At 46.3% G+C, this 233,615-nt stretch overlaps 15 protein-coding genes across 33 annotated transcripts; 7 read left to right on the forward strand and 8 right to left on the reverse strand.

Annotated features, from left to right (window-relative positions):
• Positions 1-659: 659 nt before the first annotated feature.
• LOC307208884 (uncharacterized protein) lies at positions 660-18,917 on the reverse strand. 3 transcript variants are annotated; one of them, XM_079963912.1, is made up of 3 exons: positions 18,874-18,917; positions 10,278-10,459; positions 660-3,363 (listed from the first exon to the last, which is right to left on the reverse strand). In XM_079963912.1, exon 3 carries the CDS (start codon positions 3,351-3,353, stop codon positions 2,307-2,309), a length of 1,047 nt encoding a protein of 348 aa, XP_079820038.1. In that variant the 5' UTR covers positions 3,354-3,363; positions 10,278-10,459; positions 18,874-18,917; the 3' UTR covers positions 660-2,306. The 3 variants fall into 3 exon arrangements, with proteins under 3 accessions (XP_079820038.1, XP_079820037.1, XP_079820036.1); XM_079963911.1 differs by lacking the exons at positions 10,278-10,459; positions 18,874-18,917 and adding an exon at positions 6,345-6,892 and having other exon boundaries at positions 661-3,360; XM_079963910.1 differs by lacking the exons at positions 10,278-10,459; positions 18,874-18,917 and adding an exon at positions 6,345-6,892 and having other exon boundaries at positions 661-3,363.
• Positions 12,307-15,689, forward strand: LOC307208905 (uncharacterized protein). Its single transcript, XM_079963940.1, has 2 exons — positions 12,307-13,411; positions 14,753-15,689. The coding sequence occupies exon 1, from the start codon at positions 12,403-12,405 to the stop codon at positions 13,384-13,386; it is 984 nt and encodes a 327-aa protein (XP_079820066.1). The 5' UTR covers positions 12,307-12,402; the 3' UTR covers positions 13,387-13,411; positions 14,753-15,689.
• Positions 18,918-22,852: 3,935 nt separating the features above from the next.
• On the reverse strand, positions 22,853-211,802 carry LOC307208693 (uncharacterized protein). Of its 3 annotated transcripts, none has more exons than XM_079963568.1 (2): positions 211,794-211,802; positions 22,853-29,298 (listed from the first exon to the last, which is right to left on the reverse strand). In XM_079963568.1, exon 2 carries the CDS (start codon positions 29,285-29,287, stop codon positions 27,809-27,811), a length of 1,479 nt encoding a protein of 492 aa, XP_079819694.1. In that variant the 5' UTR covers positions 29,288-29,298; positions 211,794-211,802; the 3' UTR covers positions 22,853-27,808. The 3 variants fall into 3 exon arrangements, with proteins under 3 accessions (XP_079819694.1, XP_079819693.1, XP_079819692.1); XM_079963567.1 differs by lacking the exon at positions 211,794-211,802 and adding an exon at positions 33,262-33,340; XM_079963566.1 differs by lacking the exon at positions 211,794-211,802 and adding an exon at positions 32,010-32,642.
• Positions 41,230-49,108, reverse strand: LOC307208782 (uncharacterized protein). 3 transcript variants are annotated; one of them, XM_079963739.1, is made up of 5 exons: positions 48,978-49,108; positions 46,230-46,343; positions 44,636-44,668; positions 43,343-44,017; positions 41,230-42,199 (listed from the first exon to the last, which is right to left on the reverse strand). In XM_079963739.1, exons 2-5 carry the CDS (start codon positions 46,261-46,263, stop codon positions 41,658-41,660), a joined length of 1,284 nt encoding a protein of 427 aa, XP_079819865.1. In that variant the 5' UTR covers positions 46,264-46,343; positions 48,978-49,108; the 3' UTR covers positions 41,230-41,657. The 3 variants fall into 3 exon arrangements, with proteins under 3 accessions (XP_079819865.1, XP_079819866.1, XP_079819867.1); XM_079963740.1 differs by lacking the exon at positions 48,978-49,108 and adding an exon at positions 48,665-48,737; XM_079963741.1 differs by lacking the exon at positions 48,978-49,108 and having other exon boundaries at positions 43,343-44,322; positions 46,230-46,946.
• On the forward strand, positions 51,273-62,681 carry LOC307208490 (uncharacterized protein). 6 transcript variants are annotated; one of them, XR_013835185.1, is made up of 8 exons: positions 51,274-52,388; positions 52,555-52,730; positions 52,848-52,968; positions 55,529-55,619; positions 57,518-57,639; positions 58,554-59,165; positions 60,231-61,629; positions 61,728-62,665. XR_013835185.1 is itself a non-coding variant. In XM_079963117.1 (7 exons), exons 2-7 carry the CDS (start codon positions 52,716-52,718, stop codon positions 61,175-61,177), a joined length of 1,884 nt encoding a protein of 627 aa, XP_079819243.1. In that variant the 5' UTR covers positions 51,273-52,388; positions 52,555-52,715; the 3' UTR covers positions 61,178-62,681. The 6 variants fall into 6 exon arrangements, 5 of the variants coding, with proteins under 5 accessions (XP_079819243.1, XP_079819239.1, XP_079819241.1 ...); XM_079963117.1 differs by having other exon boundaries at positions 51,273-52,388; positions 55,550-55,617; positions 57,519-57,639; positions 60,231-62,681; XM_079963113.1 differs by having other exon boundaries at positions 51,274-52,392; positions 52,570-52,730; positions 60,231-62,679.
• Positions 71,328-76,525, reverse strand: LOC307208968 (uncharacterized protein). The gene is made up of 2 exons (XM_079964026.1): positions 76,269-76,525; positions 71,328-72,962 (listed from the first exon to the last, which is right to left on the reverse strand). The coding sequence occupies exon 2, from the start codon at positions 72,949-72,951 to the stop codon at positions 71,785-71,787; it is 1,167 nt and encodes a 388-aa protein (XP_079820152.1). The 5' UTR covers positions 72,952-72,962; positions 76,269-76,525; the 3' UTR covers positions 71,328-71,784.
• On the forward strand, positions 80,634-85,392 carry LOC307208960 (uncharacterized protein). The gene is made up of 3 exons (XM_079964018.1): positions 80,634-80,785; positions 82,395-84,792; positions 85,239-85,392. The coding sequence occupies exon 2, from the start codon at positions 82,734-82,736 to the stop codon at positions 83,589-83,591; it is 858 nt and encodes a 285-aa protein (XP_079820144.1). The 5' UTR covers positions 80,634-80,785; positions 82,395-82,733; the 3' UTR covers positions 83,592-84,792; positions 85,239-85,392.
• Positions 85,305-115,357, reverse strand: LOC307208768 (antigen-presenting glycoprotein CD1d-like). Of its 2 annotated transcripts, XM_079963717.1 has the most exons (6): positions 114,817-115,355; positions 105,336-105,614; positions 103,513-103,794; positions 100,336-100,617; positions 94,954-95,059; positions 85,305-86,175 (listed from the first exon to the last, which is right to left on the reverse strand). In XM_079963717.1, exons 1-6 carry the CDS (start codon positions 115,136-115,138, stop codon positions 86,124-86,126), a joined length of 1,323 nt encoding a protein of 440 aa, XP_079819843.1. In that variant the 5' UTR covers positions 115,139-115,355; the 3' UTR covers positions 85,305-86,123. The 2 variants fall into 2 exon arrangements, with proteins under 2 accessions (XP_079819843.1, XP_079819844.1); XM_079963718.1 differs by lacking the exon at positions 94,954-95,059 and having other exon boundaries at positions 114,817-115,357.
• LOC307208763 (uncharacterized protein) lies at positions 117,598-136,824 on the forward strand. Of its 2 annotated transcripts, none has more exons than XM_079963703.1 (4): positions 117,598-118,923; positions 121,167-121,280; positions 123,709-124,322; positions 135,556-136,824. In XM_079963703.1, the coding sequence occupies exons 1-4, from the start codon at positions 118,377-118,379 to the stop codon at positions 135,607-135,609; spliced, it is 1,329 nt and encodes a 442-aa protein (XP_079819829.1). In that variant the 5' UTR covers positions 117,598-118,376; the 3' UTR covers positions 135,610-136,824. The 2 variants fall into 2 exon arrangements, with proteins under 2 accessions (XP_079819829.1, XP_079819830.1); XM_079963704.1 differs by lacking the exon at positions 135,556-136,824 and adding an exon at positions 127,273-130,826.
• Positions 140,668-146,862, forward strand: LOC307208895 (uncharacterized protein). Its single transcript, XM_079963921.1, has 2 exons — positions 140,668-140,926; positions 143,845-146,862. The coding sequence occupies exon 2, from the start codon at positions 143,853-143,855 to the stop codon at positions 144,864-144,866; it is 1,014 nt and encodes a 337-aa protein (XP_079820047.1). The 5' UTR covers positions 140,668-140,926; positions 143,845-143,852; the 3' UTR covers positions 144,867-146,862.
• On the forward strand, positions 147,953-153,992 carry LOC307208796 (zinc finger protein 783-like). 2 transcript variants are annotated; one of them, XM_079963764.1, is made up of 4 exons: positions 147,957-148,258; positions 149,526-149,646; positions 151,241-151,345; positions 152,356-153,992. In XM_079963764.1, exons 1-4 carry the CDS (start codon positions 148,202-148,204, stop codon positions 153,303-153,305), a joined length of 1,233 nt encoding a protein of 410 aa, XP_079819890.1. In that variant the 5' UTR covers positions 147,957-148,201; the 3' UTR covers positions 153,306-153,992. The 2 variants fall into 2 exon arrangements, with proteins under 2 accessions (XP_079819891.1, XP_079819890.1); XM_079963765.1 differs by lacking the exon at positions 151,241-151,345 and having other exon boundaries at positions 147,953-148,258.
• On the reverse strand, positions 159,521-163,987 carry LOC307208828 (uncharacterized protein). The gene is made up of 2 exons (XM_079963814.1): positions 162,977-163,987; positions 159,521-161,278 (listed from the first exon to the last, which is right to left on the reverse strand). Exons 1-2 carry the CDS (start codon positions 163,620-163,622, stop codon positions 160,767-160,769), a joined length of 1,158 nt encoding a protein of 385 aa, XP_079819940.1. The 5' UTR covers positions 163,623-163,987; the 3' UTR covers positions 159,521-160,766.
• HDAC11 (histone deacetylase 11) lies at positions 165,288-190,378 on the forward strand. Of its 3 annotated transcripts, none has more exons than XM_079963872.1 (11): positions 165,288-165,396; positions 168,723-168,871; positions 169,262-169,362; positions 173,099-173,125; positions 173,790-173,906; positions 176,747-176,789; positions 177,603-177,679; positions 178,950-179,012; positions 182,597-182,693; positions 185,271-185,449; positions 185,647-190,378. In XM_079963872.1, exons 2-11 carry the CDS (start codon positions 168,805-168,807, stop codon positions 185,854-185,856), a joined length of 981 nt encoding a protein of 326 aa, XP_079819998.1. In that variant the 5' UTR covers positions 165,288-165,396; positions 168,723-168,804; the 3' UTR covers positions 185,857-190,378. The 3 variants fall into 3 exon arrangements, with proteins under 3 accessions (XP_079819998.1, XP_079819996.1, XP_079819997.1); XM_079963870.1 differs by lacking the exon at positions 165,288-165,396 and adding an exon at positions 165,403-165,558; XM_079963871.1 differs by lacking the exons at positions 165,288-165,396; positions 173,099-173,125 and adding an exon at positions 165,403-165,558.
• LOC307208845 (pantothenate kinase 3) lies at positions 190,070-211,152 on the reverse strand. The gene is made up of 7 exons (XM_079963844.1): positions 210,512-211,152; positions 204,791-205,143; positions 203,084-203,337; positions 202,158-202,334; positions 200,855-200,978; positions 198,756-198,881; positions 190,070-197,501 (listed from the first exon to the last, which is right to left on the reverse strand). The coding sequence occupies exons 1-7, from the start codon at positions 210,537-210,539 to the stop codon at positions 197,451-197,453; spliced, it is 1,113 nt and encodes a 370-aa protein (XP_079819970.1). The 5' UTR covers positions 210,540-211,152; the 3' UTR covers positions 190,070-197,450.
• A 6,274-nt stretch (positions 211,803-218,076) lies between the features above and the next one.
• LOC307208699 (uncharacterized protein) lies at positions 218,077-230,233 on the reverse strand. Of its 3 annotated transcripts, XM_079963575.1 has the most exons (4): positions 227,522-227,639; positions 226,335-226,400; positions 224,931-225,057; positions 218,077-223,718 (listed from the first exon to the last, which is right to left on the reverse strand). In XM_079963575.1, the coding sequence occupies exon 4, from the start codon at positions 223,709-223,711 to the stop codon at positions 222,242-222,244; it is 1,470 nt and encodes a 489-aa protein (XP_079819701.1). In that variant the 5' UTR covers positions 223,712-223,718; positions 224,931-225,057; positions 226,335-226,400; positions 227,522-227,639; the 3' UTR covers positions 218,077-222,241. The 3 variants fall into 3 exon arrangements, with proteins under 3 accessions (XP_079819701.1, XP_079819702.1, XP_079819700.1); XM_079963576.1 differs by lacking the exons at positions 226,335-226,400; positions 227,522-227,639 and adding an exon at positions 230,131-230,233; XM_079963574.1 differs by lacking the exon at positions 226,335-226,400 and having other exon boundaries at positions 227,522-227,632.
• Positions 230,234-233,615: the final 3,382 nt, after the last annotated feature.

Below are 233,615 nucleotides of genomic sequence, written 5' to 3' on the forward strand. Positions count from 1 at the left end.
ACATCCGGTGGCATACAGGTCCTTATCAATGCCAATGGATCAACAACAAGATGCAAAATGCCTGCCATTTCTGTCATTCACCAAAGCTTTCTGCAAGCCACTTTGTTTCCAAACCGGTGTGGTGTTGTAGTTAAGAGCGGTAGTCTCGTAATCTGGTGAACTGGGTTCGCGTCTCCGCTCCTCCACATGCAGCTGCTGGGTGACCTTGGGCCAGTCACACTTCTCTGAAGTCTCTCAGCCCCACTCACCTCACAGAGTGTTTGTTGTGGGGGGGGAAAGGAAAGGAGAATGTTAGCCGCTTTGAGACTCCTTCGGGTAGTGATAAAGCAGGATATCAAATCCAAACTCTTCTTCTCTTCTTCTTCCAGGCAAAACTCAAGATGCTGATGATAGTGTTTGCAGCCCTAAGTGGCTCAAGCCCCAAATGCCTTCTCCCCTACAGAGTCTCCTGGGTGTTAAGAACAGCAGACAGAATCACAGAATTGTAGAGCTTCAAGGGATACCAAGGGTCATCTAGTCCGGTGTTTCCCAACCTTGGGGCTCCAGCTGTTTTTGAACTACAACTCCCATAATCCCTAGCTAGCAGGACCAGTGGTCAGGGATGATGGGAAGTGTAGTCCGAAAACAGCTGGAGACTGCCAAGGAGTGTGGTGGAGTCTCCTTCTTTGGAGGTCTTTAAGCAGAGGCTTGACAACCATATGTCAGGAGTGCTCTGATGGTGTTTCCTGCTTGGCAGGGGGTTGGACTCAATGGCCCTTGTGGTCTCTTCCAACTCTATGATTCTATGATTCTATGACTCAAGGTTGGGAAACACTGATCTAGTCCAACCCCTTGCAATGCAGGAATCTCAACTAAAGCATCCCTGACAGACGGCCATGCGACCTCTGCTTAAAAACCTCCAAGGAAAGGAGAGTCCATCACCTCCTGAGGGAGACCGTTCCACTGTCAAACAGTTCTTAACTGTCAAAAAGTTGTTCCTGATGTTTAGTCCGAATCTCCTTTCTTGTAACTTACTCCCTAGAGAGGGAATTTAGAATTGCAACCCAAAGAAGGTGAGGTTAGAGAGGACGGACAGCTATACTGCTCCTGGATATAGCAAGCTGGTTTTTGATCTGGAAGAGGCGATCCCAAACTGTGGTCTGTGGACCACGAGTGATCAACACGCTTCATTCAGGTGGTCTGCAGCATGTTAAACATTTGCTGTAATTTTCAGCTGTATTTTTTTTTTATTGCGTCTCTTATTTCTAACATTGTATATTATTGCATTCAAATTGCAATTCGACAGAAGCAATGAAAATGCAACGAAAAACCATTCAGTGTTTAGCACAGCACAATTGCTACAACAGGCAGAAGAAAATCAGTAGATGGTCAACCAAGACCCTAAGCGATTTCCAGGTGGTCGGTGAGGCAGTGCAGGGACAGGTTTAGGAACCACCGATGTACAAAGACCCAGGTCCTTCAACTTCTGCCTTTGCTTGTTGTGTAGAGTTTGGCAAATCCTCCCTTCTTAGCCTTGACCGGAGAAGGGGCTTGCTAGTAACAGTCAGAGCATTTTGCACCAGGGATTGTGCAGAGCCAGTGTGGTGTAGTGGTTAAGAGCAGTGAACCCATAATCTGGTGAACCGGGTTCGCTTCCCTGCTCCTCCACATGCAGCTGCTGGGTGACCTTGGGCCAGTCACACTTCTCTGAATTCTCTCAGCCCCACTCACCTCACAGAGTGTTTGTTGTGGGGGAGGAAGGGAAAGGAGAATGTTAGCCGCTTTGAGACTCCTTCGGGTAGTGATAAAGCAGGGTATCAAATCCAAACTCCTCTTCTTCTTCTTCAAACCCAGCTTATCATGTGAAACAGTGTGATCTAGGTGCATTTGAATATCCCAGAGGAAGGAAGACTAGAATTCTCATCATGAGAGTGTCCATTTCAAGTTCACCTCCTAGGAATAAGCAAGACATTCCATGAATTCCCGAGAAGACCATTAAGAGCATCTCACGCCTTACAGTCTAAGAGGAAAACTTATAAGCCGGCAGGTCCGCAAGCACAGCTTTTCTGTAATGGATGCAGGGATACAGTTGCCCCAAAAACTCTTGTTCTGAAAGCAACAACAACCATATTCATCAAACAAGGTTAACAGCAGCAGCAGATCAAGTTCTGGGGAAATCTTGGATTCTTTTAGAGACATCCATGGTGCAGGATGGTACAACAAAGGCTACAGCAATAGATAGGGAAATGTCCACCAGCTAGACTTTCTCTTCGCCAAATGCCAGTGATGACAATGAGCCTAACTTTCCATTTCGGAACGGAAGACTTTTATTTGATAAGCACCTGCCTGGCGTTCCTCTGTCCCGTATGGATTTTCTGGTGCCTTGTAAGATGCGAATTCCGATTGAAGCTCTTCCCACATTCGTGACACTCGTAAGGTTTTTCTCCCGTGTGGATTCTCTGGTGTTTCGTTAGACAGGAGCTCTGACGGAAGCTCTTCCCGCACTCCAGGCAGGTGTACGGCTTCTCACCTGTGTGGATTCTCTGGTGCAGAATGAAGTCCGAGATCCCCCGATAGTTCTTCCCGCACACGGCGCACAGATAAGGTTTCTCCCCCGTGTGGATTCTCTTGTGGACGACCAAGTGAGAGCTCTGTGTGAAGCACTCGCCGCACTCCCGACAAATGTACGGCTTTTCCGCTGTGTGGATCCTCTGGTGCCTGATCAGGTGCGAGCTGACAAGAAAGCTCTTCTCACAGAAGGAGCACTCGTAAGGTTTCTCCCCCGTGTGAATCCGCTGGTGAGCCACAAGGTTGGAGCTGACGCTGAAGCCTTTCCCACACACGGGGCATTTGTAGGGCTTCTCGCCCGTGTGGATTCTCTGATGTGCGATAAGGGTCGAGCTCTGGGAGAAGCTTTTCCCGCACTCGGGGCAGGTGTACGGCTTCTCCCCCGCGTGGATCCTCCGGTGTTTCACGAGGGCAGAGCCGTCGCTGAAGCATTTCAGACACACACGGCAGACGTAGGGTTTTTCTCCGGTGTGGGTCCTCCGGTGCCTTATGAGAGGGGAGCAACGCTTGAAACATTTCCCGCAATCGGGGCAGTTGTAGGATTTTGCCGGCTGGGGAACCTTTTTCTTCTTCACTGCTCTCTTGCTGAGATCAAGGGCAGTTTCTTCGCGACAGGAGGACTTGCGCTTCCTCTTCTTTGGCGGGCACGCCGGCGGCAATTCAGGATTGCACTGAATCGCGCAGCCTTCCTCTCGATCAAGGCCTTGGGAAACATCGGCACCTGGTTTTTCCAGCAAAGCGTCTTGCAGAATCTCCTGCTCGGTTCTTTCCTGGAGAGATGTCTGTGCCTCGCTCTCGCTCAGCATTTTTCACCTGCTGGGAAAGAACAGATCCCCACGTCTGAGATTTTACTCCAAATCACTTGTCCTTCATCCATTTCATGCCCATGACATACCTTTGAACAGGGATGTCATTTTAGAGGGTGACCCAGGGAGCCTGAAAGTCCCGGAGGGTCTTTTGCCCCAGACCCCAAAACTACTGCCCCCCTTCCCATCTTCATTTAAACTTTTGTTTACAAGGTGTTCAGAACCACCAGAAAACACAGTGCTGTTAAGCGCCATTATCAGTTGTCCAGAGGTATCTATGCTTCTCCTGGTAGGCCCCGCAGAGGACCTTAAGGTCCACAAATGACAACATTTTGGAGGTCCCAGGTCGCAAGTGGTTAGATTGGTCTCAACTAGGGCCAGGGCCTTTTCGGTACTGGCCCCGACTTGGGCAGAACACTCTGTCACAAGAGACTAGGTCCCTGCAGGACTTGAAATCTTTCTACAGGGTCTGCAAGACAGAGCTGTTCCGCCTGGCCTTTGGTTTGGACTCAGTCTGACCATTATGTTTCCCTCCCCTTATGGTCTTGATTTATCGGCTACTTTTAAAACGAGGCTGCATTTTAAATTGTATTTTAAATTGGTTTGTTTCTTTTTCTTTTTCCCCTATTATGTTTTTACTGTGATATTATTGGTGTTAGCTGCCCTGAGCCTAGCTCTGGCTGGGGAGGGCAGGGTATAAATTATTATAAGCATACAATATACATTTTCTGCCCATTTCTGCCATGTGCTGTACCCCGAGTCCTTTTAGTGCCTAGCAATTCAACATGCTAAACAGAACCCCAGCTCTGGCTATGCCCTGCCTCCACAGTCAGAGACAGTAATGGTTCCGAAATAGCAGGAAGGGAGAGGGCTCTTCTGCTGAGGTCCTCCTTTGCAGGGTCCACAAAGGTGAATGTTAGGCCAGAGTGAACACAGGAAGCTGGGACTAGAAGGGCCACTGGCTCTCTTCTTTTGTTAACCCAGCTGTTTGTTTGTTTTTAACCCAGTAAGTGTACAAGTTCCCTCTTTTTCTTACTCTCCCTGTTAATTCTAAGGACATAGTTACAGTGCAGACATATTAGTTCCAAAGCCAATCCAGGTTCTCCCATAAGCAGATGCTACAAAACTGAGGCTGGGCGAGAGTGGAGATGGAAATCTCTTGTAGAATGTTTATAATCTTCTAAATCGTACTGTGTCGTCAATATGCACGGTGCTTCACAAAGCACAAGCAAGTAAGATCCCTGCCTGGAGGAGCCCACAATTTGAAATTCAACCTAGAGGAGACAGCAGAGAGAAAGGGAGGGAGGAGTTATAAACTGGGGAAATAGTGGCACAATGGGTCAGTGAGTCTGGCTGTTAACCAGAAGGCTGGTGGCCGCTGGGGCAGCTGTGGGCAAAACATCCCTGCTTTTCAGGGTGTTGGTCTAGATGACCCTTGGGCTCCCTTCCAACTCTACAATGCTAGATTCTAGGCATTCGTTTGCGTCATGCATATTTAGGCTCATATTTAGGCTCAGGCGTGGGTAAAGCCAAGTTCAAACCCCCAGCTCCATCACAAAGCCCAGTGGGTGACCTTGAGACAATCACGCTGTCTCAGCCTAAGTCACCTCACAGGGTTGTTGCTGAAGATAAAACGAGGAGAGAACGTAAAGTCACCTTATGCTGGGACAACTGTGACTTTAAGGAAGAATGGGAGATTTTTTTACAATTTATCTAAAAAGACAACAAAAGGAATTGGACTCCTTGGCAGGCTCTGAATAAACATACACAAACATATTGGTTGGTAACATGGTAGACAGATAATGTAAGGATATGTATAGTTTTTATAACATGCAGAGAATAATATGTGTGGAGAAATCAGACAGAGGAGCTGAGGGAAGTCTCGGGGGGGGGAGGATTTGAAGAGGAGTGGAAAAAAGGGGGGAAATAATGAATATGATATGTTTTGATAATTTGTTATGTGGAAATTATTAATAGAAATAAATAAATAAAGTCATGCTGAATGAGACCGTCTAGCTCCATAAAGCTCATTAGTGTTTACTCTGACTGGCAGTGATTCTCCAGAGTTCCAGACCTTCCTGCAGATGTCAGTGGCTGAACCTGGCTGGGGACCTTCTACCTGAAAAGCAGGTGTTTTGCCCACTGAGTGACAGCCCTTTCTCACATAGAGCTCCTTGGAAGAAAGGGAGGCTAGAACTATGTGACAAACAAGGGAAGTGTCCCAATATCTCATCTGGGATGGCTCAGCCTGGATAGCTCAGTTGGCCAGAGCCTGGTGCTGTTAGCGCCAAGGTTGCAGGTTCTATCCCCATATGGGACAGCTGCTTATTGCAGGGGGGTTGGACTAGATGATCCTCGGGTCCCTTCCAACTCTATGGCTTTTCTCACACTGCCAGGAAGGCAAGCCGCACCTGGCCAAACTCCCTTTCCTTCTCTCCATCTGTTCACCCTACAAAGGGTGGGGATCTCTAGGCGGAAAGAGAGAAGGGGGCTCGTGCGCCTTTAACAGCAGCGCGGAAAAGGCAATTGCAGCAGCTGTAGCAATGTCATCTGCTGACATTACCTCCGCTACACAACTATTAAAGGTACAGGAGCCCCTTTCCTGCGTCTCCTCGCCCCCGAGATCCCTGCCCTGAAGCGACCTACTCGCACCCACGGACTGGCACCCACCGTTCGATTCCTCCTTTTGTCCATTCATTCCCCTGCACAAGTGGTGCAGCGAGCGGTCTGGGGACGTCTGATGCTGCAAGAAGTACGGGAGCGAGCGGCGGAGATGCTCGATCCCTTGACTGGAAGACCATCGCGACGAGACCCCCACCTCCCACCCCCACCAGGCTGCAGCGCGTACCCCAAAGAATCACAAGCCCAGCCTGCCCGGGATCCCACGCCTCCCTCCCTCCCCCTCTCCTCGAGTGCCGGGAGATGCCCGCCCCGTCGCACCCCCCACCCCCGCAGGAGTGCAAAAGAAGAAGAAAAGCGCTTTCCCCTTGCCTTGGGTGGGGGTGGGACCCTCGCCAAGTCTCCCTCTTCTCCTGCCGCATTTACCGCGGACGTCGCTCCAGCTGCTCAGGGGTTAAAGAGCCGCAGATCCCCCCCGCGGGGATGTGGGAGGAAGGAGCAGAGAGAGAGAGCCAGTTTCCCGATCTCCCTCGGGCTCTGGTAAAGCCAGGGATGCAAGGTGGGGGGAGCAGATGAGGAGCCAAGGGGTCTTTTTTAGGTCTTGTTTTGGGCCCTCTCCAAAAGCGGCCCCAGCGCTGGCTGAGCGCACCCGACCGTGCGCCTTGCGCGCAAAGCTCCCCAGCAGCGCCTCGGGAGCCCAGCGGCCTCGATCCGCTCCTCGCCCCCTCTCTCGCCCCCGCGTCGTCCGCTCCCGCAGCGGCTCCTCCCACTCGGGCGCTGGGCTCCAGCCCCTTCCTGCCGGCTGTCCATTCCCGATTGCAACCCGACCAAGCTCCGAGCCGGGAGAAAGAGGAGGAGGAGGAGGAGGAGAGCTTGGCGCGCGCCCCGAAGACGGGGCACCAACTTTGGGCGCACGTGCGCCTTTAAGAAAACCAACCCCGCTGCCCCCCCCCCCCGCTTGCATTAATGCACAAAGCCAGGATCTCTGCCCCCCCCCCGGCAAATGACGCAGCAAGCCGTGTAGGAACAGCTTTACACGTTGGGATAATTTTCTCGGTGTGTGGGAGAGAGTACGGCTCGGCAAGAAAGTTGCAGCCGCATGAGTGCCTTTTGGTCATTCAGTCTAAAGAGACCAGATCTCTGGACATGAACACAGGCTGATAGACAATAATAAAAATAATATAATAATAATAAAAAATTTATATCCTGCCCTCCCCAGCGGAAGCCGGGCTCAGAGCTGCTAACAACAATAAAAGTAACACAATTTATATAAAATCACAATTAATTGAAATGCATTCTAAAATCATTTCATTCTAAAATCAATTCAGAATGAAATTAATGGCAGCCATTGGGCTAGAGTTCTGTGAGGATGGCCAAAGGAGCCAGGCTGTGCCCTGGCCAAAGGCCTGGTGGAACAGCTCTGTCTTGCAGGCCCTGTGGAGAGATGTCAAGTCCCGCAGGGCCCTAGTCTCTTGTGACAGAGCGTTCCACCAGATCGGAGCCACAGCCGAAAAAGCCCTGGTTCTGGTTGAGGCCAGCCTAACCTCTCTGTGGCCCGGTTTTTGTTTGAAGACCGTAAGGTCCTCCGTGGGACATACCAGGAGAGGCGGTCCCGTATGTACCAGGGTCCTAGGCCGTATAGGGCTTTAAAGGTTAAAACCAGCACCTTAAACCTGATCCTGTACTCCACCGGGAGGCAGTGCAGCTGGTATAACACTGGGTGAATGTGATCCCACGGCGGGGACCCCATAAAAAGTCTCACTACAGCATTCTGCACCCGCTGGAGTTTGTGGGTCAGTCTCAAGGGCAGCCCCACATCAGACAAGCATTGTTTGTGGGGATGTGTGCTCTGTTCTTCTTGGTAATATTAATGTCCTATCTTTCCCCCAGACTGGGTTAACATGGATAAAATACAAACAACCAAAAAGCAATTAAAAAAAGGTAAAGGTACCCCTGCCCGTACGGGCCAGTCTTGACAGACTCTGGGGTTGTGCGCCCATCTCACTTAAGAGGCCAGGGGCCAGCGCTGTCCGGAGACACTTCCGGGTCACGTGGCCAGCGTGACATCGCTGCTCTGGCGAGCCAGAGCCGCACACGGAAACGCCGTTTACCTTCCCGCTGGTAAGCGGTCCCTATTTATCTACTTGAACCCGGAGGTGCTTTCGAACTGCTAGGTTGGCAGGCGCTGGGACCGAGCAGCGGGAGTGCACCCCGCCGCAGGGATTCGAACCGCCGACCTTTCGATCAGCAAGCCCTAGGCGCTGAGGCTTTAACCCACAGTGCCACCTGCGTCCCTAAATTAGAATTGTATAATTGGGAGGGACCCTGAGGGTCATCTAGTCCAACCTCCTGGAATGTAGGAATCTCAACTGGAGCATCCATGACAGATGGCCATCCAACCTCTGCTTAAAACCCCCCAAGGAAGGAGAGTCCACCACCTCCAGAGAGAGACCAGAAAGTTATTCCATAATGTTTAACCAGAATCTCCCTTCTTGTAAGCAACTCTGTGGAAAGGCAGATAATGAAAACAGTGTGGTTTTTCCTTTAAAAGCTATCAGTTCCCAAAGGCCTGTTGGAACAAAGCAGTCTGCGCCTGCCAGTGGAAGAACAAAGAGGGAGCCAGTCTAGTTTCTTGAGGGAAGGAGTTCCAAAGCCTGGGAGCAGCCACCGAGAAGGCTCTGTCCAGCGTCCCCCCACCCCCCACACCCAGCGTGTCTGTGAGGGTGATGGGCCTCCCCTCCCTGCAGACTTCAGAGATTGAGCAGCTTTGTATGGGAGAATATGGTATTTCATGCAGCCTGGGCCTGCCCTATGCCTTCTAGCCTTGGATTTCCTGTTCTGGAGCAAGGAGTTGGCATAGAGGTTGTACAAGACCTAGTGTATCTGAAGAAGTGTGCATGCACACGGAAACTCATACCAATAACTAACTTAGTTGGTCTCTAAGGTGCTACTGGAAGGATTTTTTAATTTTTTAATTTAATTTAATTTAATTTGTTTCATTAAGAGCCACTTCCAGTTTGATAATGTGTGGTGTCTGTTCTTTGGGGGCAAGAGTTTCCATATCTCAGAATATAGGGTTTCTTTCTTTCTTTCTTTCTTTCTTTCTTTCTTTCTTTCTTTCTTTCTTTCTCTCTCTCTCTCTTTCTTTCTTTCTTTCTTTCTCTTTCTTACTGCCCTGCAACCAAATGTATCCAAGGGGCATGTACGAAAAACAAGAACAATAAAAGAAATTGGTAGAGAAAGCTGTGACAGCTCAGTCAGTAGAGCATGAGACACTTAATCTCAGGGTCGTGGGTTCGAGATGCACATTGGACAAAAGATTCATTGCAAAATGTTGAGACTAAATGACCCTCTTGGTCCCTTCCAAGTCTACAATTCTGTGATTCAGTGATGGGGGGGGGGAGGGAATATGTGCAAGGGTTTCTCCTCCCCTATGTCCCAGTCAGGATGTTAAGATTTGCATAAGGGATTTCCCCCTGGGTATATGGGTGTACATTCTTATATATGGCTAGTGAAGTTTTTCCTGGCATGAGAGAAAGTGATGGGAGAAGGGACTTTACTTGTTTGGTGTTGCAGCCCTGCGCCCACTTACCTGGGAGTAAGCCCCACTGAACTTGGTGGGACTTACTTCTGAGTAAGTAATACATGGGATTGCACTGTACATCCTGCATATCTTAAATATTTCAAAGGGGGGGGCTAATTTTAACAGGTGACAACTCCTAACCTATTGCAGGTACCATTAAGCAGGCATCTCTAACTCCATAAAAACCCTCTGTCGAGTCTCCCCACAGTTTTTCATCTGTCCCCCCCCCAAAAAAAAATTGGCTTTATTCTTACTCTCGCCCTTCTTTTAAAAATTTTCTTTCATGCTCCTGTGTAAAAGTAAAAAAATGGAAATCTCCCACCCTGCTTAAAATATTGATTTATTTTATTTTCTTAGAACCTTGCATTTGTATCCTCTGCATACACACACTGAGAGGGGGCTTTTCTCCAGGGATTTGAACCCCCACCCCCATCAACAATCAATCCATTATACTTTGCGCTCTTTCATTTCTCTTTCATTTCTGTCACTTTACTTTAAGAAATTTCTGCAGAACTGACCCAGCTAATGGAAAAGCCTTCCTGCGAGGTAAATCCTTCACCACCACCTGCTAGCACACAACCCCACCTTAGAAGGTCTATAAAACTCACCCAGTCCCACTTTTAGGTCTCTTCTAGAAGACCCTGACCTAGAAGAGAAGGCAACAAAAAACAGTAGTGCCTACAGAGGGAAAAATCTGACTTAGGTGAGTGAGATATTATTACCTGCTCCTTATTTGAGAGCCTCTGAAAGGAGGTGCTGTTTTCTAACTTTGCCTATTGTTGCTGATACTCTGTTTCTGATTAATTGTTCCTTCTGCACGTTTCCCTAAGGAACCAAAAGACAAACTGGGAGCTTCTCTGCTTGCTTTAAACCGTTTTGAATATTGCGTTTTAACTGTTGTGACCTGTGAAGGACAGGTGATAAAAAATAGTAGCTTATATTAAGGCTTTCTCCTCTGTGTTCTGTGTCCCACGACTGCTTCATTCTGAAGGCACTGCGATATGGGGTTCCCATCCCCCTCTGTTCCTACACTCTACGTTTTTTATCATAAAGACCTTGACTTTTCTGCCTTAGGAATGCAGGAAGTTATTTTCCACTGAGTCAGATCCCTGGTCTATCTGCAGCTCGTTGTGGCCCATGGTAGCAGCTCCTATCCAGGATTTCAGACAGGGCTCTCTCCCTTAGTCCTACCTGGAGGTGCTGGGAGTTGAAACTGGAATATTCTGCATGTGAAAAAAAGCACAGATGCCGTCCACTGAATTATGGCCCATCCCTTGAAAGCAGGGGAGGGTAACTTTTTTTGAAGGTTGGGGCAATATTAGCAGAAGGGGAAGCGATAGTGAGGAACATATGCCAGTAGTGCAGAGGGACACTCCTTTTCTCTTTTTCTCCTTATCCATTCATTATTTGTAACACACGCCCAAAGCTTATTCCCCTGCCCATCTATTCTTGCATGCTAAATAACCCCCCCCCCCATATACTCTTCATTCATAATTTCATTCATTCTCGTTCACCGTTTTCCAAACCGCCTCTTTATTCAGCTTGCAAACTGATTTGTTTACACAACGTTTGTGGGGAGGTTTGATAGCTTGCTTTCCAGAGCATTTTCCTATTGCTTTCCCTATTGCAAAAAAAAGTTCAGTTTTGAAAGGAAGCGGCTTGGTTGCGCAAGAGCGCCAAATCAGCTCCAGTTGCCAGTCATCCAAGGTTGGTCTTAAAGGGCTAGCGGCCTCCCGCACGAGAAAGTGACTGCTCTCTGCTCCTCACTTGGCCCCTGCTCAGGTGGGGAGAGCAACACGGTCTGCTCATCAGCAGAGAAGCGCTGGTAGTAGATGGGGCTTGGGGGTGCTCAGGGCAAAGGGAATATTTCCCATTCTGGTTCAAAGGGGGCTCCTGTGCTTTTAGCAGATTGGCCTCCATAGCAGAAATGCTTCTTGCAATCCACAGAGAGGGAGGGTGTTGTTATGCTTCGATCCTGCTTGCAGATTTTCCTTAGGCATCTGGTTGGCCGTTTTGAGAAAAGGATGCTGGAATAGATGAGCCAAAGGCCTGATTGAGCAGGGATCTTAAGTTATTGGGAAACATGCAAAGTGCTTGTTTCCAACAGACAATGCCTTGCCCCCAACTCTAGTTAAATGGGGAGCCTAGATAAAAGGGGAAGAGGTGTATAGGTTGGCATGTGCACTTTTAGGAACTGGAGTCCAGGGAACTTATGGAAAGAGATCTATTGGCTTCTTAAAGAGTTTCTCTTGCCCATCGCTTCTAATAAACTCCACAACATTGTCGGAGAGAGAGGTTTGAGAGATTCTTACTCTCTCGTAGTGGAATTAGCACAGTGGTGATTGCTCCAAACACATTAAAACTCGTTTAGATTTTTATCACCCTCACCCACCTTTAAACAAACGTTCCCCACAAAAATACTGAGGCTAGAATAAATCACAGACACTCAACTTTGGAAACAAGTGAAGATTTTACTCAGTCCCACAAGTTACAGCAAACAAGTATCCACACATGGGATGAACATTAAAAGCTTCCCTGAACAGGGCTGCCTTCAGATGTCTTCTAAAAGTCTGGTGGTAGTTCTTCTCTTTAACATCTGGTGGGAGGGCGTTCCACAGGGCGGGTGCCACTACCGAGAAGGCCTTCTGCCTGGTTCCCTGTAACTTGGATTATCGCAGTGAGGGAACCGCCAGAAAGCCCTTGGCGTTGGACCCCAGCGTCCGGGCAGAACGATGGGGGTAGAGACACTCCTTCAGGTATACTGGACCAAGGCTGTATAGGGCAGTATATAAATTCAAATAATAATAATAACAAACTTCCCATCCTTCCCTATAATTTCAGTGAACAATGGAGCCCCCTAGCAATGAAGCCAGAGGGCAGCCCAGCATCAAGGTAGAGACGGAGGCCACCATTCTTTCCACAGCCCAGCCAGCCCAGAAGAGCTACCAGTGCCTGGAATGTGGCAAGAGCTTCCGCCGAGGCCCGAGCCTCTTGACTCACCAGAGAATCCACACGGGCGAGAGGCCCTTCCAGTGCCTGAACTGCGGGAAGCGCTTCACTCAGCAGTCGAGCCTCACCATTCACCTGAGAATCCACACAGGGGAGACCCCTTACCACTGCCCTCAGTGCGGGAGGTGCTTCCGCCAGAGTTCGAACCTCCTCAAACACCAGCAGCTCCACGCCGGGTTGAGGCCCCACCTGTGCTCGGAGTGCGGGAAATGCTTTGCCCAGCGCTCCAACCTCCTCATTCACCAGAGAATCCACACCGGCGAGATGCCTTTCCTGTGCTCCGAGTGCGGGCAAACCTTCAGGCAGCACCGCAGCCTGCTCATCCACCAGAGGAACCACCAGGCCGGCGGCGCGGCCTGGGGCTACGAGTGCCCCGAGTGCGGGAAGAGCTTTGCGCAGAGCTCCGACCTAGTGAAGCACCTGCGAGTCCACACCGGGGAGATGCCCTACACCTGCCTCCACTGTGGGAAGAACTTCCGGTACGTCTCGAACCTCAACAGGCACCGGAGGACGCACACCGGGGAAAAGCCTCACGCCTGCCGTCAGTGTGGCGAGTGCTTCAGCCACCTGTCCAGCCGCAACACGCACGAGAGGACCCACACCGGCGAGAGGCCGTACGGCTGCGCCGAGTGCAGCAAGAAGTTCATTTCCAGCTCCAAGCTGGCCCGGCACCGGAGGATCCATTCCAAGAAGCCGCCTTTCCTCTGCAATGAGTGCAACAAAGGGTTCTTCCACCGTCCCGCCCTCAAGAGACATCTGCACCTCCACAAACCAGGTGTTCCGAAAGGAAAGGGGAGTAACGGAACAAGGAGACTTTGCTAGGCCGAGCTGAATGCCCCCAACCCAGGTAACTTGGTGTGTGTGTGTGTGTGTGTGTGTGTGTGTGTGTGTGTGTGTTTATACTACAAGCAGGGGGGGTTTTTTGGTGGGAACTCACCAGAACTCAGTTCCGGCCCCTCTCAGGTGGGCGCCATAATAATTATAGTAGTAATAATAATAATAATAATAATAATAAATTATATCCCGCCCATCTGGCTGGGTTTCCCCAGCCACTCTGGGCAGCTCCCAATAGAATATTAAAAACATCAAACATTAAAAACTTCCCTAAACAGGGCTGCCTTCAGGTGTCTTCTAAAAGTCAGATACCGTGGTACCTCGGCTTAAGTACTTAATTCGTTCCAGAGGTCCGTTCTTAACCTGAAACTGTTCTTAACCTGAAGTACCACTTTAGCTAATGGGGCCTCCTGCTGCCGCCGCGCTGCTAGAGCACAATTTCTGTTCTCATCCTGAAGCAAAGTTCTTAACCCGAGGTACTATTTCTGGGTTAGTGGAGTCTGTAGCCTGAAGCGTCTGTAACCCGAGGTACCACTGTAGTTGTTTATTTCCTTGACATCTGAGGGGTGGGCGTTCCACAGGGCGGGTGCCACCATCGAGAAGGCCCTGTAATCTCACTTCTTGCAGGGAGGGAACCGCCAGAAAGCCCTTGGTGCTGAACGATGGGGGTGGAGACGCTCCTTCAGGTATACAGGCTGAGGCCATTTAGGGCTTTAAAGGCCAACATCAGCACCCTGAATTGTGCTTGGAAACGTACTGGGAGCCAGTGTAGCTTAATGCTTCCTTGATAGAAAAGATGTGATCCAGAGGGTGGGGTTGCATCAGATTTGCCCAAACTTCTTTTTCTCATTTGTCACGTGTACCAGCCGACTCTGCATTAGCAAGAGCAAAAGCTACAGGAGCATTGCCATTGTTGGCAATGTTGAGAATAGTTGCTTGGAACCCCAACTTTTTGTTCTACTTGGCAACTTTCCCACCTGATTATTATCAATCGGGCCCCAAACCCATAATCTGAATCTGCTCTTCCTCTAGTTTAAAGAGGTACCCAGTGTGGTACCCTGTTGAAATGTTGTTGGGCTACATCACCCCTGATCATTGGCCACAGCCAATTGGCCACAATCATTGGCCACAGCTGGGGTTGATGGGAGTCGTAGTCCACATTTCAACACCATGTTGGCTGCTCCTGCTCTGGTCTGTCCTTGGCATCGGTACTGGGTTGGTTTTGTAAACAGAAGTTCCACCATCTTCATGGGTTGTTTGTGAGGTTCTGGAGGCATCTAAGCCGCTGTTCCAAAATGGAATGCTCAGCTAGAAAGATCCCACTATGCAACTGTTGCTCTTCATCTCTCAACAGAGTCACTGAAGAATTGTCAGAGAGAGTCTTTGTGGAGACCCCGAAGTCGTTCTGGATTCTGCAGGTCTTCAGAGTCCCACTTGCAGTTTCTTTCAGCGCTTTCTCGCTTGCAAAATAAACACACACCTGCCTCCTCCAGGTAGGAACTTGATGAGTTATTGAGGTCTATCCAGAATCCCTTTTTCAAGTTAATTCTTGGCATGTACTATTGCTGAGGGTGATTGGATACAAAGCAGCTTCAAAGAGTTGGTGAATCAGGAATGGAAGCTTATCACGCAGGGCTGAGAACCACCAGCCTACTAAAATTCATTTCTCCTGTCCAACAGGCAAAAATACAGACTTTCACTCCTCCTTTAATGCTGCTTACCCTGTGGTTGTTTGACCTGACTTGACCTGACAGGTTGTAGTTGAATAAAGGGGACTATGGCATGGCTATAATCACTTGGTCTCAATGCCTCCCATGTAAGTGGGATGCATTTTGGTGGCATTAAGTTTCTGGTAATGTGTTTAGGATGTGGAACACATGTTTTCTACAACCTGTATAAGGAAGACCAGCAAGAACAAATTCTGGAGAGAGGTAATAGGATCTCTGTCTCACAGGCACAAACACCCGCTGCTGACTCCCTTGTCTCTGTATGAGTTTCCTCACTACAATAAATGTTGAGTCACACAAAACACTGTTTGCTTCCTTCTTGGTTAGCGGGTGTAGCCAGTGTGGTGTAGTGGTTAAGAGCGATAGACTCGTAATCTGGTGAATCCGGTTCGCTTCCCCGCTCGTCCACATGCAGCTGCTGGGTGACCTTGGGCTAGTCACACTTCTCTGAAGTCTCTCAGCCTCACTCACCTCGCAGAGTGTTTGTTGTGGGGGAGGAAGGGAAAGGAGAATGTTAGCCGCTTGGAGACTCCTTAGGGTAGTGATAAAGCGGGATATCAAATCCAAACTGTCAGAGCTACCTCCAGGTCCCAGCTCACAGAGGACCAACGCTAGGCTGTAGTTATGTACAAAAGTCTTTATTGAGGTTCAGTTTCCATTTTAAAGCTGCAGCGTGCAGCTCTACGTCTCGACCTTAGACCGGCGAAGTCCCGTCTGAGTCTCCTCCCCTTCCACACCAGTTTAAGACTCTCGCCTTGCTCCACCTCTTCCTAAGTTCCTTTCTCCTCTGGGCCCTCCTGCCCGCTAGGGTTTCATCCTTCCTGGACTCCTCTGACGCTGACCCTGATGATTCTTGCCCCTCCTTCCGGCGGGCTTTAGGACCTGGTCCCCTATCCGGGCTACCTTCTGTGCCGCTCGCCTGTACATTTGAACTTGGCGCGCGCGCCCAGCCTGCAACTTTCCTCTTGACCGTTAACTCGCTCTCCGATGGAGGCGTGGCCAACCCTGACTCATCTTCTCTCGCTGGTGGTGCATATGTGGGCTCTGATACCTGGGACTCCTCCCCCCCACTACGCTCTGGTGGGGAAGCTGGTCCTGATTTCCAACTGCTGCTCTGGGAGTCCCCGCTGGCCCCTTGCTTCTGGGGTGTCCCCCTTGGGTCCCCCCTTGCCCTGCCCATCGGCGCCCCCTTCTGTGAATCTTCCGAGAGGAGAGAGGCTCATGGAATCTCTCGGGCTGCTGTCATCTTCTCCTACGCTGCCCTCGGATTGCTCCCCCTCGCTCTCCATCTCCTCTCCTCCCTGCGCTCCCGCTGAGTCCCTGACACAAACTCTTCTTTTTCTTCTAAGAAATGCAAGAGCTGTTCGACGGTGGACTCCTTCAGGACGTTGTGGACTCTCCTTCCCGGGAGGATTTCAAACCAGAGGTTGAATGGCCATCTGTCTTGCATGATCAAGTTGAGCTGCCTGCATTGCAGGGGGTTGGGCTAGATGACATTTGGAGTCCCTTCCAGCTGTACAATTCTACGATTGGACAAGGTAATGTAGGAAAGGAACCCAAAGGGTCATCGAATCCAACCACCGGCAAAGCAGGAATCTCAACCAAAGCAAAGACAAATCTTTATTAATTTATTAATTTCTACAAATTAGGGTGGTAACTCTCTCCTGCCTTCTCCTCCCCCCCCATTTTTTTTAAACAATACAATCCAGAGTGAAACGTGGACGATAACGAAGCCCCTGCAAAAGTGAGAAGGGACAATGGTGACAGATTTTTTTAAAACAATTAAAAAAAAAATTTCCTTCCAGTAGCACCTTGAAGACCAACTAAGTTAGTTCTTGGTATGAGCTTTCGTGTGCATGCACACTTCTTCAGATACCTGACTGACCGAACCCAAAGGGTGCTCATCAATGGTTCCTCTTCATCCTGGAGAAGAGTGATTAGTGGGGTGCCACAGGGTTCTGTCTTGGGCCCGGTCTTATTCAACATCTTTATCAACGACTTGGATGATGGACTCAAGGGCATCCTGATCAAATTTGCAGATGACACCAAACTGGGAGGGGTGGCTAACACCCCACAGGACAAGATCACACTTCAAAACGACCTTGACAGATTAGAGAAGTGGGCCAAAACAAACAAGATGAATTTTAACAGGGAGAAATGTAAAGTATTGCACTTGGGCAAAAAAAATGAGAGGCACAAATACAAGATGGGTGACACCTGGCTTGAGAGCAGTACATGTGAAAAGGATCTAGGAGTCTTGGTTGACCACAAACTTGACATGAGCCAACAGTGTGACGCGGCAGCTAAAAAAGCCAATGCAATTCTGGGCTGCATCAATAGGAGTATTGCATCTAGATCAAGGGAAGTAATAGTGCCACTGTATTCTGCTCTGGTCAGACCTCACCTGGACTACTGTGTCCAGTTCTGGGCACCACAGTTCAAGAAGGACACTGACAAACTGGAATGTGTCCAGAGGAGGGCAACCAAAATGGTCAAAGGCCTGGAAACGATGCCTTATGAGGAACGGCTAAGGGAGCTGGGCATGTTTAGCCTGGAGAAGAGGAGGTTAAGGGGTGATATGATAGCCATGTTCAAATATATAAAAGGATGTAATGCAACAACAGCAGCAAGGATACTCGTTGCCAAGCATTGGAAAACTCAAGATCTACCCACCCTGGAAGAATGGCAGATGCAACTGATAGACTATATGGAACTGGCCGAGATGACGGGCAGAATCCGAGACCTGGGAGAAGAGACGGTGGAAGAAGACTGGAAAAAATTTAAGATTTATTTGCAAAAATATTGTAAACTGTATGAATGTTAAGCAGGATGCTTGATCATAAACAATTTGGCACCATTGAAACAGACGAAGTGAATTATGAAGATAAGTTAAATTCATGAAAAAAATCAATTTTTAGATAATTATTAGGCTAAGTTTAAATGTTTTAAAGAGTGAAATGAATATATCTAAAATTTAAGATATAACATTGGAAAATTAGATTGTAAGGTGGGGACAAGGTGATAAATTGCTGGTTTAATTTTTACAAATTTGAAACGCAGGAGCGGGAGATGCGAGGAAGTCCAAAGGGGACAAGAAAATATGTTATAAAATGTGATATTTCTGTATGTTTTGTTTTGTGTGTTGTAACTAAAAAACCCTTAATAAATATTATTAAAAAACAACAACAAATATATAAAAGGATGTCACATAGAGGAGGGAGAAAGGTTGTTTTCTGCTGCTCCAGAGAAGCGGACACGGAGCAATGGCTCCAAACTACAAGAAAGAAGATTCCACCTAAACATTAGGAAGAACTTCCTGACAGTAAGAGCTGTTCGACAGTGGAATTTGCTGCCAAGGAGTGTGGTGGAGTCTCCTTCTTTGGAGGTCTTTAAGCAGAGGCTTGACAACCATATGTCAGGAGTGCTCTGATGGTGTTTCCTGCTTGGCAGGGGGTTGGACTCGGTGGCCCTTGTGGTCTCTTCCAACTCTATGATTCTATGATTCTAACTTAGTTGGTCTTTAAGGTGCTACTGGAAGGAATTTTTTTATTTTGTTTTGACTATGGCAGACCAACACGGCTACCTATCTGTAACTTGATTTTTTTAAACAATACATAAGTCCAGGTGGGGCGAAAGATCCGCACGTGCTAATTTTTGTGCCTATAGTGCAATCTGTTAAGGGTGCCGGAGCTCGAATGCCCACAGATCTCCAAGATCCCCAATAGCACTTTTACCTTCCTTTACTCACCCGCCAGCTGTAACGTGGGGAAACCGGAAAGACCCGCAAGCTGTGCACAGAACACAGCAGGTCCTGGCGTGTCTGTCACCCGAGCATGTTCAGTAGATTCGTGGAAGCCGTGCTGAAGCTTCCGCCCTCACTTCGGCAACCAGGACGCTGCTTCCTGGTGTTCGCGCAATTAACCCTCCGGCCGCTGGGCCGAAATAGGAATAGATGAGCTTCGAGCTATGTGATCACATATTTATTGCACTCGTATTTAACTAGCCCGATCCACTCTAGAGTATTAGCGGTACACGCGAATCAAAGACATTATGTGCATTGGGAAAATCATGAGATTTAAAATCTTGGGGTTCATCCTCAGTTTCCCAAACCCCCAAATAGGTCAAAATCATACAGATTTTGGTTTCAGCATACCTAACCTGTACTAAAGAAAAAAATGGTTCCGAATGTAAGCCACTTTGAGAGCATTTCTGGCTGAAGAGAGGGGTACAAATGCTCTTTATAAAATTTTTTTCTGCTATTAAATGTCCATATTACCCAGTTTTCCAGAAATACATTTGTACTTATGTACTCCTGCCTGAAAATCTGGGGAGCTGCTGCCAGTCCGTGTTGACAGTATTGGGGTCGACGGACCAACGGTCTGCCTCTTTACAGGGCAGCTTCCGATGTGGAAGGGGCACGACTCTTTCCAGGGTGTGTGAGGCGCTTGCTCCGGTTCAGCAGAAGCCCTTCCTCTTGGGAAAAGAGGAAACCGAAGCTCCCCTTTGCAGTGGATCCATATCCATCTCAGAGGGAATGGCTTCTACTGCATAGATCAGGTCTCTCAGCCGATTGCTACAATGCACTCTGCATGGGTCCGTCTTTGAGGACCCATTTGGAGACTTAAATCAGTTCAGAATATGGTCTGCTACCCTGAGAGCTCAGTTAACCGGGGGGGGGGGGGCGGCCCTCACAGTTTCAGGAATGTAACCCCTATATTGTACCATCTCATTCCCGGGTCCAGTGCAAGGTATGCTTTTGACTTTCACAATGCAGTTCTCCCGAGTTTTTGCTTTGTGTAGTTAGACTGACTCTTAGGTTTGTTACCGGAAAAAATCCGAGGGCTCCCTTGGACAAAAAGTAAAGACACCAACCAGAGTAAATTGGAGCAAATCAGCAGCCTGTAGGCTTGGCCTTTATTGAACTGTTGCAACAGGGTGTTCCCCTCACTTGCAGGTGAGAGAAAAGACACAGAAAAATGGTGTGCAAGACCTTATAAAAACTTTTGAAATTCCCCTCCTCTAGGTCAAGCCCACCCCCAGAAACATCATGCATACATTACAGAAAGGAGGGGTTGAGGGAGGAGTTGCAGTGGTAACCTGAGTGTCCTGTCACATGGCTGGTTCCCTTCTCTCCCCCTCCCCATGAGTTACTTCCAGGAGACAAAGGGGAGTTTGCAGTTTCCTGCCCCCTGAGGGAAGATCTGATCAGTGTCCTTTGTTTCAGTCCATGCTGAATCCACTCCCATATGCAAGTTCTTTGTGATCTTGATTGTCTTCTGTCTAGGACCATCAGGGTTGGCATAGCAACTGGGCAGGGCTCCTGTGGATGTGCTGGGATGGTGAAGGGATTATGGCTGCCCTGTATCAAACCTTCCCCATTTTGTAGTCCTTCCTTCATGGAGAAAAATAAAAGTGGAACAGTGCAAAACCGATGTATGGTTGATTTTCTATGAATTTATAACAGAAGCATAGCGTATGTAGTGTATGAGTGTGAGTGTGTGTGAAGTTTGTACAAACTGAATGATTGGGGTGGGGGGTTCCTGCTACAGGTTAAACGTGTGTAATCAATGAAAATCTGCCCTTATTCCCTTATGGGGGACACAAGAGCCCTTATAGAGTCCTTTGCAGGTTCTCCACCAGTCGGAGAAATTAACAAAGGCCAACCAGAGAATGAATGTAGGGACGCAGGTGGTGCTGTGGGTTAAAGCCTCAGCGCCTAGGACTTGCCGATCGAAAGGTCGGCGGTTCGAATCCCTGCGGCGGGGTGCGCTCCCGCTGCTCGGTCCCAGCGCCTGCCAACCTAGCAGTTTGAAAGCACCTCCGGGTGCAAGTAGATAAATAGGGACCGCTTACCAGCGGGAAGGTAAACGGCGTTTCCGTGTGCGGCTCTGGCTCGCCAGAGCAGCGATGTCACGCTGGCCACGTGACCCGGAAGTGTCTCCGGACAGCGCTGGCCCCTGGCCTCTTAAGTGAGATGGGCGCACAACCCCAGAGTCTGTCAAGACTGGCCCGTACGGGCAGGGGTACCTTTACCTTTACCTTTAACCAGAGAATATTGAGAAGCAAAGCAGCTAGTAAGCCTGATCTTTATTGAACTGTTGCAACAGGGTGCCCCCTTCACACACAGGAGAAGGAGGAGGACCCCGAACAAAGGTGTGCCCGCCCTTATATAGACATTTTAAATTGCCCGCCTTGGAGTCCAAGACTACCCTTCAGACACATCATGCCTACATCACAGAAGGGACAGTCTACAACAGAAATCTGAGTGCATTGTTTATCTCCTGTCTGGCAGGTTACCTGTTAATGCTTACTTGATTGGATACCCTGGGGAGCCTGGTTAGTCTTTTGTAGTGGCAAATAGTTCCTGAGCCAGGTCACAGGCTCACCCTATTCATAAACAGATATACCCTTAAGACAGGTTTTGTGAATGAAAAGACAATGGAGAGGCTTTTCCTTTTTCCTTTGACCTTGCGGAGAAAACATTTGGTCAGTTTGGGAGCCAAAATGGCTCCAAGGCTGCCCTCCTGTGCTGCCCCAGACACATGGCCCATACATAGAATCATAGAGTTGGAAGAGACCACAAGGGCCATTGAGTCCAACCCCCTGCCAAGCAGGAAACAGCATTTATGTACGTCTGAGGGGTAGTGGACTGGCCCCCTGATGAAAAAGTTTGCTGATCCCTGGTTAAGAGCGTAACCAGCACTTTTTTGTTAGCTTAAACATGGTTTCCGGAGTCTACTTGGATCTCGGAAGGTAATTCAGGTTATAATCCTGTGCCTCCTTACCCAGGAGTAAGACCACCGAATGTGACTGTTTTTGTAGGACTGTTCTGCCTGTCACGCTGATGCACTTATATAAGCACACAACTGATCACTCAAGAACAGGCTTCCTTTTATGAGCAGGGTGTGTGTGTGTGTGTGGCCTTTTTAAGCGTAAGAAAGAACAAGTCCATGTGATTTAAATCCACAGAACCCTTCGGGTCATATATGAATTTTGTGCACTTGAGCTGTGGAACTAGGGAAGGGTACGGAAATCAGTTCTGTTCTCCAATAAATATGTGCCTAACTATCAGTCTGGACACGGGTGGCGCTGTGGTCTAAACCACTGAGCCTTGGGCTTCCCGATCAGGTTGGCGGTTCGAATCGCTGCGACGGGGTGAGCACCCGTTGCTCAGTCTCAGCTCCTCCCAACCTAGCCATTCGAAAGCACGTCAAAGTGCAAGTAGATAAATAGGTACCACTCCAGCAGGAAGGAAAACGGCGTTTCCGTGCGCTGCTCTGGTTTCACCAGAAGCAGCTTAGTCATGCTGGCCACATGACCCGGAAGCTGTCTGCGGACAAACGCCAGCTCCCTCGGCCTATAGAGCTAGATGAGCGCTGCAACCCCAGAGTCGTTCACAACTGGACCTAACAGTCAGGGGTACCTTTACCTTTACTTATCAGTCTGGAGCAACTCAAATCAGGGGGGTGCTAATTTAAGGATGGAGAATCTGCAGCCTTCCCGTTATGTTGGACTACAACTCCCATCATCCTTGATCACTGGCCACACTAACTGGGCTGATGAAAGTTGGGAGCCCAGTGTCTGAAGGACCATGGATTCTCCATCCCTCCAGCTTATCCATGGAACCAAATTATCAGCGTAGTAGCAGTATTGTATGAGAAAGAGCCAACTCTCTTCCCTTTTAGGCTCGGATTGATGTTGCCACGTGACAGACAAGACACCTGGAATACACTTTAACAAACTTTATTGACTATCGTAAGAAACTGGGATACAATAAATTCAAATTGAAAAGCCCAAGTCTACAGGAATAATAGATGAAGAAATAATACAAGGAGAAGAACAGCAGACATAGAGATGTAACAAAAACAGATCAATAAACAAATTAAAAAGAGAAAGCTCAAAGGGAGAGTTAATCCAGACAGAAGAATATTTTTCCAAAATTAACTCCTTTCAATTCAGCTGGCCAAGATGAAGAGAGAGTACATGTCTGTTTGAGTTAACACTATCTGGATCCTTCTATATATAGAGAGAGAAAAACCTTACCTTGTTCACAGGTATCTCAGTCCTTGCTAGCAATGCCTTTGAGGGTCTGTCCTTCAGTATGAAATGGGTGGTGGTCTTCAGGTAACCACAACTAGCTTATCCAGATTTCCAAGCTAACAGCGTTTTCTCCTTTCCTTAACCTATGCACAATGTCTGGTCTTGCATTTTGCACTCAGCTTTGGCCAACTGATCTTAACCTCTGTTATGTTTCTTAAAAGATACAGGATTATAACAGGAAGGTTTACAATACTGAAGACAGTTGGCTACTGCCAACAACTACACTTTTGGTGGAAGCGTGGCATAGGGTTAAAAACAACAACTGGCAGATTACTTGAAAGTGAAAATATATTTTTTTTTCTGATTTAGTTCCACATCAGTTTCAACTATGACTGATTGAGGCCAACTCTTTTTTGCACACCTAGTTCAACATGGGATTTTTTTTTTAAGTATCCACATTATAAATGCTGATTTGTATATGCAATGGAGTTATTAGTATCACAATATTTATTTGTTGTACTGTAATCTTAATACTAGATGGTTAACCATACAGACTACCTCGAAAAACCCACATCAACAGGAAACTGGAACATAATGAGAGGCAAATGCAAAATCAAGTCACATCAACGCTGCATTCTTACTTGGGGTTGAAGAAATACAGTATATAACATGATGGGGAAACTTAAAAAAATTATTGTGTTGATTTTTGTAAATGCATCCAGTCTTACATACTGTACTATTGGCGTTACCTACCTCAGAGCTTCGGGGTCAGCAAATATATAGTAATAAAATGCCCTGTTTCTGTCTGGGAGGGTATAAAGCAGGCATCCTTAGCAGTAGGCGAAAACCTTGAAACGACCAATTCCCAGTCTCTTAAAATAAGGCAGAGTGCAAGCATAGCTGTCATCGTTTTCCTTTTTAAAAGGGAAATTCCCCTATTCCGAATAGGATTCCTCGCAAGAAAAGGCAAAAGTTGACAGCTATGAGTGCAAGAGCCTGGCACAAATCAAAAATTCATTCCAGATTTAAGTGTTCTGGGATTTTATTACATAGGGGAAGGAAGAGAAATGTGTTCCACTGAGACAGAGCTGCTTTGTCAAATTCAATGCTTTTGCAAATATGGTGAAAATACAACTGAGAATATCAGCCATGACACTACCCATATGGTGCTCCTGGTGATCTATTAAGCTACAGGTTAGCAAAACCTGCAACAATTTGCTGTTTCCCAGCTGTGGATAACCTTATCACCTATACAGTGGTACCTTGGTACCTTGGTTTACGAACTTAATCCGTTCCAGAAGTCCGTTCTTAAACCAACGTGTTCTTAAACCAAGGTGTGCTTTCCCATAGCAGCGGGGGACTCAGTTTACGAATGGAACACACTCAACAGGAAGCGGAACATATTCTACTTCCAAGGCAAAGTTCACAAACCAAAACACCTACTTCCGGGTTTGCAGTGTTATTAATCCAAGTTGTTCATAAACTAAACCAAGGCACCACTGTAATGTAGAACCATTTGCCACTGGAAAAGTTAGGAATAAGCTTGCAATACACTGTAGCGGAGATGATCTGTAGTAGGTCTATAAAATGGCCATCAAGACGCGGTATAAAATTTTCACAACTTGTTAAGGTCATGCCTATGGTGAAGCATTTCTTCTGAGCATTTCCCTCTGCCTGGGCTATGCATTCACATTTTGAATGCCACTTCTGCAATTATCTACAGCAGCCTTCACCAACCCGATGGCTTGGACTCCAATTCCCATCAGCCTTTGCAGGCTAGGGATGATGGGAGTTGTAGTCCAAAATATCTTCAAGGTCATCAGGTCGGCAAAGGCATAAACCAGGGATGGGGAACCTGGTTGGGTCTCGCTATACTCCCAACTCCTACCTGCCCTGAGCACTGGCCGGGTTACTCAAGGCTGATGGAAGCTGGAGTCTACCATTGTCCCTCCTCTAAAAGCCTTCTTGGTCTCTTGGATGGGCACAGAGGTGTGGTATTTTTAATCTTTGTTGGAAGCCGCCCAGAGTGGCTGGGGAAGCCCAGCCAGATGCGCGGGGTACAAATAATAAATTATTATTATTATTATCCACATCTCCACTGGTCAACTCCCTTGCTGGCATGCAATTATTCCTTGTCTATGGTAGGCTAGGAACGCAGGTGGCCCTGTGGGTTAAACCACAGAGCCTAGGACTTGCCGATCAGAAGGTCGGCGGTTCGAATCCCCACGATGGGGTGAGCTCCCGTTGCTCGGTCCCTGCTCCTGCCAACCTAGCAGTTCAAAAGCACGTCAAAGTGCAAGTAGATAAATAGGTACAACTCTGGCGGGAAGGTAAGCGGCATTTCTGTGCGCTGCTCTTGTTCACCAGAAGCGGCTTAGTCATGCTGGCCACATGACCCGGAAGCTGTACGCCGGCTCCCTCGGCCAATAAAGCGAGATGAGCGCCACAACCCCAGAGTCACAACTGGACCTAATGGTCAGGGGTCCCTTTACCTTTTATGGTAGGCTACCATTCCAAGCGCATAAATGCAAGACTGACCAATGGCTGAAACCAAAGATATTTGACTGACCAGATATTTCATGATTTGTTCACTGGCTGCTATCAAACGATGTTGACTAAAGTAGTGGAATTCGCTCGCGGGCACCGGACTCCCCCACCAACTACAAGATGAAAGGTTAGCAAAAAAATAAAGACATCTGGGCAAGGGAGGGGGAAAAAAAAGATTACAGCAACAGTACAGAGAAGCAAAGGGGTCAGATTACTAGGGAAGATAGTAAATATTTTTTTTATCATATTTGAACAACAATGTTAAAATGTCATAATAGGTTTTTTTTTCTACTTGGATTGTAAATTCCTTGGAAATGAATGTTTTTAAAAATGCACCTCAAAAGAAAAACAAGTGGCCGTGATCCTTCTCTGCATGGCGGCCTAGAGGAATCGCTGCAGGGCCTCGCAAAGGCATTTTTTCGCTTTGCTCCCTGCTCAGTGTGTACACCTGCACAGCAACACTGCCAACCCATGAGAAAGAGAAGGAGGGTGATGTAAAACTTCTCATATTCTCACCCTCAAATCTGCTCAGCTAATGAACATGCGCTCTCACAGTGCTCGTTTTCTGCGACTGAGGCTGCAGCCGTTTGCACCCTTCCCTGGAAGTAAGCTCCACTGAACAAAGTGGGGCTTGTTTTTTAGGAATCGCGCGTGGGTTTGCACAACATGTTAAAGGTTGGAGGGGCGAAGGCAAGGAGGCCTTTTGGTTGCCGTGACAACCTGGGCAGCCACTTGCACATGTGCCAGTGATGCTCACACTGAGAAGGTATGGGGAGAACAAAAATGGCAATCATCTGCCTTGTCCTATAGGGATCCCTTTACAAGCAGGCAGTCGGCCCTGCCAGGGAGGACCACACCCTATAAATTAAGTTAAATAACGTTTATTAAAGCTCCACACTATCCAGCTAAAAAATACTTTTTATTACACTGATAGCAATTTTAATTTTTTTTAAAAAACCACACAAGTTCGGGGTAACCTGCTAGAAGATAGCAAACAGTGGGGTCTTCTATCTGTGCTTAGAAGGAAAGAATCTGTGGCCAGGCCTACATGGCAGGTTGCAGCCAACTAAGTTCTACTCAAGAGTAGACCTGCTGGAATTAATAGACCTAAATTAGTCATGTCCAGTCCTTTCAGTCAGCCTGGTCTGAGCGCAACCTACATTAAATATGCCCCCTTTAGAGCTGTCTTTCTCCACTTTAGGCCCCAGATGTTGTTGGACTACAACTCCCATCATCCCTAGCTAGCACAACCAGCGGGCAGGGATGATGGGAGTTGTAGTACAACAACATCTGGGGACCCAAGGCTGAGAAAGGCTCCCCTATAGCGCAGTGCTGTATATGTCTACTCAGAAGCAAGCCCTCTTGAATTCAGCAAGTTTTACTCCCAGAAGCAAGAAAGTACAGGATTGCAGACGGAAACTGTTTTCAGAAGCACGGTTTCCCCACTGAGGAACAGAAGAAGCTGGGTGGCTGTTTCCTATGGATCTCTTGGGAACAAGGGGGGGGGGGGAAATCCTAACACACAAAATAAATTATCTTTGAAGAGAGGACGTCACAACAAACAACAATGGAGAGTTACATTTTTGCTCGTTTCCGAAATTCCTGTGAAATGCATGTATTCACATTGTTCCTTCCTGCTCCACAGTTGCATTTTTGATTTTGCAGGTGAAGCACCCCCCTTTTTTAAATTAACCCCCCCCACTCGCCCAAATAAAAGCAACAAGGGATTCCTAATCAAGAATTCCCAGCACCTACATCTCCTTGGATTCCTTTGGGGGGGGGCAGCAACGATAAACCAAGCAGCTTCCCAAAAAAATGGCTTTTAATTTGAGACATGGCTGGCGGAACCAAACCGTGGGGAACTTCTTGCCCTGGCTTCTGACACCGCACAGTTGCTCTGATACACACAACGGGAGAGACAGATCCTCGACTCTGTCCCTCAGTCAACGCAAGGCTCATTCAAGCCTCCTCTTTAAAACTGCATGATTAAAAGCGGAAGGAAGATTCCTCTGGCGCTCGTTACTATTCCGTCGCAGGAAAGGAAGGGTCCATCGGAAACAGCCCCTTTGCCACTCAGCTCCCCCATGTCCCGCGAATCAAGACGGGTCCTCCATCTTGATCTCAACTATCTGGGTTTCTGGAAGCACATCACCTGGCTGACTAGAATTTGCAAGGCCGACAAGAGCCGCAGGGTCACCGCTCTGCTTAAGGGACGCGTCCGCCCCCTTCTCTCCTGGGCCCCAGAGACCATCAGGAGCCGGCGACCAGGTCGCGGCCACGGGAGATGTGTCGGCTTCGGCCAGGGAAGCCCCAAGGCTCCCGTCCTTGACGTGGACTCTCTGGTGGGACACGAGCCGCGAGCTCCGAGCGAAGCACTTCCCGCAGTCGGGGCAGGCGTAGGGCTTCTCGCCCGTGTGGATCCTCTGGTGTGTTACGAGATCGGCATTGATACGGAAGCTCTTGCCGCAGATATGGCACTCGTAAGGCTTCTCGCCGGTGTGGATCCTCTGGTGTTTGATGAGGTCGGAGCTGTAGCTGAAGCTCTTCCCACAGATGCCGCAGGGGTAGGGCCTCTCCCCGGTGTGGACCCTCTGGTGGCAGATGAGGTGGGAGCTGCGCTTGAAGCCCTTCCCGCAGTCGGGGCAGGCGTAGGGCTTCTCGCCCGTGTGGTTCCTCTGGTGGGTCACGAGGTCGTAGTTGACCCGGAAGCTCTTGCCGCAGATGGAGCACTCGTAGGGCTTCTCGCCCGTGTGCACCCTCTGGTGGCGGATGAGGTGCGAGCAGTCGCGGAAGCGCTTCCCGCAGATCCCGCAAGGGTAGGGCCTCTCCCCGGTGTGGACCCGCTGGTGGGAGATCAGGTGGGAGCTGCGGGTGAAGCTCTTGCCGCAGTCGGAGCAGATGTAGGGCTTCTCTCCGGTGTGGCTCCTCTGGTGGTTGACCAGGTCGTAATTCGAGCGGAAGCTCTTCTCGCAGATGATGCACTCGTACGGCTTCTCGCCCGTGTGGACCCTGCGGTGGGACATGAGCTGCGAGCTCTGGGAGAAGCCCTTCCCACACTCCAAGCAGATGTAAGGCTTCTCTCCAGTGTGGACCTTCTGGTGGGACACCAGGTCGGAGCTGAAGAGGAAGTTCCGCCCACACTCCAGGCAGGTGAAGGGCTTCTCGTCCGTGTGCGTCTGCATGTGGTCGGCCAGTTCCGCCTGCTGGCTGCAGCCCTTGCCACACACGGGGCACACATGCGGCTTCTCCTCTTTGTGGACCTGCTGGTGTTCGGAAAGGCAGGCGCTCCCGTTGAAACACTCCCCGCAAACAGGGCAGATATACTGCGTCTGCGACGGGCAGGCGCCGCCGGCGTCATTCCCCAGGGCGTCTCCGTTGATGGGAAGGGAGTCGTTCTCCAGTTCTGGGGCAGAGCTCCTGGGGTCCGTCTCCGAACTGCTCTCGCTGAGTTCCTCTCCCTCCAGCTCCAGGTCGGGGGAGGCCAGCCTGGGGCAGCTGTCCGAGAGCGCCCCATGCAGTTCTGCCGGCTTAGGGCCTCCCTGCTGAGAAGTCCCTTCCTCCTCCTCGTTCACCATCCTTTCACCTGCTGGAAAGGAAAGAGGGGGAAAGAACCCACAAGGTATTCAGTATTATTCATTGGCATTTGTGTTCAGGTGGGCTCTGGTCTACCAAAGCTTGCGCTGCGAAACCATTTGTAGGTTGCAATTCTAGGCGTGCCCCACGGAAAACAGGGAGGCCTGCTTGTGAGGAAACATGTGTAGGATTGCACTGCTTGTCTTGAACAGGGTGAGGAACCGACAGCCTTCCAGATATTGCTGTTCCCATCATCCCTGGGTCACTGGACATGTCTGCAGAGGTTGATGGGAGCTGGAGTCCAGCAACATCTAGAGGGCTACAGCCTCACCCTGCCTGACCTTGGGAGATCTTTGTGGTTTGTTCATCCTCAAGTTAGAAGCCCACACTGTAAGGAACCAGTGTGGCTTAATGGTTAGAGTGTTGGACTAGGACCTGGGAGAGCAGGGTTCAAATCCCCACTCAGCCACGAAGCTAACTGGGTGACCATCTCTTCGCCTAACCTACCTCACAGGGTTGTTATGAGAATGAGATGGGGGAGAACCATGTACACTTGAAGGTAAAGGTGGTATATTAAAGTAATAAATTAATTAAACAAACAAACCCAATTCCAGAAACACAGATCAGCTACGTAAATTGCACAAGTGGATTTTTAAAATTTGCACAGTTGCATTGTTTGGAACATTTGATCTGTGATTCTGAAAATTTTGCATTTATCAACATCAACATTCTTAGCCCAGAAAATTTACGTTGTTGGCCAGTTTTTGTCCTGCCCTATTGCAGAATTCAGAAGATTTTGGCAAGGAAGAAGAGCAGACATATGCTGGTCAGAGGAAAAGCAGAAATCACAGAGGGGCCATCTTAACTGTGGTTAGAAAGACCAAGAGCTGATGACAGGATTAAGGATTCCCTTCTCCTGGCCGCAAATTCCTCCCCACCCCTTAACTCCAGTTAAGTATTATACAAACAGTGGTGCTACCCTCGACTAAGGATAACCAGAGCTCATCCTTAACAAAGGTTGCAAACTCTGGTTTAATGCATGGTCTTCAATCCTTGTTAAGTAGAAATTGCTGAAATTTATCCTTTATTGCTGTTGAAGTAGGAGAGGAGACACAGAGAAGAAAGAGGACATGATCCTATAACCCATCCACCCCAACTCTTAACAATGGTTGAAAGGACCCCCTTCAGAACATCTCCAGTGATACAGAACTAAAGCAGGCAATTCTTGAACTCCCTACCTCCCTCCCCCAAATACTTGAAAATTATTAAACCACTTTTTTGCTGCCGTTGTACAAGCAGGAGGACATACAGAGCTGGTATTAGCAACTGCACCCCAAAACAAAGGTGATGTTCTCTCCATATGCTGAAATATGTGAGGGTTTTGTTTTTAAACAGGCAAACCTGTTTTGGCCAATTATTATTTAAATGCCTTCTTCAGTGGTCAAAGTGAAACACATCGACTACAGGAAATCTCTGCTTCTTGTCTCACTTCTTTGCATTAACAGGCAATACCATTAGCAGAGATCTCTGCAGGCTGTTTTTCACTTTGACTTTGGCCCCTGAAGCAGGCCTTTGAATAACAATTGGCCACAACACCTTGGGTCCTTCCTTTGGGATGCTCACTGGTTTGTGCTATCAGTGGTTCCAGATTGGTGGTCCAAGGACGGGCCAATTCACATATATTAAAAACGTACCCCCCACCAAAGTAGGGACTCCATGGCTTGGGTTTTGAAAAACAGGGGGACCACAGTTGCTAATGGGAACCTTTGCTGAATATTGCAATCATGTAGGGCTCTTCCAGCCTATTCAATAATCCAGCCTTGTCCAAACCTGCCTTGTTCTTTGTCACCAATTAGCGCCTTCTCAACTGTTTAGCAGACTGTCTGTAGATCACCTGAATCCTTCTTATGGATCAGTTTTCAGGACCTCTGAGCCACAGGAATACATAAAAGGCCACTTTGAAAATATTTTAAGCATCCTTTTTTTGTACTGACAAGGGGAGGTACACATCCTGGATGTTGTGCACTCACTGGGAGTGCTACGCCGATTGTTTCTTTCAAGCTGCATAATCGCTGCATGCTCAAACTCCTCTGTCCATTCATGAGAACTATAAACTTCATTAAAAAGGCGATGAAGCAATTGGCCTCAAGGTCCTTTCCCGTATCACAAAACCATGCCCATCAAACACAGAAAGCTCTAGTTTGGGTGTAGTCGTCCTGAAGGGCCTAATTTTGTCATTCTCGGCCTCCTATCTGCAACCTGGGGATTATAAAACACACCCATTTTACGGGATTGTTGTTGAGGATTAATGCGGAAAACCTCGCGCAGTTGTCACGAGGGTTACGGGTTATGGAGCTTCGGGGGTTGGTGGATCCTCCGACTTGGAACAGAAACAGCTAGAAGCTGTTCCTGGGATCCTTTGTTGGCAACACCTTTTAAAAACCCCACAAACCATTCTGGCAATCATTTGCAAGCGGAAAAACAATAGGAGACCAGGTGGAGGCAGAACAACGAGGCGACTAAGCCCAGGCCAACCCAGACTCGAGCAAAGCCGGCGCGGCAGGGGATTGCGAAACGCAAAGCACCCCCGCTCCCTTCCCGGGGGATCAGCCGCGGGAAGGATTTAGCCCCGGAGATCTGGCGATAAGCAGCGCTTTAAGTGCTCGATGGCGGCGCCACAGGCCCTCCCCGCAGCGCAGCGCCCGAGATCCCTCGGTTACTCACCAGCAACGGGCGAGAGCAGCTGGGATTTGCAGGGCAGATCCGACCCGACGCGCGAAAGCGCCCCGCGCGCAAAGACGCGCGCAGCAGCAGCAGCAGCAGCCGCGCAAAAACTGAAGCTGGCTGAGTGTGTCTGCCAGAAGCAAAAAGGAGCCGCACCATCGGCCGCCTCTCTCCGCCCGCGCTGGCTGCTCAGGGGTTACTGCGGCGAGATCCCTTCGATCCGGCCCCAGGCAGCCAATCCCGGCGTCGGACGCGAGCTGAGTCAGGCGCAGGAAGCGCAACCTCGGCGAGGCTCCTCGGAGCAGCAGGGCGGCCCTTTGCAAAGGCCGCCAGGAATAATCCGGAGACCTCTGCTGGCCTCGCCGAGCAAAAGCGTCCGCTGCAACCCCAGAGCCACTTCTTTTGCCTGCAAAGGAGGAAGGAAGCGCCGCTGAACTCTGCACTTTTTCGGGCACTTTTTCCTCCAAGGATCTGAAGGTAGTGCGCATGGTTCTTCTCCCTGTCCTCGTTTAATCCCCCACAACAACCCTGCGAGGTAGGTTAGGTTGAGAGGCAGCGATTGGCCCAAAGTCACCCAGTGAGCTTCGTGGCTGAGTGCGGATTTGAACCAAGGCAAAATACGGTTTTTCTTTTCTTTCCATCTGGTCCTGAAGTCCTTCAAAGCAATCCATCACATGTATTGCAGCTTAACAGGACGGTCCCTCTGGGAGGGAGTTGTAAGGGACCCAGAGGATCATCTAGTCCAGCCCCCCCCCAAACTCGGCCCTCCAGATGTTTTGGGACTACAATTCCCATCATCCCTGACCACTGGTCCTGTTAGCTAGGGGGAGTTGTAGTCCCAAAACATCTGGAGGGGTGAGTTTGGGGGTGCCTTATCTAGTCCAACTCCCAAATTATTTTTATTTTATTAATTTTCCAAAATATTACAAATCAAACCAAATTAATTTAATTTAATATAATTTCTTAAAATCGGGTTTCCCGCTCTTGACATCTAGTCCAACTATGCAGCTGTCCCACAGCAGAATCAAACCTGCAACCCTGGAGTTATCAGACCATGTTCTAACCAACTGGGCTATACAAGAGCACTCTCAACAAGTTAATTCCTCTTAAATGAAGTGATGTCCCACACAGGCTGCCTTGGTGGATATAAGGAATGAAAGCGATGTGAGGCACACAGACCATCAGCGTGCATGAAGCAGCCTTTAACTGTACCCCCCCATGCCAGAATATCATGCCTTACCCTCCAAATTACCTGCTTAGTTCGTTCCAAGTTTCTCAAACACAGGCACTTGCTTCTTACCTGTTCATCGCTGTCCCCCCTTGCAGAAGCTATCAAGCAATAATGGGCTCAAGCCCATCTCTTATTACCTCACTTCCTGAGAGGGCAGGTTGGGTCATCCTCACTTGTTACATAAACAAAAGGCTCAGCAACCACTCCGGCGATCTAGAAGCAGATTTGTAGAGTCCCTGGAAAAGCCTAGGCCTAGATCAGGATCTGTGGCCCTCCAGATGTGGTTGGACTCCAGCTCACATCATCGCAGATCAGTGGATGTGCTGGCTGGGGCTGCTGGGAGCCCAACAACATCTGCAGTTGTCCAGGCATTGATAACCTCAAGATTAGAGTACTGCAACACCCTCTCTGTAGGGCTACCCTTGAGGTTGGCCCAGCTGGTACAGAAGATGGCAAGGTCGCTTCTGGGGGGAAATTACAGCCAGCCACGTGGCTTGCGGGGTTTGACCTGGCTGCTAATTTATTAAATTTATATACTGCCCATTCATCCGAATCTCAGCATAAAAATATAAAACAAAAACACAAAATGCATAATAGAAGAACAAAACAAAACGAGCCCATAACCCCACTCTCCCAGAAACACATTTAAAAGCTAATCTGCTGCCAGTTCAAGGTGTATCAAAGATATAAGGCCCTATGCAGCTCAGGACCAGATTACTTGAAAGACCACCACCTCCCTTATATACCCAGTATGTAAGCCAGAGAGTTTTTTCTGCAAGTTCACTTGCTCCACAGTAACGCAGAGCAAAGGTTTATGTCTGGCTGCCCCTGTCCTGTGGAACTGCATTCTTGCAAGCATGACAGGAGCTCACTCTCTGCACTTTCCAGAAACAATTGAAGGCATTTTTCTTCTGACAAAGACTTCCTAGCTAGATGAATATGTCTCTGTCATGTGTGTCTACTTTGTGCCGTTTTTAAATGTATCTGCTGTTAGTTTTCTTAATGTACCTGTTATTAACTGTTTCAAATGCTGTTACTGTTTTCAAATGTTTGTCGCCTTCAAGATGTGTGTTGAAAGCGATGAACACATTCTTACTGAGGGAGAAAGGTTTCCCATCCCTGCTCAATACGATCAACAACGCCACGGCAATGCTGTTACTTTATGAAGGCAAATTGGAAAAAAAACAAACTACAATGCTAAAAGTGTATTTATAACATTTTACATTTAATTATTGAAAGCTCCCATAGATTAGCCATCAAGGAGAAAATTTTAGCATCCTCGGGGATGTGCTTTTAAAAAAATTAACTTTGGGGGAAGGTTTTTGAAAACAAGACCCAACACCAGAGGGGGGGGGCATTGAAAAAGGCTCTCTACCCCCCACCTGCAGTCGTACAGTCCAGAATCACATCATCTTAAGTTTTTCACTCTGCTGTATGTGTAGTTAAGAGCAGGTCAGCTGTTTCAGCAGCAAACTACAGTCCTATATATGCTTAAATTGGGAATTAAGTACCAGTGAATTCAAAGGAACTTCCTTCTGAGTAAACATACACAGCTTTGTGTTGTAAGGCCTTACAAATGTGGGGCATGTGTTTTCTGAGTCTTTTCTTTGCCCCCTATAGAAAAATTTCTGTTCACAACTGTGCATGTATATCAAATACAATTATTGGGCCAGCCTGGCAGTATCAAAAGTTGGGGTTGATGGGGATTGTGGCACAGCAACAACTCCAGGGCCAAAGCTTTCCCACCCCCGTGCTCTAAATTACCCTATTTTGCATACAAACATTTTCCAGTTCAAATTTTCCAGAAAACTCATAGCATTAGCTACACATGCAGAAGAGGTGGTAGAATACTGAAGCCCACCACTTCAGATTGCAGCCGGGATTATACAGGGTTAAAATAAAAATGAATGCTCCCCCCTATCTGTGTAACACACTCCCCGAAATTAAAACACATAGCACACCAGGGATGGAAGTTCTAGCCAAGCCTCTCACCTGCTGTGCTAGTTTTCTACTTGAAGGGAACTTTTTATGTAGAACATTTAAAACACCACCCAAACAAACACATGTGCTCCCGATCTGCAGCCTGAAGTGGTTTAGCTCACTTGACCAATTCATCGTGCTGCAGGAGGAGGGAAGACCTCCTAGCGACAGGAGCACTGATGCAAATACTGGAAGACTTAACAGTACAATCCAAGGCCTGATTACTTGCTCTATTCAGCAGGGCTTAATCCCAGGTAAGTGTGCATAGGATTGGAGCGTAAGAGTGAGTGAAATAGGAAACAGTATTGGGAGGCAGTAGACAAAATAGGCATTAAATAGGAAACAAAACCACAGCCTGGTGGAACAATGCGCAAAATTGTAGGAGAGAAAAATAGTACTATTTAAAAGCAATTTTAACCAAAAATGGGTAAAAATTGTAGGGGAGAGAAACAAGTGACAACTGTGGTTGTCTGCTATAGAGTGCCAAGACAGACTGAAGACTCAAATGATGCCTTACTAGAGCAGGTTACCAAACATTCAAAAAGGAGAGAAATAGTAATCATAGGGGACTTCAACTTCCCCGATATCTGTTGGGATTCAAACTCTGCCAAGAGTGTAAGGTCTGACAAATTCCTCCATTGCATCGCTGACAATTTCATTTCCCAGAAGGTGGAAGAACCAACAAGGGGACTTGGACTTGGTCCTCACCAATAGGGAGGAACTGATGGATGAAGCGGAAGAGCTCGGAAACTTGGGAGGAAGTGATCATGTTCTCTTGGGTTTCAGGATACAGAGGCAAGGGAAAACTGAGTGTAGTCAGACTCGAACTCTGGACTTTAAGAAGGCCAATTTCGAAAAGCTGAAGGAGATATTGGGTGTGATCCTGTGGTCAGAAATACTCAATGAGAAGGGAGTCCAAGAAGGATGGGAGTTTCTAAAAGAAGAAATATTGACGGTCCAAATGCAGACAATACCAACAAGAAAGAAAAGTGGGAGGCATCTAAGGAAACCGGTGTAGCTGCATAAGGAGCTTACAGATTAGCTGAGATTTAAGAAGGGCATGTATAAAAAATGGAAGAAAGGGGAAATCACACAGGAGAAGTATACATGAGTAGCCAACAGTTGCAGGGGGAAAGTCAGGCTGGCTAGAGCTCAGAGTGAGCTCAGGCTTTCAAGAGAGCTTAAAAATAATAATAAAAGGTTTCTTTGGCTATGTCCGAAGAAAGAGGAAAAACAAACAAGTAGTTGGTCCTCTGTGTGGGGAACAGAGAGAAATGCTATTGGGTGACAGAGAAAAGGCGGAACTACTCTACACCTACTTTGCCTCTGTCTTCAGCCAAAAGGAAAGTGATGCCCAACCTGGTGATAACGGAATAAATGATGTAAGGAGGGAGCTGCAGCCCAAGATAGGAAAAGAGGTAGTAAGGGAACACCTAGCTACTTCAAATGAATTCAAATCTCCAGGGCCTGATGAGCTGCATCCAAGGGTACTAAAGGAGTTTGTGGATGTAATTTCAGAGCCTTTGTCTATTATCTTTGAGAATTCTTGGAGAACAGGTGAGGTCCCTACAGACTTGAGGCAGGCAAATAATAATAATAATATAATAATAATTTATTATTTATACCCCGCCCATCTGGCTGGGTTTCCCCAGCCACTCTGGGCGGCTTCCAAAAGAATATTAAAATACTGTGATACATCAAACATTAAAAACTTCCCTAAACAGGGCTGCCTTCAGATGTCTTCTAAAAGTCAGATAGTTGTTTATTTCCTTGACATCTGGTGGGAGGGTGTTCCACAGGGAGGGCGCCACTACCGAGAAGGCCCTCTGCCTGGTTCCCTGTAACTTGGCTTCTTGCCAGCGAGGGAACCGCCAGAAGGACCTCGGCACTGGACCTCAGCGTCCGGGCAGAACGATGGGGGTGGAGACGCTCCTTCGGGTATACTGGACCGAGGCTGTTTAGGGCTTTAAAGGTCAGCACCAACACTTTGAATTGTGCTCGGAAATGTACTGGGAGCCAATGTAGGTCTTTCAAGACCGGTGTTATATGGTCTCGGCGGCTGCTCCCAGTCACCAGTCTGGCTGCTGCGTTCTGGATTAGTTGTAGTTTCCGGGTCGCCTTCAAAGGTAGCCCCACGTAGAGCGCATTGCAGTAGTCCAAGCGGGACATAACCAGAGCATGCACCACTCTGGCGAGGCAGTCCGCAGGCAGATAGGGTCTCAGCCTGCATACCAGATGGAGCTGGTACACAGCTGCCCTGGACACGGATTTAACCTGTGCCTCCATGGACAGCTGTGAGTCCAAAATGACTCCCAGGCTGCGCACCTGGTCCTTCAGGGGCACAGTTACCCCATTCAGGAACAGGGAATCCTCCACACCTGCCCGCCTCCTGTCCCCCCAAAACAGTACTTCTGTCTTGTCAGGATTCAACCTCAATCCATTAGCTGCCATCCATCCTGCAACCGCCTCCAGACACACAGGATGTTCACCGTCTTCACTGGTTCTGATTTGAAAGAGAGGTAGAGCTGGGTATCATCCACATATTGATGGACAAACCCACAGCCCAAACCCCCTGATGATCTCTCCCAGCGGCTGCGTGTAGATGTTGAAAAGCATGGGGGAGAGGACAGAACCCTGAGGCACCCCACAAGTGAGAGCCCAGGGGTCTGAACACTCATCCCCCCCCACCACTTTCTGAACACGGCCCAGGAGGAAGGAGTGGAACTACTGTATGACAGTGCCTCCGGCTCCCAGCCTATCTAGACAGTCCAGAAGGATATTATGGTTGATGTATCAAACGCCACTGAGAGATCCAGCAGAACTAGGAAACAGCTCTCACCTTTGTCCCTAGCCCGCCGGAGATCATCAACCAGTGCGACCAATGCAGTTTCAGTCCCGTGATGAGGCCTGAATCCCGACTGGAAGGGATCCAAATGGTCCGCTTCTTCTAGACGTGCCTGGAGTTGTTCAGCAACCACTCACTCAATCACCTTGCCCAAGAATGGAAGATTTGAGACTGGGTGATAGTTGGCCATCGTGGCCGCATCTAAAGATGGTTTTTTAAGAAGCGGTTTAATAACCGCCTCTTTCAGCGGGTCTGGGAAGGCTCCCTCACGGAGGGAAGCATTCACCACCCCACGAAGCCCATCGCCCAGTCCTTCCTGGCTAGCTTTTATAAGCCAGGATGGGCAAGGATCAAGGAGACAGGTGGTTGGTTTCACTCATCCAAGCAACCTGTCCACATCCTCGGGAGGTAACAGATTGGAATTGATCCCACGCAATTTGACTAGACAGGACTCTAGCACTCTCCCGCCCCGGCCCTGCTCCCATGGTGGCATCTACCTCTTCCCGAATCTGAGTGACTTTATCTGCAAAAAAACTTTGCAAAATCATTGCAGGAGATCATGTGGCCCGTACTGGGCCCCGATGTAGCAGGTGGTTCCGCTAAATTGCGGACCACCTGAAAAAGTCTCCTGCTGCTGTTTTCTGCAGATGCAATAGAGGCGGTGAAGATGATGTTGTCTCCATCTTCAAAAAGGGGGGAAAAGGAAGACCTATGTAACTACCGACCGGTGAACCTGACATCAATATAGGGGAAGGTACTATAACAGATAATTCAACAGTTGGTCTGTGAGTGTTTAGAAAAGGATGCTGTGATTACTAAGACCCAGCATGGGTTTCACAAAAATAAGTCATGCCAGACCAATATGATATCTCTGATGGAATTACAAACTTGGTAGGTCAGGGAAATGCTGTGGACATAGTGTATCTTGATTTCAGTAAAGCTTTTGACAAAACCCCCCATTATATTCTCGCGAGGAAGCTGGTAAAATGTGGGTTGAACAAGGTAACTGTTAGGTGGATTTGTAGCTGGTTGACTGACTGAACCCAGAGTACGCATTAATGGTTCCTCGTCATCCTGGGAAATAGTGGCAAGTGGGGTGCCACAGGGTTCTATCCTGGGCCCCTTGTTGTTTAACATCTTTATAAATGACTTGGATGAAGGAATCGAGGGGATGCTCATCAAATTTGAAGATGACACCAAGATGGGAGAGGTAGCTAATGCCGCAGAATCAGAATTCAAAATGAACTTAACAGATTGGAGAACTGGGAACTGCAAGCTAACAAAATGAGTTTCAGTAGGGACAAATGTAAGGTTCTGCACCTGGGCAGCAAGAACCAGATACACAAATATAGGATGGGGGACACCTGGCTTACTAGCAGTACATGTGAAAAGGATCTAGGGCACGGGTGTCAAACACAAGGCCCGCGGGCCGAATCCGGCCCACCAGACCTCGTCATGTGACCCGTGTAGCCGCCGGCGGCTGCCAGCCTTCACCTTTTATTCTCGTTTGTTTTTTTTTTTTTGACACAAGAAAGCCGCCTCTTCAGCGCATGCGCGGCAGCCTACAAGCCAGAGAACGTCTGCCCTCTAGCGGCGCCGGCCGTTCTACACAGGAAACCTCCACTTTACACATAGTCCTACAGATACAACCGGCCTTTTGAGGGTGACCAAACTGCTGATGCGGCCCCCGATGAATTTGAGTTTGACACCCCTGATCTAGGGGTTTTGGTGGGCCACAAACTTAACATGAGACAACAGTGTGATGCAGCAGCAAAAAAAGCTAATGCTGTTCTAGAATGCATCAAGAGAAGTATAGTTTCCAGATCAAGGGAAGTCATAGTACCGCTCTGTTCCGCCTTAGTCAGAGCCCACTTGGAATACTGTGACCAATTCTGGGCACTACAATTTAAGAAGGATGTTGAAAAGCTGGAACGTGAACCAAGATGATCAAAGGTCTGGAAACTATGAGGAGCTCCTAAAGGAGCTGGGAATGTTTAGCCTGGAAAAGAGGAGACTGAGAGGAGATATGACAGACATCTTCAAATATCGTAAGGGCTGTCACATGGAGGAAGGAGCATGCTTGTTTTCTCCTGCTCTGGAGGGTAGGACTCAAACCAATGGCTTCAAGTTGCAAGACAGGAGATTGTGACTAAACATCAGGAAGAACTTTCTGACGGTAAGCACGGTTCAACAGTGGAACAGACTCCCACGAGAGGTAGTGGACTCTCCTTCCTCGGAGGTTTTTAAGCAGAGATTGGATGGCCATCTGTCATGGATGCTTTAGCCGAGTTTCCTGCATTGCAGGGGGTTGGAATAGATGACACTTGGGGTCCCTTCCAACTCTATGATTCGATGGAACATAGGCATCTTTGAGCCAAAATCCAGGAAACTACAGCCTTGTGAGCCTAATGTCCTTTGGATACAAAGCGGTGTGAAAAATTACCGATGATAGACCGACAGTGGTGTGTGGTTGAGGATTGCTAAATCCTCTCCCTGCCCATTGGGCTTGACTGGAAGAAAAGTATTTGGAGTGGCAAATATGGGAGAGGTTCAGCTTCTTAGACCTTCAAGTCTCTTGCTTAGCAAACCACACCCTGCTCAATTCCTTGCTTTTGAACATCACCAGGCTACACATGTTGATGTTCTGCTGCTATCCATGTCTGGTTTGGTGCCTTAAACAAGTGATTTTTCTGCTTAGAAAAGGCGTTTGATGATGAACACAAAAGGTCTGGAGCCTCGAGTGCTGCGGAGAAAAATTCAGGGCTGCTCAACGTACACAAAACATAAAGAGCTATCCATGGCAATTGGGAGGTAACGGGTTGAAGGAAAACGAGAGGTGCTTCTGAAGACAATGCATTTTTATAAGCTCTGAAATATATCACCAGAGGATGCACGAAAACAGTATCTAAAAAGGATTATGTAAATGCATGCATGCTGCTTCTTTTGGTGGATATGAAGCACAGGCTCCATTTTCAGAGATGGTTTAACCCTGACCAGATATGCAGGGTGGTAAGAACAGGAGAGAAAGATGCCACCAGAACCCCACCACGGACTCTTCTTTTCTCGAAAGGCAGAATGCTGAATTTGACAGAACTCCCATTTCTGACCCATCGTAAGAATTCTCGGGATCTTTAAGATGCTACCGGAAAACACATGTTGAACAATTTGGAACAACAGTGCATCTTTATTTCTTTTTAAAAGATTACCTTCTTACAGGTAGCCGGTAATGTGTTAAGTGTAATTATTATTATTATTGGTTTTGTTTAAAAAACTTGTACACATGTACATCAAACACTGCATTCCTCTGGAAACAAGATGGAAGGGAAACAGATGTAGGTACACTAAAAAAAAAAAAAAGGAACCCCCTCCCCTAATAAGAATAAATTTAAATGTACATTGCTGGCAGCCGTTTCCACACAACCGTTAGCGCTGTGGGGAGACACACGTGTAAATGTGGTGAAAACACATTCTAACTATGCAATAAGAAAAGCAATATATATGTTGTAACGAGAAGAACGAACAGCTGGAGGGATGGATTCCCCGCTCCCACAATGAGACTAAAAGGAGACGAGCCTCTCGGTTGCGGCAGTTTTCATTTCATTCGCTTCCGGGGAGAGACGTCTCCGTTGCTGGTGGCTGATTGCTGGGAAGCGAATGCGAGGCTGGAAGGGGAGGGGCAGGGCATCTCTTGGCCGTTTGAGGAGGTGGCCGCCGCATGCATCATGCTAGGGCCCGGGAAGTCGTAATACTGCGAAGGGTAGGGCGGACTGTATGACGTTCTGCCCCGTATGTCTTTCATAACTTCCAGGATGCCCTGCAACACGCTGGTCTGGCTGCTCAGCTGCTCCTTCAGCGTCTGATCGCTTGATTCCAGGGCGCTGACGAGCCTCCCAATGTCCTCCGCGCTCTGCTCCATCTCGTCTTTGCGGGCCGAGAGGTCTTCCTTGTAGGCACGCTCGAAGGAAGCCACCTCCTTGTGTGTGAGGTCAGACAGTGTCCGGACAAGTTCGCTGGTGGCCTGCGAGGTGACTTCCATGAGCTCCTTCAAGGTGTCCCCCCTCCTCTTCCTCTGCCGGCAACGGAGGTTGCGCATCCTCTCGGCGGCCGTCAGCGGTCGAGGGCGCAGGTTTGGCGCTGGAGGGGCAAACAGCAGAAAGCAGGCTGAACAAAATAACGAATAACACGACTTTGCGAGAAAGCTGGGCCGTGGCAACAGCCTACTGCACGCTAATCTAAAACATTCATACGTGCACATGCCAACTTCCAGATTCTACGCAAAGCCACCTTAAAAATGTTTTTTTTAAAAAAGGCAGATTCTGCAACTTCGCAGCACTGTTGGATTTCTGCAGATGTCTATATATATTTGCTTACTTATGATTCAACAAATTCTGTTAAGCAGAGAACTCCAGCTCCACCCTGAACTTTGAAGCCCAGCCCTGTTACAACTTCAGAAATCTCACCAGGTTTTCCCCCAAGCATAATATTACCCATCTCAAATCAACTGAGGATTTGATTCCCCGGCTGCTGAAATTAAAGCTGTGTTTCTCAAGATCAGAAGTTGGCAAAAAAAATTAGCTGCGGGCTGGTCCACTGTCCCTCAGACCTTGTTGCAGGCTGAAGAAGTGGCACCGGCAGGGGGAAGCTGGAAGAAGAGGCGAGGGGGGCAAGTAGTCCTCCTCCCCATCCCCAGCTGCTGCACTTACCTTCCCTGGGGCTGCTGCCACCACAACCACCAACGCTACTTCTCGTGGGTAGGCAGAGAGAGCTCGTCAGCTCTACTCTCTGGTCCACAGGAGCACCAGGGCAGCAGCGGTGGCAGAGTGCAGATGAGCGGTGCGAAAGGGCTGGCTCCAGAGAGGGGCTGCTTAAAATGGCGCTCAGCCCAGCCCCCTTCCTCCTCTAGGCAGGGTGGGGAGAGGCCAGGAGGAGGGAGGGAGGAGGTGCCACTGCAGTGTGTGTGGTGGGGGTGGAATGGCGCAGGGGGGGAAATGGCACAGCCCAAATGAACAGAATCCCCACGCTGATCCACGGGCTGGATCCTGAAGGCCATTGGGCCTGATCCGGCCCACGGGCCTTGGTTTGCCGACCCCTGCTCAAGATCCTCAGACTTCACTCCATTGCTCCGCACTTGGAAACAAGTGCGCGTGATAAAGCAACCCCTCCCTGTCCCAAAATTACCCAACCTGTCCAGAATTCCACGGACAACTGAAACAAACCATGTACCATACCAAAGCCTACCCCCACTGCAGGCAAGCCACAATTCCAAACAAAACTCACCAGAAATCGAGTCATTGGATGGCAATGGATCTGTCGGAGTGCCAGGGCCGGCACTGCCGTCCATGGATATATCGGAGTTGGCTGCCGGAGACCCCACTTGGTTTTCCATGTTGGCTTCACTGTGCTGCGACCCAGCTGATTCTGGCAAGAGCAAGCAGTCCCCGTCCGGCTCTTCAAAAGTCCCTTTGTCGCCTTTCCCAACCGAGGAAGGCGGTTCGTAGGCAGGGTCCTGAGTCTCCCTGTGTTCCCGGCGCCGGCGGTCCACCGGTGGCCGCGCGTTGCTCCCTGAAAGCCGCGGAACGACCAGGTTTTGCTTGATGCAGAGGAACCGGTTGAGCTCTTCGTAGTACGGCCACACTCGGCGCCCGTGGCCGGCGTTGCTGTTGCCGTCCACTATCTCTTTGAAGCCGCGCCGCAGCACTTTGGCCCGCTCGCGGCACTGCTCCCAGTCCCGGTTGTAACCCCGGGCTCGCATTTCGTCCGCGATCCACTGGAACTGCGCGACCGTGCGGTAGTTGGACGCCAGGGCGCTCTGCACAGCGTCGTCGCCCCAAACCTGGATGAAGGCCCGGGTTTCCTCGTCGGTCCAAACGGGCTGGCGCCTCGATTTCGTGGCAGACGAAGAGCCCTGCGAAGAAGCTGCCATTGTGCCGTGGTTCGGCATCGGCACCGTCTCTGGAAGGGTATCAGACAACATGGTGTGCTCCGAGGGTGACCCGGCCAATACCGGCGGCAGGAATTTGTTTTTAAAATGGCAGCAGGAAACTTTCTCAACTGGGGCGCAGTAAAAAGAGCACTAGTGGGAAGGAGGGGGAGTGTAACAAGGAAGCTCCTAACGATAGAGTGCGGATAGAGAGAGGCGGGACGCTCTGTACAATGCACTCTATGGTCACGCTGGCAACTCCCCCGCTGAGACATGTGCACCTCCCACAAACGTTACGAGAGACACACGTCTCGCATCTTTGTTCCCGCAAGTTGGCCTGCAAAGAAAACACGTGTGACCTCGAGGAAATGGCACGGGAGTCTGCATTCCGACATGCGAAAAAAAAGATACGTGACAACGGTGCGATACACGTGTCTAGCGTAACGTGTGAAGCGATCTTAAAAGCTCCATCCCTCTTTAACCTCCACTATTCTAAGCCCCTGACCAGAAAAAACAACAACATATATTAAAAACAAAGTTAAGGAAAATTTTTGTAGCGTATTCCAATCGCGTAACAGTTTAAGAGCAGCTTTCTAGAGACACCTGCCTTTACCCTAGCCTGATCGACATGCAAAAGAACAATTACTCACCTGTGTAACTGCCATCTGTTGAAATGTAGGCCGCTCGGGGAGAAAAGAGAAACAGGCAAAATTAGAGGTGAAGACTTCTGGATCTCTTATGAGCAATACTGGTGGGGAAAAGTGACTGAAAGTCACGAGGAAAGGGCAATCAATGGAACAACTATCCCACGCGACCAGAAGCGCTGGAAATGTGGTTTTTTGAAACAAAAACGAGATGAAACAAATTTTTAGGAATCTAGATTTTACACCAAATACCCATTAAAGCCAAAATAAATCCCAAGCTGGTGCTAGGTATTTTTCTGAATAATTGGAATTCTGATTACACTGTTAGGAAGCAGTCACCGTATAGTTTATTTGGCTGAGCAAACTCTGAAGTGTTGCTCAATCCAAAAAAACACCATCCTTTTGATCGTGGGCAAATGCTATAAATCTCAGCTGACTGAAAACCAACTCAGATGCTACAAGGTATTAAAGCTCCTCCTTCCAAGGTGTTTTGGAACTCCTCCTACTATTCAGGCTGCTTTTCATAGTAGGCAACAGGTAGCAGTGGCTGCTCGTCTATGAAGAGCAAGGATCTCATCCAGGTAACCAGACAAGGAAACTTCTGTACCCTTTAAGATTCTGTGTGCTTTTGCCCTCGTAAGCCATCTATGTGCCACAGATCTCCAACACAGATATGAATGGGGCAAAAAAAAAACCAACAGCAACTGTTGTGGGCTTGTAACTTTTATGACCTTATTTGCAAAGCTGCCTTCAAGCACTCTCAACTCACCTTGCTCTGTGCTCCTGGGAACAGCAGCTTCAGAGTCACTCTCTAGTACAGGCATAGGCAAACTCGGCTCTCCAGATGTTTTGGGATTACAGCTCCCATCATCCCTAGCTAACAGGGATGATGGGAGTTGTAGTCCCAAAACATCTGGTGGGCCGAGTTTGCCTATGCCTGCTCTAGTAGCTCTAACCCCCTTTTTTTGTGGATCACTAGGGGCTGACTCTCTGCTAACAAATGGGAGAAATCTCCTCTTCCTATTGGCTTGTGAAAAGCTGTCAGCACAGGGAGGCAAGTTCACCAACAGGACAGCAGCTGCCAATGCCGGTTGACATGGAGTGTCTCCTCCTTCCAAATGCTCCATGAATTTGTGGAAGGATCAACTAATCGAAATTTAGAATTATTAGGGTCCACTTTTCAGGTACACATCCACTACAGGAACAATTTCTAAACATATCTAAGCACTCCTGAGTCTTCACAGTGCCTGCATTCATGCTCCATGTGCAGCTCCCTGATCTTTTTAGGTCAGTGCAGCATGACAGCCAAGCCAAGGTTTGCCTTAGGATGTTGGCTCAACCAGAGATCACGGCTAAGGTCTGTCATTTAACCATGATCTGTACCAAATGGCTACATATCACGGTTAAAAAGGAGGAACCATAACCATGATACTAGGTTCAGTAGATACACTAGGCTTAGATACCTAAAAAGCCCAGGGAGGAGGAAGGGGGGTTCATGCTCCTTGCTGGGATCCAACGGGTTTGTGTGATCAGTTAGCCATACTGTGGCTTACCACCGGGACATGCAGAACCATTCCAACGAGACGTAAGAGATCCTTACCCAAGGAAGTCACATCCTCGCCATTCTCTTCCATGATCTCCCTAGATCTCCCCTTCTCACTTTCCCTCCCCCCTCCTGTGCTTTGAGCAGAGTCTTCAAGAAGGCGTTCAGCCCCTGCAACAGACAACAGAAAAAGCCCATTAAACCCCACTGCACAAGCCACCAAGCAGAGCTCACTGATTCGGGGCACTGATATTGCTGTAGAGCCTAGCAGAAGAGCTTTTCAACTTCTGGCAGGGATAGGCAATCCACTTCCTTCTGGAATAAATGCAAAGGCAGAAGGCATTGAAATTAGGGCTGAAATCCTTTACTCTCACTTGAGAGGACACTGCGCTAAACACAGTAGATTTAGCACGCAGTACTGGGCTGGAACTGACTTATTGCCTTTCCTATACCAGCAGGGCGTTGCCGGTAAAGCTTTTGCTACAAACAAATTAGCCTCAGATGACTCTTAAATTGGGTTTGCCAGTTGGCACTTATCAATGTGTAGCTCTATTTACGACCAGCAATACAATAACAGTAGTGTCAAAACTTTCTGTACTAATTTCTTACAAGCACCCAAGGCCATCTAAAGTCAAATGAACTGAAATGAACTGTAAACACGGAAAAGAGCTACAAAACAAATCACATAAACATTGTCAGTTACATTTTACTGGTTTTTTAAAAAACTTCTATTGTACACTACTCTGGTCTTGTTAATAATTATTTTAAATGAACAATAAAAGAATAAGAATAAGAATATATATATAGTTATTTACTATTTTCTTGTTACCTAATTAGGTCCAAATGTCTTACATTTAGAAACATAAATACATTATACTATATAGAGATATCATATAATTTAAGTAATAAAAAAAGAATATGAGTATGATGACAAATGGCTGCTATTCTCTTGGCTTAGGTTGCTCTCTCCCAGCTTCCTCTTTTGCTAAGTCCAGTTTATATATTTTAACTCCGATGATGCTCTAAACATTGTTTTTGCTTATTACAATATAAACCTACTCACAAAAACGATTCTCTATTTTATTAACATTGCAGCCTCAGCACACAAATATTACTCTTTTTTTGCCAGCATAAACTACTCATGTTTGGGGCTGTGCAGTATCTATATGTCTGTCTTCTCCCATATAAAGTCCTACTCATTTAATAGCTACACTCAACAGGCATCAACTTGTGACTGCCCTAATTCCTTTACTTGTATTCCGTTGAATTTATATGAAAACACAAAACAAACAGAATCTGATATTCACCAGAATTGTTACCTTAATTCAGGGGTCAACAACCTTTCTGAGCTTAAGGACACATTAGCAAAGTGGAGAAACAGTTGTGGGCACCACAATCAAGTTCACACAACAATCTATTCTATTAGCTACAACAGAATGCTCTTTTCAAGCCTAATTTTAGCTGGCAGAGCAGACCCTAAGGGTGCCAGGAAAGGTCTCTGTGGGACACATACATCCACGTTGGCACGCTTCGCTTTAATTGTACCAACTTCTGGGTTCTTCCTTTCCCAGTTAATACAGTTCTGCTTTGCTTACTTATATACTGGAGTGCTTCGATTCCACCTTTCAGCAAGATCCGATTTTAACATTAACTTCCTCTACAGAACAAAGTTTTCAGACAATCCAAACTCAGGGACAAAGATATACTTTTGCTCCCAATTATTTAATCTCACTTATAACAAGCTGCATGGCTCATTAGAGAGACATTAGAATGATAGATTCTCTCCCACTCAGGTACCCAGAACCTTTACTCTTTTTGCTGTCAACACCTACTGTCAATGACCTACTTTACAGGGTTGTTGTAAAGATTCATAAGCAATGTATGAGTGCTGTGGCTCTTTTCAGCAGCAAGTAAAGACCGGTTTAGAAAACATTTCCCATGTCCCTTAGATCTTTTACACTCCTGTCATCTCCCTCCGGATTTGCACTAGCCTCCTTTTCCCTTCCCTTTTATGGCTTCACAACAACCCACTGTGGGGAACTTCTGCTATTAAGGACACTGCACAGAGAAGTGTGAGGAAACTGTTAAAAAAACAAATAACCGGAGCGATCGATTCCACCCTGACCGGGGAGGAAGAGAGAAAAACAACAAAAAACAGGCAAATAAAGCTGGTGCCAGGGCATGCAATAATTGCAGCGGTTATTATGACTCACCTCCCACTCCCACCCGCCTTCCTCAGCGCGATGGGGGGGGGGGGGGAGAGAGATCTGTTCCTCCAAAAAGCCGGAAGTGGCGGCGGTGCGAAAGCCTGACACAACCCACCCCTAGACACATTCACACGTACACCCGTCCTCGCAAGGTCCGAATAATAAATAATAATAATAATAATAATAATAAATAGTGATGATAATAATAGTAGTAATAGTTATAATAATAGTGATGGTAATAATAACAGTATTAGTAATAATAATAGTAATAATAATTTCTTTTACTTGAGTCGCTCTCCTGGGCATCCCCTCTCCCTCACTTCTCCACGTCGGGGGCTCTTTCCAAAGAGACAAAAGGCGGGTCCCACAAGCAGGGTCTCCCTTTTCTTTTAACCCCCCCACCCCACCCTTTGCCCCCTCCTTCCCCCTCCCCAAGACCCTCCCCCCAACATTCCTCCCCCCGCCCTCCAACCCCGCCCATTCCTGGCACTTTCCCTCAGGTCTCTCCTCCCCCCGCCCCCCCCTTCGCCCCGCTTTTAAAAACACAACTGCAAGTATAGAGAAGAAAGCCCGAAACTCCGCCGGGGCCTCCACCTACGCAGCCAGGGGCTCTCGGAGGACGCCAAGAGCCTGGAGCTGGGCCGCTTCCCCCGCGCCGCCTACGCCGCCGTCCCCCGGAAGAGTCCCCGCTGCTCGGGCGGCCTCAGGGAGAGCTGGCGCCGAGGCCTCCTCGGGCTGCAACAAACCCCAATATGGTGGCCGCGCAGCTGCCGAGGCCGGAAGTCCGCCGCTGACCGAGGCTTCGGAGCGGGGAGCGAGAAGAGAGAGAGAGGCAGGAAACGGGGGCAGGCGGAGGGATCTCGCCTCCGCAGGGAACAGCGGCCTCTGCTGGCGGGAGGCCGGGGAAGCGCCGATCGAGGACCAGCCACTGGCTGGGGGTGAAGATGTCCCTGTTTTCATCGGAGAAATGTTGGAGGGTGTGGGACCCCGGAAGCATCTGAAGGCAGCCCTGTCTAGGGAAGGGGGTTAATTATTATTATTTTTTTAATATTTTGTTTTATTGTGTTTTTATATATGTTGGAAGCTTCCCAGAGTGGATGTGGCAACCCTGTTGGGTGGGTGGGGTATAAATAGTAGTAGTAGTAGTACTACTACTACAACAACAACAACAACAACAACAGAATAGAATAACAACAACAACAATAGAATAGAATGTCCTTATGAGTATAAATATGGGACATGGGTGGCACTGTGGGTTAAACTGTTATGTACTGAAATTCTCACCCTGGGCCAGCAGGGGGATACTGTGGATAGTTTTCACTCAGGTCCACATAGGCAAATAAGGGATAGAAAGTGACGTTCAGTGATTGGATAGTTACAGAAAGTGGTTACTATTGCGTTCTAGTGGAGCTCTATATAAGCAGGCTGACTGAACCCTTCATTTCAGTTCTGGTCTGGCCTGTGAATAAACAAGAGCTGTTTGAAGAATCGCTGTGTCGTCTGATATGTTCACCCACAACTTAACATACACCACAGAGCCTAGGGCTTGCCAATCAGAAGGTCGGCGGTTTGAAGACACAAGATTTGCCCACTCTGGAAGAATGGCAGATGTAATTGATGGACTATATGGACCTAGCAGAAATGATTGGCAGAATCCGAGATACGGGAGAAGAACAAATAGAAGAAGAATGGAAGAAATTCAAAGATTATCTGCAAAAACATTGTAAACTATATGAATGTTAATATGATGCAGGATATTGAGACAATGTGGCATTAGTGACAAAGCTGAAGGAATGTGCAAAGATGTTTCATTAGTAAGAAATAAGAGAATCACAGTTTAGTTAACCTAAGGATGGAAGATAAAAAGATGAGTGGATAGTAGCAGGAATGGTTAACTTTAAAAGAAATTAAGACATATTAATTTGGTTAAAATAGGGGAAAAATCTGCTGAAACTAAATTGGAAATTTGAAAACAGAAAAGGGAGATGTGAGGAAGTCCGGAAAGAAAGCTGTATGAAACCAAGAATTAAACCTTTTAATTTTGTTTGATTTCTGTTTTGTATTGTTTGTTTGTATTGTTGTTGTGATGTTTTGCTTTTTGTGTTACTATAAAATTTGTTGAAACTTTAATAAAAATTTATTAAAAAAAAAAAAAAGCTTGCTCAGTCCCTGCTCCTGTCAACCTAGCAGTTCAAAAGCACGTCAAAGTGCAAGTAGATAAATAGGTACCACTCCGGTGGGAAGGTAAATGGCGTTTCCATGCGCTGCTCTGGTTCGCCAGAAGCGGCTTAGTCATGCTGGCCACATGACCCGGAAGCTGTACGCCGGCCCCCTCAGCCAATAAAGCGAGTTGAGCGCCGCAACCCCAGAGTCAGCCACGACTGGACCTAATGGTTAGGGGTCCCTTTACCTTTACCTTTATGAGTATAAATAGTAAAATCATCATCATCATAGAATCTTAGAGTTGGAAGGGACCCAAGGGTCATCTAGTCCAACCCCCTGAATTGCACGAATCTTAGCTAAAGCATCCATGACAGATGAAGAATCCATGACACCTGTGAAATAATAATAATAATAATAATAATAATAATAATAATAATAATAATATAGTGTCCCTCTTTTCATCAGAGAAATGTTGGAGGGTATGGAGTTATGTGACCTTGAGCCATCTGAAGGCAGCCCTGTACAGTATAGGGAAGTTTTTTTTTATGTTTAATGTTTTATTATGTTTTTATATATGTTGGAAGCCACCCAGGGTGGCTGGGGCAACCCCGTCAGATGGGCGGGGTATAAATAGCATAATAATAATAATAATGGAATAGGACATCCCATCAAAATGCAGTATTTCACAAGAAATGACAGGATAGGTATGGATTGTTGATAATGTGTGTCCATTGATTCCCAAATCAGCGGTGCAAATACTGGTGTGAATACTTTGGAAGTTGTCTGGAAAAGACCATAAATTGCACTTGACTATTTTAAGATCTTTCCAGAAAGAAGGTGTTTTTGAAAGTTCTTCCCTTAATCAGGACTGTCAGCATTTAATGCATGATTAAAAGAAATCAGTCACATGATCAAATGCAAACCTGGATCATTTTAACTGGTCATTGTAAGTTTTTTCATTTCATTATTAATCTATATATACTCTGGAAATCAAACTACAGGACAACTTTTGTTTCTCACCTGAAAGTGTGGGTTTCCTATGTTTTCAGCATTTCCCCAACCGGTTAGTAACCTAATTTTAAAAAGAGAGCAAGGGAGACAGAATTCTTGACAAATCCATGCTAGCTTCTACTAATCACAGCATTGTTTTCAAGATGTTTACAGACTGGCTGCTTTATAATTTGCTGTAGCATCATTCCTGGTATTGTAGTTGCATTGATCTCTTGTTTTTCCACCCCTTTCCCCCCAGTCAGAGCTGCCTAGCCAGATAGTAAATACTGCCAAATCTGTTTCATTTGCAGCTGTTCTGGTGCAGTAATGACTGAATGAAGACAATCAGTGGGACATTTACATATGTGATGAAGCTATCTTACACCCTTGGAGGGTGGAAAGAGTGTGTACATTTTAAATTTAAACAAATAGGCAACCACCCTTCACCCATTTTAGAAGCCAGTGCAAAAATAAGGAGGGCTGTCAAAAGCAAATTCCTTCACAACCAGTGCCATGATTGTACATTGACAGCAGAGGGCTCTGATGTTTGCAAAGCAGGAAAGAGAGGCAACCCTCTCTTCTCACACAACCCTGCTCTGCAGGCAGAGGTGGAACTGGGTTTAGCTGAGGCAGCGGCTGCACCTTCCAAAAAGGGATTTGCAAGAACCATCTTAGTGCCAGCCTTCTTTGCAGCCAGGAAGGAGGAAGGGTGCCCTGTTGCTTCAGACCGAAAACTCCCCTGGGTTCTGTAGCTGTGATTTTGAATGAAAAGAGGCATAGGCAAAACAGAAGGGCTGAGCTTCTGATGCAAAAAGGAGCTGTGAAAAGTAACAGGACTGCATATTTCCCACCTCTGGTTAGTAGCATCTTCTTCACATCAGTACAGACAAAACTGTATTTGGGGGGGGAATAGTGTAATAATGTGTGTGCCTTGTTTTTATTCTCTAGTTGCATTTCTTGAAGGATTTCTGCCTTTTGTTTATCCATTTCCTCAATTTAACATCTTTTTATCCTGCCTCTAGGAACTCAGGGTAGAGTACAAGCCCCACCAAGGCGAGCCCCACACTTAGGCAGACTGAAGCAGCTGCCTCGGGTGGTAAATCTCCAGGAAGCCTTCTGACCCTGAGAGGCGGCAGAATTTCGTTTTGGCTTCCTTTTGGCACTGCCCCATTCATCAAGCATCATGGCGCTTCCCCAGGTAGGCAGTATTCTGTGGGAGGGCTGGACTCTGGCTCGGGGAATAAAAACACAAGAGTGGAAAGAAAACGGGATTGTGATGGTTACAAATGATAGCTATTGACTCTGTACTATGCAGGTGACTTTTGAGGAGGTGGCTGTGTATTTCACTGAGCAGGAATGGGCCTTGCTGGATGCGAATGAGAGAGCCTTATACTGGGATGTCATGCAGGCGAACTACGAGCACCTGACTTCACTCGGTAAGTGCTCTGCCTAGTGTTAAAAGCTTGGGTTTCTCAGATGTATGCAGGATTGATGTTTTTTCAAGGATCCAGCAAACAAGTTAAAAGAAATCCGGTTCTTTATCTCTCTGGATGTTCTAAAACACACCAGAGCGGTACATTAATATTGTTAATACAATATTACACTCATTCCTATTGTGGTTGTTGTTTAGTCGTGTCCGAGTCTTCGTGACCCCATGGACCAGAGCATGCCAGGCACTCCTGTCTTCCACTGCCTCCCGCAGTTTGGTCAAACTCATGCTGGTAGCTTCGAGAACACTGTCCAACCATCTCGTCCTCTGTCGTCCCTTTCTCCTTGTGCCCTCCATCTTTCCCAACATCAGGGTCTTTTCCAGGGAGTCTTCTCTTCTCATGAGGTGGCCAAAGTATTGGAGCCTCAGCTTCAGGATCTGTGCTTCCAGTGAGCACTCAGGGCAGATTTCCTTCAGAATGGATAGGTTTGATCTTCTTGCAGTCCATGGGACTCTCAAGAGTCTCCTCCAACACCATAATTCAAAAGCATCAATTCTTCAGCGATCAGCCTTCTTTATGGTCCAGCTCTCACTTCCATAAAGAAGGCTGATCGCCGAAGAATTGATTGTAAGGAATGTTTTACTATGTTTTGTATATGCTGTAAGCCGTCTAGAGTGGCTGGGGAAACCCAGCCAGATGGGCAGGGTATAAATAATACAATTGTTATTATTATTAAGGCTCAGGATAGGTTATAAACAATAGGCATAAGCCAATCATAGTTGCGCATTTGATGGCAGAAAGGATCATCTTTATGATGATGATTCGTGGAGACAGAGTTTTCCTTTTTTATTATGCACTTTAAATCAGAAGGCCTAGGTAAAGGTAAAGGACCCCTGGACGGTTAAGTCCAGTCAAAGGCGACTATGGGGTTGCGGCGCTCATCTCGCTTTCAGTCCAAGGGAGCTGGCGTTTGTCCGCAGACAGCTTTCCGGGTCACATGGCCAGCATGACTAAACCACTTCTAGCACAACAGAACACCATGATGGAAACCAGAGCGCACAGAAATGTATCTTCCCACCGCAGTGGTACCTATTTATCTACTTGCACTGGCGTGCTTTCGAACTGCTAGGTTAGCAGGAGCTGGAACAGAGCAACGGGAGCTCACCCTGTTGTGTGGATTCGAACCGCCAACCCGGTAAGCCTATGTTTTTCTTGCTCATGGGCACCTGCAGAATCCATCATGGTTTGTGTGAGTGAGGAAGCTGAGCTTTTGCCCTCTTTGCAGCAGCGCTCCCAAGTGCTAAACAGTTCCCCAAAGGAGGTAATCTGCAATCCTTCTTAGGTGTCAGAGAAACTACGGGGTTTGCATTGGGAGACACCCACAGTGTGGATGCAAAATCTGTCTGGCAACCACAGCTTTTGAGAACGACACTTGCTCTGCTCTCTGTGTAGCCCCCATGCTGTTTTAGGTTTCGTGTTGGTTTGTGATGGACAATTTGGGAATAGCTTTTTTCCATGTGTAGATGCAAATGTTCCAGAAAGTCTGTGAATGCCATCTTGGTAGTCAAGATAACCCCGAGACTAACTGGTAGTTGCTGCAAGAATGAGCTCACGTATGTTTATTCACTTGCCTTGATATATGCCAATTGGCTTGCTTTGATGCCATGTTTATCTGTGGGCCTGAGACGCGCGGTTATTATCTATTATATCTAGGGTGGGGAGTTATCCGTAAGACTTGGAGTCTTGCCACCTATGCCTTCCTTGCCAGGTGAATCAATGGGAGGTCCTGGCCCTATTGGCTTATGCTGTCTTGGTATAAGTAATGCATAAAAGCTTTCCCAGGTGCAGACGAGTCATGGCACTTTCTCCCTGGTGTGGTGTCCATCCCGGGTCTGTAAAGGCAGCAATGCTCTCCATGCTGTGACTGGATCTAGACACATCAAAAAAGCGATTCGCTTAAACGCGTTGTAAATTCTGCAAAGGGAAATCACTTTGGCGAAAGACAGGACTCCACAGCGCCATCTGGTGTGTTACAGTGTTATAACACACATAAAGCGCTTTTTCTTTACGAAGGTAGCTGAGTCCTGTGTTGTGAGTCTACACTTCCTTCTAATAAAGCACTGGAACGGATCTCCCTGACGTTTTTGACACCCTTCTTTGGTATCCCTGCACCAAACCACCCTCACAAACCCTCCTTTGCGCCTATAAATCAGGACACCCCATAGGTCAGGCATAGGCAAACTTCGGCCCTCCAGATATTTTGAGACTACAGTTCCCAATATCCCTGACCACTGGTCCTGTTAGCTAGGGATGATGGGAGTTGTAGTCCCAAAACATCTGGAGGGCCGGAGTTTGCCTATGCCTGCCATAGGTTGTATGTGCCAAGCCCCTTCAAACTGCTTTGGAATGGGTTAGGGTCTAGGTCTGATATCTAGGCCTGAGAGGTAGAAGCAGGATGCTACTGCAGGGTTTTGGTCTCATGGAGGTGTTTCCTTAAAAGAAAGAGAGTGGGGAGCAAAGTCATGAGGCATGATGTGTAGACAGACGGCTCTTCTCTAATCTCCAGGTGTCCTCCTCACCCCAACAGATGGCAGGATTTCATCTTGGCTTCTTCTGGCACCCTCCCATTCTCCTGTCACCATGGAAATTCCCCAGGTAGGCTGGAATCTGCAGGTGGGCCTGTTTCACGAAGTGGACAGGAAATATTCAAGTATAACATCTACATCTGGAGATGTGATGAGGTTGAGGTTATGTTCTTTCATATGTGGTGGACCTGTAAAAGGGTAAAATAGTATTGGGAAATAATTTATAATGAATTGGGGGGGGGGGGATGTTTAAAAGCACCTTTCCAAAAAAACCCCAGAGTCCTTTTCATTGGGGATAATTCAGATGGAAATTTCCAGGTGTCAAAAATGGTTATTTATGTATGCCACTACGGCAGCCCATGTTTTGTTTGCCCCAAAATGGAAAATGACCGAGGCCCCATCTAAAGAAGAATGGCAACTTAAACTGTTGCGGATCTTAACTTATAGAATAAGAGAACGAGAAGAACCTTCGCTTAAAGAAGATTGGAAAATGTTTATTGAATATATGGGGGATAATTGTGTATACTTGAAAACGTTGGCAGCATTAAGATAAATTCAACAGTGTAAATAAGTTTTGATGGAAGAAACAATGGAATTCTGAATGGTTTGGTTTATATAAAATATGCAGGAATTTATGCTATGCAAAATGAACTATGGAAAGAGAAGGGAAGTCGCTGATATTTTAAGGTCTAAATTAATATTCTAAATTGTAAGACAGTGTGTGTGTGAGAGAGAGAAATACGCAAGTGTTGAAAGAAAATGGGTGCCTCATTATTTCCTTTTCACCTATGTGAAAGAAGGCAAGGGACCAGGGGCAGCCTGGTTGAGAACTTAGGGTATTGTATATGCTGCAGTCCTGACCCAGATTTCTACTATTTTATGTCATTGCTTCCCTAAAGCGCTCTGGGATTTGTAGTTGTGAGGAGATGGAGGAGGCTAGGAGACTGTCTTATATCGAGTAAGGCCATTGGTTCATCTAGCTAAATATCATCTATGCTGATTGGCAAAGGCCCTCCAGGGCTTAAGGGAGGAACATTCCAGAGCTGTACCTGAAGACACCAGGAATTGAACCCAGGACCTTCCCCACAGGGGAGATAATTATCCTGTGGCTGCAATACTTTCACAAGATGATAAATCACAGGGTGCGAGCAGCAGTTAAAGCAGATGCAACTGAAAGCACACAAGGATATAAATACAGTGGTACCTTGGTTTTCAAATGTCTCCGTTGATGAACGTTTCAGAACTCAAACGCCATAAACCCAGAAATAAATGCTTCCGTTTTTGAACACGCCTCAGAAGCCGAACGGCTTCCGCTGAGTGCATATGTTTCTCAATTTTCTCTATTAAATTTGCAGACCGCCCTTTGCACCTCGGTTTTCGAATGTTTCGGAACGCAAACGGTCTTCCGGAACAGATTACATTCGGAAACTGAGGTACCACTGTATTTTTAAAAAACCCAATAATATTGAAAACAGCACTGAAAACATTTTCAACTTCTTCTTTTTTTAAGAATAGCATTCATCCTGCCTCAAATGCCAGTTAGTGACCAAAGGCCTACTGGAACAAAAAAAGTCTTTGCCTGCTGGTGAAAGGAACACAGGAAAGGAGGTTTCCACATGCCGGGTCAGTTAAGCCAGTGTAGGTCTATACAGGGATGTCTGCACTAGAAGCGTAGACCAGTTTCAGATCTGCAGAAACAAGCTGTTTGATGGGCTTCTTAGGCAGCAGAGGTGACTTTCAATGCCAAGCACTGAAGGAGTTTCTTATATGGCTGTTGGAAGTAGCCCTGTGCTGAGATTCTTGATGCAGGAGGAGAGGGTGGAAACAAAGAAAAAGAACCTTAATTGTGGGTGGTGGCAGAGGAGGAATTCTTAAATGTGTGTGTGTGTGTGTGTGTATATATTTATATATATATATATATATATATATATATATACACACATATACATACACCAACCCTTTAAAATGCAGGTGGCTTTTGAGGAGGTGGCTGTGTATTTCACCGAGCAGGAATGGGCCTTGCTGGATGCGAGCAAGCGAGCGCTTTACTGGGACGTCATGCGGGAGAATTACGAGCGCTGGGCTTCACTGAGTATGTATCCTGTCTGTTGTCTCTTCCCTTATTAAACACTTGAGCCCTGGCATCTTAAACTGGATTTGTTTTTCTCTGCTACTTTTTAGCTTTATTGATAATGGTGGGGATCGTGAAGGCTGCCTTGGGTGTTTGTCACCTTTGAAGGTGACCTGGAAACTAAAATTAATCCAGAATGCGGCAGCCGGACAGGTGACTGGGAGCGGCTGCCGAGACCACATAACACCGGTCTTGAAAGACCTGCATTGGCTCCCAGTACATTTCCAAGCACAATTCAAAGTGTTGGTGCTTTAAAGCCCTAAATGGCCTCGGTCCAGTATTCCTGAAGGAGCGTCTCCACCCCCCATCGTTCAGCCCCCACACTGAGATCCAGCGCTGAGGGCCTTGTGGCGGTTCCCTCACTGTGAGAAGTGAAGCTACAGGGAACCAGGCAGAGGGCCTTCTCGGTAGTGGCGCCCACCCTATGGAACGCCCTCCCATCAGATGTCAAGGAAATAAACAACTATCTTGACTTTTAGGAGACATCTGAAGGCATGTTTAGGGAAGTTTTTAATGTTTGATGTTTTATTCTGTTTCTAGTGTTCTGTTGGGAGCCGCCCAGAGTGGCTGGGGAAACCCAGCCAGTTGGGTGGGGTATAAATAAAATTATTATTATTATTATTATTATTATTATTATTGGCAATATGGAGGAGGGTAGCCAACAAAGGCTTTCTGCTGGCACAAATCCTCTTGGCTGTGCAATGGGAATTCCCCCACCTCCTCTGCCTGCACCCCTAAATCTATTCCTAGGGGTCCTCCAAACATCCAAAGCAGATTTGAGGCAGGTGGAGAGGGCAGAGAAAACCTGACTTTGCTGTTCCTTTTCTGCTGTTAGTTCCACCATATTGCCTAATGTCCAGACTCTCTCTTTGCAGGTGGTTGCTATCAACAACGAGACCTTAAATCTACAGAGCCTTGTGGGAGATTGCTGAAATATTCCCGAGAGAGGGAATCTCCGAGTCCCAATCCCTGTCACAAGGAGGAGAAAAACCTAGTGGAGAAGTCGGGCGAAACAGCCCCATTCAAAGGGAGCATCAGCGCTGCAAAATGTCATCCGGTCAACATGGGAGAAAGGAAGGATTCCTGTCCCAAGTGTGGGAAAAGCTTCTGTCACAAATCGGCACTCACTGCACACCTGAGAATCCATACGGGAGAGAAGCCGTACCAGTGCCACGATTGTGGGAAAAGCTTCAATCAGAGCTCAGCCCTGACTCAGCATCAGAGGATCCACACTGGGGAGAAACCCTACGCGTGCCTCAGCTGTGAGAAAAGATTCAGTCAGAGCTCAGCCCTCACTCAACATCAGAGAATCCACACTGGGGAGAGGGCTTACGCGTGCCTTGATTGTGGGAAAAGCTTCATTTACCAGTCGGCCCTCATACGGCATCGGAGAATCCACACTGGAGAAAAATGCTACAAGTGCCCTGACTGTGGGAAAGGCTTCAACCAAAGCTCTAACCTTATTACACATCAGAAAATTCATAATGGTAGGGAAGCGTGGTTAACTGTCCCATTCACATGTTGTCCTCTGAGGCCTGTTAATCATTCTCCATTGGGTTATAACAAAATTGATTCACTGACGTGTTATATCTCACTAGAGAATGTCCAGAGCATGGCAAGAAAATATTTTGATCCTGTAACCCACAAGCATGGGGTAAATAACAAAATAATCCAGCTGGGTGCTTGGATTCAAAATGTGGGGCTAAACTCACTCTTCAGCAGGAGAAAGCCCTCAGCTGCCGAGTTTAAACTCATAAAAGTCAAGCAGCGGTATAGTGTGGCTAAATGTAGGCTGTTAAACCTTTTTATCCCATTTTGTCTGCTTGCAAACTCCTGTGGCAATGAACAGAGGAGTTTTGTCCCTTTTCTACTCTCGCAGTGTTAAGTTTAAAATGTTTTCCTTACAAAACGTTTCAAAGGTCACATTCATGCCTTTATCCAAGCGGCACCAAGGAGAACACATGCAGAATACTAATAGGTAGAAAATACAAAAAGATAGCTTCAAACTCATGCTCTAAGCTTGGAGCAAAGCTTAGACACGTCTTCCTTTGTCAGTTATGTGGTGAGGAGAGAGATGGAACAGGAAGAGAAGGCTTCACTTCCTCCCTTGTCAGAGAAGAGGAGGCATGACCTAGCTGTGTCTAGGAATCCAGCTCTGCTGTCTTAACCCTTTCATGCACCAACTAGCACTTTCTGACTGCAGTTCCCACACAGAGGACTTCACATGCATAATGGTCACGTACACACCATATATTTAAGCACTAAAATACCACTCTAAACAATTACGGCTTCCCCCAAATAGTTATGGGAGCTGTAGTTTCTTAAGGGTCCTGACCCCCCTGTGCCCCTCAAGGAGCCACAATTCCCATAGTAATTTAACAATCAATTCTTCCCAGGGAACTCTGGCAATTGTAACCCTCTCAGGGAATAAGGGACTCCTAACAATTCTCAGCTCTCCTTGGCGCACAGATTGCCCCTGTTTTAGGGATTTGCAGTTTCTACCCTACATTTTACATTCTCTCCCTTAACCTTTTCTTCTTCGTATCCTATAGGGATACCTTGCAGGAGCAAGAAGAAGACGCCTCAGCAGCAAGTTTGTGAGCCATTAGAACCACCTGGAATACTTTGTAGGGCATTACAACGAGTTTCCCCTCACAATCCTCAAGTGGAAAAAGAGATTCGGAACCAGGGAAGTTTGCAGAGAAAGCCCTCAGAGCAGGCCCAGGATCAAGTCGTTTCTAGAACAGGTAGTTTCATATCTCAGAAAGATGTCACGATAAAGACAAGGCCCGCGAGGGTTAAGAGGCCACTCGTATGTCACGACTGTGGAAAGAACTTCAAGTACAGTTCCCATCTGGTTAACCACCTGAGAATACACACAGGAGAGAAACCTTACGTCTGCCCAGATTGCGGCAACAGGTTCATTCAGAACTCAGCCCTCAAGAGGCACCAGAGGAGCCACAGAGGCGACAGACCCTATGGATGTTCCGACTGTGGGAAAACCTTTAGCCGGAACTCTCACCTGGCGAAACATCGAGTGATTCACACGGGAGAAAAACCTTACGAGTGTCTTGACTGCGGGAAGAAATTCAGCGTCAAAATGAACCTAGCGATTCACCAACGGATTCACACGGGAGAGAAGCCATATATGTGCTTGGAGTGCGGGAAACGCTTCAGCCAGCGACCCCACTTTATGATCCACCAGAGAATCCACACGGGAGAGAAACCTTACCAGTGCCCTGAATGCGGGAAAAGCTTTCGCGTGAGTTCGCACCTTGTCGCACATCAGAGAATTCACGCGGGGAAGACGTCGTTCATATGTCCGGACTGCGGGAAAAACTTCACCGGTAGCAAGCAGTTTATTCAACATAAGATGTCCCATCTCATTGGAGAAAGCTATCAGCTGCCCATTGCAGCTGTAACCATTAAGAGTGACCCATTTGCCCCCGATTCTGTAGGTCTGGAAGGCAGCGGCTACAGTCCTGGAGCGAATCAGTGAAGTCCTGGCTCTGTTGGGCTAAAACAAAGAAAGGGAAACATGGATAAACCTTGTTGCATAACTGCAAATGGTGAGATCCTTTCTACAATTAGAGCTTGAAGGGAAGGTGGCTGGAAAAAGGCATTTTCACTCAAACTTCAAACCCTTTTGCTGTAGTTGAGAGCCAGATGTACCGGATAGAGTGCTGGGTTTGGCCTGGTTTGGACATGACTACTCGGCCATGATGCTTGCCGGTGACCTTGGACCAATTGTCGTGTCAGCCTAACCTACCTCACAGGATTGTTAGGAGGATGAAATGGAGCAAAACCTTGTTGTATAGACCATCTCAAGTTGTTTGGAAGAGAAGGCTGAGGATACAAATACAGCCGTACCTTGGTTCTCAAACAGAATCTGCTCTGGAAGTCTGTTTGACTTCTGAAAACCAAGGCGCGGCTTCCGATTGGCTCATAGCTGTCAACTTTTCCCTTTTTTTAAGAGAAATCCTATTCGGAATAAGGGAATTTCCCTTAAAAAAGGGGAAACGTTGACAGCTATGGATTGGCCGCAGGAGCTTCCTGCACTCAGTCGGAAGCCACGTCGGACGTTCGGCTTCCAAAAAACGTCTGCAAACCGGAACCCCCACTTCCGGGTTTGTGGCGTTTGGGAGCCAAAATGTTCGAGTTGCAAGGCGTTTGAGAACCAAGGTACAACTGTACAATAAATAAACAAGCAAACCATGTACCATTCCCAGATATCAGGTAGAATTGTCAGGTGACCCCTTCCCAATCCACGAATACCATCAATGGATGGTGGTTTCCTGACTAGGGTCACCTTTAAAGCATCAATGGTCATGGCTTCTCCCAAAGAATCCTGGGAGTTGTCATTTGTTAAGGGTACTGAGAGTTGTAGGGGACTCCCTATTCCCCTCACAGAACTACATTTCCCAGAGTTCCCTGTGAAGAGGGACTTATGGTTAAGCCACTCTGAGAACTGTAGCTCTGTGAGGAGAACGGGGGTCTCCTAAGAATTCAGCCTTAAGAAACTACAGCTCCCATAATTCTTTGGGGGAAGCCATTTTAAAGCGCCATGGCCCTGCTTAAATGCATGGTGCGAATGTGGCCTAGATTGTCCTGACCACTGCGCTCTTTCCAAGCGGCAGGGAGCATAATCCTGAAGTCCTTGGCCTAATAATCTCATATGGGTGGGAGGAGCCTGGATGGAGAGGAGGAGTCTGGGGGGAAATGAGAGGAGAAAGCCAAAACAGATGGAGTGATGGAAGGGGGAGAAGGGGAGTCCGCTACAAGTGGGAATGTTCAGGGAGGCAGAAGAGGACATGTTGTTTATTAATATCCTTCCTAACTTGCGCTAGCAAGTTCTTTTACTTAGAAGAGTTTCATAGAATCATAGAATCATAGAGTTGGAAGAGACCACAAGGGCCATTGAGTCCAACCCCCTGCCAAGCAGGAAACACCATCAGAGCACTCCTGACATATGGTTGTCAAGCCTCTGCTTAAAGACCTCCAAAGAAGGAGACTCCCCCACACTCCTTGGCAGCAAATTCCACTGTCGAACAGCTCTTACTGTCAGGAAGTTCTTCCTAATGTTTAGGTGGAATCTTCTTTCTTGTAGTTTGGAGCCATTGCTCTGTGTCCGCTTCTCTGGAGCAGCAGAAAACAACCTTTCTCCCTCCTCTATGTGACATCCTTTTATATATTTGAACATGGCTATCATATCACCCCTTAACCTCCTCTTCTCCAAGCTAAACATGCCCAGCTCCCTTAGCCGTTCCTCATAAGGCATCGTTTCCAGGCCTTTGACCATTTTGGTTGCCCTCCTCTGGACACGTTCCAGTTTCTCAGTGTCCTTCTTGAACTGTGGTGCCCAGAACTGGACACAGTACTCCAGGTGAGGTCTGACCAGAGCAGAATACAGTGGCACTATTACTTCCCTTGATCTAGATGCTATACTCCTATTGATGCAGCCCAGAATTGCATTGGCTTTTTTAGCTGCTGCGTCACACTGTTGGCTCATGTCAAGTTTGTGGTCAACCAAGACTCCTAGAACCTTTTCACATGTACTGCTCTCAAGCCAGGTGTCACCCATCTTGTATTTGTGCCTCTCATTTTTTTTGCCCAAGTGCAATACTTTACATTTCTCCCTATTAAAATTCATCTTGTTTGTTTTGGCCCAGTTCTCTAATCTGTCAAGGTCATTTTGAAGTGTGATCCTGTCCTCTGGGGTGTTAGCCACCCCTCCCAGTTTGGTGTCATCTGCAAATTTGATCAGGATGCCCTTGAGTCCATCATCCAAGTCGTTGATAAAGATGTTGAATAAGACCGGGCCCAAGACAGAACCCTGTGGCACCCCACTAGTCACTCTTCTCCAGGATGAAGAGGAACCATTGATGAGCACCCTTTGGGTTCGGTCAGTCAGCCAGTTACAAATCCACTGAGTGGTAGCATAGTCAAGACCGCATTTTACCAGCTTCTTTACAAGAATATCATGGGGCACCTTGTCAAATGCCTTGCTGAAATCAAGGTAGGCTACATCCACTGCGTTCCCTTCATCTACCAGGCTTGTAATTCTGTCAAAAAACGAGATCAGGTTAGTCGGACATGACTTATTTTTCAGAAATCCATGCTGACTATTGGTGATCACAGTATTCCTTTCTAGGTGCTCACAGACTGTTTGCTTAATGATCTGCTCCAGAATCTTCCCTGGTATTGATGTCAGACTGACTGGGCGGTAATTATTTGGGTCCTCTCTTTTCCCCTTTTTGAAAATAGGGACAACATTTGCCCTCCTCCAGTCTGCCGGGACTTCGCCTCTTCTCCAGGAATTCTCAAAGATGACTGCCAGTGGTTCTGAGATCACATCTTTTAATACTCTTGGATGCAGTTCATCTGGCCCTGGAGACTTGAATACATCTAAACTAGCCAAGTATTCTTGTACTATCTCCTCAGTTATTATGAGATGTGTTTCCTCTGCTGAATCATTTGCTCCAAATTCTTCAGGTCGGGTATTGTTTTCTTTATCAGAGAAGACTGAGGCAAAGAAGGCATTGAGGAGTTCAGCCCTTTCTGTGTCCCCTGTTTGCATTTCACCATCTTCTCCTCTGAGTGACCCCACTGTTTCTTTGTTCTTCCTTTTGCTACGAACATACCCATAAAAGCCTTTTTTGTTGCTTTTAACCTCTCTAGCAAGCCTGAGTTCATTCTGTGCTTTAGCTTTTCTGACTTTGTGTCTACACGTGCTGGCTATTTGTTTGAATTCCTCTTTGGTGGTTTCCCCCCTTTTCCATTTTCTGTACACATCCTTTTTTAATCTTAACTCAGTTAAAAGTTCTTTAGATAGCCACCCTGGTTTACATTCCCCTTTTAACATGCACAGCAGATAGCTGGTTGCAGGCTTGTGTAAACCTCTCACTATCATACAATTCAGTACAGTAGTACCTCGGGTTACAGACGCTTCAGGTTATAGGCGCTTCAGGTTACAGACTCCACTAACCCAGAAATAGTACCTTGGGTTAAGAACTTTGCTCCAGGATAAGAACAGAAATCGTGCAGCAGCAGTCCAGCGGCAGCAGGAGGCCCCATTAGCTAAAGTGGTCTTCAGGTTAAGAACAGTTTCAGGTTAAGAACGGACCTCCGGAACGAATTAAGTTCTTAACCCAAGGTACCACAGTGTTGAATTGTATGTTCCTGGTAAGTTCCCTTTTATCCCCCTTAAAAGAATAAACACACAACAATCTTATTTAAAGTCAATAAAAGTTGTTTACTCATGTCAGTTCAACATTGGATCCCTGAAGGCAGACTTAGTTACAAATATATACAGTGGTGCCCCGCAAGACGAATGCCTCGCAAGACGGAAAACTTGCTAGACGAAAGAGTTTTCCGTTTTGGAGGTGCTTCGCAAAACGAATTTCCTATGGGCTTGCTTCGCAAGATGGAAATGTCTTGCGAGTTCCTGCAGTTTTTCCCCCTCCCCCCCCTTTTTCTAAGCCGCTAAGCCGCTTATCTGCTTATCCGATAAGCCGCTAAAAGCCGCTAATAGCGCTAATCCGATAAGCCGTCAATGGGCTTGCTTCGCAAGACGAAAAAACCGCTAGACGAAGAGACTCGCGGAACGGATTCTTTTCGTCTTGCGAGGCACCACTGTACATATGGATCTACCCCATATGGAGGAATGATTGCAGCCTCTGCTAGCTGAGAAGCTAGCAGGGCAGTCGAAGCTAGAAGCCGGTCAAACGAAGAAGGAAGTGAAAAAGAGAGAGTGTGGCAGCACGCCTTGTCCTTTTGTTACCTGGACATGTAAGCTCACGCCCACCTCTAGTCACATGCAAAGGAAGGATATTCCAACCAGGAGGAAACAGGAAGTTTTCGACTGGCTGGACCAAACATTCCACCGCATGTCCACTCTAGGAAAACAAGGAATGTTGTGCTTGACTGCTCTCAGCGGATCACATCCCACAACAAGTTACCCGTTCAGACCTATATTCTCTCTACAAAGTATCTTCCCCGCTGGTGTGTAAGGAGGGAAGACATCAGGGGAGATGCAGGAGCAGCGGCAAAACCTCAGGATTTAGAATGGCACTTTCTTTTCTCATCAGATGCTTCAGATGGCAGGGCGAACTGCAAAAGCACAGGCACCAGGGACCCCCCCCCCCCCCGATGAACCAACCCAGTGGCAAGACAGAGAACCAAAGCAACGTGCTGGGAAGAGTAGGTGTGGGTGGGGAAAGTGGGGGGTGGTGAGATTTTAAGAGAAAGGAGGGCCCATAGGTGAGCAGAATTCTGGCCTTCCTACCACAAGAGGGAGGGACGTACCAAGTCTCTCCTCCAGGAAAGAGGGAGGTTTGGTTGGGGTTCTGGAGGGTATGCTTAGGACTTGACTGCCCCTCACTCATTGACTCAGCTGGGGCCCATCTTAACCCCAGGCCATTTGTAAAACACCGAAGGAGGCTGGAGGTAAGACGCTGGTGTTTCCCCTGAAACCGGTACTTATTTACCTTTTTCATTTTCCGTTAGGTTTGCCTTTACATTTTGTGTTTGCTTCCTGCTCCTGAAACAATAAACGTCTTCCTCATTAGTTTGATTCAGAAACTGGTTTTTTTCTTTCGTTTATGACCACGAAAAAGGAGCCAGGGATTAAAAAATAGCGATTCTGTGAGTTAGTTAAATTTAGTCTGATTAGTTAAATTTAGTCTGATTCGGAAGCCTCCTTTCCCCCCTTTTAAGTAGACCAGAGCTACAGTTTAAAATAATTTCTGTATTTCAAAATGCATTGCTTTTGGTAAGCTACGCAGAGGTTGTCATTACTGGGTGGCATATGAATGCTGTTAGTGAATAAAATTAAAATAATTCTGTTTGAGAGGAAATCTGTTTTATAATTTATATTATCGATGGATTATTTAAATAAAAATTTTAATACAATTAAATCCGATTGCTCATAAGAGACAGGCCAAATGGTGGAGGGGAACCCCACTTACTCTATATCACAAGGGAATTATTTAGATATTTACTTCCAAATGTATTTACATTTTTTTTTAGGCTAGATAAGGTCAAAGAATGAAAGACAGGAAATCTGAAGAAGAAATAGGCAATGGCTTTGATGTCTTGATTTCATATATTTTTTAAAATTCTGCTTGGGAAAATCTGTCTAAGGAGAAGGCTTAGGGTCAACCAGGGCAAACAATTTCTAATTTAAATTTGGTCACTTTGATTCATCCTGCGTTGGTTATGCACACAATAATTATGTGAGAACTCCACCCACACAATATCTAACTCATGGCTGAATCCAAGGGTGAGGAACCAGTTTCAGCCAGTGAACTGACTCCAGTTGTGGACAGTCCCCAAGAGCCATGAGTTCACCTCAAACACCAGCGAATGGCCTCAGCCCTGTATACCTGAAGGAGCGTCTCCACCCCCATCGTTCAGTCCGGACACTGAGGTCCAGCTCCGAGGGCCTTCTGGCAGTTCCCTCACTGTGAGATGTGAGGTTACAGGGAACCAGGGAAAGGGCCTTCTTGGTAGTGACACCCACCCTGTGGAACACCCTCTCATCAGATGTCAAGGAAATAAACAACTATCTGACTTTCAGAAGACATCTGAAGGCAGCCCCATTTAGGGAAGTTTTTAATGCTTGATGTTTTATTGTGTTTTTAATATTCTGTTGGGAGCTGCCCAGAGTGGCTGGGGAAACCCAGCCAGATGGGTGGGGTAGAAATAAATTATTATTATTATTATTATTATTATTATTATTATTATTATCTGGCTATCTCACCTCTCTCCACTAACTAGGTCAGGCACAGGCAAACTTGGCCCTCCAGATGTTTTGAGACTACAATTCCCATCATCCCTGACCACTGGGCCTATTAGCTAGAGATGATGGGAGTTGTAGTCCCAAAAACATCTGGAGAGCAGAGTTTGCCTGTGCCTGCACTAGGTATTAAGTTACTGATGCAATATCATTCCACCGAGGGAGATCGTTCCACTGTCCAACAGCTCTATCAGAAAGGTCTTCCTGATGTTTAGTCGGAATCTCTTGTAACTTGAAGGCATTGGTTTGGGTCCTAGCTTTCAGAGCAGGAGAAAACAAGCTTGCTCCATCTTCCATGTGACAGCCCTTGAGATATTTGAAGATGGCTATCATATCTCCTCTCAGGTCTCTGGTTTTCTCAACCATTCCGCATAAGGCTTGGTTTCCAGACCCTTGATCATCTTGGCTGCCCTCCTCTGCACTCATTCCAGCTTGTCAATATCCTTCTTAAATTGTGGTGCCCAGAACTGGACACAGCACTCCAGGTGTGGCCTGACCGAGGCAGAATAGAGAGGTACTATTACTTGACATGATCAGGACGAGGTGTGGATTATGACCTGAAGCCTAGGACAACTTGGGACTAAAGTGAATCTGTCATTCTTTAAGAACAACTGATGAGGGCTCCATGCATGAACATATTCATTGGGGGGGGGACGACGACGACGACGACACATGAACATAGCACTGCCCTGTATGTGAAGCTCTCCCCCAATAATTTAATATTCCTCTTTGCTTGTGTTCCCACGGCACTTCAAGGCCATGGGTACCTTTTGTTTTTATTTAGTTAAGATGCAATGTTTTGTGAAGCCCCATCCCACAGTGTTTTAAAAATGTGAATTCAGTGTTGGCGCTTGATCCTTGCATTGATTTGCTAGGAGTGCCTTTTTCACCCTATATTCTAAACAGAAACACACACGCCTTTCCCATTTTCCCAAGAGCACCATTTTCAGTAGACTAGAGGGCACGGGCTTTCAGGACCAAGTCACACACCTGTTATTACATCGCTTGATAATTCATTACTTTGTGACTTGCAGCTAAATACAGTGGTACCTCAGGTTACAGACGCTTCAGGTTACAGACTCCGCTAACCCAGAAAAAGCACCTCAGGTTAAGAACTTTACCTTAGGATGAAAACAGAAATCATGCAGCGGCAGCATGAGGCCCCGTTAGGTAAGTGGTACCTCAGGTTAAGAACAGTTTCAGGTTAAGAACGGACCTCCAGAACGAAGTAAGTTCTTAACCCGAGGTACCACTGTATGTGAATTGCTTCCTCGGAAAACTAGCAATTGGAAGTGATGTCAGAGGATGGGAAAGCTGTCACTGATTTTGTGATACCCAGGTGAAATATAGAAGTAGACCCCTGTTAGATCAGGTTGATACGTCCATTTAATCCAGCCTCCAAGAGTAGCCAGCCAGAGGTGACCAGAAATCCACAATCGTGGTGTGATTGACAGCTGCTCTCTGCTGCCATCGTGCTTCCGCAGCATGTGGTATTCAAACAGAGTTCATCTGGACATGGAGGTTTCCCTGAGCATTTGAAAAATAGAATTCAGAATGCTGCGGCAACCAGTTTTGCAGATACATGCACCAACAGCTCTGAAACACGAGGGTCTTGAGATCTAATTGTGCTGGAACTGAAGGTGCACGACCTGGATAGTTTGGGGAGAAACACTTCTTGGTAAAGCTTCTTGAAAGAAGGAACTGTGGGTCTGTGGCAGGTCATTTGCACATAAGGTAAAGGTAAAGGGACCCCTGACCATTAGGTCCAGTCGCGGCCGACTCTGGGGTTGTGGCGCTCATCTCACTTTATTGGCCGAGGGAGCCGGCGTCCAGCTTCCGGGTCATGTGGCCAGCATGACTAAGCCGCTTCTGGCAAACCAGAACAGCACACAGAAACGCCATTTACCTTCCCGCCGGAGCCGTACCTATTGATCTACTTGCACTTTGACATGCTTTCGAACTGCTAGGTTGGCAGGAGCAGGGACCGAGCAACGGGAGCTCACCCCGTTGCGGGGATTCGAACCGCCGACCTTCTGATCGGCAAGTCCTAGGCTCTGTGGTTTAACCCACAGCGCCACCCGTGTCCCTAATACCACATATTGAATATCTAAACTGTTTCACCGGCATCCTGGTAAAGAGAGGTATCACCCCCTCCCTATATTGCAGATGGAAAGGAAGAGTGAAACAGAGAAGAATGGCTTGGATAAAGCTTGAGTTAAAGACTGGACCAGGGGACTTCATTATTCATGCCCTTAACCACGATGTTATATCAACAGATGCAATGAAAAAGGGGGACAGCCTTACAGATCGGAGGCAGAGAATCTGTTTTGCATGCAGAAGGTGCTAGGTTGAATCCTGGGCATCTCCAGGTATGGGTGGGAGAGAAACCTGTTTGCTGCCAGTCAGTGTGGACAATACTAAGCTAGATGGATCAGTGGTCTTGGCTTGGTATAAAGCAGCTTCGTAAAATCCAGTGTCTCCTTGCGCGGTGGCATTTTTTTTTTAATCTCTGGAAGCACGACCTTCCAATTTCCAGCTGTACTAGCACAGCTGACATCAAATTCAAATTAAGGCTTAACATGCATTCTTGAAAATTAACCCTATCAAAAAATGTAAAAGCATTTGCTTCAAAGGTCATAGGTTTAGGACAGGGGTCAGCAAAAACTTTTAGCAGGGGGCCGGTCCACTGTCCCTCAGACCTTGTGGGGGGCCGGACTATATTTTGAAAAATAAAAATAATGAACAAATTCCTATGCCCCACAAATAACCCAGGGATGCATTTTAAATAAAAGGACACATTCTACTCATGTAAAAACACACTGATTCCCGGACCCTCTGTGGGCCAGATTTAGAAAGCGATTGGGCCAGCTCTGGCCCCCGGGCCTTAGGTTGCCCACCCATGGTTTAGGATGAGAGTGTTAAAATAAACCAGCAGGTTCTCTATAAGAAATCCAACAAACTCACCTCTGCCCACCCCCAAATTCACTTTGCACCCCTCTGGATACTTGGATCTGCTGTCGTGACAGTATAATTGTTGCACTGAATGAGATGCTGTACAGAAAACTGAACACACAGGTGTGTGTATGATTATTGTTAATAATAATAATAATAATAATAATAATAATAATAAGCCGGCCATCTGACTGGGATGCCCCAACCACTCAGGGCAGCTCCTAACAAAGTATTAAAAACATAAAACATCAACCTGGCAAAGAACAGAATCTGTGCTGTCCCCACCAAAGGCAGATGATATTCTACCCTCTTATCTCTGGGGTGGGGAACCTTTTACAGGCCCAGGGCCACAATCCCTTCTGAGGGCCATGTGCCAGTGGTGGGAGGAGCCAGTGGGAGGAGCCAGGGACAAAAAGAGGCGGAGCAATAAATGTTAAACTTTGCCTTTGTACAGTAGGCAAGTTTCTGCATGCATTCGAGCCCCCCTGCCGGCATTGGAGTTCGAGGACAAAGTCAAGCCAGGCAAGAGCACTCAAGGAGAGGGTGGAGCAGGGTCAGTAGTGGGTGGGGCTAGGAAAAGTCCCAAGTGTCAGATAAGAGGCCTAGAAGGCTGGATTCAGCCCCCAAGGTCTAAGGCTCCTCATCCCATCTCTGTGGCGCTCTACCCCATCTGCCCGTTATTGATTGTGCACAAGCTTTTGTTCAGCCGATGACCACTGGAATTGCACTGACTTTTGTGATGTTAGCTATTTGAATGATCTGTGTGCTATTCGCCTGTCTCGCCGCCCAGCGCAGTCCCCAACATCCATGCCCTTTCCCATCACGCCCTTTCCATATTGCTCTCTGCGGCCGCTATATTTTGAAGAAGCTGGACGTCAGAAACACAGGCATTGCCAAGGAAGCATGTAGAAATCTACTTTATTCGCGTTAGCTCCTTTTGAGAAAAAGCGTGGGAGTTTCTCTGGTGAAGACAGAATACAGAAGGTTCCTCATCCTATCCCACCCATTAGAGAAACAGAATTGTCAGGATTTACCAGAACCAGATCTTTCTAAGACTAGATTTGGTCTGCGTTCCTTGCTACCCTATGCTCCATGTTCTCTATTCTGCGTTGCAAAAGGTTTTCCGGATGTTTTTCTCAGGCACCCCCCACCGTGCGTCAATTTTCCTTTACAACAGCCTTTCTCAACCTGTGGGTCCCCAGATGTTGAACTACAAATCCCATCGTCCCTAGCTAGCAAGGCCAGAGCTCAGGGATGATGGGAGTTGTAGTCCAACAACATCTGGGGACCCACAGGTTGAGAGCTGCCGGTTTGCAAGCTTTGCTAGCGCCTAACTGGGACTTCATCAGCTACGGTTGCTACTCAGAATCTTTAAGAGAGGTCTCCCTTTCGTGGATTTTCCGGTGCTTCCGAAGATTTGAACTGACACTGAAACCCCTCCCACACTCGGAGCATTCGTAAGGCTTCTCTCCTGTGTGCACTCTCTGGTGTGTGATAAGGTGCGAATTGTTGCGAAAGGTTTTCCCGCACTCAAGACAGGCGTACGGCTTTTCTCCCGTGTGAAGCCGCTGGTGGCCCACAAGCACCGAGCTGTAAGAGAAGCCTTTCCCGCACTCGGGACACTTGTACGGTTTTTCCCCTGTGTGAATCCTCAGGTGAGTGACGAGGTGCGAGTTCGTGTTGAATTTCTTGCCGCAGTCGTTGCACTTGTAGGGTTTTTCTCCCGTGTGGATTCTCTGGTGGATAATGAGGTCTGCGCTCCGGCAGAAGTTTTTGCCACACTCCAGGCAAAGGTAGGGTTTCTCGGTCATGTGGATTCTCTGATGACTTAGAAGACCCGATTTAACACTGAAGCTTTCCGGGCAGTCGGGACATTGATAAGGCTTCTCCCCTGTGTGAATTCTCTGGTGCATCACTAGGGTCGACCGTCTGCCAAAGCTTTTCCAGCAGTCCTGGCATTTATAGGGTTTCTCACCGGTGTGGATTCTCTGATGAGTAACGAGAGTGGAGCTCCTGCTGAAGCTATTTCCACAGTCGAAGCATTTATAGGGCCTCTCCCCTGTGTGCGCCCTCTGGTGCATAATTAGGTTCGAGCTGCGGCTGAAGGTCTTCCCGCAGTCGCAGCACTGGAAAGGCGGTTCCTTAGAGTGAGTTCTCTGGTGTCTGTTGAAGTTCAGGATCTGGTTGAAGCTTCTTCCGCAGTGAGGACAGAAAAAGGGCTTCTCTCGCACGTGGCTTTTCTGGTGCGCGATGAGGTGGGTACTCTGAACAAAGCCTTTCCCACACTTGGAACAGATAAACGGACGGTCTCCCGTATGGAGTTTCCGGTGCCGGACAAGGTCCGAACGGCGGCAAAAGTTCTTCCCACAATCAGGACACGTGTGTTTCTTCTTGAGAACTTGTTCTTCTGACATCCCAGTTCCATGCCTTTCCAGAAAGGCCTTCAGGTGAGGCGGGCTCCTAGCGCTGCCCTCTTTCAAGAGACTTTCCTGGTCGGTTTTCTCTTCTTTGTGTTGGGTCAACATTTTATCAATAGCTGAAAAGAAACAGAGAGAGAGAAAAAACGCAGAGATGAGTCGTTATTCTGTGTTGAGGACTCCAAAAATTGTTTCGTATTGCAGGGAGTCAGACTAGAGATTCATACAATCCCCTTATTGATGTTCACAATCCCTTCTTCCCATTTTCTCAACCTTTGGTGCATTGTTTATCGATAAAAAAAAATTTAAGCTGCTCTTTGGGTCTGACTTTAAGATGGAAGAAAGCAGAAGAGACTGAATGTATACATTGAAGTATATACACAAAATATCAAATGTGGTGACAGTAATAATGATACAACAAAGCAACAACACCATAAACTGGCTTATAAGTATAAAACCAAATTTACTAGAATAATAGCTAGAATAGAAATAGACTTGTAACCATTCAAACATCAAACATACTAAGGTGCCATGTGCAAGACAAAGCCTGGAGATACGGTAAACATGGAGTGGATAAATGTACAACTCTATCTTAACAAGTTACATGTGCAGTAAACGTTATACAGACTGGATAAATGAACCGTTCAACAAGTAGCGTAAGTCCAATCACAGAACGGCAACCCCATGCCGCCACAACGGCAAGAGTAGCACACTGGAGAATATGAAAAGGTTTTTCAAAGTCAGTTTGTGGTGGTGTTGTTTTTTTCGTATACATTGAAGCCATCTGGACATATAAGCAGCATACTTAGCTCCACAATATATCAAGGACCGCCTCTTTCCATATGAACCTACCCGGACCCTGAGATCATCTTCTGAGGCCCTCCTTCATGTACCTCCTCCTCAAGAGGTCCGGAGGGTGGCAAGACGAGAACAGGGCCTTCTCTGCAGTGGCTCCCAGCCTGTGGAATGCTCTCTCCAGGGAAGTTCGCCTGGCGCCTTCATCATGCACCTTTAGGTGCCAGGCAAACACATTCTTTTTTAACCAGGCCTTTGGTTGACCTGATGGACATCTTATCCCATTTTGAAATGTGACTCTTTTTTGGAGGGGTGTTACAGTATTGGGTTATCATTCTTATTTTGATTTTATATATTGTGGTCTTTTCTGTGAACCTCCCTGAGACCTCTGGGTATAGGGTGGTATATAAATTCAATCAATCAATCAATATAAAGTGATAAAATGGTTTACATGATAAAATGATTCCTTTTCCAGACTGTTCTGAAAGTTTGCCTCTTGTTTTGTTTTCTGTGGTTATGCTAAAGGTAAAGGTAAAGGGACCTCTAACCATTAGGTCCAGTCGTTACCGACTCTGGGGTTGCGGCGCTCATCTCACTTTATTGGCGGAGGGAGCTGGCTTCCGAGTCATGTGGCCAGCATGACTAAGCTGCTTTTGGCGAACCAGAGCAGCGCACGGAAATGCCGTTTACCTTCCCGCCAGAGCGATACCTATTTATCTACTTGCACTTTGATGTGCTTTCGAACTGCTAGGTTGGCAGGAGCAGGGACCAAGCAATGGGAGCTCACCCTGTCGCCGGGATTCGAACCGCCGACCTTCTGATCCACCTGCGTCCCTGTGGTTATGCTACTCCCTCCTTTTTCTTTCTCTTCGGGGTCCCAGTAGAACTCACTCATTGCTGCTGGAGTGAACACCATGGGTGGCACCCACCCAATTGATAATGCCAGTCCTGTCCCCGACATACCACAATTTAAGAGACATATTGACAACCTGGAATGTGTACAGAGGAGAGTGGCCAAGAGAGCCAGTGTGGTGTAGTGGTTAAGAGCGGTAGTCTCGTAATCTGGGGAACCGGGTTCGCGTCTCCGCTCCTCCACATGCAGCTTCTGGGTGACCTTGGGCCAGTCACATTTCTCTGAAGTCTCTCAGCCCAACTCACCTCACAGAGTGTTTGTTGTGGGGGAGCAAGGGAAAGGAGAATGTGAGCCGCTTGGAGACTCCTTAAAGGGAGTGAAAGGCGGGATATCAAATCCAAACTCTTCTTCTTCATCATCTAGGGCTCTTAGTAACCACAAGCTTCACATAAGTCAACAGTGAGATGCAGCAGCCAAAAAAAAAAAAAAAAAAAGCTGATGCTATTTTAGGCTGCGACAACAGAAGTCTAGTGTCCAGATCAAGGAAAGCCATAGTACTGCTCTATTCTGCCCTGGTCAGACCACACCTGGAACACTGTGTCCAGTTCTGGGTGCTACAATTTTAGGAAGGATATTAGCAAGCTGGAAGGTACGCAGAGGAGGGCGACCAAGGTGATCAAAGGTCTGGAAACTGAGCCTTATGAGGAACGGCTGAGGGAATTGGGTGTGTTAAACTGGGAAAGAGGAGATATGATAGCCATCTTACAATATCTCAAAGGCTGTCACATGGAAGAGGGAGCAAGCTTGTTTTCTCCTACTCTGAAGGGTAGGACTCGAACCCATGGCTTCAAGACCCTGAGCTGCCCCACACTCCCCAGTCCCAGATAAGCAATCTATACTGGCTGGCCGTGCCCTGTGGGTGGCATTACAATTGCAGAGTTAACAGGGTGGCACTGCCAGCACACATAAGCTGAGCAGGCCTGGAGCTCTGCTTGGCGCTGTTCTCCAAATCCCGCTAACTAGGAACTGGGGGAGAATGCTATGGCCAATTTTTCCCACACTTCCTCAAAGCCTGTGGCAGTCATATGATACAGTGATACCTTGGGTTAAGAGCTTAATTCGTTCTGGAGGTCTGTTTTTAACCTGAAACTGTATTTAACCTGAAACACCACTTTAGCTAATGGGGCCTCCTGCTGCCGCCACACGATTTCTGTTCTCATCCTGAAGCAAAGTTCTTAACCCGAGGTACTATTTCTGGGTTAGCGGAGTCTGTAACCTGAAGCGTATGTAACCTGAAGTGTATGTAACCCGAAGTACCACTGTATATCTCAGCCCGTCCTACCTCCCAGCGCTGTTCTTAAAAGCAAAACGTGGCAATTTCAATACACGCCACCCCGATTTCCTCGAGGCTGGGTGAGGCTGCTTGTCCTAATCGTGAGAATCCCCCCTATTTTCGCACGCGTGGAGAGAGATCGCGGGGATCTAAATCGCCTGCCTCGTTGGCGGATCTACCCCTCCAGCAGGTCCTAGGCTGCGGACAGCAAAAAAAAAACACCCTTTCCATTCATCCGTCGTTCTGCTTTTCTCCCAACCGAACCGCTTGGGCGCAGATTGGGGGGCTTCCTCGCCCCCAGCCTTGCTCGGCCCCTGGACGGGCTCTTCCCCGGGGCGATTCTCCCCCCAATCTGCCCACCCTCCGGCCTTGCAACGAGACTCGACGGGCTGCACGGGAGGAGCTAATGGCCGCCGCGGCCCAGGGCTGCTTGCTGCGTCTCACCTCGGTCGGGCTCGGGCTCTGCAAAGCGGGATCCGGGCCCTTGCGGCAGCTTGGCGTCCCCTTCCGTGCAGGCGACCCCAAGATCCCTCCCCAGCAGGGGGTCCAGCTCCCGTCGATCTTCTGGGATCGTGGGCGGGAGAAGGGAAGGGCCCCGGTGGATACCGTAATTCTCTCGCCACCGCCGCTTCCTTCGGAAAGAAGCGGACGAGGAGCCCTCTGCTGGACGCTGCCTGCCTGCGCCAGGTGTCGCTCGTGGCGTCTAAAGTTAGGGAGGGCGGGGAGAGGGAGTCTATCCCGCAGCTAGGGAGAGAGATAGAGGGGGAGAAGGTCGAGCTGTTGCATTAAGAGTCGTGGGATGCAGAGATTTCTCTTGCAGCATTGCGGCATAGGAAGAAGAACTCGGTTATGATTCATTGGTTGGTCTTTAAGGTGCTACTTAGTTGGTCTTTAAGGTGCTACTGGAAGGAATTTTTTTATTTTGTTTTGACTATGGCAGACCAACACAGCTACCTATCTGTAAATGATTCATTGGGCTAAAGATATTGGGTATAACATACAGTTGAGTGATTGGGGAAAACTATGGAAAGAAGGTTTAAAATTTACTGCATGCAATGCCTTAAAAGAAAATGTGATGAAAATGATGTATAGATGGTATATTACACCCATTAAATTAGCTAAAATGTATAAAGTTAGTAATAAATGTTGGAAATGTAAAGAAAAAGAAGGAACATTTTATCATATGTGGTGGGAATGTAAAAAGGTGAAAAACTTCTGAGAAATGATATATAATGAGGTGAAAAAAATGTTGAAATATACATTTATTAAGAAACCAGAAGCATTTTTACTTGGCATTGTAGTAGATGATATAAATAGAAAGGATTCTAAGCTGTTCTTATACGCAATGATGGCAGCAAGAATATTATTGGCACAAAAATGGAAGCAAGAAGAATTACCGACGAAAGAAGAATGGAGGATGAAATTGATGAACTATGCAGAATTAGATAAACTAACAGGAAGAATTCGAAACCTGCGGGACCAGAGATTCACGGAAGACTGGTGTAAATTTACAGACAGCATCCTATGGAGACCGCCTCGCAACCCAAGTACTAAGGGATAGGACTGTTTGCTTGCTTGCTTGTTCCCTTCTTAAAAGTTATACACACCCCTTTATTGTTTTTTTTAAAGACCCCTCAAAATGGTTTTACTAAAAGATTAAATTGAGGAAAATTTGCAGCAGTGCTTTTTAATTTTTTAATTGCTTTTTATAAATAAGGGCCAGGGCCTTCTCAGTGATGGCTCCGACCTGGTGGAATGCTCTGTCCCATGAGACCAGGGCCCTGCAGGATTTAACTTCCTTCCGCACGGCCTGTAAGACAGAGCTATTCCTCCTGGCTTTCAACTTGAACTTAGCTTGATCTTTTATTCCCCTTCCTTCCCTCCTCCTCCCCTTTTTATGAAGATTACTCGCTCTGGGATCCCACAGCTAATTCTCCCCTGGTCTCCTCGCTGGCCCAAATAGGACTAATTTAGCCAGCTAGCCCTGGTGATCATCTAATGTTTATTGGATAGATTTCCCCCCAAAATTGATTTTTGAATTCTGAATTTATTGTTATTCATGTTTTATATTGTATTTTATGCTGTTTTTTGTTGCATCAATTATGTGTTTTAAATTTGTTGTTAGCCGCCCTGAGCCCAGTTTTTGAACCGGGAAGGGCAGGGTATAAATAAAAAAATATTATTATTATTATTAAATTTATACGCTGCTTGATTGTACAAAACCCGGTTTACAGAAGAGACAAAGTTATCCATTTAAAAAAAAGATGACAGTGATTTAAGGCCAATGCACACAGAAAGTCGTCGGCTGCCTCCACAGTAGTTCAAGTCACACATCTGCAAGAGTAGAATACAGTACGGTGTTTTGATGTTCTTTCGGGATTTAAGACAACATCTATCAAGGTTCTTGACCTGTGCATGCATGCGTGCATGAAAGTGTAGATGTACATACAGTGGTACCTCGGGTTAAGTACTTAATTCGTTCCGGAGGTCCGTACTTAACCTGAAACTGTTCTTAACCTGAAGCACCACTTTAGCTAATGGGGTCTCCTGCTGCCAGAGCACCACCGGAGCCCGATTTCTGGTCTTATCCTGAAGCAAAGTTCTTAACCTGAAGCACTATTTCTGGCTTAGTGGAGTGTGTAACCTGAAGCGTATGTAACCCGAGGTACCACTGTACTTCGTTCTCAAGAAGCAGATGCAGAAGGTTAAACCACTAAAATGGAGGAATATGACCTCAGCTTTCTATGTATCTGGGGGGGGGGGAGGCTTGTTTAAACAAGGGTGTTTTCAGCAGGCGCCAAAAAGCGCACAGCAAAGGCGCCTACTTGAGATCAAGAGGCAGGGAGTTCCAAAGACGGTCGAGGCCTTGCAGAGGCCAAAGGGCATGACGTGGCACCGGTAGCAGTGCCGATTCCACCTATGGAAGCGGGGGGGGGCACACATGGAGTAAGGGGGTGGGTTGGTACCCCGTTTATGGAGGTTGGGGTGGGTAGCCAGGTGTTTCAAGCTGTTCAGCAGTGGAAATGGGGGGGGGGGGTGCCAACCCTAGAAATGGTGTGTTTTTTTTAAGAAAGAAAATAATAATGAGGGAAAACTGTGCAGTGGCTGAGAAAGAGCCAGTTAGCGATGTCACTCTGTTTTGGAGGCACATGAGGTCATTATTTTGCTCAGGTAGGTCTGCTTCCGCTCAGCACCTAGATAAGAGACTTGTTTTGAAAGAAAAACGAGTTATCAGTGTAAGAAAATACAGTGGTACCTCAGGTTACATACGCTTCAGGTCACAGACGCTTCAGGTTACACACTCCGCTAACCCAGAAATAGTACATTGGGTTAAGAACTTTGCTTCAGGATGAGAACAGAAATCGTGCTCCAGGGGCGCGGTGGCAGCAGGAGGCCCCATTAGCTAAGAACACTTTCAGGTTAAGAACGGACCTCCGGAACAAATTAAGTACATAACCAGAGGTACCACTGTAGTTTCCACAAGCCTATCGCAAGGATAGGGACAGAAAATCTGTTCCTTCCTTCCTTGGAGGTCCCTCCCAACCCTACGATCCTATGACTCTCATGAAATAGCACAGTTAATTTTTTTGTTTTTACAGGCAGCTCATATGATGTGGGTGGCGCTGTGGGTTAAACCACAGAGCCTAGGACTTGCCAATCAGAAGGTCGGCACTTGGAATCCCCGCAACGGGGTGAGCTTCCATTGTTCAGTCCCAGCTCCTGCCAACCTAGCAGTTCGAAAGCACGTCAAAGTGCAAGTAGATCAATAGGTACCGCTCCAGTGGGAAGGTAAATGGCGTTTCCGTGCGCTGCTCTGGTTCGCCAGAAGCGGCTTAGTCATGCTGGCCAAATGACCCAGAAGCTGTATGCCGGCTCCCTCGGCCAATAAAGCGAGATGAGTGCCGCAACCCCAGAGTCGTCTGCAACTGGACCTAATGGTCAGGGGTCCCTTTACCTTTACCATATGCTTATTCAGTCCCATGCAAGTGTGTATTCAGCAGCTTTATACTCTGTGAGGGATAAACTACAGCTCCCATGATTCTTGGGGAGGAGATATGTGCTTTAAATGTGTATTAAGTGTAATAATAATTATATAATAATAACAATTTATTATTTATACTCCACCCATCTGGCTGGGTTTCCCGGGTCACTCTGGGCAGCTCCCAAGAGAATAATAATAATAATAATAATAATAATAACAATAAGCGATAAAACAGCAAACATTAAAAACTTCCCTAAAATTGGTGTTTACACTAAGGGTGGAGAACCTGCTGGATGCGGTCTCCCATCACCTTGTTCGTTGCGAGTTGTAGTCATAAAAACGGCCCACCAATTTCTGCATTGCAGGGGGTTGTACTGGATGATGATGATGATGATAATAAATTTTATTTATACCCCGCCCTCCCCAGCCAGAGCCGGGCTCAGAGCGGCTAACATCAATAAAATCACAGTAAAAACATAATGGGGGGGGGGGGACCAATTTAAAATACAGGCTCAAAATGCAATTTAAAATGCAGCCTCATTTTAAAAGTAGCCAATAAATCAAGACCATAAGGGGAGGGTAACATAAGGGTCAGACTGAGTCCGAACCAAAGGCCAGGCGGAACAATAATAATAAATTTTGACTCTTGGGGGTCCCTTTCAACTCTATCATTTATTTCCCCGATCGCGCCCATCCACCGCTTCCAATACACATAGCCGGCCGTAGCCAGCAGAGGGCTCTATATGAGATCGGATTGACTTGCTGGGAAATAAGAAGAGGGAGAGAGCAAAAGGAAGATCTTTTGAGCTTCCGGATCAAGGGATTTGCTCATCTTCTTCCTTGCAAGTTTCCGGTTTCCCAGGCACTGGAGAGGCGGAGGTCCCTTGCGACACTAGCCAAGTTGAGGCTTCTTTCCCAGGAGACAAAATGCGCTGCTGCTTCTGCTGTTTGTCTTTGGGATTGGAGTTGGAATAATAAGGTAAGGGGCAAATGGCCATCTCCCACGGCTGCCACGCCCTACCTGCAGTTCTCAGCCTGCAGAGAATATAGATACAGTACAGTGGTACCTCAGGTTACAGACTCCGCTAACCCAGAAATAGTGCTTCAGGTTAAGAACTTTGCTTCAGGATGAGAACAGAAATTGTGCTCTGGCGGCGCAGCAGGAGGCCCCGTTAGCTAAAGTGGTGCTTCAGGTTAAGAACAGTTTCAGGTTAAGAACGGACCTCCGGAACAAATTACTTAACCCGAGGTAGCACTGTAGATTAGATAGATAGATAGATAGATAGATAGATAGATAGATAGATAGATAGGAACTGCATTTTCCCAAAGGACAGCAGGTGTTTTAGAGAAGCAAGGAAGTAAAACCAGGAAGTAAAGAACTGGGCGCTTGCAAAGATTTGGAGCAGAGTCTTTTCCACGAAGCTGTGGCAAGGTTAGGCAGCCTGTAGTTTTTCAGATATATATTAAAATTATTTTTGTTTAAAATGCATGCCCTGCTTTTTGTGGAACTCCCTCCACAAAGCAACTTGTAATCTTCAAGAAATAAAAGCAGCAATTAAAAGACAGTTAAAAAGAATATTGCATGTAATGCAAAAGGCAGAAAAATCCTTAAATGCGCCACCAAGACCTTCAGCAATATCCATGGGGTCCGTAGGGGAGAAAGTCTGGGAAACACTATAATAGATAATTATTGGTTCAAGGGAAAAAATAAATAAAGGATAATTATTGGTTGCCAAGATTCAAGTTTGGGGTAAGTACTCTTTGGTGAGAGAACCCCAGTAGAGATTTAAAATCACAAAAAATGCAACAAAGTGTGGAAATATATGCTGTTAGACCTTCCAAAGTCCCCCTCTTCCCCTAACATAGAAAAAGACCACACATTTGGTAAGTTAAAAATGGTTTACTTACAAACTTTCCCAAGGCCAGATTCATGTGCTTTTCCATACAGCATTCCCAAAAAAGTTGCACAGGCAGTAAAACTTCCTTGGATTTGAAAGTTAGTGGTGAAAGTTCCTACATTATTGGTATAGGAACTCAAGGTTGGCCAGTGAGAGCCATGCACTCTGAGCTGGAGCAACCAGCACAGGATGAGCTTCCCAAGTAGACTGAAGTACAATAGGGCATGATTACCTTCCTCCCAAAGTAAGGGGGAGCGACCTAGGCTGAGCCTGGCAGGACAGCTTACTCTATGGTCTTAACCCCTTCATGTGTTAAGTAGACTTAAACATGTTGGTTATAGGAGTCTGGTTACCCCACAATAAGACCATCCATGAGCATGGTACTTTACAAATTCTAGAGGAAAATTCTAGAGGACAATTTGAAATTCCGCACAAGGAAGAAGGGAAGGGAAATAAAAGCAGGGGGTAAACTGGAAGAATATACATTTTCATTAGCATGTATCCATAGGCTTAAGCTGCAATCCTATATAGGAGCCAGACCCATTGAGCTCAGTGGGGCTTATTTCTGAGTAAATGTGCATTAGCTGTAGCCCCAAACCCGGTGTCCTCCAAATATTTTGGACAATTAATAATAATAATAATAATAATAATAATAATAATAATAATATTGAACTCTCTGTGTCTTGGCAGAATGAAGAGGAGAACGTGATGGACCTCTTATTTATCTCCTTTTGGTATTTGGTACGTCATCCATATCCTGCGTGGAAGAATAAAAGTGAAGGGCTTGAATGAGTGTAACTCCAGCTAAATAAACAGACAGATCTGACTAGGGAATATTGCTGGTCAGAACACAATTTAATCATCCGTCATACAGCAAAGTCAGCTTCGAAATATTTTGACTTTGAATACATCGTTCAGCCCAAAGCTTCAATTTTATCCCTTGTCGAGAAACCTGCAAAGCAGGGACTCTTAATCAGTTTTCGGGGCTCAGGAGACACAACTGGAGAATAAACTCGCCTGCAGCATCACATGGGAGAGAAATTATTTCAATGCCCCAATTTTGGGGAAAGCTTCCTGGGCCGCTCAGATCCTTTCAAACATCAAGCCCACGCCACAGGCGAACTGTACAAATGCCTGGAGTGTGGGAAATGTTTTACTCACAGCAAGAACTTCAGCACTCATCAGAGAATCCACACTGGAGAAAAGCCGTACAAGTGCCCCGAATGTGGGAAAAGGTACGGGGCCAGCTCAACTCTGAGCAGGCACAGAAAAATCCACATGGAAGAAAAGCCCTTCAAATGTCCCGAGTGCGAGAAGAGTTTCAGTTACAAAGCAGACCTCATTAAACACCACCGGGTTCACACCGGGGAGAAACCTTACGTCTGCGGCGAGTGCGGGAAAAGCTTCAGTCAGAGCTCAAACTTTGTGACGCATCAGAGAAGCCACACGGGAGAGAAACCTTACGAATGCCCCGACTGTGGTAAAAGTTTCACTGTGAGTTCGAGCCTTATTGAACATCAGAGAGTCCACACATCTGAGAAGCCCTTTTTGTGCGCAGAATGCGGGAAAAGCTTCAACCGGAGCTCCCATCTCAACGTGCACCAGAGAATTCACACAGGAGAGAGGCCCTTCCAGTGCCCTGATTGTGGGAAAGGCTTTACTATCCTTTCCACCCTTAGTAAACACCAGAGAATCCACACGGGAGAAAAACCGTATAAATGTCCCGACTGTGAGCGGAGCTTTAGGGTGAGCTCCATTCTTACGCAGCATATTAGAACCCACACGGGAGAGAAACCGTATGTCTGTCCCGACTGCGGGAGAAGCTTCAGCCAAAAATCGCCCCTCATCGCTCATCAGAAACTTCACGCTCGTAAGAAAACGCCATAGGCGACTGCTCTGCAACAAAAGGGGCCATCTGCACTGTATGTTTAAAGCGGTATCATACCACTTTGAAGACAGCCATGGCTTCCTGCAAAGAATCCTGAGAAACTGTAGTTTGTTAAGGGTGCTGTGAGTTGCTAAGGGGTGTCCATTCCCCTCATAAACCTACAATTCCCATAATTCCATGGGAAGAGGGATTGACTGTTAAACCCTTCTGAGAATTGTAGAAGATGGGACCACATTGCTCTGACTGGCAAATCATTGAGTCGTAATTATCATAGCTTGGCATAAGAAAATGTGCCGTGATAGGTGATAACTTTCACTCCTGGATAGGTTTTCTTTCTTTCTTTCTATTAAAAATATCCTTCCACTTTTACTTTTTTTAAAAATACAACCTTCCCTTTCCTCCCGATTCAGGAATTGATTATTAAATCACTGTGACTACTGCAGTTCTGTGAGGGAAATAAGGGTGCTCATTGTTGCTAGGAAACCCTCAACAGACTACAGCTCCCAGAATTCTTTGGGGGAAGCCATGACAGTGTAAAAAGGTATCATGGTACTTAAAACGCATGGTGTGAATAGAATGCCAACTCCTTTTTTAAAAAAAACCTTTTTAAAAAATGAGCTTTATCTATTTATTAAATTTTGTGCCCTGCCCTTCCTCCTTAAGGATCCCAGCATGTCAAACGTCGGATGTTAAAACAGTACAATTTAAAATAAAAATATTTTTTAAACTGCCTAGAAACATTTAGGGCATCTAACACCATAGTACTTCAAACAGATTTTTTAAAAATGATGAAAATACAAGTCTTTAAAATATTTTATTTACATTTTCTCAAAATTACTTCTCCCCCCCCCCCAAAAAAAATCCAGAGTCCTTTTTGCTGGGGATAAACCAGACTGAAATTTTCAGGTGCCAGGAAAGATTATTCATGTATGCGACAATTGCGGCCCGTGTTTCGTTAGCGCCAAAATGGAAAGTGAGCGAGGGCAACTTAAGTTGACAGAATATGTACAACTTGCAGATTTAACATATAGAATAAGAGAGCAAGAAGAGCATACGTTTAAAGAAGATTGGAAAGCATTTATTGAATATATGTAAAATAACTGTGTACAGCTGAAAACGCTGGCAGCATTAAGATAAATTCAACAGAGTAAATAATTTTTGATGGATGCAAAAGTGGAAAATTGATTTGAAATGGTTATAGTAATAGTAATTGTAATGGTTCTAGGGGTTGCTCGTGCGTAAGTCGTCGCCACACCTGGCTGGGTTACCTGGGTGAACCCTTTCTGTCCAGACAGCCACCCTTCCGTGGCTGTCTCAATCGCTGGCAGAATCCGTCAGTGGGCGTTTTTTGAACTTCTTCCAGCAAAGAAGCTCTTTGACGCCTAGTCTCCTCCTACTCTCCCTGTGCGGAAGTCTTCTGCACAGGGTGGGTGTGAGCAGCGGAGGACCCGTGCTCTCCCTGCTGGTCTCCGGCGAGGAGTCCTGGAGCCCCCTCGCCGATTCCCCCATCTGCCCCCCTTCTCCACTGGTGCTACACTGATTTCCTTCCCCAGCAGATGGGCTGCCTCTCTCCCTACTGGGACACTCTCCGGCATCCCTCTGGAGCCTTCCCCCCGCCTCTGGCTCCGATGGCAGTTCCCTGACAGTAATATACGCAGGGATGTGTGATATGTAAAACGAACCATGGAAAGAGAAGAAGGGAAGTCGCTGGATATTTCAAAGTTAGTAAAATGCTTATTTGAAATTGTAAAACAAAAATTGTAATAAAAATTATTATTAAAAAAATACATCTGAATTGTTCACAGTGTCAAATGTAGATTTGTCGGAAGCTTATAAGCTACAGCAAAAATTGCAAAATGGCCCTCTGGAAAGTGCATCTGCCACAGCAAAACAACAAAATAAGATAAATTCTTACCCGTAAAATCTATGGTAGCTTAAGCTCTCATGGACTAGTTAGTTCATAGAATATAAATACTGTATTAGTATTACTACTAATTAATTTGTTAGCTGCTTGACATAAGGCAGTCTAAGTGGTTCACAATTAAGTTTTAAAAACTTATACAGAAAACATTATATTCCGCCATGGGGTGAGAGGCAGGATTCATATGCCACCTCTGCTCGGTTGACTCAAAATCCATCAAATTCCTGGGCGAAGAAAAAGTCTTAAACCGGCCCTGTAACAAAACGTTGGCACCTCACACTGAGCACAAATTCATCAACTTATTTTAAAGCATTTATATACTGCTTTGAGGCAATCAACTGAAGATCACATAACCTTATGTTATAATTTCGCCGTTACAGCAAGACTTATTGTGCCGAAAATACGATGCTGCCTTATGCCAGGTTTTGCCAACCTGGTGCCCTCTGTACTGGTTGGAGTTGCTGGGAGTTTGAGTCCAATCACTGCCAACATCCCTCCAAGGCTCCAAGCAGTCTTTCTCCAGAATTTGCCACCTCTATAGCTGAAGCATTTCTATGCTGAAGGAGATAGTGACAGCATCTGTACTGTTCTGCAAGGTTTTCTTTTTTCCTCAGCTTCCAACTGGTGATGTTCCTTCCACTGAGCGGATGTCTTCATAACTCCTGGAACGAGAAGAGAAAATTAAGTGGCTTTTTCCTGGAAAGAAGCACTAGGCTGTTATCCTGACATCACTGAGGTCCAGCTCCGAGGGCCTTCTGGCGGTTCCCTCGTTACGAGAAGCCAAGTTACAGGGAACCAGGCAGAGGGCCTTCTCGGTAGTGGCACCCACCCTCCCACCAGATGTCAAAGAGAAAAATAACTACCAAACTTTTAGAAGACATCTGAAGGCAGCCCTGTTTAGGGAAGCTTTTAACGTTCAATAGGTTATTTTATTTTAGTGTTTTGTTGGAAGCCGCCCAGAGTGGCTGGGGAAACCCAGCCAGATGGGCGGGGTATAAATAATAAATTATTATAATTATGGCAGGCCCTATCCACATGGATAGGATTTTGGCCACGTGTATCTGATAAAACGCTCTCTGGCCAGGCAACTTTTGCACTCTGCTGACCTCTGTATGCCAAGGATGATGCTGCTCCTGTTGTTGCTGTTAAGTTTTTTCTGCCGTAAGATAACTTTCTACATTGACTGCTCCGTCAAAGAACCATTGCGTGTTGCAGAGGATTCTGGGAAACGTTCTGCAGCATAAAGTCTGTTCATAGAGAGGGAGTTTCCTAAACTGGCCTATTGCCGAGTGTGAACTGAGAGTGCAAAAGAGAAAACTCTTCTGTACAGTGGTACCGTGGTTCTCAAATGCCTTGGTACTTAAACAACTTGGAACCCAAACACCGCAAAACCCGGAAGTGTTCCAGTTTGCAAACTTTTTCTGGAAACTGAACGTGCTCCATTTTGAGTGCCACACTTCTGTTTTGAGTGTTACGCTGAGGTCTGTCTATTTTTGCTATTTATTTTGCACTTTTGTTTTTGCGGCTTTTTTGTTTTGTTTTTGTGACTGTGATTGATTGATTGATTGATTGTGTGAATGCGGTGCATAGTTTCTTGCTTTTATTTTATGGATCAACGATCTCGTTAGATAGTAAAATTCATGTTAAATTTCTGTTTTAGGGGTTGTTTTTAAAAGTCTGGAACAGATTAATCCATTTTGTATTACTTTCTATGGGAAAGCGCGCCTTGGTTTTGGAACACTTTGGTTTTCCAACGGACTTCCGGAACGGATTAAGTTTGAGGACCAAGGTGCCGCTGTAGTTGCACACTGCAGAGGGAGCAGAGCGGGGCATCAGTAGTAGGGGTTTAGCTGTGGTTCAGTAGCAGCTTTTGAGCTACCCACCAGGCATCTCGGTGGCATGTGAGAACTTATAGGACACTATTGTTTCAGCATTCCATGGAACACAGTTTGAAATGCAGTTCATCCCTCCCACCCCCCACCCCGCTTTTCCTGTTCCCACCAGAGGGCAGGGATGTCTGCCAATGCAGATTTCCTGTTTGGTTTCCCTGCCCCTTCAGCACCACACACACACACACACACACACACACACCCTTCCCAGGACGCCTGCTCACGAAGCTGCTATCTTTGCATGCACAATAGTAGCACACTTCAGCTTAAATGTGGCTTATTTTTTTCCCTTCGGATTGCAACCGGTTAGAGGGGAAACACATCAGAAATGTCAAGGTAGATATAGACTGTGGACTGCTGCCTTAAGAACGCAAGTAGAGTGGGGGTGGGGGGACCATTCTGCAGTATACCTGAAGGAGCGTCTCCAGCCCCATCGTTCTGCCCGGACGCTGAGGTCCAGTGCCGAGGGCCTTCTGGCGGTTCCCTCGCTGCAAGAAGCCAAGTTACAGGGAACCAGGCAGAGGGCCTTCTCGGTAGTGGCACCCGCCCTGTGGAACGCCCTCCCACCAGATGTCAAAAAGAAAAACAACTACCAGACTTTTAGAAGACACCTGAAGGCAGCCCTGCTTAGGGAAGCTTTTAATGTTTAATAAAGGTAAAGGGACCTGTTAAGTTGTGGGTTGACATAGCAGACGACACAGCGATTTCTCCAAGTAGCTCTTTATTTTGTAAGCTGGAATAGAACTGACTGCAAACAGCTCAGCCGGCCTGCTTTTATAGGCAGCCGGCTGTCAACATTGTAGCAACAACAGCCCAGAGTTCCCGCCTAAAATAACTGACGTGGACCTGAGTGAAAACCGTCTACAGACCTGAGTGAAAACTATATACAGTATCCCCCTGCTGGCCCAGGGTGAAACTTCACTACATAACACCCCTCCCCACCAAGATAAGGCGTTAGTTACAATCGTAATGGTTTCCTTATATACAGCACTACGCGTAATGGTTCAATTAGGCACAAAAGCATATCGGTTACATTTCCCATACTTAGACCAACAGTGATACATGTCCAACAACATAGTCCTTTAAATAAGTTGGGCGCTTGGGAACTCTGCCAGACCGCCGGGGACTGGTAGCCAAGTCCGGAGGGCCACACAGTTCTTGCTGAGGCTGTGGTGTGACCCTAGGTGGCGTTGGAACCAACTCCCCTGGATCCGCTGCTGTGGGTGGAGCCTCCGCAAGTGGAGTGTTCTGAGTCTGTGGTAAGTCTGGCAGACCCTCTAAAGCAGCTTGGTTCGGCTCCACGCTGGCAATTTGCGAGGGAGGTGTAGGTGGGGCCTCGCCATCTGTACATGTCTCTTCTGGAGCTGCAAACGCAGTTGGGGGCACCTCGGTAGTGTCCAAGTCCCCAACCCTGCGCCTAAGCTGGTCTATGTGCCGTCGCCACAAGCGTCCGTCTTCGAGTGCCACCTGGTACGAGCGAGGTCCAGTGACTCCCACTACTGTGGCTGGCACCCAAGGAATGTCCCCCACATAGTTCCGGGCAAAGACCTGGTTTCCTGGGACAAATGACCGTGGCGCGTTGGCACAGCCTGAGGGTTCAGCCACAGCAAAGTCCGGGTGTAGCCGGTCGAGCGGTGACCTGAGGCGGCGGCCCATAAGCAGTTCAGCAGGACTCCTCCCTGTGGCCGCATGAGGGGTGATGTGTTGCACGAACAAGTATTCGGCGACCCGCTCATGCCAGTCTCCCCGGTCCAGGCGCGCCAGTGCCTCTTTTGCCGAGCGCACCATTCTTTCCGCTTGCCCGTTGCTGGATGGATGAAAGGGTGCCGTTAGGGCATGGCGGATGCCCAGTCCCAAAAGATACCGCTCAAACGTGCCTGACGTGAACTGCGGTCCGTTGTCAGAGACAAGGACATCAGGACACCCATGCATTGCAAACAGGCCTCGCAGCACCCGGATGACAGCTTCGGTAGTGGTGGAGGGCATCAGGGCGACCTCCAGCCATTTGGAATAGGCGTCCACCACTACCATAAAGGTCCGGCCGTGAAAGGGGCCAGCCAGATCGATGTGCACCCTTGACCAGGGTGTCTTTGGCGTCTCCCAGGTGTGTCCCTTAGCTGCCGGTGGTGCAGGTCTTGACTCTTGGCACGCTTGACAGGCGGACACCCAGAAAGTGATGGCATCGTCCATATTAGGCCACCAGACGTAACAACGAGCCAACGCCTTCATTTTGACAATTCCCGGGTGGCCAACATGCAGAGCCTCCAGGACGCGCTGACGGAGTCCCTGGGGAATCACAACACGGTCTCCCCACAGCAGACAGCCGCGATGAGCTGAGAGTTCATGTTGTCTGGTTGCGAAGGGCCGGAACTCCGATGCAAAAGGCCCTTGTGGCCACCCCCTCCACACCCAGTTGAGCACCCGGCTGATGGTGCGATCCCGGGCAGACGCGGAGGCCACAGTGGCAGCCGATACAGGCGCTGCCGGAAGATCCTCAATCAGAAGGAGCGATGAAGCTGGAGCCGGGTCTTCCACAAATGCTGGAAGAGGGCAACGGCTGAGGGCGTCGGCATGGCCCATCGATTTCCCCGGGCGATGGATGAGCCGGTAGTGGTAGGCAGCCAGGAAAACAGTCCATCGCAGCATGCGTGGCGAGAGGACCGGTGGAGTTGGACGATCACCGGCGAGGAGGCCCAGGAGTGGCTTGTGGTCAGTGATGAGGTCAAAAGTCCTGCCATAGAGGTATTCATGGAACCTCTTCACTCCAGCCACAAGTGCCAGTGCCTCCTTGTCGAGCTGGCTGTAATTCCGTTCCGTCGGAGATAGCGTCCTGGAAAAGTAGGCGAGCGGTGCTTCTCTTCCGTCTGGAAAACGGTGACTAAGGACAGCACCGATGCCAAAAGGTGAGGCGTCGCAGGCAAGGACCAGCGGCCTGGATTCACTGTACTGTACCAGCACACTGTCTGATGAAAGGAGAGCCTTGACCGCGTTGAAGGCCGCCGTCTCCCGATGACCCCAGGCCCAAGGCGTCTTAGTGCTAAGGAGTCGGTGAAGAGGCTCAGCCACTGTGGCTTTGTGGGGCAGGAACATGTTATAAAAGTTCAGCAGCCCCAGGAACGCCTGCAACTCCGTCTTGTTCTTTGGGGTGGGGGCCTGCTGGATAGCGTGGATCTTGGATGTGGTCGGGTGAAGGCCGGAGGCATCGATAAGATAGCCCAGGAACTCTACCTGTGGAACAGCGATCTGGCACTTCTCCCTCTTTACCTTGAGCCCGGCCTCTTGGAACCTGGTCAGCACGGCAAGGAGGCGCTCAAACAGCTGCTGGTGTGAGTCTGCAGGCACCAAGACGTCACCAAAATATGGTACCACGCCCGGAAGCCCTTGCAGGAGACGCTCCATAAGGCTTTGGAAGATGCCAGGAGCCACACTCACCCCGAACTGCAACCGGCAGCAACGGAATGCCCCCCGGTGGGTGACGATCGTCTGGGCTTCAGCAGTGGCATCATCGACTGGCAGTTGTTGATAGGCTTGGGCAAGGTCCAGCTTATTAGGCCACCAGACGTAACACCGAGCCAACGCCTTCATTTTGACAATTCCCGGGTGGCCACAAGGGCCTTTTGCATTGGAGTTCCAGCCCTTTGCAACCAGACAACATGAACTCTCAGCTCATCGCGGCTGTCTGCTGTGGGGAGACCGCGTTGTGATTCCCCAGGGACTCCGTCAGCGCGTCCTGGAGGCTCTGCACGTTGGCCACCCGGGAATTGTCAAAATGAAGGCGTTGGCTCGGTGTTACGTCTGGTGGCCTAATATGGACGATCCCATCCTCGTCGCCAGTGTTAAGTTGTGGGTTGACATAGCAGACGACACAGCGATTTCTCCAAGTAGCTCTTTATTTTGTAAGCTGGAATAGAACTGACTGCAAACAGCTCAGCCGGCCTGCTTTTATAGGCAGCCGGCTGTCAACATTGTAGCAACAACAGCCCAGAGTTCCCGCCTAAAATAACTGACGTGGACCTGAGTGAAAATCATCTACAGACCTGAGTGAAAACTATATACAGTATCCCCCTGCTGGCCCAGGGTGAAACTTCACTACATAACAGGACCCCTGACCATTAGATCCAGTCACAGACGACTCTGGGGTTGCGGTGCTCATCTTACTTTATTGGCCGAGGGAGCTGGTGTACAGCTTCCGGGTCATGTGGCCAGCATGACTAAGTGCTTCTGATGAACCAGAGCAGCGCACGGAAACGCCGTTTACCTTCCCGCCGGAGTGGTACCTATTTATCTACTTGCACTTTGACGTGCTTTCGAACTGCTAGGTTGGCAGGAGCAGGGACTGAGCTACGGGAGCTCACCCTGTCGTGGGGATTCCAACTGCCGACCTTCGATCGGCAAGTCCTAGGCTCTGTGGTTTAACCCACAGCGCCATAGGTTATTGTATTTTAATATTCTGTTGGAAGCCGCCCAGAGTGGCTGGGGAAACCCAGATGGGCGGGGTATAAATATATTATTATTATTAGTGGTAGTAGTAGTAATATTATATCCAAAAGCCAGCGTCTTCTTTCCTCACAATGGCTGCCAGCTGCTTCGGAGAAAACCACAAATTGCGTGTGAAGGCAACACCACCCCCTCCTCGCTCTGGTATTCACAAGCAAACCTTGATTTCGGCAGTGGCTCCAACTCCCTTTTCTGATTCACTTCTTAAAACAAAGCCAATCAGAAATGTACATGGATGAAAGGGGCGTGACCCCCAAGTTTGTGATGAATGAATTTACGGCTCAAACTGCATGAGCTTCAGCTGGTCTAAGCACAGAAATCTTCGAAATAATCTCTGCAAGTTGTAATCTAGAATTTAGCCACCTTGTGCTGTAAAGATTAGCGTTTGCCACCCAATTTTGCCCCTGCCTACTGAAACCAATTAAAATTGGTATAATGTCCTTTTAGGAAAAGACCATGACTGTGGCGTTCGGACTCTGTGGGGAGAGTCGCTCATCCTGAGGAGAAATCTGGGCCTGTTCATTGGCACACTACATTTTTATCCTGCCTTTCCTTCAAGGAGCTCAAGGCAGCGTCCGTGGTTCTTTTTTACGGGACCGCCTCTCCTGGTATGCCCCGCAGAGGACCATAAGGTCCATGAATAACCATAATTTAGAGGTCCCGGGCCCTAAGGAAGTCAGTCTATCCTCCACCAGATCCAGGGCCTTTTCAGTGATGGCCCCGACCTGGTGGAATGCTCTGTCCCATGAGACCAGGGCCCTTCAGGATTTAACCTCCTTCCGTTGGGCCTGTAAGACGGAGCTATTCCACCTGGCCTTTAATTTGAATTCAGCCTGATCTTTATTTCCCTTCTCTTCCCTCCCCCTCCCCTTTTATGAAGATTACCCGCTCTGAGACCCCACAGCTAATTCTCCCCTGGCCTCCTCGCTGGCCCAAGTAGGACCAATTCAGCCAGCTAGCCCTGGGGATTATCTAATGGTTATTTCCCCTAAATTGATTTCTGAATTTTGAATGTTATTGTTATTCATGTTTGTATACTATGTTATATGCTGCTTTTACAATTAAGTGTTTTAAATTTGTTGTTAGCCGCCCTGAGCCCGGTTTTTGAACCAGGAAGGGCGGGGTATAAATAAAAAAATATTATTTATTATTATGATTTGCCTCCTCCCGTTTTAACCACACAAAAGCCCTGTGAAGTAGGTTAGGCTGAGAGATGACAACTGACCCAAGGTCACCCAAAAGCTTCATGGCTGAGCAGGGATTCGAATCCAGTTCTCCTAACACTTTAGGAGGCATGGCTCTTCCCATCACACAGGCAAAAAAAAAATCACGGGAACTGTAGTTTACCATCACAGAGCTATAATTCCCTGCACCCTGAACTAACTAGACTTCCCAGGATTATTTGGAGAAAGCAGTGAGATTTAAATGCATGGTTCAAACATCCGACACTAACCAGTACCCACCCCCACAAACACAAAGAGACACACTCATCTTCCTGCTTGCAGGAACCCTGGAGTCAGAGCTCAGGAGCCTTAGTAGTGACATTTCACCATTGAAATTGAGTGCTTGCAGTTTGTTATATGGGCAAAGGCCCAGTGATTTGCAACCACATTGGAATGCAGTGCAAACTTACTTGCTCTGTGACCTATTGAGAATCAGGCCAGATTTCTGTCCTCATATTTCTGCTCCCTTATCCTAACCGTGTCTTGGGCGCTTCTTAGTGATGGCTTCGTTGGAGCGGCCAGAAGCCAGATACAGTAGCTTTTTGCTGATGGACTGCCCAGCTGCTAATAGTAACTTCAAGGTGAGATTACTGCAATGCGTTATACATAGGACTGCCTCTGAAGACAGTTCGGAAACTTCGGCAGAAGTGCAGAATTCAGCGGCCAGGTTGCTCACCGGAGCAAGATGGTTTGAGCATATTACACCGATCCTTGTCCGACTGCACTGGCTACCACTAAGTTTCCAAGCCCAATTCAAAGTGCTGGTTTTGACTTATAAAGCCTTAAACGGCTCAGGACCGCAATACCTCAAGGACGGCCTCTTCCCATATGAACCTACCCGGACCCCGAGATCATCTTCTGAGGCCCTCCTTCGTGTGCCGCCTCCTTGAGAGGTCTGGAGAGTGGCAAGACGAGAACAGGGCCTTCTCTGCAGTGGCTCCCCATCTGTGGAATGCTCTCTCCAGGGAAGTTCGCCTGGCGCCTTCACTACACACCTTTAGGCACCAGGCAAAAATGTTCCTTTTTAACCAGGCTTTTGGTTGGTCTGTTTGACATCCTATACCCTTTTAAAATGTGGCTCTTTTCTGGGGGGATGTTACTGGGTTGTTGTTTTTATTCTGACTATATATGTTGTGATCTTTTCTGTTAACTGCCCTGAGACATCCGAGTCTAGGGTGGTATATAAATTCAAACAACGGTGTAACTTTCAGATGGCTCTTTGAGTTTGGCTGCTCTTTCATCTGTGCATCTGGCTGAGCTACATCTTGGCGGTGTGTGTGTGTGTGTGTGTGTGTGTGTGTGTGTTAGTGTTATTCTTTCCCTGCAAATACCAATACCAGCACTAGTTTTGGATCCAAAGTAAAGAGCCAGTGTGTTTACAGTGGTTAGAGTGTGACTAGAGACTTTGGAGAGCCGGGTTCAAATTCCCACTCAGCCATCAATCTTGCTGCTGGTTGACTCTTGGCCACAGCCACTGCCTCTCAGTCTAACCTACCTCACAGGGTTGTTGTGGGGATTAAATGAGGAGGGGGAAGAACTCATAGCTGTTAACGTTTTTCCTTTTTTAAGGGAAATTCCCTTATTCCGAATAGGATTCCTCGCAAGAAAAGGGAAAAGTTGACAGCTATGGAAGAACCATGTATGCCACCTTTGGCTCCTTGGAGGAAAAGGTGCGGGTATAAATGAAATAAATAAATACATACATACATACATACAATAGGCAAAAAGCAAATCTTTCTCCCCCGAAAGCCACAGAGCTAGCAATGGCCCCCACTTGCCCCCACTCTTTGTAAATCGCAAACATTTGAAAAGGGAATAGAGGAAAACTTACCTACGTCTCCTCTGCCGGCAAATTACTACACTTGCCACAATTGCGACTACAGCTATTAAAGCAACGGAAATCCCTATTATTAGCGCAGCCTTGTTTCCTCTGCCTTCTGGAGAACACAGAAGACAAGAAAAGAAAAGGCGACAGGATTAGAGAGAGAGGAGACCCACAACAAGTCACTCCGATGTCTGCACCCTACAACCAAGCTGAGTCTAACTGAACACAGTCTAGTGTTGAATACCTACTCTGTGGCAGCGAGGGCAACGAACAAAAATACTTTTTCTCTGCCTACAGAGTGTCAGTGTGAGGAGCTGTTCAGCAAGGCTGCTTTGAGTGACCAGGGGTCTTCACGCTGGCCCACGTGAGGAGAATTCAGACTACTTGGTTGCCTGTTGTGGACAATTTGCTGAGAAAACCACTTGGGATACTTTCGTTGACACAGGTCTGGTGGATGTAGCTTTGACCTCTGCTTAGTTACATCCTGTCTGGATTACTATCCCTTGAAAAGTGCCCTAAAACTTCCAACTGGCCCATCAAGCTGCAGCCAGACTGTTGAACCAGGGCTGAAAGACCTTATTCTTCCATATGAACTTGCTTAGCTTCTGCGATCTCTGGGGGAGGCCCTTCTCTAAGGCCCGCCAATCTTAGGGCCACATTTGGTGGGGACACAGGAAAGGGCCTTCTCGGCGGCAGCTCCTAGACTTTGGAACTCCCTCCCTAGAGAAGCTACCTCTTTGCTATCCTTCCACCAGCATGTGAAGACTTTATTGTTCCAGGTCTCCAGCTTGCATCACAAGTCAATGGCAGTTGTCCTCCACTTTGAGAGGTGGGGTTTCTTTGTTTGTTTGTTGACAATCAAGCGGTGCATGCATTGCATGAAATAAAATATGTAAATAAATGATATGTATGTACTAAGCCTCTCTCCAACCACAAATCCCAACTGTGGTGAAAACTTCACTTTGATTGGTTAAAGTTGCTGCTGGGGAGAGCTGAAAATATCTATGAAGTGCATGCAGTAACCAATCATGTTATGTAACCAAACAGCAGAAATAGCGCTTCATATTTCATAATCGTCCCCGCGAGGTTCAAGAGTCAACAAAAAAGGCGAGGTTTCTGCAATTGTCTGCCCACTGAAAGGCTCGAGATACTGTAATCTTTGCAGGCTGGCTCAGTAAACAAGTTGGCTCAGTAAGCAAGATAGGAACTTTTCTTTTTCTTTCAAAATAACTTCTCATTTGTGGTGAAGTTCCAGCTAACCCCAGAAACAATTTTAGCAGAATAAAGACCAGTAAGGGGATATTGTGATAGGAATTTGATGGTCTTAGATATACGGTAATGCTCATAAGTGTACCAACCAAGCACATACATAGATCAGCACAGGAAGACCGACCTGGAACCATTTTGATTCCTAAACTGAGTAAATGTTTTCTCTGCAAGGTCAAAGTGGGAAACCTCCCATTGTCTCTTTCCTTCCAAATCCTGTCTTAAGGGCACATTTAAGATATGAATGGGGTGTGCCTGGCCCAGGAACTAAGTATTTATCATTACAAAAGACTAGCCAGGCTCTCCAGGAAATCCAATCAAGTAACCTGCCAGACAGGAGATAAATGACAGGAGAAAAACAACATTCAAAATTTCTGTTTTAGACCGGCTTTTTTGTGATGTAGGTATGATGTAGGTATGGCGAAAGGAAAGTCCAATGCTGTAAAGAAAAATATTGCATAGGAACCTGGAATGTAAGAACCATGAACATGGGTAAGTTGGAGGTGGTCAAAAATGAGATGGCAAGAATAAATATTGACATCCTGGGCATCAGTGAACTAAAATGGACGGGAATGGGTGAATTCAGTTCGGATGACCATCATATCTACTACTGTGGGCAAGAAACCCGTAAAAGAAATGGAGTGGCCCTCATAGTCAACAAAAGAGTGGCAAAAGCTGTACTGGGATGCAATCTCAAAAATGATAGAATGATCTCGATACGAATCCAAGGCAGACCTTTTAACATCACAGTAATCCAAGTTTATGCACCAACTACTGGTGCTGAAGAAACTGAAATTGACCAATTCTATGAAGACTTACAACACCTTATAGAAGTGACACCAAAGAAGGATGTTCTTCTCATTATAGGGGATTGGAATGCTAAAGTAGGGAGTCAAGAGATAAAAGGAGCAACTGGCAAGTTTGGCCTTGGAGATCAAAACGAAGCAGGGCAAAGGCTAATAGAGTTCTGTCAAGAGAACAAGCTGGTCATCACAAACACGCTTTTCCAACAACACAAGAGACGACTCTACACATGGACATCACCAGATGGGCAGCATCGAAATCAGATTGATTATATTCTCTGCAGCCAAAGATGGAGAAGCTCTATACAGTCAGCAAAAACAAGACCTGGAGCTGACTGTGGCTCAGATCATCAGCTTCTTATAGCAAAATTCAAGCTTAAACTGAAGAAAGTAGGAAAAACCACTGGGCCGGTAAGATACAACCTAAGTCAAATCCCTTATGAATACACAGTGGAAGTGAGGAACAGGTTTAAGGATTTAGATTTGGTGGACAGAGTGCCTGAAGAACTATGGATGGAGGCTCGTAACATTATACAGGAGGCAGCAACGAAAACCATCCCAATGAAAAGGAAATGCAAGAAAGCAAAGTGGCTGTCCAATGAGGCCTTACAAATAGCGGGGGAGAGAAGGCAAGCAAAATGCAAGGGAGATCGTGAAACATACAGGAAATTGAATGCAGATTTCCAAAGAATAGCAAGGAGAGACGAGAAGACCTTCTTAAACAAGCAATGCAAAGAAATAGAGGAAAGCAATAGAATGGGAAGAACCAGAGATCTGTTCAAGAAAATTGGAGATATGAAAGGAACATTTCGTACAAAGATTTCCATAATAAAGGACAAAAGTGGAAAGGACCTAACAGAAGCAGAAGACATCAAGAAGAGGTGGCAAGAATACACAGAGGAATTATACCAGAAAGAAACGGATGTCTCATATACCCCAGGTAGTGTGGTTGCTGACCTTGAACCAGACATCCTGGAGAGTGAAGTCAAATGGGCCTTAGAAAGCACTGCAAATAACAAGGCCAGTGGAAGTGATGGTATTCCAGCTGAACTATTTAAAATTTTAAAAGATGATGCTGTTAAGGTGCTACACTCAATATGCCAGCAAGTTTGGAAAACTCAGCAGTGGCCAGAAGATTGGAGAAGATCAGTCTACATCCCAATCCCAAAGAAGGGCAGTGCCAAAGAATGCTCCAACTATCGCACAATTGCACTAATTTCTCACGCTAGCAAGGTTATGCTTAAAATTCTACAAGGAAGGCTCAAGCAGTATGTGGACCGAGAACTCCCAGAAGTGCAAGCTGGATTTAGAAGAGGCAGAGGAACCAGAGACCAAATTGCAAACATGCGCTGGATTATGGAGAAAGCTAGAGAGTTCCAGAAAGACATTTACTTCTGCTTCATTGACTATGCAAAAGCCTTTGACTGTGTCGACCATGGCAAACTATGGCAAGTTCTTAAAGAAATGGGAGTGCCTGATCACCTCATCTGTCTCCTGAGAAACCTCTATGTGGGACAAGAAGCTACAGTTAGAACTGGATATGGAACAACTGACTGGTTCAAAATTGGGAAAGGAGTACGACAAGGCTGTATTTTGTCTCCCTGCTTATTTAACTTATATGCAGAATTCATCATGCGAAAGGCTGGGCTGGATGAATCCCTAGCCGGAATTAAGATTGCCGGAAGAAATATCAACAACCTCAGATATGCAGATGACACAACCTTGATGGCAGAAAGTGAGGAGGAATTAAAGAACCTTTTATTGAGGGTGAAAGAGGAGAGTGCAAAATATGGTCTGAAGCTCAACATCAAAAAAACAAAGATCATGGCTACTGGTCCCATCACCTCCTGGCAAATAGAAGGGGAAGAAATGGAGGCAGTGAGAGATTTTACTTTCTTGGGCTCCATGATCACTGCAGATGGTGACAGCAGCCACGAAATTAAAAGACGCCTGCTTCTTGGGAGAAGGGCAATGACAGGCCTAGACAGCATCTTGAGAAGTAGAGACATCACCTTGCCAACAAAGGTCCGTATAGTTAAAGCTATGGTTTTCCCAGTAGTGATGTATGGAAGTGAGAGCTGGACCATAAAGAAGGCTGATCGCCGAAGAATTGATGCTTTTGAATTATGGTGCTGGAGGAGACTCTTGAGAGTCCCATGGACTGCAAGAAGATCAAACCTCTCCATTCTGAAGGAAATCAGCCCTGAGTGCTCACTGGAAGGACAGATTGTGAAGCTGAGGCTCCAGTACTTTGGCCACCTCATGAGAAGAGAAGACTCCCTGGAGAAGACCCTGATGTTGGGAAAGATGGAGGGCACAAGGAGAAGGGGGCGACAGAGGACGAGATGGTTGGATAGTGTTTTCGAGGTTACCAGCATGAGTCTGACCAAGCTGCGGGGGGCAGTGGAGGACAGGAGTGCGTGGCGTTCTCTGGTCCATGGGGTCACGAAGAGTCGGACACGACTAAACGACTAAACAACAACAGGTATGATGTATCTGAGGGGTGGTCTTAGGTTACACTCCTTCTGTGATGTATGTATGATGTTTCTGGGGGTGATCTTGATCTGCAGGGTGGCAATTTCAAAAGTCTTTATAAGGCCTTGCATGCCATTTTTCTGAGTTCCTCCTCTCTCCTGCGTGTGAGGGGAGCACCCTGTTGCAACAGCTTTAATAAAGATCAGGCTTACTAGCTGCTTTGCTTCTCAATATTCTCTGGTTGGCCTCTGTTATTCTCTCCTACCAATAGGGAACCTATGTAAGGACTCTATATGGGCTCTTGGATAACCATAAGGGAAAAGGGCAATTTTTGTTTACAACAGTGGGGTGTGGGAATTATCGCTGCCATCCCTTGGAATTCAAAGATAAAGCAGTAGCTAATGCGTGCCACCTTCTTCCCAATAGGTAAAGGTAAAGGTAAAGGTACCCCTGCCCGTACGGGCCAGTCTTGACAGACTCTGGGGTTGTGCGCCCATCTCACTTAAGAGGCCAGGGGCCAGCGCTGTCCGGAGACACTTCCGGGTCACGTGGCCAGCGTGACATCGCTGCTCTGGCCAGAGCCAGAGCCGCACACGGAAACGCCGTTTACCTTCCCGCTGGTAAGCGGTCCCTATTTATCTACTTGCACCCGGAGGTGCTTTCGAACTGCTAGGTTGGCAGGCACTGGGACCGAGCAGCGGGAGCGCACCCCGCCGCAGGGATTCGAACCGCCGACCTTTCGATCGGCAAGCCCTAGGCGCTGAGGCTTTAACCCACAGCGCCACCTGCATCCCCTTCTTCCTAATAGAGACGTGCAATATTTTTCTGTACCCAAAGTACCTACCCCAAGGGATGATTTTCACCCCCAGGCTGATGTGCTGCACCCTGCAAGCGTAACTGTGCTCATCCGCTGACTTAATAACCAGAGTACTCCTGATCTGGTAAGTCAGGTCGTGGTTAGGCAGTATCTCGGTGGAGTTGAAGTCTGAGCTGGGCAGCTCTTTCCCATCCTGCAGCCAGGAGACGTTGATGGGTTGTGGGTAGAATCCGATGACTCGGCAAACCAGCAGCAAAGAGTCGGGGGCTGGCGGGGTTTTGTGGGTGAAGACCTCATAGTCTGGCAACACTGAGAGAGCAGAACAGTTCAGAACATGAGTTACATAAGCTTACAAAGCCATATCACGCCATGCTCTGGCCCGAGCCTCCCAGACTCTGAGATGATTTGCACAAGCACTGGGTGTGCGGTGTCAGGAGTTGTCCTACTCTCAAGTAAGACCCTGGTAGAGACACATGCCCAACTGGCATGTTCTCTCCCTCCTGGTCGATCGTTCGGGAGCTTCAAAAACTTTCTTCTCCCCGAACATCACAGCGACCGATGCCTTGGAGACATCAGCACACTCAGGGATCCTCCTAGTCTTCGCAGCTTGCGTAACAGACCTCAGCAACTCAGCATTTTGGCTAATCTACTTTATTTACATATAAACACACACGGAGCACTGCAACGTGGCTCCCTCTCTCTCTAGCATCAGACAGCAAAGAGAGAGAACAAAGGACAATAGTCCCACTTCACGGAACACAGTAACACAAACAGCCTGTCTCCGTCACTTCCCACACTGTGGAATGAAAACATACACCGTCATGGGAAAGACAACAATCCAATGACTGCAGACATGGGGAATGAATCTCCAATATGCGGCACCCATTTGAGATTGCTGTATGCAGTTACCTCCCTGTCTTGTGTACAGAAGAGTCGCAAGTAGACTCAGCTGTGTAGGAGGTTATGCTTTTTATGTGTCGTTACATTTGGGGTCATTTGAGGCGGGATGTGCAACATATTTAATACCTGTTAAACCAAATGTATGTGTGTGTGGTCAAGAACAGGTAAGGTGGCAGTCTCTCTTCCTGTTTCTCCAAACAAGAACAGCCCGCAGGATTAGCCCTGTATCCTGTTCTCAGTGGCCAACCAGATGCCTGTGGGGTAACCCAAAAGCAGGATTTGAGCACAATAGTGCTTTCCACCTGCCTGGTCTGTGGCTTGCAGCAACTGGGATTCAAGAGTCACAGCATTACTGCCTCGGACTGTAGAGGCAGAGCATAGCAAATGGTGAAGGGATTGTTCTTTCAAAGAACTACCGTATTTTTCCCTCTATAACACGCAGATTTTTTCTCCTAAAAAGGAAGGGGAAATGTCTGTGCGTGTTATAGAGCGAATGTGTGGTCCCTGGAGCTGAAAAATCAAGCAAAAATCAAATCGCGGTGCTTCACAGAGAAGGGAAAACTGAAAAGAGGAAGCGGCTGCTTTCCTGCATTCTGCCTCAGGGTCTTACTGCCCACCCACCTCTGTTTCGTTGCTGTGTTTGCTGAAACGGAACAAAGAGCAGGGAAAGCCCCTCCCCTCCAGGCAAGCAGAGGGGAATTCCTCCAGGCAAGCAGAGGGGAGAGAGAGGGGGGAAGGGAGAGAGAGAGGGGGGAGGGGGGAGAGAGGGGGGGAGGGGGGAGGGGGGGAGGGAGGGAGGGAGGGAGCGCGCGAGAGAGCTGGCTTGGGTGGGGGAAAACTTTTGCCTTTCTTTCCTCCCTCCTGTTAAATCCCTCTCCTGCATTCTTAGCCAGGTGCTTCTCTGCACACCCCTCTCATGTCCCTTATTTGTTTTTCCTTTGCTCCCCACTTAAAATGTGGTTACAAAGCATAGATCCACATGGATCCTCAGGATCTTTGCATTGGGTCACCCCAAATTCACCATCAGATCACATAGCATGTCCATGGCTACAGCCTGCCCCCCCAAAATCACGCACCCACTGTTGCCTGGGGCTGCAATGGTGCAAAAACGTGGTTAAAAAGCATGGATCCACATGGATCCTCAGGATCTTTGCATTGGGTCACCCCAAATTCACCATCAGATCACATGTCTGTGGCCACAGCATGAGGCCCAAAAATGATACATCCACTGTTTCATTCAGAATGTTTTTTCCCTTGTTTTCCTCCTCTAAAAACGATGTGCGTGTTATGGTCAGGTGCGTGTTATAGAGCGAAAAATACGGTAGTTCCAACTATTAGCTTACAGGCTTCAGAAGAGGAGTGGGGAACCTTGGGGCCTGTTTTCCTGAACTACAATTCCCATCAACCCTAGCTAGCATAACAATGGCAAGTGGCGGTGCGAGATGTAGTTCAGGAACGTCAGGAGCGCCACAGGTTTCCCCACACTTGTTTTAGGACCTCATCAAGGTAACTGAAGTAGCCCTGGTCTAGCTTCTGCTGTAAAGGTAAAAGGTGAGGTCAAGGACCCCTGGACGGTTAAGTCCAGTCAAAGACGACTGTGGCGTTGTGGCGCGCATCTCGCTTTCTGGTGTTTGTCCACAGATAGCTTTCCGGGTCACGTGGCCAGCAAGACTAAACCGCTTCTGGCACAATGGGTTACCGTGACAGAAGCCAGAGCGCATAGAAACACTGTTTACATTCCCGCTGCGGCGGTACCTATTTATCTACTTGCACTGGTGTGCTTTCGAACTGCTAGGTTGGCAGGAGCTGGGACAGAGCAACAGGAGCTCACTCCATTGCGGGGATTTGAACCCCCGACCTTCCAATCGGCAAGTCCAAGAGGGTTTAGACCACAGCGCCACCGGTGTCCTTGCCCGTCAGGATGGCCAAGTGGTCTAAGGCACCAGACTCAAGGTTGATTCCTTCCCACCTCTTGGGTGTTCTGGTCTCTGAATGGGGGCGTGGATTCAAATCCCACTGCTGACACATCCTTTTGCTGTGACATGATCTAAGGGCCAAAGTTTAACTCAGATCAAATATGCATGAGCAGCAGGACCAATTGCAGGAGTTCTTGCTCAAAACCACAGAGCCCCTTGAAAGTGGATTATTAGCCCAAGAGTGGGAAGCTTCCAGTCTGTGCAATTGGGAAGAGTAGCGCCTGTGAGTTTTTCCTCATTTATCTCTGGGGGGAGAACGTGTGCTGCCCTTTGTTGCTTGGAGTAAAAAGAAAAAGGAAGTAAATAAATTGCTAGTTTCCAATCTCACCCTGCCTCTGCACAGCCTCCTTTCCGGTCTCAAGGAAGGTGTTGTGAGCTCTGATGCACTGGCCCAGCAGAAGGATCTGTAGAGTTGCAACTGTCCCCTTGTCACCGTTCAGGATCTGTTGAACATAGTCAGCCATCGCATTCTCCTGCAGAGCAACCCAGCTGCCGTTGTCTGCACTGAAGGTGACAATGGATTCCCCTTCTAAGGCAGCATCGTAGAAGCCCCTCGTCGTGCCGTTGGACGTGGACTCACAAAAGATCAAGGACTGCACAACGAAAGGATCTGGGTGTTGAAATGAGTTATTGGGGGTATAAAAGAAATGGGAGGGGAGTCCTTAGAAGGTAAAGAGACAGGACCTTTCTCTGCAGCTTTTATTTTTTATGTTATTTTATTGTACGAGGGTTTCCCCCCTGCTCAAAGCCCCCAATCCAGTGGTATATAAATATTTTGAAGTAAAATGAACAAAACTTTGTTTCTTATTCTGATATGTTACATCAGCTGAAAGATCTTCCGGCTTAGGATCTGGAGGCTTCCCACCGCAAATTATTCCCTGCTCCCAAAAGACGGGTATATTAGGTTGGGTGGGAGCTTCTGCTAAAAATGTACAGAAATGGTTGAGCCTCTAAGGCAGGGGTGGTGGGAGCTCTCAGCTCTCCCAATGTTATTGCACTCCCAACTCCCATGAATTTAACCCCCACATTTGCAGGGGTTGGGGTCACCCTGCAAGCCCCTTGCCCTCTCTACCCCCCCCAATTCCCATGAATTCCACATAGTGCATTATTAAATTATGGAGTAGGCTCCCACAAAATGGAGTGATGACCACCAACTTGGATGGGTTAAAAAAAATATTAAACAAATCTGTGTTCCCTGAGGCTGATGGGAGTTGTAGTCCAAAGCGTATTGAGGGCACTGGGTTCCAAAGCCTGCAACAGACCAGGAGCCCATGAAACACTGTCAGGCGGCAGAGGAACCAACCCCCATGGCAGGTTGCCAGGAACGGATAAGACAGGAAAAGGCCTTACCAGCTGATTTTTATTCAATATTCACAGAGAGAGGCTTGGGAATGCAGCCTCTTGGGGCAATGGCGTTGTTCCGAGTGAGTCATCGCTACAGGTGCTGAGAAGTGCCCTCTGCCTTTGAGCTCTTCGCTCTCCTACTTTCAAGGTTCGCCGGGTTCTGGAATGCTTTCTAAAGGCACTGTGTCCGTCAGCTGTCTCCCCCCTGGCGATTCTTCCTCTTCCTCCTCTCCCATTATTTCCCACTTTTCCCCTCATCTGCCTCTGAGCTGTGATCTCCCTCAAACCCCTGTTGTGATTCTGAACTGTTTTCTTCTCTGGAAGGGTCAGGCTGGGGAGGCGGTCTCCACCATTGCTGCTCTGCCCAGTCCCTGACCTAGAAATACCCACAATGCAACTCTATACACACAGAGAGCAGGACCATACCTGAGAATATGGGGTTGGGGGGAAATCAGATAACAGAGGAATCTCTTGTCACACACAGCCCAGTAGAGGTTGAGGGGCCCAAGCCATTTAGATCAGGGGTCAGCAACCTTTTTCAGCCGTGGGCCGGTCCACTGTCCCTCAGACCATGTGGTGGGCCGGACTATAATTTTTTTAAAATTATGCCCCGCAAATAACCCAGAGATGCATTTTACATAAAAGGACACATTCTACTGATTCCTGGACTGTCCGCAGGCCGGATTTAGAAGGCAATTGGGCCGCATCCGGCCTCCGGGCCTTAGGTTGCCTACCCCTGATTTAGATTATCTCTCCACCAAGGAGACACAGCACTCCTAGAAGAACAGAACCAGTGGCGATACTTACAGCTGCCTTTGAGAAACGCAACCATTTTGTTGATGGTTTGTACGAAGCCTAGGAAGTAGCCTTTGATAATCTTCAGCAGAAGGTCCCACTCTTGAGGCGTGAGGCCGCTTACGCCCCAAGGCTGGAGGAACTTGAACTTCCAGGTGTTGGTATCCAACGCAACTACCGCCACGTCTCCCAGAAAAGTAGCGCCCTCGATGTCAGTGTCACTGGCATTGTGGAACACCACCGTCTGAAGCAGGCGGAGAACATGGGGTGTTTCCGGGAGAGGAAGGGAGGCTGGTGGGGGAAGAGTAGATAAATTAAGGCTGGGTGGCTCAGTTGGTTAGAGCATGGTGCTGATGATACTAAAGCCGCGGGTTCGAGCCCCGTATGGGACAGCTGCATATCCCTGCATTGCAGGGGGTTGGACCAGATGACTCTTATGATTCTATGAATAATAAAAAGGTAAAGGGACCCCTGACCATTAGGTCCAGTCGTGACCGACTCTGGGGTTGCGGCACTCATCTCGCTTTATTGGCCGAGGGAGCCGGCGTACAGCTTCCGGGTCATGTGGCCAGCATGACTAAGCCGCTTCTGGCGAACCAGAGCAGCGCACGGAAATGCCGTTTACCTTCCCGCCGGAGCGGTACCTATTTATCTACTTGCACTTTGACGTGCTTTCAAACTGCTAAGTTGGCAGGAGCAGGGACTGAGCAACGGGAGCTCACCCTGTCGCGGGGATTCGAACCGCCGACCTTCTGATCAGCAAGTCCTAGGCTCTGTGGTTTAACCCACAGCGCCACCCGCGTCCTGTCTATGAATAATAGGCAAGAGGAAACATCTAGGTCCCACTCCTGCACCCTTCACAGCAGCTTGACGTAGAAGAAAGAAATCAGGTGGCCAATTGCTCCGGAGGGGCAGGGCTCCTCTGCATTTAATGTTAATAGTTGAGGAGAACATTTCGGCTGGTGATTGCATCAGGGGAAGACAGCCGGGGGGGGGGGGGGTGTCCCACTTAGGAGAATGACCAGGAAAGTCCCCTGCCAGACACAGCAGGTGGGGCAGAGCTATCCCTCCAACATCTGCGTCTCTGCAGCTAATCTGGGCAGGGCAGATGGGTGGCAAGGGTGGGGGGGGCAGATGCAAATACTGCACTCCTCCCACTGTGTCCACACAGCCACTGCCCTGCTGTACACACACACCCCACCAGATCAGCCACAGCCACTCTTGTCTTGGTAAAGTTGCTCCACAGCTCGGCCAAGCCACACTGGTGTTTGCAACCCTAAAAAGCCTCCCACCGGCTGTCACCATTTCTTTCTTACGTATAATCACAAGAAGGCAAGTCTATCTTCCATAGCCACTGCTCATAAATAAACCTTATCCATCAACCTTCCTGTGTACTGTTAATAAAAAGCTTCCTGTTTGCAGGTTCTGCCTACGTTTCCGAGCCTAATTCAAAGTGTTGCTGCTGACCTTGAAAGCCCTAAACGGCTTCAGTCCTGTATACCTGAAGGAGCATCTCCACCTGCCCTGACACTGAGGTCCAGCGCCGAGCATCTCCCTCACTGCAAGAAGTGAGGTTACAGGGAACCAGGCAGAGGGCCTTCTCGGTAGTGGCGCTCGCCCTGTGGAACGCCCTCCCTTCAGATGTGAAGGAAATAAGCAGCTATCCTATCTTTGAAAGACGTCTGAAGGCAGCCCTGTTTAGGGAAGTTTTTAATATTTAATGCTGTATTGTTTTTAACATTTGATTGGGAGCCGCCCAGAGTGGCTGGGGAAACTCAGCCAGATGGGTGGGGTATAAATAATAATAATAATAATAATAATAATAATAATAATAATAATTACAATTACTTTTATTATTATTATTTCTCCTGGTGGTTCATGGTTACGGGATTAATGAATAGCCCTCGTGCTTATCCCATTGAATAGCTTTCTCTAATGGCTCCAATGGTAGCTTCTGTTCCCAAGAAGGCAGAACTTTGATTAACAATTGCCTTGCATTATTTTTTCATTTTTATTTAATAGCAAAATAGCATTATTTTGTTATTGAAAGGGGGAGGGATAAGAGGAAAGCCTGCATAGCCTCCCTCACCCCATGAAAGAATTAATTTGGATTGAAATTCCCCATTAAAGACAAGCATAATAATAATGATGATGGCGATGTTGATGATGTTATTATTTATACCCCAACCATCTGGCTGGGTTTCCCCAGCCACTCTCACTTTTTGCAATGAGGGAACCACCAGAAGGCCCTCAGAGCTAGACCTCAGGGTCTGGGCTGAATGATGGGGGTGGAGACGCTCCTTCAAGTATACTGGGCTGAGGCCGTTTAGCATCGCTAAACAAACATCACTTCTGCTGTCTTTTTGGAGCTCAAGGAAGACCTTCCTCTTCCATCAAGCCTTTTATGTAGAGATTGTGCCCAGTCTGCATCTGCATGGGAATTTTTAAAAGATGTTTTCTTATTTTATTGCTTGGTGTTTGCTACCCTGAGCTCCTTTGAAGCGTCAAGTATAAACTTAAACAATAATAATAATAACAACACCAGCTACTAACAACAGCAAGCAGTACATCAGACAGGACCTGAAAACAGGAAGCTTTAAATTACAAGCACAGGAGCACCAAAACCTTTCAACAGTGCTTTGCTTGCCTGCTCTGCTCCTGCATTCCTATATTTCATGCTAGACAGACCGGTGCTGCAACTGTATTTTCTCACTGAAATCCCCAACGAATATCAGATATGAAAAGGCCCCAACATAGCAAACACTGGACTGCAACCATTTGTCAACACCTTCAGGTGACACCAATTTTAATCTTATTCCAAGAAGACACACTGAAACCAACTGACTTAAAGCAATGGCTCTATTCTGAATATGACTAACATTGGAAACTGACTATAATCTAGAGCAGGGGTTCCCATACTGTGGTCCACAGACCACGAGTGATCTGCGAGCTTCATTCAGGTGGTCCAATGCATGTCTACATAAAATCTTCGTATAATTTTTTAACTGTCTTTTATTGCTTCTTTTATTGTAATACAATTAGAATTTGGTGGCTCCCCAGCTTCTAATATTGGGTTTAAAAACAAACCAAAAAAATACCCAAGCACTTGAGAGTGATTTAGCCTTCCTGACTGGTAAAAAGAAAGCTGAAATGCAACCACATCATTTTGGCGACGTTTCCTGTTTTTAAATCAAATGTGACTGCGTTCTTGGCAATTAGCCATTGACATGTAAATTTAATTTAATAACGCTACCGTAACTTTTCCCAGCTGGCTCAACAACACTTACATCTTGCACCAGGTCCTGGGTGCTGCTGAAGACTAAATCCAGGGTCGCCACCCTTTCTAACCATTCTAGGGACAGCTGTTTAGGGTACCTAGAAATTTTGCCTCTTTGTCATGACTGGAAAACGTAGGCAGCCAGTTTGTGTCACTCACGCCTTGGAACATTTCCTCTTTTGGGAGCTTCCTTGATTTCATTCCTCTTCTCAAGATCTCATTGAGCATTTTGAACAGAAGCACCCCTAGCACTAAATGACTCTTGGGGCCTAGTATCACCACCCAAAACAATTCTGTGGACAAATCTGCTGCTTTGAGGATGTCTAACTTGCTGAAATCAATGTCCCCTTTGCCATACAGAGCCACACACACACAGCCCAGTACGTCCTTCCCTGCCCTTCCTATTTCCAGAGGCAACCACGTCCCACTGGTTCTCTCCGTTCCACCAGGTAAATGCAGAACTGCAGCTTTTGTTTGCTGCAAGGCAATGGACATGAATATATTTGCTCCGATAAGATAATGCACTGCATGTGTGCACGGAAATGTTTTAAAAGCAAGAAAGGTAACATTAAAATCACAGATCACGCCCCAGTAGAATTTACCCTTAAAACAGAAGAAGGAACGCAAACCACCCCATCATGTTCCTTCAGTCCCATCCTAACCACAAATAAACAAATTAGAGAGAGTCTCACAAAAACTCTCCAAAACTATTTCAAGGAAAACAATATAGACAATATAACAACTCCCCTCCTATGGGATGCAATGAAAGTGGTCACTAGAGGAGCTTGCATAAAAGAGAAAACATCCCTTAAAAAACAAACTTCCTCAAAAGTTAGCAAAATAGAACAAGACACCATGGCCCTCTCATCACGCTACAAACAAACAGGATCTATAAAACTCCTTAAACTTATAGAACTAAAAACGGAGAGAACTAGACTCCCTAGAAATGAACAAAACAACGATCAACATTCTATACTCTAAACAACACTTCTAACAAGTTTGGAGGGGGGAAACTCCAGGCTATTAGCAAACAGGTGATAGGTTATCTGGCTATTATTGCACATTGGCTATCAGCTAGAGACTGTATTTTGATACAGTTTAAAATTCTTGCACCCATGTGTTAAAGAGATGTGCTGCATGAAGTTTATTTAGACCTTGTTTATCTGCAAATCCTGTGAACTACCACACCTGCTTTTGGTACCAGCCACCATTTACTGCCACATTAACCACAGTAACGGTTTCGTTTTAGTGCAACTTGCAGAAGTGCGGGAGTTAAGATGGAACCCCTCCTATAACCCCTCTGTAGATGGAATAATAGTGATTTGTCTCCCTTTGCTGAGTTGACAGAGAGACCAGCCCATTCCTTTCCATTGAACAGTGGTCTGTGATGCCAAAATATCTATTCTCTACAGATGTCACCAAGTGAAACATCTCCCTGGCACGGAGCAAAACGTTTAGCACCTGCTAACCACATGAAACTGTTTCTAGATAGGCAGCTGGAGAATATGCTTTAAAAGTTGTCAACACAACCCAGAATTGAGAATGCTGCTTTTCAAAAGACTGACAGTATTGCAGAACCTTAAAAAGACTATAATCATTTCCTTGTGGCACAAAGTTTGTGGTTTATAATACAGTGGTACCTCGGGTTACAGACGCTTCAGGATACAGACTCCGCTAACCCAGAAATAGTACCTTGGGTTAAGAACTTTGCTTCAGGATGAGAACAGAAATTGTGTGGTGGTGGCAGTGGGAGGCCCCATTAGCTAAAGTGGTACCTCAGGTTAAGAACAGTTTCAGGTTAAGAACGGACCTCCAGAACGAATTAAGTTCTTAACCCGAGGTACCACTGTAATAACTTGCTCAGGGTTGTTAGAACAAAAAGAAATTCTGAAGAACTCCAAAAGGCTCTCTCCTCCTGAGTGAATGGGTGGGAAAACGGCAAATGCCATTCGTTGTAAACAAGTGTTAAAGTGAGGTACGTCAGAGTGAAAATACGTAACTTTACATATATGCTCATGGGGTCTGAACAGCCAGGAAATTAACAGGAACAAGGCTTTGGGTTCATCTTGATGGAGATGTTGCTGTGCCTGTGAAAAAGGTAAATTCCATGCTAGGGATCATGAAGAAAGGAATTGAAAATAAAACTGCCAGTATCCTAAAGCCATTACAGAAATCTTACGTTGTGGCCATATTTAGGAATACAGCATACAATTCTGGTCAGCTCACCTCAAAAAGGGTATTGTAGAGTGGGAAAAGGTTCAGAAAAGGGCAACCAAAAGGGATGAGGGTAAGGAGCCGTTACCCCTGTGAGGATAGGCTTCAGCCTTTGGAACTTCTTTATGTTTAGAGAAAAGGTGACTAAGATGTGACCTGATAAAAGTTGATAAGCTTGGGGAAAAGGGGATGGGGGGGGGACATTTTCTCCCTCTTTTGTAACACTGCAGCTTGTGGAGACCCAGCAAAGCCGAATACTGGAAGATTCAGAACAGATTTTAAAAAATACTTCACGCACCACATAATGAAGACACGGAACTTGTTCCCACAGGGAGCAGCGATGGTCATCAACTTAAAAGGTAAAGGTACCCCTGACTGTTAGGTCCAGTTGCGGACGACTCTGGGGTTGCGGCGCTCATCTCGCTCTATAGGCCAAGGGAGCTGGCGTTTGTCCGCAGACAGCTTCCGGCTCATGTGGCCAGCATGACTAAGCCGCTTCTAGTGAACCTGAGCAGCGCACAGAAAAGCCATTTACCTTCCTGCTTTCGAACTGCTAGGTGGGCAGGAGCTGGGACTGAGCAATGGGAGCTCACCTTGTCACGGGGATTCGAACCACTGACCTTCTGATCGGCAAGTCCTAGGCTCTGTGGTTTAGACCACAGCACCACCCACGTCCTGGTCATCAACTTAGATGGCTTTAAAAGGGGATTGGGCAAATTTTTGGAGGGTAGGTAAAGGTCAAGGGCCCCTGGATGGATAAGTCCATTCAAAGGCCACCATGTGGTTGCTCATCTTACTTTCAGGCCAAGGGACTCGGCTTTTGTCCACAGACAGCTTTCCGGGTCATGTGGCCAGCAGGACTAAACCACTTCTGGCGCATCAGGACACCGTGATGGAAGCCAGAGCGCATGGAAATGCCATTTACCTTTCTGCTGGAGTGGTACCCATTTATCTACTTGCCCTGGTGTGCTTTCGAACTGCTAGGTTGGCAGGAGCTACGACGGAGCAACGGGAGCTCACCCCGTCGTGGGGATTCGAACCTGTGCTCAGGTCCCGCTTGCAGGTTTCCCCAGGCGTCCAGCCGGCCACTGTGAGAAGAACAGGATACTGGACAAGATGGGCCATTGGTCTGATCCAGCAGGGCCCTTCTTATGTTCTGACAAAGACCCATATTTTATTTATTTAGGTAAATTGTGTCACTGTCACCCCAATTTTCCCAGGTTCTCCCCCCCTCCCCCTGAGTTTTCACATCTCTACTCAACATCACGCTTCACATTCTAGATAAGTCTCCTTTGCATGATGCTTTCTCGAAGCCAGAGACCACACATGAAAAGCCACCCGTGCTCTGGAGGGTAGGACTCGAACCAATGGCTTCAAGTTACAAGAAAGGAGATTCCGACGAAACATCAGAAAGAACGTTCTGACAGTAAAACCTGTTTGACAGAGGAACGGTCGCCCTTGGGAGGTTGTGGATTCTCCTTTCCTTGAAGGTTTTTAAGCCGAGGTTGGGTGGCCATCTGTAGTGGAAGCTTTAGCTGAGATTCCTGCATTGCAGGGGGCTGGACTAGATCAGTGTTTCCCAACCTTGGGCCTCCAGCTGTTTTTGGACTACAATTCCCATCATCCTTGACCACTGGTCTTGCTAGTGAGGGATGATGGGAGTTGTAGTCCAAAAACAGCTGGAGGCCCAAGGTTGGGGAACACTGGACTAGATGACCCATGGTGTCCCTTCCAACTCTACTTTGGATTTTTTTTGGGGGGGGCTCATTAATATAAATTTTTATTTCCCCCAAATTTCATGAACTTACATTTAGATTAGTTCAAAAATACAAGGACCCTGAAAGGATTTCCTGTTCCTCTATGGTTTGGAGAAAATCCAATGACAAGCGAAACCAACTAGTTTCAGTTCCCCCCACATCCTCCTTTGAGTCCCATGAAGGCAACATTGTGGCTGCAGAAGAGGAAGTTGACCCTCAGAGCCGTCTTTCCCACAGGGCTTTCCCACAGTGGTGCGTGGTGCCAGGGCGCCGGCCTCTCAGGGGCGCCCCAGCGAGTGGGGGAGCTGTGGGGCTTTGCCGGCGGCCTCCCCTTTCCCTGCACACCTGCCAGCTGCGCCCCACCAACTACAGTGGCACCTCGGGTTAAGTACTTAATTCGTTCCGGAGGTCCTTTCTTAACCTGAAACTGTTCTTAACCTGAAGCACCACTTTAGCTAATGGGGCCTCCTGCTGCTGCCACGCCGCCGAAGCACGATATCTGTTCTCATCCTGAAGCAAAGTTCTTAACCCGAGGTCTTATTTCTGGGTTAGCAGAGTCTGTAACCTGAAGCATCTGTAACCTGAGGCACCACTGTATATGGCTGGCAGGCACACAGCTTCCCTCCCAAGGCTCTGCAGGGATCACTCTTCCACAGTGGCATGGGGGAGAGTTGTGCCCCCCTGAATGGCTGGCAGTGCATAGCTACGGCCTCCCCATCACTATCTGTGGTAATTTGGGGACACTGCATGGATATCTGCACCCCAGTGCCACATCTGCTAAAGACGTCCCTGCTGACCCCAGTGCCCCGAGGCAGGCAGGAGGTGGCTGATTGGCTGGCCGAGGTTGGTGGGGGCATTGCCCCATTTGCCCGAATGAACCAGCCTCGGGCAGCTGTGGGTCTGCCACTGCTGCCAACCCAGTATCTGCCGCAGGAGTTGGCCCTACTGGAAAGACAGCCCTACTCGTTTTGAGAATCTGCATCCGAAGTCTCTTATTGCATTCACTAGGACAGATCGTGAAGCTGTGGCTCCAGTACTTTGGCCACCTCATGAGAAGAGAAGACTCCCTGGAGAAGACCCTGATGCTGGGAAAGATGGAGGGCACAAGGAGAAGGGGACGACAGAGGACCAGATGGTTGGACAGTGTACTCGAAGCTACGAACAGGAGTTTGACCAAACTGCGGGAGGCAGTGGAAGACAGGAGTGCCTAGCGGGCTCTGGTCCAGGGGGTCACAAAGAGTCGGACATGACTAAACGACTAAACAACAACAAGGGTCCACTTGTGAATCTCCAAAGAAGGCAAACATCAAGACCCCCTAAACCTCCAGTGCTTCTCCTTCCAAACTAAACAGCTCCATGGAGCAAGCACTGCTCCCCAATCAAAAAGTGAGGAGAATGAAATGCTGGCAAGCACAGACAACGATAATTCAGCACTTTAAAAACCGTAATTCACAAAACGGATTTCATTTTACCTTGGCATTCTGGCATCGGCAAGCCAATTATTTATTATTTTATTATTTATCAAGTTTGTATACCGCCCTTCACCTGTAGATCTCAGGGCAGTTTGCAACATGAAAGCACAAATAAAATCACAAAATACATAACAAAAGCAGGGCCAGATTTAGGTTTGATGAGGCCCTAAGCTATTGAAGGTAATGGTGCCCTTTATATGTCCAGCTGTCCTTTGCCATGCAACCAGTCCATGCAGAATGTAGGCTCCCTATATATAGAAATGAGCAAACCAGTGATATTTTAGGGAGCAGGCTAGCAGGTGGGGCCCATCACTTACATCATAGGAGCCTACACAACACAAAACAGTGTTGCTGTATGTAGGATTTATTTTATTTGTTTTTATCTTATATTTTGGAAACGTACATCAAGGTTTTTTCCCCTTTAATTTTTTTGGGGGGCCCCACCCTAAGCTATAGCTTGTTTAGCTTATACTTAAATCCGGCACTGAACAGAAGCAAGAACAAAACAAAACAATAACCTAAACCTTCTACAAACGCACATAAAAAAGTTGAAGAGGGAAGTTTTCGCTTAGAGCCTCTCTGGGTAGAGCATTCCACAAATACAATTAACGAGTGCAATGCGATTTTTTTTTTTAAAAAAACCCATTTGTTTCGGTTTAATCCACAGGTGACAGCACAGAAACACTACTTCAAGGCTGGCATACTATGCCAAGCACTCCTTATCTCCAGACAACTATCTCCCAAATTTCATTTAAAAAAGGAAGTTCACATACCTGGGCTGGCTCTGCAGGGCGACGAGGCGAGGAACCCAAACAGCAGCAACACCCAGGCTGGAGATTGCAGAGCTCGCTTCTGGCCCCTTCTCACGTGCATGCTGGAAGCAGGGGCAGGCGCGGAAAGCGAAAGTAGCTCGCTTTCCCTCCTCCCGCAGGGGAGATTCCTATTCCGCAAGGAAGAACCCACCGAGCGACGGCGGAACTCCAGGACACGGTCTCGCCCTCCCCGCGCCGGGATCGCATTTCTGCATGCAAAGCGGGCGCTCCCGGGCGACTTGCCCACGCCGGTTCCGTCCGCGCATCCTTGCACCCGCCTCATTCCCCGATGGGTGCCCTGCCACCCAGGGGTGGAGAAAGCAGTCCGAGCGGCAGCAGCACCAGCTGCAGTTTTCCTGGGCTCCTGGGCTCGCTCGCTCGCCCTCTGCAGCCACTAGGGGAAGCCGTCTCGGGACGCGGCGGAGGCGAAGGCGAAGGAGCCACCCCTCTTCCCTGCGCTCCGCTCCGTCCTCGCCTAGCCTGGAAGGGGCGGCGCCTCGTCCCCCCCCCCCCCAGACAATGCCCGCCCCGCCCCGGCTCGGCCCTCCCCTCGCCTCCCCCACGTGGTCGAGCGCTGGCGATAGACCTTGAGCCTCGCTTCCTGTGTGGCTGTGTGCGCGCGCGGGCCGCGGAGAGCCCGACCCGAGTGGCGACTGCGGCTCCCCCACCCACGCATCCGCACGCTCTCCGGCTTGGATCGATCCCGGGGTGGCGGAAGGTTCTAAGCCCACCCCTCCGAGCGCCTGATCCGGGTGAGCAGGGGAAAGGGGGGGGGGGTTGGTTCCTGGTGGCAAACTTGATCCGAAGCGCAAAGTCCCCTTTTACGCACCACCACCACCGTCGGCTAGGGGTCCTGGGTGGGGCCTGAGAGGCCTGTACGGGCGGTTATTGCTGCTGCCCTGGGAGGAGAAGGTGGTGGTGGTGCCTAGTGGTTTCTCCTCCCCTCCAGATGAGGTGCCTGTCTCTGGGGACGGCACTCCCCCCCCCTCCAACCAAGAAGCTACACTCACGGGGGAAATGTGAGCCAGCACGAGCACTGTCTTTTGGAGTGATGAATAGTGTCCTGGCTTGCCTGCCCCCCCCATCAAGAAAACAATAGAAATACTTAACTAACTGACCAATCACGTCGGTTCTGCTGCCCCAGACAAAAGGCCTGCCCCTACCCCCCCCCCCGCAACAAAAATCCTGACTACGCCCATGTGTCCTGGGGTTCTTGAGGCCATGGGGTGTCTGCTAAATTGCAGCTGCTGCAGCAGTGAGGATGAGTGACGAGCAATGTCTGTGAAACTTCTCTTTATGTACTTATTTTACCCTTCTGTTGTCCCCAGAGAGACTCTGCACTTGGATCGCGAGTGAGGATCCTGTGACCTTCCAGATCCTGCTCCCATCGCCTCTGACCACTAGCTGGCTGTGCTGCCTGGGGCTAAGAGGACATGGGAGTCCAGCGATATCTGGGCAGCCACAGGTTGCCCACCAATGACAGGGCCACAGGTCTGTGGAGGATCTTCTGACTTCTCTGGAGGCCCTCATGAAGGAAGCTATAGGACAGGCATCCCCAAACTCGGCCCTCCAGATGTTTTGAGACTACAATTCCCATCATCCCTGACCACCGGTCCTGTTAGCGAGGGATGATGGGAGTTGTAGTCTCAAAACAGCTGGAGGGCCAAGTTTGGGGGTGCCTGCTATAGGATGATCCACTCCAGACAGCAAGCCTGCAGTCCCCAACTGTGGGTTGGTTCAAATCAGATGTGTGAGAGCTGTTAACCGGGGGGTTTCAGGCAGTGGCTGTTCTGAGCCCTACCTGGATTGAATCTGCGATCTTTTGTATGGGAAGCTAAGGTGGGCTGGGATTTGACCCTTCTCCAGTTCAGTGTGAGGGGCTGTGCAAAAATCCCCAGCAACAAGGACATGTCTGTCTATTGATAGCTTTTATATTGTACGCTATGGGATGCGGATGGCGCTGTGGGTTAAACCACAGAGCCTAGGACTTGCTGATCAGAAGGTCGTGGTTCGAATCGCTGCGACGGGGTGAGCTCCCATTGCTCGGTCCCTGCTCCTGCCAACCTAGCAGTTCAAAAGCATGTCAAAGTGCAAGTAGATAAATAAGTACCGCTCCGGTGGAAAGGTAAATGGTGTTTCCGTGCGCTGCTCTGGTTTGTCAGAAGCAGCTTAGTCATGCTGGCCACATGACTCGGAAGCTATGCACCGGCTCCCTCAGCCAATAAAGCGAGATGAGTGCCGCAACCCCAGAGTCAGCCATGACTGGGCCTAAGGGTCAGGGGTCCCTTTACCTTTACTTTATATTGTACGCTGCTTAGAGATTCTTTTAAAACACTAAGCTGATTGTAACAACAACAACAATTGCAACCAGCTTAGTATTATTGTTACAATCAGCTTTATTATATTATTATTATTATTATTATTATTATTATTATTATTATATTTGTAGCCCGCCCATCTGAGTTGAAACTGCCCAATTTCCCCACACACACTCCTGTTGCAAAGGGGGATGTTAACAGTGCAGATTAAGAGAAATGTCAGGGAAATTGATAGGCCAGAATACCAGCCCTGTGGAAGTAATTTGGAAAGAGTGTCTTCCAGAAACAAACCAACAAACAAAAATGTATAAAATTTGGTAGATATAAAAACTCAGATACAAGAATGACCATATCTCTCTTTTTTGTTTTGTTTTACTTTTCCTAGCCATGAAAACCCATGAAAACACTTTTGTGAGTATTGAAAAAAGCGTGTGGCTTTCTTCAATGACAGAACGTCCTCCTGTGGCACCTTAAAGGAAAGGAAACTCATTGTGGTAGCAGTTTTTGTGGGCCGGACGCCACTTCGGTGCATGCTTGACCCTTGGGGTCCCTTACAGCTCTACAGATCTATGAACCAAGTCATCCTTTGTGTCAGCAAATGCATCTATTGCAGCCTGTAAACTTGACCCGTCCATCAGAATTTCATCCCACCGATGAAGAGACCTGTTATCTCAAAATGGACCGCCTACTTTCCACCTCACCTCAGGTGACTTTCCACTCGAGTTTGGAGGTTTCGACGTTTCATATTGTGAGGTTTTCCTCAGAATTCCTGTGGTAATTTTTGACTGTTTTGCAGCCAGAGCAGTGCCGGATTTATGTATAAGCTAAACAAGCTATAGCTTAGGGCCCCACTCTCTTGGCCCTCCCCCCTCAAAAAAATTTCACTATTAATATACTTCTTAATTGCAATTCAGTTCAACAATTACTTTGATCAAATACATTTTTTGTTATGTGCAAATGGCTTTAGATACCTATTAGGTCCATAAATTACCACATTGCATATATTCAACACAAAAAACAGCGACAGTTTGTTGTTGACAAAGGACAGCTGGATATATAAAGGGCCCCATTACCTCCAGTAGCTTAGGGCCTCATCAAACCTAAATCCGGTGTTATCCCCACTTCCCAATTTTTTAGGAAAAGCTGGAGACGGTTTCTAGGAAATAAAAATAGGACTCTTCCTTCTGGGGCAGAAGGTTTTTCATGGAAGCACCGCCACAGCCAAGAACATCGGGTATAAGGAAGGAGTACCCGTGCCCGGACTGCGGGAGGCATTTTAAACGGAACTCTCACCTTGTCCGACATAAAAGGCTCCACACGGGTGAGAAGCCTTACAAATGCCCGGAGTGTGGGAAGAGCTTCCGGCAGAGCACGGATGTTAATACGCACCGGAGAATCCACACAGGAGAAACGCCCTTTCACTGTATCCAGTGTGGGAAAAGCTTTCGCTACCGGACGGGTCTCGTGAAGCACGTGAGGGGCCACGAGGAAGAGAAAGCGAAGGCCTGCCGGAGTTGCCTGGAATGTGGGAAAATCATCAGCGGCACTTTAGTCTCCGTTGCCAGCCAGACGTCTCCTGCAGTGGGCAGATCCCATAAATGCCCCGACTGTGAGGAAAACACCCAAGAGAGCCCCCATCTTGTCGTGCACGTACCGGGCCGTGCAACGGAAGAAAACTATATGTGTCCCGACTGCGGAGAAGGGTTTTGCCACAGCTTTCAGCTTATTGGACACAGGAACCTTCACGCCAGTGAGGAAATTCTGTATTCATCTGTGTTTGTTTCTGGGTCGCACCGCTTTGCTCCAAGGGAGCGCTAAGTGCACACACTGTGGGATATGCTTAGCGCATTGCCGCCTCTGATCCTTATGGGCATAGGGTGCATAAACTGGGAGTCCCAGTACAGTGGTACCTCGGTTTAAGAACAGTCCTGTTTGCGAACAATTCGGTTTACGAACTCCGCAAAACCAGAAGTAGTGTCCCGGTTTGTGAACTTTACCTCGGTCTAAGAACGGAAGCCAAACGGTGGAAGGGCACTGTGGCAGGAGGCCTCTTTAGGGAAAGTGCGCCTCAGTTTAAGAACGGTTTCAGTTTAAGAACAGACTTCCGGAACGGATTAAGTTCGTAAACCAAGGTACCACTGTATATATGTTGCCTCTTCACCCTTCCTGTGCCTTTCTCACCACCAACACCTTGCCTCTTCCACCCCCACTGCTTATGGGGACGGGATGTGCAAGCTTTATGGCTTTTTATTGCATCTCCATTGTTTTTTTTGCCTTGTGCTTTCCTTATGTTACAGTCTGAATTTTGTGGGATGCCAGTGTCAATCCGTTCAACTTCCAGAATGTTCGGAAACCAAGGTGCGGCTTCTGATTGGCTGCAGGAAGCTGCTGCAGCCAATCGGAAGCTGCGTCAGACATTCAGGTTCCAAAGGACGTTCGCAAACCGGAACACTCACTTCCAGGTTTGCGGCGTTCGGGAGCCAAAACGTTCGACTCACAAGGTATTCGGGATCCGAGGTACGACTGTACAGTAAAATACAGAATGTAAAAAAAAGAAAAGCCGATTGAAAATCAAATCTAACAATGGCTGTGACGGGGAAGAAAAATCACTAAGTGGTCTACCAAGACCACCAGCCATTTTTGAGCGGTGTGTGGGGGGAAAAGTTTGGGAACTGCTGGATTAAAAGATGTAAATGTTGTTGACCATAATAGTTTTATTACATAATATATAATGAAATAATGAAGATCTGTATCTCGGCAGTAGAGCATGCAGAAGTCCCCAGACTCAATCCCTGGCCTCTCCAGGTCAGACTGGGGAGCAGCTGCTAGTCAGTGCAGGGAATACTAAACTATATGGGCCAATGGTCTGACTCAATACAAGGCAGCTTCCTAAATTCCTGCTATAATAATAAATTAATAATAATATTTTTTTATTTATACCCCGCCCTTCCCAGTTCAGAAAACCAGGCTCAGGGCGGATAACAACAAATTTAAAACACTTAATTGATGCAACAAAAAACAGCATAAAATACAGTATGAAACGTGAATAATAAATTCAGAATTCAAAAATCAATTTAGGGGTAAAATCCATCCAATAAACATTAGATGATCACCAGGGCTAGCTGGCTAAATTAGTCCTATTTGGGCCAGCGAGGAGACCAGGGGAGAATTAGCTGTGGGGTCTCAGAGCGGGTAATCTTCATAAAAGCGGAGGGGGAGGGAAGGAAGGGGAATAAAATACCAGGCTAAGTTCAAATCGAAAGCCAGGCGGAATAGCTCTGTCCTACAGGCCCTGCAGAAGGAAGTTAAATCCTGCAGGGCCCTGGTCTCATGGGACAGAGCATTCCACCAGGTTGGAGCCATCACTGAGAGGCCCTGGCTCTGGTGGAGGATAATCTGACTTCCTTAGGGCCCGGGACCTCTAAACTAGGATTATTCATGGACCTTAAGGTCCTCTGCGGGGCATACCAGGAGAGGTGGTCCTGTAAATCCGAGGGCCCAAAGCCACAAATGCAATATAACACAATATTAGTAATTTTGTATTATTTTTAAACACCCTTTTGAGTCACTGGCCATTTAGCAACATGTATTTTCTTAATAAAAAGGTTTCTGTACTCCTGAACCAGATATTGAATGGGGAGCCATACTTAAATGAATCAGCACTTGGTGCAAAATAAATATTTGGTGGTGGTGGTTGTTTAGGATTGCATTTGGTTTTAGTTTTTCAAAAAGGCCACTGAGGTGCACTGAGTAAGTTTACCTTTTCTAGCTGCTGCAGCAGCTGTGTCATGTCCACTGATGTGAGCATAACATAGCAGGGTGAACTTACTTTGCCACTTAATTTTGTGGCTTTCAGCGGGGGAGCAATGGTTGTGTGGTGCTAGGAGTCATCTGTCTGGGAGCAGCATAAAGGAAAATCTAGCCTAGCAGAAATCTGGCCACTCCATAAAAATTGCTCATTTAATCTTGTTATCTTTCCCCGCTTTGTGCCAGGATTTCAGATTCCTAATCCCGGTACTCTCTGCGTCCTGGAGCCGGGCGTGGCGCCTTTGCCCTCGGACCATCAGGATGAGGAACAGAGGGAGAGTCCAGGAAGCATCTGTAGAGGTGAGGGACCCTGCTAGCTGAAGATCTGATGAGGAATGGGGGGCTTCTGAAGGAGATTCTCTGCTTTACATAGCTCCCTGTCTTTCCCCCATGACTCTTAGGCCCTATCTGCGCTACACATTTAGAGCAATTTTGTTGGCATCCGTCTGGTAAAACTTTATTCGCATTAGCCAATGGCCATAGCAACAATAAAACAATACAGTACAGTGGTACCTCGGGTTACAGATGCTTCAGGTTACAGACGCTTCAGGTTACACACTCCACTAACCCAGAAATAGTACCTCGGGTTAAGAACTTTGCTTCAGGATGAGAACAGAAATCGTGCTCCGGCGGCACGGCGGCAGCTGGAGGCCCCATTTGCTAAAGTGGTGCTTCAGGTTAAGAACAGTTTCAGGTTAAGAACGGACCTCCGGAACGAATTAAGTACTTAACCCAAGGTACCGCTGTAAATGCAGAAAGAGAAATTGGATATAAGAGCACAAATTAAAGTCCTGAATCAGCAGTCAGTTAGTGGCCCTTATTCTGATTGCCCCTGCTATGAACCTAGCAACCTTTGCTGTTATCTGCTCATTTTGATCTGATAGAAGAAAGGACATTGTGGCAGTGGTTGAGCGCCCTGGGATGGTTAGTACGAGTGGGGTGAGGATCTCGTACCTCACGTCTTTGTAGAGAATACAGGACAGGAGGATGTGTGCCGCTGTTTCGGTTCTACCGTCTCCACAGGGGAAAAGACGTTTCTCATGTGGGATCTTTTGGAATCGACCCTCAAGTACCGCAGATGGCAAAACATCCAGTCTTGCAAGTGTAAAAGCACATCTGTATTTTGGGATTATAAGTTTGTGCAGATAGGGGGCCAGAGAATCAAAATGGAAAGGTGGGAAATGAACATACCAAGGGCAGGATTTCCTTATAGTGGCCAGGTTGTTCTGATGACATCCGTCTGTCTCGAGAGACAATGGAGTGTGCCTCCGGGGGGGGGGGGGATGAAGTCAAATCCCTGTGTTAACAGCACTAAACGGCCTTGGTCCAGTATACCTGAAGGAGCGTTTCCACCCCCATCGGTCTGCCCGGACGCTGAGGTCCAGCTACGAGGGCCTTCTGGTGGTTCCCTTGCTGCGAGAAGCCAAGTTACAGGGAACCAGGCAGAGGGCCTTCTCGGTAGTGGCACCCGCCCTGTGGAACGCCCTCCCACTAGATGTCAAAGAGAAAAATAACTATCAAACTTTTAGAAGACATCTGAAGGCAGCCCTGTTTAGGGAAGCTTTTAATGTTTAATAGGTTATTGTATTTTAGTGTTTTGTTGGAAACCCAGCCAGATGGGCGGGGTATAAATAAATTATTATTATTATTATTATTTTATTATGTGACCTCTCCAGGGCACAAACCTGGGCAGTGTGTATGGAGGTCCTGGGCTGCCCAGATAAGACCCCCTCTCAGCCTCTCTGAGGTAGTTTGCAGGAAAGCAGAGAAATGCGTTTGCCACCAGCTTGGCTGCAGGAATTGCCGGAAGGAGGCGTACAAGGCGCTATCCAACCATCTTAGGGACTCCACTCCCTAGGGTTTACTCCTTAGCCTTTTCTTCTCCCGAAGATGTCCCACCAGGCAGCCGAGGTTTAGGACCAGAGTGTCGTAACACTTTAAACAGACCCCGCTTCCTCCAGAGACTCCAGGGAACTATAGCTTGTTAAGGGTGCTGAGTAGGGCTGGGCGAGACCTAGTTTCCAACGTTGCAGTATATATCACCAGCTAAACATCACCATATACCTGTATATCACAGTGTCTGTAATAAGGATGGAGTGTTGGTTGGCTTCACGGTTTTCTCCACATTGTGATTTTTGCAAAGCACACATATGAGGGCTGAGCAAGGTGTCAATATATTGTCAAAAATCGGTTTGGAGTCCATATCGTGGTAACAGTTTCATAATATCCAACATGGCGATATAGCGCGAATCACAATGGGTGCAGGGGCTATGTAAAGAAATCGCAATGGGAGAAGAAAGCACGTCAAAGTGCAAGTAGATAAATAGGTACTGCTCCGGCGGGAAGGTAAACGGCGTTTCCGTGTGCTGTTCTGGTTCGCCAGAAGCGGCTTAGTCATGCTGGCCACATGACCGGAAGATGTACGCCGGCTCCCTCGGCCAGTAAAGCGAGATGAGCACCGCAACCCCAGAGTCGGTCACGACTGGACCTAACGGTCAGGGGTCCCTTTACCTTTACCTAAACTGCTTTTAAGGTGTTCCCAATGGTAATTGCTTTTGGAATGCACGAATCTGCTTTCGAATGTCCTTGCTTTTGTTTTTAAATTTGCGTATCTGTTTGCCATTCTGGGTTCCTTGGGGAGGAAGGGCCTGGGTATAAAGTCAAGGGCAGAATAATGGTGGCTGTCATTCACGCGCCCTCTTTTGTGACCCTGTGACTTCTGTTCCAGCCTGTGATGATGCTGTGCCCACGGAGTGTGAGGAAGAGGACCCCTCATCCCATGAGAGACTTTCTCGGACGTTACTGGGCAGGCTGCAGTTACTGGATCCCGGAAGGAAAGAGGCCTCTAAGGCGAGGCCCGGCTTCTCCAGGGGGCAGTGGAAACGGCCGGCGGCGAGGGGAAGGGAATCGGCGGAGGACGGGAGTGCCGCCTCTCCTGTGTGTGAGCGGTTCCTCCGCTCAGAGAGGAGGCACCTCTGCTTCATGTGTGGGAAGAGGTTCCGGTACGAGTCCCACCTGGTCACTCACGAGCGGATCCACACGGGAGAGAAGCCCTTCGAATGCAGCACCTGCCACAAGACCTTCCGGGACCGCTCAGACCTGAGCAAGCACCAGAAAACTCACTCGGCGGACAAACCTTACAAGTGTCTTGACTGCGGCAAAAGCTTTCACCACCAGTTGACCTTTATTAGGCACCAGAGGCTTCATCCCAGGGAGAGCTCCTCCTGCGATCCGGGCCGGGTGTATTTTGCCATCCTCCCCTCGTACCACGTGGGCGCAGAGATGAGCATTGGGGATGAGACGGAGCCCCCCGAGAGCCTTGGCTTTCCTTTTAAACAAAAAGTAAGTTTCTAGCCCTTAAGGTAGCGAAGGTGGGATTGAAAGCAATGGGGCAAAGGGGGCAGAACCAGAGATAGGGCCTGAGTGGGTTTCCTGCCAGAGTTCTTAAGAATTCCACATCACTTGCCTCCTTGGTCCAGTATTTTCTTTTGAATGCAAGCAGGGTATACACACACACACACGCGCACACACACACACACTGAGAGCCAGTGTGGTGTTGTGGTTAAGAGTGGTGGACTCGTAATCTGGTGAACTGGGTTTGCTTCTCCGCTCCTCCACATACAGCTGCTGGGTGACCTTGGGCCAGTCACACTTCTCTGAAGTCTCTCAGCCCCACTCACTTCACAGAGTGTTTGTTGTGGGGGAGGAAGGGAAAGGAGAATGTGAGCCGCTTGGAGACTCCTTAGGGTAGGGATAAAGCGGGATATCAAATCCAAATCCAAACACACACACACACTGAGAGAACCTTGCCTTTCAATGCTTTAGCTGTAGGAAAATATTTCAACCCATTTGCATCAGAGTTCTTCTTGGATACTCGAAGCTGTTGAGGTTGGTGCGGTTTTAGAGTACCTTTCCAATGCCCCCTTTTCTTCTCCATCAGCTGAGGAGCCCCCAGGAGGCAAGGCTGTCAGGTCACAACGCCAGATATGGGGTGGGGGAAACCCTAAGGGCCTAGCCAGGGTGGCTGAGGCAACCCAATCAGATGGGAGGCATATAAATAATAAAATGATGATGATGAATTTCAGTAGGGACAAATGTAAGGTTCTGTACTTAGACAGGAAGAACCAGCTGCACAAATATAATATAAGGGACACCTGGCTTGCTATCAGTACATGTGAGACGGATTTAGGAGTCTTGGTGGACCACAAGCTTAACATGAGTCAACAGTGTGATGCAGCAGCAAGAAAAGATAATGCTATTTTGGAACGCCCTCCCATCCGATGTCAAAGAGATAAACAACTACCTGACATTTAGAAGACATCTGAAGGCAGCCCTGTTCAGGGAAGTTTTTTATGTGTGACATTTTAATGTATTTTTAATCTTTGTTGGAAGCCGCCCAGAGTGGCTGGGGAAACCCAGCCAGATGGGCGGGGTACAAATAATAAGTTATTATTATTATATAGGCTGATCTGTATAGTTTCCAGATCAAGGGAAGTCATAATACTGCTCTGTTCTGCCTTAGTCAGACCACACTTGGAATACTGTGTCCAATTCTGGGCACCACGATTTAAGAAGGATGTTGAAAAGCTGGAACGTGAGCAGAGGAGGGTGACCAAGATGATCAAAGGTCTGGAAACTAAGCCTTATGAGGCGCTCTTAAAGGAGCTGGGAATGTTTAGCCTGGGAAAGAGGAGACTGAGATGAGATATGACAGCCATCTTCAAATATCTTAACGGCTGTCACATGGAGGAGGGAGCATGCTTGTTTTCTCCTGCTCTGGAGGCTAGGACTTGAACCAATGGCTTCAAGTTGCAAGGAAGGAGATTCTGACTAAACATTCGACTTCCAAAGCGTTCGGAAACCAGTGTGCAGCTTCCGATTGGCTGCAGGAAGCCTCTGCAGCCAATCAGAAGCCGCATCGGACGTTCGGCTTCCAAAAACATTCACAAACCGAAACACTTCTGGGTTTGCGGCATTTGGGAGCCAAAACATCCATGTACCAAGGTGTTTGGGATCCAAGGTACAACTTTATTTGATATGCCAATGCTATCTCACACTTCTTTCAGTATCACTAAAAGGTATTTGTATTGAAGCTATGGCAATATGTATGTTAGTTTCGGTTTAATTGCTTGAGGAGGATCCCAGTTTCCGGGTATGTACAGTTCTGGATGCCCAGTCCCTCTGAGACTGAGTCTCCCTGCATAAGCCTTGTGTTCATCACCTGAGACCCCTTCTACGAGTGCCCCCTTTGAGGGAGGGGCAGATTGTGGCATCACGAGAACAGGCCTTTTCAGTGGTGGCTCCCCACCTGTGGAATGCTCTTGCCAGAGAGATGCGTCTGCCACTGAGTGTCATGTGATTTGTTGATACCCCAGCCGCTGTCAGTGATCATCTTTTAGTAAGAGTGGAGCAGCACCCACCCATTTTTATGTTGTTTCAGGATGAGCACTTTTAGTAATGTTATTTTATATTTCTGATGTTCTTTTAAATGTTGTCGTCTGTATCCTTTTATAACTGAAGTGAGGGACAAATAAATGCAATAGATAACTAATGGGTTCAGCTTGATAGATGAAATGATCTCATCTGTTCTTCTGCACATTCTTGGGTTTTTTTAACACTCCCCCCAGAGCCAATTTGGGGGTGCCTGAGGGGAGGCAGAGAAAGCCCAGTTGCGCTAGCAGAAACCCTTCTGTGGGCTTTCACTAGCAGGACTCATTAGTTGAATCCTGCTCTAAAAAAATAAAAATATTTGAAGCACATTCCTAACCTTTGTGGATTAAGGAAAGAGGTGGGGGGTTTATTATTATTACGGGGTGATAATATTCTGTGGTTAAACCACAGAGCCTAAGGCTTGCCAATCAGAAGGTTGGTGGTTCGAATCCCTGTGACGGGGTGAGCTCCTGTTGCTCTGTCCCTGCTCCTGCCAACCTAGCAGTTTGAAAGCACGTCAAAGTGCAAGTAGATAAATAGGTACCACTCCAGCGGGAAGGTAAACGGCGTTTCCATGCTCTGCTCCCTCGGCCAATAAAGCAAGATGAGCACCACAGCCCCAGAGTCGTCCACGACTGGACCTAATGGTCAGGGGTCCCTTTACCTTTACCTTTAATATTCTGGAATGATAGAGTTCAGTCATATGCCTTATGGAAAATGATATCTATTGTATTTTGAATTTGAACCTGAATGGTATCATTTTATAAAAAGCAAATGGTTTTTTTACTCGGCTACCATGCTGTCCTTTCTCAGCCCCCAAAGGCTTGAGTCATTTGTGGTTGTTCTCGTTTTGGCCTTGCAGGTGACAATGTGGCAAGTGTAAGGAAGGCAGAGAACTTTCTTTGGAGTGAATGTCCAGTGCTTTCACATAAAAACTTGGATGCAGTTGAAGAGATTTAAGAAATCACGTTCCAAGACCTGCAAAATGGGGTGGGGGCGAGAGACCACGTAAGCCACGGAGCTTTTCCACAGAGCAAGACATCTTGCAGAAAGAGGAGTCCATCGCCTGCCGGAGATTTGATCGAAACCACATTCCGGTTTAGAAGCCACGCAGCCAAGTAACCACAAATTGCTGGAAAGGTTTAAAGCGATACTCGTGCACCGTTGTATGTCAAAGATTGTATGTTCTAGAGGAGTCCAGCCAAAGCACAAATTCTAGGAACATTTTTTTAATGCAAGTTTAAAGGCTAAGCTGCAAAGAATCCCTAGAATGGCAAAATCAGACCATTTCACTGCCCTTCCAGAAAGTATGCTGTGGAAAAGAACCTGTTCTGTCAGACCTTCTTTGCTGTTCCTTCTCCCTCTTCCAGTGTGCAAGCCTTGATTTATGTCAGAGAAGCCATGGCGGAGCAGGAACCCTTTTGATAAGAAAAGCTTCATATACAGTAGGAGAAAGCTTACGAATGCCCAGAGTGGGGAAATACTGTGTTGCCAAATCCTACTATTATAAAGTTACACTGTCAAGTTGCTTTGAGACTTTTTGGGCAAGAATGGTAATAAATAATATTAATAGTCCATGGCTCTGTGGTCTAAACCACTGAGCCTCTTGGGCTTGCTGATCAGAAGGTCGGCGGTTCGAATCCCCGCGACAGGGTGAGCTCCCGTTGCTCGGTCCCTGCTCCTGCCAACCTAGCAGTTCGAAAGCAAAAAAGTACAAGTAGATAAATAGGTACCGCTCCGGCGGGAAGGTAAACGGCGTTTCCGTGCCCTGCTCTGGTTTCGGTGCTACGGTGTTCCAGAAGCGGCTTAGTCATGGTGGCCACATGACCTGAAAAACTGTCTGCGGAAAAACGCCAGCTCCCTCGGCCTGTAAAGCGAGATGAACGCCGCAACCCCAGAGTCATCCGCGACTGGACTTAACTGTCAGGGGTCCTTTACCTTTTTTTTATAAGAGGGAAACCACAAGTGTGGTTGTACAGTATGCTAGAAGGAGTTTGCTTTTGAGGAAACCCCTGGCTTCACACAGGATCCCTCTGGTTGAAGGACTTAGGTTCCTACTTTTTTCCTAGACTACGTGGCAATATTATAGACACTTGTTCATTCAGAGGTTTATAAGCAGAGGCTGGTTGGTTGCCTATCATGGATGATGCAGCATAGGTGTTTGTGTGTGTGGGAACTTTTGGTCCTCTGGATGCTGCTGAACTACAACTCCCATCATCCCTGGCCGTTGGCTGTGCTTGTTGGGGCAGATGGGAGTTGTAGTTCATCAGCATCTGGAAGGCCAAAGTTTCCCACGCCTGCTATAGCAGGTGGATTTCCTTTATTGGCATGGCAGGGTCAAATACAGAGTCTTTTGAGGTCCGTTCCAATGCTATGATTGCAGCATTTGGGACTTTTTAGTTTATGGGAAATAGGAGTAAGAGACAAGAAGACGGATGTCTATAAAAGTATGCATGGGAAGGAGAAAGTGAGTCGATACAAGTTTTTCTCCCGTTCTCTCTCATAGCACTAGAACTAGTGCACATCCAGTGTACCTTGAGTGTTAGAAGATTCAGTACTTATTCACACAGCAGCACCTAGTAAAACAATGGAATTTGCTTCTACAGTGATGACCGCCATCTTGGATGGCCTTAAAAGAGGATTGGACAAATTCAGGGATGACAAGGCAAACAATGGCTACTGACTCTGATGGCTGTTCTCTGCCTCTGCTTCTGAAGAGCGGTTGCTGGAAACTCGAGGAGGGGAGAGTGGCTGTTGCGCTCGGATCCTGTTTGCCAGTTTCCCCCAGCCATCTGTTTGGCCACTGTGAGAACAGGATGCTGGCCTAGATGGGCCACTGGCCTGATCCAGTCAGCTCTTCTCACATTCTTATGATTCTGTGACATCATTTGTCAGGAATGAGCCAGCGCCAAGAGAAAGTTTGCAGCCAACTGCAGAAAGCAGCCAGGAACAGAAAGGCTTAAGTGTTAGTCAGGGAGAGCTGGCAGCTGCAGACTTTGGCTCTTCCACACCTTGACGGGCAGGGTGATAAGGCAGGAGCTGAGAGCAGGCTAGAACACAGCCAAAGCTCGCAGGATGCACAAATAGGAGCGAATGGATTCAGAGACAGCCTCTCAGAACAAGTGGGTGGGGCTGATTCACTAAGTCCCAGGAGTCGGCAAATGGGAAGGCTGCTAGACAGGAAGCAAAACAAGAGACGGAAAGGTCGTAAGTTCAATATATTCTGTTGACGCCGGAAGGAGTCTTCAGAAGGGTCATCTTGAGTAATGATGCCGGAGGCTTTGTCGGAGCCGTCCGGAGCTGTTTGTTTTTGCAATAAATCCTCCTTTTTAATTACCTACGCTTATTGTGTTATCAAGCTGGGAACCTGGACTCCTGACATCATTGCTTATAAAAATAGCCAACCAGACTGAGGTCCACCAACGATGCAGTGGCCAAGCTCATGCAACCAGCATCTTTTTCAGCCTTATGGCATGCAGCATAGATGTGTTCCTTGAGACTGAGAAGACCAGGCTGCTAAGTTGCATGTGAGCGGGCTACTTATTTGTCAAAACCTGTGGCTGCGAGTTGTACCCAGCGTTAACCTGTTCACTAGTGCAAGGGCACGCTTAATGTTGTGCAAAAGAGGAATCTGGCGCTACAGTTTTGCTAGTGGAAACTCTCTGCACAATCTGGTTTTGCTATCCGTTGCACAACAAAATCACCAACTACCTTCTTGTGTATTCTGTAGGTGCAAAACATTTCGCCAGTGGAACTGCTATACTGCCAAGAGACTTTTGACTTAGTGCTGCATAAGAAGACACAACCCTGTGTGTCCAGCACAGCCGCAACACATCAAAGGGCGGAGGGCAGGAGTGAAATGGAGAAAGCCCAGAGGAGCATCTCTGGGGATGCAGTCAGTGTGTGCAGGGACTAAAAGAATTTATGCTTCCTTACCCCTCCCATAAAAAATACAGATTCTGGGGCTGCAAAGATCCTTCTGGATTTTGCAGCCAAGGTAGCATTTTGTGCCTCAAGGCTGGCCAGAGAAAAAAGTGAGTAAAGGTCTCTTTGCTATGTTATGCAACTCTGGGGGCAAGAAACAATGTGAATAAAAGTGTAGAGGGTCTCATAAATCCAAGTTCTGCATAGGATGCTGTTTTTGCAGAAGGTAAAAAGGCATGTGTCGGCTTGTTGAAAGATGGAGTTCTCTATCATTGCGCTTCCATCTGGTCATATCCTGTGTTGTTTTTTATTTTGTGACCAGACACTGGGGACAAACAAAAAAGGGAGAGTAAAGTGATGAAATGTGACCTTTTGTTTGTTTCTTTCTTTGTTTGTTTGTTTAGCTGCTTTTTTCTCTTGCTCTTCTTTTTTATCCCGGAGACTTACTGGACTCTTAAAACTTAGCAATTAAAATCATTTGATGATTGCAAAGATTTCCTCGTTTATAGTATTTGTGGTGCTTTTCCATCAGCCAGCTACAGAATTCCAGTTTAATCAAATGAAAGCATAACTGACTCTTAACCGAACAGGGAACACGTTACGTCAAATATACCAATGGCTAACATTAAGGTCCGGTACTGGCTTATATGTAGTACATGAAAAAATGGCATTTCTATGAATTTAAGGAGAACTGGGTCAGGAATAAAAAGCAAATATTCAAAAGAAGTAGTAGACTTGCTCCTCCTCCAAACTCGCCAAGGTAACAACAACAGCATGCTACCCACTCTGACCCAACAGAACAACAGTCCAAGAATAAAATAGATTCTTAGGATTCAAATTGCTTCTCTCAAAGGAAGAGCCAGTGGTCTTTGGCAAGACAATAAACACCTCATCTTTCTCTGACATGGTGTTGACTAGGCCATAAAGCAACACTCAGATACCATAAGCCCTTTGGTTTAATATTACATTTCCTACTGAGCAAAAAATTACGTGATGTTCCAGAATTCTGGCCTGAATGGGACAGAAGGACAAATTTTCTCCTGTTTATTTGGAATGCAGGAGGTGGAATCAGGCAGGGCAGAATCTTCCAAGGGTCTCTTTGGTGCCACTGTTAGAGCTTTCACCCCATCCAGTTGCCCCATCATCAGGAAAAATAGAGGACCTGTCTCCATGTTTCTTTCAAAGTTCTGTGGCAGGATGAATGTGCTCAGGAAAGTTTGGCCTGTATCTTTTTAGCTCCCACAGCATTTAGCCTAGGCCCTGGCTCAGTCATGGCTTCCTGAAAGCAAGCTTTGGTTCACACAACTGGGTTTCCTCCTTCTGTACAGCACCCTAGAATTATTGGAGGTTCCCGCCCACACACTTCAGCTTGCGCTGTCTGCTTCTGTGGCAGCATCTTGGTAAAACCACTTCTCTCACGTTTATAGCAGAGTATTTCCCTGGAGGGACGCAGGTCCCTGCTCCTGCCAACCTAGCAGTTTGAAAGCACGTCAAAGTGCAAGTAGATAAATAGGTACCGCTCTGGCGGGAAGGTAAATGGTGTTTCCATGCGCTGCTCTGGTTCGCCAGAAGTGGCTTAGTCATGTTGGCCACATGACCCGGAAGCTGTATGCCGGCTCCCTCGGCCAGTAAAGCGAGATGAGCACCGCAACCCCAGAGTCAGCCACGACTGGACCTAATGGTCAGGGGTCCCTTTACCTTTACCTATTTCCCTGGAGGCAGGTGAAAAGAACAGCAGCTATAGTCAAATTCCTCAGTCGAGTTTCTTTATTGCTTGACTGGTTGCACAAACATTTCTATTGCAAATATATACAAACTAGCTACATTCTTTCTACACCTTTCCAGCGTGGTATAAACTCAGCATGTGTATGTGTGTGCTTTCTTCTTGATGAAGTTGCAGCCTGCAACTTCCTTTATTTGCACCTCCAGCTGACACCAATTAAGCCACGACTGCCACTCCCACACACTAAAGAAAATTCTGGAACTCCATTTAAAGCTCATAGGAACTTTGATCTGTTTCATGAAGGATGTTTTCCTAACAAAAACCTGGAAAATAACTGCAAAAAGAAAAGGAAAAGAAAAGAGAAGCCAAAGCCAGCTTGAAAACAGCTTGGCGTTAGACCTGCTTGATGTTTTCTACATTTGTGGAGCCACCACCAGAAAACCCCTGGCCTGGGAGCCTGGCAGAGTGTGGTAGAGAACATACTCAAAGCGTTTGGCAGAGGTAAGTGGAAACAATGGCAGCTGGGCCTTTAGGGTAAATGAGGTATCAGAGTTTTTAGGGGCTAACCAGGCTGGGATAGTTGGGATAGTTGTTGAATGTAGTTGAATGTAGATTTTTCAATTTCGTTGTTCTGTTTGGGACAATGACAATAAAGATTATCGTATCATAACCTCAGTGTGCCCTTAGCCATCCTCCTGCTTTCTTGCTACCAGCTTACGACTTACTATATCACCACAGGAGGTGTAGCAGTGCCTTGATCGTTTCCTCCTCCTTAGTTCCAGTAGGTAGAATGGAGACTTTCCCATCCCACGAATCCGGTTTGTGGACCAGAAAAGCGAAGTCACCCTTTCATGTGCATCAAGACACACATCTTTATTATTATTTCATTTTCCTGGAGCTCTGTCCACCCCAAATCCTGGGAACAGGAATGGGTGTAGCCAGCACAGGAGCTAACTCCTTGGGGCGTGGCGGCTTTGACCCACCACAATAAATATTAGAGGGTCGCGGGTGGCGCTGTGGGTAAAAGCCTCAGCGCCTAGGGCTTGCCGATCGGAAGGTCGGCGGTTCGAATCCCCGCGGCGGGGTGCGCTCCCGCTGCTCAGTCCCAGCGCCTGCCAACCTAGCAGTTCGAAAGCACCCCCGGGTGCAAGTAGATAAATAGGGACCGCTTACTGGCGGGAAGGTAAACGGCGTTTCCGTGTGCTGCGCTGGCTCGCCAGATGCAGCTTTGTCACGCTGGCCACGTGACCCGGAAGTGTCTCCGGACAGCGCTGGCCCCTGGCCTCTTGAGTGAGATGGGCGCACCAACCCCAGAGTCTGTCAAGACTGGCCCGTACGGGCAGGGGTACCTTTACCTTTACCTTTAATAAATATTAGAGAATGGCATTGTCATTGAAACGGTGTGCATGCACCACACCATGTAATTGATTATGTGGGGCGCGGCTTACCTGCAACCCCCCCATATTTTATTCAAGTTGGTACCCCCTGGTAGTCAGGCTTTATGTTAGTGGGGGGGGGGAGAACCTCAGTTAGTTATTTTGCATCGATTTACTTTATTTAGGGGGACACCAGCCCTTCCTTGCCCCCCTTGGCTACACCCATGGGGACGGGGGGGCGGAGGGGGGGCTGGTGAAGAGAAACCCCAGTGCCGAAAGTTGCCGCGGCCACCAGAGGCCTCTTGCTTTAAGCTCGCCCAGCCGAGAGGAAGCTGCTCTTCTCTTCCTCCTCTGCTCAGGAACATCCTGGCTCCGAGTGGGCCACGCCGGCGCCGTCTGCAGCGCCGCTTTCTCCTCCGAGGGAGCCTGCAGGCGGGAGGCAGAGAGGCAGCCGCCGGGGCGCGCTGCGCTTCCTCCTCCCTCCCTCCCTCCCTCCTTCCTCTCGGAGCCCGACCGGAGTGGGAACTGACGCGCCCCAGCCTTTGTCGAGCGGGATAGGCGGGAGGAGGGGGGGGCGAGGAGGCTCTTGCGGGAACAATCCCGGGTGAGTGAGACAGATGCCAGGAGGAAGCGCGGTGGGGCAGCGCGATCCGGGATGAAAGTTGCGGGTGGCGCTGGGGATGCGCGCACGCTTGCGCTTGCAAGGAACGCGGCGCAGGATGGAATTTGGCACGCGTTGCGCGCGGAGGAGAGGGGCGCAGCAGAGCAAGGGAGATGGTTTTCTTTTGTGATTATTTCCACGCCAGAGGGGTGGGGTGTGAACTCTCTACTAATGAGAAGTAATAGCTCTTTCTGCAGGGGGAGAAGGGGAGGTTGCAGGACACGATTTGACGCCGATCCAGGTCACATTTCAAGCTTTGGCGTTGCAGCAAGGGATGCGATCCAGGAGGAGAAAGGTTCTCCGTGGCTACTACTAGCCAAGAGGGCTATGTTGCACATCCAGTGTTGGAGGCAGTATGCTCTGCTATCGAACATTGGGGAATCACACGAGAGGAGAGCAAGGGTGCAGTCTGCTCCTACTTAAGGGCTTTGCACAGGCATCTGGTTAGTACAGTGGTAATAATAATAATAATAATCATGTGCAAGTAGATAAATAGGTACCGCTCCGGCGGGAAGGTAAACGGCGTTTTTCCGTGTGCTGCTCTGGTTTGCCGGAAGCGGCTTAGTCATGCTGGCCACATGACCTGGAAGCTGTACACCAGCTCCCTCGTCCAATAAAGTAAGATGAGCGCCGCAACCCCAGAGTTGGCCACGACTGAACCTAATGGTCAGGGGTCCCTTTACCTTTACCTTATTATTTATACCCCGCCCATCTGGCTGGGTCCCCCCAGCCACTCTGGGAGGCTTCCAACAAAACACTAAAATACAATAACCTATTAAACATTAAAAGCTTCCCTAGCCTTTAGATGTCTTCTAAAAGTTGGTAGTTAGTTATTTTTCTCTTTGACATCTGGTGAGAGGGCGTTCCACAGGGCGGGTGCCACTACTGAGAAGGCCCTCTGACTGGTTCCCTGTAACTTGGCTTCTCGCAGCGAGGGAACCACCAGAAGGCCCTCGGCACTGGACCTCAGGGTCCGGGCAGAGCGATGGAGGTGGTGCCTCGGGTTAAGTACTTAATTCATTCTGGAGGTCTGTTCTTAACCTGAAACTGTTCTTAACCTGAAGCACCACTTTAGCTAATGGGGCCTCCTACTGCCGCTGCACCACCACTGCACGATTTCTGTTCTCATCCTGAGGCAAAGTTCTTAACCCAAGGTAATATTTCTGGGTTAGCTGGGTTTCTGACCCCCCACTGTTCAGCAACAGTAGCAACAAAATAATTCTCCCCACTAAAATTAGGCTGCTGAAATGAAGAAAGCAAAGCAGGAGAGAACTTCTGTATGAAGAGTCTGTAGGCAAAATTCAGCTTCGGTACTGAGAATTCATTCCTATGCTCAGAATGTGCTCAGAGGTAGCCCTGTTCTTTAATTCTAAGGATGTGTTAGAATTACATATTCTAGTAGCTCTGGTTGATAGATGCAGTTCTAGTTTTTAAAAAAATCTGGATTCTCTTTTCTTTCAGCCACTGAATAGAAAATGGAGGAGACTTTTCGGAAGGAAAGTCCTGAACAGGTGAAACTGCATAAGGCAGCAGCAGAAATATCCCTGTGGAGTTGCTCCCAAGTAGATGATGATTCTGAAAATCATCAGGGGCCAGAAACACAAATGAATAAGTGCTCTGAATCGAAAAGGCAGAAGTGTGTCTCTTCCCAAGGAGACCCCAAGGAAGCAAGGAAGCTGCCTGTTCAACAAAGAAATCGGATATCAAAGAAACAGCACCCTTGCCCTGAGTGCGGGAAAGTCTTCAACAGGACCTCGGCCCTCAATGCACATCAGAGAATCCACACAGGTGAGAAGCCCTACAAGTGTGCAGAGTGCGGGAAGAGCTTCAGTAAGAGTTCGCACCTCATTGCTCATCAGAGAATCCACACAGGTGAAAGGCCGTACACCTGTATGACTTGTGGGAAAAGCTTCAACCACTCCTCACATGTCATTACCCACCAGAGAACCCACACAGGGGAGAAACTCTATAAATGCCTCGAGTGTGGGAAAAACTTCCGGTACAGCTCCGATCTCATCAGGCACCAGATCGAGCACGCGGGAGAAAAACCTTACCAGTGCTCCGACTGTGGGAAGTGCTTCAACCGGAGCTCAAACCTCCTTATTCATCAGAGAATACACACAGGCGAGAAACCGTACAAGTGCCTCGAGTGCGGGAGGAGCTTCAGCTACAGCTCCGTCCTCATCAAGCACCAAAAAGTACACACCTCCGAGAAGCCTTATAAATGTCCTGACTGTGGGGAAGGTTTTCACGTGAACGCAAGTCTCCTCACACACCAGAGAGTTCACACAGGAGAAAAACACTACTCGTGCTCACAGTGTGGGAAAAGTTTCCGATGGATCTCACACCTTACCAGGCATCAGAAGATCCACATGGCAGCGAAACCTGTTTAAACACTCGGAACACTGGGAAATCATCCGTATGTGCTCAGATCTTAAGTTGGAGTATACTTTTGTTTAGTGTATTCTTCCATTATCATTCCTTTGATCTCTTGCCTAATTTTACAATGTAAGACACTTGGGGGAAGGAATTTTTCCATATTATTCTTTTGTATTTGTTTGTGTGTGTGTGCGCACACACACACATATGAAAATATCACTGTATCAGTAATAAAACACTTCAATCCAACAGCTGACTTTTGATGGCTCAAGATAAGCCGGGGCGAACCGTATTTGTATTTATTTATTTATTTGAAAAAATTGTTTGCATTTTATATTTGTTACTTTCCTGAGCCGAAGAGATTGACTCAAATAAATACCATAGGTGCTACCTCCTCCTCCTCCTCTGTGTTGTTGTCCTGGTGCCCTTCTGCTTAACAAATAAGAACTGCAAGCTAAGGGAAATAGGATGCAACTCTGGAATGTCTTTTGTAAGTCTCCCATTGTAAGACCTCTTCCCAAAACTTTGGAGAGGTGCTCAGAGAGCTCTCAGGAAAAGCACTTCCACAGGCCTGCTTCCTGAAATCCTTCAGTGGCAAATGCCGGAGACCTACATTGGTTCCCAGTATGTTTCTGAGCATAATTCAGAGTGTTAGCGCTGACCTTTAAAGCCCTAAACGGCCTCGGCCCAGTATACCTGAAGGAGCATCTCCACCCCCATCGTTCAGCCTGGACACTGAGGTCCAGCTCGGAGGGCCTTTTGGCGGTTCACTCCCTGCGAGAAGTGAAGCTACAGGGAACCAGGCAGAGGGCCTTCTAGGTAGTGGCGCCCGCCCTGTAGAACGCCCTCCCATCAGATGTCAATGAAATGAACAATTATGTAACCTTTAGAAGACATCTGAAGGCAGCCCTGTACAGTGGTACCTCGGGTTAAGTACTTAATTTGTTCTGGAGGTCCGTACTTAACCTGAAACTGTTCTTAACCTGAAGCACTACTTTAGCTAATGGTGCCTCCTGCTGCCACCGCGCTGCCGGAGCCCGATTTCTGTTCTTATCCTGAAGCAAAGTTCTTAACCTGAAGCACTATTTCTGGGTTAGCGGAGTGTGTAACCTGAAGCGTATGTAACCCGAGGTACCACTGTATAGGGAAGTTTTTAATGTTTGTCTTATTATGCTTTTATATATGTTGGAAGCCTCCTAGAGTGGCAACCCAGTCAGATGGGTGGGGTAAAATAACAGCAACAGCACCACCACCACCACCAACAAATTACTGCTACTACTACTACTAGAGGAGGTTAAGGGGTGATATGATAGCCATGTTCAAATATATAAAAGGATGTCACATAGAGGAGGGAGAAAGGTTGTTTTCTGCTGCTCCAGAGAAGCGGACACGGAGCAATGGTTCCAAACTGCAAGAAAAAAGATTCCACCTAAACATTAGGAAGAACTTCCTGACAGTAAGAGCTGTTCAACAGTGGAATTTGCTGTCAAGGAGTGTGGTGGAGTCTCCTTCTTTGGAGGTCTTTAAGCAGAGGCTTGACAACCATATGTCAGGAGTGCTCTGATGGTGTTTCCTGCTTGGCAGGGGGTTGGACTCGATGGCCCTTGTGGTCTCTTCCAACTCTATGATTCTATGATTCTACTACCACCATTAAGGCAGAGAGTTGTTCCATGTAGGACACTCTTATCTTTGGAACTCCCTTGTCAGATCCTGGCTTTTTAATCCGTTCTGTGTTGCTAAACACTTTTGGCAGGGCTGGTAGCCTTTTTGCCTTCAAGGCCAAATACAGCAGTGGGTGGGTCCACTGACTGGGTGTTTCTTGGTTCCACTCTTGCCTGTTGCCTCAGGCAACACATTATCTTGACCCAACCCTCGCACTCTGACATGAAGCATCTCATCTTGGAACGCTGCAGAGGAAGAATGCAAATTCTAGCACACATATGTATGGGCAATAAGTCTTACGAGTTCTGCAAATCTAGACGGGAGTTAAGCACAGTGGTCAGGTTGCAAGGAAGCAATGCCTCTTCATACTTTCAGTCAGGGACGGATTTAGGTTTGATGAGGCCCTAAGCTACTGAAGGCAATGGGGCCCTTTATATGTCCAGCTGTCCTTTGTCGGCAACAAATTGTCACTTTTTTTGTGTGTTGAATATATGCTATATGGTAATTTATGGACCTAAAGGTAAAGGTAAAGGTACCCCTGCCCGTACGGGCCAGTCTTGACAGACTCTGGGGTTGTGCGCCCATCTCACTCAAGAGGCCAGGGGCCAGCGCTGTCCGGAGACACTTCCGGGTCACGTGGCCAGCGTGACATCACTGCTCTGGCGAGCCAGAGCCGCACACGGAAACGCCGTTTACCTTCCCGCTGGTAAGCGGTCCCTATTTATCTACTTGCACCCGGAGGTGCTTTCGAACTGCTAGGTTGGCAGGCGCTGGGACCGAGCAGCGGGAGCGCACCCCGCCGCAGGGATTCGAACTGCTGACCTTTCGATCGGCAAGTCCTAGGCGCTGAGGCTTTAACCCACAGCGCCACCTGCGTCCCAATTTATGGACCTAATAGGTATCTAAAGCCATTTGCACATAACAAAATATGTATTTTATCAAATTAATTGTTGAACAGTTAAGAAGAAGCATATTAATAGTGAATTTTTTTAGGGGGGGCCCTAAGCTATACTTTGCACTGGATTATGGAGAAAGCTAGAGAGTTCCAGAAAGACATCTACTTCTGCTTCATTGACTATGCAAAAGCCTTTGACTGTGTCGACCACAGCAAACTATGGCAAGTTCTTAAAGAAATGGGAGTGCCTGACCACCTCATCTGTCTCCTGAGAAATCTCTATGTGGGACAAGAAGCTACAGTTAGAACTGGATATGGAACAACTGATTGGTTCAAAATTGGAAAAGGAGTACGGCAAGGCTGTATATTGTCTCCCTGCTTATTTAACTTATATGCAGAATTCATCATGCGAAAGGCTAGGCTGGATGAATCCCAAGCCGGAATTAAGATTGCCGGAAGAAATATCAACAACCTCAGATATGCAGATGACACAACCTTGATGGCAGAAAGTGAGGAGGAATTAAAGAACCGTTTATTGAGGGTGAAAGAGGAGTGCGCAAAATATGGTCTGAAGCTCAACATCAAAAAAACAAAGATCATGGCCACTGGTCCCATCACTTCCTGGCAAATAGAAGGGGAAGAAATGGAGGCAGTGAGAGATTTTACTTTCTTGGGCTCCATGATCCCTGCAGATGGTGACAGCAGCCATGAAATTAAAAGACGCCTGCTTCTTGGGGGAAAAGCAATGACAAACCTAGACAGCATCTTAAAAAGTGGAGACATTACCTTGCCAACAAAGGTCCGTATACTATGGTTTTCCCAGTAGTGATGTATGGAAGTGAGAGCTGGACCATAAAGAAGGCTGATTGCCGAATAATTGATGCTTTTGAATTATGGTGCTTGAAGAGACTCTTGAGAGTCCCATGGACTGCAAAAAGATCAAACCTCTCCATTCTGAAGGAAATCAGCCCTGAGTGCTCACTGGAAGGACAGATTGTGAAGCTGAGGCTCCAATACTTTGGCCACCTCATGAGAAGAGAAGACTCCCTGGAAAGGGCCCTGATGCTGGGAAAGATGGAGGGCATAAGGAGAAGGGGACGACAGAGGACGAGATGGTTGGGCAGTGTTCTCGAAGCTACCAGCATGAGTCTGACCTAACTGCGGGAGGCAGTGGAAGACAGGAGTGCCTGGCGTGCTCTGGTCCAGGGGGTCACGAAGAGTCGGACACGACTAAACGACTAACAACAACAAAAGCTATACCTTGTTTAGCTTATACGTAAATCCGGCACTGATTTCAGCGTGCATATAAGAAAATTACCCTTTTGAATAGTCCCTACAGCATTATTCTTTTAAACCTCCCTGCGATAATAGTAAACCCGCACTGCAAGCAAATGACTGGCAGCAACGCTTTGCCCCGAAGCACTGTCTGTCTGCTTGCGAGGAGCTTTCGGCATTCAGAAATGTAATTCGAAAGGGACGCAACGTGCACGTTTGGTCCTTCCCTCCCTGTTTAAATACTGAGCTGGTTAAATTATATTCAAAGGGGGAAAAAATGAAAAAGAAAGGAAAAGCTGGCGATCCCCTTTAAAAAGTCTCCGGACCGGGTGCCAAAATCGCGTGCTTTCCGGTCTGGCGCCGTGCCAGCAGAGGGCTCTTGCTCGTCGATCCCGGGGAAATCGCTGCTCTTTCTCCACCCCCAGCTCCGATCAGCTGGTTTGGGAGGACGGAGGAACTTCCTGGAGTACCATCAACAGAGCGGCCGCCACCGTTCACCGCCGCGGCTGCAGCGAGCGCAGAGCCGCCAGGCCAAGCCCGCTTCCTCGCCGGACCGGAGGGAAGACTGCCCTCGGAGGACGCGCCGGGCTTGGCGAACGCTGCCAGCTGGAAACTGCTCAGGTGAACGAGCGCGGGGTGGGGTGGGGGGGCAGGATCCGTGGGGCGGAGGGCAAGAAAGTGACTTGCTGTCTTTGCAGGTAACGCTTTGAAGCGGACCGCCCACAACACTTCCAGGGTGGGCTTCTGTCCGGCGCTGCGCTCTGTTAAAATCAACGTTTTCCAATACCAAGAAGTCCAGAGTTGCTGCTTGTTAACTGTGCGAATTGGCACCCCCCCCCCTCAAGACACCCACCCCCGGGGAATGTATATTTAACTTGGCATAAGCTGAATAAAATTCTACTGGATTTTGGTAGGAGGTTCTACTGGATTTTGCTAGGAAGTATGAAAAGAAGACACACACAAACATTCATTCATTATTTTCATACGTGTGTGTGTGTATACAGTCATACCTCGGGTTGAATACGCTTCAGGTTGAGTGTTTTCGGGTTGCGCTCTGCAGCGACCCGGAAGTAACGGAGCGCGTTACTTTCAGGTTTCGCTGCTTGTGCACGCACAGATGGTCAAAATAATGTCACGCACATGCGCAGAAGCGGCAAATCGTGACTCGCGCACACGCAGACATGAGTTCGCTTCAGGATGCGAACGTGGCTCTGGAACGGATTCCGTTCGCATCCAGAGATACCACTGTATTCCTATGCCCCACAATTCCTATGCCCCACAATTCCTATGCCCCACAAATAACCCAGAGATGCATTTTAAATAAAAGCACACATTCTACTGATGTAAAAACACCAGGCAGGCCCCACAAACAACCCAGAGATGCTTTTTAAATAAAAGGACACATTCTACTCATGTAAAAACACACTGATTCCCGGACCGTCTGCGGGCCGGATTGAGAAGGTGATTGAGCCGGATCCGGCCCCTGGGCCTTAGTATGCCCACCCATGGGTTACATTTTTTAAAAATTTATTCAGGTCCATAGCAGCAGACATGGATCAAGATCTCCCCAGTCACCCTGTGGAGGCCTGCAAGGAATTGTCTGCCCATTGCAGTTGCACTGCATATCTCCTTCACTAGATGTTTGAAGGAAGCGCATGCCTTCTTCGTTTTCTAGGCGTCTTCAGCGTGATAAATACTGATCCCATGCAGATCCGTCTACAGTGCTCCATAAAACGTGAAACTCCCTCCAGATACCAAAACAGTGCTATTTTTCTAGAAAAAGAGGTTCTAGAGCTCACCCTGAACTTCTCCCTTGTTCTCTTAGAATGGCAGCAGCGCCCACCTGAGAGGTGCCAGAGGTGAGTTCTGGCTAAAAAAAATATCCCTGCACAGTGCCTAGGGAAGGGATGGGGAACACCTGAAGCTATCCAGGTGTTGTTGGACTCTAACTCCCATCAGCTCCAGCCAACGTGGTCAATAGTCAGGGATGATGGGAATTGTAGTTCATCAGCATCTGGAGGGTCACAGGTTCCCCATCCCTGACCAGGAGTGTTGAGGATGATGCAGAGGTGGCTGTTGTTCAGGTTCAGAGGTGCTGTCCCACTGAATACCCCCTTTTTTTTGGAAGCGGCAGGAAGAGAGGGGGCTATTGGCTCCAAGCCTTCCTTGGCTTACTGAGGCATCTTTTTTTACCACTCTGGGAGACAAGAGCCTTTTATCTGATGCAACAAAACTGCTCTTTTGGGATGAGTGGGGAAATAATGTGTATGTTTGTGAGGAATGCTTTCAGCTCTTTCCCCTAGGACTGTGTACACCTAGAAGTAAACGCACACACGTTGCTAGGTCTGATAACCTCTTAGAGGTGTCATTTGCTGTTTTAAGTGGTATACAAATCTGGTTAAGTAAACAAAATAGCATAAAAATATCTAAGGGGTAAAAATGGAAGAACTGTCATTGGTTACTACCATTACCACGTACAGTACTCAACTTTCCCAAATGTATTTTTGTCACTTGACGTTTTTAATAGCTGGAGTTAAGTATTGGACTCATGTAATTTTTGATGATACTTTGGGATGTATTTGGTTAGCAATGTCACTCAAAACCTCTGATTGGGTTAGCATCTAGATACCCAAAAAAGTTGTTTATTGTGTGCAATGTACAGTGCTACCTGAGGTACCACTTTAGCTAATGGGGCCTCCCGCTGCTGCCGCATGATTTCTGTTCTCATCCTGAAGCAAAGTTCTTAACCTGAGGTACTACTTCCGGGTTAGCGGAGTCTGTAACCTGAAGTGTTTGTAACCTGAGGTACCACTGTACATTCAGTGCAGCCAGGCAAGGCTGGTGGGCTTGTGGTAAATACTTGTATGTGTTATACAGTACTTCTGCTCTCTCCACGATCTGCGGCAATTGTCTATTCTCCACACCTTTCACCCACACTGGTGTATTATTTTATTATTATTATTTCAGTGGTACCTCTGGTTGTGAACGGGATCCGTTCCAGAGGCCCGTTCGCAACCTGAAAAGCCCGCACCCTGAAGCGCCATATCTGCGCAGGTGTGCGGCGCGATTTGGTGTTTGTGCGCATGCGCAAAGTGCGATTTAGCACTTCTGCACATGCGTGAGTGGCAAAATCCAGAAGTAACCCTTTCTGGTACTTCCAGGTTGCTGCGGGACGCAACCTGAAAAAACATAACATGAAGCAAACGTAACATGAGGTATGACTGTATATTTGTTGTTGTTGTTATACTGCCTTATACCAATAGATGTCAGGGCAGTTCACAGCACAAAATTTAGAAAATTCTTCCCTCTCAATCAATATCAGAGCAGTGTACAGCAACCTTTTTAAAAAGTTGAAAGCAGCATAACCCTGTAAACAAAGTTAACTGGTTTAAAAATGTGGGGAAGCAGGTGGAGATCTGGGCCTCTGTGGTGTTTGATCTGCCTTGACTACTTTCTAAAAGTCCCCGGAGAGGAGATGTTGGAGCAGGAATTGAAATACCTAGAATGTTTCTGGTTTTGAGTTCTGTTTGTCTCAACAGGCGATGGGATGGCGGCTGAGCTGAAGGAACAGAGATGCGTGAAGGAAGAGCCCGGAACAATGGCGGTGCTGGCGGGCGGCTTGGAAGAGACGGTCTCCCACGGCTGCAAGCGGGAGAGAGAGAACGGGGGCCGAGACTTGCCAGAGAAGCGAGAGAGAGCCAAGAAAAGCCGAGAAGGAGCTGCTCAGCCACGCAAGGAGCAGGGCTTCGGGAATCTTGACCAAATAGTGATCCAGCAGCTGATCCACATTGGAGGAGGCGGGAGGAGGCGCCGCAAGCAGGGGGAGAACTTCCGCCAGGCCTCGGGCCTCGGCAAGGCTTCAGTCGTCCGCCTGGGAGAGAAGCCGTACCTGTGCATCGTCTGCGAGAAAACCTTCAGCAACCACTCGGGCCTCATGGTCCACCAGCGGATCCACACGGGGGAGAAGCCGTACCAGTGCCCCGAGTGCGAAAAGAGCTTCAATCAGCGCTCGCACCTGACCTCCCACCGCGGCACCCACACCGGAGAAAAGCCCTTCAAGTGCTTTGCCTGCGGGAAGAGCTTCAGCTACAACTCGGGCCTGGTGATCCACCAGCGCATCCACACCGGGGAGAAGCCGTACCAGTGCCCCGGGTGCGAGAAGAGCTTCAGCCAGAAATCCCACCTGCTGTCGCACCAGAGGACCCACGTGGGGGAGAAGTCCTTCAAGTGTCTGGACTGCGGGAAGAGCTTCAGCTACAACTCGGGCCTGGTCATCCACCAGCGCATCCACACCGGGGAGAAGCCGTACAAATGCTCGGACTGCGGGAAGAGCTTCAACCAGCGCTCGCACCTCGTGTCGCACCGAGGCGTCCACACGGGGCGCAAGCCCTACTCGTGCCGGGATTGCGGGAAGAGCTTCAGCTTCAACTCGGGCCTCGTCATACACCAGCGGCTGCACACGGGGGAGAAGCCTTATGAGTGCTCCAACTGCGGGAAGAGTTTCAATCAGAAATCGCACCTTATTTCACACCAGAGAGTCCACGCCGGGCAAAAGCTCTGACTGATACCATATGTTTCCGTGTATAACACTCCCCCATGTATAAGACGCCCCCTGTTTTGGGGGACTACATTTTAAGAAAAGGGGGGCAGAGATGGCCCAGAGTTGTTGTTGAGCTTTTTTTTTGGGGGGGGGGAATGCAGAAAATCACTCGCCTGACTCAAAAATGCTGACAATCGCACACGTCGCCAAAGCTAACAAGCGTCTGTCCGCCCGCCACCAGCAGCCAGCAATCGCCCGCCCAATTGTCGCAGCAGAAGCCAATCCGAAACACCCCTTGCCGCAGCCACCAATCACCCACCCAACTGACGCAGCAACAGCCAATCCGAAGCAGCCGTTGCTGCAGCCACCAATCACCCACCCAATCACCGGTGACAAGCTGCTGCTCGCAGCTGAGACAAATCACCCGTCCCCCCTCTGCACTATCCGTGTATAAGACAAACTCCAATTTTTAACATTCTTTTTGAGTAAAAACTCTTGTCTTATACACGGAAAAGTACAGTATGCCTGCTATTTAGCTGTGGTTCCTGCACAGGGGTTGGACTAGATAGCGTTTCCAGCTCTGCAATTCTGTTGACAGGACTATAATTTCACCTCAAGAAAGGATCTAGAACAGGGTTTCCCAAACTTGTGTGTCTAGCAGTTTTTGGACTACAGTTCCCATCGTCCCTGACTCCTGGTCCTGCTAGCTGGGGATCCTACCTGTGTACAGCTGTGTGTGAGTAGATCACCTTTTCAGATGTTACACTGAATTCAGGGCTGATGAGCCAGTAAAGTGTGCAATGCACAAGGCACATTCCCTCTCTCTCTTTCGCAACCCGCGTCTGAGCATGCACGGGTTGCGATTTGGCGCTTCTGTGCATCCACGACTGTCGAAACCCGGAAGTAACCCAGTCCGGTACTTCCGGGTTTCGGCAGTCCACAACCTGAAGCGGACGCAACATGTAGTATGACTGTACATTGTTCAGTTACCGGTTTGTTTGTGAGCAAAACTCAAAAGTGTTGGTTACTCTACAAATGCCATTAAAAATTGCTTGGGACCAGAAAATCTGAAGGGCCATCTGCCACCTGAGCCCACCCACCCACTGCAGTTGCCCTCAGATGCTCTGCCTCTTGTCCCAACTCTGACTGACTGGCACACGAGGCAAGGACTTTTCGGTTCTAGCACCTAGTTTGTGGAACTCCTCGCCAAAAAGGCCCTGTTGATTCCCCTCCTTCTTAGTCTCTTGACATTTTTACAAAAGGAAAACATTTTGTTCCACTGTGCCTTTTAATACCAGGCTTTTGTTTTTGTATAGGTGTTTTGTTTTGTTTTTAATTTGCAGATTGTCGTTTGTGTTAACTGATGCTGTGAACTGCCCCGATGCCCATGTTGAAGATCCGAAAGCTGGGGGAAGTAACTATTTTAATAAATAAAACTGTATTTATCAATATTTTGTTATAAGAGACTGTTACGACTTAACTGGGGGGAAACCCAACATCTATATACAGCATGTTGCTGCATATACATTTACTAGTGCATATTACAGTACTGTAGTCTCTCAAGTTGGTTCGTTATAATATATAAACTCTATTCAGAAGTTTCCCTTGCACTTTGGGCAAACTTGGGAGGTGGGAGCAGGGCTGTGCTGATGAGCGCCACCCGTGGGGCCCACATGCAAAGTGCAAAGAAGTGCAAGCAGGCAGCCTTTGCCTGCATGAACAAAGGGGGCTACACTATCAGGAATCCTAGTTGTGCAGGATTCCTGATTGCATGGAAGCCTGTGTGTATGTTTGTGAAGGCTGCCTCCCTGCACATTTGCACTGTCCCTCCAGATGCCAGCAACTTACCAACTTATTAACGGAGGCCAGGGCTGGCTGATGGTTCCCCTCTCTCTTTCTCGCGTTTGTCCAACTTCTGAATAGGGCTATGAACGGTTACATTTCTGTATCTGAAGTATAGACGCTGCCTGTAATCACCCCGCCTGCTTGTAATAAATGGAGTGTGTGCAATGACCAATCGCCTTATTTTGTATTCTATTTTCACAATAGATATTAGTTGCATCCTCAGATTTTTTTTTACTCCCCCTGCCCCCCACCACTTCTGCCTCCAGGCAAAACTTCATGAAGGCAGCATCACATGGATGTGTGAAGGTACCATCAAAGATCCAACAGCACAAGCAGAATTTTGGAGACTTTTCCAGCAGAGCAGATCATAAAAAGACCCTTGTTGATACAGGACAAAGGCCAAAAGCGTTGTTATTTTGTCGTTGAAATTTAAGAGCATTGCCACTAGCGATATATTGCAGTTTCTACAGCCTACATATAGCAGGGGTATTTAAAAAGAGTCGCATAGTGATCCCATAGCTAAAAGTGGATGCCAGTAAATGTGTCCTCTTTTTAGCTCTTCAAAATATGGTAACCCTATCTGCCAGAGCCTTCTTGTTTGTTTGTTTGAAATTTATTTGGTTTTTCCAATTAAAATTTTACAGTCACATGTCCAACTTGCAACATAAAAACAAGATTCCAATGAATCTCTTTTCCTTCCTTCCTCCCCTTTGTGGGTCCTATTGTTCATCATTACCTCCTGCACCTTTTATGATAATCCAAACTTTTAGCTCTCCATTGTGTCAAAAATTCACCATTAAACTGGGAGTGATATTCCAATCCTACTAAAGACTTCAACTGTTAACAATGGTTTTTAAGATAAGTTATAAATTCTCCCCATTCCTTATTAAACGTTTGGTCTTCCTGATCTCTGATTCTTTTTGCCATTTCGGCATAATTCATCGACTTGATCTTCCATTCTTCTCTGGTAGGGACTTCATTCCATCTCTGGGCCAATAACATCTGCGCCATAGCTGTCAACCTTCCCTTTTTTTGCGGGAAATTCCCTTATTCCAGCGCCGTTTCCCGCTGCTATCCCAGATTGTTAGATATCCCGTAGACTGTCCCCGGGACAGGTGAGGCTGCTGATGCCTTATTTTCGAGGCTGCTGATCCCTTATTTTCCACCTGAAAGTTGACAGATATTATCTGCCCAGCCGTGGTCGCATGTATAAATAGTCTTATCTGCTCCCTTTGGGATGAGCCTTCTTGTTACTTAGAAAGGAAAATGTCTCGGAGCTTTCCTGGTGGCGCCACCAGAGGGAGCTCAGGAACAGGGGAAAGGAGCGGCGGAAGTGGCTGCTCGCTTTCTCCTTTCGTCGTCTTCGCCAGCACTGAGCTTCCGGGGTCAAGCGCGGTTGCGTGATGCGGTGTTTCCCCGGGTGCCTCCCCAGCCTGGGATGACGCTGCCTTGGTTCTTGTTCGTCCTGCGCATGCTCAGAGGAGCAAGCGGCTCCCGCTGGACCCAGAAGGATGGAGATGGCGTCCTTAACTCCCGGAGGAATGGGAGCAACTGCAGCCGGCTTGAAAGTGAGCCAACTCCCCCAAAGAGTTCAGGAAAGTCCGTCCCCCACGTGGTTGTTCAGCAGAGCATGTGCGGATGCGGATATATGAGCCATACAAACAGGCGGCAGGCAGAAAACCAACAGGCGAAGCTTTCCCACCACCTCTTCTTCCTCCTTTCTTCCCTCTCTTTCCCACTCGTTCCTCCAGCTTATTTTTTCGAATTGGGCGTTGACCCACTTTCCCTTAAGGAACGGCTTCTGCGGCTTTCCACAGCTGCACAACGCTTATGGAAACTTGGTGGCCTCCTGCTCTATTTCCATGCAGGAAAGCTGCTGCACCTGCTGAATGCCTGTCTGCCAAGCAGCTGTTAATGGCACAGGAGTGAGTGGGCGGTCGGGCATGGATTAGATCTTTCGGAGCATTGTTGGAAGAGGAGCTGTGTTCTCCCTTTTTTGTGTGTACATATGTTAAATTTTATGTACATATGTTAAATTTTAAGGGACGCAGGTGGCGCTGTGGGTTAAAGCCTCAGCGCCTAGGGCTTGCCGATCGAAAGGTCGGCGGTTCGAATCCCTGCGGCGGGGTGCGCTCCCGCTGCTCGGTCCCAGCGCCTGCCAACCTAGCAGTTCGAAAGCACCTCCGGGTGCAAGTAGATAAATAGGGACCACTTACCAGCGGGAAGGTAAACAGCGTTTCCATGTGCGGCTCTGGCTCTGGCTCTGGCCAGAGCAGCAATGTCACGCTGGCCACGTGACCCGGAAGTGTCTCCGGACAGCGCTGGCCCCTGGCCTCTTAAGTGAGATGGGCGCACAACCCCAGAGTCTGTCAAGACTGGCCTGTACGGGCAGGGGTACCTTTACCTTTACCTTTATGTTAAATTTTACAATTTAAAGTACTCATATTTACATCCTTAAGATATCAATGACTTCCCTTCTTCTCTTTCCATGGTTCATTTTACATATCATATATCCCTGCATGTTTTACAGAAACTATACCATTCAGTATTCCATTATGACATCCATCATAACTTATTTACACTGCTGAATTTAAATTCAACAGGGGGTTGTGTTCTAACATTCTGGTTGCATTCAAGCCAAGGGCCCATCTTGCCCATCTGGTTATCACAATGGCCTTTTGGGAAACTCTCAAGTAGGTTCTTGGTGCAACAGTCATAGAATTGTAGAGTTGGAAGGGATGAGGCCCTTAGGGACTGTCCCCGTCACAGCCTCTGGCAGAGAGCCGGTGGAGCCATCTGGAACTCCATTTGAGAGTTGCTTTCTCTTTGCCGCAGGTGATGTTTGAGGATGTGGCTGTATATTTCTCCCTGGCCGAGTGGGCGGAGCTAGCCAAATGGCAGAAGGACCTCTACCGGGCTGTGATGGTGGACAACTATTATGCGGTCACCTCTCTGGGTAAGGATCTCCCTTGCTTGGGGGTGTGGGTGTGTGTCATGTGGTGTTCCAGAGAGTCTGGAAGCAGCAGAGAAATAATGCTGGTGCCAAGGTTTGCAGAGGGGAGTGCACCTCTTTGTTGAACTGACCTTGGAGGCAAACGTAAGGTTTTGCAATCTGCAAATTGTAGTACAGGAACCAGTCTGAAACGTTTTGTTTGAACCAGCATTTCCTCAACTTGGTGCCCACATAAGAGCATCAGAAAAGCTTGTGCCGCCAGTTAAGGCCAAAGAGGCCACCATCCTGTTGTCACCAGATGCCCCGATGGGATGCCTGCAAGCAGTGCAACAGCAGCAACTCTCCCCATTTGCAATTTTATTTATTTGCATTTATTTCCCTTCTATTTCTCCAAGGAGCTCAAGGTGGCCCTGTGGTTCTCCACCCCCACCCTCTTTAATCCCCACAACACCACTGCGAGGCAGGCTAGGCTGAGAGGCAGCCGCTGCCTCTAGGTCACGCAGTGAGCCCCCTGGCCGAGTGGGAACCCAAACCTCAGTCTCCCAGGCCCTAGTCCAGCACTCTAACCACTCGTGCACCACACTGGTTTTCAATTCCCTGCAACCCATATTCAAAAGCACTGCTGCTTCCAAGTGTGGAGGAGGAACATAGCCATCATAGCCAAGAGCCGTAAGCACTCCAATCTGTGGGCAACCCAATTCATGCACCTTGCGAGCCCTTCTTGAATCCCAGGAAAATGCAGCTGGTGTGTTTGTGGTTTGCTGTTGCTGCTCCCTTAACCCAGCCACGAAAGGGAAACAAAAACATGCATCTCTGGCTATCGGCTTCCTGGCTGGATGTGTGAGTGAGCAGCAGTGCCTCCCCTCTTCCCTCCAGCAGCACGCCCCCCAGAATAGTTGCCACCCTACTGAATCAGCCTAGCCTGCATGCTTGGCTTAGTCTTGAGTTCTTACAAATGTGTAATGGGTATTACTACTTCTTGTTTATTTATTTTATGAATCTCTTTCCACGTGCATCTCAAGGCAGCTTACAAATAAGTCATAGAAACCAGCTAGAAATTGTTTTTAAAATTATACAACCCCCTCCTTAAAGTAGAGACTTTGTGTCACTAGAGCTGGAAAAGCAGAGGGTGGGAGTCTTCAGATGTTTCAGGAAAGTGCAGCTAGGAGGTGCCTTGTCAACATCTCAAGGGGGATGCTGTTCCATAGACCAGGGGCAGCCACGGCAAAGGCCCTGCTCTGAGGTTTTCGTGGCACGTGTTTCTGTAGCGGCTTGGAAGAGACACTCTTCTGCAGAACACAGTGACCTGCTGGGTGTTATAAGGGATAGGAACAATTTTCTGCTATTGTGCTTGGATGATGTATTTGTAAGGGAGGTGCGGTATCCTAGTGTGGTACAGAGGCTAGAGTGTTGGCCTGAGATTCCCCACTCAGTCACGAAGCCCCCTGGGTGACCTTAGGTCAGCCAATGCCCCCACAGCAGGGCCACTGTGAGGATGGAATGGGGAGGAGGGGACCCTGGCACGCCACCCTCAGCTGGTACATAAATGTAAGAAACGAGTAAGGAGTAAAGTTGCTGTCCTCTGCTCCCTCAGCAGGGCACCTGTCCATCAAACCGGAGCTCATCTGCAAAATAGAGCGCAAAGAGGAGCCATGGATGGAGGAATCCCTGGAGCCCCTCAAATGGAAGAGACCTTGGTTGGGTGAGTTGATTTAAGGGGTGGTGGTTTTTGCCTTCCTCAGCCCTTTAAGGGTTCCCCGTTAACTGGTTCTTACCAGTGTTGTGATCAGGCCGCACTCTTGTGTATGTGTTGCTGGCCTTGCCGGTAATGGATAACAGACATTCCACCTCTCTTGCTCTGACTGGCAACATCTTAGGACATGGACTAGGACTTGGGGGGACCCAGGTTCAGATCCCCCCCTCCCCATTCACTGATGAAATTAACTGGGCAGATTTGAGACAATTGAGTTCTCTCACCTCTGCCGACCTCGCAGGGTTGTTGTTGTGAGGGTAACATGGGAGGACGGGCCACATACGTAATCATAGAACCTAAGTAGTTTTATGCAGTAGGGTAATTCCAATCCATCCTTTAGGCCAGTAGTTCTCAAAGGCAGGAGAGGATGGTGGGAAGAGTCAAGGACAATCAAATAAACATTTACACCTTTCAGTCTAGTCTAGTCCCAGAATATTTTTTTGTTGTTTGTAGAATATGGATCTCTTTTCAAAATGAAAGCCAAGAGCATCAAGTGATACTGCAAGCTCACACTTCTCATTGAGTTTGTATACATACTTAAGTACACCTGTACCTTATAGGCTCGTTTATAATCCTATTTTGGCAATGATTTGTGTTTTTATGTAGCTGCATTGTTTTATACTTTCCGGACACCCCATGATCATGTTGTTGAGTTGTGTTCCATGCTATAAATAAAGCACTGCTAGGAGCTTTTTCTTTTTGTTTGCCACTGCATCTCTTATCAATAATAAAAAAAATTCAGTGTGGTGCGAGCAAATGTTCATTTCCAAAAGCAGTGGTTCTCAAGAAAGTTTTGAGAACCACTGCTTTAGCTGTCATGACTAATGGGTCATTGGCAGGCCACCCTCTGTGAATTTACCTTTTAAAAAAGCTAGTGGCTTTTTTTCTGTAGGGCTACAGGTTCCCCAGCCCTGGGTTAGAGCAGTATCTTCTCTAAAGCTTTTAATTTTTCCCTGCAGTCCTCAGGCTGAGTAACAACATGAAGCAGAATTCTCATCTGGAAGTTTCCAGGATGACGACACTGCAGAATCCTGAGCCGGGAGAGACTTTGAAGAGCTGCTTGCCTCGTAGATCGGTGAGGCGAATAAATGTGGAGAGATTCACAGAGTGCTGCCAAGGTTTTAAGACTTGGAAAGGACCCAGAGTGCATCAGGACCAAGGTGGAAGTAGGAACGCACACGCCGTCTGTGGGCAGAACAGCCGGAAGCATCTGAGACCCAAGGCAGACGAGAGCCAGAGCCTTTGGAAGTGCCCCGATTGCGGGAAAGGGCTCTCCAATCAAAACGCCTTCAAAAGGCACCAGAAATTCCACACGGGTGAGAAGCCCTACCAATGTCTAGAGTGTGGGAAAAGCTTCATGGAGAGCAGCCACCTCACTCAGCACCAGAGGATCCACACGGGGGAGAAACCCTACACATGTTTGGACTGCGGGAAAAGGTTCACTCAGATCTCGCACTTCATTCACCACCGGAGGAGCCACACAGGAGAGAAGCCCTATGGCTGCCCCGAGTGCGGGAAAAGCTTCAACTTCAAGTCGGCTCTGATTCGCCACCACCGGATTCACACGGGAGAGAAGCCGTACGAGTGCCCCGCGTGCAGGAAAAGATTCACCGTCAGCTCCCACCTGGCTCGGCACCAGAGGAAGCACCTCAAAGAGGCAGCGCTCAAAGCCGTAGAAGGCTTAAGAGGAAACCCGGTCTTTCTCAGGTGCTGCGGAGCACCACGGCCGTACGACTGCATGAACTGCGAGAAAGGTTTTTTCCGGAGCGGAGACCTCGTGAGACACCAGAGGATCCACACAGGAGAGAGACCCTATCTGTGTAGCAAATGCGGGAAGAGCTTCAGCTACAAATCCAGCCGCCTGAGGCACGAGGCAGGACACATACGAGGCGTTGCCCTGAAGTGCTAGATTTCCTGAAGTCGAGAGGAGCTCTTCTCCAGCTTTGGTGATGGGATTCCCAAGAATGCAGTGTGCAGAGACTTTCCTGCTTACAAGCAAAGCAGCAAAGGAATTCTGCAATTTCAACATTCTGCAATCAGAATAAATTCTGCAACCAAAAAAATGTACAGTCTTTTTCCGAAGTGCACTTAATTTGCACACCTTGTTCTTTCTGCACATGTTTGTTACTGAGAATTTTTGTAGAGAATTTGCCTCTATATCAAACTCCTTGTTTTGTTTTGCATTCAAAACAAAATAAAAAAATTCCTTCCAGTAGCACCTTAAAGACCAACTAAGTTAGTTCTTGGTATGAGCTTTCGTGTGCATGCACACTTCTTCAGATACACTTCTTCAGGTATCTGAAGAAGTGTGCATGCACACGAAAGCTCATACCAAGAACTAACTTAGTTGGTCTTTAAGATGCTACTGGAAGGAATTTTTTTATTTTGTTTTGACTATGGCAGACCAACACGGCTACCTATCTTGTTTTGCATTGTTTTGGTATGTTACAAATTCAGCTTGGGGGATGTACACAGGGTTGAAAAGGATATTGTGATTCTCGTAACAGATATGAAGAACCCTGCCCTGCCTCCACCCGATCCCAGCTGCAAAAATAAAAAGAGGTGCAGTTAAGACTGCCTGCTGTTGACTTGGAAATGGCACACATTTCTTGGAAGTCACAAAGATTCCGTGCTATTGAAGTGTCCCTTCAACCAGGCAATACAGGCAGAGGGCCTTCTCAGTAGTGGTGCCTGCCCTGTGAAATGCCCTCCCATCAGATGTCAAGGAAATAAACAACTATCTTCTAAAAGTCTTCTAAAAGTCATCTGAAGGCAGCCCTGTTTAGGGAAGTTTTTAATGTCTGATGTTTTACCTTGTTTTTAATACTCTGTTGGGAGCCACCCAGAGTGGCTGGGGAAACCCAGCCAGATGGGCAGGGTATAAATAAATAAATTATTATTATTATTATTATTATTATTATTATTATTATTATTATTATTATACAGTCCTCCAGCAGTTCTCCCTCTCCTTCTGTATGTTATAACAACACCTTGAACTTTGTAGCGATCCACTTGTGAACCCAACTAGAAACTTGGGGTGTAGAAAGTTCAGCTAAAGCAGGATCCTGAAGCAGAGATTTTCAGATTCTCTCCCTCTCTTTAATGTGAGAGAGATTCCTGCCCAACTCTGCTCAGGAGTCAAGACAACAGAGATGGTCAGTTCAGTTGGCCTTGTTTGTCCTTACCCCAAGCTTGGGGCGCATTCCAAAACAACTAGAAGGCACCAGATTGGGAAAATTTGCAGTAATTGGTAAGCGAACTGCGTAAGCCTGCAAGAGACGATGCGGGGAAATAAAAATCCTCTCCTGTCGGAGCTCAGATTTGTAAATAAAATCTGAAACACAGCAGACACAGACAACCACTGGGACTAAGTGTGCAAGGTTGGCTACAGGGGAGGAAGCAGGATCCTTGCCTCTCTTAACTGTTGCCTTTTTGAAGCGCACTACGGGGACGCGGGTGGCGCTGTGGGTTAAACCACAGAGCCTAGGACTTGCCAATCAGAAGGTCGGCGGTTCGAATCTCCGCGACAGGGTGAGCTCCCGTTGCTTGGTCCCAGCTCCTGCCCACCTAGCAGTTCGAAAGCACGAAGTGCAAGTAGATAAATAGGTACCGCTCCGGTGGGAAGGTCAACGGCGTTTCCGTGCGCTGCTCTGGTTTGCCAGAAGCGGCTTTGTCATGCTGGCCACATGACCCGGAAGCTGTACGCCGGCTCCCTCGGCCAATAAAGCGAGATGAGCGCCAAAACCCCAGAGTCAGCCACGACTGGACCTAATGGTCAGGGGTCCCTTTACCTTTACCTTACGTAAGTGCTTAGGGAGGAGCAGACCAACAGCAACATTGCAGAACATAACCTTGTCATTGCAGCAGCGTGATGGGGGCATTACAGGTAGGTACACCTGCCCCTAGGGACGCAGGTGGCGCTGTGGGTTAAAGCCTCAGCGCCTAGGGCTTGCCGATCGAAAGGTCGGCGGTTCGAATCCCTGCGGCAGGGTGCGCTCCCGCTGCTCGGTCCCAGCGCCTGCCAACCTAGCAGTTCAAAAGCACCTCCGGGTGCAAGTAGATAAATAGGGACCGCTTACCAGCGGGAAGGTAAACGGCGTTTCCGTGTGCGGCTCTGGCTCGCCAGAGCAGCGATGTCACGCTGGCCACGTGACCCGGAAGTGTCTCCGGACAGCGCTGGCCCCTGGCCTCTTAAGTGAGATGGGAGCACAACCCCAGAGTCTGTCAAGACTGGCCCGTACGGGCAGGGGTACCTTTACCTTTACCTTTTACACCTGCCCCTGTGCTTTGGAATGAGAAGGAATGTGCTTTTCTCTGCCTTGTTCCACCCCGTAACTGCTTTCAGGTGTACTCGGATGGGAACCACAATGAGAAACTTAACTTCCATGCAAAGACCAGAATGCTGCCTCTGCACCTTAGGCAGCTTATGAGTGCGCATGAGATGCAGCTGGAGAACAAATGTTTAAAATATTCCTGTCTTTGAGCAGGACGGAGAGAATGTGTTTTTTTTGGGGTGACTGCTGATTTTATGCCAGAACTGTTCAGTTCTTGTGATCCAGCCCAATGCCAAAATGGAGAAGAGAGAGAGATGGGGGCATCCCACTCACATTTGGCTGAGGCCCCACCTGCCACCTGCATGTGCTCCCCTGCAGCCCTTGGAAGGAAAAAAAAGATCCCCACTGCTGGACTAAAGCCACAGTTCTCACTTTGGGTGAGAAACGTCCTGGCTTCAACCCTCAGACAAGCCCATGCGTTGAAAATACAGAGACTCCATGCAGATAGTCAATTGAATGCATTGTGATTTAAATTCACAATGGGTATGTTGTGGGAATGGGGGTAAGGAAGTCAATTTCATCTGTGAACTTAATGCACACATATTTAGGAGTAATTCTCTGGACTTTTTTAAAAAAATAAAAAATCAAGATCCTATACAGTAATTTTCAAATTCTGTTTCTTCTTACCTGTGGGGCTAAACATGTGGCCCATGGGCTGGATGCGACCCATGAAGACCATTTTACTGCCCCCAAACTGAGCTACCTCCTCGGTGACTCCCCTGCGCTAAACCAGCGCAGCATGGCGACTCGCCGAGTGGCACTGGAAATGGTGTCTGCGCATGCGCAGATACCAGAAATCGCATCTGCGCGTGTCCAGACGCCGAAAATCACTTCTGCGCAGGTGCGATTTCTGGCATCTAGGCATGCGCAGAAGCGATTTCTGGTGCTGTGGACATGCAGAGACGCGATTTCCGGTATTGTGCTGTGCCAGTCTGGTCCACGGGCAATCTCCGTGGGAGTGATCCGGCTCGTGGCCAGTAAACCTTGCCAACCCCTGGGCTAAGCCCATTGAAATTACTGTACAAGAATGCCATTCAAAACATGTAGCTCTTCAACAAATGTAAAGTTAATACTGCGTGGCACATGTTGTAGCAGAGGGCCAATCATTGGAGTTCGCCTTTCTAGAGCAAATTTGTGGGCAGTGAGTATTCTGCGTGCACATGTGCGAAAGGATATATAATCCAAATGTGCACACTGTAAGAAATTCACATTCTACCATCCTAAATCCAGTTCATACAGTTTAAGTAGATTTGATTGATTATTTATTTATTTAAAATGGGTAGGAAATGAATTGGGGATGAATCAGAAGGCAGATATAAATGGAGGGGGAGAGTGAAGTGGAACTGGAAAACCACAGAGGAGCAGGGGGAAATCAAGGACAAGGCACCCTCCAGTGCATTAAAACCATGCCCCCTTAATGAAGGAGAATTCTAGCAAGCCCTCATAAACTAGGCAACCACCATTTAAAGAGCCAGACACCTGGGTGGGTTTCTTTTTAAAGATGATTTTAAAGCTGAAATTCTTGCACTGCCGACTTCTTGTACCAAATGCTGCATGTGCGACTGATCCCACAGATGTGGAACATTTCCTACACCCTTGGAAATAACGCCCTGAAATGGACCGTGAAAGTGGACTGCCTGCCACTTGCTTTTAAACGCTTCCTTCCTCTGCACCCCATGCTTTTCTCCACTCCACTTGGGAAACCAAATGCACACAAGAAAAAACGTAAGAATCAACAATCTTGGGCCAAGAAAAGTGGCATTTCTTTGCCTTTATAAATCAAGCAAACATACCCAGAATCAGAATCATAGAGTCGGAAAGGGACCACAAGGCTCTTATGGGGCTTGAGTCTCATGCTCTACAGGCTGAGCTATCCCAGCAAGAAAATATTATTATTATGAAACCACTGCTTCTGTTTCAGTTAGTCACCAAGAGGAGCAAATATCTATGACAGTGCGGACTGCCTCCCAAGCTCACCTGTAAGGAGTGCTGCTCATCATCCCTCCTGTGGCATCTTGAGATTTCTCGAGGCATGAATACTGTGCACTGCCAAGTCCATCTCCACAGCATTAAGGGATGGATAGAAATCTTAGGGTGCCTTCCACCCATTACTTACAAAGCACCCATTACACCCTCCTTTGGTAATTCTTCACAGAACTCTAGCCCAATGGTTGCCATCAATTTGATTTGAACTGATTTTATAATGAATTGATTTTAGAGTGCTGTATTATTTTACTGTTGTTAGCCGCTCTGAGCCCGGCTTCAGATGGGGAGCGCGGGATATAAATAAAATTTTATTATTATCATTAATTTTAAAGCCTCCATGGGCTTCAGTTTCAAGTTAATAATATTTGCCCCGCTCCCACTGCAATAATTGGGACTACAGTGGTACCTTGGCTCTCAGACTCCTTGGTACTCAAGCAACTTGGAACCCAAACACTGTAAACCCGGAAGTAAGTGTTCCGGTTTGCAAACTTGTTCCGGAAGCCAAACGTGCTCCGTTTTGAGTGCCACACTTCTGTTTCAAGTGTTACGCTGAGGTCTGTCTGTTTTTGCTATTTATTTTGCGTTTTTGTTTTCACGGCTCTTTTTTGTTTTGTTTTTGTGACTGTGTGGAACCCAGTTCAGCTACTGATTGATTGTGTGACTGCAGTACATTGTTTCATTTTATGGATCAATGGTCTTGTTAGATAGTAAAATTCATATTAATTTGCTGTTTTAGGGGTTGTTTTTAAAAGTCTGGAACGGAATAATCCATTTTGCATTACTCTCTATGGGAAAGCACGCCTTGGTTTTGGAACGCTTTGGTTTGGGAACGGACTTCCGGAACGGATTAAGTTTGAGAACTAAGGTACCACTGTAAATGCGCTTTTAAGGATATCACCTGTAGCTCTCCGTTGTTGTTGTTTAGTCGTTTAGTCGTGTCCGACTCTTCGTGACCCCATGGACCAGAGAACGCCAGGCACTCCTGTCCTCCACTGCCCCCCGCAGCTTGGTCAGACTCATGCTGGTAACCTCGAAAACACTATCCAACCATCTCGTCCTCTGTCGCCCCCTTCTCCTTGTGCCCTCCATCTTTCCCAACATCAGGGTCTTCTCCAGGGAGTCTTCTCTTCTCATGAGGTGGCCAAAGTACTGGAGCCTCAGCTTCAGGATCTGCCCTTCCAGTGAGCACTCAGGGCTGATTTCCTTCAGAATGGAGAGGTTTGATCTTCTTGCAGTCCATGGGACTCTCAAGAGTCTCCTCCTGCACCATAATTCAAAAGCATCAATTCTTCGGCGATCAGCCTTCTTTATGGTCCAGCTCTCACTTCCATACATCACTACTGGGAAAACCATAGCTTTAACTATACGGACCTTTGTTGGCAAGGTGATGTCTCTACTTCTCAAGATGCTGTCTAGCATTGTCTCTGATGGCTGGTTATGCTTGCTGGGGCTGATGAGACTTGGGAGTCCTACAACTTCTGGGCGGCCACAGGAAAGCTACCACTGCTCTGGCGGCTTCAGGGTGCAATGGCACAACTCTGCTTTCAGACCACCCCATTTCTCACAGCTGTACAGTATCACACCAACCCACACATTCAAACATCATTAGTCTGAGGAAAGCCACAGTTCACATGTGGGGCGGATGGGGGGGAGAGAGATAGCCCCTGCCCCTATAAAAGGAATACTGCAACAGTGTCTTTTGCCTCTGGGAAGCAGACAATCAAGGCTGGAAGGCAAGACTTTTTCCCTCTTGGTCCATCCCCATTACTTGGTAAAGGAACGAGCGACAAATAACACAGACACATAAAGGTCCAGCTTGGGGATACCTGAATGTATTTTGCATTCCAGTGATTTGCTCTTGCTACAGAACCAAGAGAGATCCCCGTAGATACCACAAGGCCCCAGGCCTTTAACTCGGCTGTAGGAAAAGTGAAGATTCAGAGCAACAAGTTAACACTTTTTCTAGGCTTTTAAAAAAACAAAAACAAAACCCACACCGAATTACATTATTTCTTTTAACTTGTGGACAGACGCGAGTAGTGGAAGGGAGGCAAAATCTGGCTGAGCTTGTTGCTGCCACGCTAGAGGAAACATCCCACAGTTTCAGAGAGCTATTCAAAGTGTTGGTGCTGACCTTTAAAGGAGCATCTCCAGGCCCATCGCTTAGCCCGGAAACTGAGGTCCAGCTCAGAGCGCCTTCTGGCGGTTCCCTCATTGCAAGAAGCGAGGTTACAGGGAACCAGGCAAAGGGCCTTCTTGGTAGTGGCACTCGCCCTGTGGAACGCGCTCCCATCAGATGTCAAGGAAATACATTCACTATCTGACTTTTAGAAGACATCTGAAGGCAGCCCTGTTTAGGGAAGTTTTTAATGTTTGATGTTTTACCGTGTTTTTAATATTCTGTTGGGAGCAGTCTAGAGTGGCTGGGGAAACCCAGACAGACAGGCGGGGTATAAATAATAAATTATTAGAATAAACCAACTTGTTTTTAGTGTTTAGACCTTCCTGACGGAGCCATTCTCTCACCCCATGTGAGAGGAGGCCTGAGCTGGGTGCTCCAGCTCAGCTGTGTATGGTTTTAACCAGTCTCTTTTGTTTCAGACAAGAACGGAGTCTGAAACTAGTGTTTTTTTAATAGCAATTATTTAGGAACTTTTTGCCATTTTGTAACCAAGCAACACTGCCTTTGCAACTTTTTTTAATTGCTGTATGGAAAAGCACATGAATCTGACCTCTTAAGAATTTTGTAAGTAAACCAGTTTATAACTTACTAAATGTATGGTGGATCTTTGTGCTAGGGAAGTGAGATACTTTGGAGAGGACTATTAAGAAGGGACATTTTGGAATTCATTTGAAAGGGCTTTTCTTTGCTGCGTGTTTTGACATGTTAAATTTCTGCTGAGGCTCTCCCACCGGAGAGTACTTGCCCCAAAAGTGGGTCTTAGCTTCCAGGGTTCCAACAGTTTCCCCCTCCTTACTACCCCCTCCTTTCTGCCCAGCACGGTAACTATATATACTAATGCCCATCCCTCAAAAAAAGGGGGGGGTAATTATTTGCTACCCTCCAATTCCAAGAAGGTACCCCCTCCACTTTGCTGCGCCTGGCGAGGCTGCCGTTGTATACTGCTTGTCGAACGCAGGACCTCCGCGACGGACACCACGGCGTCAACCATGGGGTGGAGGATATCCCTTGTGCGCCGAAGCTCCGCCTCAATCATGTTGAGCTCCTGAATCCTAATCTCCCTCTCCAGATGGCTGTCCCTGGCCCTCGCCTCTCTATCCAGCTGGGCCTCCCTTGCCCTGGCTTCACGGTCTAGCTGGGCCTCGCGTGTCCGGGCCTCCCTGTCCAGAAGCATCTCCCTCAGCATCGCCTCACGGAACTCCCCGGCGCTGATCTCGCCCCTCTCGTGAAGCGCCTCCATAGTCTCCCAGGTCCGCCGGTAGTCGGTCATGATCTCGTGCATCATTTCTTCATGGGACCGCCTCTTCCTCTCCCGCATGGATGCCATCCTCTCGGCTGTCGTCAGGGGGCGCCCCAGGGAGTTGTCGCGCCTGCTTCTGCCTGAAGGGAGAGGGGAAGCAAATTGTAATCTCCGGTGAGCTCTGTCAACTGCAAAGTTGTTGTTTTTTTACCAATGGCTCAGCCCCGGCTCGCACAGCTGTAAAGGAAAGAATAGCAGGTGGCCGAGACTCCAGATTCCCTCTTTCCCTTTGGGTTAATCAGGGGAGCAGGGATTTACAGAAGCCTGAAGCTTTGCAAAGGTAGAGCATGCTAGCACTGGAGGTGGGTGTAGGGGTTATAAGATGACTGGCAGGTGGTTTGGCCTGCAGGTTGAGGAGAAAAACTGACCCGTTGGGCCAAAACACATCCCCCACCCCTGTGTTATTGAGAGCCTCACTAGAGCCAAAGAGACCCAGGTTCAAGTTCCCCTCAGTCACAAAGCTCGCTGGGTGGCCTCGGGCAAGTCACTGCCTCTCATCCTAAGCTGCATCCATCACATGTCTGTTCTAAGGATGACATGGTGTGTAGGAGAGAGCCATGTACTGAACTCCTTGGAGGAAGAATGGGATAAACATTCAATAAAGAGCAAGTCTCTTGTGCTGATCTTTAACATTGGCAAGAGGCGGCCCCATTCCATTCCCTTGTTCCTGGGTGCCAGGGCCCAGACTGACAATGTCCCACAGAGCAGTATGAACCACATATGCGCTTTTATATGGGATATAAAAATATAAAAATACGAAAATAATAAAACAAATAACCCTAGTTGTATGCTACCATGTGCCACTGGTGGGTGTGCATTATGTGGCAACATGAGAAAAGGCTGTCTTTGTAGTGGCACACCTGGTGCTGAAACACTTGCCATCACAGCGCCTACTGAAGAGACCTGTTTGCCCAGGCATTTTCGGAGATTCAGGGCTATGCTAGGGAGCCTGTTCTATGGTTTGCGCTTCCAATTTACAGCCGTTTCTAATGTGATCTTATGGAATCTGCATCTCGTACCCTGTCCTGGGATTCACTGAGGTGAAAGGAGGGTTGCAAATGCTCTCAATAAAATCATATCTAAGCCACAAAGGCAATTTTGTTTGGAAGGGTTTATAATGCCACCAAGCGTCATAATACATCTGCTGCCAATAATCAATGTCATTGGTAGCATAGCTGATATCATATCACCTGTGGAATCAAGCCCACTGAGCGTCTCCCTTTCTGATAGCCTTTCCCCACCCTCTCAGCCAGCCGAATCCGCCCCACAGACACTTTCCCTCCCGCCTCCATTTTCTGTCCTTCCTATACCCCTTGCTTCCTTTTTCCTGCCTGCCTGCCAGCTTATCCCACCATCCAATCAATTTGCCAGGGTGGAGCTGCCCTCATGAATGCCGATTGGCTGCAGGGATGAAAATCTAAGCAACCTCCTCCCAGGCTCCTTCAGAGCCTCCCAGGCCCCCTCCCTCTCACATTCGACCAAAATTGGCCAGACCTAGACACACAGAACCATATGGCACTCCCAGCTAACTGGAACGGTTTGCATAGCATCCAACCTTACGCAGGCTCCGCTTCCGAGACTAAATTTCACGTCAGTTCCTCTCTGGCAAGGCACATCTAATTCGGATCTCTAAACGGGGGGAATTCAGGTCATGCTACCCTACCCCACAAGAACCCAAAATTGTTCTTGTCGGTTCCCACAGCCGGTTGACACCTCGCCAGCCAAACAGCCAAGAGCACCCACAGAAAGGCCACTGCGGCAACACAACATTTGCTCACCAGCCACAGAATGGTGCCCATCTTCGCTGGGGCCAGCCACCGGTTGCCCGTATAAAGGCAGAGATTTGTCACTGGGGCACTCCTCCCCTATTTTGGTTTCAATCACATCCGGGTCACCGGCCACCAGCTCTCGCGAGACCCCGAGGTTTGGTTCCGTTTCGGTGTCCGTGTCGGCGTCCATGCTCGAGAGCGTGTTTGGCGGCGTCATCTGGTTGCCCTCCTCTTCAGAGACCTGTGCCTCCATGTCTTCCGTCTCTTCCGTTTTCACCACCACCCGGGCAGAACCGTCCATGCTGGACAGGCTCCGGTTCGCCACGCCGTCCATTTCTCCGCCAAACATCCGGTCCAGCTCTCGGAAGTAGCGGCAGGAAACCGGCTCGGCGCCGGCACACACCTGCGCGTCCTTGGCTCTCCGGTAGCTGCGCTTCAGGTCCCGGGCCCGGTTCCGACACTGCGAGGCGTTGCGCTCGTGACCCCTGGCGATCATCTGGGCCGAGAGGTCCTCGTAGATGTCACTGTTGGGGGGCCGGTTTTCTATCCACCTGAGAATCAGCAGCTCGCCCCAGAGGGCGAGGAAGTTCCGTGTCTCCATCTCTGACCAAACCGGGGCGCGGGGCTGCAAGCGCTGGCGTGGGGTGTGTGGCATGCCTGCTTTGGCCTAGCCAGCCCAGGAATATCAGCACTGGACTCCAGGCAGCTCCAGGTGCCCCCACTACCTGAGAAGTGCCAAACTTCCCTCAGGAGACCCAGCAAGCCACAGCTGGAGGAAAAGAGCCCACAGCTTGCATGGAATAGGAAGGCACCAGAAGAAAGCCAAGATGGAACCTTTTGCACCAGCGAGTGTTCACATGAACAGTTGTTAGTCAGTAGTAACGTCGTGGGCGGAGCTTTGGCCGGGACTTGCAAGGATCTCTTTCGGACACTTGGCATGGCCAATCCCGCCTCGAGGCGTCACGGCCCCCAACCCACCGAGTGGCTCCTTCCAGGGAGAGGTGGAAGCAGCTGCGCCAGCGAGCCAATAGGCCAAGCGGGGAGGCGGAGGCGGAGGCTGCTGCTGCTGCTGCAAGCAATGGATCCACCCTGCTTTTGCAGACAGGAAAAGGAAGGATTCCCGGCGGCGGCGGCTTCCCGCACACCCCTTTGCTCGCCTCGTCCGGCTTTGCGCGCTGCAAGCGGTGGGAATCCATCGGAGCGCCTAGCGGAATCTGGGGAGGCTTCTCTCTGGAGCGCATTGTGCCTCTAAAGGAAAGCTACAGGGTCCTGCCCACCCCCTCTCTCCAAGCCCCTGGATCTCTTGCTTTTCTTTCTGTGGTCGGGAGCAAGCAAAGCCATGTCAGCGTAAACATATATTTCAAACAGCGCGAATGTTGACCTTGGAGAACTGCTTGCAGTTGCGCCGCTGTTCTCCCCCTGCTGGTTTCGTTAGAAATTTGCAGAGCTGCAAAAAAGGGACGGGTGCTTGCAAAACAGCAGCGGCAGCCGCCCCTGGATCAGTCCCTGGCTTGCAAACTTTTGCAGTTGGAAGGAATGCAGCAAATGGTCATGGAGGGCAGCGGGATTGAAGGGGCGGGGGCTGCTTGCACGTGGCATTGTGGAATGCTACCATTAATGTGTGGGGAGGAGACGAGGAGTTGTGAGGGGTGCCAGCGGGAAGCCGGATGCGTATGGCTGGTACTGCAAGAGCTTGCAAGAGATCCCGATCTCCGCCTCGTAGAGTCGCTGATGTTTGCCTTAAAGATTTCTTACTCCGTTCCCCACGATTTTCAAACGCTTTGTTTTTGCCCTCCGGGGGGCGCCCAAGCTCATTTTGTTAAAGGTGCATTATATATCATATACTGTACAGTACAGCCAGATTGATAAAGGACTAGAATTTTCTCCTCCAATAGTTTAGACCTGGAATTAAAGTTTAGGAACCAGCAAACCTCTCAGGACCACCTGCTAATAACATTCTTTTTTATAGAGACGCCTCCCCAGAAATTTAGAGTGTTGCTGTGTGTTTTAATCTGTTTTGGGTTTGTTGTTGATTTTATTTTTCTGGGCGTTTTGAATTATTGTTAAATCTTTTTACCTTTTCCGTGAATTGCCTCGAGGGTTGTTGTTGTTGTTAGCAGTGTATATGTTTCTTTAATGAACAAATAAAAAATAAAATATCAGGGGGTTTCCCCAAATTACTATTTATTTTTTTACTACTTTTAAACCAACCCAGATTCTTCCTCACCTGCTTGAATGCAACTGAACACCTTTCTCTACCAGCCTGCCCCACACCGGGTGACCTCGAGCCGCCTCACTATCCTTCAGCCTAGCCTACCTCAGAGGGATGTTGTGCGGAGGATGAAACAGGAAAGGGGCGCGCTGATTGGTTGGCTGGCCGCTTGGGCCGGCGTCCCTACGCGCGCCGCGCGATAAACCAGCTCCGCGGGGTGAGGGCTCGGGCGGCGGCTTCGCTCGGCGGTTCTGAGCATGCTCGCGGGAGCCGGGCATGCTCAGTTAACACCGAGGCATGGGCTCTCTGGACCTGCGTGCGTCCGTAGATGTCGATAGATACAAGTAGATACGTAGATGGACACGCGAGGGGGCACCATGTGAGTAACGAGCGGCGGGACTGCGTGGGCCCCGGGCGGAGGAGGAGACGCCGCTTGGGCGCGCGAGGAGGGAGGAGCCCGGGCAGGTCTAGCGACCGCCGCTCCTGCCTCCGACGGGGGACGGCTCAGGCGGAGGGAGGTCGAGGCGCCCTCTGCTTCGCTGCCTCCCCCTCCAGCGCCGGGTGGGATGGGGATGCTTCCCCTCGGGGGAAGGGAAGCAGCCCCCACGGGCCTGGCTGCTGTTAGTCCGTATTAAATTACACACAAAAACCCCACCTCTTTGTGGCTACTTTTGTCCTGCCTCATAATAACCCATCGACGTAAGTGCTGCTGCTGCAGCCTCTCAACTCCAGAGAGTAAAGCAATGGGTGGAATAATAATAAATAATAATAAATAATAATAATAATAATATCATTTATACCAGTACCAGATTTACATATAAGCTAAACATGCTATAGCTTGTGCCCCCCCCCAAAAAAAAAAAATTAAAGGGAAAAAAAAGATGTACATTTCCAAAATATAAGATAAGAAACAAAATAAAGCCTACATACAGCAACAGTGGCAAATGGCTTTAGATACCTATTAGGTCCATAAATTGCCATATAGCATATATTCAACACAAAAAAATGACAGTTGGTTGTTGATAAAGGACAGCTGGACATATAAAGGGCCCCATTATCTTCAGTAGCTTAGGGGCTCATCAAACCTAAATCCGGCCCTGTTTATACCCCTCCTATCTGGCTGGGTTTCCCTAGCCAGCCACTCTGGGCGGCTTCCAGCAAAATATAAAAATGTGACAAAATGTCAGACCTTAAAAACGAAACAAAAAGGCTTTATTATTAGTATTAAGAGCCTGTAAGGTCTTTTTGAGGACTGCAGTCGGCTTCCTCCGCTGCAGTGTTGGGTGGTTTGTTTGTGTGTGTTGTTTGTGCACAAACAGGTAATGGGGTGGGGATAGTTAAACATTTCAAATGGGTAATTGTATGATGTGACAGTTGCAAAATTAGGTACTGCCAGTTTGCAACACCAGCAGTTGGTTTGCAACTTGGGAGATGAGGCTTGTTAAAGAGCAGATTTTTAGTTCTGTGAATAGCATGGTTGCGTATAGATAATTCATTTATTTGAACCAAGTAAGCGTCGAAGTGGCTTGCTTGAGCCTGAACTTCAGAATGTGGTACTGTGTTTTTAAAATTATTATTATTATTTAGCTGTTTGAACATTTTTATTTACGGCCCTCTTAGCTAAGGATGAAAAGTTGCATCAGAAAGCAGTAACGGTAAAGGGACCCCTGACCATTAGGTCCAGTCATGACCGACTCTGGGGTTGCGGCGCTCATCTCGCTTTATCGGCCAAGGGAGCCAGCGTACAGCTTCCGGGTCATGTGGCCAGCATGACTAAGCAGCTTCTGGCGAACCAGAGCAGCGCATGGAAACGCCGTTGACCTTCCCACCGGAGCGGTACCTATTTATCTACTTGCACTTTGATGTGCTTTTGAACTGCTAGGTGGGCAGGAACAGGGACCGAGCAATGGAAGCTCACCCCGTCGTGGGGTTTCGAACCGCCAATCTTCTGATTGGCAAGTCCTAGACTCTGGTTTAACCCACAGCGCCACCCGCATCACTCTTTCTAATATTATCCCAGTCATGTAAAATACAGTAATTAATGCTAAATTAAAAGTCTTAAAACTAAAGAATGTTCATTTCTGGAGTGAACCCTGTGATATGACTCTCACATTCTGTGTTGTTCTAAACGACAGAAATCAAATTAAGGCCACAGTCCTGTGCACTGTTACAAGAGAGTAAATTACATTGCTCAGTGCGACTTTTGAGTGATATGCATAGGGTTGTTCCATAAAACGCTTGCATTTTCTATTATATCAATTGGAACAATAATCTGTAATGAAATTTCCTGAATGGGAATTAATTTTAATTCAGGCAGGCTAAATACTATACATATATATTTAGCTAAAATACCTTACTGTTTTGTTTCAGCTAAAACAAATCTGGTTTCAATCTTTTCTTACACCCTCAGTTTTGATTAGGAATGGCCAGTCATGCCATGTCTCCCAGATACACAACTTAGCACTTCGTGTTCTTATAAGAGGATTAGACTAGTTCCTGGAGGACAAGGTTTTCTATGGGCCCCTTCCAACTCTACAGTTCTATGAATACCAGGAGGGGAGAGTGCTGTTGAACTCATGTCCACTGTAAGAACAGGATGCTGAACTAGATCACTGGCCCAATCCAGCAGGTTCCTGTTATGTTTTCATGTTTAGGGTGAAACTGTATATTACAATTGGCAGTTGGGCCAACTAATGTGAGATTATAATATGTTTGGCTCCTCTCCTATGAGCTGAAAAAACAGTATGAAGGATGTGAGGACATCAGGGACAGGTAGGAGCCTTATGTGTAGCTATTGAGCATAGCTCAGTTGATAGATCACGAGACTCTCAATCTCAGGGTTGTGGGTTTGAGCCCCACATTGGGTAGAATATTCCTGCATTGCGGGGGGTTGGACTAGATGACCCTCGTGGTCCCGTCGAGTTCTGTAATTCTGTGAGTCTGCTGCTATCTAGTCTTCATGTGCAAAGTCTGTTGCCACACTCTACAATCCCACATGCACAACTTGCTCCTTCCAGCCACGCTCGTTGGCTTTGCATGGCCAGAGCCAAATGGGCTGGGTGGATTGGTTGGCACTTCTAGCAGTGGGTGACCAAAGGCAAGAGGCCTTTTCTGAAGGCTGCTTGAGATGTAAGAGGGTGGCTTTCCCAGCCCAGAATGTCTCCTGTGCCCAACAAAGCTACAAGCGATGACATTTGGTAGTATTGGATCGTTTGGTTTGGCCTCCCTCACCTTTGATCTCTTATAATGAATGGTATTAGCAGTTCGAAAGCACGTCAAACTGTAAGTAGATAAATAGGTACCACTCCGGCGGGAAGGTCAACGGCGTTTCCGTGCGCTGCTCTGGTTTGCCAGAAGCGGCTTAGTCATGCTGGCCACATGGAAGCTGTATGCCGGCTCCCTTGGCCAATAAAGCGAGATGAGTGCCACAACCCCAGATTCGGTCATGACTGGACCTAATTGTCAGGGGTCCCTTTACCTTATGTGGCATGTATTTCTCCTTTTTGGTATTTGGATATCTGATGTTGTTACTGTTTCTCTTAGGCCTCACAGGACAGAACTCTACCACGACATCCCGCCAACATGCTGGCCGATTGTGTATTCTCCAGATTACAATATTACATTCATGGGACTGGAGAAACTACATCCATTCGATGCTGGAAAATGGGGAAAAGTAATAAATTTTTTGAAAGGTAAAGTGTGTGCTGAACGGAAAGTCTTAAGCTTTGTAGAAATTGTGTTGTATCGGTATTCTGTAAAAAGTCAACCTGCAAGAAGTAGATTGTTACTGATGTGTGCAGCTGTTATGATTACTTTGGTATTTTTATTGTATTTTATATGGACAATTAGTATGCCTTCTGTCTGTTAAATCTGCAGTACTGCACTGCCTTAAAAGCAGCAGTGGTATAGCCATCGGTCCTGAATAAACTATCATTTTCTGCTTAGTGCGCAATGGAGTTTACAGCAAAGCAGAAGCCTAATTTAGTAATGGAAAATCCTATGTGCTGGCTTCTTCAGTATTGAAATGTGTGCCTTATTTACGTAAGATGTTGGATGTAATGTGCTTTTCTTTTTCAATTCAGAAGCAAAACTAATTGCCGATGATTTGATTGTACGAGCTCGAGAAGCAACTGAAGAAGACCTTTTAGTTGGTCACACGAGAAGCTACTTGAATCGATTAAAGGTGTTGTATCTTCTACTTGTGTTTGAAACAAACTTTGATCCCCCTGCTCGTCCTGTATGTTTCTCCCTCTCGCACACACAGAAAACAAAATCCTCAGTGCATGTAAGTGAACATAAAGCAGGAAACGGCAAAAACATTTTCTTTCATAGCTTTAGAATTCTTGTTTTCATGATTTCCTCCCTAAGTCTTAGGTAGAACATAGGTTATAGTGGCGGGTGGGAGGGGTATTGAATAGAAAATTAAAAATAGAAATCTGCCACAAATTATCTATAAATAAAAAACCCCCTGAAATCATTAGAAGTTAATATGTAATTTTAGAACTATGCTTTGATAGGGTTTGCCTTGTGTCTATGGAAAAGAGAAGTTTTATATTTCAGGTAACTCAAATGGCAGTACAGACCAACAGTAAGAGGAACGTGAGTGTCTAGATTGAGAGACAGGCCTTAGTCGTACTCTCTTCTTGGTACCTCTGTTTGAAAGCTGGAAAAGCCAGTTTCATATTAAAGCTTCACAGAGATTATCCCCTGACTGCCTTTAATTGGAAAGGCTTGTTTGTATTGAACTATCATATGACCAATTAATGCAACTCTGAATTAATGCAGAGAACAATTCCCTTGAGATCTGAATTGGGATGTTCTCCAGCTGCAATAGTAAGTAGAAGAAGATAGCTGATGTTACTAGGCTTGTTTTCATGTCACTAAAAGGCACGGCGTGTTTTTAACTGTAGTTTAATTCTATGGGTGCTTCCGTCTTCCCATGGGAGTCCCTCCCTGCACAGCTTTCCTCCCTGCTCCCTATCCACGGCTCAAACAAGCTATATACTGTCTCATCAGAAACCTGATGTTGGTCTGTCTGTTGGTTTTCAAACAAAGCATGAGCAATAAGCAATAAATAAAGCAATATCATATCTTCTTGTAGTTGCTCATTTGTATAACCCAGGCCTGAAAATTTTAAATGGAAAACTGCAGCATTGTTGAGGGAAGTTGAATTCCTGTCTCCTGAAACTGGTTTTATATAAACAGTCACTAGGGTGCCAGTACTAACAAAGCAAAGCAAAACAAAACAAAAACATTGGGAGCAATTGAAGCACCAAGTTTCCCCCCTCTCTTTCAATTCGAGTTCATTCAGGTTTTTAGGTGACAGTCTTGAAGCAGTGGTGACTCTTTGCAGGAATCAATTTTATTTATTTGACTCAGTATTATATTGCAGACATTTTTTGGGAAAACTTAATCCCCTTCTGATGTATACTGCATTCCTCTTTACTGTAGAATATTTACAGAAATCAGGAGTGCGTTATGGTTTTAACTGTACAATTTTTATAATTCTCAAAATTTGCCTTTTTTATTGCCATTCCATTTCTTTGGCATTTACTGGGTCCTTTTCCTGTTCTTGACTTCCTCACTATGTGTATTTCTTGCTTGAAATGTCTGAAAGATTCCCCACCACGGCTACTACTCCAAATCAGCCAAATTGGGCTGGTTTTTTTAAAAGAGTATATATTTTTTTGAAATTTTGAAATCACTGAGATTCTGCTGAATGCAAGACCATGCGTCATTTGGCTGATTTTTCTTCAGATGATATATTTTAAAACACCACTTAAATTATATTGTCCGTAATTCGTATACAGGTGCAAAACTTAGGTGTGTGAGAATCTCCCAAAGATGGTTTTTACTTGAGAGCCCAATGCTATCCTTTACAGGGGTGCATTCTCTATGCATACATGTTTTTAAATCTCAGTGATGAGAAAAGATGATTAAAAACCCTAAAGAGATGTGCAGTTTATGCTCACATTTTAACAGTTTCTACACTGTAATTTTTATGCCTTTCTACTATCTTAGTTCCAGACAGTGGAAATCCAGTCTGCTAAATTTGCATTTATTTAACACTTGGGCTCAGTGCAGACCATAGTTAAGACATCCTTTTCCTTCCTTCCTTCCTTCCTTCCTTCCTTCCTTCCTTCCTTCCTTCCTTCCTTCCTTCCTTCCATTTTTGGACCTGTGAATGGTAATAAGAGTTATGCATGCCCCAGGTTTTTTGTTTTTTTTTACTAATAGTCTTTAGCCTAAGGACTGTGCAACTCCACTTTTGATTGTGTTGCAAACTCTGGTTTAGATTTAACCACCTTTAGAGAAAATGCTTCTGTAGATGCAATGCTAACCCTGGTTCATTCAGAAAATGAAATAAAGGGTGAAGTTCATGCAAAAGGAGAATTGTGTGTAGCCATTGCTTAAGTTTGAGAAGGAGATAAGGCAGTATTACATTTGCACTGGCCTGTGTGCAAATTATGCTGACTTCTGATAGCTCCTTGTTTTGAAAGTCCCCCCCCCCCGCCAAGAGCTGCATTTGTTTCTTCCTAATGAAGAGTAAAGTTCCGCATTTCATGGATGCGATTTTAGGACTGGTGATATTCTCCCTATGACAAGTTGGGGGACTGACAGTGGGCTTTTAATTTCTTGATGCTTGTCCTTTACTGGGGTGTGTTTGTCATAGCTGTCAACCTTCCCTTTCTTTGTGGGAAATTCCATTATTCCAGGGCCGTTTCCCGCTGCTTCCCACTGCTATTCTGGATTGTTAGATACAGTGGTGCCTCGCAAGACGAAATTAATTCGTTCCGCGAGTTTTTTCGTCTTGCGAAGCACGGACTTTGGAAAAGCTTCAAAAATCACCAAAGTCTTCAAAAACCTCAAAAAAGGCTACCACACCACGTGCTATGAGTTGCTCCTCGAAGTGAATGCACGGTTTTAAGAAAAAGGAAACAAACTTGCAAGACAAAGGAAACAAACTTGCAAGACGTTTTCATCTTGCGAAGCAAGCCCATAGGAAAATCCGTCTTGCGAAGCAACTCAAAAAACAAAAAACTCTTTCGTTTTGCGAGTTTTTCGTCTTTCGAGGCATTCGTCTTACGAGGTACCACTGTATCCTGTAGACTGTCCCCAGGACAGGTGAGGCTGCTGATTCCTTATTTTTGAGGCTACTGATTCCTTATTTTCAAATCTGAAAGTTGACACCTATGTGTGTTTGTGTCTTGATTTGATTTTGAGTTTAGGAATCGGTGTCAATAGCCAGATAATAGCAGTTTGACTTTGCTTTTGCTATGGAGCTAGCAGCAAGATTTGCATCTTGGCCATTCCCTTATCCTCTATCCAGGGATCCTTTACCTCCATGTCCTGCAACGCAAACAGAAATAGGACAGCTTATGTACTGTTTCATATGATGGGTAGAAAGGAAATGAGAAATTAAAAAGCAACCAGGGTTCCTAGGTTTCCTAGACCTTTAACTTGACTAACCCTCATTTTAGTCAGCTTCCACACCAGTGGCATTGTCTAAGATAGGAGAAGAAACCCATTCCCAACTCTGATCATGCGGTTGTGCTTATCCTGGCCATATAATCAAGCCAGACTAATAATATTTCTCAGCGTATGAAGCGTATGAAGAGACAATGTTTGGGTAGGTTAGTAGCAGTGCTTCTAATGCAAAATGGTAAAACTCATGCTGCTTTTGTCAAGACAATTTGCCATATAGGTTTAATACTTCTCCCAAATATATCGCTAAATTATATTTCAGTACGTAGTCCCAGACCAAATTTGAGACATTGGCAAGAAAACCTTTCAGTGCTTAAGAGTCACGTCGCAAACCACTCTCTGAAACATCGTAGAGTTTGCAGTTTAGTTATGGCTGTGAGTTGTTCAAGATGTTTGAATATATTTTCTTCCAACTTTCTTTGTACTGCTTACAGAATCATATACTGGAAAGCGTTGAAGAGGTATTCCAGAAATCATTTTGCGCTTTTGCTGTACACTTGAAAGTGCTATGAATATGAAATACAGTTTAGTTATTTGTTGTACCGTCATTTTAAGTGTGCTGTTTTCCTGCATTAGCTAATTATGGCACTGAAATCATTGCCCTTATCCATTGTTGCTCTGTACTTTTGCCTTCGTAGTTAACGTTCTTCTGGTTTTTTATGTTTTCTAAATTACTTTTAGATTGGGCACAACTACTCCAAAGCATTATCAAAGAGCAGCAATAACTGCTTTATTTCCGAGTCCAGTGATCTGAATTAAAAGATTGTATCATAAAGCGATTTAATCTGCTCGTCTCCTTCGCTCATCTGCACTTTTCCTGGATATCATTGGTGCTTTTTGTAATTTTATTATTTGTTTAAATGCACACATTTTTGCTTCGCATATAGCTGTATTATGAACAGATATGAACCCTAAACTGTCATACTAGGGAGTAAGTCCTATTCACAACACTGAGGAATTTACTTCTGAGTAGACATGTTTAGATGGTGCTGCTAATGAATCAGTTATTTAAGCAGCCCACCTGTAAATACTGACTTGGGAGCGAGTCCTCAACAGTGCTTACTTTTGGGTGCAGATGAATTACCCTGAGAGCAACTAATCCGTAATCTTTTGTTTTCTTTCCAGTGGTCCTTTGTTGTGGCTACAATTACAGAAATCCCACCTGTTCTTTTTCTGCCCAATTTCCTTGTTCAGAGAAAGGTGCTGAGGCCCCTGAGAACTCAAACTGGAGGAACAATAATGGTAAATATTTTGTTTCATTTTCTCTCTCTTCTCTTGATTCTAATTCTAAAGCAATTTTAAAAGGGCAGTACGCATATTTAATTATTATAATTTTTAGGTCTATAAATAGTTATGCCCATTGGCCCTACGTGCTATGAAAGGACAAAACTATCTTTGATGGAAGGAATGTAGGAAGCTTTGTTATACCAGATCTAGTGATGTGAAATTCTTGAGAATAATCTTTTGGAGTATTTTCTCGTTTAATGAGAATATTAGAGAATTTTCATTTGAAATAGGTGAATGCCACATTAACATTAAATATATTATCATTATATGATAATATATTTCAGTATGTCAATCTCTGGTAAATGGCGCCTTGTACCATTGAATGGCACTGCAAAAACCAGTTACTGGCACTAAATAAAAATATAGAAACATTAACTGTTTAAATCAAGGCCACCTCACATGCTGTTACACATCACTGTATAGGCCTAGGTACTTTAAGTGTATAAAGCATTAAAGCTTGTTGTTTAGTCGTTTAGTCGTGTCCGACTCTTCGTGATCCCATGGACCAGAACACACCAGGCACTCCTGTCTTCCACTGCCTCCCGCAGTTTGGTCAAACTCATGCTGGTAGCTTCGAGAACACTATCCAACCATCTCGTCCTCCTCTGTCGTCCCCTTCTCCTTGTGCCCTCCATCTTTCCCAACATCAGGGTCTTTTCCAGGGAGTCTTCTCTTCTCATGAGGTGGCCAAAGTCTTGGAGCCTCAGCTTCAGGATCTGCCCTTCCAGTGAGCACTCAGGGCTGATTTCCTTCAGAATGGATAGGTTTGATCTTCTTGCAGTCCATGGGACTCTCAAGAGTCTCCTCCAGCACCATAATTCAAAAGCACCAATTCTTCGGCGATCAGCCTTCTTTATGGTCCAGCTCTCACTTCCATACATCACTACTGGGAAAACCATAGCTTGAACTATATGGACCTTTGTCGGCAAGGTGATGTCTCTGCTTTTTAAGATGCTGTCTAGGTTTGTCATTACTTTTCTCCCAAGAAGCTACTTTCTGTAAAAACATTTAAAAAATCACACCATATGGCCAAGGGTATAGAATTGTTAAGAATAAGGTCTCTCTCTCTCTCTCTCTCTCTCTCTCTCTCTCTCTCTCACACACACACACACACACACACACATAAAAAGGCTATTACATATAGTTGAAATACATACAAATTCAAATGTTCATCAAATTAAATGAATAGCATTTTTAAAACTAAAAAAAATAAATGTTTTCTGTAGTTCACATTTCAGAACTGCCTATGGTGAATGATGCAATGCCCAGTAATGTAACTGGATTTTTTTAAAAAAATCATTATTCATTACTTAACACTGGCAATATCACAGCTTGACATACAATAAAACGGAACGGGTATGAGTGCCTGTGGAATTTTAAGGGAGCGGCTTATACAGTGGTGCCCCGCAAGACGAATGCCTCGCAAGATGGAAAATCTGCTAGACGAAAGGGTTTTCCGTTTTGGAGGCGCTTCGCAAAATGAATTTCCCTATGGGCTTGCTTCGCAAGACAAAATGTCTTGCGAGTTCCTGCGGGTTCCCCCCCCTTTTTCCCCCTTTTCCTAAGCCGCTAAGCCGCTTATCAGCTGATCCGCTGATAAGCCGCTTAACAGCTGATCGCTAAAAGCCACTAAACCGCTAATAGCGCTAATCCGCTAAGCTGTCAATGGGCTTGCTTCGCAAGACGAAAAAACCGCTATACGAAGAGCCTCACGGAACGGATTAATTTCGTCTTGCGAGGCACCACTGTATTCGGCTATTGTCTTTTTTTCCTCCCCCCCCCCTTTGAATTTTAAAGGTGCAGCTTATATTTGGGCCAATGTGGTAAAGGTGGATGTCCGTATTTTCAGGGTGCGTCATCCAGCCAGGTAGCATAAGAAATGAGAAGGTTTTAGATCTGGAAGAAGGGGGAAATTATTTGTCATTAATGTGTTTTCAGCATCAGGCACAGAAAACTGCGTTTCTGCTTTGAATTGAATGACTTAACTATTTATGTTTGCTGGACAGATTCTACAACCTTGACCCATGTTTCAGAGTAGACTCACTGAGTTCATTTCACAGAATAGTGACAATCTTCTGGATTTGCCGAATGATGTTTTTCATAGGATGTCATCAGCTTTTGTGCTGTACAGTGGTACCTTGGGTTAAGTACTTAATTCGTTCTGGAGATCTGTTCTTAACCTGAAACTGTTCTTAACCTTTAGCTAATGGGGCCTCCCGCTGCTGCTGTGCCGCCAGAGCACGATTTCTGTTCTCATCCTTAAGCAAAGTTCTTAACCTGAGGTAATATTTCTGTGTTAACGGAGTCTGTAACCTGAAGCATATGTAACCTGAAGCGTATGTAACCCGAGGTACCACTGTACTTGGTAGCAGCAGGTGCCTGAACCCCCATGGCCGTAGGGTTATTGTATTTATTAGAAACACTATGGGACACCGTGAGAGTTGCTGGTTTGCTTTACTTACAGTACATTTGCTTTTTGACACCTGTGCTTTTCCTTGCTTTTGAATCTGAAGCGCATCTTTCCCCCCACAGCTTGTTCATAAGTGTATTCTTATTCAGGAGGGAACATAATTGATCTCACTTAGTATTTTCTGTGCCTTGCTTTGGAAAGTCTGATCCAGCATGCTTTAGTTTTGTAAACATTCAAGTTTCCAAGCATTTGGGTATATTAAAGAACAATTCAAAACACCCAGATTGAGATACAAGGTGGACACCTCTGTTGCATGAATTTTGAAAATAATGATGATGATGATGATGATAAAGATTTCCCACTCCCCTATTTCATTTTTTTGAAGGCAGGGAAACTGGCCATTGAGAGAGGATGGGCAATTAATATTGGTGAGTAGCAATGTATCTTCTTCCTCCTTCAATGCCTCTCAGCAAAAATTTTGGTCCACATTCTGGTCATTTTTTATATCTGCCCCGGTTTGTTCCTCTTTAGTCTTCACTGGCCACATCTGATTCCCTTATTCTGAATAGGATTCCTTGCAAGGAAAGACCGCTATGGCAATAGAAGGCTTCTTTCAAGCCTAATTTTAGTGGGGCAGGGGCAGGAGGGGATCCTGCAGAACCGGGGAATATATTTTGGGGTGTATGTGTGCCCATGGCCACCACATTGGTGACCCATAGGCTCAACCATGATTCTGAGTGCCATAACCCTGTGCCTGCATGCTCGCCGCTCCCCAGTCCTCTGATGCGACTCAGGAGTTCAGTGGTTTCTGCTTATGGTGAGCTGCAGTTTGCTACGTCCTCCAGGCTGACAAACTCTGCTTAACCTTAACGAGGGTTGCTTTTTAAACAAGCTAGCTTCTGCCTGTGTCTGATAATGAAAAGGATATTGAAACTCCTTTTGATTAGAGAAGCTGCCATTTCCCACTTCTTTTTTTAAACACATAGGAGCAAAGAGAGTTTAGACATGCTCAGGTATTTAAAGCTTTGTCCTTCTCAGGACAAAAAGCAGAACAAACAGGAAAAAGTGTAAGGTTTTTGGAGAGTTTGCTCATTAATGTTGTTACGGTGCTGGTTAAAGAAGCTTGGCTCATGAAACAACCTGCTCATCAGCTGTATATTTATATAATGACAATTGTGTTTTCCATGGCATCTGGTAGTTTATTTAAATGCATTATTCAGATTTACCATTTCTTTTTCCAGGTGGTGGCTTTCATCACTGCTCAAGTGATAAAGGTGGAGGGTTTTGTGCATATGCTGATATCTCATTGGCTCTCAAGGTATGGAAGATCCACTGCAAGCAACAACATCATCATTATTATTTTTGCATAAACTTAACAAACGTCAGCATATACCTGTAGCCTAAATTTGTTATTAATGAATCAGATAGTGCTGCGTGTGGAAATGGAGTACTGTCTTCAAAAGCTGCTGTAATCCTAGTAAGATAGGTATGTCCTAACAGTGAATCAACGAGGAAGGTGGACTTTGTCTTACTTGGAATGCTGTTGATTTCAGTGAAAGGGATGGACACAGTAATGCAGAAACTCTCATCCGAAGTCCTATGAAGTCATAAACACAGCAGCCCAAAGTTAGAGAATTGGGTATAGCTGGGGTGATTCAGGCAGTCTCTCATTGCTTGGGGCCAGACCTGTTTAGCTGTAGCCCCAGACTACAGCTTCCTTTAAAGCCTTTAAATTATTGCTTAAAGCCTTTAAATCATCGTAAAATGTGACAGATCCCAGATGGATGAACACTAACCTTGTAGTTAGCCATTTAACAAAGCACCAAAATCTCTGAGCTGAGGCAGAGAAAAGCTATTTTGGAGCCTATCCATGGACAAGTAAACAGTGTGAATCTCATGGAAATGAATGCAAGGATTTATTAGTCTGGACCAGGGTGGATTTGATTTAAATCACAATTTAAATCAAATTGATTTAAATCACACTTTAAATCACAATTTAAATCACTAGTTAGTAAGACTTGATTTAAATCATTTTTTTAACAGAAAGACTCATTCTTGCTGGTATAATCTTAATATTTGCATCCAGATGAAGGTTTCGTTTTTGGAATAATAAATTTTCAGAGTAGTTTTTACAGTTATATAAAAAATTTACTGATTTGGTTGTACTGTTAGAAATACATAGACAGATAATTACAAAATTATTGTGAGGTTTAATAAGTTAACTATATTTGGGCAACTTTTCTGCTGCACTTCATTGGAAGGAGAAAAATAATCATTAGTAACAATTTATTTAACTAAAACAATAAAATGATAGCGTATGTATCCGTGTGGTTAACTGATGTGGTTAAACGATTTTTTTTTAAAAAAACACCTTAGACTGAGTTTTAGCACACATGAAAAACTTAAAACAAATCCTTATTTCCTGATGAATAGCCTTTGGACTATAATGGAACTTAAATTGAAAACTATTTTTAGAAAGATTTTTCCTTCAAAAGCATTTTATTTTAAAAATCTGATTTAAATTTTAAAAAATCCAATTTAAATAAAACAAACCCATTTCTTCTTTATTTCTTTTCTCTGTATTCCAGTTTTTATTTGAAAGGATGGAAGGAGTTTCTAAGGCAACTATCATAGACCTGGATGCACATCAGGTGAGTGATCAAATGCAAAAAGTTTAATTTGAAACAGAACTCCTGAATCACGTAACGGCAGAATTGTGCCACAAAGTAAGTTGATTGATACTGAACGAATTGCAAAAGCAAAACTATATAGGAAACTTGATATGTGAGGCTTCTAATCTCGGGGTCGTGGGTTTCAGCTCCACGGTGGGCAAAAGATTCCTGCATTTAAAAGTTTGAATTAGATGACTCTTGCTATCCCTTCCAACTCTACAATTCCATGATAATGGAGTGGCATGGGGGAAATTTTGAAATCTGCAAAATAGGGAAATGGTCAAACTTCCAGTGGCGGCATATTGCACATATCGACAGGGGCCCAAAGAACCCTGACCAGAAGCAGAAAATGTATTAAATGTATTAAACCGTAGCTAAGCACGGTCATTTCTGAACCTGCTGACCCTCAGATGTTGTGGACCACCTCTCCTAGCAGCTGGGAGTTGGGAGTCGAGGACCCGCCACCCGCACAGGAGTATACCATATGTTCTGGCGTACAAGATGACTTTTTATCCCTGGAAAATCACCCCAAAAGTCGGGGGTCATCTTATACACCGGGTATACGCATTGGGAAGGAGGAGAGGGAGCCGGTGAGCAGAGGTGCTCCTTCTGCCGTCGCTCCTCCTCCCTCCCCACAGAAGGGGACACAGAAAGTCCTTCCGAGCGCCGTGCTCGCCCGCCAAACCCCTCGCCTTAGGCTGCTGCTGCTGCGACGGCAGAGGCAGCGGAGGGGTGCGCGCTCTGCCCCTGGTGGCGCTCAAACTCTATAAAACTCTAAAATTGAATAGCAAAAGTTGGGGGTCGTCTTATACGACCAGTTGCCTAATACACCGGAATCTACGGTAATAAGACACAAGGGCACATTATTTTACATTAATGGGCAAAATTAGGCCACAACTTTTATTGGTTACAGCATGTGAGTAGTATTGGCTTAGGCACTGGATGAAACAGTAATACCAGACTCCACCCCGCACAGCTGGGAGTCATATCAGGGTTAACAACCAATGGGAGGAGCTTGTTGATGCAAATACAACTGGACGTCACTGGGGGTCGTGCTATGGCCCTAGCCACCAGCAGGGCATCGGACAGGATCCACGACCGCTGGATTCCTTTAACGGAATACCCAAAAGAGGGTATAGAGGAGGGGTAGATGATGGCCCATACCGAGTCCTCCAACACAGCACACATATTCCAATGCCTAACCGCCAACCCAGCCAAAAGGCTCGCCGCCAATACCCTCACTGCTGCAACCAATTCCTAATACTTCTGATGATGCCTGCCAGCCACACATCATTCCCTTGATCGGAAAGATGGACGCCATTGTCACGAAACGGAAACACATTGCCGAATCGGATGTCAGGGTGTGCAATCACGTGGCCATTCATATATAGCAGCTTGCGGGCCACCACACAATTCAAAAGTTTCCTGGATTTGTCAATAGCTATAGGGTTATGACTGCCACGCCACACTCTTCTTTCCAGAAGAGAGGACCGAAACACAGTTGTTTCTGGGAATAATACAGCCAGTTCATCAAAGTCCTTCTTAATGTGCAACAACAAGCACGGCCATTTCTGAACCTGCTGACCCTCAGATGTTGTGGACCACCTGTCCTAGCAGCTGGGAGTTGTAGACAAAAACATCTGGAGGACACCAGGTTGGGGAAGCCTGGTTTATAGCGTGAGATGAATGTGTCTCAGCAAGCCTTGGGCTCAAATGCTTCTCCTCTATTGTGTCTGCAAGGAAGTTTTCACTTCTGTTTTTGCTTAGCCATGGGTTGTCGTGTTGTCAGAACTGACAGACCGTTGTTAATGTTAATTATGGGTTACTTGAAGCCAACTTGAAACCTAGGGTTAATCCTCCCTCCCCACTAGCCCTTATCAGGCTTTGCAAAACCATAAAACCTCAGCAAGGGATTGAAAGTTAAGGCGAGGCCACGCTAGCTTTCAGAGTTCCTTGGCTCCAAGCAAGCCAGAGGGAGGAAGCAGAAGAGAATTCCCTTCCCTTGCACCAAAACCTAAAGAGAGTTTTGCAGGAGCAGTGATATATACTGCTTCCCTGTTTTGCAAACCTCTCTGGCTCAGTGTAAGGGACGCAGGTGGCGCTGTGGGTTAAACCACAGAGCCTAAGACTTGCCGATCAGAAGGTCGGTGGTTCGAATCCCCACGACGGGGTGAGCTCCCGTTGCTCGGTCCCTGCTCCTGCCAACCTAGCAGTTCAAAAGCACGTTAAAGTGCAAGTAGATAAATAGGTACCGCTCCAGCGGGAAGGCAAACGGCATTTCCGTGCGCTGCTCTGGTTCACCAGAAGCGACTTAGTCATGCTGGCCACATGACCCGAAAGCTGTACGCTGGCTCCCTCGGCCAATAAAGCGAGATGGATGGGCAACCCCAGAGTCGGCCATGACTGGACCTAAGGGTCAGGGGTCCCTTTACCTTTACCTTTTACCTGGCTCATTGTAAGTTGAGCACAAAAGGCCTCATTCCTTTGGAGCAGAGCAAACAAAGGAAATTTTAAAAAGCATTACAGTGCTTGTGTTTCAGCTGCAGTGAGGAAGCGAAGGGAGGGGAAATCAGATAGAATGGGGGAATGGTAACGACTGTGAAGTTAAAGGGATCTATACCAGCTGGGGTTGAACTGCTTCTCCACCTCCCTCCTAAAAAACCCCCATCCAACCTCTCTCACCACCAAGGAAATATAATAAACAGAAAGAGAACCTACCCAAGTGATGCAGATGTAACCTCTCCCCCCAAAATATAAGAATATAAGTTTATCACTTCTCTCCCCCCACCCTTTTCTTCTCCCCCAACCGTATTCTGTGTGCAACACTAATGTCTCACGTCATATGTAACTGGTACAGTGGTACCTCAGTTTACGAACGATCCTGTTTACGAACTATTCGGTTTACGAACTCTGCAAAACCAGATGCAGTGTCCCGGTTTGCAAACTTTACCTCAGTCTAAGAACGGACTTCCGGAACGGATTAAGTTCGTAAACTGAGGTGCCACTGCATATAGAAAAGACTTCACAACCTGAGAAAAGAGACAAAGCACATACTTCGGTAAATCAAGTACATTTTTAATATATTTTTAAAAAGAAACCCAGTTGCAGTAAATGAGCCGACAAATAGAAGGCAGAGAAAACAAAGGATCAGTGGTTTTGATGACTGCATCATTTGAATGATCTGCTGAAAAATGAATCTATAAGTATTCACTGTTATAGGAAACTTCTGAGAAATAAAGATGAGGCTTGAAAATTTGGAAAATACCTCTTTGAATCTAGATTGTATGTAGACTCTCCCCCCCCCCCCCAAAAAGAAATCTGTCAGATTGGTTATTGTATATGGAGAAGATAAGGAAAACATTGGATATATTAAACCTTTAAATGTGTGCCTATATCCATATCTGTATCTTCATATTTTCATACTATTTTATGGCATAATAAGCATCATAATACCCTGTGCACTCTTTTCATAAGGAGCAAAAACAAATAGTGAAATTCCATTAATCTATGTTAATCACTAATTGGGCTTGATTTGTATTAACTGGGTGTTGGTAAACTTACAGGGAAATGGCCATGAAAGAGACTTTATGGATGACCGAAGAGTGTATATTATGGACGTTTACAACAGGTATATTTATCCAGGAGATGGATTTGCTAAACGTAAGTGGGTGATCTCCCCAGCTTTTGTCACCTTAAAACGATTCAAAATAAAACTTGCCAATAGAGGAATTGCCCTTTTTACAATTGAAATGTTGCTCTCTGGTGAATGAAACTATTTGCTGTTTTTCCCCCCATTGCACTGTTCAGATATATGAAATCTTCTCTGTGTGAGACATCCTTGGGATCTTGTTTTTTTTAGATAGTGGTATGCTGCTGCTAGCAATCTCGAACCAGCAGCTTGGAAAGCGGGACCCAGACATGCATTCCCAAGTTTTCTCTCTGCTGTCTAAGGCTCACTCTTATTCCAGATTTTAAAAGTGGGGAGAATACATGGATGCTGTTGTTGGCACCCGTCTCGGGTGACCATGGAGGACTAACTTGCCTTTGGGGGATGCTAGCTTGACTAGGTGGCGCTGTGGGTTAAAGCCTCAGTGCCTAGGACTTGCCGATCGAAAGGTCGGCGGTTCGAATCCCTGCGGCGGGGTGCGCTCCCGCTGCTCGGTCCCAGCGCCTGCCAACCTAGCAGTTCGAAAGCACCTCCGGGTGCAAGTAGATAAATAGGGACCGCTTACCAGCGGGAAGGTAAACGGCGTTTCCGTGTGCGGCTCTGGCTCTGGCTCTGGCCAGAGCAGCGATGTCACGCTGGCCACGTGACCCGGAAGTGTCTCCGGACAGCGCTGGCCCCAGGCCTCTTAAGTGAGATGGGCGCACAACCCCAGAGTCTGTCAAGACTGGCCCGTATGGGCAGGGGTACCTTTACCTTTACCTTTACCTAGCTTGACTAGAAAGGGACGTGGGTGGTGCTGTGGGTTAAACCACAGAGCCTAGGACTTGCCGATCAGAAGGTCTGCGGTTGAAATCCCCACGACGGGATGAGCTCCCGTTGCTTGGTCCCTGCTCTTGCCAACCTAGCAGTTTGAAAGCACGTCAAAGTGCAAGTAGATAAATAGGTACCACTCCGGTGGGAAGGTAAACGGCATTTCCGTGCGCTGCTCTAGTTCACCAGAAATGGCGTAGTCATGCTGGCCACATGACCCGGAAGCTGTACGCCGGCTCCCTCGGCCAATAAAGCGAGATGAGCACCGCAACCCCAGAGTTGGCTACGACTGGACCTAATGGTCAGGGGTCCCTTTACCTTTACTAGCTTGACTAGAATGGGGAAGGGAAACCAGGATATACTGTACTAAAAAAAAATCCAAATATCTCAGCCAGGGATGGCCAACCCATGACTCTCCAAGATGCTGTTGGACTGCTAGTCCAGCAAGGAAGCGGCTAGTCATGGTTTGACTAGGACCAGAGAGCCCAGTGTCCAAATGACCGTGAGGCTCAGTTCACTGATTTTGGGCTACTTGTCATCTCCCAGCCTCATTTGCATCCCAGGTCGTCACACTCCTTTTTAGCAAGAGAGGAAGGGAATAACAGTGCGCATCACCCCATGCATAGTTCCTTGGTGGAAGGGTGGGAAGTAAATGTAAGTAATCAATAATGAAATATTTGATGTTGCATCATTTTTATAAGCTACAGTGTCTGGTTACGAACGCTTCTGGTTGTGAACGCTTCAGGTTACAAACTCTGCTAACCCGGAAGTAGCTGCTCCTAGTGGCAAACTTTGCCCTAGGATGCAAATGGAAAACGCGCGTCAGAGGCATGCACACAACAGGAGACCCCATTAGCGAAAGAGCACCTCAGGATAAGAACGGTTTCAGCTTAAGAACAGACCTCCGGAACTAATTAAGTTTGTAACCAGAGGTACCACTGTATATTGGACCTCGTCTTTTGTACTTTGCTGTAGCTTATTTATAGTTATGCGGGTGGCGCTGTGGTCTAAACCACTGAGCCTCTTGGGTTTGCCGATCAGAAGGTTGGTGGTTTGAATCCGCACAATGGGGTGAGCTCCTGTTGCTCTGTCCCAGCTCCTGCCTACCTACCTAGCACGCCAGCACAAGTAGATAAATAGGTACAGCTGTGGCAGGAAGGTAAACGGGCATTTCCGTGCGCTCTGGTTTCCGTGACGGTGTCCTGTTGCGCCAGAAGCGGTTTAGTCTTGCTGGCCACATGACCCGGAAAGCTGTATGTAGACAAACGCCGGCTCCCTCAGCCTGAAAGTGAGATGTGCACCGCAACCCCATACTCGCCTTTGACTGGACTTCACCGTCCAGGGGTCCTTTACCCTTTAACTTATAGCTTATTTACTTTGGGTGGCATTCAGTGAAGCTTTACTTAGAGTAGACCCACAGAAATGAATGAGCATGACTAAGTCAGGGCCATTAAGTTCAGCAGGTCTTCTCTGAGTAAAACATAGTTAAATATCACCCCATGGGGTCAACATTGCGCTCTTCCAAACATGGTAGCTTGCCAGACAAAATGTGTCACCCCCCTCACCCATTCCATGCTATTCTGGGGGCTCTCCTGGCACACCTCCAGCCACTGGGGGCTGATAAGCCTGGAAACAAATCCCACCTATTGATTACTAAAATAACACAGAGCTTGTAACGGAAGTCTGACTCAATATCAGAAACTGTTTTACCTTTATTCCACATCCAAATCATTGTATATATGATTCATGGTAACTTTCAGGAGCCATAAGGCGGAAAGTTGAATTGGACTGGGGCACAGAAGACGCAGAGTATCTTCAGAAAGTAAAAACGCATGTGGAAGGTGCACTGAACGAAGTAAAATCGGACATCATTGTTTATAATGCCGGAACGGACATCTTGGACGGTGACCCCCTGGGAGGCCTGGCTATTTCACCTCAGGTTCGTAGCACACAGAGTCTCCTCTAAAATCAAATTCTGAGTCTGGACTGAAGAGGACGCTTGATCACCCTGGGTTCCTAAATGATTTTGTTTACTCCAGCATATATTATGATGAAACCATGAGCTAAAATGGTTTATGAACCACAATGAAGTTCAGCAATGTGCTTCCTTTTTTTTTTTTTTTTTTGTAACTGCAGGGGATTATCGATCGCGATGAAATTGTGTTCAGAGCTGCTAGGAAGCACAGAATCCCCATCTTGATGGTGACCTCTGGAGGCTATCAGAAGAGGACAGCAAGGATTATCGCAGATTCCCTTCTCAATTTGCATAGCCAAGGCCTGATTGAGAAGGAGACTGCCTTTGGTGAAGCTGGAGGGGCCAAGGTAGAAACGATGCATGGAAAATAAAAGGGAGATTGGCTAACTTGTCACTGCAGAACGAGGACATTGGGGTTATTGTAGAAGGCAACTCTTAATTGTTTAATATTTAAACCGAGAGACAAGAAATGCTCCAGTTCTCGTAGAATTAATATATTCTAATGGCGAAAGATAATTAATTTGCCTGTACTGTACTTACCAGCGGCAGTCAGTGGTCCCACAAGGAATACCAACAGATTATGTTTCTCTCTCTTCCAGTGCTTTTAAATGCTGCTTTTAAAAGATTAAGATGGGCATAAATTCTGGATTTGGTTATTTCTTGCTGTGGTCAGAGTGGTAAAAAAACACTAATATTCTTTCTTACAGTAGTCCGTTTTTCTTTTCAAAAGAGAATTATGTAATATCTTAATTTTTTACTTATTCTTTTTTTATCTGGGAAACCTCCATCCGGCTTAATTTTTCAAAAGAAACTCAAGGCAGCTAACAATTCTAGCCAGATGGGCAGGGTAGAAATAACAAAGTTATTAAAATTATTATTTATCCAAACTCCACACAATAGTAAAATACATCACAATCCCCATTCATAGCTTCAGTCAAAAGGCCAAAGTATTGGTGTGAAAAACTAATAATTTCAAAACAGCCAGTAAACAACAACACCCTAAACCAGGCATCCCCAAACTCGGCCCTCCAGATGTTTCGGGACTACAGTTCCCATCACCCCTGACCACTGGTCCTGCTAGCTAGGGATGATGGGAGTTGTAGTCCCAAAACATCTGGAGGGTTGAGTTTGGGGGTGCCTGCCCCAAACAGTCTCAGGAATAAACCAGAACAAATAAAAACAGCCAGATGAAAACTTTAGTAAACATCTTTGTTTTTTGCCAGCCACCTGAAACATTACAGTGATGGGCGCCTGAGGTCCCTCACCTGGTTGGAAATAACTTTATAGTCCTGGTTGTCACCAGCCGTGCTTCATGGAGTTGAGGCATCTGGAGCAGGACTTCAGATGCTGACTGCAGCATATGAGGAAAAACACACAGGAAAGTAGGCCTCCTTCCAAGGGTACAGCTATTTGTTTAGGCGGATCAGAGAACCCATTTAAAACCAGCAGCAGAAGTGTCTTTGAGGAACATTTCCCGGCTATAGCAAACGTAAGGAGGTCATGTGTGTGTTCTGAACTGCAGCGGGGGCTACTCTTCCCCAAGCAGATCCATGCTTGACTGGGACGATTTATTTATTTTTAAAACAACCCTAACAGGTTTCCCCTGTTACCGTGAAGTGACTGTGATTTTGCTTCCCTTTATTACACCTGTGGTTCTCTGCATCACAAGGTGAGAGAGAGAATTTATTACGGTCAGAGACCAGCTTATAAAACACACTTGGGGGTAGTCACAGAAGGAAAACAAACAATTAAAACATTGTACAACAATAAATTTAAGAACAATGTACAACAATAAACAGCCGCAGGGAGCTGACCCAGAGTCACCCATAGAACCGAGTTTGGGAATTTCTTAATGAACTAGTTTGAGTTGGGAGATGGTCTGCACCTACAGATCTGTACACAGAATCTGGCAACCATCCAAGTCGTCTTCTGATCTTTGCTCAGAGGAAAAGGTCAAATTTTTGCTTTTTCGGGAGGTCAGCGAGCCTCACCAGGAGGGGATCAATGGTCTTACTACGTGCCTCTTCATAAAAGGGACATCTAAAGAACAAGTGCTCTGGGCTTCCTATCTCCCCCAATGAACGGCGCAAAGTCTCTGAGCATATGGGACTTTTTAAAAGGCTCCTTCCAGGGCCGGTGAGGGCAGGGCCGAGCTTCTGGCGAGTGTAAAGGCCCTTCTTGCATTTTTAGATATGAGAAAGAAGAGATGTGCTGCCAGTGCGGCTATATATCTCTTGATTTCTCCAATTTTATCACAAGGTGGCAAAATACTGTTCTTCAGCTTTAGCACCTCTTGTACGTCTGACGTCGAAATATATTGGAATATAACTGCATGCCCGGAAACCTCCTGCTTATCCACCTGCCAGACGATCGGTGCGTTTCCTCGCCACAGTGGCATAACAAACTCTTGTTGCCTGGTTGGTTTTTGTAGTTGTGGTTGTTTGCAACTGAGGAGATACATATTTATTTATTTTCTGCTTCAGGTGGACACAGTAAGTCAGAACTGCACAGCTAAAAGTGCACAGCTAAAAGCTCCGCTTGAGTTTCCCATGAAATCGACGGGAGGTGCACTTAAGTAATTCATCCGATTCCCCTTAGGACTTAAATGGCCAAAATAAATCAATAATAATAATAATTATGGATTGTGCCTCTCGAGACTGGGTTATCCAGGCACTCTTTATTTTTCTAAACGAGGAGGACTGGTGTGATAATTACCTGCAATAGATTTTGATTGTAGATCTCTCTTAATGTTAACCTGTGACATTATGTGGTACTACTGTATAATATTATGAGCAGTGAAGTCTTGAAGCATATATAAAATAGTTGCGAGATGTAAAATAGATAAAAGTTTATGTAAAATAATCAGTTTACATTTTTGTGTGTACACTAGGATGCTTTTGCAACTGTCCACAAATTCTGTCATCTAATTTTGAGTGGATGCTCAAATAAAAAGGGCGTTTTAATCTTGTTCTTTTTACTTTAAAAGTCTGTTTTTTTAAATAAACGTCTGTTGTTGGATGACTCTATCAGCCCCAGCCCAGCCAGCATAGTCCAAGTGATCAGGGAGGATGGGAGTTGTAGTCCCAACATCATCTGGAAGGTCAGAGATTCCCCACCCCTGAATTAAATAAAGGTTTTTACTATATGAAAAATGAGGCAGTCTGTGGAGCTGAACTTTAAATTGATTTGTGGAGCCTCTCCTTCAGTAGGTGGTAGGTAAAACGTGCCTCTTTCCTCACCAGCTTTTATCAACCTTACAGCTGGGAGCAATAGCTGAAATATAGTGTGTTCCATTAAATGGATTTGAATGGATTGCTGAAATAAGCTACTAACCCGCTCTGCCATCAATGCCAAAGCTGTAGTTTTATAGCCATTTTACAGAGACGCAAGTCCCATTGTGCTCTTCTGAGGTAACAAGAGCAGAATCCCGTCCCTTGTAAATGTTGTGAAAAAATATGTTGTGAATATATGTATCTATATACACACCAAATCAAAACAAACTTACAAGTTTGGGGGCCTTTTTTTAATTCAACAAGAATTTGCCGCAGGTGTCGGGGGTCGCTCCAGAAGGGTTGTTTTGCACAAAACACTTCTCATTTGGAAAGTGTATACTTTTTTTTTTTTTTTTACTCTTAAGTTGCATACAGGTCCACTGCTAGTTTATGGCATGTTTAAAGGATATATGTGTATTTCAGTGATAGAATAATCAGCTTTTCATAGTACTTGAACAATGTTATGATGTAATATAAATACTTGCTGTGCAATCCTATATTTGTCTACTCAGAAGTAAGTCCTATTGAATGAATGGGCGGGGCTTCTAGGTAAATAAAGAATACGATTGCAGCCTTAAGCTCAGTTACTAATAGTTTTCACCCTGGGCAAGGTAGCTGTTGATAAATTTCTTAACTTGCTGTGATTTTTTATTTTAATGAATTTGACACTGGGTTAACATACGTACCGAATAGCAATACCGTCATTTGCACTTTCTTCTAACGAGAATGTTTAAAGCACTATTAAAATATTGAGATGTATTTTCTACACTGTCTAAAGTGTTACCTAGAGCTATTATCATTTGAAATATTTTTTTAATACTACGTTTACATTTGTATTGAGCTTAAGTACAGTAATGCCATGTAGCATACGGAAGATAATGTTTAATGTTCTTATTTATGGATAAAATTAAAACTATGCTAATTTTTCTGCCGGTTCGTTTTCACTTCTTCAGCTTTTCATGAGGCGTTTCTTACAACCCAGGACCAGATCACTTGTTGCAAGAGGAGCCCAAAGCCACATCCACACCCTTACGTTTATCTACATTTAAAGCTGGTGGCTTCCCACAAAGAATTCTGGGAGATGCAGTTCTGCTCTTTAATAATCAGGCCCTGCTTGCTTCAACCAAGGCATTTATGTGGCTGAATCTCAATGTGTGGCTTGAACCAAGATAAAACTATGAGCCACAGCCTTCCAAGCAGTATGCAGTGAGTTCCTGAGATATGTACCCACTAACAGGAATACGGTTTTGAGTGTAGGATTTTCCATGCAGAAATTCAGCAGCATTTAATAAAATAAAAAAGGCATCCAAGACAGGTTTCTCACCCCTTTATTAAGACAGCTTGCAAGGGTACATGGAATTAAAAAGTATGGGGGAAGAGAATCAACCATTGGTATTTATTTAGAAAAAAAAGTAAAAGTTCTGTTCATTCATACAGAACAGTAGTAGAACAAGGGTAAATGAAAAGTGACCATCAAACAACAAAATTAAATTTTCACATTTACTCATGCAAGCAGCAGAGGATTTTTATACAGTGGCGATGGGAATGATTACGGTATAGGCTTCCATCGTGGCATGAAAATGACACAGAAGAGCGTCCATGATGAAAATAAATTAAATAATTTAGCAACTATGAATGAAACATTTGCAAGACATACATTTTTTACATCATTGTCAGAACAGTAAACAAGAGAAAAAGACAATAAATTCACTGCAACAAAATAAGGCAACTTATTTGAAAACGGCTGTTATGGTTAAGTGTTATATGCACAATAAGCTGGCAGAATGTGAGCCTGCAATGGAATCAAAAAGTATTTTTCAATTACAATTTGGTCTTTTAGACTATTCAAAACCAGAGTTAAAATGCCAACTTTGCCATTACATGGGAAAATACGAAATATTCCCTATTTCCCATTAATGTGAATATTAATATGCACTGTATATTAAAACTTCCCCACCTACAAAACTTTAAAAAATCCTTTTGTAATGATTGAACCTTAAGCTAACAAGCTGTACAGTTACTCGAAACTATTGCTTGAAATGTATTAACAACCAAAGCCGAAGATAATATTTAAATTTGTTGCGATTACAGAAGAAATTCTGTCCACATTTATTTGTCAGCGTCTTGTGGAGGAACTTTACCCATAATACATTGGATTATTATTTTTTAGGAATGTGTTCACAATAAAAACAGTAATAGATGCAGCCATTTGATCTATGTAGATCAAATAACACTATTTGTATGGACATTGCTATGACGATCAACACACAAACTTAGGAACAGCTTTTTGAAATTTTGAAAACAAAGTGACATATTCTGTAAAGCATATATTAATTGCAGCCTGTTTTATAAAAAGCAAATTTCATGACGTACTCTCAGCTTTAATGAACTGTTGACCAGTTATAAGAGAGTTTAGTCCAGGAGACATAATTATACTTTGATAAATTGTCCGCCTGGAAAGTAGTTATCAGACTTGAAACTGATTGTAAAAACCATTTATTTGATCCACCATCTAGCCACTCATGAAGGAACATCATCATGACCTGTTTCCAATGTAGTACTGAACAATGGTTTAGTATAGAGGAGCGTAACCTGTGGCTACTCCAGATGCTGAACTACAACTCCCATCATTCCCTAACCATTGGCCACACTGCTCCAGCAGGTCAAAGGTCAGCCACCTGTGGCTTAGTGCTACTTCAAAGAGGAGTACTGGGTTTACACTCCCTTTCCCTGACCTCCAGGCACAACTGCAAATTAGCCAGTTCATCCTGGGAAGGGAATGAAGAGTTTTGAAGTATGGTTTATTGAAACAAGCCCAACATCAAACCATGGTTTAGGATCCCAGTGTGTCAACAAACCGTTGATTAAATTAACCAGAAATACTCTCTCTGCCCTGGTTGATTCCGAGAGACAAAAGATTTAAGATCAGATTAAAACAGAAAGTGGGTGATTTTGATGTTTGAGCCGAAGAGATAATGGGGAGGGGGAAATTTGAAAGCCCACAGCTCACTTTCAACTCTTTCACAAGGCATAAGTTTAGCATTATGCCCCAAACTGAAGTAGCCCATTATTTGCTATCAAAACAAAGCAGCGATGGGTTAAAGTACCATCAATCTACTTTATCCATCACAATGAACAGGACAAGGAATACTAAATGACTGCCTAAACCAGGTGTCCTCAAACTCAGCCCTCCAGAGGTTTTTTTTTGCCTACAACTCCCATGATCCCTAGTTAGCAGGACCAGTGGTCAGGGATGATGGGAATTGTAGTCTCAAAACATCTAGAGGGCCGAGTTTGAGGAAGCTTGGTTTAAACCTTTCTATGGCATGAGACCCATTATTTTCTACAGTGCTGCATACCAAAAGCACCCATTTCGAACTTATTTTCATGTTGCCATTTCTTGCGCAAAAAGGTGCTCTTCAAAGATGGAGCACCTTTGAGACCTGTGTAGAGTTAGGATTTGTGGTCCAATGTACACTTGGCAAACTTCCTGAACGCTGATCAGTTGCACGAACGTCAGAGTTAAACGAATGCTCACAATTTTCCTGACCATTTGCCATGTCTCAAAACATCTTTTTGGTGTGTGGGTGGGAGAGAAATATTGTTAAGTAGACCAAGGAAAATGTTTGCTGCGGATGTCTTTCTAATTTTACCAAAGTTCGGAATATGGCCATTGCTTTTTGGAATTAGGAAACCTCAAGTCACTGCATTCTAGGCATGATAGTACAAAGAAAATTTAAGTGGATTATCACCTCTCAATTAAGGCATCTTGTTTTTCACCTGCCTCCTCAATCCTGCGCTGCTTTTCCCAGCCTTTCCATTTAGCGCAGGTAAGCAATCTGATCTTCAGCTCTCTTATCTCCCAAGTTTTATAGTCTTAGCTCAGCAAGGTTAAGGTTTATTATACTGTACTTCATTTGAATTATAATGAAAAGGAGCGTCCCTTTTTAATGGCACAGCGCGTTAAGGTTCACAACCCCTGAATCCTGTTTTGGAAATTATAACCAACAGCCAAACACAGCCTATCAGTAGAAAGGTTCAATTAGAAATATATTTTGACCTACCACTAAATTTATATTATTTTTTACTTAACCTAAATGCATTCAGTTCAGTTTTATTGATATATGCACTATTTACAGAGCATGAATGCATGAATATTTGGGAGGTTAAATGAGCCATGTTTGAATCCTTAAGCAACAGAAATTTTAATCTCGGTACAAGCACTTGAAAAATATTCAAAACCTCTTTTAAGGGCTGCTTCACACATTAAAGTAGCAGACACCTAAAAATTTAGCATGTAGCTGCTTTTAATTCTGTAATGGGCAAGGTGACGACCTTTTCCCCGGCCCCATCATATCTCCACTATGCTGTACAAAACTGGCACCAGTATATGGTTTAATTGGGGTTGGGATGAAGATGTGCACTCACTTCACATTAGAGGACTAAATATGCTAAATCGGCAACCTTTTTCAGCTGTGGGCTGGTCCACTGTCCCTCAGACCATGCGGTGGGCCAGACTATATTTTGGGGGGGGAAATGAACGAATTCCTATGCCCCTCAAATAACCCAGAGATGCATTTTAAATAAAAGGACACATTCTACTCATGTAAAAACACGCTGATTCCTGGGCCGGATTGAGAAGGCGATTGGGCCGCATCCAGCCCCCGGGCCTTAGGTTGCCTACCCTTGTGCTAAACCCTTAATCCCTATTTTCAATAGCAATCCATGAGGCAGCCCAGAGGAATATCTCAAGGAATTTAAGGAACACTGGCTCAGTGGTGTAGCTAGGATTCACACAGGCCGTCGGTCAAATACTTAAGGTTTTGTGATTTCAATGGATGTTGGCAGTAACGGTTGCCTGAATTCCCTGCATGCTGAAAGAAAGGTACAATGTCCACAGCATTTGCAAATAGTAACAAATCAGGATTTACTCTTACATTATTTAAGCAGCAGTACAATTAGAAGGACGAATGCATTATTAGCCTTAATCTGCTTGATCAGTGACATTCAGCAGGGTTGTAGACAATCAACTTCAATGGCACAGAGACAGTGCAAGGCTGGGGAACCCGTGGCCTGCCAAATATTGTTGGACTCTGAACTCCTATCTGTCCCAGCCAGCATGGCCAATGGTCAGGGATGATGGGAGTAGTTCAATATCTTGAGGTCAATGGGTTCCCTACCTTCCAATAGATTCATGTGGCTTATTAGCTACCGCAAAGCAGAACACAAATGGCAAGCAAAGAGAAAGGCAATCTGGTCCTTATACTTCCCTTGTGGGTTTAGTGGAATGGTGCTTTAAAAATGTCCATGGAAATACACGTAAGGAATGGAAAATATATGGGGTGGAACGCATTATGCCATTTCGGCTTACTATACAGAATGATCCCCCCAGGCTGTTCCTGGGGTTCTCCTGATCACCCACAGCACCATTTTTGGGGGTAGGGAAAGCCCTGTTGCACAAGCAAAAGCTCATGCGCAGGACTTCTGTTGATGAGATTCATTAGTTGAATGAATCCTCCCCGTGGCCAATTAGTTACCTAGTTTAATGGTTGGGGAAGGAAAATGCTACAGAATATCTTCATGGAATGGATATTGCATTGTACTATCACTGAACTTGAAAATGATTTGGCTTGTTAAGAGATTGTTGCCTTCTGAACAGGATGAAGTTCTCTTATTTTAGTATTATATTGCACCCAGGGCTACACATCGCACTGCACCCCAAAGAGCACGAAGGATTACATGATTGAGAAGGTACAGTGAGAAAAATAAGTAAAAAAGGTCTAGCTACCCAGTGGCCCACCTGGCTTTACCATTTTTCATTTGATTGACAGGGGCCAATTGTAGAATTGGCACCATTCCGTGTTAAGAGGACCACAGATAATATCCAAAACCAGAAATATATTATTGTCCAATTTGTTGAAACTCGATACACTAAGGCACACTTAAAACTAGACTTAAGAGCCAAAACATTCAGAACCCCTCTTCCTTTCCTTAAAGAAATAAGGAAATAACCTCATGCATTACCTTGCCAGCAATTTTTCTATCTCCCCAGAAAGTTTTTAGCAGTCCTATGTATTAAGTGCTAACGCTAAAAGAGGTCAGTCTTTTCATTTTGTGCTAAATGAAGACCATTTTAGCAACATGAACCATGTATTAATGATGGGGATTTATAACATTTCCAGGACATACAGTCAAAACACTGGAAGCTTCTATTCCTACAAATCGAAAAAGTCAGGGAAAGCGTTTTGCTTTAATGTAATAAATGCAGACTTGTGTGGCACAGAAACTGCTGATGCTTTTATTTACAGGGTTTCTCTCAAACCTATGATTTTCCTGTAGTGGGATATACTGAGCTGTTTCACTAAGCCATAGTTTATTAGAAACTTTTGCTTTAATATAAATGAGCAGTGTGCTGGCGGCACACTCCTCAGACATTTCCAAAGCACTCCTCCTCTGCTTCTATACAGCAGACAAAACAAGCCAGTTGGGCCATTTGAACTAAGGCTCGTGGGTTCGTTTCCTCTAAAACAAACCATAAGCAGTGTGGAGGAAACAAACCATGAACCCAACGTTTGATGGACACGACACACCAGACTCTGGCTCATTCATCCTTGGCATGGAAGCAGGAGAAGAAGAGCACCATGGGAACACTAAACCAGAGTTTGTTTTAAACTCCGATTTAATGTGATGTGTCAACTAGGCCACCACATGTCAAACCTGTTTGCTTCTAGAGCAAAACTCTTGTAATGCACTTGCCTAGGAACTAAAATGGAAGAGTTGTCCAGTTGTTTCAGTCATCTTCAATTCTGAATGGCACTCAATATAGAGCAAGAGATACTTTAGATGATTTTCTTACAGTCCAGGATATGTACTAAAAATATAAATTGCAACCGAGAGCATACGCTTTAACTGAAACACTTAGGTTAAGACATGAGGCCAAGATATATAATATTTTAAAGGCAAAGCGTTACTGCCATGTAACCATTTGTGAATTATTTGTTATACTTTTCTTTTTAAAAAAGATGGGGTCACAATAGTCAAGTACAACATCTCTTTAACAAGAAACTTGGCTCAGCCTGTATTTTCTGTCCAGCATGAGACCAACAAAATATGTATCTCTGGACACTGCTGCGTGCTCTAGAGATCACCAATTTTTAAGTCGTAAGAAAGGGAAATCAGTTTTAGGTCAACACAAGCAACATCAACACTAATTACTGACAATGAGCCCTGAAATGTAGTTAAATGGAATTGAATTTTAAAAATTGAAAAGCCATGCACACACAATATCTAGAGATACATTTTCCATATGGATATTGCTGTATAAAGGATTGATGTGCCAAAATAATATCAACTTGATCAAGTAAATCAAGCACTAAGCTTGAGCTCTAGTAGGAGTGGTAAATTTCCATCTGGAAAACTTCATTCATGGATTGGATATCTGCATATTCCTCGAGATACAATTATGTATTTCTCTGCATAGAAATTTTCTTGTCTGAGATGATTTCTTCTTCTTCTGAGGTCTTATGGTAAGCTTTGCTGCAGCAATCTACAAATATGCCACTATTGTAAACTTTTACAATCAAGTCTGAAAACAGCAGACAGTGAAAATACAGGAGTAGCCCCAGTATGTTGAGTTTATTTCAAGGCCACACTGTTGCAGTATCTGGAACGGTTTATCAGGAGTACAATGAACACTGGACCTTTTGAGTTTGTGCAGTACAACCTCTAAAGCTGCCTTAGTACTTGCCCTAAATTGACATCTGGGTTAATTTTTCAGTGTTTTTCTATAAACGGAGGAATTGCACAAAAGCCATCCCACCAGAACTGTCAATGTTAAGAACTGAAATGCTATCGCTACTTTGATCTCAGTCACACCAGCTGCCAAGTTTTTAATAAAGTTTGGTGGTTTTGAACTATGGACTTTTTCTATTGGCCATTTTCTGAAGCCCTTTAATGTTTTGATTGAAAATCCTACGTGGAAGAACGTCCAACAAAGGCAGCTATCATTTAACCACCAAATGAACTCGGATACTGCAAAGCTTAACAAAATCTGACCATACAGTTGGTAGCCAAACACAAGTGTATTTAGTTGTTTAACTCGCCTTAAATCAATTGTGCAAAGTCTTTGCTGATATTTTCATTTTTATTTTCTCGAAACCTTAATACTGGAAGTCTGAACACACTGTAATCTCTCTGCACTGATGGAAAAAAAACTCTTTGCATCAAATAACTTCATTTTTAGCAGATGGCACTTGGTTGTGGCCCTGGGTCAATGTCTTTTGACCCAATGGGAAATTAACATTCAGCACAAGGCTATAAGACTGACACAACTAGATGCAAGCTAATAGCCTGGAGGGGGGGTTTTGGAGCAAAATTTGATCAGCGCTGCAGGATTCGGACAGCTAAACTAAGAATAATATTCCAATTCTGATTTCTAGGCTCATTTCTCAGAGGCTGTAGTGCATACTGAACTCTCAGCGTGTGTTAGAGGTTGCCTTACACAAGGAAATCACCAGGTGCTTCTCAAAGAAACACCTAGGCTTCAAACTCTGCCTCAGTGAGACAGTTCATCATTCGTACAATTAAAGACATTTATAGCAAGACAGCGACCCTTTGGTTCCAGTTGATATAAAACAGTGTTGTAATAATGCCAGAAAGGTAGGAAATAATTCAGTTTTGTGATGCTTTGCACTTCAGCTGAAATTTGGCAATCCAAGGAGGGCACCAACTGCTCCAAAGTATCCCTGTATTTGAAAGAAGATTTTTCACAATTCAAGTTTTGACTACCACATTAAAGTTGGCCTTTTTCAAAACAGGCAGAAGCACATGACAAAAATCTCTTGCCTTTTCCTAATGGATACCAGGACAAATTAGGAAGGAGAAATACATCCACAGTATAGTCAATCTATTGACAATACTCTGGATAAACTAACTTCTAAACAAGCCTTTGCACTGACCCCACCTATGTTTTGCTCCCTTCTCTCCCTTTCCCAGCCTGTGAATGGCAGCTGGAACATCGCCACATGAACAACCTTCTCAGCTCTGCCCACAAGATACCATTATGGGGCGTGTGCACAGCATATTGTTTACCTCCCTGCAACTTAAAGAGTGAGGAACAAAGGCTAAAAAGGAGGGAAACATACTATTGAGCATACTTTCTATAGCACTGCATTGAGCTGGATCAGACAGTCTTCTCAAAATTGCCTAAACATCCCTACTCTCCACTGTAGCTTTGGAGCAAATCGTGCATGGGCAAATAAGTCATGGGGAGAGCTTTGTCTGAGAGGCTGGTGGTAATTATTGTGGCAAAGAGGGAGCCTGACAACTGCTAATTTTGAAGCTCTATTGAGGAGAGGGGAATTGACTGAAAATGCAGTATCTGAGCTGCAAAGGCACTAACTCGTGACTGTCAAGCACTCCTACGGTACCTGACAAGTAAGACAGCAATCCAAGATTTATTATTTCTGAAAGATTAACACATGTAGGTACAACAATGCCATTTACTACTCCAATACTTTCATTAAGGTACTTGTTTGTTTTTCCCAGGTAACTGAAATACTTGGGGGACAATCTAGCAAATCATTTTTAAGCACCAGTAATGTCAATGAAAGAGATTTCAAGCTCTCCCATTGACACCAGTCATGCTTTAAAGTACTCAACTTTGGCTGGATTGCACCCATTATGTGTATTCAGTTCATTAACCAAAACATAAAAGTGAATGGAGAAATTAAAAGAAAAACCCAGGGATGCAACTGTCTGTCCTATTCAGGAACAGTATTTTTCTTTAAAATGTAACCCTGCTTCCCCGAAACGGTTCATGGCATACAATCTCTCTTACCTTCCAACAACTCAGGTGAAAAAAAAAAACATTTCTAGAGCTACACATCTTCCAAATCACGACTGAAGAAAACCATTACAAATAAATTTAAAATTATGGCATTTGTACTGGAAGATAAAGGTTGTCTACTTTTATATTCAATAGCTATGGTCATACATACCTCATGCTCTAGGAACAAAGCCTTCAACTGGCCTTTGGACCAGTAATCCAGTGCATATGCCAAAAGCTTCATCGACAACGTATTCACACGTAAAAAGTTACCAACAAAGACAACACGGTTTATCTTCTAAAGAAAAACAACAACAAGAGTTTCCTCAGTGGGATATAATCAAAAGCAACACAAGTTTTCACTGGGAGGCAAGAATGACTAGCAGCACAATCCTATGTATGAATGAATTCTATGCATGAATTCATGAGTAAGTTCCGCTGGGGCTTATCCCAGTTAAGTGTGAAAATGCTCGTGGAGTCAATTAATGATAAAAAAATTGTATAACCAACATTTAGGTAACATTTAGATACTTTAACTACGTTTAAATCCTGGACAGTTTGCAAAGTTATGTGCGCTTCAAAAACTCATAACTATAAATGCATGCATTAAGCATTGCGTAAATTGCCAGAAAGTTGGGGCCAGATATCTCCTTCTGTGAATGTACAGATCAGGGGCCTCCAAGCTTTCCTTGCCTCGGGCTAGTGTCTTGAGCAATGATCGCGCAGTGGGCGGGGGAGCGTGTGCCCATGCGCAAATGCTATTTCCGGTGCTCCTCCGATCCGGAAGTGGGTCCCTGTGCTGGTAAGAGCGGGTGGTGGTGGGGTTTTGCTGCGGGCCGAATAAATGAGTCCCTTGGGCCTTATCTGGCCCCCGGGCCGTAGGTTGGTGACCCCTGGTATAGATCCTGCTGGGGGAAAGGCTACATTCACTAATTCCTTCCCCGCTCCTGCAGACCCCACTTCTGGAAGGCGAACCCCCTGCATATTTTCAGTAGGGGCAAGGGGTTGCAGGGGGGAATTAGTTAAAGTTGCCTCTCCGCACCTTCTGTCAGTAAGGGTGGTCTGAAGTGGAACTGCATTCAGCTGGTACAAGTCTGGATTAAGTGGAACCTGAATATCACATGAATTCTGACCCCAAGCCCATCCAATGTTAAGCTCATCAGCACCTACTTCCCCACCTTTTGATGTTAGGTAGGTGGCAACCCAAAAAGGTGGGCTTTCATACAGTTTTGCTTGTGGGCTTTTCCTTTCCAGGGAGGCTCAGCAACACCAAACCTGGTGTTCCTCCAGCACAAAGCAAAGACCATTTTATTTGCCCAAGCCTTCAACATCTCATCTAGCTGGTTTTGAATTTGGTATCTCTGTAATCTTTTTTTCATAGTATCATAGAGCTGGAAGGGGACCCTGAGGATCATCTAGTCCAACCCAAATATGCACCTGTCCCCATACATGGATCAAACCTGCAATCCTGGCATTATCAGCACCACACACTAATCAACTGAGCTATCCATGGTGGAAAGAAGAACACATAAGATTCATAGAATCATAGAGTTGCTCTCCTAGGCATTTTATATAATTGTTGTCAGTGTAACACGGTAGCTATGTGAATGCAAGGGAACAATGGTCAACCAAAGTCATTTCAAGTTGTAAGCAAGGTCCAGGATAGCTAACGTATACCATAGCAACAGGTATTTGCAAACTTAAACGGGATGATTTATATATGCCGCTATATTCTTCATCCTAGACGAGAAGAACAAATTCTTATTTGGATCAAGCAAGTGTAATACAATCGAACCAAGCAACTACTCTGACAGGAGCTGCACTATGTGCCTTCATAGCCCTGTACAATGCTGCTTGATCCATATGCAACAAGGCAGCACTGTAAAGAAGCCGAAGGCAGCAAGCAATATTCCAGATGAGCAACTGCTCTTCCATATTTCCACAAGTTTGCATCTGAAACAGATGGGATGTTTTAGACAGCAGAAAAGACAGAAGTGTGTTCTCACAAAAAAAGATGAAGAACTCAGTAAGGTACATATTTTATATTTAAGCCTTAGTATAAAAATAAAAGCTTATAATAAAACATTCAAAGACCTGAAGACTTTTGATTTAAATAGTGCTTATCAACTTAAATCTCCAAACAGAGAAAAAAGCAGATCCTGAACAGCCACCTCTGATTTGTGAGAGAAAGCACCTGTTAGTTCTCACACTATTCCAATCTGGATTTTAAATGCATTGCAGTCTCTGCTGTTCCTGCCCAACAAAGCTTACCTCATTTACAGCACACATCCGTGCTATAGATCCGATATTATTGGTGATAGTAACCAGTGTAGCTCTAGCCAGGTCTTCCTTACTAACAGATTCCCGCTTTTCCTTGTAGATCATATTCCCAAAGCTAGAAAAAGAGATGCCATAACGTTAGATAATCTTCTGTTAAAAATATAATTTCTATGCTGGTCTTTCTTTCACTTAGGGCACGGATCTCTAGCTGGGGCTGACAAGTGCAGAAACACGGAAATAATATACAACTGTGCTTGCTGACTGCCCAAGGCCCTTCACCTTTCCCAGAAGAACCTAGGCAGCCTTTCATCGCTCCAAGAGTTGAAGGACTCAGGTCAAACTGCGAGGAAAGAGCAACAGTGTTTAAGGCCAAGTCCAACTGTGTTGTGTTAGCAGACACCACTTTCCGTTTCAATGGCTTGAGGTTGGCAGATTTACTTTTAGATTAGCTACCGAACAGGATATGTCTCATGTGTAATTAGAACAAAGAGTACAAACCAGACACAACTGCCTAGTTTAATTCTTTGTTATTATGCAGGCATGGGCCATATTTTGGAAGCTCATGCACTACAGGCATGCACCATATGGGTGTCTTAAATTGGTTTCACTGCATCAATGTACGTAGGCTAAAATTTAAGTGGCAGTACAGTGGTGCCCCGCAAGACGAATGCCTCGCAAGACGAAAAACTCGCTAGACGAAAGAGTTTTCCGTCTTTTGAGGTGCTTCGCAAGGCGAATTTCCCTATGGGCTTGCTTCGCAAGACGAAACGTCGGGCGAGTTCTTGCGAGTTTTCCCCCATTTCCCCCCCTTTTTCTAAGCCGCTAAGCCGCTAATAGCGCTAAGCCGCTAATAGCCGTGCTTCGCAAGACGAAAAAACCGCAAGACGAAGAGACTCGCGGAACGAATTAATTTCGTCTTGCGAGGCACCACTGTACTTTAAGTTAACTAAACCACTGTGTGCAGTGCATAGAATAAATCTGGAGGTGGAGCAGGGAAGCTCTGTTCCCCATGTGACAAATGCTAAGTTGGATACAATTTGTGTTTCCTCTTATGTATCTGTAAATAAATAGATTAAGTAAACACATCACATTTTAAAATTCCTTATTAGGTGATCTAATTAAAAATCAATGGGTTATAGCCAATTAAGTTCGACTCAATTAAATCAATGGTCCTAAGTTAGTCATGTCAGCTGATTTCAGTGTATGACTAACATTGGAACAACCCATCTTTTTAAAGGCCTCTTAAATCCAGCAATTTTTTTTATGGTGCTGTGTATTCTCCTACAACACCTACCTAGATGCCACTGCCCACCCTGGCAAGCCAAACCGTTCATAATCTCCTCCATAAATATCCCGGACTAGCTTGTCGGCATGTGTACTTTCCCCTTTAGATGCCATTTCTAGAGCTTCTTCAAAACTTTCACATCCAGTCAGCAAGCTGCACAAGCCAAGAAAGGTCCCACCACCTAGACTGGTGTGAAAAAAGAAAGAAAACGCATTGGCTTGTAAATTGCATATTTAAAATTAACAATTTTAATTCTAGACATCTTACCTGTGCAACCCAGGAAATAAATTGAATACGCTCAACTGACTACAATCTACATAAGGACTTAGGCAAAACACATTCCTAGTGAAAAATTAATAATAAGCTGTTCATTCTTAGTTGTTGCGCACCATATCATCAAAGTTCTTGGTGGGCAGTATTAGAAAATCAGGAACAGCAACACCAACCGAAACAATTATTATGGAACCCAGCTCAAGCACTTATCTTTCGAGGTGCCTCTCCCAGCCAAGGAAGCTGAAATGGTGTTTAGGGTAACCACAAATATCCTGTCAACTAGGACAGGTTTTTGTAATTGTGTCTGTAGCAAGAGCCATGAGCAGCTTGATAGTCCTAATAAAAACCAGAATAAATCTTCCCAAATCCTGGTATTTTCTTCCTTTCTTTTTAAAAATATTCCATTTTTTTAACCAAGCTGCCTATAATATAATAAAAAATGTTAAAGTTATTTTGTGAAGGTGGTTAACCAAAAAATGAAAAGGTAACTCTAAAAAAGAATTCACACTGCTCTTAAGACAGGAAAGCTAAACACACTGCAAAATAAAAAGATACTTCTGAATGGCAATTTCTTCAATGATGTATGCATTTGAAAGAGACTCATGAACACAGATTTATCATTTCATTTAATAGCTTGTTCTGGCATTCTTTAAATTCTCTACCTTGTTCCAGTTACTCTCTTATAGTTGTCTCTGGAATGGACAGCTAAAATACTGACTCCTGAACCAATGTTTACAACCAGCAACGGGTATGGATCATCCAGGTTAAAAGGCATCTTTTGGCATCTTTCAGGTTCTGATGCGTTTTCAAAATAGTAGCACTCTGCCTGGCCATTAAAACTGACAGAATCTATGTACAGCAAGCCTTTGACAAGGCAGTCAAGTTCATCCAGTTTGTGCAGCTGGAGGTCTCCAATCTGCAAAATTGCAAAAGAGACATTATTATGGCTTCTTCTCATCACAAAATGATATCAGCTTAAGTCAAATTCACTCAGATGCAGGTTTTAAAAGACTACAGTTGTTATACAAGCAGATGAATTAGTTATTGTGTCTTTATTTTCAAAATAATCAAGCCAGTAAGTAGTAAGAAACCCACAAAACTCCTAGACTTTCATCAGCTTCTCTATTTCTGGCATATATATTAACAGTAGTTTTCATTTCCTGCAAATATTTCAAAACAGTTTCTCAAAATTAGCTTCTCAAATTCTTTTTCTCTCTTTTGTCGCTTTTTTTATCCAAATCAGATGAAGCATTGCAAATTAAGAACATGCAAGGCCCACACAACTCTTCTGCAGGCTATATGCACTCAATTTCTACTTGCAGACCATTTTTGACAACACTTTAAATACAGTGGTGCCTTGCAAGATGAAATTAATTCGTTCCGCGAGTTGCTTCGTCTTGCGATTTTTTTCGTCTTGCGGAGCGCAGATTCCCCGGGTATTAACGGCTTCAAGAAAAAGGAAGCAAACCCGCAAGACGTTTTCGTCTTGCGAAGCAAGCCCATAGGGAAATTCGTCTTGCGAAGCACCTCGAAAAACGGAAAACCCTTTCGTCTAGCGAGTTTTTCGTCTTGCGAGGCATTCGTCTTGCGGGGCACCACTGTAAAACTTTATGACTCGGCTAACTCCACCTACACTCACTGTCAAAAGACTGGATGAGAAAGGAAGTCATCATACATCCACTATTTAAGTATAATGTTCACTGCTATTCCAGAACTACCCAGGAAAGGACTGACCTTAATTCTTTTATAAAAATGGTACAGTCATTGTTCTTAAAGGGTTAGATGACTGCAGACAGAAGTAGGCAACTCATGACAATAGACAATCCATAGCAAGGAAGTGTGGCCCACATATTACATGCACCCAGGACTGAAAAAAATCCTGAGTATGCAAAACATTTCTGGTTGTTTTCCAACCCTGCATACAAATATTGGGTTCTGGGGGCTCCTATCAAAGGAAAATGAGAGATGAATGCTAACTGTCAACGGTGCAATGGCTAAAAATCTACGTGCTCAAATTTTGACCATGATATAGCACAACTTTCTGGTCTATATCAGAGGAAGAAGAGCTTGTTAGTCACTGATTCTGAATTAATGTCGTTATTAATGCAGTTATAAGGAAAACAAAGGACTATTTTGAAAGCAGATGTAGAGGCAGGACAAAAATTGTTTCCAGCATGTTGTCACTGCCATGCATGCAAAGATCTTACGCAAAGAGGTCCAAAGTACTAATTCAGAAGTATTCTGGCCCATCAGATCTTTGCCTATGATAGCAAAGGCAATGCTTTCAGAGACTTATTACTTAATCACCACAGACTATAATGTACTTCAAGAACAGATTATGTAACATAGGATGCAACAGAACTACCTACTGTGCGAAAATCTTCTTCAAACTTATAGGCACCACCGCCAGTGGCACAGAGCACCGTATGCAGCGTTGAGAAGTTTTTACTTCTTCCCATTTGAATAAAAGTAGGCAGATCATGGGTTGGGAATCGGATAAAGTGCAAGTTTCCCTTTCGCCCAAAAAGTATCAAGTCCTTGAGTTCAAGGTGGACATCCCGAATACCAGTGGACCCATAGGCTATGTTTGATGTCAAATATTTGCGAATACTTTTCAAGCTTTCAACTTCTTCCTGCTCTTCTTCTGCAGTGATATCGATAGGTTCAAAATATGCAAGTTTCACGAGGGTTCCTCCAATGTCCATACCAAACCATGGGAAAGCTGTGGTGAAACAAAGTTACTTGTTAGAGAATCATATGCATATGAAAATTGAGAATGATTGTCTTCTCTGCTGCCAGCACCTTAACAGTCTCTCTTCTGTCTTTCTAAGCAATTAGCAAAAACTGCCTGACATCATAAGAAATGTGGAACAGATCACTCCTATGTATCCACTTTTGTTAGCACATTTGAGCCCGTAATGACAAACCAACTGCATGCTACAAACAACCGAAAAGCTAATCACAATCCAAACATGGATTTCTTAAAAAGTGAATTATACCACTTGGAAAGTAGACTTTTTCCAGATGTGAAAAGAGTGAAAAACACTCTTTTCACAACTGATTTACTTTGTGAGTCAAAATGTTTGTAAATCATGCTGATTTCTTTTTTAGAAAGGCAGAACAGAAGTCAAGTAAGTAAGACGATTTTGCTCTTAACCCTACTATGTAGTAAACAGAAATGTGAATTCTTTATAAGGACTGGCGGGGGGCGGGGGTGGGACGACTTCTAAGAATAGCATCCATAAGGTTAAATAATCTGCTGCTCTGTCAATCCAAACATTTATAGGTCCCTGAAAAGCTACTATTTTCAATCTTACACACACTTACTTGGAAGTAAGTCCCACTGAACTGTCCTTCTGAGAACAGTAATGTAAATATGCAATTTAATATATATTAATATATACCCCTATATTGTATAGGCTTAACCATTACTTCAACATACTTCCCACTTGGAAGATTTTTCAGAAACCCTTTAGGTAGCTTTCTCCTCACCTTGCAATTATAAAACTGGAATCCCTGCTCCCTTAAAGTACTTGGACATAAGCAACTTGTTTATAACTCTTCAGCTCTGGATAATAAAAGATTGACTAAGGACATCCAGTAATCTTTGAACCTTGGTTGTTCCTGACAACAAGATAGCTATAACTTTTAGCCATAAAGATGAACACTCACATTTACTTGTGGTTAGTTATTAAGTCCATATTAATGTTTTGTGGGTGGGCAATATCTTTTTATAAAATAGCTGCTTATGAGACATGAAGGGATGTCTTATGAGACCTGAAGGCATGTCTTATGAGACATGAAGGCATGTCTTATGAGACATGAAGGCGGTTTTCTTTGAAGTATTTTCTTCAGAACAGCAGTGGGGAAGCTGTGGTAGCAGTTTCCTCACAAAGGTTGCGCTACAGATGCCAACAATGTATGAAACTCTTTTTTGCAAAAGACTTTTGTACTAGATTTATCATGGGTCGAGACCTCATGACGCTCAATTTAGGGTTGACTGGTATCGAGTCTTCTTTAGCATTCTCCCCACTGTCATCAATGAAGCAATTCAGGAAGTTTAGTCCATACACTGGAAAATTCTTTATGAAACACAGCTGCATGCATGCAGTAAAGCAGAAAAAGGAAATTTCAACATGCCAGTGTTTACAGACTATGGCTTGCACCCACTGTAACTCTAAGTAGCCATCTCCCACTCTCCTTGCCCCACACAGCCCTTACATCTGTTCTGGGGGTTCCACCAATGCTCCAGAATAGATCTGGGGAGGGCAGGGGCACAGAGAAGAGGGAAAACCCCCCTGCGCAAGTGTAAATTACAGTGGTGCCCCGCAAGACGAACGCCTCGCAAGACGGAAAACCCGCTAGACGAAAGGTTTTTCCATTTTGGAGGCGCTTCGTAAAACGAATTTCCCTATGGGCTTGCTTAGCAAGACGAAAATGTCTTGCGAGTTCCTGCGGGGTTTTTTTCCCTCCCCCCCCCTTTTCCTAAGCCGCTTATCAGCTGATCCGCTAAAAGCAGCTAAACCGCTAATAGCGCTAATCCGCTAAGCTGTCAATGGGCTTGCTTCGCAAGACGAAAAAACCGCTATACGAAGAGCCTCACGGAACGGATTAATTTCGTCTTACGAGGCACCACTGTATTGTGCTGTTGGGACAGTTACTTAGTATGACATTGGATACAAGCCTATGAGTTGTAGCCAATTAAACTGTACTCAATAATAGAACCATTGAAATAAATGGGCCTAAGTTAGTGAGGGTCATTATTTTCAATGGGTCTAACTCTTGAGAATGACCAACCACATGGGTTGTATCCTAGGGTGGAATTACACTGCCTAATGTCACCATCAGATACAACCCACTGCTTCTTAGTGAGCAAAAACGTCAGCTAATGGAAAGCAGCACCTGCAAATCTGGTGGAACCAGAAATTATTTCTGTCGTGCGGCTGTGCTCACAGGAATATGAGCATAGGCTTAATTTGAAGAATACAGATTCATATGTAACATTAGGTGATTATTTCTACATATGCAAAGTGCGTAATAGCCAAGCAAGTGCTAAGCAGTGGTTAAGTCTTTTGAGACAAGGTTTATGAATCTAGACAAATGTCACAGGAAATGTAGTAAAATCTTCACTGGCAACTCAGACATGGCTGCCTGATGTTAGATTACTTATGTGGCAATTCTAACTACACTTACTAGGCAGCAAGACTTACTAAACTAAATGGGACATGTACAGAATTGAGGTATCTGCCAGGTATACGTCTGCGTTTAAATAAATGGCGTTTCCGTGCACTCTGGCTTCCGTCATGGTGTTCTGTTGCGCCATAAGTGGTTTAGTCATGCTGGCCACATGACCTGGAAAGCTGTCTGTTGACAAACACCAGCTCCTTTGGCCTGAAGTGAGATGAGCGCTGAACCCCATTGTCACCTTTGACTGGACTTAACTGTCAAAGACCCCTGGACATTACCTTTTTTTTACCTTAGAGGTAAAGGGACCCCTGACCATTAGGTCCAGTCGTGGCCGACTCTGGGGTTGCAGTGCTCATCTTGCTTTGCTGGCCAAAGGAGCCGGTGTACAGCTTCTGGGTCATGTGGCCAGCATGACTAAGCCACTTCTGGCGAACCAGAACAGCAAACCAAAATGTCGTTTACCTTCCTGCTGGAGCGGTACCTATTTATCTACTTGCATTTTGACATGCTTTCGAACTGCTAGGTTGGCAGGAGCAGGGACCGAGCAACAGGAGCTCACCCCATCGTGGGGATTCGTACCACCGACCTTCTGATCGGCAAGCCCTAGATTCTGTGGTTTAACCCACAGCGCCACCCGCGTCCCTTTTTTTACCTTACCTGTGCTTAAATAATTTGTCAGGCAGGAAATGTATGCTTACAGAAATAAAAATAAGTTCAAGATGCATTCCTATAAATGTTAAATGAATTGTTCTTGTTGTTCTTATTAAACATTTGGTGTGTTTTGTTGCTTACTTTGGAGCACAGCTCCCTCAACTTTTGTTACAACACTCAGAATGCAGGAAAGTGTAAACCTAACTATGTTCACATATAACCATGAACAAAAGTATGAGCTGCTTACCAGTGGTCTATAAATCTGCTGGAAAGCATTTTATGAGTAGAGTAATTGTCAAAAGGAACAACAGAATGAGTGAGTGACAATTAACATTTAACCTCCCTTTTGTGCAAAGTCACCATGGCAGTTGGCACTTTCTTGGAGCTTTTTTTTTTATTCATTAATGTGACACTGGACATTTGAGAAAGAAACATTGTATAAGCTCAGTTAGCAAAGGAAAAAACCCAAAGAGTAAGATTTGTATAAGAAAGCTCTTGCAACTATTTAGAAAGAGTCTGCTTCTATTAAGTTTACTAGATACAATTTCCCATTTTACTAAGTTATTCAGTTTAAATTCCAGACTCCTACAGTATTCTCCTTCCAGGATCAAAGGGCAAGAGGCATATGCCACATCTGCAAGAATTTTGCAAGACTATCTTTTATTTTGGTAGTGTTTACAGTTGACTATCTCCTATATATTTTTATAAAACACTGGTAAATGCAATCACATGTTCCTAAAATGTAATTTCTTATACTTCTCTCATGCCACTATTTAAAAAACAGCAGTTTCTTAGAAAACATGTATCAAAATTAAAAGGAACCAATTGCCTACCCTTGGGGCCCTACTGCGCATGCCATTCAGGGCAAAAGGTAAAAAGGGTAGGTGGGTAAAACACTCCTTTGTTAAACTACTGGTAAGTCCAGCGTGGCTTTAAGAAAATTCATTGCTTGGTAGACTGCAGTCCTATCTATCCTTATGTCAGGAATAACACAAGTGGGACTTACTTCCAAGAATGCATGCGTGTGACTGAACAGCTTATTTGTTGTTGTTTTTTAAGTGCTCCCCAAAGTCTGTCACAGTATGACTTAAAACAGGAATGTGCTAATAACTGCACAGGAACTTAATCCTAGCTTCTACTGCAATGTCCCTGAGAAGATTTGTATTATTAAAGTTCCTTATAGGACTATATGAAATAATATATTAAGCAACTAAAATAATTCACAGTATTAAAAAAGATCTTCTATGAAAAAATCTGTTTCCAATTTTCACAATCACACACCCACTGAAAACATGTAAACTTTAATTTACATGAAGGGCCAGTGGCTGTAGAAAGGGGAGAAAAAGGAAGCAGGGATATCATCCTTTCATCACTTGACACCAGCTATTTCCTCAAGGTGCATCAGAGGGAGAGAATAAAAGCATGGCCACTCCAGGGCCTTTCTTGAGACCTCTTCCTGTACTCTTACCATTCCAGCTGACAGAGCTTTGGAATCAGTGCCTGAGTTGGCTTTCTTTCCTCTTCCCTGCCAATCACTTTTGTGACATATATTTTAAATTGGCTGTTGGCCATTGGCCTGAGGGCAGAGTATTGATATTTGGACATCTTTTAGGCAGAAGAGGAGGGAAATGTACCAAATAACTATGTAGCAGTTCAAACATCACATCATATTTTAAAGAGGACTACTGTAGGGAAAATATGACAAAAGCACATAGGTCAGAGACAGCATCATATACAGACCCAATTCACTGGAACACTATTTGATGGCAGTTTCCTAGCACACACACCACGTGAACACAAAACAAAACAGAAATGTGTGCAGGTATCAGACAGGACAACCTGCACATCATTTCCACATTTTGATAGACTGGAGTGTTTCCTACAGAGAAAATGCATACTGTGTAAAAGTGGCGCGGACACAGCCATCCCTTACTACTCACTGAAACCCAGTCAAGTTCTTAACAATAAAGGAAAAGCAAACTTCACCGCATTGGCTCCCCGCTCCTTCTACAAATCTCAACCCATGCATGTGCCTCTGGCTACCAGAACACCACAGATGCAAAACCCAACACCGACTGGCTTATTTTTGTGTGAGCCAACGCCAAGCAAAGCGGCGTGGCACTTCCCCTCCTGGTTTGACCACCCCCGGGTTTTCGTTTTAAAAAGCGAGCCGACACCTGCTGCAGCCCCGGAGAAGAGAAGGGAAGGGAAGGGAAGGGAAGGAGGGCTTGGCAGGAAGAGGGAAATCTTACACGGCTTCTTTGCATCTTTGATCTTCATGACTCCGCCGCGGCGCTCCCGGCGGCGGTACCTCCGCTCGAGCCCCGTCGCGGGCTTCCCGTGCCTTGGGTGATGCCCCTGGAGGAAGAGGAGAGGGGGCGGCGGCGGCGGCGGGGCTGGCGGCTCGATGTTACGCTCTCCGGAGAGAGGCGAGGGCGCGCGCCGGCCTGACAGGAGGCGCTCCGAGGGCGGGGAAGGCGAGAGGGGGGGGAGGAGGAGGAGGAGGAGGCCGACGCTCGCTCGCTCGCTCGCTGGGCTGAGGGGACCCGGGGAGAGGCCAGGCGGGGCCGGCGGGGTTGTTAACGCCCTTCCCGCGAGCGGCTCATGGGGCTGCGCTGCCGCTGGGTGGCCCCTCAGGGAGAAAGAGGAGGAGGAGGCGGGACCCGCCGCCGCGCCAGCCCCACCCACACACTCGGCACCACCGCCACTTCACCGGCCGCCGCCGCCGCCCCCCCCCCCACCTCCTCCCCTTCACTAGACGCCCGCTAACATAAAACAACGGCCGGCCGCCGGGCGGTGGGTGGGGCTGGGGCTCCGGAGGCTCCGGAGAGGGCCGCGCTGACGATGCCACAACGCCGCCCGCCTCCTCCTCCCTCTCCCTCCACCCGAGGCACGGGACCCGCGCAAGGGCAGCTGGGAAAGGAGAAAGGAGGCGGGGTCGGTGGCTCCGAACTTCTCCGGCCTACGCCTCCCAGAGCGCACCGCGAGGTCCCTCCCGCTCCTGGGCCACTCTGCGCTCGCTAAGCATGCCGGGAGCTTTCGTAGTTCCGAGGGTCGGAAAGGGAGGCCATTTTCTCGCGGAGGCTTTTTTTTCCCCCCACAGCGTAAAGCGCACTCGGTGGAACGCTCCCTACAACTCCCCCTCCCACCCTCGCTTTTACCTTCGCCGCAAGAAACACGCCACTCACCCCACAGCGAACCAGCCAATGGCAAGCGAGGATTTCCCTGCTCCACCTCCCCTCGCCTCTAGGTGTGATTCTGTTGGCGGAAAGCGCCTCCTAGTGGTCACGCTTGATAGGCGGCGGGGGCGGCGGCGCGCATTCGCGGGGCGGGGCGGGGCGGGCTGGGGGTCAAATTGAATTTATTCTTTCTCGGAAGGTAACGAAGTAAAAGTCGGTTGAAATAAAAAGGGTATTCTTCGTTTGCATGATTTCTTCTTCTTCTTTTGCAAGGAACGCCTCCTAAGCCACCATCAAACTCACTGTCGAAGGCAAAACAAAATAAAAAAATTCCTTCCAGTAGCACCTTAAAGACCAACTAAGTTCGTTCTTGGTATGAGCTTTCGTCTGCATGCACACTTCTTCAGATACACAGATACACTGTCGAAGGCAGTGATTCTCTAAATACCAGTTGTCTGGGATTCACGTGTACTGTAGTAGGGAAAGTGCTGCTGCGCTAGTGTCCTGCGTATGGTCTTCCCATTGAGGCATCTAATCATAGCCTGCATTTTTATTGAGGCTTGATCAGGGCCTGTATTTTAAAATGAGCTTAAAGATCTTCAAATGTTTCATGCCAGGCAGAAGAGCAGCTGCCTAAGAACCTTGGCAAGATGTTTATTCTCCTGGATAAAGGGGCCCCCTGATTTATAGCAGAAAACAATTCTCAACGTCAAAGGGAATTACAGGCTGACAGCCAAGGTTACACTGACCCTACATATTACAGAAGATAAAAAAGAAGAGATAAACATAATTAAGAGTGGGTAAATAGTAAAATAAAACCATGTGCCTCCCATTAAACTTGAGCCATATTTTCCTAAGGTTGAAAGGTCAAGAGCAGTGAAAAAGGCAACTGGCTTGGCTGGAGAAGATAGGTTTTCTTTCTTTCTATTTTGAGGCTGGAAACTGTTCCTTACTTTGAAAAGGTTTATTCTTCTAAAAAGCTATCTATGTTATGTATTAAATATATTGGCTTAAATGTAATTATGCAAAGGAATTAGAAGCTAAGAAATGTTAAATCCTTATGCTAGGTTCTTATTTCATATAGTTGGAAGAGATCACAGGGGCCATCAGCCACCAGCCTAGCCCCTCCTGCCAAGCAGGAAACATCATTAGAGCACACATATGGTTATTTGTTTAAAAGACCTTCAAGAGAAGGAGATCTTTCAATGATGATGTAAATTCAAGATCCTTGACATCTGTTTAAGATAAAAATTTAAGATTAAACCATTTGTTTTGGAGGGCAATAGGGCGAGGTGAGCTGGTAATTAAGGTTCCTTGTTGAGACACATGTAAGATATATTACTACTTATTTGTCATTTATAGATAGAAGAATATATATCTTTTTGTTTCCCATAAAAGGACAGAAGGAAATGGGTGTATCTTTTGTGATTGGTTCTAGCAAACAACCAATAGGAATTTCAACCAGGCTGATTGGACAGAGGCAGCCACAGGAGGAGCAAGGGGGCTGGATTAAGGAAATATAAGTGCTGGCCAGAATGGCAGGAGGCCAGGCCAGAGCTTGGTAACCATATACCACTGTGCCTCATATTTATTTGTCTGACAAATAAATTATTATTTTAATTTCTCTATTGCTGCGTTGAATATTTCATTCCAGCTAAGCGTTAACCACAAGCAGGGTGCTACACCATGAGCCCCGACAGATCGAACTGAAGGTCCTTCTAGTCCAGCGCCCTGTTTGCAATAGCCAGACAGGAATCCCTCAGGCAGGACGCGAGTGCAATTTCACTCCCCTGCCTGTGATCTTTAGCAATTGGGCATTCACAAATCCTTGTGATTTTTAACTCAGAATCCACCTCGCACCCATAGCCTAAAACCCATGTCACGTCTGCACTCGTGGGCTGAAGAGATTGCAGGGGGAAGTATGCCGGAGTTGACATACACATACAGGCACAGCTAATTCGCTATAGCTGTGGTTTTTATGTTCAAAAGCCATGCTCAATTAACCTATGTTAATGTTGGTAAGAAGTTAAAAAAGATCTAGTAATTTGGTCAAAATTGAAGCTTTCCTTGTTGGGTCGGATTGCTGCTATAAAGATGAATGTATTGCCAAAAATGTTGTTTTTGTTTCAAACGTTACAGATTGTGGACAAGATGGATTGTTTCAAGAGGTGGCAAAGAGATATTTCTAAATTTGTCTGGCAGGGCAAAAAGCCCAGAATAAAATTAAAAATATTGACAGATGTTAAAGAAAGAGGGGGGTTTGCCCTGCCAGACATGAAGCTTTATTATGAATCAGTAGCATTCTGCTGGTTGAAAGACTGGCTACTTCTTGAGAACACTGACATTTTGGATTTGGAAGGGTACAATAATGCTTTTGGGTGGCATGCATATTTGTGGTACGACAAGGTAAAAGTTAACAGAGCATTTAAAAATCATATTGTCAGAAAAACTTTGTTTAATGTCTGGACAAGATATAAAGATCTATTGGAAAACAAGACTCCAAGGTGGTTATCACCCATGGAGGCTAAGGCTTTGAAAAAACTCAATATGGAGGCCAAATGGCCAAAATATTGGGAGATACTAGAACAAGATCGAGACACATTGAAATTGCAGAGTTTTGAGAAACTAAAAGATAAAGTGCGAGATTGGCTACATTATTATCAAATAAGAGAAGCCTTCAATTTGGATAAAAAAAATAGGCTTCCAGGTGGAAAAATCAAAATTAGAAACAGAACTGTTAGAACCTAAAACCAAGATACTTTCGAGAATGTATAACTTGCTGTTAAAATGGAATACTCAGGATGAAACAGTTAAATCAGCCATGATTAAATGGGCACAGGACATTGGTCATAACATTATGTTCGCTGACTGGGAGAGGTTGTTGTGGACCACTGATATGAAATTTACGGCATGTAATGCCTTAAGAGAAAATATTATGAAAATGATCTATAGGTGGTACATGACCCCAGTCAAGCTTGCAAAAATTTATCACCTGCCTGACAATAAATGTTGGAAATGCAAAGAAGCTGAGGGAACATTCTTTCACCTTTGGTGGACATGCCCAAAGATTAAGGCTTTCTGGGAAATGATCTATAATGAACTGAAAAAGGTATTTAAATATACCTTCCTTAAAAAACCAGAGGCCTTTCTCTTGGACATGGTCAGCCAATTGGTGCTAAAGAAAGATAGAACATTCTTTATGTATGCAACGACTGCAGCAAGGATACTCATCGCAAAGTACTGGAAGACACAAGATTTGCCCACCTTGGAAGAATGGCAGATGCAAGTGATTGACTACATGGAATTAGCAGAAATGACTGGCAGAATCCGAGACCGGGGAGAAGAATCGGTGGAAGAGGACTGGAAGAAATTTAAAGAACATCTTCAAAAACATTGTAAAATGTTTGAATGTTAAAATGATGTGAGATACAAAAATAATAGGGCACCAGGGGTTTGGTAAAAAGAAATATGCATAAATGATGTGGAAAAGAAGGGGTAAGACCAGAGCACTATTATGTTGTGTTTAAACAAATGATATAAAGGACTAAGTTAAATTACGAAGAACATGTGAAAAAATTTTCTTTTCGTTTTTTCTTAAAAAAGAAGGAAAATAAATGCATAATAGGTTGAAATGTACAATATTGAATAAGATTGGAAAGAGGGTTAGAAATTGCTAAAATTGATTTGTGTAAAGGGGAACGCAGAAAAATGAGATGTGAGGAAGTCAGGAAAGAGGGTTAAAAAATTAGTAAGTAAGCAATTATTTTTAATTTTTTGTTTCTGTTGTTTTGTTCTGTTGTGCTGTTTTTGATTGTTAATTTTGATGTATTGTTTTGATTTGGATTTGTTTTGAAAAACCTTAATAAATATTTCTTAAAAAAAATAAAATAAAACCCATGTCACGTCTGCACTCGTGGGCTGAAGAGATTGCAGGGGGAAGTATGCCGGAGTTGACATACACATACCGGGACAGCTAATTCGCTATAGCTGTGGTTTTTATGTTCCAAAGCCATGCTTAATTAACCTATGTTTAATATAACACACACACACAAGCCAGTCCGGGTCAGATTTGCAGCCTTCATCTGTACAATCTAGTGCTGTGCGATGTAGTCCATGTCCTTCACAGTTCCTCTGTGAAAGAGGCTTTGATTTTTCTGCCCCATTTTTGTGGCGCTTGACCATTTCCTTAGAATTTCTGGGGGGGGGGGGTTGATTTTAAGGTCACCTTATCACCGCAAGGCACCCAAGGGTGGCATGTACGTTTTCCTTTCCAGCAAATGTTTCTACAGCACTCTGCAGCCTCACTGGCTGTTCATGGTTCCAGGATTTGAAAAAGACGCATGGGCGGAGTTGCTTCATAATTCCCTCCCTTGGGGTTTAAACACGACACCTGGGAAGGCTGCAGTGTATGGTGAAAGGATTTGTAGAGTGATCTTTAGAATATATTCTAATCTTGTGAACTGACCCTATTTTTATATATTATATTTATATACTGTCCTTCATCATAAGATCTCAGGGCGGTTCACAAAGTAAAAATACAGGATAAAAACATGAACAGAAGTAAAACAGCAAAACTATAACCTGTCCTCATGTTGCCACCCTCCAGACCTCATGTGGAGGAGACACACAAAGGACCCGAGATGTTTGGATGAAGGGTGGTATTTAAATTTAATAAATGAATGAATGAGGTACCCCTTGGCCACCTCACACACACAAAAAAATCACTCCAGCAAAACCCCTGCACTTCACTCATGAGACTTTCATTGACATTTTCCTCGCCTTTGATAGTTTTGGAATGCAATTTATTTTCTAGTTAATTGATGGAAGATGGTTGAGAGAAAAATGCAGGAGAAATTTTGGGCACAGCATTACTTGTACAGTCAGTTGTATCCAAGTTCACTGAAAGCAATGGGCATAGGTTGCCATCCTTTTGTACCTGTGTGGCATATTTGGAATTTTGAGAAAGTGCAGCATGTCCAGTCACAAAATGGCTGCAGTGGAAGTCTAGCTTAACACAAAATGGCTGCCACATCTGAAAGAGAAGAAAAAGCGAAGGGACCACAATATGGAGTGAGCACGTCCCCATCAAGTCAGCCACTGTTGTACTCATTCACACTCTTTGCATCTCTCCTCTGTTCAGAATGAATGGGAGTGCAATCCTGACAGCCATTGAAAGGCGACCATGTTTAAGGGGCATGTCCAATGTACAAAAAGGAACTGGGCAGAAAGAGCAAATGGCCTCTCCTCCACTGTGGATTTTTGAGGGGACATTTTATGAGAAGTGCCGTGGGTACCATAATAGGTACCGATGGGCAACCATTTTCCCACACACTGGCATGCTTAAATGGAGTAATTGTTAACAAAACGAAATGTTGCCTTCTGCATAGTCAATATAAGGCAATTACCGGTAGCAGTCCTATGTAATTTCTACTGTAATGCTCTCTCGATAAAAATTGAGTTTTTGGGAGGTATACATAGGTTTGATTTTAATGAGGGGCTACAGACAAGGGACTGGGGAAGCTGTGGCCCCCCAGATGTTGTTGGACAAGCCACATGAGCCACAACCTGTATTGCCGAAGATCAAGAATAATGGGAGTTGTGGTCCAACAACGCTGCTAAAAGGCAACAAGTTTCCCAGCCCTGGGTCAGGTTATATGATTTCACTGCAAAAGGTAGTGCTTTTATTTATCAAGAAATGACATTGTACAGAACGATAGAAATATTCTGAGGGAAACTACACATACATTCAACACAAGAGATTTTATTTTAAATATATTGATTGTACGTTTGTTAGATCTTCTAAAACACCAATTTAAGATTTGTGAAGAAGTGTAAATAATTTACTCAAATTAGGCCTCATTTTGTTTCCCATTATTTTAACACTCAAATATTAGGTAACGACATTAGGGTGGTTATTAGATTTGGGGCAAGGTGTCACCAGTATCGTGATGACATCCATCTCTATTTCTTTGTTAAACATCTGAATCAGGAGCAGCTGTGCATATTGGCTGGTGCCCGAACTATGACCATTCCTGGACAGAGATAGCCTTGCCATGATGGATCACTAGTTATACTAGTAACCTCACAATAAGACTACTGCTGTGCAGTGTAGGTGGGGCTACCCTTATATCTTGATTTAGAAGGTACAGCTAGCGCAAAATGCAACTGCTAGGATGCTTAATGAGGAACGCAGCTTTACACATATCACACTCATGCTGAAATCCACTTTGGCTTCTTTTTACCGACTGAGTCAAATCCAGTGTTTTGTTGCTGACATTAGAAGCCCTGTGGAACTTGGGACCAGGATGCCTAGTAAGACAGCTTTCCCCAGTACAGACCAAGTCAATCTCTGAGATCTTCCGACAAAACCCTTTATGATCAGCCAAGGAGCTGATTAACAACAACATATCGAGTTAACTACAAATACAGGGTGAAATCAAAGGTGGTTTCCCCACTTCCTCCAATGAGTGAGATATACGGCACGTACTCCGTATGAAGTGCTTTCCAAGTTATTCCACATCCTGCAGAATACTTTTACACGCCAGCCCAATCTCTGAATGGTGCGAGATTCCAGGGGTTGCAAGCACTTACCCAGGATTCATACTTGCTTTTGGAATGAGGCACAGTGGAGACTGCTGTGTCTTTATGATATATGGTTTATTTACACATATATATAGCCTGAGCCTATGTTGGCAGGGTTCACAGCATTAACACCCCAAAAGGGTATTGTTTCGCCCATAGCCACAGCCTTGGATGCAAACAGAATTCAAACATTGCTCTCAAACATTGTTCCCCCTCTATCTCCAGCTAGCTGCTTTCCTTCCTAGATAAAATCACTGCTACCTGTGCTCCAAACTCTGGCTTTTTCAGTTAAGGGAGCCCCCTTCTCCTATGTCCCACACCAAGTCACTTAATCCCACTTAATGGCTCATCACCCAAGCTATCACCTTACTAAAAAGCTTGCCTGGCTATTCCAATAATTAGAAGACTTGATTAAATTCTAACACTTGCTAGATCCATGGATTCGAGGGATCTGGCACCCAGTTTAACACCCCAAATGCAGAACACTACTTTTTTGGAGACAGTGTGATAGCAACATTTCTAGTTCTGGTTGTCACAAATTTATCAGTTTAAGAATAAGGAGGTAATCCCGGACTGGCCAAATGTCCAATGTCCATTAACTTCGCTGCCCGAGTTGACATCTTCCAAAATGCATATTCTCAATTTGGAACCACGCTAGAAAGCTGATCATGGTTTACCAATAGAGAACTATGATACCCAAAGTATCAGACTAAAACCTACATCCCGAGAAACACCAGGCAAAGTGAAGGCTACTTGAAACAAAATCTGTACAGGGTTTATTTTGTACAGCCTGTGATGTGCCTTGGCCACCTCTAAAAGCTCTTCTCTACACAAGGGCATGGATGTGCCCTGTTACATTTTACTGTTGTTTGAAGCTCCCTCAATTTTTTCCCTCACATTAGGTTTTCAATTCCTATTATAAACATTTTAGCTTTCACCTGTGCCCTTTTCAGCTTTTGTTTTTCCTCACTGAAGTTTTTAAAATATTGCATTTATTGAGTCTTCCCCAATCTGGCACCCTTCAGACATTGTGGGCTACAAGTCCCATCATCAATTTCCATTAGCCATGCTGGCTGGGGCTGCTGGGAGTTGTAGTCCAAAGCATCTCGAGGGAACCACATGAGAACACAAGAGCTCTGCTGATTCAGGCCAAAGGCCCATCTAATCCAGCGTCCTATTCTCACAGTGGCCAACCAGACACACAAGGGAAACTTGCAAGCAGAACCTAAATGCCAGGGTACTCTCCCCAGCTGAGATTCTCACCAGTTCAGAGGTGTACTGCCTCTAACAGGAGAGGTAGAACATAGCCATTGTGGCTAGTAGCCCTTGATAGCTTTGTCCTTCATGAATTTGTCCAATCCTCTTTTAAAGCCATCCAAGTGGGTAGCCTTCACTACTTCCTGTGGTGTGAGAAGAAATAGTTACAGAACAGTCCTGAGTCTTCCATCTTCATTGAATTTCCTCAAGTTCTGGTATCATGGGAGAGGGAGAAACACTTTCTCTGACCCATTTTCTCCACCCCATGTTGAGGAACGAGGGTGCCAACTTGAATAAAATATTGGGGGGGCAGGCAAGCCACCTGCCCCACATAATCGATCACAAGACGTGGCACCCACCCACCATTTGAATGGCAATCCTCATTAACTTTTGGTGCGTGGCCCCCTCAAATATTTTATTGGGGGGAGGCGAAGGGACTTCAGCCCCTAGGAGTTGGTTCCTATGTTGAGGAAAGCTGCTGAATAACATTTTCTGCAACACATGCAAACTACAAAAATAGGGTCCTTGGAGGGTTTAAAAAAGTTTCAAGCCACAAATTATATTCCCCCCCAAAGCATTCTATTCATTTTTACTTTATTTAAAATCACACTCTAAAAGTACAGATACCCAGCAAGCATGGGGCTCTGCACATACTTTGGAAGAATAACACATCACCTTTTCGGGTGTTTAGAATAATTTTTAAAAAAACAACACTGCTTCTGTATACAGCAGGCAGACATCTTAACTATAATTAGATTTGGGGGTGTTCTGGTGTAAACAAGAACAGGGGCTTAAAGGAAGAGAGAAATATAGGCTGCTTGAGGCATTCCGCTTGACACGAGGGCAAAAATATCTAGGGTTGGGCGGCAAGAGTTGGACCTGCCTCAAATGTCTCTAGGTGCACCAGAGGCATGCCTGCTCTTCACCCAACCTTTGTGTGAAGGTCTATAGGGGGCTTGTAAAAACATTTGCCTGAAAATGCTTATAAGCTTCCTCACCATTGGGAACCTGCCTTGTCTGGGGCAACTGTAAGGCTTGTAGGCCTGTTCAAGCAAACATGTTTAAAGGCCCTCTTCAGACCTTTGGTTGGGTGGGTATGTTTACAACAATGGGAGCAGGGCAGACAACGCTTTTCGCACTTGCAGATCCAGGATGAACGACTGAATAAAGCTGTATTAGATACGTCTCAAGCAGTCGAATATTGAGGCAGCTATCTTCTGTCCTGCTAGTCGTGTGCTTTTTTTAAGGGCACCTCTGAGTCTTTGCCCTGCCCCCGAGATGAGATTGGGGCTAATTTTTGTACCTCCAACCCACCCCAGTCAGCGCGGCACCCCTTCCGGTCCTTTGCCCGTCTCAGGTCTCTCACATTTGCCTCAGAGGGAGTATTGCTCATGCTCACAAGAGAGCAGAGACACAGAATTGGAAGCAGAACACATCATGGAGCCCAGTTACATGTCCCCATTCAAGGAAGACAAAACTTATCCCAGATTAAAACAATAACTTAGCATTCGCAGAGCATTCTCTGAATGTTCAAAGCGCTCCACGTAGAATATCTCATTAAAATCCCTATAAGGAAGCTCGGTATTATTATCTTCATACTGCGGTTGGGTAGGCGGCTGAAGCTGAGAGAAATGTGCGCCTGGTTTCAGGCCAAGAAGTCCGTTCACGGCAGAGGCGAGATTCAAGCCAAAGTCTTTGTGGTTCATAACTCAGGCAGCCATCCCATACCCTATACCTGGGGTCAGCTGCTATCATAATATTACTTTAAAACCATTCAACTCAGCTAAAAAGAAAGGAAGATCATTAGATAGGGGAAGAATTAACACTGGTATTTTAAAGCTCTGGTGTTGTCGTGAGCCCACAATGCATGCTAAAAAAACCAAACAGGGTGAGGACCCCCCGTTTGTTCTCAGTTAATGCCAGACAGGCCCTTTAATGAAGATTTCCCACACTGCCTTTCTTCTGACCAGAGCGGACGCCAAGGAACTTGAACGCTGAAGGCTGTCTTACATCGAGTCAGGGCACTGGTCCATTGGGCCCCAATACTGTCAATTTTGACAGGCAGCAGTGTGCTCCAAGGCAGAGAGAGAGAGATCTTTCCTATTTTCAACCACCCGAGACTTATTTTAGCTGTAAACGTCAAGGACTGGAAATTGGGCCTTCTGGACGCGGTGCTCTTGAGATATGACCCCCTCACCAATTTCAGCAACACCCACAGTTCAGAGTCACCATGGCTTGGGGGTGATGCAGGCTCAGACTCCCAGTCAGTCAAGACTCCATTGCCTACTATCAGGATAAAAACAAGACAAGTCAGGCAGTTCTCTTTCTTGCTCCCTCTTTTGCCTTTTTCTCACTGCAGAGTGGCAGCATGCAGACACACAGGCAATCCCCTTGATGACGCATGTTATGCTCTGCCACAACAGAGAAAATGGAAGGTGCTGGCACCATTACAGAGCTTGGTATTAGGTTACAGTCTCATTGTCTTTTTTCTCTCTCTTTTCCTCAGCCACCTATCACAGCTTCCAAGGATTTGGTAAAAACCAATCAGAAACCAGAGGCCATCGAGAGAGAGAGAGAGAGAGAGAGAGAGACTCAAAATCCATAGGAAAACTCAAGAGCTGACCTGTCTGAAGGTGTTGACAATGGGACGACATTTTAAAACGAGTAAAAAGGAAAGAACACGGTATAGAATATAATCCGAGGAAGATACCACAATCCTGTGAAGAAGTGGATGGAGAGTAGGAGCCAGGTGGGGGAAAGGACATTTTAGAAGAAAACTGGCAATTGTATCCTATGTATTATTTCCCTGATGATAATCCTCCAATTCAAGTGTTGGACAAAAGTTCCTTTGGAAGACAGAGAAAGGTTTCCTATTTCACGATACCTGGCTTTACTTATTCTATAGTGGCTATAATTATGGAGATGAACTTTCAACGGAAAAGCATTATTATTTTTTTTAAAAAATCACACTGTGTGGGTTTTCTGGTGCCTGGTCAAATGCGAGTTCCGATTGAACCTTCTCCCACATTTGAGGCACATGAAAGGTTTCTCCCCTGTGTGAATCCGCTGGTGCTTCTTAAGGCATGAGCTCTGACTGAAACATTTCCCACATTCGGGGCACTTGTAGGGCTTCTCTCCTGTGTGAATCCTCTGGTGCTGGATCAAATCTGAGATCCCACGGTAGCTCTTCCCGCACTCGGAACACAGATAAGGTTTTTCACCGGTGTGGATTCTCTTATGCACGACGAGGTGGGAGCTCTGAGTAAAGCACTCCCCGCATTCTCGGCAAATGTAAGGTTTCTCTGCTGTGTGTATTCTTAGGTGTCTGATGAGATGGGAGCTGACCAGAAAGCCTTTCAAGCAGACAGGACAGCCAAAAGGCTTCTCTCCTGTGTGAATTCTCTGATGAGCGACAAGATTGGAGCTCACACTGAAGCTCTTCCCGCAGTCAGGGCACACATACGGCTTCTCTCCAGTGTGTATTCTCTGATGTGCAATAAGGGTTGAGCTTTGGGAGAAACTCTTCCCGCACTCAGGGCATGTGTAAGGTTTCTCTCCTGCATGGATTCGCTGATGCTTAACCAGGGCTGAGCTGTCGCTGAAGCGCTTCAAGCACTCCCGGCAGACGTAAGGTTTCTCCCCAGTGTGGGTTCTCCGGTGTCTGATAAGGGGAGAGCACCGTTTGAAGATTTTCCCGCAATCGGGGCACTTGTAGATTTTTCCTACCTTCGCAACTGTGGCTTTGCCAGGTTGTACGCCTGTTCCATCTACAGGCACAGCTTTGCTTCGTCTCTTCTTTGGGACATAGGCTTGCTGGCTCTCAGGAACAGGCTCGCTATAACATGGCTCATCATCCCCAGGAATCTGGAAAACATTTATTTCATATTCTTCAAGAAGAGCATCACCCTCTTCTGTCTGCTCATAACCTTCTGCCCGTTCGTAACCTTCATAACATTCTGCCTGTTCATAACCTTCTGCCTGTTCATAAGCTTCATAACATTCTGCCTGCTCATAATTTTCTGCCTGTTCGTAACCTTCATAACATTCTGCCTGCTCATAACCTTCTGGATCTTCAAAACCTTCTGCCTGCTCATAACCTTCTGGATCTTCATAATCTTCCGTCTCTTCATAAGCTTCTGTCTCTTCATAACCTTCCTCTGGAAGAATCTCATCTTTTACGAAATAGTCATCATCCACTTCCTCCACATGGATCGCCTCTTTCACCCAATACTCCTCTTCCTCCTGCGACCCCTCCTCCTCTTTCACCCAGTTCTTTTCCTCCTGGGGAATCTCCTCTTCTTTCACTAGATTACCATTCTCTGCTTTCTCTCGGGGGACGGTGACTTCTTTCACCAGCTTTCCTCCCTCCTCCTCCTCCTCTTCTTCCTGGGAGATCGCCTCCTTTTTCAGCTGCGGCTTCTCCTCGCTCATCATTGCTAAGCTGCCGGAACAAAGAGATATGCATCAGTTTGGAACATCAGCAAAAAGAAGTTATGAAATCAGCGGCAAATCTGGAGGATAAGCAAGGCAGGTTGTTTGCAAGGAGGTGCTGCTCAGATTAAATAAGAGGAGTCAGTGAGAGACTACTCAGCGGTCTCACCTATGAGGCTTTATTTTACCACCAAAGTGTATCTGAAAAGCTACCTCCTTCAATGTTGTGTTAAGATCTGCAGTCTAGTCTGGGAGGTGGCTTTCTCTGCAGCAGCCCCTAAATTGAGGAACTCCCTTCGTAATCTGGAGCGTCTAACCTTTCTGGTGTACTGTATAGCTTTGGCTGTATGCTGAACATGCAGCTCTCTATCTCGGCTGCTGACAGTTAAGGCATTTTGGTTTTGGGACTCACTTATTTTGCTGACTCTATGCTGCCCTGTTCTGGCTGGAACAATTTTACTTGTTTCTGTAATGACTGTGTACTATGCTCTTGTAAAAAAAAGGGTAAAGGACCCCTGGATGGTTAAGTCCAGTCAAAGGCGACTATCGGTTTGCGGCGCTCATCTCGCTTTCAGGCCGAGGGAGCTGGCGTTTGTCTACAGACAGCTTTTGGGGTCATGTGGCCTGCATGACTAAACCGCTCCTGGCATAACGGGATACCGTGACGGAAGCCAGAGCGTGTGGAAATGCCGTTTACCTTCCCGCCGCAGTGATACCTATTTATCTACTTGCACTGGCATGCTTTTGAACTAGGTTGGCAGGAGTTGGGACTGAGCAACGAGAGTTCACCCTGCCGCGCAGATTCAAACCACCGACCTTCTGATCGGCAAGCCCAAGAGGCTCAGTGGTTTAGACCAGTGTTCCCCAACTTTGAGCCTCCAGCTGTTTTGGACTACAATTCCCATCATCCTTGACCACTGGTCTTGCTAGCGAGGGATGATGGGAGTTGTAGTCCAAAAACAGCTGGAGGCCCAAGGTTGGGGAACACTGGTTTAGACCACAGCGCCACCCGCGTCCCTTGTAACCCACATCACGACTTTATGGTGATAGGTAAGAAATGTTAACATAATAAACAAATCTCGACTTTCATTTAGCCTTCACTGCAAAACAACCAATAATTTTTAGCATTAGCACAGAACTTCAGAGGGTTCATTGCCTTTCACATCCATTATCTCCATCATCTGTACCACAGCCCTGCAAAGTAGGCCAGAAGTATTATTACCCTTACATTGCAGCTGGAGGAGAAGACAGATAACGATTTTCTGAAAGTCACTTAGTAAGCTTGTAACCGGGGGCTTTCTGAGTCACATCTTATACTCTTAACCACTTTGTAACACCACCCATAGCAGCTGCAAAAAAAGAAAAGAAAAAATGTGTTAGAGAAACTAGAATGGAGACGATAACACTGTTTAATGGGCAATGGGTTGTGTTTCTTCTTTTCTTTTCTTTTTAAATATCAGTTTAAAGTTTATTGGCATAAACACATACAGAATACAATGAAAATAATGGATATGGCGAATAAAAATAGATGTAAAAGTAGAAAAATAAAACACAGGTACAGATGAGGGGTAAAAAACCCCAATAAACTACCAAGAATGCAGTGCCACATTCAATTGTTGCATATGAGAAGAAAAAGGTGGGTCAATTCAGATCTCAGTAAAACCTCTCCACAGAACAGGGGGTTCAGTGGGCTGTTCAGTTGAGTTTCTGAACACTTCTCAGAAAATAGGTTTAACCAGTGTTTCCTCCCTTATGTCAGTGAGGAAAAGGAAAGCAGAATCGCCATCTATAAGAGAACTGTTAACACCTAGCAGAGATTTAATTCATTCTGTAGTCCTGCTGACTTTATGGCTATAGCATCCAGCCTACTTTCTGTATATTATAATTATTTCTATTGTATTTGTTGCATTTATAACCTGCTTTTCGTCCATGGAGCAAGGTGTTGTACGTAGCTCTCTCCCTCTCCCATGTTATCCTCAAAATAATCCAGTGAGGTAGGCTAGGGTGGGAAACAGCCCAAGGTCACACCACACTTTGTGTAGCATCTTGCTGCTGCAAAGTTCTGGAGAACTCAGAGGTTTCCCACACTTTTTTGATACTTCAGTTGGTCATAATAAAGATGTTGCCCAACGGTGAGTCTAGGGGTTACTGCATAGCTGTTAACAGCCGGCTGGAACTTCAGAGGTAAATTACACCCCCTGTTCTTTAGCTCCAGTTATTCAGCCCAGGGAAAAAGCTGAGGTACATAGGTTTGAAGGGCGAATATTTATTTATTTCAGAAAATGTATATACCACTTGATTATTATTATTTTTTTTTTGGGGGGGGAGAAAACCCATAACCTCACAACAGTTTACAGTAAAAAAGAATTAAACAATGAAATTATCAATACGAAACAGTAAGGAACAATTATTTAAAATATTTTTAGAAATAATGAAAATCAACAATAAGCCAAAAACCAGATTAAAGCACACATCAACGTTCTAAGTGTTGGGATAGGCTTCGCTAAACAGAATTTTTTTTTTAAGAGGTTGCCAAACAAAAGAGTACAGTGAAGGCACCTGCCTGATGTCAATAGGCAGGGAATTCCGAAGTGTGGGTGCCGACACTACAAGATCAATTTCTTACAAATGCAGGACGAGTTTCATGTGATGCCCGTACCCAATGTCCGTTCTGCAGATCGAAGTGGAATGCCTGCAGGATCATGGGGGGCGGGTGGGGAGGCAGAATCAGGGAGACACTGAATGCTAGTATCAGAAGGTGCAGGCAGCCCCCATTTTGGTGGAGTGGTCACCTAGAAGAACCAGGCCCCTTGGGACTCATTGGGAGCAGGGAATCTTGAAGACCAGGCGAACCCGCTTGTAGCTGGGTTTGGGCGATCAGCCTACATAAGCTCCCAGCTGAAGACTATTAATAAAGGTAAAGGGAGCCCTGACCATTAGGTCCAGTCATGGCCGACTCTGGGGTTGTGGCGCTCATCTCGCTTTATTGGCTGAGGGAGCCGGTGTACAGCTTCCGGGTCACGTGGCCAGCATGACTAAGCCGCTTCTGGCGAACCAGAGCAGCGCACGGAAACACCATTTACCTTCCCGCCAGAGCGGTACCTATTTATCTACTTGCACTTTGACGTGCTTTTGAACTGCTAGGTTGGCAGGAGCAGGGACCAAGCAACGGGAGCTCACCCTGTCGCGGGGATTTGAACCGCCGACCTTCTGATCAGCAAGTCCTAGGCTCTGTGGTTTAACCCACAGCGCCACCCGCGTCCCACAAGACTTACGCCACAGCCTTGCTCCTGCTTCCTACGCAGACTGACCTTATGCCTTTGCTTTTGCTAACTTGTCTATCTTTGGACTTGCTCTGCTGTGTTCCACCTTGGCTTTGTTTCATGACCTTGCTATTGGAACATGCCCCATGTTGTGACTGTCTCACAGGGCCTGGCCTTGGCTTCTCTTCAGCAACCCTGCATCTCTGGATTGCCTCGATATCTGACTGCTCTCACGACCCTCTGGAGTTTGGCCAGCCCCGGTCCTGGGGTACAGCTTCCCCATCTCACCTGTGACTTGGCGACCAAGCCAGGACCAAGCCAAGATGCGAGGTCACCCAATGTGATCTCCACCCACTCTGTGCTAGCCCATCACTCCAACCACTTACACTTTGGAAGGTGAGGAACTGGTGGCCCTTCAGGGGTTGCGGGGCAACAGCTGACATCAGCCCTGAGCCCTGGTCATGCTGCCTAGGGCCGATGAGGGTCCAATTTCATCTAGTAAGGGGAGAGAGGATCTGTGTTGGATATCAAGGGGCAGTTGGTTTCTCACCTGTGCTGTCTCACGTCCATTCCAAGGAATCTTCAGAATGGAGTTGATGCAATGGGCATTATGCGGATGTTTATTTCCTTGAGCCGAACAGAATGGAAGGTTATGCGTTATGGGGGTATGAAGTGAGTGTGTACAAACTCAGCAGTGCTTAGTTTATTTTTGGGTTGCTATTTTAAGACCATTAACAAAATAGCAAATAACAACAAAATGTTGTTTTGCAGATTGTAAATGCTGTATCACTAATCCTATGATGTCTGCTTTGATTGTGATGTTTAGCTTCTTTGTCGTTGTTGCTGAAATATAGTTGTTGCTAAAATTGCAATTGTTTCACTGATGATTTGCTAATTATCCTATAGGATTTGTGTTCTATTTGTGATGCTCTATTATGTGCTATTGTGTTATTTATCGTTTGTAAGCCGATTTGGGAGTCATTGAATGAAAAGAGGCCTAGAAATGTAATAAATCAAATCAAATCAAATCTGGAAGGCCACAGGTTCCCCTACGTCAAGATAGGTTATGCTTCTTTTCAAAGAGAGTCACCTTCAGAAGGTCATCCATCCGAACATTGCATATTGGGCCTGCAAGGACCCTGACTAGCGGTGTTGGTGGCAGCTGTGTTGTCTGAGAACTGGGAATGTGTTAGTCCTAACAGTAGTATGATAAGAGACTGCTTAATATATGTCCAATGAAGAAGCTGTGTAGCAGGATGTTTCAGTGAGACCCTTCTTCAAATCTAATATCAGCCATTATTATTATTATTATTATTATTATTATTATTATTATTATTATTCAGGGAACCAGGTAGACAGCCTTCATGGTAGTGGTGCCTGCCCTCGCATCAAATGTCAAGGAGATAAATAGCTACATAACGTTTAGAAGACATCTGAACACAGCCCTGTATAGGAAAGTTTCTAACGTTTGATTTTTTTTAATATTTTAATATCTTTTGGAAGCCACCTAGAGTTGCTGGTGCAGCAGATGGGCGGGGTACATATAATAAAAGTATCATTAAATTATTATTATTAACTTGTTGGCACATTTTTATGAAAACCTACATGAAAACATTGGCATTAACTATTGAGTAAACTTGCTTAGAATTGTGCTGCCTAGTGGCTTTAGGCAAGACAATACTTACAAGTACTAGACTACCTTCCAGAATTGCTGAGTATAATCATGTCTATGAAATGTTTTGAATGCTAAAAAAAGAGAGAGCACTATATAAATGTTAAGCATTATTATTTAGAAGGCTTGGGGAATATATTATTCAGGAATATTGTCTTCATAAAAAGAACCCTGCTCGATCAGACCAAAGGCTTATCTAGTCCAAAATTGCATTATCACAGTGAACCACCAAACGCCTTCTACTTGTGAGCTCCACCAACTGGTTTTCAGAGGCAATATATCAATAATGATGAATTGCCTAAATTGCCACGCATTTGTCCGATCCTCTTTTAAAGGTGTCCAAACTGGGGGTGGGGTGGGGAGGTCATTTCTCCCTCTTTTGGTAGTGAATCCAATCGCTTGTGTCTGTAGGATGGATTCAATTGTTCAGGAATGTCATGTCATTCAGCTCCACGATGACCTCAGCATTAACATAAAATACATCTCTTCCGAAATGACCATGTGTCAAAATCTCCTCCACAGAGTGGAAAAGTACCAATTAGGGAGGTTATGTGCTAAAGCCGTCCACCAAATTTGAAATATTACCACGGGGGGGGGGGGCTATTCAAGCAAGTGTGTATTGGATCCAGAGATATGTATATTGGATCCAGAGATATGTATTGTAGCCAGGCATAATAATAAGTGCCCAGAGGCACTTGGCTTACCAGGTAGATCCTCAGAAAAACTGCTTGACAGGCTCACTTTCCCCCTCTCTGAGCTCCCTTCTCACTTACAGCAAGCAGGAATCCCAAACGCTTTTTACTTGGAAGTAGGATCTATTGGTTTTGATGGGCCTTGATTCCAAGTAAATGCCTTCAGAGATGCAGTCCCCAAAGCTCACTGGAGAGCGCTTAATCAATCCAACTGGGGCCACATTTTGTTTAAAAACCCCAAGTTGTTCTCTGCAAAGGCTTAAAGGTCTCCTTCTCCACCTCCCCCCCCCCGCCCCATTTTTAAGGGCTGAGCCTTGATTCAGAAAGCAAGTCCTTCTGCCTCGAAAATCAAAACCCACTAGGTTCGTCGGGGTCTGAAAAGAGATGCGGAGGAATCCAGCCCAATAATCCCCGATGCAAATCAAGCCTGATCAGCCTGGCTGAACTCCCAAAAAATATCATTATTTTAAACCTCATCTGTAGCTCCCCGCTCCTCCCCGCACGCGATTTCCCTCCTCCTCCTCCTCCGCAGCGTTACTGCGATCCCTGCATTGCAGGGGGGCTGGACTGGATGGCCTCTGGGGGATCCCCCATCCGAGATTCTCAATCACTGCCTGCAACCTCCGGTGGCTCAGGGGTTAATAATGGCTGCAGCGTGCGTCGCCCCCTCCCCACCCCTCGGACCCCCCCACCCCCAAAAAAACACCACCACCCCCAGGCCCAGATCTCCAGGGACGCGCGGCTGCAGCAACTTTTCCGAAGGCTGAAGCCGCCCGGCGAGCAAAAACGAATTACCTCCGCGGAGGAGAGGGAAAGATCCAGGGACGGAGCGCAGCCTCGGATCCTTTTGTTCTTGCTCCTTTCTCCCTCCCTCCCCCCCACTTCCCACCCCGGATCTGCTGGCCACGCAAACCCACCCGCCTCCTCCGGCTAAGCCAGCCCCTTCCTGTGCCGTCGCCTTTCCAGGCCGGCCTGCAACGCTCTCCCGGCCCAGGGCTGGATGCTCGGCAAAGGCCGGCGGGGAGAAGATCTCGTCTGGATCCGGGCGGAGATGGCCAAGGGCTGGGCAAGAGGGTCTTCTGGGTGTGGGGGGGGACCCAAAGGCCACTCCCCTGCTAGATGAACCACCAGCCAGACGCCCAGGGTGGCTAGGACAACCCCATCATTATTATTATTATTATTATTATTATTATTATTATTATTATTATTATTATTATTTATTAATCAATCAATGCTTTTTTCTTAAAAATGTTTAGGGGTACCCTCATTTTCTTACACATATTGAAATACTGCCCCTCAATGAAGCCAAACTAAGATTCACAAAATGTTTAGGGGTATGCATCCCCCCGCGTCACCCCAGAAAAGGCACTGATGATGATTAGGATCTGGAAATAGCTCCCTTTAAAAAGGGGGGGGAGAGGGGGAAACTGGGCAAATCCAGTCTGGTCTGCCTACTTGGATGTACAGTTTTTATTAAAGGTTTTTCATAATGCCATAAGATATAGAAAACTATGTTTTCAAATGTTTTCAGATTTGAAAACATGGGCACAATTAAGATACATAGGTTTTGATGGATGTAATAATGGGATACTGAATGGTTTAGTTTCTATAAAATGTGCAGGGATGGATGTTATGCGAAAGGAACCATGGGACGGGAAGAAGGGACGTCGTTGATATTTTAAGGTTGCTTAAATGAATATTCTAATATGTGAAACAGAAAATTTAATAAAAATTACAGAAAAAGAAAGAAAACAAATGTAAATAAAAAACAAAAATAAAGTAAGAAAGAAAAAAGGAGAGAGAGAGAAAGGAAAGAAAGGAAGGAAGGAAAAGAGACAATAAAGGTAAAAGGGACTTCCGATTTCCCATCTGCTGCTTACATAAAAAAAGAAAAAATATATACTGAAGATGAATATTATTATGGACTAAATGTCGTAAAATATTCGGTGAACCGCCCTGAGATATTACGATGAAGGGCAGTATATAAATTTAATTAATAGTAATCATTTTGAAAAATAATCATGGCTGCTAGCCACAGTGTCTGTGCCCTGCCCTGCAGTTAAGAGGCAGCAGTACTTGTAAATACAAGTTGCTGGAAGCCACAGGAGCAAGGGCTTTTATGCTCACATTCTGCTCCTTGGTTTCCCACAGGCAACAAACTGTTCCCCCACTTTGAGAACATGGGGGGTTGGGCTAGATGACCCTCGTGGTCCCTTCCAAGTCTTAAGATTCAGTGAGGGCGCTGGACTTGATGGGCCATCAGTCTGACCCAACAGCCTCCTCTTCTTACATATGGGACTGGTTTTGGTTTTTTTATTGTCTGTGTATGGTTTTTTTTTACGTGTGGAATTGTCTTTACATATTGTGAAATTGCTTGGAAATATTTTATGGGAAGCCATTCAATTTGGTTTTTTTAAGTTCATGATGGACCCAGTTACACCAAATAAAGGTCTTCCGATCAGCAACTTTACTTGGCATTCCACCCCCCTTTCTTCAGTTTGCAAACTTTGTCCCTAAATCAAGACGTTATTTTACTGCCCATGTGAATTTTGGGCTAATGGGCCAATGTGGCTGTTTATAATTTTTCTGAGGTCAGTTTATACCCATGTACGATTGCCAGCTGGTTGTGTACCATCTATACATGCCAACTGCACTTTCCCTACACTTAACTATGTAGAGGCGAAGGGGGTAATGTCCTGGAAACTGCTGCTACTTAGGGGTCTATAACTCACACATTATTTTTTACCTTTAACATTTTGTTACAACTGTTCTTTTATAGTACAGAGCAACGGGCAGAAGCAATCATGAGAGAAGGAATGACTGGCTTCACAATTTTTTTACATAGCACACAGATATATTTGTGATACGTCACCACGTTGAATACTACAAAACCATTGCCGCGATGTGGACTTCAAACTGTTTTTTGACGGTGTATCCATACATTTCCCAGCCCTAATGTGTGTGTATGTGCTATGCAAAAACCATTATGCAGGGGAAACTGAAGCCACCCAATGCCTCTACATGGTTTCGTGGGAGCCGATTGAAACTAAATCCTTCGAAGACAGAGGTCCTATGGCTGGGTCAGGATGGCATGGGGATGAGGGACCAACTCCCTTCTCTTGCAGGGGCCCAATTAGTACCATTGCCTTCCGTTAAGAGTTTGGGGGTAATCCTTGACGCCTACCTTTCCATGGAGGCGCAAGTTACAGCGACAGCCAAGGCGACATTTTTCCATCTTCGCCGCATCAAGCAGTTGGTCCCTTACCTTTCCTGCCCCCACCTGGCCACAGTGATCCATGCAACGGTCATCTCCAGGCTTGACTACTGTAATTCGCTCTATGCGGGGCTGCCCTTGAAGCTGTCCCAGAAACTCCAGTGGGTGCAGAATGCTGCAGCGAGGCTCCTCACGGGGTCTCTGCCATGGGAGCATATTCACCCAGTGCTTTTCCAGCTGCACTGGCTCCCGGTGGAGTACAGGGTCAGATTTAAGGTGCTGCTTTTGACCTTTAAAGTCCTTCACAGCCTAGGACCCTCGTACCTACGGGACCACCTCTCCTGGTATGCCCCACGGAGAGCCTCAAGGTCCATAAATAGCAACACCCTAGTGGTCCCGGGCCCTAAGGAAGTTAGATTGGCTTCAACCAGAGCCAGGGCCTTTTCAACTCTGGCTCCGGCCTGGTGGAACGCTCTGCCTCATGAGACCAGGGCCCTGCAGGATCTGATTTCTTTCCGCAGGGCCTGTAAGACAGAGTTGTTCCGCCTGGCCTTTGGCTTGGAGCCAATTTGATTCCCTCCCTCTCTTTCTTTTTTCTTTTCCTTCTCCTGCGATGAGGCTACATTTTAATATTTTAATGTTTCAATATTTTAATGTTGTATTTTAATTTTGTTTTTAAGTTGTAATCATTCAACTTGTTTTTATTATTGCTTGTAAGCCGCTCTGAGCCCGGCCTTGGCTGGGGAGGGCGGGGTATAAATAAAAATTATTATTATTATTATTATTATTATTATTATTACAGTGGTACTTCTGGTTACATAAATAATTCGTTTTGGAGGTCCGTTCTTAACCTGAAACTGTTCTTAACCTGAAGACCACTTTAGCCTATGGGGCCTCCTGCTGCTGCCGTGCCCCTGGAGCACGATTTCTGTTTTCATCCTGAAGCAAAGTTCTTAACCTGAGGTAATATTAATGGGTTAGCAGAGTCTGTAACCCGAAGCGTATGTAACCTGAAGCGTATGTAACCTGAGGTACCACTGTACATAGCTTCATATTTATTTCAGAC

Source organism: Podarcis cretensis, assembly GCF_951804945.1.
Source record: "Podarcis cretensis genome assembly, chromosome: 2".
NCBI classification, from domain to species: domain Eukaryota; kingdom Metazoa; phylum Chordata; class Lepidosauria; order Squamata; family Lacertidae; genus Podarcis; species Podarcis cretensis.

What these genes read in the sequence shown, in the direction of transcription:
- LOC307208884 (XM_079963912.1), bottom strand. Translation starts at nt 3,353, where the DNA reads ATGCTGAGCGAGAGCGAGGCACAGACATCTCTCCAGGAAAGAACCGAG.
- LOC307208905 (XM_079963940.1), top strand. Translation starts at nt 12,403, where the DNA reads ATGGAGCCCCCTAGCAATGAAGCCAGAGGGCAGCCCAGCATCAAGGTA.
- LOC307208693 (XM_079963568.1), bottom strand. Translation starts at nt 29,287, where the DNA reads ATGGTGAACGAGGAGGAGGAAGGGACTTCTCAGCAGGGAGGCCCTAAG.
- LOC307208782 (XM_079963739.1), bottom strand. Translation starts at nt 46,263, where the DNA reads ATGGAAGAGAATGGCGAGGATGTGACTTCCTTGG. An exon ending in CGAGGATGTGACTTCCTTGG is followed by an intron (nt 44,669 to 46,229) that starts GTAAGGATCTCT and finishes TTTCTCCCCGAG; the next exon opens with CGGCCTACATTTCAACAGAT. An exon ending in ATCCAATGACTCGATTTCTG is followed by an intron (nt 42,200 to 43,342) that starts GTGAGTTTTGTT and finishes TTGCCCCTCCAG; the next exon opens with CGCCAAACCTGCGCCCTCGA.
- LOC307208490 (XM_079963113.1), top strand. An exon ending in CGAGCGCTGGGCTTCACTGA is followed by an intron (nt 57,640 to 58,553) that starts GTATGTATCCTG and finishes CTCTCTTTGCAG; the next exon opens with GTGGTTGCTATCAACAACGA. An exon ending in ACATCAGAAAATTCATAATG is followed by an intron (nt 59,166 to 60,230) that starts GTAGGGAAGCGT and finishes CGTATCCTATAG; the next exon opens with GGATACCTTGCAGGAGCAAG.
- LOC307208968 (XM_079964026.1), bottom strand. Translation starts at nt 72,951, where the DNA reads ATGTTGACCCAACACAAAGAAGAGAAAACCGACCAGGAAAGTCTCTTG.
- LOC307208960 (XM_079964018.1), top strand. Translation starts at nt 82,734, where the DNA reads ATGGGAGAGAAATTATTTCAATGCCCCAATTTTGGGGAAAGCTTCCTG.
- LOC307208768 (XM_079963717.1), bottom strand. Translation starts at nt 115,138, where the DNA reads ATGAGGCGGGTGCAAGGATGCGCGGACGGAACCGGCGTGGGCAAGTCG. An exon ending in TGCGTTTCTCAAAGGCAGCT is followed by an intron (nt 103,795 to 105,335) that starts GTAAGTATCGCC and finishes TTCAACACCCAG; the next exon opens with ATCCTTTCGTTGTGCAGTCC. An exon ending in TGCCGGCAGAGGAGACGTAG is followed by an intron (nt 86,176 to 94,953) that starts GTAAGTTTTCCT and finishes TTCTCGTTCCAG; the next exon opens with GAGTTATGAAGACATCCGCT.
- LOC307208763 (XM_079963703.1), top strand. Translation starts at nt 118,377, where the DNA reads ATGGAAGCACCGCCACAGCCAAGAACATCGGGTATAAGGAAGGAGTAC. An exon ending in TCCAGGAAGCATCTGTAGAG is followed by an intron (nt 121,281 to 123,708) that starts GTGAGGGACCCT and finishes CTTCTGTTCCAG; the next exon opens with CCTGTGATGATGCTGTGCCC. An exon ending in GCTTTCCTTTTAAACAAAAA is followed by an intron (nt 124,323 to 135,555) that starts GTAAGTTTCTAG and finishes CTTTTCTTTCAG; the next exon opens with CCACTGAATAGAAAATGGAG.
- LOC307208895 (XM_079963921.1), top strand. Translation starts at nt 143,853, where the DNA reads ATGGCGGCTGAGCTGAAGGAACAGAGATGCGTGAAGGAAGAGCCCGGA.
- LOC307208796 (XM_079963764.1), top strand. Translation starts at nt 148,202, where the DNA reads ATGGAGATGGCGTCCTTAACTCCCGGAGGAATGGGAGCAACTGCAGCC. An exon ending in CAACTGCAGCCGGCTTGAAA is followed by an intron (nt 148,259 to 149,525) that starts GTGAGCCAACTC and finishes TCTTTGCCGCAG; the next exon opens with GTGATGTTTGAGGATGTGGC. An exon ending in TTATGCGGTCACCTCTCTGG is followed by an intron (nt 149,647 to 151,240) that starts GTAAGGATCTCC and finishes CTCCCTCAGCAG; the next exon opens with GGCACCTGTCCATCAAACCG.
- LOC307208828 (XM_079963814.1), bottom strand. Translation starts at nt 163,622, where the DNA reads ATGCCACACACCCCACGCCAGCGCTTGCAGCCCCGCGCCCCGGTTTGG. An exon ending in TGGGCACCATTCTGTGGCTG is followed by an intron (nt 161,279 to 162,976) that starts GTGAGCAAATGT and finishes CTCTCCCTTCAG; the next exon opens with GCAGAAGCAGGCGCGACAAC.
- HDAC11 (XM_079963870.1), top strand. Translation starts at nt 165,536, where the DNA reads ATGGACACGCGAGGGGGCACCAT. An exon ending in GCTACTTGAATCGATTAAAG is followed by an intron (nt 169,363 to 173,098) that starts GTGTTGTATCTT and finishes TACTGCTTACAG; the next exon opens with AATCATATACTGGAAAGCGT. An exon ending in AAACTGGAGGAACAATAATG is followed by an intron (nt 173,907 to 176,746) that starts GTAAATATTTTG and finishes ATTTTTTTGAAG; the next exon opens with GCAGGGAAACTGGCCATTGA.
- LOC307208845 (XM_079963844.1), bottom strand. Translation starts at nt 210,539, where the DNA reads ATGAAGATCAAAGATGCAAAGAAGCCGT. An exon ending in TTGAAGAAGATTTTCGCACA is followed by an intron (nt 203,338 to 204,790) that starts GTAGGTAGTTCT and finishes GCAATTTTGCAG; the next exon opens with ATTGGAGACCTCCAGCTGCA. An exon ending in AAGAGAGTAACTGGAACAAG is followed by an intron (nt 202,335 to 203,083) that starts GTAGAGAATTTA and finishes TTTTCACACCAG; the next exon opens with TCTAGGTGGTGGGACCTTTC.
- LOC307208699 (XM_079963576.1), bottom strand. Translation starts at nt 223,711, where the DNA reads ATGATGAGCGAGGAGAAGCCGCAGCTGAAAAAGGAGGCGATCTCCCAG.